Source organism: Pleurodeles waltl, chromosome 4_2, assembly GCF_031143425.1.
Source record: "Pleurodeles waltl isolate 20211129_DDA chromosome 4_2, aPleWal1.hap1.20221129, whole genome shotgun sequence".
Taxonomy (NCBI): domain Eukaryota; kingdom Metazoa; phylum Chordata; class Amphibia; order Caudata; family Salamandridae; genus Pleurodeles; species Pleurodeles waltl.
Genome location: NC_090443.1, coordinates 978,617,621 through 978,905,978, shown reverse-complemented (window position 1 = coordinate 978,905,978; position 288,358 = coordinate 978,617,621). Strand labels below are relative to the sequence as shown.

Genomic DNA, 288,358 nt, shown 5'->3' with positions numbered 1-288,358 from the left:
ATAAGCCAGTCTACACCGGTTCAGGGACCCCTTAGCCCCTGCTCTGGCGCGAAACTGGACAAAGGAAAGGGGAGTGACCACTCCCCTGACCTGCACCTCCCCTGGGAGGTGTCCAGAGCTCCTCCAGTGTGCTCCAGACCTCTGCCATCTTGGAAACAGAGGTGCTGCTGGCACACTGGACTGCTCTGAGTGGCCAGTGCCACCAGGTGACGTCAGAGACTCCTGCTGATAGGCTCCTTCAGGTGTTAGTAGCCTATCCTCTCTCCTAGGTAGCCAAACCCTCTTTTCTGGCTATTTAGGGTCTCTGTCTCTGGGGAAACTTTAGATAACGAATGCATGAGCTCAGCCGAGTTCCTCTGCATCTCCCTCTTCACCTTCTGATAAGGAATCGACCGCTGACCGCGCTGGAAGCCTGCAAACCTGCAACATAGTAGCAAAGACGACTACTGCAACTCTGTAACGCTGATCCTGCCGCCTTCTCGACTGTTTTCCTGCTTGTGCATGCTGTGGGGGTAGTCTGCCTCCTCTCTGCACCAGAAGCTCCGAAGAAATCTCCTGTGGGTCGACGGAATCTTCCCCCTGCAACCGCAGGCACCAAAAAGCTGCATTACCGGTCCCTTGGGTCTCCTCTCAGCACGACGAGCGAGGTCCCTCGAATCCAGCGACGCTGTCCAAGTGACCCCCACAGTCCAGTGACTCTTCAGCCCAAGTTTGGTGGAGGTAAGTCCTTGCCTCACCTCGCTGGGCTGCATTGCTGGGAACCGCGACTTTGCAGCTACTCCGGCCCCTGTGCACTTCCGGCGGAAATCCTTCGTGCACAGCCAAGCCTGGGTCCACGGCACTCTAACCTGCATTGCACGACTTTCTAAGTTGGTCTCCGGCGACGTGGGACTCCTTTGTGCAACTTCGGCGAGCACCGTTTCACGCATCCTCGCAGTGCCTGTTTCTGGCACTTCTCCGGGTGCTACCTGCTTCAGTGAGGGCTCTTTGTCTTGCTCGACGTCCCCTCTCTCTGCAGGTCCAATTTGCGACCTCCTGGGCCCCAGCAGCGTCCAAAAACGCCAAACGCACGATTTGCGTGTAGCAAGGCTTGTTGGCATCCTTCCGGCGGGAAAACACTTCTGCACGACTCTCCAAGGCGAGAGGGATCCGTCCACCAAAGGGGAAGTCTCTAGCCCTTTTCGTTCCTGCAGAAACCTCAGCTTCTTCTGTCCAGTCGAAGCTTCTTTGCACCCGCAGCTGGCATTTCCTGGGCATCTGCCCATCTCCGACTTGCTTGTGACTTTTGGACTTGGTCCCCTTGTTCCACAGGTACCCTAGATTGGAAATCCACAGTTGTTGCATTGCTGGTTTGTGTCTTTCCTGCATTATTCCTCTAACACGACTCTTTTGTCCTTAGGGGAACTTTGGTGCACTTTGCACTCACTTTTCAGGGTCTTGGGGAGGGTTATTTTTCTAACTCTCACTATTTTCTAATAGTCCCAGCGACCCTCTACAAGGTCACATAGGTTTGGGGTCCATTCGTGGTTCGCATTCCACTTTTGGAGTATATGGTTTGTGTTGCCCCTATCCCTATGTTTCCCCATTGCATCCTATTGTAACTATACATTGTTTGCACTGTTTTCTAAGACTATACTGCATATTTTTGCTATTGTGTATATATATCTTGTGTATATTTCCTATCCTCTCACTGAGGGTACACTCTAAGATACTTTGGCATATTGTCATAAAAATAAAGTACCTTTATTTTTAGTATAACTGTGTATTGTGTTTTCTTGTGATATTGTGCATATGACACTAAGTGGTACTGTAGTAGCTTCACACGTCTCCTAGTTCAGCCTAAGCTGCTCTGCTAAGCTACCATTATCTATCAGCCTAAGCTGCTAGACACCCTATACACTAATAAGGGATAACTGGGCCTGGTGCAAGGTGCAAGTACCCCTTGGTACTCACTACAAGCCAGTCCAGCCTCCTACATTGGTTGTGCAGCGGTGGGATAAGTGCTTTGAGACTACTTACCACTCTTGTCATTGTACTTTTCATAAGAGAAAAATATACAAAACAAGGTCAGTGTATATACACATAGCCAAAAAAGTTTTGCATTTCCTCTTTTCACTCTTTTCTAAGTGCTGAAAAGTACTTCTAAACTTTCAAAAAGTTCTTAAAAGTTTAAAAAGTTTTTTCTGTCTTTCCAAAAAGTTCTGAAAACTTTTTTCTCTTTGTCTATCACTCTAACTCTCTCTAAAAATGTCTGGCACAGGCCAAAAAGTTGAACTGTCCAAACTTGCATATGATCACCTTAGCTGGAAAGGAGCAAGGAGTCTCTGCATAGAGAGAGGTTTGAGTGTAGGGAAGAATCCTTCCTTAGAACTGTTAATTAATATGCTTAGAGTACAGGATAAGGCCATAAGTGCCCAATCTGTAGAAAAAGTAGCTAATGGTTCTCAATCTGATCCAGGGACTCCCCCAGGAAAAGGTTCAGGAAAGAAACTTCTCAGCCTGCCCATTACTAGACAGTCTAGCATAGTTGGTACAGAGGTTGAATCACATCATACTGATGATGTGCTCTCACATTATGCTGGTAGCCAAGCTGTTAGGGTGCCCCTTGTAAGGGACAGGTCTCCTTCTGTTCATTCCCATCATACCTCTGTATCTAGAAATGTCCCTCCCACCCACCCTGATGACAGATTGTTAGAAAGGGAGCTCAATAGATTGAGAGTGGAACAAACCAGACTGAAGCTCAAGAAGCAACAGCTGGATTTGGATAGACAGTCTTTAGAAATAGAGAGGGAAAGACAGAAAATGGGTTTAGATACCCATGGTGGCAGCAGCAGTATTCCCCATAGTCATCCTGCAAAAGAGCATGATTCCAGGAATCTGCACAAGATAGTTCCCCCTTATAAGGAGGGGGATGACATTAACAAGTGGTTTGCTGCACTTGAGAGGGCCTGTGCTGTACAGGATGTCCCTCAAAAGCAGTGGGCTGCTATCCTATGGCTATCATTCACTGGAAAAGGTAGGGATAGGCTCCTTACTGTAAAAGAAAATGATGCTAATAATTTCCAAGTTCTTAAGAATGCACTCCTGGATGGTTATGGCTTAACCACTGAACAGTACAGGATAAAGTTCAGAGATACCAAAAAGGAGTCTTCACAAGACTGGGTTGATTTCATTGACCAGGCAGTGAAGGCCTTGGAGGGGTGGTTACATGGCAGTAAAGTTACTGATTATGACAGCCTGTATAACTTGATCCTGAGAGAGCATATTCTTAATAATTGTGTGTCTGATTTGTTGCACCAGTACTTGGTGGACTCTGATCTGACCTCTCCCCAAGAATTGGGAAAGAAGGCAGACAAATGGGTCAGAACAAGAGTGAACAGAAAAGTTCATACAGGGGGTGACAAAGATGGCAACAAAAAGAAGGATGGTAAGTCTTCTGACAAGGGTGGGGACAAATCTAAAAATGAGTCTTCATCAGGCCCACAAAAACACTCTGGTGGGGGTGGTGGGCCCAAATCCTCCTTTAATCAGAACAAGGAAAAGAAACCATGGTGCTATTTATGTAAAATAAAAGGCCATTGGACAACAGATCCCAGTTGTCCAAAGAAAGGCACCACAGCTCCTACCACTACAACCCCTACTGCTACACCTAGTGTCCCTACTAATAGCAGTGGTGGTGGGAGCAAACCTACTAATAGCCAATCCAAGGGAGTAGCTGGGCTCACTTTTGGTAATTTAGTTGGGGTTGGTCTGATTAGGGAGACCACAGAGGCTACTTTAGTCTCTGAAGGGGCTATTGACTTAGCCACTTTGGTTGCTTGCCCCCATAACTTGGAGAAGTACAAGCAACTAACCCTAATTCATGGTGTTGAGGTCCAGGCCTACAGGGACACAGGTGCCAGTGTCACAATGGTGATTGAGAAACTGGTGCACCCTGAACAACACATACTTGGACACCAGTACCAAGTAACCGATGCTCACAACATAACACAAAGCCACCCCATGGCTGTTGTAAATCTCAACTGGGGGGGGGTATCTGGTCCAAAGAAAGTTGTGGTAGCTTCAGATTTACCTGTAGACTGTCTATTAGGGAACGATTTGGAGACATCAGCTTGGTCAGATGTGGAGTTGGAGGCCCATGCAGCAATGCTGGGCATCCCAGGGCATATTTTTGCTTTGACAAGGGCTCAGGCCAAAAAGCAAAAAGGACAGGGAAGCTTGGATCCTGGAACAATGGACCAAGTGCTCCCTAAAGCTAGGGCTAGTAGAAGCAAACCACTTCCTACTATCCCTCCCTCTACAGTGGATTCTACTTCTGAGGAAGAAGAATTCCCTCCCTGTGCAGAACCTACACCAGAGGAGCTGGAAGCAGACACTGCTGAGCTTTTGGGTGAAGGGGGGCCTGCCAGAGAGGAGCTGAGTGTGGCACAGCAAACCTGTCCCACATTAGAGGGTCTCAGACAGCAAGCTGTCAAACAGGCTAATGGGGATGTCAGTGACTCACACAGAGTTTACTGGGAGGACAACCTCTTGTACACTGAGCATAGGGATCCTAAACCTGGAGCTGCCAGGAGATTAGTGATTCCTCAGGAGTACAGAAAGTTCCTCCTAACACTGGCACATGACATTCCCTTAGCTGGGCACCTGGGTCAAATGAAAACTTGGGACAGATTGGTACCATTGTTTCATTGGCCTAGGATGTCTGAGGACACAAAAGAATTTTGTAAGTCCTGTGAAACCTGTCAAGCCAGTGGCAAGACAGGTGGCACTCCAAAGGCACCCCTTATCCCACTGCCTGTGGTTGGGGTTCCCTTTGAAAGGGTAGGGGTTGACATAGTTGGCCCCCTTGACCGTCCTACTGCTTCAGGCAATAGGTTTATCTTGGTGGTAGTGGACCATGCCACAAGATATCCTGAAGCTATTCCTTTAAGGACCACTACAGCTCCTGCAGTGGCAAAGGCCCTCCTGGGAATATTTTCCAGGGTGGGCTTCCCAAAGGAAGTAGTATCAGACAGAGGAAGCAATTTCATGTCTGCATACTTAAAGGCCATGTGGAAGGAGTGTGGTGTAACTTACAAGTTCACAACACCCTATCATCCACAAACAAATGGACTGGTGGAGAGATTTAATAAAACTCTCAAAGGCATGATTATGGGACTCCCTGAAAAACTCCGCAGGAGATGGGATATCCTTCTACCATGCCTCCTTTTTGCCTACAGGGAGGTACCCCAGAAAGGAGTGGGCTTCAGCCCCTTTGAACTTCTTTTTGGACACCCTGTTAGGGGTCCACTCACACTTGTAAAGGAGGGTTGGGAACAACCTTTAAAAGCTCCTAAGCAGGATATTGTGGATTATGTACTTGGCCTCAGATCAAGGATGGCTGAGTACATGAAAAAGGCCAGTAAAAACCTTCAGGCCAGCCAAGAGCTCCAGAAGCAATGGCATGATCAGAAGGCTGTTTTGGTTCAGTACCAACCAGGGCAGAAAGTGTGGGTCTTGGAGCCTGTGGCCCCAAGAGCACTCCAAGATAAATGGAGTGGACCCCACACAATTGTTGAGAAGAAGGGTGAAGTCACCTACTTAGTTGACTTAGGCACTGCCAGGAGTCCCCTTAGGGTGCTCCATGTCAACCGCCTGAAACCCTACTATGACAGGGCTGATCTCACCCTGCTCATGGCAACAGATGAGGGACAGGAAGAAGACAGTGATCCTCTACCTGATCTCTTCTCTTCCACAGAACAAGATGCTCTTGTGGAAGGTGTAGTTTTGGCTGATTGTCTTACTGCTGAGCAGAAAGATAATTGCATAAATCTCCTAGGACAATTTTCAGAACTCTTCTCCATTGTGCCAGGCACCACTTCTTGGTGTGAGCACACTATAGATACTGGAGACAGTTTACCTGTCAAAAGTAAGATCTATAGGCAGCCTGACCATGTCAGAGACTGCATAAAGCAAGAAGTTCAGAAGATGTTGGAACTAGGAGTGGTTGAGCACTCTGACAGTCCATGGGCTTCTCCTGTGGTACTGGTACCAAAACCCAATTCTAAAGATGGAAAGAAGGAAATGAGGTTTTGTGTCGACTATAGAGGTCTCAACTTGGTAACCAAAACTGATGCTCACCCTATACCCAGGGCAGATGAGCTCATAGATACACTGGCATCTGCCAAGTATCTAAGCACTTTTGATTTGACTGCAGGGTATTGGCAGATCAAATTGTCAGAAGATGCTAAATCTAAGACTGCATTTTCTACCATTGGAGGACATTACCAGTTTACTGTAATGCCTTTTGGGTTGAAAAATGCACCTGCCACTTTTCAGAGGTTGGTGAACACAGTCCTGCAAGGGCTGGAAGCTTTCAGTGCAGCATATTTGGATGATATAGCTGTATTTAGCTCCAGCTGGGATGATCACCTGGTCCACCTATGGAAAGTTTTGGAGGCCCTGCAAAAGGCAGGCCTCACTATCAAGGCTTCAAAGTGCCAGATAGGGCAGGGTAAGGTGGTTTATCTGGGACACCTTGTTGGTGGGGAACAGATTGCACCACTTCAGGGGAAAATCCAAACTATTATTGATTGGGTTCCCCCTACCACTCAGACTCAGGTGAGAGCCTTCCTAGGCCTCACTGGGTATTACAGGAGGTTCATTAAGAACTATGGCTCCATTGCAGCCCCTCTTAATGACCTCACATCCAAGAAAATGCCTAAAAAGGTATTATGGACAACAAACTGTCAAAAAGCTTTTGAGGAGCTGAAGCAGGCCATGTGCTCTGCACCTGTCCTGAAAAGCCCTTGTTACTCTAAAAAATTCTATGTCCAAACTGATGCATCTGAATTAGGAGTAGGGGCAGTCCTATCACAACTTAATTCTGAGGGCCAGGATCAACCTGTTGCTTTTATTAGTAGAAGGTTGACCCCTAGAGAAAAGCGTTGGTCTGCCATTGAGAGGGAGGCCTTTGCTGTGGTCTGGGCTCTGAAGAAGTTGAGGCCATACCTGTTTGGCACTCACTTCATTGTTCAGACAGACCACAAACCTCTACTTTGGCTAAAACAAATGAAAGGTGAAAATCCTAAATTGTTGAGGTGGTCCATATCCCTACAGGGAATGGACTATACAGTGGAACATAGACCTGGGAGTAGCCACTCCAATGCAGATGGACTCTCCAGATATTTCCACTTAGACAATGAAGACTCATCAGGTAATGGCTAGTCTTATTGTCCTTCGTTTGGGGGGGGGTTGTGTAGGAAAGTACCATCTTGCCTGGCATGTTACCCCCATCTTTCACTGTATATATGTTGTTTTAGTTGTATGTGTCACTGGGACCCTGGTAACCCAGGGCCCCAGTGCTCATAAGTGTGCCTGAAGGTGTTACCTGTGTAGTGACTAACTGTCTCACTGAGGCTCTGCTAATCAGAACCTCAGTGGTTATGCTCTCTCATTTCTTTCCAAATTGTCACTGACAGGCTAGTGACCATTTTTACCAATTTACATTGGCTTACTGGAACACCCTTATAATTCCCTAGTATATGGTACTGAGGTACCCAGGGTATTGGGGTTCCAGGAGATCCCTATGGGCTGCAGCATTTCTTTTGCCACCCATAGGGAGCTCTGACAAATCTTACACAGGCCTGCCACTGCAGCCTGAGTGAAATAACGTCCACGTTATTTCACAGCCATTTTTCACTGCACTTAAGTAACTTATAAGTCACCTATATGTCTAACCTTTACCTGGTAAAGGTTAGGTGCAAAGTTACTTAGTGTGAGGGCACCCTGGCACTAGCCAAGGTGCCCCCACATTGTTCAGAGCCAATTCACTGAACTTTGTGAGTGCGGGGACACCATTACACGCGTGCACTACATATAGGTCACTACCTATATGTGGCTTCACCATGGTGACTCCGAATATGGCCATGTAACATGTCTATGATCATGGAATTGCACCCTCTATGCCATCCTGGCATTGTTGGTACAATTCCATGATCCCAGTGGTCTGTAGCACAGACCCTAGTACTGCCAGACTGCCCTTCCTGGGGTTTCTCTGCAGCTGCTGCTGCTGCCAACCCCTCAGACAGGCAGCTGCCCTCCTGGGGTCCAGCCAGGCCTGGCCCAGGATGGCAGAACAAAGAACTTCCTCTGAGAGAGGGTGTGACACCCTCTCCCTTTGGAAAATGGTGTGAAGGCAGGGGAGGAGTAGCCTCCCCCAGCCTCTGGAAATGCTTTGTTGGGCACAGATGTGCCCAATTCTGCATAAGCCAGTCTACACCGGTTAAGGGACCCCTTAGCCCCTGCTCTGGCGCGAAACTGGACAAAGGAAAGGGGAGTGACCACTCCCCTGACCTGCACCTCCCCTGGGAGGTGTCCAGAGCTCCTCCAGTGTGCTCCAGACCTCTGCCATCTTGGAAACAGAGGTGCTGCTGGCACACTGGACTGCTCTGAGTGGCCAGTGCCACCAGGTGACGTCAGAGACTCCTGCTGATAGGCTCCTTCAGGTGTTAGTAGCCTATCCTCTCTCCTAGGTAGCCAAACCCTCTTTTCTGGCTATTTAGGGTCTCTGTCTCTGGGGAAACTTTAGATAACGAATGCATGAGCTCAGCCGAGTTCCTCTGCATCTCCCTCTTCACCTTCTGATAAGGAATCGACCGCTGACCGCGCTGGAAGCCTGCAAACCTGCAACATAGTAGCAAAGACGACTACTGCAACTCTGTAATGCTGATCCTGCCGCCTTCTCGACTGTTTTCCTGCTTGTGCATGCTGTGGGGGTAGTCTGCCTCCTCTCTGCACCAGAAGCTCCGAAGAAATCTCCCGTGGGTCGACGGAATCTTCCCCCTGCAACCGCAGGCACCAAAAAGCTGCATTACCGGTCCCTTGGGTCTCCTCTCAGCACGACGAGCGAGGTCCCTCGAATCCAGCGACGCTGTCCAAGTGACCCCCACAGTCCAGTGACTCTTCAGCCCAAGTTTGGTGGAGGTAAGTCCTTGCCTCACCTCGCTGGGCTGCATTGCTGGGAACCGCGACTTTGCAGCTACTCCGGCCCCTGTGCACTTCCGGCGGAAATCCTTCGTGCACAGCCAAGCCTGGGTCCACGGCACTCTAACCTGCATTGCACGACTTTCTAAGTTGGTCTCCGGCGACGTGGGACTCCTTTGTGCAACTTCGGCGAGCACCGTTTCACGCATCCTCGTAGTGCCTGTTTCTGGCACTTCTCCGGGTGCTACCTGCTTCAGTGAGGGCTCTTTGTCTTGCTCGACGTCCCCTCTCTCTGCAGGTCCAATTTGCGACCTCCTGGTCCCTCCTGGGCCCCAGCAGCGTCCAAAAACGCCAAACGCACGATTTGCGTGTAGCAAGGCTTGTTGGCGTCCTTCCGGCGGGAAAACACTTCTGCACGACTCTCCAAGGCGAGAGGGATCCGTCCACCAAAGGGGAAGTCTCTAGCCCTTTTCGTTCCTGCAGAAACCTCAGCTTCTTCTGTCCAGTCGAAGCTTCTTTGCACCCGCAGCTGGCATTTCCTGGGCATCTGCCCATCTCCGACTTGCTTGTGACTTTTGGACTTGGTCCCCTTGTTCCACAGGTACCCTAGATTGGAAATCCACAGTTGTTGCATTGCTGGTTTGTGTCTTTCCTGCATTATTCCTCTAACACGACTCTTTTGTCCTTAGGGGAACTTTGGTGCACTTTGCACTCACTTTTCAGGGTCTTGGGGAGGGTTATTTTTCTAACTCTCACTATTTTCTAATAGTCCCAGCGACCCTCTACAAGGTCACATAGGTTTGGGGTCCATTCGTGGTTCGCATTCCACTTTTGGAGTATATGGTTTGTGTTGCCCCTATCCCTATGTTTCCCCATTGCATCCTATTGTAACTATACATTGTTTGCACTGTTTTCTAAGACTATACTGCATATTTTTGCTATTGTGTATATATATCTTGTGTATATTTCCTATCCTCTCACTGAGGGTACACTCTAAGATACTTTGGCATATTGTCATAAAAATAAAGTACCTTTATTTTTAGTATAACTGTGTATTGTGTTTTCTTGTGATATTGTGCATATGACACTAAGTGGTACTGTAGTAGCTTCACACGTCTCCTAGTTCAGCCTAAGCTGCTCTGCTAAGCTACCATTATCTATCAGCCTAAGCTGCTAGACACCCTATACACTAATAAGGGATAACTGGGCCTGGTGCAAGGTGCAAGTACCCCTTGGTACTCACTACAAGCCAGTCCAGCCTCCTACACTCCAGAGTCTGACAAGAAAGGCTCATCGACAAAGAAACTGTCAACGACGGTGTCTACCATAACAATGACCACAATCACGTTGACGTTTACCACAGTGGTGTCTCCTATGATCGTCACGTCGTTCTCACTATCATCGACGATTATAACGGCTAGAATATATAAAAAATACACCATGGACGGCTATTCAGCCGATGACGACACACCCATCAACGAGGGAATCCTTGACGAGGATCATGCCAATGAAGAGCCAGTCGACGAGGTAACCGTCAACAATGATCCAGTCGACGAGAGATCTGTTGACGAGGGACCCGTCGACGAGGAACCCGTCGACGGCAGAACTGTTGACGATAGACACAACGGCGAAAGGCTCGTTGACGAGTAACCCGTCAACGACTAATTGATGACGACCACCACTGGAAGAATTCTTGCCATTGTCATTGATAACTGTGAAGAAAAAATCCTCTACAAGTTTGCCAATGCACACTTCCCCAAGTAAAGTATTACCATACCCTCCTCAACACCTCTTAGAGGACGGCGAGGATGTATATTCTGAGGATGAAGGAATGTTTGGGGTAGCCAACAGTCCCTCACAGCTGAACGTCAAATGTCAGGATCTAGATAATGATCACTACCAGGACAACTATTACTCTGCAAGAGACCTGTTGGATCCCTTGCATTCTGAATATGGTGATAGAGACACCTCCATATCTATGCCAAGGTCATTGGTAAAAAGGTTTTCAGAACATGTTGGATGACTACTATAAAAGGTTTCCACCCTCTGTGCCAGCAACACTGGTCCTGCAACTGTATGAGCTACAAACAGGACCGCGGACTCCTGTCCCTACCCATCCGGGCACACCACTCAGACCAGATATACACATGCCTTTCGAGCAACCACCTCAGGATGACCCTCAGACCACAGATGAGGAAGGAGAAATACCAGATGCCACACCTAGTGGATGGGACTCTCCTCCTGAGGATATAGGTGGGTTCCATAACCTAATGGATAGAGCAGCAAAATGCTTCAAGTTGCCCATCCTTTCTAGGGAGACAGATTGTTTCTTATACGACTTTAAAGAGCCATATAAAAAGTCTGTGAGAGCTATACCTATAGATTTTGTATGGCAAGAAGGACTGAAGGCGATGAAAAATCCAGCTACAATACCTTCTTAAATCCCACACTTGAAGAAGAAATATCAAGCCCCAGAAGACTCGCCAACTTGCTTAATAGGACAACTTAAGCCGGATCCCGTGGTCTCTCAGGCGGCACAAAACCGCTGAAAGAATCCTTCGGCATCAATATCCTCCCCGCCAGATAGAGAAGGACGCCATATGGATAAAATCAGTAAAAAAGTTTCCTCTGTTGTAGCAATAACAGTCAAAGCTGCAAATTTGTTAGCCATTCTAGGCAGATACAATAGACAAATGTGGTCAGATATATCCTCATACATTGACCACTTACCTGAGGATGCTAAACTGGAGACAAAGAATATTTTACAAGAAGGAGAACGGATCGCAGCCGAGATAATTGATTGTGCGGTTGATATCTCCCTGACGGAATTCAGGCAACTGACAGGGGCAGCAGTGCTGCGCAGGCAGGGTTGGCTGAAATCTACCTCTTTCAGACCAGAGGTACAGAGCAAGATACCTGATATGACATATGATGGGGAATGCCTCTTTGGCAAGCATGTAGATGAGGCTTTACAATCTATCAAGGCAGACACGGACACAGCCAGATCTCTGGGCACACTGCAGTACAAAAGACAGCACTTTCGAGGGGCTAGAGGCAGAGGTACTTATTCTTTTCGCTGCAGATACCAACCATACAGACAACAGTATCAAACTGCCCAAACAGGCTTTCGACAGCAGTACGGGCAACAGCAATACAGGTTACCACCAACAGCTTCCTACAGGCACCCCACAAGAGGAAGATCCTCAACCCGTGGCAGAGACACAGGCAGTAAATAATGACCTCACATTCATACTAGCTACCAACCCCACTTACGTATCAAAGGTTGGAGGCCGCATAAGTTACCACATCCTTCAGTGGTCAATGATAACATCGGACAAATGGGTACTAGATATAGTAGCCAAGGGGCATACTCTAGAATTCCTCCAGAAGCCTCCAAATACTCCCCCATCAGGACCAGCCTAAGACAGCTCCTTGTAGAGATATCCTCCATGATACACAAGGGAGCAATAGAGGTCGTCCCAGCTCTGCAGAGGGACCAGAGGTTTTACTCCTGCTTTTTTCTAGTGAAAAAAACGTTGGGGGATTGGCGTCCCATATTAGATCTGCAGGCCTTAAACAAGTTCATGAAAAAACAAACGTTTCGTATGGTAACACTTCAGGACATTCTACGCCTCTTAAACACAGGAGATCACATGACATCTCTAAACATCCGGGATGCGTATTTCCATATCCCAATACATCGAAATAATCAAACATTTCTCAGGTTCAAGGTAGCTGGTATGCATCTACAGTTTCATGTCCTACCATTTGGGCTAAAATCAGCCCCCAGAATTTTTACCAAGGTGCTGGCCCCAGTAGCAGCTCATCTACGACAACTAGAAATACAGATCTTTCAATATTTGGACGACTGGCTCCTAAAGGCATCCACAAGACATCAGGTGGTGCAACACACATCCACTTGCCTACGGTTGTTCAGAAGTCTGTGCTTTTACGTCAGCTATCAAAAATCACATTTCCATCCCACAAAGCGGCTGAATTTCCTAGGAGCACTTCTGGATACTACCCAAAGCACAGCATTTCCATCCCAAGAGCAACAGCAAAAAAAATTCAAAATGGCTCACAAGCTATCAGCAAGAACGTTTGTTTCAGTTCGAATCTACAGGTCATTAATGGGAATTATTGCTTCATGTAGTCTGCTGGTTCCAAATTGCCGACTGCATATGCGACCTCTGCAGGAGCAACTAGACATTCAGTGGCTCCAGGTGAATGGCTCCTTTGAGGATCAGATGCAGATCACATCAGGAATGAAAACTGCCATGTCTTGGAGGAAAAAAACTGTAAAATCTGTCCAAGGGCCTCTCATTTCTGAACAAGTTCCGAACTTCATAATAACAACAGATGTGTTGTTCGAATGTTGGGGCCTTCAGGATTTGTAAATAATTGGCAACTGGACGCAAAAGGACAAAAAGCTTCACATAAACCGACTGGAGCTGAAAGCAATCGATCTGGCACTAAAGACTTTCTTGCCAAAAATCCAGAACTCAACAGTCCTTATAAGAATGGACAGCACAAGTATGTTCTCCCTGAATAAGTAGGGAGGCACGAAATCGATAGGACTCTCACATCAAGCTCAGAGCATTTGGAAGTGGGTCATAGAGGATCAAATTTCTCTGAAAGCAGAACATGTGCCAGGACAGTCCAACCTCCTGGCAGACTCATTGAGCAGAACAATCATTCCGTATCACAAGTTCTCGACCAGCTTTTCCAAAAATGGGGAAAGCCGAATCTAGACCTTTTTGCCACAAACGAGGACAAGAAATGCCCATATTACGCAACCTGGCATCCCCAGAAATGATTGTGGGGAAATACTTTTTTGATGAGATGGACAGGAATCTATGCCTACGCTTTTCCCCCCGATTCTGCTGATTCCCAGGGTGATCAGCAAGATGAAAACAGAGGGATGCTGTCTCCTCCTCATGGCACCCAAATGGCCTAGACAGTTCTGGTTCATAGAACTCATTCTATACTCGGAACAAACACATGTTCAACTCAGACAGACATCAGCCCTGCTGACCATGAGCCAGGGCCAAGTCAGACATCCAAATCCTTCGTCTCTACACTTATTGGCCTGGCTCCTGAATTCAATGAGTTTTCCACCTTAACCATTCCACCAGAATGCAGAGAAATACTAGCAAAAGCCAGGTCCGAAACTACCAATAAGACTTATAAGCTTAAATGGAAGCGCTTCTGCTTGTGGTGTGTTACTGCGGGAATCCATCCTATGACGTCACCACCAGAGCAAATACTTCCTTATTTATTATATTTGGCAAAATCTGGATTCTCTCATTCTTCAATAAGAGTACATGTGGCGGCAATTTCAAGATTCCAGCGCTCTCAGTAGGGCCTCTAACTATGTTCTTCCAGGATTGTAAAACAATTCCTCAAGGGTCTTTTCAGGGCATTTCCTCCAGTACGTAAACCTCCACCTTTCGAACCGATTCACAGGTCGGAATTAAAATGTCTTACTTGGAAGACATCACTTTTACTAGCTCTCACATCAGCAAAAAGGGTGAGTGACATACAAGCCTTTACCATCAGGGATCCTTTTATTCAGTTCACTCCAAGTGGTGTTATACTTCAAACAAACCCTAGTATATACCAAAGGTACCATCAAATTTCCATCTGAATGAGCCGGTGATTTTAAGAACGTCTTTTCCAAATCCGCAAACAGCAGCGGAAAAAAGCTCTACATTTGCTAGATGTAAAGAGATGTCTAAAGTTTTATCTTCAAAGAACCCATCAAATACGAAAATCGGACCAACTATTTGTAGCATATGGAGATACAAGTAAAGGCTCTGCTGTATCTAAGCAGACCGTCGCTAGATGGATTGGACTGACTATACAATTTTGTCATACTCAGGCAGGAAAGCCTTTATGCAGTAAGATTAAAGCCCACTCTACCAGAGCAGTGGGCACATCCGCAACTCTGTTTGCTGGAGTACCCCTGCAGCATATTTGCTGGGCAGCAACATGGTCCAGTCAACATACATTTACGAAACACTACTTGTAGGAAAGTACCATCTTGCCTGGCATGTTACCCCCATTTTTCACTGTATATATGTTGTTTTAGTTGTATGTGTCACTGGGACCCTGGTAACCCAGGGCCCCAGTGCTCATAAGTGTGCCTGAATGTGTTACCTGTGTAGTGACTAACTGTCTCACTGAGGCTCTGCTAATCAGAACCTCAGTGGTTATGCTCTCTCATTTCTTTCCAAATTGTCACTAACAGGCTAGTGACCATTTTTACCAATTTACATTGGCTTACTGGAACACCCTTATAATTCCCTAGTATATGGTACTGAGGTACCCAGGGTATTGGGGTTCCAGGAGATCCCTATGGGCTGCAGCATTTCTTTTGCCACCCATAGGGAGCTCTGACAATTCTTACACAGGCCTGCCACTGCAGCCTGAGTGAAATAACGTCCACGTTATTTCACAGCCATTTTACACTGCACTTAAATAACTTATAAGTCACCTATATGTCTAACCTTTACCTGGTAAAGGTTAGGTGCAAAGTTACTTAGTGTGAGGGCACCCTGGCACTAGCCAAGGTGCCCCCACATTGTTCAGAGCCAATTCCCTGAACTTTGTGAGTGCGGGGACACCATTACACGCGTGCACTACATATAGGTCACTACCTATATGTAGCTTCACAATGGTAACTTCGAATATGGCCATGTAACATGTCTATGATCATGGAATTGCCCCCTCTATACCATCCTGGCATAGTTGGCACAATCCCATGATCCCAGTGGTCTGTAGCACAGACCCTGGTACTGCCAAACTGCCCTTCCTGGGGTTTCACTGCAGCTGCTGCTGCTGCCAACCCCTCAGACAGGCATCTGCCCTCCTGGGGTCCAGCCAGGCCTGGCCCAGGATGGCAGAACAAAGAACTTCCTCTGAGAGAGGGTGTTACACCCTCTCCCTTTGGAAAATGGTGTGAAGGCAGGGGAGGAGTAGCCTCCCCCAGCCTCTGGAAATGCTTTGTTGGGCACAGAGGTGCCCAATTCTGCATAAGCCAGTCTACACCGGTTCAGGGACCCCTTAGCCCCTGCTCTGGCGCGAAACTGGACAAAGGAAAGGGGAGTGACCACTCCCCTTACCTGCACCTCCCCTGGGAGGTGTCCAGAGCTCCTCCAGTGTGCTCCAGACCTCTGCCATCTTGGAAACAGAGGTGCTGCTGGCACACTGGACTGCTCTGAGTGGCCAGAGCCACCAGGTGACGTCAGAGACTCCTGCTGATAGGCTCCTTCAGGTGTTAGTAGCCTATCCTCTCTCCTAAGTAGCCAAACCCTCTTTTCTGGCTATTTAGGGTCTCTGTCTCTGGGGAAACTTTAGATAACGAATGCATGAGCTCAGCCGAGTTCCTCTGCATCTCCCTCTTCACCTTCTGATAAGGAATCGACCGCTGACCGCGCTGGAAGCCTGCAAACCTGCAACATAGTAGCAAAGACGACTACTGCAACTCTGTAACGCTGATCCTGCCGCCTTCTCGACTGTTTTCCTGCTTGTGCATGCTGTGGGGGTAGTCTGCCTCCTCTCTGCACCAGAAGCTCCGAAGAAATCTCCCGTGGGTCGACGGAATCTTCCCCCTGCAACCGCAGGCACCAAAAAGCTGCATTACCGGTCCCTTGGATCTCCTCTCAGCACGACGAGCGAGGTCCCTCGAATCCAGCGACACCGTCCAAGTGACCCCCACAGTCCAGTGACTCTTCAGCCCAATTTTGGTGGAGGTAAGTCCTTGCCTCACCTCGCTGGGCTGCATTGCTGGGAACCGCGACTTTGCAAGCTACTCCGGCCCCTGTGCACTTCCGGCGGAAATCCTTCGTGCACAGCCAAGCCTGGGTCCACGGCACTCTAACCTGCATTGCACGACTTTCTAAGTTGGTCTCCGGCGACGTGGGACTCCTTTGTGCAACTTCGGCGAGCACCGTTTCACGCATCCTCGTAGTGCCTGTTTCTGGCACTTCTCCGGGTGCTACCTGCTTCAGTGAGGGCTCTTTGTCTTGCTCGACGTCCCCTCTCTCCGCAGGTCCAATTTGCGACCTCCTGGTCCCTCCTGGGCCCCAGCAGCGTCCAAAAACGCCAAACGCACGATTTGCGTGTAGCAAGGCTTGTTGGCGTCCATCCGGCGGGAAAACACTTCTGCACGACTCTCCAAGGCGTGGGGGATCCATCCTCCAAAGGGGAAGTCTATAGCCCTTGTCGTTCCTGCAGTATTTACAGTTCTTCAGCCTAGTAAGAGCTTCTTTGCACCAACCGCTGGCATTTCTTGGGCATCTGCCCATCTCCGAGCTGCTTGTGACTTTTGGACTTGGTCCCCTTGTTCCACAGGTACCCTCAGTCAGGAATCCATCGTTGTTGCATTGCTGATTTGTGTTTTCCTTGCATTTTTCCTCTAACACGACTATTTTGTCCTTAGGGGAACTTTGGTGCACTTTGCACTCACTTTTCAGGGTCTTGGGGAGGGTTATTTTTCTAACTCTCACTATTTTCTAATAGTCCCAGCGACCCTCTACAAGGTCACATAGGTTTGGGGTCCATTCGTGGTTCACATTCCACTTTTGGAGTATATGGTTTGTGTTGCCCCTATCCCTATGTTTCCCCATTGCATCCTATTGTAACTATACATTGTTTGCACTGTTTTCTAAGACTATACTGCATATTTTTGCTATTGTGTATATATATCTTGTGTATATTTCCTATCCTCTCACTGAGGGTACACTCTAAGATACTTTGGCATATTGTCATAAAAATAAAGTACCTTTATTTTTAGTATAACTGTGTATTGTGTTTTCTTATGATATTGTGCATATGACACTAGGTGGTACTGTAGTAGCTTCACACGTCTCCTAGTTCAGCCTAAGCTGCTCTGCTAAGCTACCATTATCTATCAGCCTAAGCTGCTAGACACCCTATACACTAATAAGGGATAACTGGGCCTGGTGCAAGGTGCAAGTACCCCTTGGTACTCACTACAAGCCAGTCCAGCCTCCTACACTACTGCCTGGATGAGATGAACAGAACGATACAGCCGTCGGACAAGCAGTGCAAAGACATCTCTTCAGTTAAGGTGAACCTCTCTAGTTATCCCACCTTCCACTTGCTAGGTATGTTGTCAGTACTCGCCTTTTATTATTATTATTATTATTATTGTTATTCTTGTTATTATTATTATTATCAATGCATATATTGCTTTCAAATGTTAACTGAATGTAGCATCATGGCTTGTATTATTGTTATAATCAGTGATGTTACTGTAAAAATAAGCAAAATAACTGCTTGCTATTTTAATTCAAGCATGTCAGTGTATGAAAGATCCAATACTGGAGAAGAAAATTGGTTACTTACCTGTAACTATGCTTCTCCAGTATTTGTATCTTTCATAAAGTCACATGCGACCCATCCTCCTCCCTTTAGAGACTCCCCTCAAATATGAAACTATATACTTCACACTCAAAAATCTGAGGGAAACCGCCTCTGTTGGGAGAGTTTTAGAGGGTGCTGTCCCCTAGTTGGTTGAAGTTCAGGTTTAGTTTTTTTCTTTTAGGAAGAACATGGATAGCAGCACCTGTCCATGGCCATTGAGGCCTAGTGTTGTACACTTGCTGCTATGTATATTTAAAGTTACCGTGGGACTCCCACCTCGACGATGGGAATGATTCAAGCATGTGAATCTGTGAAAGATCCAATACTGGAGAACCATAGTTACAGGTAAGTAACCAATTTTCTTTTGTTCTAGTTGTTTTTTAGTCAATGGCTCAAGCAAGCTCAGTTGGGCTGAACCAGTGGTACACACATTGTGACCAGAATCCAATAACCTCCACCTAAAAGTGAATTGCCAATCAAAAGAGTTAAGAGTTACTGTGTGGCAGAGGGAAACTCAACTCTTAAGTCACCTTGGCACTTGGTTTACTGAGGCTCCCAGGCTTCAGTTGCAACAAGAGTTACTGGACACAGTCCTTGGAAACAGTAGTGACTCCTAATTAGCTCCAGTACTGCTGTGAGTTCTTAATGCTTGCGGTTCAGGAGACTCATGGTACTTTATATTTTTACCCAATGATTCTGACTTAGAAATGAATGGTCAAGGTCATGATTTTCCTTTGGTGGTGGCCAGCTCTGGCAACCCCTGGGAAGAACTTGTTTTTAGAGCCAGGGTACAGCCAAACATTCCAGCACAAGAGTTTTAGGAGGATGTGTTCATGAAAGGGAAGAAATACTGAAGTTTATCGTAGGATAAGGCAGACTTCCACAAAGTCCCAGGCTCGATTTAGTGGTCTTCTTCAGGTTACTCTCATGCCCACCACTGTGTCACAGGCTTAGGTGTCCGATCCTGGTAAATAGGGTGAGTTTCTAGAGGAGGTCGATGGCTAGTGCATCCTCAGCAGCATGTGAAGCTCATGGTGTCAGGTGTCATTGATGCTCTTATAATGCAGAACTTGGGAAAATGTTTTGGGTGTGGTGCAGATCATATAAGGTTACAGGGGCGGTATAGTTAGGAAATAGAATTATTTTTAAAACATAGAAATTCACTTTAAAACAAAAGTTACAGGAAGGTTATGGTTAGGCTCACATTTTAAACGTACAAAACCATAAAAATTCACCTGTTTTTAGAGTTATCTCAAGTAATTATAACTCATGCCCTAAGGTAACTATAACTCGTGCCCCCACAATTTAATAAATTCAGAGGGGCCAGTGGCCCCCTCGTGCCCCAGAGACCACCATCTCCCGAGGCATCCTTTTAAAAATATGCAAGGGGGCACCACCCCCCAGGGCAAAGTGTACAAAAAAGAAAGGGAGTCCGTTTAGGACCCCCACACGCTGGGGGCTACCAACCCCTGGGCTATGTTCTGTTGGAGGGATGCCACATGGCCCCCCTCATGGAGCGCCACGTGGCCCCCCTCATGGAGCCTGTGATAGCCCTGGGGACCACCACCCCGAGGGCCGGCTCCTGCTATGTCTCGGGGGTGCCCACCTGCAGGACATAGCTGTTTGCTGTGGTTTGGCTGCAGCACTGCAGCTAACCCACAGCAAACACTTTTGACAGCGGGCCTTTCAAGCAGGTCCCGCTGTCAAAATCCAAAGTTTCATCTCTATTTTTCTTCACAAATGCAGGCAACAGAGATGAAATGATTCAGCAAGCAGGGTGCTTGCTGAAGCATTGGCAATGCAACGGAAACCTTAAAGCTTACCTCACAGTGCCAGGTAGCCCATAAGGGCTTTTTATAAAAATAAAAAAAAAGATTTTAAAAAGTAGGGACCGCAGGGGAAGCCCGAGGGCTCCCTCGCAGTCCCACACAGCCCGTAAAGAGCGTTTTTTTAATTAAAAAATAAATAAAAATCAAAATATATTTAGGGACTGCGGGGGAGCCCTTCAGGCTTCCCCCACTGTGCCAGATAGCCCGTAAAGAGCTATTGATTATTATTTTTTTATTTAATTTTAGATAAATAATATGAAAGCCCATAAAGGGCTAGAAAAAAAAGATTAAAAAAAATAATAAACCCCCATAGCTCAGTGTGAAGGTCGCAGGCCCACCGACCTATGGTGGGTTCGTGTCCAGCTGGCCTCATTTCCATATATATATATATTTTTTTTAATTATTATTTATAAAAAAATGTTTTTTTTTAATTGGAGACAAGTAACTCATTCTAAGTATATCAGACACCAACCCCTTCACTGCCAGGCCTTTTCCCCCTCAGGTGCCAAGCCCTTTTTTTGGCTGTTTGGGGCAGTTCGCGCTTAGGCCCTCATAACTTTTTGTCCACATAAGCTACCCACACAAAATTTGCGTCCTTTTTTTCCAACATCCTAGGGATTCTAGAGGTACCCAGACTTTGTGGGTTCCCCTGGTGGAGACCAAGAAATTAGCCAAAATACAGCGGTTTTTTTTAAATTGGAAAAAAGGGCTGCAGAAGAAGGCTTGTGGTTTTTTCTTTGCATCAACAAAGGGTTTGCGGTGCTAAAATCACCAGCTTTCAGGAACAGCCAGACCTGAATCAGAAAACCCCATTTTGCAACACAATTTTACTGGGACATGCCCAATTTTTACCATTTTCTGTGCTTTTAGCATCTTTCCAGTTAGTGACAGAAATGAAACCATGCTGGATCCCAGAAAGCTAAACATTTCTGAAAAGTAGACAAAATTCTGAATTTAGCAAGGGGTAATTTGTGTAGATCCTACAAGAGTTTCCTACAGAAAATAACAGCTGAAATAAAAAATATTGAAATTGAGGTGAAAAAAACAGCCCTTTTTCTCCACGTTTTACTCTGTAACATTTTCCTGCGATGTCAGATTTTTTAAAGCAATATACCGTTACGTTCCATCTGCTGGACTCTTCCGGTTGCAGGGATATATAGGGCTTGTAGGTTCATCAAGAACCCTAGGTCCCCATAGACAATAAATGAGCTGCACCTTGCAGTGGGTTTTCATTCTATACCGGGTATACAGCAATTCATTTGCTGAAATATAAAGAGTGAAAAATAGGTATCAAGAAAACCTTTGTATTTCCAAAATGGACACAAGATAAGGTGTCGCACAGCAGTGGTAATTTGCACATCTCTGAATTCCGGGGTGCCCAAACTAGCATGTGAATTACAGGGTATTTCTCAAATAGGCTTATTTTTTACACATTGTCTTACATTTGGAAGGAAAAAATGTGGAGAAAGACAAGGGGCAATAACACTTGTTTTGCTATTCTGTGTTCCCCAAGTCTCCCGATAAAAATGGTACCTCACTTGCATGGGTAGGCCTAATGCTCGCGACAGGAAACGCTAACCCACAGCAAACACTTCAGGTTTTCACAGCGGGGCCTTTCAAGCAGGTCCCGCTGTCAAAATCCAAAGTTTCATCTCTATTTTTCTTCACAAATGCAGGCAACAGAGATGAAATGATTCAGCAAGCAGGGTGCTTGCTGAAGCATTGGCAATGCAACGGAAGCCTTAAAGCTTCCCTCGCAGTGCCAGGTAGCCCATAAGGGCTTTTTATAAAAATAAAAAAAGATTTTAAAAAGTAGGGACCGCAGGGGGAGCCCGAGGGCTCCCTCGCAGTCCCACACAGCCCGTAAAGAGCGTTTTTTTAATTTAAAAAAAATAATAATAAAAAAAAAAAAAAAAAGAATCAAAATATATTTAAGGACCGCGGGGGAGCCCTTCAGGCTTCCCCCACTGTGCCAGATAGCCAGTAAAGGGCTATTGATTATTATTTTTTTATTTAATTTTAGATAAATAATATGAAAGCCCATAAAGGGCTAGAAAAAAAAGATTTAAAAAAATAATAAACCCCCATAGCTCAGTGTGAAGGTCGCAGGCCCACTGACCTATGGGGGGTTTGTGTCCAGCTGGCCTCATTTCCATATATATATATATTTTTTAATTATTATTTATAAAAAATAAAAAATAAAAAATTGGAGACAAGTAACTCATTCTAAGTATATCAGACACCAACCCCTTCACTGCCAGGCCTTTTCCCCCTCAGGTGCCAAGCCCTTTTTTTGGCCGTTTGGAGCAGTTCGCGCTTAGGCCCTCATAACTTTTTGTCCACATAAGCTACCCACACGAAATTTGCGTCCTTTTTTTCCAACATCCTAGGGATTCTAGAGGTACCCAGACTTTGTGGGTTCCCCTGGTGGAGACCAAGAAATTAGCCAAAATACAGCGTTTTTTTTTTTTTTTTTTTAAATTGGAAAAAAGGGTTGCAGAAGAAGGCTTGTGGTTTTTTCTTTGCATCAACAAAGGGTTTGCGGTGCTAAAATCACCACCTTTCAGGAACAGCTAGACCTGAATCAGAAAACCCCATTTTGCAACACAATTTTACTGCGACATGCCCCATTTTTACCATTTTCTGTGCTTTTAGCATCTTTCCAGTTAGTGACAGAAATGAAACCATGCTGGATCCCAGAAAGCTAAACATTTCTGAAAAGTAGACAAAATTCTGAATTTAGCAAGGGGTAATTTGTGTAGATCCTACAAGAGTTTCCTACAGAAAATAACAGCTGAAATAAAAAATATTGAAATTGAGGTGAAAAAAACAGCCCTTTTTCTCCACGTTTTACTCTGTAACTTTTTCCTGCGATGTCAGATTTTTTAAAGCAATATACCGTTACGTTCCATCTGCTGGACTCTTCCGGTTGCAGGGATATATAGGGCTTGTAGGTTCATCAAGAACCCTAGGTCCCCATAGACAATAAATGAGCTGCACCTTGCAGTGGGTTTTCATTCTATACCGGGCATACAGCAATTAATTTGCTGAAATATAAAGAGTGAAAAATAGGTATCAAGAAAACCTTTGTATTTCCAAAATGGACACAAGATAAGGTGTCGCAAAGCAGTGGTAATTTGCACATCTCTGAATTCCGGGGTGCCCTTACTAGCATGTGAATTACAGGGTATTTCTCAAATAGGCTTATTTTTTACACATTGTCTTACATTTGGAAGGAAAAAATGTGGAGAAAGACAAGGGGCAATAACACTTGTTTTGCTATTCTGTGTTCCTCAAGTCTCCCCATAAAAATGGTACCTCACTTGCATGGGTAGGCCTAATGCTCGCGACAGGAAACGCAACATGGACTCATCACATTTTTACATTGAAATTTGACGTATTTTTTGCAAAGTCCCTAGCTGTAGATCTTGGCCTCCAGCACCTAGAGAAATCTACCAAACCTCTGCATTTGTGAAAACTAGACATCTAGGTTAATCCAGGATGGGGGTGACTTGTGGGGCTCTCACCAGGTTCTGTTACCCAGAATCCTTTGCAAACCTCAATATTTGGCCAAAAAAAAAAAACTTTTTCCTCACATTTTGGTGACAGAAAGTTCTGGAATCTGAGAGGAGCCACAAATTTCCTTCCACCCAGCGTTCCCCCAAGTCTCCCGATAACCACGGTACCTCACTTGTGTGGGTAGACCTAGCGCCCACGACTGGAAATGACCCAAAACACAACGTGGACACATCACATTTTCCCAAAGAAAACAGAGCTGTTTTTTTTTTAAGTGCCAAGCTGTGGTTTTTGGGCCTCTAGCTCCTAGGCACCTAGGGAAACCTACCAAACCTGTGCATTTTTTAAAACTAGACACCTAGGGGAATCCAGGTTGGGGTGACTTGTGGGGCTCTCACCAGGTTCTGTTACCCAGAATCCTTTGCAAACCTCAAAATCTGGCAGAAAAAACACTTTTTCCTGACATTTTGGTGACATGAAGTTCTGGAATCTGAAAGGAGCCACAAATTTCCTTCCACCTAACGTTCCCCCAAGTCTCCCGATAAAAATGGTACCTCACTTGTGTGGGTAGGCCTAATGCCCGCAAAAGGAAATGCCCCAAAACATGATCTGGACACATCAAAATAATCAAAAACAAAACTACCTGTTTTTGAATGGGGGGGTACGGGGGGGGGGGGCACCTGCATTTTTGGTCCTGGGCTCAGCAACCACACAGTGAAACCTACCAAAACCAGACATTTCTGAAACCAGACACCCAAGGGAGTCTAGGGAGGTGTGACTTGCGTGGATCCTCCAGTGTTTTCTTACCCAGAATCCTCAACATAGTTCAAATTTAGCTAAAAAATCAAATTTTCCCCACATTTCTGTGTAGGATCACCGCACCATGACAAATTTCCTACCACCCAACATTCCCCTCAGTCTCCTGCCTGGTAATAATGATACCTCACTTGTGTAGGTGGGCCAAGTGCCTGTGACAGGGAAGGGCCAAAAACATGTAGAAACTGAGGGGGAACCAAAGCCGGTCCAAAAGGGCAGTTGGAAAAAAAACATTTTTAGGCTGACAAGTGGGGCAGAATTTTTATTGGTATAGATGACACAATGCTGGGTGGTAGGAATTTTGAGGATTCCTGCAGATTCCGGAAGGTTCCATCACAAAAATGGGGGAAAATGTGTGATTTCCAGCAAAGTTGGAGGTTTGCAGGGCATTGTGGGTAAGAAAAGGGTGCGGTGTGCATGTGAAGCACACCACCCTGGACTCACCCAGATGTTTAGTTTTCAGATGTGTCTAGGTCTTGTGGATTTTTCTACATGGCAGCTTCCCAAAGTCCAAAAAGTGCAGCGATCACCATTCCAAGTGGGACGATTTTGAGAGTTAGCCAACCTCTCATGGCCCAAATGTAAAACCAAAACCCCAAATAATCAAAGTCTTCTTGCTTGCCGTGAGATAAGATGTTTTAGTGTGTGGGGGAGACCTGGAAGACTGTTACCCCTTCAGTTGGGGTGGGGTCATAACCAGGCCCATACTGGTTGGGAGCCACCACCCCACTATTTGTTTTTTTTTTTTAAATTTCCTGGCATCTAAGGGGGCAGATATGGCCAACAGTAATGTGCCCCCATGGGGAGAGACCCTTGCCCAAGGGGCTGACCCCTCCAAACAAAACACACCAATCCCTGGTGCCTAAGTGGTTTCTGCCCTCTCTCCCCCACCGGAGGCAGATCAGCCTAATAGAAATAGACCGAACTGCCCCCAAGGGGAGCAGAAATGGCCTAAAATAAATTTGACCCCAGGGGAGCGACCCTTGCCTAAGGGGTCGCTCCCCTTGCGTGAAATTGGCGCAAAAAAATATCCCTGGTACCTAGTGGTTTCTGCCCCCCTTGGGGGCAGATGGGCCTTATAAAAATAGGCTGATCTGCCCCCAAGGGACAGAAAAGGCCTAAAATAAATTTGCCCCCCAGGGGAACGACCCTTGCCTAAGGGGTCACACCCCATATATAAAAAAAATAAGGTAAACAAAAAAATATTTATATCCCTGGTGTCTAGGGGTTTCTGTTCCCACCCCCTCCCCCCCGGGGGCAGATCGGTCTAATTATAATAGGCCGATCTGCCCCCAGTGGGGGGCACAAAAGGCCTAAAAATATTTTGCCCTTCTCTGGAGCAGCTCCCCTCATTCAATAATATATATATATAAAACAAATCCCTGGTGTCTAGTGGTTTCTGCCCCCCTTGGGGGCAGATTGGCCTAATCAAAAATAGGATGATCTGCCCCCAAGGGGGGCAGAAATGGCCTAAAAGTAATTTTGCCCCCCAGGGAGCGACCTTTGCCCAAGGGGTCGCTCCCCACATGGAAAAAAAAAATAAACAAAAAAAATTATCCCTGGTGTCTATGGGGTTTCTGCCCCTTCCCCCGGGGGCACATCAGTCTAATTATATTAGGCCGATCTGCCCCAGAGGGGCCAGAAATGGCCTAAAAATAATTTGGCCCCCTGGGGAGCGGCCCTTGCCCAAGGGGTCGCTCCCCTCATGTCAATAACGGGAAAAAAAAAACTCCCTGGTGTCTAGTGGGCATTTCTGCTGGAAGCGATTCCCCTTCCATCCCTGAAGTGGGGGCGCCGAGGCAAGGCTCATGGGGGGAGCGCTAAGCCAGTCCCAGGACGTAACTGTTACGTCCTTGGCGCCTCAGCGCCGCAGCCAAGGATGAAACGGTTACGTCCTTGGCTGCGAAGGGGTTAAAAAAAAAACTCCCTCTCACTTACTTTCTCTCTTTCTTTCAATCAATTCTCCTACTTACACACACAGTCAGACACTTACGCACTCACTCACAGACCCACTCGCTCACTTAGTCACTCACAGACCCACACAGACCTTCAAACACTCTCACAGCCCCAGTCAGACCCTCATGCGCCCACTCTGTTACGCAATCACTCACACACCCACTCAGACGTCACACACCCACTGACACACCCACTGACACACCCACTGACACCCTGATGCACCCACTCACAAACCTGCGCACATACTGACGCACCCACTAATACACAGATGTATGCACTCTCACACCGAGACAGCCACTCTGACAGCCACTCTTACCCCCAGATACATCCTCTCACACCTATTTTCACACCCACAGAGGCCGTGGCTAACTTCTGCCCTGCATGTGAAAAGGGCTGTGCACAACATTGGGTTGGGTGGTTAGGGGGGTTTGCTGCAGGCACTGGCTGCAGGCTAGCCGTTTGCAGCAACCCTAGTGTGCACGGGAGAAGGCAGTGCACAGTGCAAGGTTGGGTGCTTATAGGGGGTTGGCCTCAGGGCCTGGACGGAGGTTGGATTAACGTATAGTAATTAAAGTCACTCTATGTTAAAAAAAAAAAAGAAATTCACTGAAAAAAACAAAGGTTACAGGGACGTTATAGTTTCTAAATACATTTTTGTTTAACCCCTTCGCTGCCAGGCCTTTTCCCCCTCCTGTGCCAGGCCTTTTTTTGCCTATTTGGGGCAGTTCGCGCTTAGGCCCTCATAACTTTTTCTCCACATAAGCTAACCAAGCCAAATTTGCGTCCTTTTTTTCCAACATCCTAGGGATTCTAGAGGTACCCAGACTTTGTGGGTTCCCTTGAAGGAGGCCAAGAAATTGGCCAAAATACAGTGAAAATTTCGTTTTTTAAAAAACAAAATGGAAAAAGTGGCTGCAAAAGAAGGCTTGTGGATTTCCCCCTGAAAATGGCATCAACAAAGGGTTTGTAGTGCTAAACTCAGCAGCTTCCTAGCTTTCAGGAACAGGCAGACTTGAATCAGAAAACCCAATTTTGCAACACAATTTTGGCATTTTACTGGGGCATACCCCATTTTTGAAATTTTTTGTGCTTTCAGCCTCCTTCCAGTCAGTGACAGGAATGGGCATGAAACCAATGCTGGATCCCAGAAACCTAACCATTTCTGAAAAGTAGACAAAATTCTGAATTCAGCAAGGGGTCATTTGTGTAGATCCTACAAGGGTTTCCTACAGAAAATAACAGCTGAAAAAGAAAAATATTGAAATTGAGATGAAAAAAACATCAATTTTTCTCTACGTTTTACTCTGTAACTTTTCCCTGCAATGTCAGATTATGGAAAGCAATATACTGTTACGTCTGGAGGACTCCTCTGGTTGCGGGGATATATAGGGCTTGTAGGTTCATCAAGAACCTGAGGAACCCAGAGCCAATAAATGAGCTGCACCCTGCAGTGCGTTTTCATTCTATACCGGGTATACAGCAATTCATTTGCTGAAATATAAAGAGTAAAAAATTGCTATCAAGAAAACCTTTGCATTTCCAAAAAGGGCACAAGATAAGGTGCTGAGGAGCAGTGGTTATTTGCACATCTCTGAATTCCGGGGTGACCATACAAGCATGTGAATTATAGGGAATTTCTCACATAGATGTCTTTTTTACACACTCTCCTATATTTGGAAGGAAAAAATTTAGAGAAAGACAAGGGGCAATAGCACTTGTTTTGCTAATCTATGTTCCCCCAAGTCTCCCGATAAAAATGATAACTCACTTGCGTGGGTAGGCCTAGCTCCGGCGACAGGAAACACCCCAAAGCGCAACGTGGACACATCCTAAATTTTGGAAAAAAACAGAGGTTTTTTTGCGAAGTGCCTACCTGTAGATTTTGGCCTCTAGCTCAGCCGGCACCTAGGGAAACCTACCAAACCTGTGCATTTCTGAAAACTAGAGACCTAGGGGAATCCAAGGAGGGGTGACTTGCGGGGATCAGACCAGGTTCTGTTACCCAGAATCCTTTGCAAACCTCAAAATTTGGCTAAAAAAACACGTTACTCACATTTTTGTGGCAGAAAGTTCTGGAATCTGAGAGGAGCTATAAATTTCCTTCCACCCAGCGTTCCCCCAAGTCTCCCGATAAAAATGATACCTCACTTGCGTGGGTAGGCCTAGCGCCGGCGACAGGAAACACCCCAAAGCGCAACGTGGACACATCCTAAATTTTGGAAAAAAACAGAGGTGTTTTTTGCGAAGTGCCTACCTGTAGATTTTGGCCTCTAGCTCAGCCGGCACCTAGGGAAACCTACCAAGCCTGTGCATTTCTGAAAACTAGAGACCTAGGGGAATCCAAGGAGGGGTGACTTGCGGGGCTCGGACCAGGTTCTGTTACCCAGAATCCTTTGCAAACCTCAAAATTTGGCTAAAAAAACACATGTTCCTCACATTTTTGTGGCAGAAAGTTCTGGAATCTGAGAGGAGCTACAAATTTCCTTCCACCCAGCGTTCCCCCAAGTATCCCGATAAAAATGATACCTCACTTGCGTGGGTAGGCCTAGCGCCGGCGACAGGAAACACCCCAAAGCGCAACGTGGACACATCCTAAATTTTGGAAAAAAACAGAGGTGTTTTTTGCGAAGTGCCTACCTGTAGATTTTGGCCTGTAGCTCAGCCGGCACCTAGGGAAACCTACCAAACCTGTGCATTTCTGAAAACTAGAGACCTAGGGGAATCCAAGGAGGGGTGACTTGCGGGGCTCGGACCAGGTTCTGTTACCCAGAATCCTTTGCAAACCTCAAAATTTGGCTAAAAAAACACATGTTCCTCACATTTCTGTGGCAGAAAGGTCTGGAATCTGAGAGGAGCTACAAATTTCCTTCCACCCAGCGTTCCCCCAAGTCTCCCGATAAAAATGATACCTCACTTGCGTGGGTAGGCCTAGCGCCGGCGACAGGAAACACCCCAAAGCGCAACGTGGACACATCCTAAATTTTGGAAAAAAACAGAGGTGTTTTTTGCAAAGTGCCTACCTGTAGATTTTGGCCTGTAGCTCAGCCGGCACCTAGGAAAACCTACCAAACCTGTGCATTTCTGAAAACTAGAGACCTAGGGGAATCCAAGGAGGGGTGACTTGCGGGGCTCGGACCAGGTTCTGTTACCCAGAATCCTTTCCAAACCTCAAAATTTGGCTAAAAAAACACATGTTCCTCACATTTCTGTGGCAGAAAGTTCTGGAATCTGAGAGGAGCTACAAATTTCCTTCCACCCAGCGTTCCCCCAAGTCTCCCGATAAAAATGATACCTCACTTGCGTGGGTAGGCCTAGCGCCGGCGACAGGAAACACCCCAAAGCGCAACGTGGACACATCCTACATTTTGGAAAAAAACAGAGGTGTTTTTTGCGAAGTGCCTGCCTGTAGATTTTGGCCTCTAGCTCAGCCGGCACCTAGGGAAACCTACCAAACCTGTGCATTTCTGAAAACTAGAGACCTAGGGGAATCCAAGGAGGGGTGACTTGCGGGGCTCGGACCAGGTTCTGTTACCCAGAATCCTTTGCAAACCTCAAAATTTGGCTAAAAAAACACATGTTCCTCACATTTTTGTGGCAGAAAGTTCTGGAATCTGAGAGGAGCTATAAATTTCCTTCCACCCAGCGTTCCCCCAAGTCTCCCGATAAAAATTATACCTCACTTGCGTGGGTAGACCTAGCGCCGGCGACAGGAAACACCCCAAAGCGCAACGTGGACACATCCTAAATTTGGGGAAAAAACGGAGGTGTTTTTTGCGAAGTGCCTACCTGTAGATTTTGGCCTCTAGCTCAGTCGGCACCTAGGGAAACCTACCAAACCTGTGCATTTCTGAAAACTAGAGACCTAGGGGAATCCAAGGAGGGGTGACTTGCGGGGCTCGGACCAGGTTCTGTTACCCAGAATCCTTTGCAAACCTCAAAATTTGGCTAAAAAAACACATGTCCCTCACATTTCGGTGGCAGAAAGTTCTGGAATCTGAGAGGAGCTACAAATTTCCTTCCACCCAGCGTTCCCCCAAGTCTCCCGATAAAAATGATACCTCACTTGCGTGGGTAGGCCTAGCGCCGGCGACAGGAAACACCCCAAAGCGCAACGTGGACACATCCTAAATTTTGGTAAAAAACAGAGGTGTTTTTTGCGAAGTGCCTACCTGTAGATTTTGGCCTCTAGCTCAGCCGGCACCTAGGGAAACCTACCAAACCTGTGCATTTCTGAAAACTAGAGACCTAGGGGAATCCAAGGAGGGGTGACTTGCGGGGCTCGGACCAGGTTCTGTTACCCAGAATCCTTTGCAAACCTCAAGATTTGGCTAGAAAAACACATGTTCCTCACATTTTTGTGGCAGAAAGTTCTGGAATCTGAGAGGAGCTACAAATTTCCTTCCACCCAGCGTTCCCCCAAGTCTCCCGATAAAAATGATACCTCACTTGCGTGGGTAGGCCTAGCGCCGGCGACAGGAAACACCCCAAAACGCAACGTGGACACATCCTAAATTTTGGAAAAAAACGGAGGTGTTTTTTGCGAAGTGCCTACCTGTAGATTTTGGCCTCTAGCTCAGCCGGCACCTAGGGAAACCTACCAAACCTGTGCATTTCTGAAAACTAGAGACCTAGAGGAATCCAAGGAGGGGTGACTTGCGGGGCTCGGACCAGGTTCTGTTACCCAGAATCCTTTGCAAACCTCAAAATTTGGCTAAAAAAGCACATATCCCTCACATTTCTGTGGCAGAAAGTTCTGGAATCTGAGAGGAGCTACAAATTTCCTTCCACCCAGCGTTCCCCCAAGTATCCCGATAAAAATGATACCTCACTTGCGTGGATAGGCCTAGCGCCGGCGACAGGAAACACCCCAAAGCGCAACGTGGACACATCCTAAATTTTGGAAAAAAACAGAGGTGTTTTTTGCAAAGTGCCTACCTGTAGATTTTGGCCTGTAGCTCAGCCGGCACCTAGGGAAACCTACCAAACCTGTGCATTTCTGAAAACTAGAGACCTAGGGGAATCCAAGGAGGGGTGACTTGCGGGACTCGGACCAGGTTCTGTTACCCAGAATCCTTTGCAAACCTCAAAATTTGGCTAAAAAAACACATGTTCCTCACATTTCTGTGGCAGAAAGTTCTGGAATCTGAGAGGAGCTACAAATTTCCTTCCACCCAGCGTTCCCCCAAGTCTCCCGATAAAAATGATACCTCACTTGCGTGGGTAGGCCTAGCGCCGGCGACAGGAAACACCCCAAAGCGCAACGTGGACACATCCTAAATTTTGGAAAAAAACAGAGGTGTTTTTTGCGAAGTGCCTACCTGTAGATTTTGGCCTGTAGCTCAGCCGGCACCTAGGGAAACCTACCAAACCTGTGCATTTCTGAAAACTAGAGACCTAGGGGAATCCAAGGAGGGGTGACTTGCGGGGCTCGGACCAGGTTCTGTTACCCAGAATCCTTTGCAAACCTCAAAATTTGGCTAAAAAAACACATGTTCCTCACATTTCTGTGGCAGAAAGTTCTGGAATCTGAGAGGAGCTACAAATTTCCTTCCACCCAGCGTTCCCCCAAGTCTCCCGATAAAAATGATACCTCACTTGCGTGGGTAGGCCTAGTGCCGGCGACAGGAAGCACCCCAAAGCGCAACGTGGACACATCCTAAATTTTGGAAAAAAACAGAGGTGTTTTTTGCGAAGTGCCTACCTGTAGATTTTGGCCTCTAGCTCAGCCGGCACCTAGGGAAACCTACCAAAGCTGTGCATTTCTGAAAACTAGAGACCTAGGGGAATCCAAGGAGGGGTGACTTGCGGGGCTCGGACCAGGTTCTGTTACCCAGAATCCTTTGCAAACCTCAAAATTTGGCTAAAAAAACACATGTTCCTCACATTTCTGTGGCAGAAAGTTCTGGAATCTGAGAGGAGCTACAAATTTCCTTCCACCCAGCGTTCCCCCAAGTCTCCCGATAAAAATGATACCTCACTTGCGTGGGTAGGCCTAGCGCCGGCGACAGGAAACACCCCAAAGCGCAACGTGGACACATCCTAAATTTTGGAAAAAAACAGAGGTGTTTTTTGCGAAGTGCCTACCTGTAGATTTTGGCCTGTAGCTCAGCCGGCACCAAGGGAAACCTACCAAACCTGTGCATTTCTGAAAACTAGAGACCTAGGGGAATCCAAGGAGGGGTGACTTGCGGGGCTCGGACCAGGTTCTGTTACCCAGAATCCTTTGCAAACCTCAAAATTTGGCTAAAAAAACACATGTTCCTCACATTTCTGTGGCAGAAAGTTCTGGAATCTGAGAGGAGCTACAAATTTCCTTCCACCCAGCGTTCCCCCAAGTCTCCCGATAAAAATGATACCTCACTTGCGTGGGTAGGCCTAGCGCCGGCGACAGGAAACACCCCAAAGCGCAACGTGGACACATCCTAAATTTTGGAAAAAAACAGAGGTGTTTTTTGCGAAGTGCCTACCTGTAGATTTTGGCCTCTAGCTCAGCCGGCACCTAGGGAAACCTACCAAACCTGTGCATTTCTGAAAACTAGAGTCCTAGGGGAATCCAAGGAGGGGTGACTTGCGGGGCTCGGACCAGGTTCTGTTACCCAGAATCCTTTGCAAACCTCAAAATTTGGCTAAAAAAACACATGTTCCTCACATTTTTGTGGCAGAAAGTTCTGGAATCTGAGAGGAGCTACAAATTTCCTTACACCCAGCGTTCCCCCAAGTCTCCCGATAAAAATGATACCTCACTTGCGTGGGTAGGCCTAGCGCCGGCGACAGGAAACACCCCAAAGCGCAACGTGGACACATCCTAAATTTTGGAAAAAAACGGAGGTGTTTTTTGCGAAGTGCCTACCTGTAGATTTTGGCCTGTAGCTCAGCCGGCACCTAGGGAAACCTACCAAACCTGTGCATTTCTGAAAACTAGAGACCTAGGGGAATCCAAGGAGGGGTGACTTGCGGGGCTCGGACCAGGTTCTGTTACCCAGAATCCTTTGCAAACCTCAAAATTTGGCTAAAAAAACACATGTTCCTCACATTTCTGTGGCAGAAAGTTCTGGAATCTGAGAGGAGCTACAAATTTCCTTCCACCCAGCGTTCCCCCAAGTCTCCCGATAAAAATGATACCTCACTTGCGTGGGTAGGCCTAGCGCCGGCGACAGGAAACACCCCAAAGCGCAACGTGGACACATCCTAAATTTTGGAAAAAAACAGAGGTGTTTTTTGCGAAGTGCCTACCTGTAGATTTTGGCCTGTAGCTCAGCCGGCACCTAGGGAAACCTACCAAACCTGTGCATTTCTGAAAACTAGAGACCTAGGGGAATCCAAGGAGGGGTGACTTGCGGGGCTCGGACCAGGTTCTGTTACCCAGAATCCTTTGCAAACCTCAAAATTTGGCTAAAAAAACACATGTTCCTCACATTTCTGTGGCAGAAAGTTCTGGAATGTGAGAGGAGCTACAAATTTCCTTCCACCCAGCGTTCCCCCAAGTCTCCCGATAAAAATGATACCTCACTTGCGAGGGTAGGCCTAGCGCCGGCGACAGGAAACACCCCAAAGCGCAACGTGGACACATCCTAAATTTTGGAAAAAAACAGAGGTGTTTTTTGCGAAGTGCCTACCTATAGATTTTGGCCTCTAGCTCAGCCGGCACCTAGGGAAACCTACCAAACCTGTGCATTTCTGAAAACTAGAGACCTAGGGGAATCCAAGGAGGGGTGACTTGCGGGGCTCGGACCAGTTTCTGTTACCCAGAATCCTTTGCAAACCTCAAAATTTGGCTAAAAAAACACATGTTCCTCACATTTCTGTGGCAGAAAGTTCTGGAATCTGATAGGAGCCACAAATTTCCTTCCACCCAGCGTTCCCCCAAGTCTCCCGATAAAAATTATACCTCACTTGTGTGGGTGGGCCAGGTGCCTGCAACAGAATAAGGCCCAAAACCTGAAGGGATAGAAGGGATAGCACAGCAAGTTTATAAGGGCATATTCTTTTATACATCTTTAGACGGACTCTGCTTTGGGGACCCACATAAGTGAGGTGTCATTTTACTTGGGAGACTGAGGGGAAAACTGGGGAGTAGGAATTTTGTGCTGGAGCGGTGATCCTACTAAGAAAAATCAGGAAAATATGCTTTTTTATGCAAATTTTGAGGTTTACAGAGGAGTCTGGGTAAGAAAATGTTGGGGGAGCCACATAAGCCACACCTCCCTAGACTCCTTGGGGTGCCTAGTTTTAAAAAGTTTCTGGGTTTTGTAGGTTTCCCTACACGACGGCCGCACCCAGGACCAAAAACATAGGTGGGCGCTCCCCCCCAAACACAGGTATTTTTGGAATATATCACTTTGATGTGTGCACATACGTCCGTGATGTGCCAAACACTAAAATTGTGAAAAGAAACACACTTAGGTTATGTGAAGAAGACCCCTCACCCACCAACCTAGTTGGTGGCATGCTTCATCATCGGGGTCCCACCCGAGGCACCTAGCGTGTCTCAAGTGTGCTGCAACGCCTGATTACAGCGGAGCAGGTTTTGTCATTTGTACCACACATACTGGTTGGATTTGGCACGAGGGTGAGTGATGGTTCAGTAGATCAAATTTTATTAACAAGAGATTTCACAAAAGTGAAATGCACTGGTAATAACTGAAAGGCCAAAAAACTGAACCAATGACTCACAGCTCGTGAGCTGTAAAGCCACGACAAGGCACCAACCGCTTTACAGTCCATTCACACACCTTTCATACATGACATGCACTAGACCATTCACGCCGCCAGCCACGGGCCCAGCACATTACAAGACTCGCATCCACAGACAGCGCCAGTCAAGGGCCCATCACTTTCATACGCCCACATGCCTGATACAGCAATCACACCAGCTGATGAGTGTGTGGACTGGCATTTGGCCGGCACTGCCAGCCAAGCGCCACCCCACCCACACCACCAGCCAAGCGCCACCCCACACACACCGCCAGCCCAGCGCCACCCCACACACACCGCCAGCCAAGCGCCACCCCACACACACCGCCAGCCAAGCGCCACCCCACCCACACCGCCAGCCAAGCGCCACCCCACCCACGCCGCCAGCCAAGCGCCACTCTACACATGCCATCCCCTTTTTTTTGTTTTTAAACAACAAAGAAACCACTAATCATAAATTAGTACAAAACTACAAACACAAAAGCTCTAACTGAATACATGACTAATGCCAACCGTGAAACCGAACATATAAAAATATAAAACACCAGTTTACGCTCACGGAATTTCCCAATAATTCTTCTGTGTGTGGTAGCTCCTGAAACAGCCACCCACACACAGCCCAGGCTTTGAAGGACAATCAGGGCAGTACATCCTAGTCTCCTTCCTGATACCTCTTCGAGCACAGACTCTACATCTCTTAGCAGGAAAGTTTTTTTTGGCCGTGGGAGGAATGTGCTCAGCAAAGTGACGATCTTTCAATCTAGCCACATCCTCCACCACTGCTTCTCTAGGAACTCTTGCCTGTTCCAGCACAACAAGGCTAGCTATGATAGACTCCTGAAATTTCACAAATGTCATCCTTGACTCTGGAGAACTATCCTTAAACACAACAAAAGCATTAGAAGTTGCCAAGTGGAACAAGTGAAGCGCTAATTTCTTATACCACACATAAGACTTACGAGCAGCAGTGTAAGGTTCTAACCTCTGATCTACTCTATCAACACCACCCATGTGCTTATTATAGTCTAAGATGCACACAGGTTTGCGCACTTCGGCAACCTGACCCCAAACAGCCACAGGTGAAGTACTCTCATCATGGATGGTGCTTAGCATGTATACATCCCTCTTGTCTACAAATTTCAGAGCTAGCAGCTCATCATTCCGCAAGGCACTGCACTGTCCCTTCTCAAGTTTTTTACAGACAAGCTCTTTTGGATAGCCTTTCCGATTAGAGCGGATTGTGCCACAAGCAACAGTGTCCACTCTGAACAACTCCTTGAACAACCGAACTCCAGTGTAGAAGTTATCTACATATAAATGGTGACCTTTGTTAAACAGTCGTCTACCAAGTTCCCACACAATTTTCTCACTAACTCCAAAAGTGGGAGGACAACCAGGGGGGTCAATATTGGAATCCCTACCAGTGTAGACCCGGAAATTATAAACATATCCTGTACTACTTTCTGACAGCATATACAATTTAATTCCATACCGTGCCCTCTTGCTAGGAATGTACTGCCTAAAAACCAAACGACCCTTGAACAGGACCAAAGACTCATCTACAGATATTTCTTTCCCTGGAACATAGATCTCTGAAAACCGATCTACCAAATGATCAAGGACAGGTCTAATCTTAAAAAGACGTTCAGAATCAGGATGATCTCGTGGCAAGGCTAAAGCATTATCTACAAAATGCAACATCCGAAGAAGAAGCTCATACCGGTTACGACTCATGATGGCAGGAAATATAGCAGTTGCCATCAAGGGACTAGTAGACCAATATGAAGACAGCGACGGCTTCCTTATCAGCCCCATCAAAAAAGTTAAACCCAAGAACTTTTTCAACTCTTCCAGATTTGTGGGAATCCACCGGCTAGCTCTAGAGTGTGGCCTAAGTCTGGCAGCGTTGTCCCTCAAAAACTGCTCTGCATACAAATTAGTCTGCTCAACAATCTCTTCCAAAAATATATCGTCCATAAACAACTCAAAAAAGTTGACGGGCAAAAAGTTTTCCGTATTAACTCGACACCCTGGAAAACCAGTAAACGCAGGCAACTGTGGCTGCTCCATGTTTGGTGCAACCCATGCGTCAGGTCTTCCAATGGGAAGCCTTTCAGCCGCTGGCTCCTGCACCATTGGCACATCACTGTCCTCCTCTAAAACAGGCCCTTCATCAGCACTGAGAGTGGCTTCATCATCAGATGATTCATCTCTGACAGAAAATTCACTTCCAGAATCCTGCACTTCCTCCTCTGCCTCAGATGCAGAGTCAGTCTCATATTCATGGTCAGAAGATGACTCAAAAAGCACACTAACAACCTGCTGAGCGGTCATCCTACGGCTGGCCATGATCCTTCCTACAAAAATTAACTGGACAAATACACCACCAACAACCAGCACTGTGTAAGATTAGTAACAAAGTATAGGTTTATCACTAAGAATTATAAACTCAAAAACTATACTGCTCACTTGCCTGAAAAAGCTTGACTCACCAGCAACTACTCTGCACAGCCACAGCAATCACCAACGATATCCCACTAAAAAGAGAAAAAAAAAAGCAAATTAGACATAAGACAACACAATAATCATTGTGCATAACTCTAAGGACAATTTCACACACAATCCTGCATTCAGTACACCACCTACAAACATGTCATTCATGCATTGCAACAATACTCACTTGGAGTAAATTTATTTACTTACCTAAAACATGCAACTACGCAAACCGCAGGACAACTACTGCCAAAACTGCAACAAGCCACAGCAAAGTCAGCAAAAGCTTTGAACTAGAACAAAAAGGAGAAAAACTGTTATTATCATAAAAGAAAATACTTTGCCAGTTGACCAACACTCCGCCACTAACCATTTTTTCATTTTCCCTTGTGTCTAGTCTTCTCTGCTTGGGGGAAGATGGGCCTTAAAAAAAAACAGGCCAATCTACCCCCAAGGGGAGGGGGCAGAAATCGCCCAGATTACATTGCACCCTTTGGGGGGGGCGACCCTTGACCAAGGGGCCACACCCCCACACAAAGCACACACACACACACATATAGTATCCCTGGTGCTATGGGGATTCTGCCCCCCTTGGGGACAGAAAGGCCTAAAAAATAGGCATATCTGCCCAAAAATACATGTGGGCCCCTGGGGGCGACCCTTGCCCAAGGGGCTGCCCCCCAACACAAAAAATAAAAACCAACAATAAAAACCCTGGTGTCTAGTGGCCCTCTGCCCCCCTTGGGGGCAGATCGGCGTAAAAATAGGGCCAATCTGCCCCCAAGGGGAGCAGAAACGACGATAAATACATTGCGCCCCCGGGGGGAGCGACCCTTGCCCAAGGGGCCACCCCCCAACACAAAGCACACATACAAACATATCTTTCTGGCGCTATTGGGATTCCGCCCCCCTTGGGGGCAGAAAGGCCTAAAAAAAATAGGCCTCTCTGCCCCCAAGGGGGGGCAGAACTGCCCAAAAATACATGTGGGCCCAAAAATACATGAGGGCCCCTGGGGGCGACCCTTGCCCAAGGGGCCGCCCCCCAACACAAAAAATAAAAATCAACAATAAAATCCCTGGTGTCTAGTGGCTTTCTGCCCCCCTTGGGGGTAGATCGGCCTAAAAGTAGGGCCAATCTGCCCCCAAGGGGGGCAGAAACGACAATAAATACATTGCGCCCCCGGGGGGAGCGACCCTTGCCCAAGGGGCCACCCCTCAACACAAAGCACACATACATACATACTATTTCTGGCGCTATTGGTATTCTGCCCCCCTTGGGGGCAGAAAGGCCTAAAAAAAATAGGCCTCTCTGCCCCCAAGGGGGGCAGAACTGCCCAAAAATACATGAGGGCCCCTGGGGGCGACCCTTGCCCAAGGGGCCGCCCCCCAACACAAAAAAATAAAAATCAACAATAAAATCCCTGGTGTCTAGTGGCTTTCTGCCCCCCTTGGGGGCAGATCGGCCTAAAAATAGGGCCAATCTGCCCCCAAGGGGGGCAGAAACGACAATAAATACATTGCGCCCCCGGGGGGAGCGACCCTTGCCCAAGGGGCCACCCCTCAACACAAAGCACACATACATACATACTATTTCTGGCGCTATTGGTATTCTGCCCCCTTGGGGGCAGAAAGGCCTAAAAAAAATAGGCCTCTCTGCCCCCAAGGGGGGCAGAACTGCCCAAAAATACATGAGGGCCCCTGGGGGCGACCCTTGCCCAAGGGGCCGCCCCCCAACACAAAAAAATAAAAATCAACAATAAAATCCCTGGTGTCTAGTGGCTTTCTGCCCCCCTTGGGGGCAGATCGGCCTAAAAATAGGGCCAATCTGCCCCCAGGGGGGGCAGAAACGACGTAAAATACATTTGCCCCCAAAGGGGAGCGACCCTTGCCCAAGGGGTCGCTCCCCTACACTAAGCACTCAACAGAGAAATCCCTGGTGTCTAGTGGGCATTCCTGCTGCCCGATCGCATCGCGATCGGGCAGCAGGAATGCTCAAAGAGACATCGAGGGAAAGGAAAACCCTTTCCTTTCCCTCGATGCCTCTCACAGAGCACCCCCACCCCGCACGAAGGTGAAATACTCACCTTCTCCCTTGACGCGCTGGAAGCAAATGGCTTCCAGCGCGTCTTTCCCCCTTTCCATGAAATCAGCGCGCGATCGCGCGCTGCCGTCATGGGGGGGGGGGGGTGGGGGGGGGCGTGAAAGGGGAAGGGATTCCCCTTTCAGCCCTGGCCTGGGGGTGTTGGGGGGCGGCCCTCGGGGGAAGCGCTAGCGCTTCCCCCGACTGCCAGTCCCAGGACGTAATGGTTACGTCCATGGCGCCACACGGGCGCTGCCATGGACGTAACCATTACGTCCCTGGCGGGAAAGGGGTTAAACCTTAGAAATTTACTGAAAGAAAACAAAGGTTACGTGGACGTTATAGTTAGTTTCTGAATTTACTCGTACAAAACTGTAGAAATTCAGCAGTTATAGTTACCTGAGCTAACTATAACTTGCGCTTCCGTAATGCACTGCTTATGACCTTAAAGATTACATCACTCATGACATGGTCAGTGACATCACTGATGACATCATCCAGTGAACCTAATTGGTTGTATTGAAGTGGGCTGGATTATTTTTGTGCAGGAAGGGAAACCTTCCTGCACAAAAACAATTCTTAGAAGTGTTTTGCAGCGCACGTGGAAAGAGGAATTAGCCAAGAGAAATAAAGACATTTCTCACTGTTACACCTCCTTCAGAGAGGCATAGCTTTTTGACAGATTCTCAGGTTTTCAAGTCTTTGTAAATCTGGGAATATGCCATATTCCATGGGTGGATGTGTGGGAACGCCCATGCTGTACCCATGCAATGCTTCACTGCTGCAAAATAAGGTAGCGCTTCTTTGTACTTTGTGTTTACTAAACCATGCAAAGTGCCTTTGTGTGACTTAGTAAATGGCAAAAAGGATTTTGCGTCCAGGCTGCACCATAAAACTGATGCAACCCTGATGGAAAACCATTGTAAATCTGTACATTCATTGTTTTTAGTAAATAACTATACATCAGTCCTAGACAGCACAACTTCCCTGGGAGGGTACTCTGGCGCAGTACACTGGTTATACCAACACATGGCAATCAAAGCCACAATGCACACCCCACAAAGCTTCCATTCCCTGACTATCTCCTATTGGTGCCTCGTGATATATAATAGAATACATCTTTTGCTCCTTGTTTTTTCTTTCTGTTTGATGGCAAAGTAAAGTCCTTAAGGGCCCCAAGGTCTAATGGGATTCCCTGGTAGGAATGTGGCGCAGAGGAACAGATTGATGCCACACTAGCCCCCTCCAGTGTTTGAAACATGGTAGGATATCCAGGATCATATTTATCATTTGGTGGCGCAGCAAGCCACCTAGATGAGCTGTGCTGTGTGACAGGGAAAGGGCAGGAATGCACCATATTTAACCTTCCTGCACAAAATTGATCCCCTAAGGCATTTGCAAAATGCAGCACACATAGTAATAGGAAGTAACAGTGTGAAATAAATATATTTCTCCTCATTACTCCTCACTTGGGGAGGCATAGAACTTTTGGCCATCCCCAGGTTTACAAGGTCTTGTAAATCTGGGACTGTGTCACAAACCATATGTGTTGCGTGGGAATACCCATGCAACACCTATGGAACACCTCCGTGTCAGAGTAATGCAACGCAGCGATTTGTAGTGCTTTACGTTACTCTGGGTTTATCAGGCCACTAAGGGCCACGCAAGGTGGCTTTTCATGGCTTGATAAATCGCACTTATGGATTCAGAGACCACAGCAGCACCATATACCTTATATGTGTTTACTGTGCACTATCTTAGCTTATAGCAAATTAATATTGAATAAAATAGATGAATAATTAGTGAACATTTAGCAGAAATGAATGAAAGAAAACAAATTAAAAATAACCCAATATGTTGGAAAATTAACCTACGTGTATTGTGCCGTTATGACAGAAGTATCCCAAAGCAAACCATTAGTTTTCTCTCTCACAGTCTGCACAGAGCTCTGGCTTTGCCTTCTCTGCAGTCCAAGGCCCATGAGATTGTTGTGTGGGGACTGCATAGGAAAGACACACTAGCTGATCTTCTGTGTCGAGATGACTATATATGGGGTTTGTGTAAAATGTATGGAAGGCTACTCTTTGCTTCCCTGGATGTTGTTGTGAGTTAGTTGTGGGAATTACTCATGTGTGAGAAACGTTCACGTGAAAACCAAAGTGCAACGGTGAGAAATACCCCTCTTATGAGCCTATACATAACAGTAATACACAAGGCTGGCGAAATGAACATGCACATACAAATGAGTAACTAATAAGCGAAAGTCAGATGAAAAAAAGCTAACAGTATGATGCGATAGTGGCAAAGAGTAAAGGATGGAGGCCATAGGTAGGTCAGGACCAATGTTCCCTGTAAGGTGCGCGCGCGCACCCCCCCTTCCCTCACCGCGCAGACCTGTTTGGCAAGCGCGCACATTTCTGCCTGCCACACGCGAGAGAGTGAAACCGTATGGCAGCGCTACATTTAAAAAACGAAACAGCGCAAAAACGCGGTCACTCTCTTCGCGGCAGATCAGGAAAACAAAACGGCAGTGCAGGACCCGAGGAGAAATCCCTGCACGAGGAGATCTCCAAATGAAAGCAGGTACGTGTAAACACATATGCCGTATTAGTTTGGATTTGAGAGATATTATGACAGATAAAGGGAAAACGTTAAAATATGACCAGAGGTTATGAAGTAAAACTGTACTCTATAAAGATGGTTGCATTAGCGTGTAGACTTACACAAGCAAGAAGTCATTTAGCACTAGATAAATAAAATTACATTTTTAGGTTTATTGAAATGTTGGCACTTGTGTTATGTATATGCCTTGCCAATGTTCTGGGATGGAATGTAGAATACAGAACATTCAAACTGTTGTTGTTCAAGTTAGGAGAGCAGTTGGCAGCTGGTGAGAGGCCAGTGGAGCTGCTCTGGGGACGCGCAGAATAAACTTACCTTACGGTCATCATTCTGGTGTGTTAGAATTTGTGCAAGGTACACACCACATTTTGGTGATGAGTGGACGACTCCCCAGCCTTGAATCCACGTTGTGAAAGTGACAATAATTTTCGTGGACGGTCGCTTTTGTTCACAAGCATGATTACTGATACGCCTTTCCGTGCGCCTAAATGAAGACAAAGGAGGATTCGGCAGTGTTGGACTATTAGAGAAGCCCTGCAAAGCGCTGCTGGTCTGGCTCCAAGCCGGTGACTTCAGCTGCTCCATGTTAATACAGCAATAGCTCACAGGGGAAAGGTGCACAAATGGAGGACACAGTGGATGCCCAGACATCCTGATGAAAGGCAGCTGCACCATGACCAGAGAAAGTGCATTGCGAGTACTGCCATTTACTCTGGGTCAAATATGCACTTTGCAGGTAGTTAGCTGAAGTGCTGAAATCACATTTTTGTAAATGAACTGCAAAGCATGGCCCTTTGTGAGGAGCCTGCTATAATCACACACAGGACCGGCTTTTGGCGGTGCGAGCGGTGCAACATCACCGGGACCTGACCTCTGGGGAGCACTGTGTTTAGCAAAAACTTCCAAAACTTGCGATTTAAAAGCACCTGCTGAAAATTTTCTTGTGTGTTTAGCCTTCAAGAAACAATTAAAATGTCAACATGCCTATTGTGATTAATGTTCTTGCTAGAGAGAGATGGGAGTTTTGTCTAGTGGCAGCTTTGACTCAACATAAAGTAGCATAGAGGGTTAATATGCCTGCTGCAAAAAACAGAACTATGGGGCATATTTGAAAAAATTGGTGCTGCACACAGTGCAGTGCCACTTTGCTTGCCCCCTTTAGCGCCCCCTCTAACGCCACCATGAGTGCGTCATATTCAAAATACGGCGCACCATGGCGGTAGTTAGTGGGCTAGTGTCAGGATTTTATATGCTAGTCCAGTGCTTTGCAGGATTAGGATAAAAAATGTTGACGCTAATCCTGCAAAGCACACGGAGGCCCATTGTAACCAATGGAAGCCTCCTTTTAATGCCTGATCTTGGTAGTTATGCGCTGCGCTCGCGTGAAGGGTCAATTTCTTGGCGCACGTATCCTTGCCTGCAGCGCACAGAGACCTTACACTGCCGCACACAGTGGAAAAAAATTTGAGGGAACATTGGTCAGGACCCCCTGATAGACGGACATACAGGTGAATAAACACCACCACTGTGGTACCTCCAGCACAGGCAGCTGCAGTGCAATCCCACACAGGGAGCATGGTTACAACACAGAAGCATCCAATGGGAACATTTATCTGACACATGGAAATAAAATATACATCTCAGGCAGCTGCACTGTAAACATTGACCAAAACTAGTGCCGGGCAACCAGTAACAAGGAAAGGTTGCCTCTTTCAGTACAGGAAGAAGACCTGCCTCAATAGCATCTGGCGCACGCGCACATACGTGTGCACTCACTCACTCATGCACGCGGTCCAGTACAACAAAGGCAGCAGCAAGGCAAGATTATCCAAGATCAAGTGCAGAAGAAGCACAAACATCAGAAATGTTCACACATGGAACAGGCACAGGTCAGGGAATGTGTGACTGCGTTAAGGCAAAAGGGATACAGGGAGAAACAAGGCCCAGGACATTGAACACGTCGCCATTTACCCAACGTTATTTGGAATGCGTTTAGCTGAGATGTTGGTGATGCCATGCCAGTGTTTGCTTACCTCTGCAGCTCTTGCAGAGTCCTGTCCCGGTGTGTAAATTGAGGAAGGGGGTTGATCATCATCATCAAAGTCGTCATATAGATATTGTATTGGTAGGTCCTTTTTGATGACAGTATTTTGCAATAAGGCACACGTGGCCATGATCTTGACAAGATTGAGTGTGTGTACGCTCTCACTCTTGCCCAGACAGCGGAATCTGCCATGCAGCAATCCGAATGTCGGTTCTATTTTTTTTATCAGTTTGCTTGTGAGCAATGTTGTAGCTACTCTGCCCAGGTGTCTGTGGGTTGCAGTAAGGTGTCATCAGCGATGGACAAATGGCATACACACTCACCTGGAATTGGAAGATTGTTTTTATTGTTCTGATCAAATTCACACCAAAATAGAATTATTATACAATGTCAATACATTCTTCATGCCTACTTACCTAGGAGCCATCTGTCTCCCAGCTTCCATTTTGTCAGCTATTCATACAGGGCCCGATTCACAAAGGTAAAGTTAGACCAAAAGACCAGCCACGGCCCGTCCTTTAGGGCGGAGGGACCACACCCCTTCCCCCCACCTTTTGCCTCTCATGAAGAGTGCCTGTCAGGCTGAGCAAAGGTCAGCCTGACAGACACTCTTCATGTTCAGCTCAGGCAGCCAGGAACAAGACATGCATGATTTGTGCAGACTCCTTGCTGCCTGAGCTGAACTTTGCTGGGCTGAAGAGTTCACAGCTCTTATGGGCGTGACCTCCTCGGCTCAACAAAGGTGCCTCGAGGCCCTCCCCCTCGGTGACGAGGGAAGCGTCACCCATTGACTCAGACCTGGGCGCTTCAGGTTTAAGCCATGAAGCGCCCAGGGCGAGTGTCAATCAGTGACACCTTGTCACAGAGTGGGGTGGGGTCAGAAGTCTCACTGACCCCATCCTACTCTGTGACGAAGTTGGAACTGCTGCCTTCCCTCATTGGCTGACCTAAGGTTAGCCAGTGAGGGAAGACAGCAGTTCCAACCCTCCTGTGACCTCCGAGCTGAAGGTAAGTGTGTGAGTGTGTGTGTGTGTGTGTGTGTTTGTGTGGTGCGTGTATGTTTGAATGTTGATGAGTGTTGTGAATGGATGTGCGTAAGTGTGCTTCCCGCCCGCCCCCTCCCTCCTAAAATTCCATCCGCCACTGCAAAAGACTAACTTTAGACCTGAAATCTAACTTTACACCTGAAGTCTAAGTTTGGACCAAAAGTCTAACTTAGACCAAAAGTCTAACTTTACTGCTTTTCGGTATTCACAAAGGTAAGTTACTACTAATAATTTTACTAGCAGTAACCACTACTAGTAAGTTTTGGTCTAAGTTAGACTTTAAGCCTAAACTTAGACTTCAGATGTAAAGTTACACTTAAGGTGTTAAGTTAGAGTTTTAGTCTAACTTTACCTTTTTGAATCAGGCCAACAGTGTGCAGTGGTGAAAGATTTGCTGCCTGGGGACCTTAGCTCAGTCATGAAGCATGTGGCATTGTACGCCACCTGTATATTCAGGGAAGCCTGGCTCATCCGGTGTTCCCTGAGGAAGGTAATAGGCAGGCATAAGTCTCCTGCAGACATCCAGTGACGTGTGGGAATTTCATAGAATTACAGCTTAGTAGCCTGCAACTCAGCATGGGTGCTTGAGAAGGTGATATTAATAAATCTGTCCTACCCTTGACAGGTCTTTCTGTGATTAGCCCCCTTCAATTGTTACTTTACAGTGGTAGCTTCCAGCAGCTAGGAGGTGTAGGTAACACAAAGCCTGTCTGGGTGTGAGGCTTGTTGGGAGAACATGCCTAGATCTAGCATAAACCTCCTCCTCAATTTGTTCAAACAGGGTCAGCCTCTGTTTGAAGATTATTTTCATTCTCCTCCTCTGCTGTGCTCCAACGATACACATCCTCCTCACTTAACATAGAGTACTGCCGTTGTAAAAGGGTTTGTGTTGCTTTTTGGGTCCTCTTTTATAATTTTCACCTGGTTGTCTCCCCATTCCACTTAACAGGACAATGCATGTGAAGTTTGCTGTTTTTTCAAATGTTCGCAACCTGTGACTGTTCAGTACATGGATTTTGCAAATTTGTAATCATAGTTTTGAAATCGCTATATACAGTCACATCTTAAAGCATCGTCAGTTATTCACAACCCTGTGCATTTTGCATACCATTGATTTTTGACCAACTGTACTTTGCAAATGGCTGATTTTGTGGTCTCAAACCAGTTTACCGACTCGCAAACGCTTTGTACATTGAGCCCTTCACATGCAATAGAATTACAATACTTACAAAAGAGATGTTATTAGCACCAACTGTCTTAAACATTTTCATTTAATCCACACATATCGGTAAAACAGCATTCCCAATTCTGTTGTTAGTTTGGAACAGTATAAGCGAACAAGGAACATATGAATAGTAAGATATACAGAATGGAGAAAGACTGATTAAATATAATTATATACCTAAAAATACCTTTTTATCCTTGCACTAGATGCAAGAATGAAGGTCATGACCTTGTTCATATGTCGAAAAGTGCAGGCACAAATACTGGATTGAAAAGTCGTCCAATCTGACCCCGTGACACTAATTCAGACTTCAAGAATGTGGTCAGAGGTTTGTAGCGGTGGAACCACTAACTATCATTGCGGTGTCATCCCAAGTAACAATTGATAGGGATTCAATTAATTCACTTTCTATGGCTTCTTAAAGTGTGTTTCTTCCTCTGCTAAGAGTAGATTAGCAAGGATGCTGTTGGCCCGGACGCAAGCTAAGAAAATAGGTCCTCTTCCAACTCTTGCCAGGGAGAAAGGGATAGCCATGATTGAGATGAAATGAGATGCACACAACCCTAGATCCCGGTGCAGCTGCATCTGCTCCACTGTTAATACCTACACCCTGGTGCCAACTTGACATAATTTTGAGGAAGTTATTTATCACAGACAAAGTTCATTATATGGTCTAATATGAAACGGTGCTTAATTTGAGCCGGTGATTTCCAGTGCTCGGCCATACTTTGTCAGCACAGCTCTTATGACAGCCTGCTTGCCTTGGGTAAGCACTCTTCTAAGAGGTGTCATTTTAAAACCTCTTCCTCATCATCTGAAGCTTCTCCTCCTCACTATAAATACTACAAGAGAGTGAACGTGGGTTGTTCCTTGGAGAGATGTATTGGGAAAATTGTGATTGAGACTATGCAATCTCTGAAGGACCGTCCTTCTTGGAAACAAGCTGCACAGGCCAGCTGTGAGGGTCAACAAATTTCAGTTTCCAAAGAGGTACTGGATCCCCTGCCTTCTGACCAAGAGGGTAATTACTTTGGGAAGGAACGTGTGCCTGAGATTTTTGACAGGGTCAAGATTACCATAGGTTCTCCTATTGAAGAATTACCAACCACTACTTCCAACCCCATCTGAAGGCACTATATCAGAGCTCCGCCCCTAGATCTTCCTATTCATGTCTTTGTCAAGGAAGTAATTCATAGAAAATGGAAAGATCCAGATAAAGTTTCCATTTCTGCATCGTATACTCAAACCTTACCCCCTTGATCAAATTAACAGAATTATGCCAGAGTATGTGTTTGTTGATTCACTGGTGGCAAGTCCAATTTAGGTGCTCTCGATGACTGAAGAAAGCATTCTACAAGATCAAACTCGTAAGAAAATAGACACTTCACTAACAAAAGCATATTCTGGATCCCATTTGGCCAGGCGGGCTGCCATTTATGCAGCTTACTGTTACCAATCTCTCATTACTGACTTTGAAGTCTTATCTAAGCAAATTCGGGAGATTCCGAATTGCTCCTCTCTAATGGAGGCTATAGAACTACAAATACAACTTGTTTCTGATATCCTTTGATTTAGTAAAGGCTTCTGCTCTGGCTGAGGGTATCATGGTGGCAGCTACGAAAAACTTGTTTCGAACAGAGCAATATATAGATACTGCTCAGAAATCCACAGCCTCAATATGCCCTTTGTAGGGGTGAAGCTCTTTGGATCAAGGTTGGAAGAAAAGCTCTGCAAGCTGTTAAAAGAGACAAACCATTCCTCCTCCTTCTTCCAAAAGGCCTCTACATCTGCTGAGTCATCTTATTGCAAGGAAGGTTTGGGTCAGCCATCTAGGAGAACTAGTCAACATCTTTCCTTTGTTTCCAGGAGACCCCGTGGAAAGAGTTTGTAAGTGACAGGGAGACTAGAAGAACAGGACCTCTTCACCACAAAAGACTCAACGATCCTAACTATCAGAGAAGTACCCTGCAGTGGCCAGATAATTTTCGGATTCTTCATCTCATGGAGGTTTCATAAACATCCACCTCAGATCCCCTGGTGAGGCAAATTGTATCAGAAGGATACCTGATAGATTTAATCTCTTCTTCTCCCTTCCCTGTGAAGCTGGCCATAAAGGCTGCTTTGGAGGCAGAGATTAAAAACCTATTATAGGGGAAAAGCTGTTGCTCCGGTTTCCGTGTTAGACTGCTAAAAGGATAATTCCTTTGATTTGGAACAGCGCGTACTTCATAACGGTGGATCTCATGGATGCTCATCTCCATATACCCATATGGAAAAGACATTGGAAGTTTTTGAGGTTCATGACTCAGAACAACCATTAACAGTTCTAGGTTCTTTCATCTGGGAAAGTCCACACCAAGGGTCTGCACCAAAATTCTGGCTCTCTGGCAGCCACTTTAGATCTACAGGGGTGAGATGTATTCCCCTTACTAGACAACTGGGTACTACAGACAGACACAGAGAAAGAGGCATTAGGGATAGGAATAAATAAAGGTATTCTAGGACATCCACAGATGTTTAACAAACTTCCAGAGGTGCAACCGACTCCCTCAACAAGACAGGATTTTAATCAGAGCTTTCTAGAATCAGCCTACATATGGTTTTCCTTCTGCAACAAAGAGCCTAAAAGTTAAGATACTGTTTGCAACATCTGCTGGCGCAGGAACAGGCGACAACTCACACTTTGCTATAGGTATAGGGGCACAGAGATACATCAACAGCTACAGTACAGCGAACCCTCTCTCTCTTAAGGGAGTTCCCCCTTCATTCTCCCTCCCTCTTGGTGATAATGGATGCCAGCAGGGAGGGTTGGAGTGCTGTCTGCTCATCCAGGGGAGCCTAGAGCTCATGGTCTGCTGTAGACCAACTTAAGTCATGGAATTGGAAAGAGCTTTCAGCCATTCACAAAGCTCTGCTACATTTACAAGACTCAGTATTAACCCCTCATGTTCTCATCAGAACAGACAATACTGGTGCCAAGGCCTACATAAACGGGCAGGGGGACATGAGGTCTGGCCCTCTCAACCACCTAGTTCAACGGATTGTGAATTTGGGCAGAGTTGCATCTTCTGTCTTTACGAGCCATTCGTATCAGGGGAACAGACAACTCTGCAGCAGATCAGCTCATACCAGTCTTCCACCCTCTCCATTCCTCTAGCCATCTCCTCAGGTATTCTCCCAGATTTGCCTTCAGTTCGGGGAACGTGTATTAGATCTAGTCGCTTCAAAAGGGACACTCAACTACCACGGTTCTTCTTGTGTTTCCCTGTGCCAGGAATGACAGGAGCAAACATCTATCCTGGCCCCCTCAACTATTCTATGCCTCATATTTCCCAGGTTTTTCTAAAAATTCAAACTGACGCTGCTGATGTTATTATAGTCCTTCTGTTTTGGTCACTCCGATCATGGTTTCCTCCTCTGAGATGAATGTCATAAACACCATTCTAGAGAATACCTCTCTGTCCTCTCACAGTTTGGAAGTTGAGAGGTTAAACCTTCAAAACTGTGGGATTCCAGAGCATATTTCCCTGGTGTTGCAGGGTTCTAGGTGACCTTCAACTCTTAAGGTAAATTCTAAGTACTGAGGGGTCTTTTAGAGGTGGTGTAAAGTTTCTCTTTCTCCACTTGGTGGCATCTCTTCTGTGCTTCAATTCTTATCTGATGGGTTTAATAAGGATCTAGCAGTCTCCAACTTAAGATCGCAATGGGCCTCTATCCACACTTTACTTGAGTGGAGGTTTCTGTAAAAATACTCTTTTGGTTCACAGACCGTTACAGTGTTTTTTCAATTGTAGGCCTGTTGGAAACCCCACTGTTCCTGTTTGAGATTTGCCTTAGTCCTAAGGGTACTACAGAATATCCCCTTTAAACCTTTGCACTCTGTGGATCTTAATTATGTTACTATGAGAGTTGCTTTTTCTCTGGTCATTACATCTGCCAGAAGAATTGATCAATTGGGAGCCGTGCTATATAATCCTCCTTTTCTTTCCATCTTCTTTTCATAGACAGCTGGAAAATATTCTCGTATCATTATTTTCCTCTCTTCCTTCTTTTCTTCTACTTCTTAAGAAGAGCTAAACTTTCACCTCTTCAATGTCAGACTGGCTATCACAATTTCCTTAGATTCAACTAAGTCCTTCAGGGAGGTTGAACATTGTCTACTGGCCTTTAGATTCTACCCAGGGATTGGATACTTCTTGGGTGGAATGTCAGGGTGTCCCCTTTTCACAGATATGTAGGGCAGCCACCTGGGACTCATCTATTATCTTTGTCAAACATTACTAAATAGAGAATGTTGAACAGAAGGGTCATTCCTTAGGTGAAGGAGTTTTGAGTGCTGTTGTTTTTTCACATTCTTAGATCTCTGTGAGCAATGATTAAAAGGTGTAGCATTGGTAAGTGTTTTATCTTCTGTTGTTTTCTAATTGAAGGCCTCTGGATTTTGGTATACTCAAAAGTAATGAATGGGGCGAGAACAGAGGGATGTAGAGATAATGCCTTGTTACTTACCGGTAATCTTCATTATCCCTAATACAGGGAGTCTGGGGTCTCGGGTGAGTTACAGTCATCACAGATGCCTTCAGTTTGGGTTTGCTGTTACTTGAAGTGACCTAGGTTAAGTAATCCTTATACAGCCAAGGGTAGGTGTCCCCTATCTTCCTGTTTCTTTCTCCTGTGAGGTGTGGGACCACCCTAAAAAAGTAATGACTTATAAGGACTCCGGGACTAAGGATAATCAAGCTTACCAGTAAGTAACCGGGCATTCCCTTGCATTAGAATTTCAGAAGACATAGCAGCAAATGTCATTTTAAGACAGTCTCATAATTTTGTGCATTTTGCAATTTTTTTAATAACAAAATTAAGATGTTTTGTACATGCCTAAGCACTACCTACCATTTAAAAATAAGACGCAAACAAGGGGTCTTTCCATGTTTATGGCATCCCCTACTCTGGGAATGTTGAACCAAAGTAAAGAAATACAGCAACTAGCACTGATCCAGGCACGTTTGAAGTAAACTATTGGTCAACTAAAAGGAAGAGGAAGCAGTAATGGCTTCCGGTATTGCGCAATGTCTCACTTCCTTTAACTTTTTCTTCTACAGTGCCAAAGTCTGCGAAGAGAAGCTGCGGTACGCAGCTTATAACTGCGTAGCCATCGATACTGATTTCGTGCCTGAGGAGGAGTGATCGAGCTGGACAACCATGGCGAAGAAACGGCGAATCACAGCAGAGCTGGGCCGGCCAATTGATTACCTAATGAAGAATTAAGTTGCACAAAGTTACGGGTCTAACCACTGTCACATAGAAGAGCGGAAAGCTGTCTGATTATATAATTTATTAAAATGGACCTAACCACGGTGATATTTCAGTGCTGTGTTTCCATGCCTGCACTCCAGGGACACATTTCTGTTCCTCTTATGAATATAGTATAACAAAGAATTGATTTGCTGCTGTTGCCGTTATCTATTGATGTTCTGAAATGGCGGCCGCTCACAGTCGGCTTCTCAGCACTGCTTTGGCTGCATGTCCTCCCTTCGAATAGGGATGTTGGCAGATTGTTGGGGACGGTTGTGTTTGTCCAAAGAAGCGTGTACTGCAAGAGAGCTGGAAGGAAAAGTACAAAAATCTGCCTTGCCATCCATGCCGTTGTGATTTGAATAAGAGGGAGGAGCGGTCAAGTAGATGAAAACCTGCAATGAATGCTTCCAAGGTGCAAGTGATACTTGTAAGCTGTAGAAATTTGTAAGAGGGCGGTAGTAGATCAGGTGGGAAAAAGGGCATCAGTGACTGCCAAAGAGTATAGATCCACAGGGTAGAATTATTTAATTTCAGTTTAGGAATTATTTATGTCCCATGGTTCATCGGCTGTGGTACTATGCACTTATTTGACAAACGCCTAGTCCTTGCCACTTCTGTAACCAATCCACCTCATTACAAGGCTGAACTCTAACCAATGAAATGGAGAAATAACCTCAAAGTCCCTAAGTAAGGTCACATGACCTTGGAAAAATAAATTGAATGTGGTGTGGAAAAAATGAAGAGAAGAATCCTACTTAGCACGCATCATCATTCTATTAATAATTATGTCCCGTATTGCCTTATCCTTTTCTATTGTGCTGGCTAAAGTGTTACTCAGTTCACCTAAGGACCTCACTGTGGGATTGCTACAAATACCAGTTGCAACCTTGACATTCCTCATGCACCGCCTCTACAGTGCGCCCCCTGTTGACAGAGCACAAGCTGTACAAAGCACCAGGGCTATATTACAGTAAGGAGCGCAGCAGGCCTTTGTGCCTGCTCCTTCCTCCCCCTTGGCACTATGGTATCAAAGGAGGGACCTCAGATGCTTGTGCAGTCACTTTTGTTATCCAGATCACACCAATTCAAATGTTGTGCTGTTGCAATCATGATGGGATCGCACTTCATTAGCTTGTGGGCATGGCCCCATGCAAGTGAGAAAAGCCCCTTCTCTGTGCCTGGGCCTTTTCACAAACACAAGCACACGGGCAAATCATCTGTCAGGGATCACACTAATTTGGAGCGGAATAGAGGTGGCTAACTGTCAGTGCACCTCTGAAGTGCTCTAGGGGGCACTCAGATAGCCAGCTTCAGGTAGGCGCCGTCTCTCTGACCCCATTTCCAAAGCAGCCCTGGTTTCCAACTGCACAGTGGAAGGCAGACTGGCAGCTTCAAACAGGTGGCCTGCTTTTCACTAATGTACTGTCCCCAGTTACTCTGGGAAATTATCTTGCCGGTAAGAATTTTAGAGCACGTTTACTATTATCTCAGGCATTGCGGTAAAGCAAGGGAACTTGCTGCGCTGTGTTATGTGGAATGGAGAGTGCAGAAGTGCTCCATATTTACAAAGCTATGGCGCTCTTCAGCTCTCTCCTTGCACTGATGCACTGTGTGATGGCTAGGGCCAATTCAAGCAGTCTTGCCCAAAAGCAATCATTAGATGCATGTTGCTATTTCTGTGTGTACTGCAAAGTGCTTCACACACGGAAAGAGGAAGTAACATACGGAAATAAAATATTTCCCCTCGTTACACTTCGGTTAGGTAAACACACCATTTTGGTGCAATCGCAGATTTATACGTCTTTGCAAATCAGGGTTTCGGTCAAAATACATGGGTAGATGCATGGGATCCCTCGCTCCAACCACCTAGCGCCAACCCAAGGCTAAGTAATTCAAGACAGCGCTTTGCACTATGGTGCATTACTTTGTATTTACTATACCACTCAAATCAATGCAAAATGGCTTAGTAAATGCCAAAAATGATTTTGCGTCTGGGCTGTGCCAGAAAAGTGATGTAACCTTGATGCAAAATCATGGTTAATCTGGGCCATCATCCAGCGCATTGTTGAAGTAGGCCTCCAGTGGGGAGGTGTCTTCAAAAGTCAGTCCGCAGTGGGGTAGGCTATTGGTGGAGTTATGAGCAAAAAAGATGCAAATAAGATGGAGTCGGTGTGGCACATTGTAGTGTCAGACTAGGATAAATATGGAGAACAAAATGGTCCATACTGAATGTACTGTCCGGAAACGCAGAGACCTGCTTTCAACTCCAACTAATGTAAGCATCACCTGATGCACCTACACCATGCAGAATGCTGGTCCAAGTAAATGACCATTATTATAGATTTAATTTAAATCCCTTTCTGTCAGTGACACAGGTGCCAACAGATGGTACATTCCGTACAGAATGCTGGACCATATTCCTACCTCCAAGGTAACTCCCTACACACAAGAAACACTTCTTTATGGGCGTTGATTACCTCAGCGACACTAATAAACTTTACTGTTCTTTATCATCCTGCGAAAATAATCAGTTGTAAACTTGAATACTGCTTTGGTAAGATTTTATCATGGGTTGGTTATTAGCATGTGCTCTATAAATGTTCTTGCCTGTGTAGAATGTAGCCTGGCATGTAATGTATTCACATAGATTGTTAACCTAACTCATTTAGGAGCTTATTTACAAGCCCCCTGTGCCGCCGATGCGCCACTTTTTCACCATAGAAAACTGACGGACCAATAGTGAACGGGGCTTGTTAATAAGCCCCGTAGGCCTCACATAAATATCCTCTTCTGTTCCACACTTGCAATGTTCCACCAGGGCCCGCCCTAACATTACCTTACTGGTAACGTCTTTCTACACTCATCAGTTATGGGCAAGCCACCATTTTTTCTCAAAATTTGCACACCATAGCATATGCACAAACAGACAACGAGTAGCAATATTGTACTTAGCACGATGTTTAAGCATGACCATGGTGCACAGAATGTATTTTATCACAGTTTGCACTGTAACCATGGTTTCACCACTCTATATGTGTGTATTCAATCGATTTATTATGTCGGTGACTAACTAGTTTTCTTATTATTATTTGCTTTTTTGTTCTCTTCTTGCCGTTTCTGTGTTCCAATGCTGATTATGCTGATTAATTTTGTATCATGTGTTTTAAGGTTTTTATAAAGATCATGCATATATTTATATGTTCATGTAGTTTGAAAGCTACCTTTGTTTCAGATTTAAAGCCTTGAGACGGCCACATGCCTGAGTGCCGCTCCAGGGGCGAAACACGTGTTGGCTGGCCCTTTTCCATTGCAACATAGTATCAATATCGATTTATGAAACACCTCCGAAATAAATCTCTGTCTTAAAGTAATGCTACACCTGCCTATATTTCAAGATTGAACATTAAGAGGTTAATTTCAAATACCCTACACATTAGTACAATGTCTATCCTATAACTTTCAGAATACAGTGGGAGACGTAATTGGGTAAGATAGGGACAGAGGAGGAAACTGGAGATTCAGAAGGGAGACCTGCCAGAAGTAGCAGGGAGAGTAATGGAGAGTAACAGGGAGAGATAAGTCAATGAAACTGGATTTGAGAAGGATATGGAGGAAACATTGAACTAAATGAAACATTTTGTACGCCTATAGGAAGATAGAGAAGGTCCAGAGGACCGGGCCTCACTAAACTTATTTGTTATGATCATTTGCCAGTATTCCTGGATGTTCAGGCAGGACCACCACATGTGTATCATGTCTCCTTGTCCTTCAGAGCTCCTCCATCACAGATCTGAGCTGCTACATATAGCTTTGACAACGTGCCGTGCCGGGTCAAGTACCAATGCGTTAATATTTTAAAAGCATTTTCCTTATTTTGGACACATGGATGATTTTACTGCTCTTGCCAATATTTTTACCCAGGTCTCTTCCCAGATCTTTGTGTATGATTGGTTTAGAGTTGACTATAAGAGGGCGGTTCCTCTTTTCTGTGTTTTATTGAGAAACAGGGTTTCCAGTGGAGTCATTTCTGCATTGGCCCTAGCTTGTGTCGTCTGTCTGTTTCTTGCCCAGTGTAATAATTGGGTGAGCCGAAATCCCTTGTGAGCCTGGAGATTAAATTGTTCTATCCAGGCTTTCCCTCTGCATTTAGATCTCCCAGACTCACTGGTTCCCCGCCATTCCAACGTTGGAATCCCAAATCCTGGGAGTTAAATCTGGGTTGAATGTTATTGATGCCATAGGGGACGCAGAGGTGGTTGTATTCTTTTTGTGTGTTAGGGAATCCCTATGTTCGATGGCATATGTTGCTGCAGATACACATGTTTGGCACAGTCCGCTGCCTGGTGTTGGGCTCGGAGTATTACAAGTTGTTTTTCTTCGAAGAAGTCTTTTTGGTCACGGGACCGAAGGACTCCTCCCTCTTTGGCTCCATTGCGCATGGGCGTCGACTCCATCTTAGATTGTTTTTTTCCGCTGTCGGGTTCGGACGTATTCCTTTTCGCTCCGTGTTTCGGTTCGGAAAGTTAGTCAGAATCTCGGAAGAAAGCGTCGGTATTGTTCCGTTCGGTATCGGGATAGTTAGGTACATCGACACCGATCATCGGAAGACTTTGGGGCAGTTTCGATCCCCCATCGGGGCCTGGTCGGCCCGACCGCGTGCGACATCGAAGCCGATGGAACGGACCCCGTTTCGTTTCTGCCCAAAATGTCACAGTAAGTATCCTTATACAGATCAGCACTTGGTCTGTAACTTGTGCTTGTCCCCCGAGCACAAGGAGGATACCTGTGAAGCCTGTCGAGCCTTCCGGTCCAGAAAAACACTCCGGGACCGAAGAGCCAGGCGTCACCAAATGGCGTCCACGTCGACAAAACAACGTTTCGACGACGAAGAGGAAACATTCTCGGTTCCGGAATCAGAATCCGGAGACTCCGACGTCGAACAACAGCAACAAACTGTGAGTAAGACGTCGAAAAGTAAATCCATCGACAAACCGAAAGCCCAGGGGACGCCACTGCCAACAGGCCATGGCTCGACCCATAAATCAGGCGACCCGTCGAAGGGGCCGAAAAAGGGCACGCCCATAGCGAAGACACCCGACTCCGGTCGAGGGACCGCCATGGAGCAACCTCGGAGCCGAGAAAGCGGCTCCGAGAGACAAAAACAAGATACCAGCACCGAAAAACATCGGCACCGAGAATCCATGCCGAAAGGAACAAAAATTCTGTCGGTGCCGAAACCGAAAAAAGATTCTCTCTCGGCGCCGAAAAATACCACACCTTCATCCTACTCAGAGGAACAAGGACTAAGTGGCCAAATGCACAAATTTGGACAAGAGCTCCAAAGTGTAGAATCGGACTACACACAAAAGAGACTGTGCATCCAGCAAGATACAGGGAAGATATCAACCCTTCCCCCAATCATGAGGAAAAGAAGGATCGGACTTCCAAAGGATGACACACAACCACAAGCCAAAGTGGTTAAAAAAGTCACGCCTCCGCCCTCTCCTCCACAGGCATCGCCGGCACAAACACCGCCACAAATGCACTCACCAGCGCAAACTACCATAAGTCATGACGATCAGGATCAAGACGCCTGGGACCTGTATGACACCCCAGTGCCGGACAATGATCCCGAGTCATACCCCACAAAGCCGTCACCGCCAGAGGACAGTACCTCATACTCGCAACTGGTGGCTAGGGCTGCAGACTTCCACAATGTCCAACTGCATTCCGATCCTATAGAGGATGATTTCTTATTTAACACCCTCTCGGCTACACATAGCCAATATCAATGTCTCCCAATGCTACCAGGGATGTTACGGCACGCGAAACAAATTTTTGAGGAGCCCGTAAAATCAAGAGCCATCACCCCAAGGGTGGATAAGAAATACAAACCACCACCCACAGACCCAGTGTTTATTACTTCGCAGTTACCACCCGACTCTGTGGTAGTAGGGGCAGCTCGCAAAAGAGCAAATTCACATACATCTGGCGACGCCCCACCTCCGGACAAAGAAAGCCGAAAATTTGACGCGGCAGGGAAAAGAGTGGCGTCACAGGCAGCCAACCAGTGGCGCATCGCAAATTCACAAGCGCTGCTGGCCAGATATGACCGCGCACACTGGGACGAGATGCAACTTCTCGTAGACCATCTTCCCCAGGAATACCAAAAAAGGGCGCAGCAAATAGTGGAAGAGGGACAAACGATCTCAAACAATCAAATCCGCTCTTCACTAGACGCAGCCGATACTGCAGCAAGAACAGTCAACACTGCTGTCACCATAAGGAGACACGCTTGGCTACGCACTTCAGGCTTCAAACCTGAAATCCAGCAGGCTGTCCTTAATATGCCCTTCAACGAGAAACAACTGTTTGGCTCGGAAGTGGATACAGCCATTGAAAAACTTAAAAAGGACACAGACACGGCCAAAGCCATGGGCGCACTCTACTCCCCGCAGAGCAGAGGCTCTTTCAGAAAAACTCCATTTAGAGGGGGGTTTCGTGGCCAACCCACAGACACCACCAGCCAACAATCAAGAACCACACCATATCAGGGTTCCTTCCAAAGGGGTGGTTTCAGGGGATATCGGGGGGGTCAATTCCCAAGGAGTAGGGGAAGATTCCAGACTCCAAAAACACCTCCACCTAAACAGTGACTTTCAAGTCACGCAACCCCTTCACTCAACACCAGTGGGGGGAAGACTAAGCCAATTCTACCAATCTTGGCAACAGATTACAACAGACAATTGGGTATTAGCAATAATCCAACATGGCTATTGCATAGAATTCCACAACTTCCCACCAAACATCCCCCCCAAAACACGCAAAATGTCACAACATCATTTAGAACTTTTAGGACTAGAAGTTCAAGCACTACTGCAAAAGGATGCAATAGAATTAGTACCAGTACAACAAAAAAACACAGGAGTTTACTCCCTGTACTTTCTAATCCCAAAAAGAGACGAAACATTGAGACCAATATTAGATCTCAGGACACTAAATACCTACATCATATCGGACCATTTTCACATGGTCACACTACAAGACATCATTCCACTGCTCAAACAGCAAGATTACATGACCACATTAGACCTAAAGGATGCGTACTTTCATATACCAATACACCCTTCTCACAGAAAGTACCTACGGTTCGTATTCAAAGGAATACATTACCAATTCAAGGTGTTGCCATTCGGAATAACAACTGCACCAAGAGTGTTCACAAAATGTCTAGCAGTAGTAGCAGCACACATCAGGAGACAACAGATACATGTGTTCCCTTACCTAGACGACTGGCTAATCAAAACCAACACAGTAAAAAAATGCGCAAACGACACCACCTTTGTCATACAAACCCTTCACAAACTGGGGTTTTCCATCAACTACACAAAATCACACCTAGAACCGTGTCAAACACAACAATATCTAGGAGCAACCATCAACACATCAAAAGGAATTGCCACTCCAAGTCCACAAAGAGTGCAGGCATTCCACAAGCTAATAAGTGCTATGTTTCCAAACCAAAAGATACAAGCAAAATTTGCGCTAAAACTTCTAGGCATGATGTCATCATGCATAGCCATTGTCCCAAACGCAAGACTACACATGCGACCCTTACAACAGTGTCTAGCATCACAATGGTCACAGGCACAGGGTCAACTTCAAAATCTGGTGTTGGTAGACCGCCAAACATACCTCTCGCTTCTATGGTGGAACAGCAAAAATTTAAACAAAGGGCGGACGTTTCAGGACCCAGTGCCTCAATACGTTATAACAACAGATGCTTCCATGACAGGGTGGGGAGCACACCTCAATCACCACAGCATTCAAGGACAATGGGATATACACGAAACAAAACTTCATATCAATTACCTAGAACTGTTGGCAGTATTTCTAGCGTTAAAAGCCTTCCAACCCATAATAACACACAAATACATTCTTGTCAAAACAGACAACATGACAACAATGTATTATCTAAACAAACAAGGAGGAACACACTCAACACAATTGTGCCTCCTAACACAAAAAATTTGGCAGTGGGCGATTCACAACAACATTCGCCTAATAGCACAATTTATTCCAGGAATACAAAACCAACTAGCAGACAACCTTTCGCGAGACCACCAACAAGTCCACGAATGGGAAATTCACCCCCAAGTTCTGAACAAGTACTTTCAAATTTGGGGAACACCCCAGATAGATTTGTTCGCAACAAGAGAAAACTCAAAATGCCAAAACTTCGCATCCAGGTACCCACACTGCGAATCACAAGGCAATGCTCTATGGATGAATTGGTCAGGGATATTTGCGTACGCTTTTCCCCCTCTCCCTCTCCTTCCATATCTAGTAAACAAGTTGAGTCAAAACCAACTCAAACTCATACTGATAGCACCCACATGGGCAAGACAACCTTGGTATACAACTCTACTAGACCTTTCACTAGTACCGCATGTCAAACTACCCAACAGGCCAGATCTGTTAACACAACACAAACAACAGATCAGACATCCAAACCCAGCATCATTGAATCTGGCAATTTGGCTCCTGAAATCCTAGAATTCGGACACTTGGACCTCACACAAGAATGCATGGAGGTCATAAAACAAGCTAGAAAACCTTCCACTAGACACTGCTATGCATCTAAGTGGAAAAGATTTGTTTACTACTGCCATGCCAATCAAATACAACCAGTACATGCCTCTACTAAAGACATAGTAGGATACTTACTACATTTGCAAAAAGCAAATCTCGCTTTTTCATCTATAAAAATACACCTCGCAGCTATATCTGCTTACCTACAAACTACTCATTCATCGTCTCTATTTAGAATACCAGTTATTAAAGCATTCATGGAAGGGCTAAAAAGAATTATACCACCAAGAACACCACCAGTTCCTTCATGGAACCTTAACATCGTCTTAACAAGACTCATGGGTCCCCCTTTCGAACCCATGCATTCCTGTGAAATGCAATATCTAACCTGGAAGGTCGCATTTCTCATTGCAATCACATCCCTCAGAAGAGTAAGTGAAATACAAGCATTTACCATACAAGAACCATTTATTCAAATACACAACAATAAAATAGTTCTAAGAACAAATCCAAAATTTCTGCCAAAAGTAATCTCACCATTCCATTTAAATCAAACGGTAGAATTGCCAGTGTTCTTCCCACAACCAAATTCTGTGGCTGAAAGGGCACTACATACATTAGACATCAAAAGAGCACTAATGTATTACATTGACAGAACAAAGCTAATCAGGAAAACAAAACAACTGTTCATAGCTTTTCAAAAACCACACATAGGAAATCCAATCTCTAAACAAGGCATTGCTAGATGGATAGTCAGATGCATTCAAACATGCTATCTTAAAGCCAAAAGAGAATTGCCTATTACACCAAAGGCACACTCAACCAGAAAGAAAGGTGCTACAATGGCCTTTCTAGGAAACATTCCTATGAGCGAAATATGTAAGGCTGCAACCTGGTCTACGCCTCATACGTTTACTAAACACTACTGTGTAGACGTACTAAATGCACAACAAGCTACAGTGGGCCAAGCTGTACTAAGAACATTATTCCAAACTACTTCAACTCCTACAGGCTAAACCACCGCTTTTAGGGGAGGTAACTGCTTTATAGTCTATGCCAAACATGTGTATCTGCAGCAACATATGCCATCGAACTGAAAATGTCACTTACCCAGTGTACATCTGTTCGTGGCATTAGTCGCTGCAGATTCACATGTACCCTCCCACCTCCCCGGGAAGCCTGTAGCCGTTTAGAAGTAGATCATGAACCTTAAACATCTGAACATTTGTAAATAATTATTAGAAACTCTTATCATACATACATATTCACTCCATTGCATGGGCACTATTTATACCAAACAACTCCATCCTCACCCTCTGCGGGGAAAACAATCTAAGATGGAGTCGACGCCCATGCGCAATGGAGCCAAAGAGGGAGGAGTCCTTCGGTCCTGTGACCAAAAAGACTTCTTCGAAGAAAAACAACTTGTAATACTCCGAGCCCAACACCAGGCAGCGGACTGTGCCAAACATGTGAATCTGCAGCGACTAATGCCACGAACAGATGTACACTGGGTAAGTGACATTTTCAATCCTAGGAGTATGTTGGTGGCATGAGACAGCCCAGGCTCATAAAGTCTGGATTACTGAGGCAACCATACCAAGTCTGACATTGGGATTTTGTGTAGAATTGCTCAACATGCACTCAAGAGTGATTTTTTGGGGAAGGGAGGTCGACTGGTAATACTGCCAGCCTTATGAGAGTCGCAGTCGAACCAGCTATAATGTAATTTACGACAACTGGATGCCCCACTCCTCCTTCCAGTGATTTTCTATATAGTGTAGGCGTGGGAACTCTAAATGAGTTTTCTTTCCATAGAAAGGACAAGAGTGTGTCCTGGATTTGAGTGGTAGAAGGACTAGGTTGGTGGACCAATAGAGCATGTTAAACATATAAAAAGTAGTTTTAATACTCACCACGCTGAGCTCTCCATTTCCCCTCATCTATAGAAGTCTTTGTTTAAAACACTGGAGGGATATTGTGAGCATGTGTGTATTTTTTTACCTTGTCAATCGCACCCCTAGGTATTGGATGGATCTTTTATTCCATTGGAAGCCAAACCTCTTAAGTTTCTATAGTGCACCTTCTTCCACAAAAACAACCCTCAGACGCATTTTCCTCTTTATAAGGGTGCTGGAGATTGCAGCACACATAGAAAGAGGGAAACATTAGGAGAAATAAAGATACTTCCCTTTGTTATGCCTCCCCCAGTGGTGTAACAAAGGCGCACGCAGCCGCCGTGGTGGAGGGGGGCCTCCGAGCTCCAGGGGGCCCACGCAGCATAACAACTGGTTTGAGCGAGTCTGGAGCCCCCACCCCCAAGTTCTTTGCAGGTAGGCCCCTTCCAGTTTTGTTACGCTGCTGGCTCGGAAGGTGTAGCATTTTGACGCATTCCTAGGTCTACTACTAACGGTAAATCTGGAAATGTGCCAAAATTCATAAGTCAAAGCATGGGAACACCCACACTCCACCTATAGAACACCTCCCTGGGGCAGAGTACTGTAAGGCAATGATTTGCGCTGCCGTGCGTTACTCCAGAGTTATCAAGCCACTCATGGCCACGCAGGGTGGCCTTGAGTGGCTTGATGAATCTGAGTTTAATGTCCTGTCATCCTTGCACCCCCTTGTGTGGCATAAATGTGACACAGCATTATGAGAAATATGCCCCTTCATTGTTTTGATTTGGTGTAAATCTGTTCAGTGCTTTTTGAAATATTACTGTTTGAAAATATGTTGGATGGGCATCAAATAATTAAAACTTGTAGATTCCTTGGTTGTTTAAATTTGCAAGATTGAAGCTTGTGAGTTCTGCCACTTATATTTGAAAATTAAAAGATTGATTGGCTTATTAATCACTTAAGTATATTTTTCTGATGAGAAATGTGAATTGGACAAAAGTAGTCAGTTTTCACCCATTAAAAAATCACAAAGGAGAAGGGGATGCATGATGGCTGGTCCTGTTTACCAGAAGGGGGAGAGATATGATCACTGGGGCATGGGGAAATTGGAACAAATAGATACAATGCACTTCACATTTCGTAAATTCAAAAATGTTATGAATTGACAAGCACGTGGCTGCCACTTGCTTTTAAGGACTGACACAATTTTACAGAATTTGCAAGTTTTATAATAGTAGCAAGTTTTCAGAAAATCACAAATACACACTAAAAAAAGGATAAAGTTATTGAAGCTGAGCACAGCTTGAGACGGGTACATGGTAGCTGAATGCACTAAAGAGAATAAAAACATAAAAAGAATAGTAATTCAGTGAAACACAGTTAAAGGTTAGCTATGACTCCACAAACAAACAACTAAAAAAAAACTGAAATTCACCAAATATGAAATGCTATGCACCACATAACTGATAGTGTTTTCAAACACCAGCATGTCAGTTTCTCAAAATGCACGGCTTTCTTTCAACTGTGCACTTTCCATTTTGGAGTGCACACACACAAAGAAAATCTTGTCCTTTTCTTTAAAAAAATTAAAAAAACGTAGGCCCATATTTACTAACGTGCTTGGCCGGGTTAAACCCCAGTGCAAAATGTTGTGTTGGGATTTACTTTCCAATGCTAATCGTGATTTGCGTTGGTAAGTTGCTTAAAGTAACACCAACAAGCACTAGTACTTGAAGAGTACCCACCTTTGCATTATGATGTAAGGGTGCGTGAGAACGAGAGACCAGGAGAGCATTATATTTGCAGACGTATGGCACTCTCCTCCCCTGTCCGCAGCACCGGCGCTGTAATGTGCTGCAGTGCCCCCACGCACACACCTTTCACCATAGTGCACGAAAGTCTGAGTGAGTCTGGCATAGATTTTGCACTAGAAGGATAGAACAAAATACTATGCGTGGACTAACTTTTATAACTTTAAAAGTGCAGTACACGTGCAAAGTCAGAAAACAAAGGAGGAATAAAAGCATTAATAATCCCTATCTATCTAAAACCATGTCTACTTTGTTTTAGAAAATAGGGTTTTGCATCAAAAACCTTGGTTGGTTGCATGGGAACGCCCATACACCACCAATGGAATGCCCCCTGGGGAATAAGTTTTGCAAAGCAGATAGAAAGGGATTTTGCGTCGATTTGCATCACTTTCGTGACTCAAACACAGCACAAAATCCAGTAAGTATACCCCTAAACGTCAACTTGTGATTTTTCTTCTATGACTGCATCACATAAACAGATAGAGGCAGATTCTGCCCCAACTGCTCCGCTTTTACAATCCCATGCCGGAGATGCTGGCCATGATGCGAAAGATTCCTACATTATGACAAGAATGTTCACCATTATGTCAGGCCCACAAATGTGTCACTGCTGCCCACGATAGCGGTAAGAACCCATACATCATGCTGGGTATCGACATTATTATTGCAAGGATAATTACAATTATGTGATAGATGGCCACAATCCGGCTAAGCAAGCTCACAATATAGCACGAGTAGCTGTCAGATGCCACAGTTTATGCAAGGATGCGTAGTATATGTCAAGATCTATCATTATTATACAAGTGCTAACATTATGTCAGAAAAGAGATAATTGTGCCAGAAATTAACCCCATATATTGGAAGGACCAGATACATTTGGTGCTCCCTGACACGGAATAGCTTTCAGGAACAGATAATGCCCCGGGTTTACAAAACAGGTCATGCACACTGCACTACTTTGTGTGAAAGAGGCCTGTGTTCCTAACTCCCTGAACTGGCGCACTCTAAGCTGTCCTGTGCTGATGCACACACACTTGCGCTATAGTGCATGGGTGTGTTTGTTATGTAAGGAGTAGCTTTTGTATTGGAACAGGGCATTTCCAGTACAAAAAATATCTTTTAGCATATTTCCTGCTTCGTGTGTGTGTACAATTTAGCACACAAGTAAAGTAGGAAAGGTGAGGAGAAAGTAAAATATTTCTCCAAGTTACATCTGCCTGGAGCAGACTTAAGATTTATAGATAGAGTCTAAGTATGTTTGAAGATAGGAATTTGCTTTACGGCCCATGGGTGGTTACATGGGAATGTCTATGTACCAACCGTGGAACCACCCCATTGAATAAGGTAACACAAAGCAGCACATATCACAACTTTGTGTTACTTTGCCAAACTATTGAACACAAATCCTTATTTGCTTTAAAAAGGCAAATCCCAGCATAACAGTGAGTTTGCGTTCCAAGTCCAGAGCGAAGCATTAGTAAATCTGGGACAGTCTTTCAAAAGGAACATAACCACACATACAGCACAAATACATAAACCCAACCCTCTACATACATATGCGCACAGAAACATTTAAATAGATAGATACACATCCTTACGTACACATACCACTCCCACCATCTAAAATGTAGACGGCCATTACTTATCACCTCCCTCAAGCCTGCTGTCTGTGGCTTCAGGTTTGGTAATGCAGGTGCTGCGAGCTATCGCTTTGTGTGTTTAGGTGTAAGCATGAAATCCTTCCATTAGTTCGACTGAAGGCCATTCGAATGATACAGTGAGGTGTAGCTCTGCCTTTTTCAATATGCCTATACCCCTACTTTCAGGGTACCGGCGAGCTGCACAATGGAGAATAAAAATAATCTACTTACCTGCAAAGTTGCAATGTAATGGTACCCCCATTGAGGTGGGTGTATTGTAGTTCCTCCCATTGTAGTTATGTGCAATGTAGCAACATACATCCTAATTTGGGCATACAGAAAATGTAAATAATTAAAATATGGGCAATATCTGTGACTCATGGCATGAGCAGTATTACACAACTGATTGAAGTTCATAAACTGTCTAAGAAACTGAAAATATGCAAATGTTACCAACAACTTTGACCGAGGCTACCCACCTGCTCTCTGGTAGCCTCGGTGAACTGAATGCACATCCGTGAAACATTAATACACTCCCATTGACCTCGGAAGCAGTGTGGATTAAGATGTCAAGCTGGCACGCCCGGTGTGTTTTTCTAAATAACTCCGAGCATCATTACGGAGCCGACCCATCTTAGTTCAGCTAGTTGCTGTAGTATTGCATGTGCTGATTGGAGACTGGTGCTTCTCCAGCCTCTCAGAAACAAGAAGAGCCAGTGCAACGTAAGTTTGGTAGTACCAGCACACATAGGACTTGTTTCATATATTTATTTGTTGCCGAACTCTCCTTGCATCCTTTGATCAACTCTCCTTGTCTTTTCTTTGTGTCTACTACTCAAGGGGGTTGGTAAAGTGAGACGGGGAGCAGAACGCAAGGAGATGAAATTTTCAATTGTTGGGGGACTTGCCCCACAGTCCTATACGCACCCCTATCGACGTCAGAGGCTGTCCAAAAGCCATGCTGCACAAGATCGGGATACTGGCGTGGCTAAGGCCATTGGCAAACTCAATAGGTCACAAAGGCGGAACCTATTGGCTTTGCCAATGCTTGTTTGCCTTTTCAGCCTGGATGTCTCGTTGATTAACAAACTTTCACAGATAAACTTCCAACTCCTGAGAGGGAGCAGGTCTTTGTGGCACAATAAATCAATTATTCCATGAAATGTAGTAATGTAAGCTTGCAATGCTTTTAGAACTTCAAGAAACGCTGCAGAAAACTCAGAACCTTAAGGTGGACGTGGGTTTGTGAGAAAGAAGGAACAATTACATACCTGTAATCCTAGTTCTCCATCATTGCTATTCTCTACAGACACATTAACAGTAGGCTCTGTCCACGCATGTGAAGATGTCTGGAAAATATATCACAATATATGTTTTGCTTTAAAAATGCATTAATGTTAATAAATCAGGCCAATGAAGTGCACGATTTCTCTTTGTTTTTGGCATATTAAACAATACAGCCAATAAACCAATTATGTCATGAAGTACATTATTACTGAAAAACACTTCAGTTTAAAGTTTTAAAAAAATGAAACTACAAAACTTAAGTAGACCTTCTATTGCAGGTTGTACAGAATGAAACACTGACACTACAACAGAGGTGTAGGGTGTGTCATCTGTTTCTTGGATTGTGTATGCAAATATTTTATAGAAGACATGCATCTGGAAAAGTGATGTTAAAGTGCTCGCTGCTAGCATCTGCTGTGACTTTGAATCGTAAAACATTAATACTGTAATGCATAGGAGCATATGTGCATGATACATATAGGATTTAGGTTTTCTCACTAACATGGCAGACTACGCCTTCTATCTTCCTGAAATTAGTAAAGGTAATACTTTTATGGTGGGTTATAGGAGCACCTGTTATTTGTGGAGTACTGCTATTGGCATCTGAAAACTATTCCATCCAAGATTTTCAAGCAGGCTTTTATAGAAGGTTTATCCACTATCGTGCAGTATGTCATCCTACATCATAAAACATAGGGGCATATTTTCAATCCCCTTGAGCCACACTAGCGTAATTTTTTTACGCTAATGTGGCGTTAAGGAGGCCATTTCCCAGTACCATATCTACAAAGTGGCACAATGCGTTCATTGCGCCTCTTTGTAACCCCTTGCGCCACGTTCATTATGTCTGTGCCAGTTATAATGTACGCAAGGGGGTCGTTCCCACGGACGGAGGCCAGTAAAAATGATGCAGTGAAATTTACAAGATTTCACTACGCCATTTTTAGTGTCATTTTTAACGCCTGCCCAAGGCAGGCATTAAAGTGACGCTGCCATTGTTTTCAATGGGCCTCCCTTGACTTTGCAGGATTACCACCATCATTTTTGGCACTAATCCTGCAAAGCGCCACAATAGCATCAACATTTTTGGCGCTATTGTCCTAACATGGACCCTAGTGCACCTTATTGTGAATACGCCGTACACATGGTGTTGTTAGGGGGCTGCAGGGCAACACAAGAAAACTGGCACATCAGGACTGATGTGCCATTTTCTTGTAAATATGCCCCTAAGGAAGCAAATAGAAATAAACATATATTGAGTCAAAAAGAGTGTTAGATAAACTGGGTTATTATCGTTTTTTGGAAGACCTTAAATTGTTAAGTATTTTCCATACAGATTCCTGGGAGCGTGAGTAGATTTGTTCAGGTAGCCATAGCTGCTCACTTTGGACCTGGGGAACCAGGCATGAGTTGGTCCTCCGCTCAGCATCCTATGATTCTAGGCAAATAACTTAGGGCCTGATTTAGATATTGACTGATGGGCTCCTCCCTCACCATGGTGACGGATATCCAGTCTGCAGAAATCTAAATCCCATAAGAAATATTGGAATTTAGCTTTAGGCGGCAAGATCTACTTCATGGTTGTGACCCATCCACCAATATCGAAATCAGGCCCTCAATATCCCTGTGCCAAGATGTGTATTGTAATCTGGTCTTCAAGTAAAGCAATCTAATGTCCTTGAGTCATGTATGGATGCGTTGTAGCCCCTCTGGCCATTATTGCTTTTTCTGACTGACATTACTAGTAGTTGATAAGAAACCAGGGGCTAAATGACCGAAAGTAAATTTGGGATGTACCATTATGAGCAGCGAAGGGTGGTCTGAAATAATATAGTACTACCTAAGGAAGTAGTAATTGTTTATCATATGAACTCCGATGCAATGTATTTCTTTTGACTGGAAACAGCAGCGTTTGTTGAAGTATGCAACGGAAAATACATAACACAGCAATAACCGATGATAAAAACAACATAACTTACAGACACAGCAACATATCAAAGCAATTCTGCAAGGCAACTGAACAGCAAAACAACAAAGCAAGCCAACAAAAGGCAATAAATTAACTTAGTAACAACAAAAACATAAGAGCATGTAGCATGAGATTAGAATTAGAAAACACTGCCAAACACTTAAGGCAAACAAAACCACAAAGCCATGCAATGACAATAAAGCAGATACAGCACAACTCCATAACACAAAATATATTACAACAAAAACAACACAAGACATTACAGAACAGCACTGATACACTGCAACACAAAGGAATACCACACCACACTAAGGGCCTGATTTAAGAAAAGTGGCGCTGCGCCCAGTACATCTAAATCAAACCAGACCAAAATGACAAAAATGCAATACACACAAGCAAAATTATGTTTTTTTACATTAAAAATAGACTTACTCCATAGGAAACAATGGATGCATTGCTTTTACACAAAGTACCTGCTTTGTGTAAAAAAGAAAGCCTCACATGAATGCGTGCGTCAGAAAAAATCAGCGATGCTTCGATTCCTTTCTCGCAAGTGGGGCTGGCTGTCATTTGTTCTCCGATCGGTTAGGCAATGTGTCGTTTTTCTCTCCCGCAGAAAAGTGACGTGTCGATTTTTCAGACGGGCAACCTCAGATCCCCGCAGGTTCACTATGATTTTGATACCCAGCGACAATGCATGCAAAATTCTGACGCACAGTGGTGAAGAGTCTCAGTGCGTGGGTGATGCGTTGATTTTGGCAGCTGCTAGCGGGTGTTGCAGCGATTTTTCAGCCACAAAGGAGGTGCTACATAGATTTTTCTCCCACACACCTCCTGTGGAGGGATCTCAGCCTTGGTTGCACCATCTTCTCCTTACAAAGGCCCAGGGACTGGATTGAGCACCACTTGGCAGGATATGAGTCTCAGCAAGAGAGTCCAGGTGCTGGCCGAGGAAGTCTTTGATGGCCCTGAAACTTCAAAACAGGGCAAGCTCAGTCCAAGCCCCTTAAGACACTTCACAAGTAGGAAAACACAGCATTGTCCAGTCTTTGTCCTCTCTCAGGCAGAAGCAGCAACTGCAGGCCAACCCAGCAAAGCACACTCACAGGGAAAGGGGCAGTACTCCTCCTCCAGCCCTTCATCTTGGCAGGGGTTCCTCTTGGTCCAGAAGTAATCTAAAAGTCTGGGATTTTGGGTCCATTACTTATACCCAGTTCTGCCTTTGAAGTAGGCAAACTTCAAAGGTAAGTCTCTGTTGTTGACAAGATCCTTCCTTGCCCAGGCCTGGCCCCAGACGCACATCAGGGGGGGTTGGAGACTGCATTGTGTGAGGACAGGCACAGCCCTTTCTGGTGTAAGTGTCAGCTCTTCCCACTCTTGCGCAGGAGACTCATCAGGATGTACAGGACACTCCTCAGATCCCTTTGTGTCACTGTCTAGAGGGAATTTACAAACAGCCCAATTGTCAGTCTGACCCATACATGGATTCCACAGGGAGGCACAGGCACAAAATGGTTAAGCAAGAAAATGCCCACTTTTTAAAAGTGGCATTTTCAAACTGACAATCTAGAAATCAACTTTACCAAAAGATGTATTTTTAAATTGTGAGTTCAGAGACACCAAACTCCATATCTCCATCTGCTCCCAATGGGAAACTGCACTTAAAATATATTTAAAGGCTGTACCCATGTTAACCTATGGGAGAGATAGGCCTTGCAATAGTGAAAAACGAATTTAGCAGTATTTCACTATCAGAACATGTACAACACCAGTACATGTCCTAGCTCTTAAATACACTGCACCCTGCCCATGGGGCTACCTAGGGCCTACCTTAGGGGTGACTTACATGAGGTAAGACGGAAGGTTTGGGCCTGGCAAGTGGGTACACTTGCCAGGTCGAATCGTCAGTGCAAAACTGCCCACACAGACACTGCAGTGGCAGGTCTGAGACATGTTTACAGGGCTACTTGTGAGTGGCACAATCAGTGCGGGAGGCCCAATAGTAGCATTTGATTTACAGGCCCTGGGCACCTCTAGTGCACTTTTACTAGGGATTTACTAGTAAATCAAATGTGCCAATCATGGATAAACCAATCCCAATCACCTGTACAGTGACGCACTGTGGTGAAGAATTTTGGTGCATGGGTGATGCGTTGATTTTGGCAGCTGCTAGCGGGTGTTGCGTCGATTTTTCAGCCACAAAGGAGGTGCTACGTAGATTTTTCTCCCACACAGCTCCTGTGGAGGGATCTCAGCCTTGGTTGCACCATCTTCTCCTTACAAAGGCCCAGGGACTGGATTGAGCACCACTTGGCAGGATATGAGTCTCAGCAAGAGTGTCCAGGTGCTGGCAAATGAAGCCTTTGATGGCCCTGAAACTTCAAAACAGGGCAAGCTCAGTCCAAGCCCCTTAAGACACTTCACAAGTAGGAAAAACAGCATTGTCCAGTCTTTGTCCTTTCTCAGACAGAAGCAGCAACTGCAGGCCAACCCAGCAAAGCACACTCACAGGCAAAGGGGCAGTACTCCTCCTCCAGCCCTTCATCTTGGCAGGGGTTCCTCTTGGTCTAGAAGTAATCTAAAAGTCTGGGATTTTGGGTCCATTACTTATACCCAGTTCTGCCTTTGAAGTAGGCAAACGTCAAAGGAAAGTCTCTGTTGTTGACAAGATCCTTCTTTGCCCAGGCCTGGCCCCAGACGCACACCCGGGGGGGTTGGAGACTGCATTGTGTGAGCACAGGCACAGCCCTTTCTGGTGTAAGTGTCAGCTCTTCCCACTGTGGCGCAGGAGACTCATCAGGATAAACATGACACTCCTCAGCTCCCTTTGTGTCACTGTCTAGAGGGAATTCACAAACATCCCAGTTGTCAGTCTGACCCATACATGGATTCCACAGGCAGGCACAGGCACAAAATGGTTAAGCAAGAAAATGCCCACTTTTTAAAAGTGGAATTTTCAAACTGACATTCTAAAAATCAACTTTACCAAAAGATGTATTTTTAAATTGTGAGTTCAGAGACACCAAACTCCAGATCTCCATTTACTCCCAATGGGAAACTGCACTTAAGATATTTAAAGGCTGTACCCATGTGTGGCAGGCGGAACGGTATAAAGACAACGGAGAGCGGTTATGGTGATAAAGTAAGTGATTTATTTATTAGGTTTTCCTTTTCTTGTTTTTCTGTTATAAAGTTACAGGGTTCTTAAGGTTTCAGGATGTCTTCTTCTAATCTTCTAATTAGGGTTTTGCTTCTTTCTTCTTTGTCTTTTAGGTCGGTGGCTCCTAGGTCTCCCGTATGGCTCCAGCGGATTTACCGGGAAAAGAAGGAGAACGCTAAAGTAAGTGGTGAATTACATCGGGGTTTGTGTTTTTACAAAAACAAGGGGAGGAGGAAAAAGGGAAGGGGTTGTGCTGGTAGCGTGGTGGGACACCGTATATAGTACGTCCTAAAGTGCACGTGATATGTGACCTCCTGTGCCCAGGTACGCCCTTTCCAATTGCCTTCCCCGGCCCCCCCTTTTAATTCTCCCCAGTTCCCTTCCCCAGTGCCTTTTTAAATTGTGTACTTTCTCTTGTGCCCCACAAGGTCCGTACCTTTGCAAGCCACGACCCTCCTGGGTCGTGGCTGGCTCCTGGGCGTTGTGCCTCTGGTGCTCCTCCCTCGACACTCTCCTTCTCCTCACACTCGTCTCCGGTCAGGGTCTCCTCTCCAACGATATGCTCCTCTGTACGGGTTGGTGTTCTCGGGGTTTCCCCGCTCGCTCCTCTCCTCTCCCCGTCTCCGCGTCCTGTCTCCTCTTTCAACTCCGCGGCCTGGAAGACCTGTGGTGTTTCCCCGGCAACCGGGAAACGCTGTCCTCGTTCTGAGAGCGTTCCCACGGAAACGTGGGAACGCGGAAGTGACGTGTCGGGAATACCCGACACGTCAGTGCCTGCCGCTGCCGAGGATGTGTTCGGGTCCACCTGATCACACACCCCATCCCAAGAGCGGTCCTGCTCGAGGACCGAAGAAGAGCAGGGAAAACGGGACAAATAATCCGCAGGCCCCTGTTGCGACCCAGGTATGTGGCGGACCTGGAAGGAAAAAGGCTGCAGTTCAAGGAACCATCGTAAAATCCTGGAGTTGGAATCCTTATGAGCGGCCAGCCAGGTAAGGGGAGCGTGATCAGTATACAGAATAAAAGGCCTGCCCAAAAGATAATATTGCAAGTTGTCCACTGCCCATTTAATGGCCAAACACTCCCTCTCGATGATGGGATAATGACATTCCCGGGGAAGAAGTTTCCTGCTGATAAACACTATAGGGTGATCCCTGCCGTCCCCGTCAGGTTGAGCCAGAACCGCCCCAAGCCCCACATTAGAGGCGTCTGTATACAGATGAAATGGTTTAGAGAAATCGGGACATTTCAATACAGGTTCCTCAGTAAGAGATGATTTTAATCTCTCAAAACTATTTTTTTGACAGTCTGTAAAGGGTCTCAACTTGTTAGGGTGGGATTTCGACAGGAGGTCTGTAAGAGGGGCCGCAATGGTGGAATACCCCGGTATGAACCTACGGTAGTAGCCCACTAAACCAAGGAAAGAACGCACATCTTTCTTTGTTTTAGGGGTAGGAGCTAGTTTTATGGCCTCCACCTTCGTGGTTTGTGGTTGTAGCGTACCATGGCTAATTTTGTATCCGAGATAAGATATGTCTGTTTTCCCTAATATGCATTTCTTGGGGTTGGCTGTTAACCCTGCCTCCGCCAGGGTATTAAATATTTGACGAAGGTGGTGAAGATGACCCCCCCATGTCTCACTAAAAATGACGACATCATCCAAGTAGGCTGCAGAGAATGTGTGAAAGGGTTTAGTAACCTATCCATTGGTCTCTGAAACGTAGCCGGGGCTCCATGAAGACCAAAGGGTAACACTGTAAAGTGATAGAGACCGGATTGTGTAGAGAAGGCTGTTTTTTCTTTGTCGTCTGGGGAAAGAGGAATCTGCCAATACCCCTTAGTGAGGTCCAATGTGGACATATATTTAGCTTTTCCTAGTTTCTCAAGGACATCGTCTACTCGGGGAATTGGATACGTGTCAAACATAGATATCGCATTAAGTTTACGGAAGTCAATACAAAATCTGACGGACCCGTCAGGCTTTGGAACCAGGACTACTGGAGAGCACCAGGGGCTATTAGAGGGCTCGATCACTCCCAAGGCTAACATTTTCTGTATCTCGTCTTCTATGATATGTTTCCTTGCCTCAGGAATACGATAGGGACGCAGTCTGACTGTTTGACCCGGGGTTGTTCGTATTTTATGACAGATTAGAGAGGTTCTTCCGGGCGTCTCTGCAAAGACATGTTGATACTGACTTAACAGGAAATACAACTGCTCTTTTTCCGGCCTTGTCAGAGAAGCATTGACAGAGGGCGTATTTGCATTATTTTGCTTGTCCTTGGGGAAGAACTCTATGTCTAATTCCTTACTGGGATATAAAAGCCGGCCCATCTCTACTGGGTTGTCTGGTTCATCTGCGACTTCCCATTTCTTTAAGAGATTCACATGATAAATTTGTTTTTTTTTAGGATTGACATTTAGTTCTATGAGATAAGTGACAGGGGAGATTGCTCTAATAACCCGATAGGGTCCCTGCCATCTCGCGAGAAGCTTTTGCTCAGACGTGGGACGCATTATTAAGACTTGGTCATCTGGGTGAAAGGTACGCAATTTACTTCCTTTGTCATAATAGTGTTTTTGTGTCTCTTGGGCCTGTTCCATATTTTTCCGTACATCTTCCCATAGTCCTTGTAAATGGGATTTCAAGTTTTGGACATATTCCAACAACGGCCTTCCTTCTTCCTCCCCTTCTTCCTCCCAGGTTTCTACAGCCATATCTAAAAGGGAACGGGGTTGCCGTCCGAACACTAGTTCGAATGGGCTATGGCCTGTTGAGGCCTGTTCATGGGTTCTAATAGCGTAAAGAACTAAGGGTAATTTTTTATCCCAATCTCTCCCAGAGTCCTCGACTACTTTCTTCAATAGTGTTTTGATGGTCCGATTGTAGCGCTCAACCAGTCCGTCCGTCTGGGGATGATAAACTGAGGTTTTTATTTGGGAAATTCCTAGTACCCTACATACCTGTTTCATGAGATTCGATATGAATGGGGTGCCTTGGTCAGTGAGTATTTCTCGGGGAAACCCTATTCGAGTGAATACGGTTATCATCGCCTGTGCTACTGTTTTTGTTGTCATACTTGCCAGTGGGAGGGCTTCGGGGTATCTGGTTGCATAGTCTACTATAACCAATATATAGGTATGGCCTTTAGAGGAGGGTAATAAAGGTCCAATTAAATCCATCCCCACCCTGCTAAATGGAATGTCAATGATGGGAAGTGGTAAGAGAGGTGCTTTCTTGGGCCTACCTGGTTCTGTAAGCTGACACCTGGGACATTGAGAGCAATATCTCCTAATGTGTGCAAAAACTCCTGGCCAATAGAACCGTCTGAGGAGATACTCCTCAGTTTTTTCTCTCCCAAAATGTCCCCCGCCTGGTTGGTTGTGTGCTAGGACAAGGACTTGGTTCCTATAGGATTCTGGGACTATTAATTGATGTTTGCGATCCCCTGCTCGGGTAGTGGTAACCCTATAGAGGAGGTTTCTTTTTACCAGGAAGTAGGGACCCACCTCATCAGTTTCTTCGGTTTTTGCGGTTCTCCAGGCCTGAGTGAGGGTAGGGTCTTCTCTCTGTTGTTGACGGAAGTTTAAGGGTGCTTCATGATTCTCAGCTATAAGTCTTAGGGGGTGCTCCTTCTCTTTTTGAGCCCGGAATTGTACCCTCTCATCCCATTTCTCTCGGCGAGAAAGTTTTCTGCGGATTAGAGGACATTCAATGGGACTTTCAGAAAAAGGAGCCTCAGCCCACCACTCCAGGTTCTCTCTTGGATTTTGGATATGATTTAAAAGTTGTTGGAAATGTATATAGTCGGTACCAACGATACATTCCTCAATGAGTTGGTCCATAACTCCCATAGGAAGGAAGTCCCTGTATTTACCCCACTCTAGTTCCACTACCATAACAGGGTATTGTTCCTTATCGCCGTGAATACAGCAGATATTGACCCATTGACTGGTTTCCCATTCTATAGGGCCTATTAAATCTTTGCGAATGACGGATTGGCTGCAACCCGAATCTATGAGAGCACATAGGGACCGTCCATTGACTTTTATGGTTTGTTTAAATTGAATGTCTCCCCCTCCTGTACATAGTACTCTACGTCGGGTTACTCCGATCTCCATAGGTTCTCCTCCTTCTACTTTCCTGGGGCACATACGAGCTATCTGACCCCACTCTCCGCAGTTAAAACATTGGGGTCCCTGTATGGGAGGACCTTCTCCGAGTTTCCAGGGAAACGGGTCTTCTAGAGGAAACCTCAGTGAGGGTTTGGGGGGTGGTATACCGGCTTTTATGTTAGGCCTGAGCTGTATACCTCTCACATCGGTGGTTCGATGGTATGCACAGGCTAAGTCAATGGCCATGTCTGTATCTACCTTTGGATGTTGTCTTATCCAATTTCTTGTAGGAGTAGGTAAAGAGTCCAAGTATTGCTCGAGGACAATTGTCTGTATGACCTCCTCCCGGCTATTTCCTATAGGTCCCAACCATTTCAGGGCTAAATCTTTCACACGGAAATAAAAGGTTCGGGGGTCCTCATTCTGTCCCCATTTTACTTTACGGAACTTTACTCTATAGTACTCGGTATCGTGTCCCACCCGTTCCAAAATACTATTCTTTATGTCTTTGTACGGTGTTTTTCCCCTGGGATTCGCTGCTTGGTACGCGGCTTGCAGGAGTCCTGTAAGTAACGGCGCAATGTATTGTCCCCATCTTCCTTCAGGCCATTGGGCGGAGGAAGCCACTCTTTCAAAGTTGGTAAAGAAAGAGTCCGGGTCTTCCCCCTCCTGATATTTTTGTAGCACCGAACTGGGAACATTAGGGTGGACTTTGCTGACGGCTATTGTCTCTGTTAATTTCTTCATCGCCGTTTCATGTACCAGTTGGTTGTTCGCTAGTATAGTGGCTTGACTTTTCAAGGCGGACTGTAAGGCCTCCCTGTCCTCTTTCGCCTCTCGCTGGTGAGCTTCCCATACCAACTGTAAGTGGCGCTGGCCTTCCGCCAGCTGTTTAATCATGTCCTCCAATGTGGGACTTTCGCTCATAGTCTATACCGTTCGGTAGCCTTAGGGCCCTTTTCGCCTGATCCCACTTCTGACACCACTGTGGCAGGCGGAATGGTATAAAGACAACGGAGAGCAGTTATGGAGATAAAGTAAGTGATTTATTTATTAGGTTTTCCTTTTCTTGTTTTTCTGTTATAAAGTTACAGGGTTCTTAAGGTTTCAGGATGTCTTCTTCTAATCTTCTAATTAGGGTTTTGCTTCTTTCTTCTTTGTCTTTTAGGTCGGTGGCTCCTAGGTCTCCTGTATGGCTCCAGCGGATTTACCGGGAAAAGAAGGAGAACGCTAAGGTAAGTGGTGAATTACATCGGAGTTTGTGTTTTTACAAAAACAAGTGGAAGAGGAAAAAGGGAAGGGGGTGCGCTGGTAGCGTGGTGGGACACCGTATATAGTACGTCCTAAAGTGCACGTGATATGTGACCTCCTGTGCCCAGGTACGCCCTTTCCAATTGCCTTCCCCGGCCCCCCCTTTTAATTCTCCCCAGTTCCCTTCCCCAGTGCCTTTTTAAATTGTGTACTTTCTCTTGTGCCCCACAAGGTCCGTACCTTTGCAAGCCACGACCCTCCTGGGTCGTGGCTGGCTCCTGGGCGTTGTGCCTCTGGTGCTCCTCCGTCGACACTCTCCTTCTCCTCACACTCGTATCCGGTCAGGGTCTCCTCTCCAACGATATGCTCCTCGGGTTGGTGTTCTCGGGTTTCCCCGCTCGCTCCTCTCCTCTCCCCGTCTCTGCGTCCTGTCTCCTCTTTCAACTCCGCGGCCTGGAAGACCTGTGGCGTTTCCCCGGCAACCGGGAAACGCTGTCCTCGTTCTGAGAGCGTTCCCACGGAAACGTGGGAACGCGGAAGTGACGTGTCGGGAATACCCGACACATCAGTGCCTGCCGCTGCCGAGGATGTGTTCGGGTCCACCCGATCACACCATGTTAACCTATGGGAGAGATAGGCCTTGCAATAGTGAAAAACTAATTTGGCAGTATTTCACTATCAGAACATGTACAACACCAGTACATGTCCTACCTCTTAAATACACTGCACCCTGCCCATGGGGCTACCTAGGGCCTACCTTAGGGGTGACTTACATGAGGTAAGATGGAAGGTTTGGGCCTGGCAAGTGGGTACACTTGCCAGGTCGAATCGTCAGTGCAAAACTGCCCACACAGACACTTTTTGTGGCAGGTCTGAGACATGTTTACAGGGCTACTTGTGAGTGGCACAATCAGTGCTGCAGGCCCAATAGTAGCATTTGATTTACAGGCCCTGGGCACCTCTAGTGCACTTTTACTAGTAAATCAAATGTACCAATCATGGATAAACCAATCCCAATCATCTGTACAATTTAAACAGAGAGCACTTGCACTTTAGCTCGTCAGCAGTGGTAAAGTGCTTAGAGTCCTAAAACTAGCAAAAACAGGTCAGAAAAAATAAGAGAAATTAGGCAAAAAGCTTGGGGACAACCCTGTAAAAAGGTCCAGGTCAAACACAGCCTGGAAGCAAACACGCTCCTTTCGGGGCTCACACGGACAACCTGAAGTCTGTTTGTGGCTGCTTCCAAGCCCTACTCAGGGTTCTGCAGAGTTATGTGGATGCTGTTCGAGGTGGCATCCCTGTTGGTGAGTCCTGCTTCTGTGAGTGTGTCCTGTGTCTGTGGGTGAGTCCTGTGTCTGAGTCCTGTGCCTGGCTCCAAGGTACTGGAGCTTTGAACCTGTTAAGAGCCAGCACTGGGAAGAAATAATTACAGTACACTTTCTAAAAGAGGAGAGGACTCTGTGACTGAGTGGATGTATAGTAATTTCCTAATAATCCACTAGAGAGGCATGCCAGGAAAGAAAAGTAGTTTATTCCTTAATGCAGGCTCTATCCAGAGCAGTATTTCTTTCCCCAGTAAAGTCTCCCCTCCAACTGTCCACCCAGCATTCCACAATATAGCCTTATAGCCCACCGTAGCAGGCTATACAGGCCATTAAAGGCTCACTCCAGCGTTAAAGGCCCGAGCTGAAGGCAAGGACCTTTAACAAGGGAGCAGGACTTTAACGCCGTTATATCTCAGCTACGGAGAGCTAGAAAGCTATTAGAACATTCTGCCACTAGAGTGCAAAATGTTCTAATAAATAAAACAAAGGCCTCACAGAGCTGAGGGGGCTCCATGAGGCCTTTGTTCACAGCAACAGTTGTGAATGACAACATTGGAATGTTGGAGCTCTGGGCTTCTACTGCCCTTTAGAAACCTGGAGCACTCCATTGTTTTCAATGGAACGCCAACATTCCAATGTTCTAATCATCCATAAACACCACTAGACCCCTCCTCACTTCACATTCCACTCAACAACTTCTACAGGATGCCTCAAGGAGGGAGGACATTTATCAGCCATCCTGTCTTTCCACACCTCTTACCAGCTCACGAAAAAGCCTCAAAGGATTCTGAGGATTTGTTTTTATTTTTATGACTGAGGATACACACTACAGTTTAGCTATATGAAAGCAGCCACAGGTCTGATTTGATCATCTGAGTGAAAGAATTCAAGGAAATGGGTGCCCGTCTAATCCTTCTACTGCCTCTAGAAACAGCACAGGTGGGTATTCACAGTCTAGATGTCTGCAGTAATATACATTGCTACTTTCATATAAAGCTGAGAAGTTACCACAACAGAGTTCTACATGGATGACAACCCCAGCCATGTAAAAAAAAAAAGAAAAAATACATCTAAGTCCTCTTATTCCCATTTGGTGGTGTTCAGCACCCTCAGGTGTCACTGTGTGCAGGGGCTGTGGAGATTTACATTTACGAGGGACAGCCAGAGCTTTGTCAGTAGCTTTCCAAAGACTACGAATTACACTGCTCTGTTAACCACTTCAAATCTCAGAGCAGTGTCTCCCATGGAATGGTGCTCCGTGCAGCAGTAAAATAGAGGGAAGAGGGCCTCCCCTGAATAGAATAATCTAGGGTTTACTGGGGCACCATCAAATGGCCAGTTCGATCATGAGGCTAAGGCTCATTAAGAAATATTTACCTGGTGCAGCAGTGCAGAGAGCAATAAACACAATGAAAATGTATGCCCAATTGATTCGGAAGAATATCATTTTTAAAGACATGGGAGTCATAACTCAGAGAGTCTGAAGATACACGGGTTAATAAGCATTTGCAATGCAATGGGTCTTTCGTTTCCTGGAGTTTAGCATTGGCAAAAGTGCAATTATCCATGTAACCAGCAAAAATGCAAATATCCATGTAACAGGGTCGACCTCATGCAAAAGCACTTGACTACTGCCCAGGGAGATCGCGCTGCTTACGAATTAAAAAGAAAAGGTAGTCCAGAAACCATACGGAAAGTATGGAGCCTCGTATGTGTTCAGTAGTTGGCCGGTGCGCTCGAGGCAGGCCTAACACAGCAAAAGGCATGAGGTATGCATGCCTTTCACTAATTAAATGAAGCGAATTTTAAAAGGCAAGCCCACGAACCAAACAAACTGATGGGCGTGCGGTGGGCGGGGTTAAAAACCCAGAGAGATTACACCAGGGACACAGCTCTTTGCACTCAACCCTAAAAAGCCACCCTTTGCTGCCTTACTCAATTGACCTGTTGGTCGATGTTTGTAAATCAAAGTGGCCACTTTGCACCGCGTGTCTCTAAACATGTCTTGAGCATGCGCTTGACAAATTAATGAATGTAAACACGTTATAGAAGCATTATTCGGGAAACCAAAAGGGTCAGGAATGAGTGACTGTCCAGAACTGTAATGTATAGTAGTTACCCTTGACAATGACTAGCGCTAGTAGCATAAACGTAAAGCCACAATCCTACCTGTCTTCTTTCTTGTTCCAGGGCCAGCACATTCCTTCTTTCCTTCGTGGGGCCCTAATTTTCCTGCCTATTACATGGCAGTGCACTCAAAAAACATGCGAGATCCGCTTTTAATCTATAAAAGCACATTCCAAATGCAGCGCTAACCTGCAGAAATAAAGACGCGTGCTTCTATCACAGTCTCACAGTTTACTTACCTGGCAGAAAATATCTTGACTCCTCCTCCCTGCCTGGAAACTCATGATCCCGTACAATGGTTCACGCCCACTCCCACACTGTGCATATCTTCCCCCAGCCATTCAAATGTATGAAGCTCCGTTAGCCCAGCCCTGGGCCATTAAAATAAGCACCCCAATAAATCCTCTATATCCCATTGCAACTTGGCACCCCACCACCCCCGCACTGCGATGCCACTGGTGTAACTTGTGCCCCCGGGAGGAAAAAGACCTCGCCCAGTCAGCCCATGCGTATCAGGCCACACTCAAAGTACACCCCCCTTCACCTCCAGAAAAAAAAGCACAGATGACCCACTTCATCACTGAGCAGCCAGTACCCATTAGTGTCCGCTGCTCTAGTTTCATCCCCTCTTTTTGCCTCTCCCCTCAGGGTGGCAGTGCAGTGCCCGTTACTGCCAGTCTCAGCTGCTTGCTGTGCTGGAACACTTCTGACTGCCATGTGTCAATACACACACCTGTGCACCATAGTGCAAGCGTGTTTGAGTTATTTCAAGCATGTGTACTGGAAGAGGAGCCTTCCAGCACTCAAACAGACCACTTTGTGTGTGTGCTGTACAGTGCAGCACACAGGCCAACTGTCAATAATGTGGAAAGTGTTCAATCGTGCTCTACAGTTATGGCTTTTTCGAGGAGGTAAACATTTTTGGAGGAAATCCCTGTCTACCAGAATTGGTTGACAGGGATTTCCTACAAAACCCATGGGTAATTTATTGGGAACGCCAATGTACCACAAATGGAACGCCCCCTTATTATACGGTAACACAAGGTAGCACATAGCACAACTTTGTGTTACTGTGGCCAGCTTTCCAAAGCAAATCCTGATTTGCGTTGGAAAGTAAAGACCAGCACAACATCTTGCCCCAGGTTTGGGTTACAAAAGTAACACAAACCTGTTGCAAAGAATTGATTTGTGCGTCTCTCTCATCCCGGATTCCTGATGCAACATAACAGAGTGCAGGAGTGGGGGGAGGGGGGGAGATCACCAGGAAGAGCCCCAGAGGTAGGAATGAATACAGTGAATCAGAAGACTGAAAAGCAGAGCACAAAGAGCCATATTTATACTTTTCGACGCACAACTGCGCCAACGCAGTTGTGCGTCAAAAACTTTTACGCCGGCTAACGCCATTCTGAAGCGCCATGCGGGCGCCGTATTTATTCAATGACGTTAGCCGGCGCAGCTGCCTGGTGTGCGTAAAAAAAAATGACTTACACCAGGCAGCGCCGGCATAGGGGAATATGGAGCTTGGGCGTCAAAAAATGGGGCAAGTCAGGCTGAGGCAAAATTTTCGCCTCAACCCGAATTGCGCCGCTTTTTATTGACTCCCAACCCCCATTGAAATGACTCCTGTCTTAGCAAAGACAGGAGTCATGCCCCCTTGCCCAATGGCCATGCCCAGGGGACTTATGTCCCCTGGGCATGGTCATTGGGCATAGTGGCATGTAGGGGGGCACAAATCAGGCCCCCCTATGCCACAAAAAAAAAAAAAAAAAATACCTACCTGAACTTACCTTAACTTCCCTGGGATGGGTCCCTCCATCCTTGGGCGTCCTCCTGGGGTGGGCAAGGGTGGCAGGGGGTGTCCCTGGGGGCATGGGAGGGCACCTCTGGGCTCCTTCCGAGCCCACAGGTCCCTTAACGCCTGCCCTGAGCAGGCGTTAAAAAAATGACGCAAACGCGGCTGGACGTCATTTTTTTTGACCCGCCCACTCCCGGGCGTCATTTTTGCCCGGGAGTATAAATACGACGCACATGCCTCGGAGTCATTTTTTAGTAGGGAACGCCTACCTTGCATATCATTAACGCAAGGAAGGTGTCCACGCTAAAAAATGACGCAAACTCCATGAACTTTGACGCTAGACGCGTCTAACGCCAGAGTATAAATATGGAGTTCGTTTTGCGTCGGATTTGCGTAAAAAAAAACAACGCAAATCCGGCGCAAACAGAGTATAAATATGGCCCAAAGTTTTAAGTGGAGTGTCTGATACTGCAAGAGCAACACAAACATAACATAACCAGCAGCAAACTGAAGACCCGCTCCAGACTAGACATGTGGAGTACAAAGCTATGAAACATGAACTGCTGTCAAGCTGCAAACAGCAATGTTTACAACTACTTATACTGACTCCGGTACTGTTGACCTGGAAATGTTCTGTAGAGAGTCTGATCTGGGGATCCATCTTGGTATGGGGTGCTATGAATCTTTTTCTTTGTGTTTCTCTTTCATTTCATCGAGGTGCACCAGTCCCAGAAGGCTATGAGTGGCCTCATAGATATGGGGGTAAGGCAAAGCAGCGCAAGTCGCTGTGTTGCCTTACTCTTTGCCAGGAAGGCATTCCATGGGCGTTGCGGTGGGTTTTCCCATGCAACAACCATTAAATTTTGACGCATCCTTAGATTTACAAGAGCCTATAAATGTGGGGATGCGCCAAAACGTTACACCTCCCCTGGGGAGGCGCAATGAGGAGAAATATCCTAATTTCTCCAAGTTTTTAACTCTTTCTATGTGTGCTGTGTGCTGCATTCTGCAGCACACATAGAAAGAGGAAACAGGCTCCTGGGATTGTTTTTTTGCGGGAAGATGCCCCTTCCTGCACAAAAACTAACCTTTGACAATGCAGACACCCTTGCACCATGGTGCAAGGGTGCCTGTGTTGGTACTAGGCAACCAGAACAGTGCCAGAGCAGTTGGAAGGAACAGGAATGTCCTGAATCAGATAAATATGGTGCATTCCTGCCTTTTACTTTTGACACAGGGCAGTGCAGCAAGATGACTTGCCGCCCTGCGCTAACATTTCATAAAGTAGTTTGTAAGAAACAGGTATGTGTATGGATCTACGCCCTTCCCTCATATTTCACGACCAATAAGGAAAGTGCTCTTCAGTTTTGCAGCATGCACTTCAAGTCGTTAAGAGCCAATGTTCTTTATTGATTGTAGAATTTGAATAATCCCTCATTTAACACTGGACATCTTAAGAAGTCTTGACATGTTTTTATTCCATTATGCCAACTTTGGCCTTGTCCTTCATAACTCAGACAGACATCAACAAATGCAACAGGCACAGGACACACTGCAGGTGATCCAGAGGATTTCTTTGTTATTGGCCTTTTATGTTTAATGCAATGTTGTTAGACCTGACAGCCTTAGGGTGGTCACCCCTAGCTTTTTGCCTGCCTCCCTCCACTTTTTAGATACTGTTTTTGCTGGTTTTAAGACTATGCACACTTTACCCTCTAACCAGTGCTAAAATGCATATGCTTTCTCCCTTTAAACATGGTAACATTGAAACATACCCAATGGGACTATTTAATGTATTTATAAGTCCCTAGTAGGGTGCACTGTATGTGCCCAGGGCCTGTAGATTAAATGCTACTAGTGAGCCTGCAGCACTGATTATGCCACCCACTTAAGAAGCCCCTTAACCTTGTCTCAGACCTGCCATTGCAAGGCCTGTGTGTGCAGTTTTACTGCCAATTTAAATTGGCATTTAAAAGTACTTGCCAAGTCTACCACTCCCCATTTTCTACAATACAACACCCCTAAGATATGCCCTAGGTAACCCATAGGGCAGGGTGCTGTGTAGGCAAAAGGCAGGACATGTACCTGTGTAGTTTACATGTCCTGGTAGTGTAAAACTCCTAAATTTGTTTTTACACTACTGTGAGGCCTGCTCCCTTCATAGGCTAACATTGGTACTGCCCTCATACATTGTTTGAGTGGTAGCTGCTGATCTGAAAGGAGTAGGTCATATTTAGTATGGCCAAAATGGTGATCCAACATCCTGCTGACGTGTGAAGTTGGATTTAATATTACTATTTTAGAAATGCCACTTTTAGAAAGTGATCTTTTCTCTGCACTTAAATCTTTCTGTGCCTTACAATCCACGTCTGTCTGGGGTTAGTTGACAGCTCCCTTGTGCATTCACTCAGACACACCCCAAACACAGGATACTCAGCCTCACTTGCATACATCTGCATTTTGAATGTGTCTTCCTGGACTGGGAGGGTGGAGGGCCTGCCACTTGAATGTCAAAGGACAGTAACCTTAGGGTCTGGATTCCCTAAGGATGTTGTGTCAGACAGGGGCACAAACTTAATTTCTGCGTACATGAAGTTCTTGTGGCATGAGTGTGGGGTGACCTACCGGTTTACCACCCCTTATCATCCTCAATCCAATGGGCTTGTTGAGAGATTCAACAAGATCCGGAAAGGCATGATCAGTGGCCTACCTGAGGCCATGAGGTGTAAGTGGGACGTCCTCTTGCCATGCCTGCTGTTTGCTTATAGAGAGGACTCTCTATACCAGCAGTGCTGGATGCATTAAATATACGTCCCACAAGTTCACCGAAGTGAGTCGGAAAGTTAGTATTCAAAAGGGACTGTATCTCCGCCGATGACCTTGCCACCTGAAGTGCGTAGGTCTCGCTAGCAGATGTAAGGGCCACATGCTTTTGAAACAATAAAGCTTTTAGCCGACTCAACTTGTCGAAATCAACCTTGGAAGTAGCAATATGAGGCCAGATGTCCGCTACCTCCCTAATTTGAGTGGGGGGAAACAACACATTCCCGCAGCACGTAACGGCCTTGTTGACAACGACGATGTAAACTATTCCGGCACGCATGCCACAGCAGCGTGCGCTGTTAAGAACAATGTAACTGCCGTTAGAAAGCATCTGGAAAGTGTTTTTAATAACCGGGACTGGAACTCCCTTCAGATAACAAGCTAAGTTAGCAATCGAAGCATTACACGCCCCGTGCAAGGACAGCTGTTTACAAACCATTGAATGGCTGACAGAAGCTTCGCATTCGCTGCCGCTAAGAAAAACCTCCTTCAAACCATTAACACATCTGTACTGAAAGGGAAGGTCCCACACCTCGTGTATGTAACTGTCTCCCAATAGTTCATATCTACCCACCGGAATATGCTTCAAACACAAAGTAAATTGCAAAGTAGAGATAGGCAAATTAATAACCCCATGGATCAACCATTCAGCTGACGGAATCTCAGCTACCGTGAAAGGCAGTTTCTCTAATTTTTCAATATTTAACATAACATATGTCGCTTCCTTTTTAGCCATCAGTTGTTGTTGACGAGTCAAATTAAAAGAGATAAAGATCTCCCTGGCACGAACGTGCTGCCATGGAACGCGACCCGCCTTCAATGTCTGAAGAGTCCAACCCAGCTGCATGATGGACCGCGTCTGACTCTGCCCATGATATAAAGAAGACATGTCCGATTTAATAATGTCAATAGCAGAGGACACAATGCTGTCAATCATGTAAACACGTTCAGAAAGGGTATGCATGCCATTATCAACAACAGACAAAGTCTGCATCAGATTTGCTTGATCAATCTGCCTCAACCGGGCTGCAGCCTCTTGTTGTGAAAGCTTCCAAATCTCATTATAAACCTCGTATAAGAACCTTTTCTTCCGTGGTACTCTGGGACCTGACAAAAAATCTTGTAAATCAGTATTATTAGACAGTAACATGAGATGTGACTTAACTGCATCCAGCGTGGAGGACTTCAACCATTGCTGACAAAGCTTCCCCACACTGTATGTAGTTATAATATCAGCATGTTCTGGTGAAACGTAACGAGGGTCTGCCCTACTAGTCCTAAACCCCCCTGAAGAGGTGACAAAACGTTGATGACACATATTAGTGTCTACAGGCCATAATAACCACCCGCCTGGATGTAACGATGAAGTGTTAAGTGTACCATTCTGGACCCAATGTGTAAAGTCACCGAACGTAGCATTCATATAGTGCTGCCAATTTTGTAATTTAGAAGGGACAGGTATACTAGGCAAAGTTAACTCCTTAATTGTCGCTAAGCCCAAACAGCTAGTCTGTTGTACTGTGTCATTGAGGAAAATCATCTGCACAGGGATAATACATGCTCTAAATAACGTGTCCCTGCCTCGCATTTGCCAATTTTTCGTACCCCAAACACTTTTCAAGTCAACAGTTTTCAACCAGTATTCATATCCTTCGACCGACAGTTTAGATACAAACAAATTAGAATACAGTAATTTAGTATCGGTCAATAACATTTGCTTATTAGAATACGGTGTAACTTTAAAATAGTAGGACCTAGCATTACGCGGATCATGCCCAGTAAAATATGCAAATTTGTCATAATACGTTTTTTAACTCCCTTGTGGAGGAGTCGAGCAATGTTCCCATTGCACATAATTAAACATGGACTTAGGGCTACTAGCTTTATGAATAAAGTGGTGTCCATAATAGTTGTAACAAAACATGTCACCATGATTATCTCTAAACTGGTAAGCATCTTCATCGTCATAGACAGTATAATATTGCAAATCCGTTAGCATAGAATCTACTGTCTTCACATCCCAATCATCAGAAACAATGCCAGGTATAACAATATCATTCATTGATAATTTGAGGACATACGGTATTTGAATCAATTCAGTGGGACCATATATATCAAACATTACTTTATCCCACACAATTCCATCCGGAACTGGTATAGCAGAAATGTTCACTGTGGACAAGTCTCTTCGAACCATATGAGACGATAAATGTGGTTTCAACTCAGTCTCCACGTGCTCAATGTCAGATCGATCAGGAAGAAAATGACCATGTATTATCAGAAAAAAAGTAACCACAAATCCCAACCATAATAATATAGTCATCACGGCCAAAAATAGCCAAAAATAGTTCCAAGGAAAAACAAAATATGTTCGTTTAAGCCATCCCAGCAGCCGTCGTGGACCGTGGACAGAAGACATCGAAGACGAGGAGCCGGACCCATCATTATCAGCGTCGTTGAAGCAGCCAGAAGCAGTTCTAGCAAAAGGTGCAACTCTGAACGAAGAAGCAGACAGAGGCTCCCGCCGTGGCACGCTATAAACCACATGTTCAGAAACATCAGTAGAACGTACAGCAATTTGATCACAAGATTCCATATTAATCGCCGTCGGTGGAACGATCGCAAGATCATCATCCACCCTCCCCAAGCTCGGAGAGGAAACAGTGTCGGTGAAAATCACCTGCAGCGGGACCTCATCCCCAGTAGTGAGAGGGATTCCGGAACTACTGGGTGTCCCCCTTGGTTTGCTGTGCAGAATCGGCCACATGTTGTAACTTGACATTATCAATGGAAACAAAGCGATTTCCTTTGGCCCCTTGCAGCGGCGGTAAAATCACAGTTCTCGTGCCGCTTACCCCTAACACAGGGACAGGTTCTCGATAAGAAGGACCAAATTCTTTTTTAACTGCGACCTTTTCACGCACCAGATCCCCAATCCTGGGTATCCAACCAGTAGGTGTTACTGGCTCATCCTTAATTCCTGAGGAGGCAGCATTGGCAGAAGAGTTATCTTCACGGAATTGTTGTAAATCCTGCAAAACAGTGACACGATCATTTATGTCAAAGGGCGTATCTGCCGCCTCCACACCAGGACCATCTAGATCAGGAACATACATTCGTGTTCCGAACAGGCACTCATATGAAGTACGACCCCCCAGTGACCTTCTAGGCAAGTTATTAAGTGCTCTCTGTACTCCATATAGGTGGGCTAGCCAACCACGACCCGTACCTATAACTCTGGCCGTTAAGGACTGCTTTAAATCACGATTTAAACGCTCCACGACAGAATTTCCCTCGGGATGAAATGGAGACGAGAATTGGAGTTGGACCCCCAACGAAGCCATGGTGTCCCTGAATGCCTTAGAGGCAAAAGCAGGGCCCTGGTCCGAATGAAAAGCCGCAACTGCAAATATATCGACAAAGATGCGCAAATCTTTAATAACAGTGCGAGCGTCAGCCGAGCGTTGTGGCCATACCCATACAAATCTGGAGCACGAATCTACAGCAACCAATATATATTTGTATGCACTATCTGGTGTCAGCGGACCACAATGATCCAAGTACACACACTGTAATGGTTTGTTTGAAATCAGAAGGGGCGTCTGCTGCGGGCGTCTAGCCGACGATGTCTTAATTTGTTGACAAATGTCACAACAAAGGACATACTGTTTCGTCTCCTTATAGAGACCAGGCCACCAGTAACGAGCCTGTAAAAGTGAAATTGTGGCAGCCACCCCAGCATGTGCAGAAGCCACCCCCTCATGTGCTGCAGAAATTAATCGAGGTCTCTCAATTTTATTGGGAATTTCACGTACACCAATGCCTGGAATTGTAACAGTAGCATTTAGCGCACCATTCAAGCAGTAACTATATTTTGAAGGAAATCCTTTAGGAAAGGGCGTGCCATCAGCAGTAGCTTGTATGGCAGCTGAAATTTCTGTGTCTGGTTTTGAACTCGAACGAGTCACTGCGGCCACAGTGGCGACAGCCACTGCCGACTTCGCGGCTTCATCAGCCAAAGTATTCCCAGCAACGTGTATTCCAATGCGCTGGTGTCCAAGTGTATGCACAACATGGACTTTAGGAAGCGTATCCTTCAGATCCGCAACCTTACCCCACAACATTTTATGCTTAATGGTGTTGCTTTTAGAATCTCTGAACCCATTCATCTTCCAATAGTGTAAATATTCGTTGAAAGACTGATCCATGACCGAGCGCCGGAAATCGACGCACAGGCGTCCCTGGGTGAATACTAAATGACGCATCGCCGTGTGTGGCCCAAGAAATCGACGCACACCCCTTTGTTTCCACGCATCTCCTCCTCTGCGGTTCTTTGCGGAGATTTTGCATGCAAACCAGGTACTTTGTGCTTGAAAGAAGCTTTCTTTGCTTTTAAAAGACTTAAGACACTCTCTATCACTTTACAGTGATACCTGAACATATACTTGCATTTTAATGGTTTTGACCTGCATCTTATCAGATAAATATTATATATGTTTCTAAACACTGTGTGGTGTATTTGTGTGGTGCTTTATTGTGTTAGTTTATGATTTATTGCACAAATACTTTACACATTGCCTTCTAAGTTAAGCATGACTGCTCAGTGCCAAGCTGCCAGTGGGTGGACGCAGGATAATTTGGATTGTGTGTGACTTACCCTGACTAGAGTGAGGGTCGTTTGCTTGGACAGGGGGTAACCTGACTGCCAACCAAAGACCCCATTTCTAACAGATGTTATTTGCTATCAAGGTATATTTCTTGCTTCTCAGAGGTTTTCTAGCGGTCCTGAGGCCACCTCATAGAGCTGTGAGGAAGAAATTTAGGGGGGGATTTATCAAAGGGTTGCCTTGATTTTGCGCCATGCAATGAGGCGCAAAAGCAGTGAAACACTTAAGTTTGATTTATCAAGCCACGCAAGGCCACCGCGGTGGCCCTGAGTGGCTTGATAAATCCAGAGTTACACAAGCAGGGCAAATGACTGCATTGTGTTAAGCTGTCCATGAGGCGTTCCATGGGTGATGCATCGGTGTTCCCATGCAACACCCATGGATTTTGATGCATTCCCAGATTTACTATAAATGGTAGACCTGGGAATGCGCCCAAACTGCTACGCCTCCGCAGGTTAGGTGTAACGAGGAGAAATATGTTTCTTTCTCCAAGATTTTTTCCTTTCTCTAGTTCTGCCGCATTCTGCAACACACATAGAAAGAGTAGGATACCTCCGGGGATTGTTTTTGTGCACCAAGGTGTCCTTGCTGCACAAAAAACAATCCTGCATGCAAAGAAGGCACCCTTGTACCATGGTGCAAGGGTGCCTGTGTTGGCGCCAGACTGCCTAAAGGGCACCAGCATAGGAGAAAGGACAGGAATGTGCTGTATTATGTTCAATACGGTGCATTCCTGCACTTCTCCTTCATGCAGTTGTAGCAAGCTGGCCTGCTGCGCTGCATGAAAGATACATAAATATGTCCCTGAAGCAGTGTTTAATTTGTAAATAAAAACATATTGGTGCGCAAAGCCCTCCTCTTAAACACTCGGCTGCTGCAATTCAATGTGCGAACACGGAATACTGTGGCAGCTTAATCATTAAACAAACTCGGGCCTCTTTAGTCCATTTGCAGCCACTCGCTGCCCCTTCAGCTCACTCTTGCAGCTTTCCATTGTGAAGCTTTTTTCATTTTTCTCTTCCCTTGTCTTTCCCATATGTGTCTTTTGCTCGCAGTAAATGCTTGAGGCAGAAAAATAAGTGCCGGCCCTCAAAAATAAGTCCTGGTGATACGCACAAATTAAGCACTGCCCTGAAGGGGGATGAAAATGATTCATTTATTCTGAGGCTTCTGCCACACACCCCGCCCTTTGTCCTGGTTAACATTTGAGTCAGCACTAGCAGGCCTGATGCAACACCTAAACCTACATTTACTAAAGCTTTACACAGACGGGACACAAAAACATAATTTAATTACTTTTTCTAAAGGCACACCTGTGCAGCACTACATTGTGCTGCGTTCAGGGGCGTAATGCAGGCCCCTGAGGTGCAGGTGCATCCTCAACCCATTTGGGGGCCCCAGTGAAACCAATAATAATGAATATCTGTGAATTGTGGGAGTCTCAGGGGCCCCCATCACATTCTGCATGGGGCCATATCATTTTGCATTACGCCACTGGCTGCGTCAGGCAAGTGCCCACACAACTTTAGGAAATGTCAGCCTTTGTTGTAAGAGTGTGTCCCACTGTACACCATGGTCCACAGCAAGCGCCATGGTAGCAGCAGGCAAGACAACATGGAAGTGTCCTCCCCTTATTTTAACATCCTTCTCACATGAGTTTGTAAGGGGCATGATGGTGGTCAAGGGTTGTAGCCCTATTTGAAAGGAACATCGACTAGTGGGCATTTTGTTGTGTACTAAATCCCACCTTCACAGAGGTAAAATTATCCATTCTGTCTATACCCTGGCCACTGGAATTATTTGATCCTGCGGCCATAGTGTTTTTCACATAATTCTGGATTAGCAGCACTTGCCACATACATAGGGGGTCATTCCAATATTGGCGGGCGGCGGGCGCCGCCCACCAAGCGGAAACTGCCAAATGGCCGCTCCGTGGTCAGAAGACCGCGGAGGCCATTCAGACTTTCCCGCTGGGCCAGCGGGCGCCCGCCAAGGGAGCGCCCGCTGGCCCAGCGGGAAAGGCCCTGCAACACAGAAGCCGGCTCCGAATGGAGCCGGCGGTGTTGCAGGGGTGCGACGGGTGCACCTGCACCCGTCGCGATTTTCACTGTCTGATATGCAGACAGTGAAAATCATGCTGGGGCCCTGTTAGGGGGCCCCTGCACTGCCTATGCCAGTGGCATGGGCAGTGCAGGGGCCCCCAGGGGCCCCACGACACCCGTTCCCGCCATCCTGTTCCTGGCGGTAAAAACCGCCAGGAACAGGCTGGCGGGAAGGGGGTCGGAATCTCCATGGCGGCGCTGCTTGCAGTGCCGCCATGGAGGTTCTGCCCAGCCAGGGGAAATCCGTCGGGAAACCGCCGGATCCCCTTTTCTGACTGCGGCTTTTCCGCCGTGGTCAGAATGGGCAGGAAAGCACCGCCAGCCTGTTGGCGGTGTTTACCGTCGGTCACGGCCCTGGCGGTTTTTACCGCCAGGGTCGGAATGACCCCCATAATCCACCATTTGCTGCGTAATTTGCAGATTTAAAAAACAATCCTATTTTTGATCCAAACAGAACAAAAGTTACAACAAAATTGTCTCTGTGTTTCCGCAGGGGAGCAGATGGTTGGTAAAGGTAACTGTTATGAATAAGATGCCGGGTCCACCACAGAGGTAAGTAATATTCACAAGTTTATTCCTCAACGCGACCTAGCGTCCAGCCACTCTGGAGAGGCAGCAGTAACTGTCTTCTCCAGAATGTTTAGCCACCTACATTCTTAAGAACACTAACAAGAATCAGAACATAACATATCCTCCTGTCTTCATATTGAGTAACACATAAGGAATGATAAATAATAAAAAAAACAAGAAGAGAAACAAAAACACATGTTGTACTTAAGCATACAGGTTACTAATAACATAGTTCTTCAAATAATTAATAAATGAACAGTAGAGCAACATTCTAGAACAAAAGTTATTTCACCACAAAGTCCTTCAAATAATTAGGACACTTATGCACCCTTATCGGTTGTTTACGAATGGTCGTCCCCACCTGCGGTGCACTTGCACCTTGTTTCGCACCCTCTTGAATTTCGCTTGCACCTTGTTTCTCACTTTCTTGAAATGCTCTTGCGCCTTGTAACACACCTTCTTGAACTGCACTTGCGCCTTGTACCTCAACCCGTCCATCCTCTTCACAGGTTATGTCTTCAGAAAAAACATTCTTCTTGCCCTCATTCCCCAAGAAAAAGGAGCTAGACTCCCTTGTCACCACTCAACATCTTGACTCCACCTGAGGCTACCCACTCTTGAAGCCAGGAGGGAATCAATTTCAAGCCTACTGATCACTCCCTCCTCACACGAAAAGGAGACTCTCCAATAACACTGTGAATTGTAGAACGATAGGCTCGTACCACATCAACCATCATTTTCCGGACACAACAATGATTAGCGAGAGCTAACTGCACTGTCCCCTTGATCAATCTAATGATTCTTTCAACAATACCATTACCCTGAGGGTAATACAGAGACTTTCTGGCATGACGCACACCACAATTCTTCAGAAACACACACATCTCCTTAGAAGTTAATTGAGTCCCATTGTCCGTGATCAAAACTAGTGGAATACCTTCTTCCATAAAAACGCCCTCCAAAACTTTTATGGTAGTGGTTGTGGTCACATCACGTACAAACCTAACCACTAACCATCTTGAATGCACATCCACCACCACCACTGCAAAACGCATCTTAAGGGGAAGTTCCAATAGTGGACTAATAAAATCTAAACAAATAGTGTGCCAGGGCTTCCCCGGATCTTCAATGTGTCCTTCCACCTTGCTCACACCAACCTTCAACCTCTTTTCACTCTCCTTGCACAGCCTACACTGTTCCACCCAACACCTAACCTGACCATCTAAGCCCGGCCACCAAAAAAACTCCTTCAACCTCCTGCTTGTCATCCCTTGACCCAAATGACCCTCATGAGCTAGGGAAAATAATGTAAACCTTAACCCAACTGGTGGAACAAAATGTTCTCCCCGCATCAATACACTGTCCCCACAACACAACAATTCTTCCAACACATCCAGAAATGGCTTTACTGACAGTGGAAGAGAACTCTTCCTTATAGTCCCTAAGGAAACTAGTTTTAAAACACACTTAAGACAATCATCTGCAGCCATCTCACGCTTCCATTCCTCCAGCGTAAATGTACCCAAACCCCACTCGACCACATCACAAATGGAGGTCACTGCATCATCCGTATCGCAACACTTTATCGATTGAGCATCAACTTTTTCCCAGTCAAGAGACAACCTGGACAGGCAACCAGCCTGAACGTTTTTCCAACCTTGGACATATTCAACACAATATAAGTACTCTTGTAATCTTGCAGAAAGTCTAGCCAACCTCGCTGACCCCTTCCCTGCACACCAGCAGACAGTATCCTTAACAATGGTTTGTGATCACTCCTCAAAGTAAACTAAAACCCCCACAAATACGTTCTGAAGTATTCTGTACTCCAGACAGCCGCCAAGGCCTCCCGTTCAATAACAGAATAGTTCAGTTCTGTCTGGGTCAAAGTTCGAGACGCAAATGCCACAGTTTTCTCTCGACTCCCATGCATTTGTGACAACACCGCTCCTAAACCAGTACCACTGGCATCTACAGTAAAGATAGAGCGCAAATTAATATCAAAAGCTGTTAGGATACCTGCTCCACAAATTTTGTCTTTGATCTTGTCGAAGCAAATCACCTGCTCACCGGCCCAACAAAACGTACTCCCTTTTCTCAACAATTTTCGTAGATCCTCAGTTTTACTTGCAAACTTATCCACAAACTTGGAGTAGTATTCCACAAAGGACCTAAACTGTTCCTTATCAGTTGGTGCTGGTGCCAACCTAATGGCCTCTAATAGACTTTTCTTTGGTTTGATACTCCCTTTAGAAATAGAGTATCCTAAGTAGTCAATTTACTCCACAAGAAAAGTGAATTTCTCTTTATTCAAACTCAAACCAGCTTCACCAATGATCTTGAGTACTTTCCTGAGTGTGATATTGTGCTCATCGACTGTTTCGCCCATCACAAGTATATCATCCTGGAAAAATAATACATCTTTAACATCTCCAAATAATTTGGCCATCATCGGTTGAAACACACTCGCAGTGGATGCCAGACCAAAAGGCATGCGAGTAAATTGAAATGTACCTTCTGGAGTGACAAACGGCGTAATGTGTTTGGATTCAGGATGAAGTCTAATCTGATGATAGGTTTTTTTCTAAATTAGATTTGAGAAATGCCTATCATTTTAGACTGAGGTCAACAACTCATTAATATTAGGGAAGGGGTAGGTATCCATCACTATATTGTGGTTCACAGACCTCAAGTCGACACACAACCTCACCTTCCCATCTGATTTCTGTGTAATGACAACCGGAGAAATCCACAGAGAAACCTCAGTAGGTTCAATAGCACCCTCAGCCAGCATGTTGCTTATCACTTTTTTTACTTCATCCCTCACCACAAATGGTATCTTGCAAACCTTGTGCTGGCTTGGGTGAGCATCATCCCTCAACATTATCTTATGAACATAACCTTTTAAGCATCCCAACTTTTTCTTAAAAACATCCCTGGTCCCCTCCAAAATGTCCTCCAACTGCATATTATCTACCAACAAAACTTGACTGGAGGCCCTGGGACTGATGACGATGTTGAGATCAAATTGATGCATCCATCCTAGGATGGGTGGGCCCTCAACTGCCACATAGATTTTCCCAAGAACTTTTATTTTTCCAAACTGAATTTCTTTCAACATATAACCAGGTAATTGAATTTCCACCCCTTGATACCCACCCTGGGGATATGTCTTTTGGTAACATTTCTCCTTCCGCCAATAACGTCTAAAAATGCTCTCAGGGATTATGGTGTACAATGAACCAGAGCCCACCATGAGATTTACCTGAACTTCCTCAATAGAGAAGAGAGCCGTAGCTCTAGAGCAACTGCGGTCACTCCCATTCACTCTCATGCTCACATCGTTCTCAACTGCTAGTATCCTGTCCTCACAGGCAGATTCACAACATTCCTCCACTATATTTATACTTGGTTTAGATTCTTTAACATTCCGGTTACTTTCCTTGCACACACGAGCATAACACCCCCTATGACCACACTTGCGACACTCCTTAGTGGCAGCAAAACATTTCTTGGAGTCCCCCAAGTGTAAAGTACTGCCACACCGAAAGCACTCCTTCCCCTTGCTTCTGGTATACCCCCCTCTCTTTGGTACGGTTCCGGTTTCCTGTTGAGATCCTGTAGAATCGATTGACAAAGTCATAACATCCCCTGTTTTCTCTTTTCTTTCTAATTCTTTTATACAGCGTCTTGATTCTTCCATCACTTTTGCTAGGTCAGTTGCTTCTTGCAACGTGGGATCCTTTGCCGCCCATAACCTCTCCTGAATGTTTTTATCGCGGCACTGAACAATGAGTTGATCCCGTATTAGTTCATCTGTCATGGTTCCAACTCTGCACTTGACCGATAACTCTCTCAACCTTGACACAAAATCATCAATAGATTCATGAAGATCTTGGGGTTGGGTATAAAATTTATACCTAGCCAGTACCAAATTAGTCTCCTTAGCAAACCTGTTCTCCAACCTTTTAATGGCTTCTTTAAAAACATCATCCATAGGCTGTCCATTGGGCCCCATGGAAGTGGGAAGGTATTTAAAAATTCTTTGCCCTTCACACCCCAAAGTACTTAGAAGAATTGCCTTTTTCCTTTGAGGCAAAAAACCTTGTCCATCCAACGCAACAATATAATTATCCAACATTTCTATCCAATCTTCCCAAGGAAGAGTTAGAGTACCTGGAAGTGGTAGGAGTAATGGTGGTGGGGAAATATTGGTCTGGGTAGCCATAATACCTGTGCACAGTAAAATAATAATAAAAAAAAATGCAATAGAGTACTAAACAATACAGTGCAACATTAGAATACAATACCCAATTAACTGGAGGTAGAATTGAAGAGACAGTATATTGTTTCTCCGAAACACTCCTCTCACTATGCCCTGTTTTCCAAGCCAATTCCTTTCCAGTACACAAAAGATGCCTGTTCCTCTCCACTAACTCGTGCCTCCGTGCTCCTGTGCAACACCGTGAGCCGACACAATGCTCTTTCTGTTAACTACAAGGGTGCCACCCCCAAAATCTGCTTCCTCCAATAGGAGCACTGGTATAACGTAAACCAGCTTGCTCCCCCGGAAGCACAGACGGAGTCCTTCCTCAATACAAGCGTGCGAAGGTCAGCATCAGAAAAAAAAAAAAAAACAGCCGGCTGCTCATCCACACTGAGAACCTCAACTAGACACGGAAGCACCCGTTAGTGCTGGATGAGCGCGGTCAGAGCAGGCCGTAAATCCCGAGGCGGTCCAGATACTCCTGCATGAGAGTGAGGAAGAAAACAGCTCTGTTCTCTGCCGTCCTGAAGAACTCAATGCACTGGAAGGTGCGATCGGGGACAGCACTAACCGGCAACGAAGAGCAGGGCTGACCTAGGTCACGTTACCACGTTCCTGACACTCGTTGCCAAAACTGTTATGAATAAGATGCCGGGTCCACCACAGAGGTAAGTAATATTCACAAGTTTATTCCTCAACGAGACCTAGCATCCAGCCACTCTGGAGAGGCAGCAGTAACTGTCTTCTCCAGAATGTTTAGCCGCCTACATTCTTAATAACACTAACAAGAATCAGAACATAACAGTTACCTTGTCAAACTAATTGCTGATTGCTTCATTCACTGGTTGAACAGGTACTAAAGAGGTGAACATTTGGCTCAGACAATCTTAATGTGTGCTAAAATTTCAAACTGGACAAATAATACTGCCACATGATGTGTTACATTATGGGGCATGATCTGCCTTTTCTTGTCACAAAATGTAGTCACCCCCTGCCGCATAATTTGTTCCTCCATTGATGAATAATTTCATCTGCCCTTTCTATACTTTACCTGCTACCTCAGGTAAGAGGGATATCAGCCAGACACAATTTGCTGCAGCGCTCCCCTTGCATGGGTACAATACGTAGATGACAAGCCGTACATGTCACCGTGGGTTCACCTGGTCATCTAAACCAGCCTGAAAAGGGGTTGTTTACCTTATCCCATATACCCTGCTGGAAGCCAGGATAGAGCATGCGTGATTAAGAGTCCACGTCCAGTCTTCTCCTCGCTTCCAGGTGGCCTAGTTAACTTACTGGGAGAGACACAGACGTCTAGACCGTGGAGGGACACATGAAAGCGGGGATATATGGCACCTAGTGCTGTCCCTTTTGAAGAGGTCTTACTGGCTTGCATGCCGGGGCCTCAGCAGAGCTGACCAGGACCAGAATGGCCTGCAGTGCTGCTCAGGTGCACCGCCTGAACATCGAAGGCTAAATGTCTTAGGCATAATATTGTCAGAGCAAAGACATCAGCAACCACAGTACTGTTTGCATTGACATTGTCAGGTAGGTATTAAGTATTAGGTAAGGGTTAGAGGAGGGCTAAGTTAGGGTTACACTCAAGGCCAGGATGAGGTTGGAAGCTATGTTTTAGTTCAGAGCAAGGATTATGTTCTGGCCTAGCGTTAGTCTTAGGGTAAGGATTAAGGTCAAGGCTAGGATGTGACTCAATGTTGGATTTAGGTTCAGAACTGAGGTTAGATTCAGGGTAGGTTTAGTTTAGGATCAGGGCTAGTCCTAGGATTATGGCTAGAGTTAGGGTTAGCACAAGGGTTTTGGTTTAGGATGAGGCAGGTCCTGGGATTATGGTTAAAATTAGTGCAAGGGTTTAGGTTTGGGTTTAGGGCTAGTCCTCAGGTTATGGTTAGAGTTAAGGTTAGCACATGGGGTTAGGTTTAGAGTTAAAGCTAGTCGTAGGATTATGGTTTAAAATAGGAGTAGTGCTAGGGTTAAGTTTGGGCTAAATTTACTCAGATTCTTTGAACATGCAGTGAATTTGACTATTGTATTATCTATATTTTTATGGTATGTATACACCAGATATAACTGTAGAGGATATTATTATAATACATATTGTTGTCACATATTTTCAACACAATATATCTGTTGCAAATTCTTTTGTACATACATCCACACCTGGTCTTAAATCAGGATGGGAGAGAACAGCCTTCTTGTTTGGGTGCGTAATATGTGAATGCATGAAGGGGTGTGTGCATGCGTATAAATGAGTGAATTAGAGAGGTGTTGCTGGGAATGTGGGCATAATGTTACCCACATCAGGCATATTTTGGGCTTTTAATGTAAAATTCTGGCTGTCCCAGGGATCCTGGGGGCCCATCCTTGGCATATTATCCCCATTCTTGATAACATTTATTTTAACAATAAAATATCCCAGCCTCTGCAAAACATAGACGTTCTTGACAAAACTGTGACTTGCCATTGCATCTCTAGGCACATGCTGAAACATTTCTGAGAACGCTAGACTTAGTTCTGGCTATCTTTGGCATAATTCGTGGTGAAAATGTCCTTGGTCTTTGATGATGCTGATGATGACAATAAATGGACATGAAATGCAGAATCTGCCCACGGGTAGCATTGGTACATGTGAGTGCCTGGTGAAAGTGACACAGCGATGTTTGGGGACCAGGCAAGTATGTGCATACAATTACAATCTGACATTTTTGGACAAAGATGCTGCTTTTTCGTGTACATTATGAGCTCCTCTTTGGGGTAAATTTGCTAATGTGTGCAAAATTACTAAATTGTATCTCATGATGAAATTTTGTGTTTTCAGAAACTGTCAAACTGATATTTCAGCCTTTGATTACAAATCTGAGATATATTTAAAAAATATACATTTCAGGAACAATTAATGCTGAGCTCATGAGGTTTATTGTTGATTTTGGTCCTGTGATTACTGAGGGTTCTTGCCACTATGGCTGTTATTGCGTTGCATATTCAGTAATATTTCATCATCTAAATTCATCAGTCCTTGAATGATCATCATATTGCTACTGTCTGAGGCCGGAGCATGTACGATCAGTGCAACTTCTCTGCCTTCTGTTTCCGTCATGTTTACATAATTTAACACTGCTGTTACTGTATGAGCCTGTGACTTGTGTTTATGAGACTTGTAGGACGTTTGATTTGCCCAGCCTGCCTCTTCCAGGTAAATTCTCTACTATAACATTTGATTGTGATTCCGCCTCAAGAGACAAGATGGAAAAATTAACCAAGGAAAGATATCAAGGCCTAGATTTACTATGATTTTGCGCCAGTCTTGGGTCACTTATGTGGCACAGAGGCAACACAAAATCATTTTTGGCATTTCCTAAGGCACACAAAGCCACTTTGCATGGCTTTATGTGATTTAGTCAATACAAAGTCATGAAATGCAACCCATAGTGCTGCCTTGCAATACTTTGAATTGGGTAGGCGCTACATGAGTGGAGCACGGGCGTTCCCTGTATCCACCCATGTATTCTGAAGCAAACCCATATTTACAAAGACTTGTAATCCTGGGTTTGCACCAAAATGTTGCAGCTAGCCAACAGAACACGCAACAACGAGAACCATCTTAATTTTAGCTTGTTACTTCCTCTTTCCCTCTGCGAAGCATTCTGCAACACACACAGAAAGAGAAATGTGCTAACTAGGATTTTTTTTAGGGTGGTGAGGTGCCCCTAACTGCACAAAGATAATCCCGCCATAACACAGGCCCACGCACCATGCTGAAAGAGTTCCAGCATTGGCGCTAGACAGCAATGAGTGCAACAGCGCACAGAGTGAGCCCAAGAGCGCCACATGTTTGTAAATTTGATGCATTTCTGCTGTCTCCCTTTGACGCAACACTACACTACCTAAACTAATAATAAATATGTCCCCAATACATTTTGAAAAAATGATGGGACCAGGAGACATTGTGTAAGTAGATTGTTTTTAAGTACTCTTCTCGATAGATATATTAGAGACAACAATACTTCTAGGTAAATTGTGCTGGAAAATCTACTAACTTGACAAAACGTTTTTTTTATGGGGGAGCATACTTTAACACCTGTTGGGGGTACAGCGTGCCTGGTATGCTTAAAAGTATTGCACCATTTGGTCCTGGTTTTCCAAACATTTTTGGTCTTAACCATTTGCACGAATGGTGAGGCAGGTATTTATGCCTCATACACTCTGAGGCATACTTATGACCCCTTGCGCTGTCAGAGTATCATTTTCTGAGACGCTCCAGTGATGTGGACTACAAAATATTATCTATAAGGTCATGCAAAGCCACTTTGCAAAGCTATGGAGTAGAGCAAGGCAGCACAAATCGTTGCATTGCCTTACTCTGTGCTTAGGAGGCATTCCATAGGCGTTGTGGTGGGTTTTCCCACGCAATACCCATGGATTCTGAACTTTTCCGATTAATAAAACCATGTAAACCTGGCGATGCACCAACACTGTACACCTCTTGAGGGGAGGTGTAACAAGGAGAAATATTTTTATTTCTCCTCATTTTTTCCTCTGTACTGCCCTCCTCCAAAGTGAATGTGCAGGAATGCGCCGTATTTATCCAGTACAGTGCATACCTATCCGTTTCCCCTGCGCTGGTGCTGTTTTGGCAGCCTAGCGCCAATGTAAGCACCCATGTCCCATGGTGTAAGGGTGCCTCTGTAGTCGTCAGGATTATGTTTGTGCAGGAAAGGACACCTTCCTTCCCCAAGAACAATCCTGGGAGGATTTTTCCTCATTCTATGAGTGTTGCAGAATGCAGCACACTAAGAAAGAGGAAAAATTGAGGCGAAATAAAGATATTTCTCCTTGTTGCGTTTCCCCTGGGGAGGCAATAAGGTTTTGGCACATCCTTTGGCTTACAAGCTCTTGTAAATCTGGGGATTGTGTGAACATCCATGGGTGTTGTGTGGTTACACCCACCACAATGCTCATGGAATGCCTCCCTTGCACAGAGTAAGGCAATGCAGTGATTTGCGCTGGCTTGCCTTACTCCATATCAGTGAGGCCATTCAAAGCCACACAAAGTGGATTTGCATGTTCTCATACATATGAGTTCAAGGTTTGAGCCAGCGTTGCATCACAAAAAGTGACGCAACAGCAGCACAAGTGGCTCCTATATATGCCCCTTAATAATTAATTGATTATTTATTGCAAAGTTTATCACAGGACATGTAATTAATTTGCTTGCTTTAATTATCTCAGGATACAAAAATATCAAAGTAATAAAATCGTAAAAATAAACTTAACGTGAATAAATCAATAGGTTGGCGGTAGGTTAAAAGAGTCTAAGGGAAAGGAAATACTATGGAAAAAGATAAAAGAAAAAGGGGAGCTCCTGGTTCCCTATCCCCTCGAACAAACACACACACACATAGACACACACACATTCTCTCTCTCTCTCTCTCTCTTTTTCTCTCTCTCAATAATAAAGGTACAAACCTGAAACTAATCACCAATGATTAATGAAAAAAAACACATGTGGAACCTCGTAAACCAAACCTAGGGGGCATGTTTGCTAAGATTTCATGCAGCACAGCAAGGGAAGTCTGGTGCTGCTTTGTGTAAATTGTAAAGAAGTGACCAGTGCCATATCTACTAAGATATGATGCTCTTCAGCCTTCTTCTGGCACTGGCACACTTGTGACTGCCTTGCGCCAATGCAGACACCCTTGCGCCATGGTGCAAAAGTTCCTGCAAAACAGGCAGGACTGTTTTTGTGCACAAAGGTGTACCTCTCTGCATAAGACACGGTTTTATTAGTCTAACAATGGGATTTGTTCCAGCCTACCTATAGCATTGGTAGTTTGTGATCGTAGACAACAGTTCACCAGGCCATGAAATAATGCAGACTACACAGTGGGGCAGATTTACAAGCCTCTAGCGCCTCCTTGCACCACATTAGCATCCTTTTTTTACACTAATGTGGCGTTAGGAAGGCATTTTTGCTGGTTTGGATTTACAAAGTTGCGCTGCGCAATGCATGCATTGCGCCACTTTGCACCCCCTTGCTCCACATTATGCCGGCACAAGGCATAATGTATGCAAGCGGGGCGTTCCAGCTTTAGGGGCCCACAAAAATGGCACTGTGAAATCTACAAGATTTCACAGTGCCATTTTTGGCGTCATTTTTAATGGCTGCTCAGAGCAGGCGTCAAAACGTTTGACGCTAGTTGAGCAAAGCGCCACAATAGCGTCAAATATTTTCACGATATTGGCCTAACGTGCACCATGGTGCGCCATATTATAAATAGGGTGAACCCATGATGTCAATAGGCGGAGTAGGAGCGACACATAAAAACTGGCGCATCACTTTCTTGTAAATCTGCCCCGGTGTTTGTTATCTGCCACCGTCAATATCTACTTAGATTTGTTTGATTATATGTACAACTGTACTGCTGTTATCTTGCAAAGCTCCAGGCAGAGAGTTCCTGATAACTGTTTCACAATCTCTGGATGCGTGAACTGTTTCAGGCACACCATGTCCACAGGCTGTCTGCACTCTTCATTTGAATAGCAGTTGTACGGGAGAGTCCGATAGCTGTTTTAAATAATGTCCCAAATTGACAAATTGAATCCTTCAGTAAGGAAATCTCTAAATTGTAAGATATGCATTTTAATACTTTTTCTACTGTGTCTATTAATAGTGTAAGGTGTCAGCCTCTGCAGACGAAGTTCCTTGCATGACATTTAATAGAAGGTTTGGTAGTGTAAGAAACAAAAGAGGGACTCAAATGAATGGCGCAACTGGTGAAAGACAGCTCGATCGGACCATTAATACAAGACAATGTCCAGGACCCACAATTTCTCTTGCTTTTAAGTCAGAGCAAGAAAAGTAAACATTCTTCGGCAAACAGTGTCTGACATTTTACTTTGTTTTTGACTCAACAGAAAATGTAAGACATTTTTATACTTTCTGTACTGTGATTAAACATAACATGTCAGCCTCTGCAGGAGCACTTTCATGTGTGCCATTTAGTAGAAGGTTTGTGCACGATAAGAGGCATATGTTTCTGCAGGGTTTTACAAAACTCTGGTTAGAAACGGTGCAGCACTGGGGCTGTGACAATATCCCACTGTGGAACTCAGAGCAGGGCCAGTGAAAGAAAAAAAGAGTTCTAGATAAACAACACATAAAGATGACAGCGTAAAAAAAGATACGAGAAGTTAGGCACTGCTCCTGGGGGGATACAAATGCCAACAAGGTGGGACTAAGAAAAAAGATTGACCAGTAGCGAAGAAGTCTTTTTGAAGGACAATCAAAATGAGGAATGTAAATGCATGGGAGATTCCTTTGCGCCATTTTTCTCAGCATTTTGTAACGCCTGCTAAGTGCAGGCATTAAAAAGAGGCTTCCATTGGTTACAGTGGGCCTCTTGGTGCTTTGCAGGATTAGCGTCCTCATTTTTTACCCTAATCCTGCAGAGCATCAGACTAGCGTAAATAAATATGACGCTAGTCCCCCTGACTACCACCATGGTGCTCTGTGTTTTAAATAAGGCGCACACATGGTGGCGTTAGGGGGGAGGTATGGGGAGCACGAAATGTGGCGCTGCCCTATATGCAGCGCCACTTTCCAGAAATCTGCCACTTTCCAGGAATCTGACCCTTAGTTCTTCCTCTGTGACATTTAGGAATGATTCCCAATTGGTGAATTTGACTGGTGTGGGGATACTAGTTACATTAATTTCCTTTATTTTTGCTAACCCTAGGCAGGATATTTGTTGAATTGTGTCATTTAAAAATACAATTTGAACAGGAATAAAGCATGCTCTAAACATAGCTTCTCTACCCTGAATTTGCCAATCTTGTGTTCCCCATACGCTTTTGTTATCTATAGTGCTCTTCCAGTTTTCATAATCTTCAACAGCAAGTTGGGAAACAAAGGAATCTGAATAGATTAATTTGGTGTCAGTTAGCAAAATTCTTCGCATTTTGGAAGGTGGTAATTTGAAATAATATGACTCTTCATTTGTAGTGTCATGCCCAGAAAAGTATGCAACTTTGTCTACATATGCTTTGTGGCTCCCTACAGGTTGAGTTGAACAGTGTTCCCACTGTGTGTAATTAAATACTGATCTATGTCTAGTTGCTCAGTGCAATAATGTCCCCAATGATTATAGCAGAACATTTCCCCATAATTTGCTATGTTCATGTATACATCACCACTTTCAAATACAGAGGAATCCAGCAGCTCAGCAAGCATAGAATTAACTGTTTGAACATCCCAGTCATCAGATACAACACCAGGTGTAATTACATCAGTCATTGACATTTTGAGGTTATATGGAATTTGGATAATCTCAGTAGTCACAAAACCAATCCATAACAGAAAGGCAAGCAATGTCCAAAATATCCACAGGTAATATCATAGATAAATCAAATAGTTATTTTTAAGCCATATATACATCTTACATGTCTTTAAAATAGTTTCAGTTGCAGATGTAGATTAAGTTGTAGAAAAGTCATCAAGGTCGATGAAATAACCAAAAGAAGTCTCTGATAACAGAGGAGCCGGTGCATTACTGGTGGATGGATCCACTTTGCTTGGAGGTTCATAGTAGACGGTGTTGACAGTATGTGTTACATTGGAGTAGAAGACAGCCACATCTTGGACAGTTTCTGTCAGTGAAGTGGTAACAGGAATCAGCAGCTCATTCTCCACCCTTACCATGCTCGAGGAGGCATTTGTAGCATCATTGTACATGCTGGTATATTCAGAAGTAGTGTTGTTTCTTCTTTGAAGAGGTATGTCCTGTTGGGTAGTGAGAGGGGACTGAGGACTAACTAATAGACCTCTGGGTCTACTGTACAGGATGGGCCACATGGTCCAATTTGATGTTGTCTATTGAGACAAATCTGTTTGCTTTGGAACCTGGCACCGGTGGTAGAATGACAGTTTTGGTGCCTTGTGTTCCCAGGACTGGAGCCAGTGCTCTGTAAGATGGGCCAAATTCCTTCTTCACTGCAATCTTCTCATGAACCAGAGGCCAGATGTATCAAGAATCCATTTTGCGATTCTCTAATAGCGATTTTTAAGAAATCGCTATTTCAGAGTCGCAAAATGGTATATATTATATTTGCAATTCGGTAATAGCGATCTCTTAAAAATCGCAAATGCTATTACCGAATTGCAAATTGCGATTCTGACCTCATTCGCACCTATGGGCCTGTAGGCCCATATTTGCAAATTTTTTGCATTTCCCAAATTGCGAATTCCTAACTGGAATTCGCATTTTGGGAAATGCAATCCCCAGGGTGCCGGGGGCCTAAGGCCCCCTCTGCTACACCAACAAAAATTATTTTAGGACATGTAAGGTGCACACATGCCAAAGGGGCAAGAGTGCGTTACATGTCAATTTTAAAAATGCATTTTGATACATTTTTAAAATTTCCACATGGTTACCACCAACTTGTAGTTGGTGGTAATTGCGATTCCTTAATGCCCAATTCGCATTAAGGAAAAGCTTGATACATGTGCCTAAGAAATTGCAAATAAGGATCCCTTATTTGTGATTTCTTATTTCGAGAATCGCAATTTGCGATTCTCTAAACGGACTTGCAATTTAAGGAATCGCTATTTTAGCGATTCTTTAAAATTGCATAGCCGAATGCCTTTCATACATAATGAAAGGCATTTTTGCATTCGCAAACGGCCATTCGCACCGTTTGCAAATGCGAAAACACTTGATACATCTGGCCCCAGATCGTCATTTTTTGGAATCCAGTCTGTAGAAGTTGTTGGAAAATCCCTCATTCCTAAGGTGGCAGCACTGGAAGATGAATTATCATCGCAAAATTGTTGAAGCTCCTATAAGACAGTGAGACGTTCATTTATGTCAAACGGTGTGTCTGCTGCTACCATAACAGGACCATCTAGATCTGGGACACACATAGGTATCCCAAAGAGGGCCTCGTAAGGAGTGCGTCCTTCCAAGGACCGTATTGGCAGATTATTTAGTGCTCTCTGGACCCCATATAGGTGATGATGCCAACTGTGGCCTGGACCTAATACTCTAGCTGTTAAGGACTGCTTTAGGTCACGATTCCTCCTCTCCACAACAGTATTTCCCTTGGGATGATATGGAGAAGAGTAATGGAGTTCAACACCCATCGTCTTCATGGTGTCCCGGAATGCCCTAGAGGCAAAAGCTGGACCCTGGTCCTAGTGGATTGCTTCAATCGCATATGTACCGATAAAGATCAGCAAGTCTTTTATAACAGTTCGAGCATCAGCCAGCCTCCGTGGCCATACCCACAGGAATCTAGAACAAGAATCTACAGCAACTAAGATGTATTTGTATGCACCATCAGGTTGTAAGGGACCAGAATAGTCTAAGTACACATGTTGTAGTGGCCTATTGGACACAAAGAGGGATGTCTGTGGTGGGCATTTGATGTTTAAGCCCTTTATTTGCAGGCAAATGTCACAGCAAAGGACACAGCAAAGGACATATTGGTTGGTCTGTTTATATAGACCTGGCCTCCAGAAACGTTTCTGTAAGAGTGATATTGTGGCCGCGACAACAGCATGAGCAGATGTGACACCCTCATGCACTGCTTTGAAGAGATCTAGGCCCATATTTATACTTTTTGACGCTAAACTGCGCTAACGCAGTTTAGCGTAAAAAAATGTAGCACCGTCTAACGCCATTCTGAAGCGCCATGCGGGCGTCGTATTTATGGAATGGCGTTAGCCGGCGCTAGCAGACCGGCGCTGCCTGGTGTGCGTGGAAAAAAACCACGTAGACCAGGCAGCGCCGGCGTAGGGGGAAAATGGCGTTAGGGCGTCTTAAAATGGGGCAAGTCAGGATGAGGCAAAAAAATCGCCTCAACCCGATTTGTGCCATTTTTTTCGACGCCCAGACGCCATTTAAATGACTCCTGTCTTAGTAAAGACAGGAGTCATGCCCCCTTGCCCAATGGCCATGCCCAGGGGACTTATGTCCCCTGGGCATGGTCATTGGGCATAGTGGCATGTAGGGGGGCACAAATAAGGCCCCCCTATGCCACCAAAAAAAATTAAAAATATAAAAAATTATACTTACCTGAATGTCCCTGGGGTGGGTCCCTCCATCCTTGGGTGTCCTCCTGGGGTGGGCAGGGGTGGCAGGGGGGGTCCCTGGGGGCAGGGGAGGGCACCTGTGGGCTCATTTTGAGCCCACAGGCCCCTTAACGCCTACCCTGACCCAGGCGTTAAATAGTGGCGCAAATGCAGGGTTTTTTGACCCGCCAACTCCCGGGCGTGATTTTTGCCCGGGAGTATAAATACGACGCATTTGCGTCGCCGTCATTTTTTTAGACGGGAACGCCTTCCTTGCATCTCATTAACGCAAGGAAGGCGTTCACACAAAAAAATGACGCTATTTGCCCATACTTTGGCGCTAGACGCGTCTAACGCCAAAGTATAAATATGGCGTTAGTTTTGCGCCGAATTTGCGTCGAAAAAAACGACGCTAATTCGGCGCAAACGGAGTATAAATACGGGCCCTAATTTCTGGTCTTGGTTGGGGATCACTCTGCCTCCAACCCCAGGAACTGTTTCAAAGGCAACATTCTGTGCACTGATATGATAGGAATATTTAGTAGGGTATGCTTTTGGTAGAGGCTTGCCCTCAGCCGAAGCTTTCACAGCAGCCTGAATTTTCATTATCCATCTTGTGTGAGACTGAGTCACTGCAGCAACAGAAGCTGTAGTTACTGCGGATTTGGCTACTTCACCAGCCATGGTGTTTCTAGTAACGTACTCCTACACGTTGATGGCCAAGTGTATGGACTACATTAGCCTCTGATAGCTTATCCTTAAGATCAGCCAAATTCCCCCACAGAGTTCTGTGTTTTAAGTTGTTACCCTTTGAGTCTCTGAACCTGTTTACCACCAATGATTAAGATAATCATTGTAGGACTGGACACAATAGTACAAATCACACACAATCAGTGTGAGCTGTTCTGGATCCGTATGTTCCAGTGCCAAGATTAGAGCTGAGCCAACTATGTTGTGCAGTCCCCCAGGGTCTGTGTGTAGGTATTTTGAGGTCGGATACATCATCCTTCATCACACCGCTCATCGCTGCGCAAGCGGTTGAGTATTGATGTTTTGTACCAACAGCAGGTTGTGATGACCATCAGGGTAAATGAATGTTTGGTATCTGTCAAATGGCAAGATGTTAAGAGGTGCGGGTGATCCTGTTCTTATTGGAGAAATTCTTGTGTCTGAAGTTTTTGGATCAAAGATGTAATCAACATCAGTGGCAGCCAGGGAGGTTGCCCACTGAATCCAAAGTGAATGTAATGCTTTAGCGTTGGGAATGCTTGCTTTAGTGACAGCCGCTAAGGCCGGCACCAGGGTAACAACAATAATGAGTTTCCCTTGGTCAAGTGGCCTCTCCTTGATGACAGCTATCTGGACAGCAATCAGAGTTTTTCTGTGGGTGCAAAACATTGTTCTGCATTGGAATATACAGTAAATGTGATTTAAATGCTATGGGCACCGTGTCACCCTCATTAAAGGTGACATAGGTGAACCCAGTGGCACCAGCAATTATTCTGATGACCAAATTTGTTTGTTGTCTCGTGTGTAAGTGTTTTGCTTCTAGCATGCCTTGCTGCAATCCTCTAAGAATGCACATGTGTTCAGCTATCCAGTGTCTGCTTCAGAAATCTAGATGAATTCAAATATAGAGTGGTTTGATGAGTTGTGCATAATCTGGAATGTAAGTTCTGCCAAAGAAACCAAGTAAAGACTGCAGTTTCTTGATAGTGTTGGTGGTTGAAGTTGAGCACATTTTTCTAAAAAGTGCAGGACCAGGCTCTTGCCTTCGCTTGATAGCTCGTACCCCAAGAACAATACACTGATAAAGGGTATCCTAGTTTTCTGAAAATTGAATTTATAGGCAGGGGCTGCAAATCCTAAAATGATCAGATCGACCCTGGCAAGATGAATGAGGTCATCATCTGTGAGACATCAACATAGGACAACGCCTAGGGATCAATATCAAGCAATATTGATGTTAACCGTGCAGAAATCAATCATGGGCTGTTCTTGTGGCCCTGGGGCAAACAGCAAAACCGTTTTTGTGAGTCAAGTGAGAATGCACTCAGATCCGACTTTCAAGCGCTAATTTTTGGCAGAAAAAAACATTGGAAATGTCCAAGGTTGTTTTGTATTTTTACACACTATGGCCCAGATTTAAGAGGATCTAGTATCTCCTTGTGCCACATTAGTGTAATTTTTTATGACGCTAATGTGGCCCAACAAAGCCAAATTCGCCGAACCTTATTTATAATGTAACCACTTGCGCCACATTATGCCTGAGCCAGGCATAATGTATGCAAGGAGGGGAATTCCCCTGTTATGGGGACCTAAAAATGGAGCTGTGGAATCTAAGAGATTCCACTGTGCCATTTTTAGAGACTATTTTTAATGCCTGCACAGAGCAGGTGTTAAAAGGGGGCATACCATTGTTTTCACTGGGCCCCTATGTACTCTGCAGGATTAGCGCCAACATTTTGGTGCTAATCCTGCACAGTACATAGGGACAAAAATGTTGATGCTATTGTCTCTACCCTACGCTGTGGTGCGCCGTATGTTAAATACGGCGTACACATGGTGGCGGTTGAGGGGTGCTAAGAGGCACAAGAAAAGCGGCTCTGCATTGGATGTAGTGCCACTTTTCTTAAATCCAGGCCTATGTTAATTCGTGCGGTGCTGTGTGCATCATGAATTGCATATCCGCATGTGTAATTGTTTAAGTGTCTATAATCTAACACTATTCTATATGAATGGTCTAGATTTACCACTGGGAATAACGGGTTATTCATTGTAAAGATACAGGGCTCTGTTACTCCCTTGTACTCGAGCTGAGTGACGATGTCTCTCACTGGAGCTTCAGCCTCGTGTTTAACCGGATATTAAGGCTGAGGCTGAGGTGTAAACCTGAGAGGTATTGTGTGGTAGGGGGAACCCTTAATCCACCCTATGTGGTAGTGTAGCATGGGTGCCTGTGCCAAAGCCCAGTCGACAGCGTAGGCTTCGTTTACCACTTCCAGGACAAGACATGAGAAAGAAGGTAAAATGGCATCTTTCCCACGTGGGACCTTATGGATGTGTTTGGATGGCCAGTCTCTCTCTGCCTATAGGATATCACAATGAAGTTCATCCCCAAAAATTACACTTATGGTGCGCTCTACATCTCCCTCAATTTGGATATTGAAATCATAAACCCTGTTGGGTGGGAGAATGTGCCCGTCCGCAGTATGGACTGCAAGAAAGTAATTAGTTGCTGTTGCATCCAGATATTTCAGACTCTGGCTGCATATCGTGGCTTCTGCCACGCTGTCCAGCAGGGTCACTGCCCAAGTTTTCTTCTTCAGCAATGTTCTCAAGTTTGCTGACATGTTTAATTGAAATTGCAGCCACCTTTGTCTTTTTGAATTGTGGCTTTTGTTGTGAGTATTTGTCTTCTTCCTTATCTGAAGATCGCTGCAAGGCTTTCTTCTGTTTCACGTAGTCAGGACGTTGCTCTGACTGGCCCACTCTCTCACTACGTTTATCCGGTGTGTCCTGACAGGAACCAGAGGGACGTGAATCAGTATATCTGTCAGGAACCTTTAAAGTTTCTCTATACTGAGATTATATCTCCTTTCGGAGGTCTCCAGATGCAGAGTCTGCTCTCTGACTTTGTCTGTCTTTATTTTGTTTTTGTTTATCCCAGCATTTTTTAGAAGCCTCTTGTGATTGTTTAGTACCTTCCTTAGGGTTGGTACTGAACTATCCCGTCCTATACTGGTATAGGTGTCAGAAATAATTTGAAGTAGTTGACGCTCCTGTTCCAGCTGTGGAATCTACCAGAGCCACTGGCGTATAGCCAACACTACCACTTCCCCTTTAATGTTACTTAGTATGCTTGAGGAAACTGTGTCAGAGTTACGCATAAGCTTCATTCCCAAATCCAGGGCTGGAGCAGCTTTGTACTCATTTTGAATTTGTTTTAAGACTTCCGGTAAATTGCCAAGTGTTGGGGAACCATGGGTGGTAGTGTAAATTGCAACAAAGACTGTACCCCATGTGGTGCAGTTGTCCACTGAGGAAACCATTCCGAATGGCAAGCACATTGTGAGAACTCTATGGTTATCTTGGACTCCAGTATGGGGAAACACTGCTTCCAGCTGGTTAGTTTTTTGTGCTATCCAGAACAGAATCTTCTCACATTCCATGGGTGCTTTGTTCATGATAAAATGTACTGTCTGTGGGGTAACCCCAGTAACGGCCAATTGTTGTCCAGCTGGTGCAGCTCGTGCTGGGGCGGTATTCAAGGTCTGCATAGCGAATTGTACTAATCGTCTGTAAAGTTGTACTCATTATAAAGTGTGCGTACGTTAGTTGTTTGCATAGCCTGTACACCATAATGTGGTGTGTATGTGGAAAATATGGGCCATGCTGGTCCATCATTACTTAAGGGACCTAATCTTGCCGGTTGTATTACATGTGGTAGGGTGCCATTGAACCAATTTTGAGGTTCTTGCTAGGAAAGCTGTTTCTCTAAGTACCAGTAAGCTTGGTACCGCTGCTGTACGTTCTCTATTTTATATGTGTGAAATGTATGTATTCTGTCATCTTTTTCAGGAAAGGTGACCAGGAATAGAATGTTTCTATGGGCCTTTAGATATTGTGTTAATGCATGTCTGAAATTTTCTGAAATGTCCATGGCGTAAGCCATGTTGAGTAATGAGAACAGAGAAGGAACACCAAATAGGGAGAAAGTAATTTTAAGAGCTCAAGCTTGAACAACCTACAGCCTAGTTAGGTACTCCCTATTCAGCTGAGGAGGATTACCCCTAAGACCACGGACCTCTCCATATAAGGGTACCTAGGGTAACTGCTGTGTGTGAGCCAGAGATAATGCTCAGGATATCCATAAATCAGTGCCAAAACACTATTGTTGGTGACACCATGTCGTAGTTGGACTCTCGATCCTAGGGGAGACGGCTAGTTTAGGGATGACAGCACTTTTGTTTGTAGGTGACTGAGTCACTCCTACAAGTCGCAACTGTTGGCCCAACCCTCCCGGCTCACAAACAGTACCTCACCAAAAACCTAAACAGTAAAAGATGATTTCTGGCAGCCTTACACATGGACTGTAGGTGCGACATCTCGTGGGAGATGTGGTGGAACAGAAGTTATTCATTTTTCATGGTAGCAACAAGTCTCAGTCCCACACAGGCAATGAAGGAGATGCTGGAAAGTTTTCAATCAGTTTATTGAAAAGACTGCAATCTATGGTAAAATGAATGAGCTGCAATAATTCACGAATTAACGAACAATAATAGAAGCCTAATTGTGAAGATGAGAGTTGTGAATACAAACCCCTACCATCTTACAATAAACATGAGATGTAAAATTCCTAGCAAAGAGAACCTAATCCCTAACCTAATGAGAGCTAGGTTTGATAAACCTAATCTGCCAGTGCCATGTCCATGAAAAGTGCCCCCCACCCCTTGTTACCTTGGAATGAGGTCTCTAGGTCAGACTTCGATGTGACACGAAGACTGAGTTCTGCAGCGAGGTGACATGCAGCACAGATGACATCTGAAAGGAATCCCTCTGATAACCTTGTCTGTGTGAGATATATTTATACAGATCATGTAGCATCCCTGACACAGTTATGTTCCCAAACAATTGATAAGAGGGCAGACTTGTGGCAGCAATTATGTAAACAATTCTCAACAAGAGTACATTATGTTCCTGTCACACGTAAGTGAGAAAGGGACATGATGTGAATAACTATGTACATCACTTGATTATGATGCTGATAGTCACTCCTTTAAAGAGTGGCACTAATAATGCAAATCAAAACATTTTTATAACTATAAACAATGGCAGCCATCTTAAACGCAATAATAAAATAAATGGGTTAAAACAGAGCAAGCAAAGTAGGTTAAAAATCACTAGGTGACTAGGGCACAGGCAGGCAAGCCAAAAGGCTAAGCTAACCTACTGAGACCCAATGAAACTAAATTGCATTCACCACAGGCCATGCAGCACACTTTATGGAAATCTACCCTACTCTCAGTTTAGTAGATTTTAGATCAGGGAAATGAATTGGGTTTGTGACAAAAAGTTGGGCAACAATTACTTTAAAAAATTTGGGGCATATTTATGGCCGCAGTTGTGTCACGCTTGCACCATGCAACTTGGTGCATGCGTGACACCACTCTTAAGGCAGATTTATGAAGCCACGCAAGACCACCTTAACATGCCCTTGTGTATCTTAATAAATCTGGAGTAAAGCAATGCAGCACAAATTGTTGCGTTGTATTACTCTGCCCTAGGAAGGCGTTGCATGGGTGTTCCCTTGCAACTTCCATGGATTTTGACACATTCCCAAATTTATCAGAAATTATAACCTGGGAATGCACCAAAATGCTGTGCCTTCTCAGGGGAGGCATAACAAGGAGAACTATTTTTATTTCTCCTTGTTATTTCCTCTTTCTATGTGTGCTGCATTCTGCTGCACACATAGATAGAGGACTATGCCTCAGGATATTGTTTTTGAGCAGGAAGGTGACACTTCCAGCAAAAAAACAATCCTGCATACAACACAGGCACCTTTGCACCATGGTGCAAGGGTGCCTGCGTTGGGGCTAGGCAGCCAAAAGGGTGCCAGCTCAGGGGAAAGGACAGGAATGCGCTGTATTGCCTTAAATACACCACATTCCTGCGCTTTCCATGTGATGCAGTGCAGCGTAGCAAGGTGATTTGCTGTACTGCACTGCACAGCGTGACTTGGCCATAGATATGACCGTTTGTTTTTACTTGTGTTAATTTTATGCTGTTTGCTCTGTGAATCTTGCTGGAGAGCTGGGAGTTCAGCTGTTGTTTTCGTGTTCTGTGATAGCTAAAGATAGGTGTGAATTTGATCGAAGCTGCTGTATGTAAAAGGCATTTTGGGAGAAAGCAGCAAGGGAGACGCTAGGCTTTAGCTACAAAGAACTGGTGTAGGGCAGCACCGCAAGGCATTTTGCTTGTTGGGGTTGCATTAGCATGGCGCAACAAGGAGAAATGCTTTCCTTTCCCCTCGTTTTTTGCTATTTCTATATGCTGAATTCTGCAGCACACATAAAAAGAGCAAATCGCCATTTAAGATTTTTTAGGGCAGTAAGGTGTTCCTTCCTGCACTAATACAATATCCCCCTCATTGTAGCCACCCTCGCACCATGACGTAAGGGTGGCTGCGTTGGCGCACAGCAACAAATTTAGCACCGGAGCAGGGCGAAACACAGGGGTGTGTCGTATGGTTGTTAATATTGTGAATCTCTGCATTTTGAAAATGATGGTGCATGGCGCTGCCAAATTTGACGCAGCCCACACACCATCATTTTCTTGTAAATCTGGCCCACAATCTGACTGCGGTCTGCATGTCACTAAGGTGCAGACTTAAATGAAGCAGTCATTTGTTTGTATTGCAAATAAAGCTTTTCCTATCACTCTAACATCACATACTGTTTTTTTTTATTGGCAGTTAAATGTTTGGTTTTATTGGTAAATAAATGCACCATGGATATATTAAGACCCATATTTACTAAACCCCTGTGTTGCTCTTGCAACACACAAGGCTGCGCAAGATAACACAAGGGCTTAGGTAAGATTTACTAAACTATGCAATGCCACTTTGCGTGGTTTAGTGAATTCAGGGTAATGCAAGATAGCGCAAATTGCTGCCTTGCAGTACTATTCATAAGACACTTATAATTAGCAAATTACAAGTCAAGACACCAGATGATAAAAGAAACATTAAGAGAGCATACACAAGCCATCCTAAGCCCTTTCAAACTTACCTGACCCACGACCATACAATCAACTTTTAGCATCACCTAGAGGCGCCACATAATGAAGCCAGGGAGGGCTGCTACCCACCGCCAGGCTGCCTCCGACAGGCAGCCTGGCGGTGGACGGCACCATTATCCGACTATGCTGCCCCTCGGATAATGATCCCGTGCCTCCACCTTTCCCTGGCGAGTTTCCCAGGGAAAGGTGTGGTGATCGCATTATCTTGCATTGCCTTGTGTATGTCTCTACTAGAGACATGGAATATTGTGACATCATTATCATGATGTCATGGTGTTCTATGTTCCTGGAAAGACGGTTGTTTTCTCTGTGCCCCTTCTGTAAGGAGACATGTTTTCCTCGGTTTCGTACATAAATAAATTAAGTAAATACCACTTGAAGTCTCATGTGTAGCTTACTTCAAAAGTCTGGCGGAAGGGGTGCACCGGGGCACCCCTGGAGGCCCCTGTACTGCCCATGCACATGGCATGGGCAGTGCAGGGGCCCCTGTGCAGTGCCCCATCGTGCAGCTGCACCCGCTGCACAGAGGCATTGATGGAGCTGCTGCCAATGTCCCAGCCCAGCAGAATGCCCATTATATGGCCGGCGTGGTTCCAGGGGGGCTGGCGGTCACTGAAAGACGGCCAGCCTGAACACGGCAGTGAAAACCGCCGTGTTCATAATGAGGGCCTCAGTCTTGACCCTAAGAACCACCCTAGGCAAATGTCTCCTGGCTTCTTGTTGTACAAGTAGAGGCACCAGCTCATAAGAGCCTTAATTGTAGCCAGAACAGATATTCAGAACAACGCTAAAGAGTCACCCTACAGATCACCAAGACACAGGACGTACACATTTGTGACTTATCGAAGAGAACGACGTTTCCACCTATGTTTCTGGGCTGACCTAGCCCTACCTCTACACAGCATGTTCACATGTTCTATTTCTGCCCCTCACGTTCACAACGGGGTCACCTCCTCTATTTCTGGGATGGCCTAGCCCTATCTCCACCCCTCAATCCCACCACCCCCTTTTAAGCATGACTCCCGCTCAATCCGCTCATTCCCACCATCCTCTAAAGCCCACAAAGGCTCTGAAAAAACAATGCTACAGGAGATCTGTTAGAAATCGGGTCTCTAGTTGCAGAGGTGTGCACCCTGTCCAAGTAGGGACCACAATCCTAGTCAGGGTATGTCAGTTACACTCCCTAAATTAACCTGTGCTCACCCCTGGTAGCTTGGGACACAGCAGACAGGCTTAGACTAAGAAGCTATGTGTAAAGTATTTGTGCAACACTTAATTACAGTAACACAGTGAAAGACACCACAAAAAGGCTCAACATTATTAGAAAAATAGGTAATACTTATCTGATTAAAACAAGACCAGAACAATAGAAATCCTATCAGTAGAATTTGAAATATTAATTTTTAAAGTTTAAAGGCCTCATTTACAACTAATTGGTGCATCGATCACGATGTACCAGTTTGCTTGCGCCACCTTGCACCCCCCTAACAACACCATGGTAGCACTTGGTAGCACTGTATTAACAATACAGTGCAAAATGGCACTCATTAGCACAACTGCATCAGAATTACAGCACTATGCTGGACTAGAGTCAAAAAAATTGACGCTGCTACAACAAAGCACAGGGCGGCCCAATGAAAACAGCCTAGTGTACTTTAACGCCTGCCCTGAGCAGGCGTTAAAAAAATTACACAAGATTGACACAGTGAAAGTTGTAGATTTCACTGTGCCATTCTTGCGGGCCTACTAGCGGGGGAACGCCTCCCTTGCATATATTATACCTGGCGCACATATAATGTGGCACAAGGGTTTACAAACTGGTGCAATGATCCCTTTGCGGCAGTTTGTAAATGCTGTGCTGTGTGGAGGACTGTTACCGCCACTGTAGCATGAAACAATTACGCTATGGCAGCGCAAATGGGCTTGTAAATCAGCCCATTAATGTGAAAACAGTGTTTAGAAGTCTATAGCGGTAAAAAGGTTACTTGAGGTCGTGAGCGACCAGTGCAAATCGAAAATCCAGGCAGACTGCAATGGAGAACCCACGCAGGGTCCGCTGAACATTACTTTAGTTGGAGCAATGTGTTGACGGCGAGGACACTGTGCATCAATATTTTTGCAGCACGTGGGGTGATGCAACACTTTTTGAAGTCTGTTGCTGCAGAACCCACTTCTGAGGCCAAGGACTGAAGGGAGGCACCTCAGGCAAGAGTAGAACTCACAGATGGCAGAGTCCAGCTGCAGTAGGACAGTTGTAAGCAGTCTTTGATGTCCCTGAGACTGCAGAAGAACCGGGGGCAAGCCAGCAAGCCCTTGGGATCTCTTGGGTTCAAGGATGTAGAGCGCAAGTCCAGTCGCTCTTACTGCAGGACAGAACCAGCAGGCCAGCACAGCAGAGCAAACAGCAAAGTGGCAGTCCTTCCTGGCAGCACAGCAGTCCTTCCTGGCAGAGTATGCTTGGTTCCAGCAGAGAACTGATTTGGTGGGGCTTGGGGTTCAGTGTTTATAATGTGGTGCCCTGGTTCTGGAAAGTGGAAGAAACTTCCAGGCATTCCTCTGAAGGCCACATGGTCCCTGTCCCTGTCCTGCCCTCCAAACACTTTACAGAGGGTTATGCAGCTCTTTGTGTGAGGAGAGGCACAGTCTTATTCAGGAGTAAGTGAGGCAGTGCTAAGCTCCGCACCCCATCAAGCCAATTAATGGCCCATCAGCCTGGTGATGGGCCATCAGGATGCAAATGTCACACCCAAGCTGCCTTTGTGTGTGACTGCCTAAAGGGAATGCACAAAGCCCACCTGTATCCTATCCCAGACGTGTATACAAAGGCACAGAATGGTTAAAACAAGAAAATGCCATCTTCCCAAACGTGGCATTTTCAGACTTGCAATTTAAAATCCGGTTCACCATAAGTTGTAATTTTTAATTGTGAACCTCTGTGAACTGAAACGCTTTGAATCACTGAGCCAAAAGAGCGCTTTACATCTGTGAATGGAAACACCATGAATTACATGTGGACAAAGCGCGTTACCTCTTGGAAGTAATAACTTCCTCCAAACTTGGATTCAGCAAGGCCTTACTGCTATGAGTACGACCTACTCGTTTTTGGATGCACCATGGAATTTGGTTAGACGATACTCTGCCATTCAGAAGCTCTGGACTTTTCCAGAGAAACCTCCAGGAGGTCTGGCTGCATCGAAATCTTCAAAATAGTGAGCAACGTGCTTGGGTGTGGCTGGGCTTTATAAGCCTGCCACACCCCAAGACGGCCGCTGCCTCTAAAAACATGGGAAATGTAGTCCCTTCATAGGATAGCACTAATAAGTGCATCTTGTCCACCAATGCCCCGAACCTGCAGTTACGTGAGCTTTACCACGGGGCAGACAACGCTGATGGGCATTTTTGGAACAATCGGGGATGACCAGTGGTGCTCATAAAGCACCGCAGAGTTGGGCAGTGGAATTTCGGACTACACCTGGACTGTGCCTGGCCTTATTCCTGACAATGAGGTGTCGTTCAGAACTACAAGTAGTCAACAGATATTAAGGGTGATATTCCAGCCAGGTATGAACTCCGCTTGATCGGAATGTACTAGGCAGGACATGGGTGGGAGGAGTCTTGTGGCCAATATCATACTGAGAATCTTATAGTCTAGATTAAGCATTGAAAGGGATTTATAAGCCCTGCAGTCAGTTACCAGATGCCCCCAGTTCCAATAATGGCACAACCAATCCCTCCCATGTAGGGCCAGCAGAATGTCCCCATCTCTTGCTGCCTTATAAAGGCTCACCAGCTTAGGAGCCAAGTCGTCCTCCTAGACTGCATGAAATTAAGCCAGTCAGCTCCAGGTTGTTTTGCTGTGTGCTAGTCCCTTTATTTCTCCCCATACTTCCTGTATGGTAATTCCAACCCCTCTCCCACACATCAGGGTTTCCGCCTTGTCTCTCGTGAGAATCATGAGGGGCAGCAGTGACAGGAATGCATGGACTGCTCCTGCATCATGATGGGCAGTGCTCTTGTAGAGCCTAGTGTAGTAACACATGCAATGACCGTTTATCGCTTCTGGTCTATAAAGTTGGTGGCCCTCTTCCATTTGCATTTTTACTATTATGGAGCTCCTCTTGGCTGGATTTGCTAGCCAGGCCAATAAGGACCCAGTTTTGTCCCGTTCCACAGCTTGCCTCTTGCATAGGCGGAATAGGTGGTGTAAAATGCCTTATCTCTCCATCTCCTGTGTAGTGCATCTCCCTCACTGGCCATGCGGTGTGTTTGCTGTAGCATTGTCACATGAATTCCTCTCCTGTTCAAGTATGAGAAGACTTTGTACTGCTATGAGAATCCCCTTTATGTTCCATGAAAGGAACCTATAATTCCTAGGTGTAGCCATTGTGTTGGTGTCCTCTTCTCCCGTCCGCCTCCCCCTCCACAACATCACCCTCCTCATTAACAGCAGCCCAGCATGCATTACTGTCTGCAGCCCAAGTGGCCTATGACCCCTATACCTCTTTGCAAACAAACCAACAACAGTCGTCCCAACTCCCACTCCACAGGACAAGCAGGCAAAATCCCCTTCATGCAAACTTTCAACCTTTTAACTATGCTTACAGGAACACTCACATGCAACACTCAAATAGGAATCAAAGCAACCTTACAACTCACACGAGGTTCCCTCACCCAGCTACTGATTCAAAATGTTTCCAAATGGCTTCCGGGGGCCCCCTCCTTTTTGTTTTGTAAGCAGGTGATCCCCATTCACATTGTCAGTGGTAGAGTATCTCAGTCAAATGATGCTGTCAGAGGTCCCCGGGGTCACCACCAGCATAGCAGTGTCCGAGTCTGGTGAGATGCTGGAATCGTGGTCAGACTCTGAATGCCCCGCTCTTCATTATCCAGCAGAGATAAAGGGCTCCGCTCTTTTGGGCGTTCCTGCTGGATCTCTTCTTTGGAGGGGTAGTCAGCATGTTTATAGAGGTCCTGCTTTGTGGTCTGGCTCAGCGCTAATTATTCCTGCGGGTACTCTGACTAGACCCAACTGGTTGGCTTAGGTCAATCCAATTCCAGATCTCGTCCAGGGACTGAAGGAGCTGTGTCCCTTCCGTTGTCACCACGCGAAGTCTGGATTGAAACATCATGGCAAAACGTATGCCCACTGCCTAAGTTTCACCTTCGCCTCCCGCAATGTGGACCTCTGCTTTTAAACTTCTCATGAAAAATCTGGGAAGAGACTGATCATGCTGGTTTTGATGGTAAGGTTGCCTTTCTTCCTCGCTTGGCTGAGTAGCCTCGCCAAAACCAAGAGCTCCTGGGGCGGAGGTCGCACCAGTACCCTGTGCAATCTGTCCAAAGTGAAGAACAGGGAGAGCTCATCACCTGCCACCTCCTCCTGGAGCCAGCGCTCCAAGTAGTCCACTATGTTTCTTCCCTCTGCATGATCTGGTAATCCACCTGTTCTTATATTATTGCTCCTCGATCTCTTTTCTGGACACAGACTTTCATTTCCATGTCGTGTAATCTGTCCATCACTTCAGCCAGTGCCGGTGATCCATCTTTTATGTCCTTCTCCATCACAGTTACACGTTCCACCAAGTGGTGATGCTCATCACACAGTATCATTTCACAAAGAAGGGCAATGGGAGGTGTAAAGACCAGCAGTGGTTACTTTCCATGAAATTGAATCACTTTGTATCACTGATCCCAGATCTGTAACAAACACAACTTAAGGTGAAGGGAGAAAGGAAAGAGAAGAAGGGAGAAAGAAGGGTGGGCTGGCTACAGGTCTACCATTGTTTCTCCCCTCTATGCGCTCCAGTAGTCCAGCTATTAAATTACTGCACCTCAATCTGTTTTCTGTGCTTTTCTCCTTCCTTTCCAGGACATGGACTTTCGTTTGCATGTAATCTGTCGGTCACTTCAGCCAGTGCCTGTGATATGTCTTTCACGTCATTCCTTCTCCGTCGCGGTTACTCGTTCTACCAGGTGCCGATGGTCATAACACAGTATCCCCATGTCTATCGCCAAAGAGTTGATTTTACTCTCCAGGACCTCCCGTGAGGCGGTGATAGCTTGGAGTATGTCTTTGAGTGTGGGATATCCAGAAGACTCTGCATGTGCTAGTCTATTGCCTTCATCCTGTAGGAATTCGGGGACCCCTCAGGTGGCTCCCTCTCACCCCCTGGTGTTTCCTGCGACCAATTTTCCCCATGTTCTTTGAGGCGGGGTGTACTTTCTCCAGTATGTATGAATCTGACTCTAGACCGTGATCATCCATATGAGCGGTATCGCAGATCCTCCCAGACTAGGGACAGGGAGAGAAAATCAGGTCTGGTATGGGCTTTCCTGGGACGACCCCTCTCCAAGACGATTGCTGAGCATCAGGGGCCTTTCAGGATATCAGATTTCACGAGTCCAGCAAGAGTCTGCAATTGCAGCAGTCCATCACCTAGGTAGGCCTACCTCAGCATGCTGTGCGGACTCCTCCCAGACCTCACTAGTGCAGCGCCTCTCTCATGGGATGGTGTCCATTGGGCACCTGGGTCATGTCAACCCTCAGGGGTATTGGTCCACCAACTCAAGTCCAATGCCTTTGCCTCACTTCACCGAGACTTCAGGATGTGCTCTGCTTGCGTTGCAGTGCATGCATTCCAAATAGCCCCTAAGGCCAAGCCATTGGTGGAGTACTCCAGCACCCCCAGACCTCCCACCAGGGCCAGCCAGGTGGGCAAGTATTCTGTGAGCACTAGTGCTGTAAGGTCCCTGATTATCCTTGTGTGACTTGGTGTTGTGCTCCAGGCGAATGTCACATTGACACCTTCATCAAAGTACAGCTGGGTCCAGACACCATCTCCTTGTGTTAGTATGCTGCCTCCCGGACTATGCCCCTTCACATTGCGACCACTCGCCGCACAGCCCCTCAGTGTGTTCTTGATCTCTATGCATGTGTGCACTTTCTCTGGGCCATTGCTGCTTTCTCGGCCACCAATCGCAGCCTAGCTATTTACTAGAGTGCACTAATGCGAGCAGCACAGTGGTGGGGGAGAGGCAGGCAGCTTCCCATAGGTCCACTCTCCGTAGGCATTGCTCAGGAACCCCGCCGGTCTCTGATGCAGGCAGGGTCCTGGGGACATATGCTGCAGTCAGCCATCACATGTGCTCGCTCTCTGTCAGGCTTTCTCCCGGTCACAGCCCCGAGCCCTGCTGGGGCCTCAAAGTGCCCTCTCTGGTCCTCACCGTCCACACGGTTTGCCTCCGCTTTTGCCACCAAGTAGCTCTGACAAGTGTCACTTCTTTGGCTGCTCTCCCTCCATCCGGTCAGCGTGAGTCCTAACAGTTGCAGTCCAGTGTCTCTTCACCGGCTCCCAGCCACCATTTTGAGGCTGACACGCGGCAACCTTTCAGCACTGTGTTTCCCCTGCAGCAGCTTCCAAAGGCAGTGCTTAGGTTTACTGCCGGTGCCAGGGGTATCGGTTGTTGTTACCCTGTGTTTTGGGGGCCTGGCTAGCCAGTTTCATCAGGCAGGATGGCTCTGGGTCGTGATCGCTGGCAGGAGCCCTGCACAAAGCTGCCTATTCCATTGGCGTCAGGCCACGCCCTCCATCCTGGAAGAAACCTGCAGCGTCTTCAAGGGATTCCAAAGTCCACATTCCAAAATACGTGTTGCTCAGTTTCCGTGTGGGGAATGAGATGGATAAGTGGTTGGCAGCCTCTGAAGTGGCTTTAGGAGTGAACATGGTCCCATAGGAGTTCTGGGTCTGTAATCTTTGGCAATATATGTCCCAATGGGGGTGCACCCTCCTTACCTTAGAGGTGGAAGACCAGATCAACTACCCTGCCTTGAAGGCAATCTTAGTCAAGAAGTCTGGTCTGACCTCTGAAAAGTACAGGCAGAAGTTCAGGGCCAGTCACAAACTCAACACACAAATGTGGGTAGATTTTCTAGATTATGCTGGTAAGGCACTGAAGGGCTTGGTGAGGGGGCAGGAATGTTAATGATTTTGATGGGGTGTACAACTTGTTTTTGAAGGAGCACATGCTTGATAGTTGTTTTACAGAGATGTGCCAACACCTGGTGGATAGAAAGTTGACTGATCCTAGGAAGCTTGCCGCAGAGGCTGATATCTGGGTCAGCACCAGAGTGTCCACAAAGGTATGTGGAAGGTGGACTCCCAAAAGTGTGGTCAGGATTCCCATCAGAAGATATCCCAGGATTACCTTGCTGAGTGAGGCCACATGCTCAGGTGTCCGCAGAAGGCAAGGGTGTGCCTGCAGATGCAGCAAACGCAGCAGACGTAGCCTGGGGACGGAGCAGCAGCCAGCAGGCAGGCAGCAGGAGGAGCGGCGGGCCGTGCACCAGGGCCTAGCCAGGAGATGTTTTCCACGATTTTTCAACTGCCGACCACAGCCCCCTGTACCATCATCAGCTAGCTCGGTGTAGTGCTGGGCTGGGCTGGGGTGGGGACCGAAAGACCAGGCAGGACGGAGCAGGGTTGGGGCAGTATGGCCCGGCATGAAGGCTACAACAGTGTGGGTAACAGCCACATCAGAGAGACATCCGAGGCCTGACTGGATGCGGTGAGTCCCCAGCGTGTACTTTTATATTTGCTTATTCCTGCGTCTTTCCTGCGCCTTCCGCCTCTGCCTGCTTGCCTGCCCTTCTGCTCAACAACTGGTCTGTCTACCTGCTTGTCTACCGGTTTTCTTCTTGTCAGTTCCTGTGGAAGACCCTTGGATAAAGACTCCAAAAGACCCCTAAAAGACTCCTAAAGTCTCTGAAAAGAATGAAAAGACTGAAAAGATTGAAAGACTGAGAGGCTGGGAGGCGGGGAGCCTGAAAAAGAGATTGAAAAAGAGATTGAACAATTGACAAGCTGGAGCCTGTCAGTCAGACTGACCCCAACAGACCCTACTAGCTCAGTGTAACTGACAAGAAGGGTCCCCATGTAGCCCCTTAGCCCCCCTTCCCAACAATAACAACAACGTAGAACACAGGCAAAGGCAGCAGTTATCAGCGACAGTAGAAAACCCAGACACTTAGAAATCCACGACTTTGGCCTATACAAGGGGTGAAGGGCATAAACTGGGGATAGTAGCAAGAAACTACAGGCTACAAGTGTGCTCGTGCTTCCCCCCCCCCCCTCTCCAGGGTGGGTGTGGCGGTGCTCAACCCATCCCAGCACACTGCCAGTACAGCTTGCAGTTTGCGTTGCTCGAACAAGTTGTAATCCCCCTTCAGTTCCTGGGCTCTACTAGGCGCACTGTGACCACGGCAGCACCAATAGGAATGAAGCAACACGAAGGTGGGGACAACGAACCAAGTTTTATGGCAGGCCAGTTGCTTGTAGACGAGAACAAAATTCTGATGGTCCACAGGACGGCCCTTAAGCGGGAAAGCTACTAGCTCAAAGAAAATCTACATCCATAACTACTTCACAAGAGTAAGAAGCGGGGCAGGAGACGGAGAGGAAGAGCGAGATGAACAAGTAGAACCCGCCACATCTATGGATGACCCGCTTCACAGGCATCAGTTATTCCTCTACTCCCGTCACCGGGGTTCATCCCAGTACCAAGGCCAACACGAACTCAGCACAAATGAGAACAAGGACTGGAGCAGGAGCAAGAGCAATAGCTGAACTCTAACAGGCGTGCAACAAGCTTTGGTATGGGCTCCTCGATAATTGGAGCGCTGGTCAAATTGGCAGATACTACCTTGGAAGAAAGCTGGGATAGCCTTAACGGGAAAATCAACAATAAAATTAATGACAAAAATACTATCCGCAGGGGAGCCAAAGGAAGTAATATGCTCCCGGTGAGCTTCAGGAATGAGTCTGAGACATTAGGACCAGCATCTACCGGGGGGGAGAGTCAATCCAGAATCGGGACAAAGGAAGATGGAACCCCCAAGTGAAAACAATTGGGTAATAGTGGTTGAGGTCCACCAGCACAACCAACCACAAATAGAGGCGGTACAGGCAAATGAACTCATAGACAATGGACAAGTGTGCTCTACCCCACTACACGTTTTTTTTTAAAAGTTTCACGGGAATGGCCAATAATAGTAGAGCAAGAAGAGCAAGATGACTATGCATTGCGAGAAACAAACATGGGAGCGCCATGTACTGGGAAAGGGACCAAGAGTCCCCAGGAGGGAAATTCACCCCACCCCCAAAATCCCCCCAACAAGGAAAGGGGAGAGGCGGCAAGATCAGATCACATCATAGAGACCATCAATGCCTCCCTTTTAGCTGCAGTCAAAGCCTTAACCTAGCAATCACACAAAATGGAGATCCATCTAGAATTAACCCACATGCTAGCCCAAAGCGTAATATCCTTAGACAGCAAATTGAACGTGCTTTGTTGGAAACTAGACAACTGGGATCATAGCTGGAGGAAGAACGAGGCAGCCGTGGGGTAGCAAAATGAAATATTAGACAAACTAGCGACCTTGCCAGATTTATTAACTAGTATCATTCAACACTGCAAAAATGCCGCCAGAAACTCTAATAAAACAACTGGCAATTGGGCAGAGGAAAACCAACAAGAGACTGGGCCTTTTGAGCTACTCTTCAAAGGCCCAATAGCACACACAGATGGGGAAGTCAGAAGCAGTGAGACGGAACCAAACAATACGCAACTAGAAATCCAGCCTTCTGTAGTCACCAATGTGCCTGTAAATAGCATAGAAGAGCAAGTCGTCGACGCAAAACACAAGTTACCGTGCGAGCATGACCTCAGGACCAAGCATCAACCACAATTAACAAGACAACAGAAAAAGAAGTTGAAAAAACACTTAAAGTCACAAAACAATAAAGAAACAATAGACAGAGCGGGACAGGGAACCATCAGCAGGTATCTGGGGACATTGAGACATATCTAATTTTTCTGCAGAGACCGCAATCAAATGTGATACATGAAACCTGGACCCAGAAACACACTAGCATGGCAACTAATCAGGCTATGGGAGGGAAGGAAAAGTCTCTCAAGGGCATAAACATGGAAGTCCACTCAAATATAGGGCCGAAAAAATACAAAGCGGTCCCTGACCAAACGCTCTCCAATGGCCAGAATTACGAAATAGTAAAGGTCAACTTAACTCCAATAGGAGAACAAGCCGCTCCACTGATCAGAGAGGCAGAGGCTGATATGGGTGAGGAAGGTGAGGTCCTCACAGAAGGGGACGTCAATAAGAAGCATCCCCCGACCCACCAGCTGGTTCCAGATGACAGGAGGAGCATCTCATGGATGAAGGTAGCAGAGACTCCATTACATGCAAATAAGGATGCTCCCAAATGGCACAAAATATATATTAGAAAGGTTATGACGAGTCCTGTAACTTGGCATCAATTCCAGGAAGTGCCAACCCAAGGATCCAGCAACCAAGCTAATGGAACCGAACAGGAAGGGAGACAAGAGGACCATCTCCGGGAACTTAGCCCAAGATAAAAAAAGAGTTGACTGTAAGTCCAACGAAGAAACCTTTGCACGCACGGAAGCTACGGAGTCTGCGCAGGAAGGTGTATGGAGCAGAGAGCACAGGCAGCAAACATCTGCACACACAAACCCAACCACAATTTTCCACTACACATAGGTTAGAGAAAGAGCGGGTGTACCAGGGGACCACTAATACAAACAGTATAAATAGGAAGGAAACTGGTGAACAGCCTACAATAATATTATCCTCCCAATATGCATCCCAGGGTCCCTGGGATATACTTAACAGATCACATATCTTGAGATTACTGCATCACATACCATCACTATTGACCCTCACATCAGGGGACCTGCTATCAGTAAATTTCAACAAATATCCATGGATTTGCCCAGGAGAGTCAACATTAACATCTTGGTCTAACCAGGGCATGGCTCATAAAATCTTTGAATTTGAGGGACTCCTGGAAGACTGAGGCATACAAATTAGCATAAAGAGAAAAGAGCGCTACCCGCAAGTGCTTACTAGGGAAACCCAAGCTACGTGCCCGTCCAAAAAAACATTCAGTGCTTTGAGGGGCACCCCAGTGGTAAAACCTCTGATAATAGACAAAAACAATTCCGTACAGTTAACAAAAAACGCTGGTATGCCACAACCGGTGAGCGCTAGTATGGCCCACAGCACTACGGGCAGGCCGACCTTAGACTGTCTCACCACAGCCTTGAACATCAAAAAGAATACGTATCTTTAATAACTTTGGATCCCCACGCACTAACTCAGAGAAAGTGATCAAGGTCATCTCTCATCACAAGCCCTAATATTGAGGATGTTTTTAAAAAGGCAGATATTCTGTGCTTCCAGGAAACCTGGATGAAAGAATCACAAACCATACCCGGTTTCGCAACTACGCATACTCCTGCAAAAAGAAAAATCTGTTCGGAAGGCATATGGGTGGTCTCGCAACATACGGCAAATTAGATTGAGCGATGAAATTAGTCCCTTGGGAGAAATCAACCAGCGATGTCCATGCAATAACCATATATGGTCTTACCCTGACCAAAAAAGGTACAACAATAGCGATTATAAATGTGTACATTAGTCCTAACCGAGAAACCAAACAGTTAAAATTTAAGTCAATCCTGTCCACACTAAAGGAATATGTATATGAGCACCCAGATCATTAACTTCTAATCGCAGGAGACTTCAACACCCGACATCTCGAACAGGATCCGAGTCTCCCCAGAGATCTCTTGAGATCTGCTCTAGAAACTTTCTTCATAGAACACCAACTGAGATCATCACAAGCAAAGACCACGAGGTCGGGCCCATCTATTCCAACTTTTAAAAATATTTCTACATTAGATTATATTTTTTTGAGCCCAGCCTTATGGCATAGATGCCTAACTTATGAGGTGACTTGAAGATCGGAGAGTGACCACAACCCTGTCATAATAGAAATAGCCCTTGAAGGCGCAAGACTGCCGTCCTATATGGCCAGTGGCCAGCAACTCAAAACTAATTTATGCCCACTGATAAAGAGAATCAGATGGAATGAGAAGGATAAGGTAAAATACGAGCTTTGGAAGCAGGACTGAGGTCCCCTAATCTCAGACGGAGAATCTAGTAATTGTGGCTTACATTGGGCACATATGATAAAGAACTTACATAGTTCATTAAGCTGCCAAGTGCAACAAGGGCCTAAAAAAACCAAAAGTCAAAAGACATGGCTGTCCACCGCAGCAAGGGAACATATACAGAGCAAACAAAAGTACAGGCAGCCAGAAAGAAGATATAGAAGGAACAAATCCCCAGCAGTAGAAACTCTCAGGAGACAGGCAAGGAAAGGTTTCAAGGGCAAGGCATGGAACTGAAGCAGAAGGAGACTGAAGAATGCTGGATCCATTTACAAGCTTTGTTATCCACGAACAAAAGTAGAGAGTTTTGGGACTACATTAACACATTAGAACATGGGTCAGTAAGTAAGGCTAACGCAATTTCTGCCAGCGTTTGGGAAACACACGTGGGCCGCCTTTATGTGGATTCGGGATGCACTGAAGCCCAGGGCACTATGGGCAGGCAATTCGATCTTGATGGCCTACAAAAAACCACATTAATGGTCACAGTCAAATCAACTAAAATGGTCCTTAGCAGCATCAGGCAAGGCGGAGCCCCCAGCCCAAATGGCCTTTCTGGGACATTTTTAAAGGCGACCAAGATTTCTGGGCTGCTTCCTTGACCACCCTTTTCAACAACTGCATTCGTCAATCATGCATCCCAGGAGCCTGGAACGGCTCAATATTGCATCCAATCTTTAACAAGGGAGACTCCACCCTAACGGGAAACTACAGGTTAATAGCTTTACTGGATGTGGATGGTAAGGCCTATGCAAGGGTCCTGCTTAGAGAACTGGAACACTGGATCACAGAAAATAATATTATTCCACTGTACCGAACAGAATTCAGGCCGTGCTCATCCACTCTAGGTAATGTGCTGGCTCTCCCATACTTGGGACAGAAAACTTGAAACCAGCTGCTCAACCTCTCTTTGTGTGTTTCATTGATTATAGCGCGGCCTCTGACGGTGTAGAACGCCTTATACTCTGGAGAAAGCTGGCTACCTGGGGGATACCAGGGAACCTATTAGCAGCTATAATGGCCCTTTTTTCTGACACAAGAGTGAGAGTCAAGATCTCACCCACATATGTGACCAAAAGAATATATACCAATAAAGGCCTAAAACAAGGATGTGTCATTGCTCCAACTCTCTTCAATCTGTATATGGCCGACCTTGGCAAAGTCCCATTTAGAGAAAACACATTTCCCCCGAAACCGGGAAAGACAGTGCTCCCCATAATCCAATATGCAGACAATATAGTCCTACTTGGCCAGACTCAATTAGGCTTGAAACGGAGCTTGGACATCCTGCACAATTACAATGAAAAAAATGCACTGAAGGTTAATGCAGCAAAAACCAGGGTTCTGGTTTTTGGACGTCAGATGCATAAATACCCAAGAGTGTGGAAGCTCAGCGCATTGCATATAGACACAAAAGAAAAGTATCAGTACCTGGGATTGTGGCTATCTAATGCTGGTAAAATCGTTCACCAGGTAACTGCACTGAGAATTAAGGCAGGTAGAACCACTTATGCTTTTGCTAAACTCCATCTTGGGCTTCAATCACCTACAACAGAACCAATAAGGAGAGTTATAAAAGCAAAGCTTTTACCCATGATTACCCATGGCCACTTAGCATATCCTGGTAGGATAAAGAAATTCCTGGAGAAATGCCAAATGAGAGCTTATAAAAGGATTTTTCAAGTCCCCAAATTCACCAGACATGCAGGGATCCACCTAGAATTTGACATAACAAGTATGGACAAAAATGGTAAAATGGACATAATCAAGTTATCTTATGACGTCTCTAGGGCCAATACCAACAGTCTGAGGAGCTTGCTGAAAGTAGTCTTTGAAGAAGCTTCTAGTAGCTGGGCCAACTACCTGAGGCAAGCTGTGGAATTTTTTGGCTTAGTCCCACGTATTCATCGGATCCCCGAATCTCGAAGGCCCACCTGAAAAAGATATTGAAAGAACATGGCACGAAAATCTCCAGAGAAAAGGACATAACCATAACAAGGGGAATTAGGGGGGCTGAGGGTTTAGAGGAGTCGCATAGCTCTGACAACCTCCAGCTGTATAGGAAAGCAGCCCTGGGAGCTTGAACATTCCAGGGCATTCTACACATGCAGCTTCTAACTCTACCTGCCTGGGAATTCAGATGTAGTTGGTAGTCAAAGTGGGGTCCCTCTCGGCAATGTATTCTTTGTAACTATCATATTGGATCTATTAGTCATTTAATATGCTGCTGCCTAGGATTGGCCTCAGAGAGACGTAAACTTTTAAAACCCCTTTTCTTGAAACAAGGCCTATGGTCATCTAAAGAAGCTGTTAAGTACATATTTACTGCTGAGACTCCCATGGAGCTGGCCGCCTCAGGAAATGTTTCACCATTATGAGGGAAAATCTACTGCTAGTACATGCCCACCGATGCTCAGAAACCAAAAAGGGGGTGGCAGTACCCAAAGCTACGTTACTAACAAAGTGGCTGATGCATTGTAATATGTAATTTCCTTTTGTACTTTATATTATGTTGTACGTTATCTTCCTGCATGTATTTCACTCACGCGCGTTGCTCCAATGGAACCTTTGTTTCATTGGTTGTTCTTCTGGGTTCTGGAGTGCGGGCGGCTCGGTTCTGAGTCGGCCGTTATTCCAGGACAGAGGACGGAGAGGCAGCTACGTGCGTGGGTCCCTTTTGGTCTGAATAAACTTACAGAGTCATCTTGAGACTCCGGTTCTTTGTTTATTTACAAGAGTCCTGCCACATGCATCCCCTGAAATGTTGACCCCAATTGACTTCAATGGAGGACAAATGCTCGCTGAACTAGCATTTACTTATGAGATTGGAAGTAGTGCCTGAACAGCTGGTCACTGCCATAAGGGGAGGCGCTGAGTGGAGAAGGTTACTGCATTGCAAGGCACTTGTATTCTAATTTGAAACTCTTGAAAAATTGTATATATCTTTTCATTTTAGACTTCTCTGTATATTTATCACACTTCTCTGTAGGCACAAGGTTCAGCATTTACGTAACAAACAATTTGCACCTATGCTCTGTAGGCACCCTACATTTCATACATATAGTAGCCTCTAGCCACACAATCCCTTTTAACAAGCATTTTGCAGTGAACCTATAATCTTAGTTGACTGACAGAATTTTAGGTAATGCGCTATACATGTACAGTAAGGAGTCTGCATTTTATAATTTTTACAGATAACCTTCATGCCACATAGCATTGTTGGACATGCACCATGCTCTGTGATTTAAACTGATTTTAGTTTAAGAGAGCATCATAGAATGGCGTGATGATAGATGTTGAGAAGGTTTTGATTTTTAATGATGTATTGTAATTTTAAGCTTTGTAGTAATCGTAATGATTCTTACGTATTGTGTTTTTGGAAAGGTATTAAATAATCATGCAAATAAAGATTCATTCACTCATTCATATTGGTTGGCAACATCCATCAGAAGATAGAGGGGGAAGAAGAATGAGTTCTCTAAAAGCCCCCAAAACACCTCACAGGGGAAAGGGTCTGGTTCTCATTCCCAAGCTGGCCACCAGAAACAAAACTACCCTGACAAACGTCAGCAGCCCAACATGCCCAAGTGCTATGAGTGCGGCGAGTATGGACAGGACAAGGCAGATGCCAAGTGTCCAAAAAGAACACACCCTCTCTCTGGCAGTACGAACCCAAGGGTGGCTAGCATAGTGCTGAGGGAGGAGTTTGTCCCAGTTAATGGGTTTCAGTTTAGTGGGATTATCCTAGTGTCCCAGGGTGACAGTGAGATGGCTCCTAAGATCCATGTGCCATCAAAAACTACCAAGTATACCAAGTATAGGCAATGTGTCACCAACAATAGGCAAGGTGTGGAGGCTCTGAGGGACATAGGTGCCAGTATAACTACGGTAAGGAAGTGATTCCCAATGCATTCCACCAATTTGTGGTGGCTGACAATGGGGAATGTCACTATCCAGTGGCCCTTGTTCCATTTGAGTGGGGGTCGGGGCTCAAGACTTCTGATGGTTGCTGTAAGCCCTGTCATCCCTATGGACTGTTTGTTAGGTAATGACCTATAGTCCTCTGCCCGTAAGGAGGTGGAACTCAAGGCTCATGTGGGGATGTTGGGGGTTACATGATTGGATCTGTGCAATGACAAGGCCCATGGCTGCCTGGTGGGGGAGTCAAAAAGGACTGAAGCCAGGAATAATGGCCCAGCAAGCTTCTAAAAAGGGGGAAGGCAGAGGGCGTGGTAAACCAGCCCCTGAGTGTACCCCTAGTGAGACGGATGGGGCACCTGTAGTTGCCAACCCGGAGTCCACTGAGAAGGGCACTGCTTTCCTTAGTGACCTCCCTACACCTGCTGACTGGTATGCATAAGGAGGACCCACCAATGAGAAGTTCTGTAGGGCACAGAGGGAGTGTCCAACCCTTGAGGCGACAGTCAAAGCCCAAGTAGTAGGTGATGTCTCTGGGAGCATTCACATGTACTGGGAGGACAACGTCCTTTACAGTGAGCCCAAGGCCCCTGTGCATAGGACAGCAAGGGCCTTGGTGCTCCCCCAATGCTACAAGGCCTTCCTACTGGAGCTACCTCATGAGACACCCCTGGTAGGACACTTTGGTCAAGACAAGACCTTTGCGAGGCTTGTCCCCCACTTTTATTGGCCTAAGATCAGGACTTCCTCAGGCACTTTCTGCAGGATCTGTGTGACCTGCAAGGGCAGTGAGAAAACAGCGCAAAAGCTGAAAGCTCCGCTGGGACCACTGCCCCTTGTTAGCACTCCCTTTGAGAGGGTGGTCATCAAAATTTTTTGGCCTATGGATCCCCCAACCACTTCTGGTCACTGGCCTGGTGGATCATGCCACACGGTACCCAGAGGCCATCCCTCTGAAGACCACTTCTGCACTTGTAGTGGCAAAGGCTCTAGTGGGATTTTAAACCCAGGTGGGGTTCCCTAAGAAAGTGGTGTCTGACAGTGGCACCAACTTCATGTCTGCATACATGCAGTCTATGTGGAAGATGTGTGGAGTGCCTTACAGTTTCTTCACCCCTTACCACCCTCAAACCAATGGGCTTCCCTGAAAGGCATTATCAGAAATCTGCCCGAGGACCTGAGGAAAAAGTGGGATATCCTCTTGCCCTGTTTGTTGTTTGCGTACTGGGATGTACTGCTGAAGGCAGTGGGTTTCAGCCCCTTTTCTATACAGGCACCCTGTCAGAGGACCTCTTGGCATGGTGAAGGAGGGTTGGGAGCAATCTCCCAAAAAGTCCACCAGGAAGTAGGAAGCTACATGGCTGGCCTTCTGAGGCCAAATGGCTCAGCTCTGGAAGGAAGCCTCTGACAACTTAAAAGCCAGCCTGGCTGTAATAAAGGTACAACCAAAATTCTACCTCTGTGGAATTCCAGCATGGGCATAAATTGTGGATGATGGAACATGTGGAACCTGGGGTCCTCCAAGATCGCTTGATGGGGCCCTATGAGGTGATTGAGAAGAAGGGTAAGGCCACTTATATGGTAGAACTCAAACCCCCCGCGCAAACCCACCGGATAATTCATATCAACCACCTCAAACCCCATTTTGAGAGGTTTGAGGTCACCATGTTGTTGGTGACTGATGGGGCTGATGAGAGTGAAGCGCTGCCTGGTCTCTTGGCTTCCAAGGAGAAGGATGGGTCTGTGGAAAGAGTGATCCTTTCCCCCACTCTGACTCATGAACAGCAGAGGGACTGTTGCCAAGAACAGAAACAGTTCTCCCCTCTCTTCTCCCCTACTCTTGGGATTACCCACCTGTGTACCCACGATGTGGACACAGGGGAAAACCTCCCTGTCACAAACAAATTGTATAGGTTGTCAGATAAGGGGAGGGCCAGCATTAAGAGCAAGGTCGCTAAGATGCTGGCGATGTGGGTGAGAGAACTTCTGGCCCAGTCCTGAGGTTCTGGTACCAAAAGCTGCCCCACTGAGCACCACACCTGATCTGAGGTTCTGTGTGGATTATAGAGGGCTAAATTCTGTATACAAAAGTGGTATACAATAAACCCAGGGCCTGTAATTTAAATGCTACTAGTAAGCCTTAAGCACTGGTTGGGCCACCCACTTATGTAGCCCTGTAAACATGTTTCAGGCCTGCCACTGCAGAGCCTGTGTGTAGAGCTTCATTGCTGTTTCAACATGGCATATAAAACCTCTTGTCAGGCCTTAAACTCTCCTTTTCTTGCATATACGTCACCCCTAAGGTAGGCCCTAGGTAGCCCATGGGGTAGGGTGCCATGTAAGTTAAAGGCATGTCATATACTGTTTAGCTTTACATGTCCTGGTAATGAAAAAATCCAAAGCCATTTTTCATTGCCATAAGGCCTGCTCCTTTCATAGGCCAGCATTGGGAATGCCTTAGCATACTTGTAAGCTGTAATTCACGATTAGAAAGGAGTAGCTGCATCATATATTTGTTATCATTGGAATGATAATGATAAATCCTCTTTATTGGTAAAGGTAGATTTACTATTACTATTTTAGAAATGCCACTTTTCGAAAAATGGAATTTCTCTGCTATCACTGTCCTGTGTGCCCTCAGCCTGTCTCCAATACAGGTTTGGCCAGGGCTGTGTGACAGCTACAATTGTGCTTTCCTTTCAGACACCCACAACACAGGGTACATGCATTTGCATTCATCTGCATACTGATGGGTGTTCCTGGGAAGGTGGTTGGGAAGCCCTCACACTTACACTTCAAGGGGTAGTGGCCTGAGTCCACACAAAAGGGCTGATTACCCCCCACTGATAGACTGGAGCTTGGGTTGGCATGAAAGGGGGACCTGTGCACTTCAGAGAAACCTTCTGAAGTCATCCCCCACATCAAAGGTACTTTTTGGTATAAGTACTGGGTCTCTGACCCCTTTAAAATCAGTTCACTACTGGACGTGAACGGATCCCTGCTGAAAAAAAGGCGGCTGTGCCAAAAGATTGCCACTTTGCTGTGCCTGACTGTTTTAAGGAACTGCTGCCTTGCTTTGCTGAGCAGCCCTGTTGCCTGCTGACCTCTGCCCTTCAAAAAGGAACAAAGAACTGGGCCTGGGCTCCAGAATGACTCAGAGGGCTTGCTGGCTTGCCCACGGTTACACCCGATATCTCAGGGACATCAAAGATCTCGAGATGTGCCTGACTGTCGCTCATCGCACCATCCTACCCGTCCCCAGCCCTTCACTTGGTGATAGCGCTTCGGATTCTCAGCTGGCGCTGCTGGAAAGTGAGTGCAGTGTGTATTCGTTGTGCAATTGCCCAGATTTGAAAGCCTACATTGGCTTGTTTCTGGAAGATGAAACAATCGGCACTCCAGACCTTTGTGGAGGTTGGAGTCTCCATCTTTGCCTTGCAAAGCAGCACCAAGGGGAATCCCTCTCCAGCGTGGCCCCTCCCACCTTTCGTCAATGAGCAGCTGTATCAGCCCAAACCCGCACCAAAGGAAATCTCCAGCGTGGCCCTGTTAGACTGATGCTGGTGCAGAGGCACATCGGTGGAGCCTGTACCACCTTCTCGCCTCAACCCAAGGGGTCTGGGGGCGATAACATGCTCGGAGGCCCATGAGTGATGCCGACATCCGGATTCAGCACAGTAGTACACTAGTGGCTTGCCCTGACCACGGCTGTGTGAGCCTGCCTTTGTGTAAACTTACCGGGATTAGGACTCGAGCAGTCCCTGCATTACCGTGCGGCACTCCTCGCCGTTGGGGAATGTACTTTCCTGATGCCTGCAGCAGTTCCGTACTGGTCACATCAGAAGTGTGCTGCTCGTAAACTCCCCTAGTAGGAGCCCTAATCACATTAAGAGAACTGCACCATCTTCTAGGGCTACAGAATTATCTATAGTTTGGAAAACACTGATATTATAAAGCACTGCTTTTGATTAAGTTAAAAAGTGAATATCTTGAGATCTACTGATTAGATTTTTCTCGTTTTGGCATTATTTTTACCAGATAAACATTGCCTACGTTTTCTAAAACCTGCGTGGAGTCTTTTTGTGGTGTTTTCATTGTGTTGTTGTGTGTGTGCACAAATACTTTACACATTGCCTCTTTAGTTTAGCCTGACTACTATGTGCCAAGCTACCTGAGGGTGAGCACAGGTACACTTTTAGTGTGTATCCTACTTACCCTGACTAGAGTGGAGGGTTCTACGTGGCTTAGGTGTATCCCCAGTCAACCAGCAACCCTATTTCTAACAGCGAGTATCCCAAGAAGATGGTGGAGGTGATAGAACATGTTTCGGGTCACAATGTTGAATTAAGTTGTGAATGACAAATCTATGTCTAAGCTCATTCCAAGACACACCTTTCATCACCAAGGGTAGTTAAAGCAATTCTCTGCCTCTCCCATTCTTCCCCTGCCCACTGACTCCAAAAATATCTCCAACACATCTTTGAACTAGAAAATGGAACCAGCCTTGGATACAAAGGGCCAGAATTAAGAAGCCCCTTGCATCATTTTATTTTTCTGACTCTAATGTGGCATTACCTTGCCAAAAACGCCACACCATATTTACAAAGTGGTGCAATGCACTCATTGGCCACTTTGTAAACCTTTGTGCCACATTATGCCTGCGCCAGGTATAATGTATGCAAGGGGGCGTTCTGGCTTTAGGAGGCCCAGAAAAATGGTGCAGTGGAATCTATGAGATTCCACTACGCCAGTGGTTCCCAAGCTGTGCGCCGCAGCTCCCTGGTGCGCTGTCAAAACTAGCCAGGGGCGCCGCACACAGTCTGGAAACCACTCGGAGGTGCTTTGAGTCAGTAGCTTTTCATCGTGGTATTGGAAACAAAACACCCTGCATTAATTATTGTGACCAGCTGAGGGCGCCAAAGTGCCATTAATAATATCCCTATGACAAAAAACAAAAATAGTTTCCAATAAATGGTTTTCAGCAACCTGAACGAGAGAATAAAGAAGACAAACTGTAAATACGTTCCCCCACCCGCCAAAAAAAAGTAACATAATGGGGAGCCGTGGCCAATACGGCCAATAGGTCAAAGGAGCCGGGGATCGAAAAAGTTTGGGAACCACTGCACTACGCCATGTTTAGTGTAATTTTTAATGCCTACCAAAGGCAGGCGTTTAAATGACGCTCTCATTGTTTGCCATCAACCTACTTTCACTTTATAGGATTAGTGTCAACATTTTTGGCGGTAATTCTGAAAAGCACCAAACTAGCGTCAAAAGTTTCGACGTTGGTTACCTAACGTGTGCCATGGTGCGCTGTATCATAAATAACGTGCACACAGGATGGCTTTAGGTGGGCGCAATGGGGCACAAGAAAAGTGGCACATCATGACACGATGCCCCACTTTTCATAAATTTGGCCCAATGTTTCTGACCCACCTGGGAGGCTGTTCAGCAAGACAGACCTAGACGGCTCCCCTGTCCAACATCACCCGACAAAGCAACCCTCAATCTCAAACACCAAATGTAAGGAAATGCCTCCTTGGCATGGTTGCCCCCTGACTTTTTGCCTTTGCTGATGCTATGTTTACAATTGAAAGTGTGCTGAGGCCTGCTAACCAGGCCCCAGCACCAGTGTTCTTTCCCTAACCTGTACTTTTGTATCCACAATTGGCAGACCCTGGCATCCAGATAAGTCCCTTGTAACTGGTACTTCTAGTACCCAGGGCCCTGATGCCAAGGAAGGTCTCTAAGGGCTGCAGCATGTCTTATGCCACCCTGGAGACCTCTCACTCAGCACAGACACACTGCTTGCCAGCTTGTGTGTGCTAGTGAGGACAAAACGAGTAAGTCGACATGGCACTCCCCTCAGGGTGCCATGCCAGCCTCTCACTGCCTATGCAGTATAGGTAAGACACCCCTCTAGCAGGCCTTACAGCCCTAAGGCAGGGTGCACTATACCATAGGTGAGGGTACCAGTGCATGAGCATGGTACCCCTACAGTGTCTAAACAAAACCTTAGACATTGTAAGTGCAGGGTAGCCATAAGAGTATATGGTCTGGGAGTCTGTCAAACACGAACTCCACAGCACCATAATGGCTACACTGAAAACTGGGAAGTTTGGTATCAAACTTCTCAGCACAATAAATGCACACTGATGCCAGTGTACATTTTATTGTAAAATACACCACAGAGGGCACCTTAGAGGTGCCCCCTGAAACTTAACCGACTGTCTGTGTAGGCTGACTAGTTCCAGCAGCCTGCCCACCAGAGACATGTTGCTGGCCCCATGGGGAGAGTGCCTTTGTCACTCTGAGGCCAGTAACAAAGCCTGCACTGGGTGGAGATGCTAACACCTCCCCCAGGCAGGAACTGTGACACCTGGCGGTGAGCCTCAAAGGCTCCCCCCTTTGTCACAGCCCAGCAGGGCACTCCAGCTTAGTGGAGTTGCCCGCCCCCTCCGGCCACGGCCCCCACTTTTGGCGGCAAGGCTGGAGGGAACAAAGAAAGCAACAAGGAGGAGTCACTGGCCAGTCAGGACAGCCCCTAAGGTGTCCTGAGCTGAGGTGACTCTGACTTTTAGAAATCCTCCATCTTGCAGATGGAGGATTCCCCCAATAGGGTTAGGATTGTGACCCCCTCCCCTTGGGAGGAGGCACAAAGAGGGTGTACCCACCCTCAGGGCTAGTAGCCATTGGCTACTAACCCCCCAGACCTAAACACGCCCTTAAATTTAGTATTTAAGGGCTACCCTGAACCCTAGAAAATTAGATTCCTGCAACTACAAGAAGAAGGACTGCCTAGCTGAAAACCCCTGCAGCGGAAGACCAGAAGACGACAACTGCCTTGGCTCCAGAAACTCACCGGCCTGTCTCCTGCCTTCCAAAGATCCTGCTCCAGCGACGCCTTCCAAAGGGACCAGCGACCTCGACATCCTCTGAGGACTGCCCCTGCTTCGAAAAGACAAGAAACTCCCGAGGACAGCGGACCTGCTCCAAGAAAGGCTGCAACTTTGTTTCCAGCAGCCTTGAAAGAACCCTGCAAGCTCCCCGCAAGAAGCGTGAGACTTGCAACACTGCACCCGGCGACCCCGACTCGGCTGGTGGCGATCCAACACCTCAGGAGGGACCCCAGGACTACTCTAAGACTGTGAGTACAAAAACCTGTCCCCCCTGAGCCCCCACAGCGCCGCCTGCAGAGGGAATCCCGAGGCTTCCCCTGACCGCGACTCTTTGAATCCTAAGTCCCGACACCTGGGAGAGACCCTGCACCCGCAGCCCCCAGGACCTGAAGGACCGGACTTTCACTGGAGGAGTGACCCCCAGGAGTCCCTCTCCCTTGATCAAGTGGAGGTTTCCCCGAGGAACCCCCCCCCTTGCCTGCCTGCAGCGCTGAAGAGATCCCTAGATCTCCCATTGACTTCCATTACAAACCCGACGCTTGTTTCTACACTGCACCCGGCCGCCCCCGCGCTGCTGAGGGTGAAATTTCTGTGTGGGCTTGTGTCCCCCCCGGTGCCCTACAAAACCCCCCTGGTCTGCCCTCCGAAGACGCGGGTACTTACCTGCAAGCAGACCGGAACCGGGGCACCCCCTTCTCTCCATTCTAGCCTATGTGTTTTGGGCACCACTTTGAACTCTGCACCTGACCGGCCCTGAGCTGCTGGTGTGGTGACTTTGGGGTTGCTCTGAACCCCCAACGGTGGGCTACCTTGGACCAAGAACTAAGCCCTGTAAGTGTCTTACTTACCTGGTTAACCTAACAAATACTTACCTCCCCTAGGAACTGTGAAAATTGCACTGTGTCCACTTTTAAAACAGCTATTTGTGAATAACTTGAAAAGTATACATGCAATTTTGATGATTTGAAGTTCCTAAAGTACTTACCTGCAATACCTTTCGAATGAGATATTACATGTAGAATTTGAACCTGTGGTTCTTAAAATAAACTAAGAAAAGATATTTTTCTATAACAAAACCTATTGGCTGGATTTGTCTCTGAGTGTGTGTACCTCATTTATTGTCTATGTGTATGTACAACAAATGCTTAACACTACTCCTTGGAGAAGCCTACTGCTCGACCACACTACCACAAAATAGAGCATTAGTATTATCTCTTTTTACCACTATTTTACCTCTAAGGGGAACCCTTGGACTCTGTGCATGCTATTCCTTACTTTGAAGTAGCACATACAGAGCCAACTTCCTACACCAAACTCACAGCGCTTCTTCTTGCATTTACACCTTGAACAAGAATGACTCCTTCCCACATTACCCAAAGAGCACACTACATCCCAGTTTTCTTCAATACTTCCATCTGAGCAAATACCCTTCGCCGACCCAATCTGCCTCCTTCCATCAACAGTAGAATTTGCAATATTCTAACCAAAAGCCCAATAACCCCATCCAAGATCACACCACACAAACCACAGTCCCTAACAACCGCAGACCGCAGCTTATTACAGAGAGCTCAGTCAGCAATTAACCATCAGACACAGGCCCAAATTTATTTTTTTTGCAATGCATTTGCATAATTGTTTCACGCAAAAGCGGCCCAAACTTACAAAATATAACTGTATTTTGTAAGTTTGCGCTGCTTTTGTGTCAAAGAATGACACAAATGCGGCGCAACAAAAGTATAAATATGGGCCACAATAACTTCAAAGTCTAACCCCGTGTGTGTGTTTAAAAAAAAGAAAATATTTTTAATAACAAAGCAATACTAAACACTCCAACTTAGGGCCTCATTTACGAGGAATTGGCGCAGCACAATTGGCAGAGCTTCGCTGCGTCACTTCAGAAATGCAGAAGTGTGCCATATTTACAAAAATAAGGCACACCCCTGTGTTTTCCCTAGGGCATGTGCTAAATTTAGCTGTGTAGCGCCAAAGTAGGCATCCTTGCACCATGGTGCAAGAGTGCCTTCGTTGCAGGGAATGATTGTTTATATGCAGGAGGGTGCCCCTTCCTGCACATGAACAATCCATAATGGTAATTTGCTAGTTCTGTGTGTGCTACATTCTGCAGCACACATAGAAGTAGCAAATCGTCATTATTTAACAATTGTTTATGTGCAGGAAGGAAACCTTCCCCCATATAAACAATCAGTCATGGCGTTTTGCTCTTTATATGGGGCATATTTACAAAGAACTGAAGCATCGGCTCCGATGCGCCAGTTTCCTTGTGTCGCCCTGCACTCCCCTAACAACACCATGGTAGCGCAGTATTTACAATACAGGCCACCATGGCGCACGTTAGCACAACAGCGTCAACATTGTTCATGCTATTGTGGTGTTTTGCTAGACTAGTGCCAAAAATGTTGACGCTAGTCCTGCAAATCTCAGGGAGGCCCTTAGAAATAGCCTAGCGTCACTTTATCACATACCCTGGGCACATGTTAAAAAATGATGCTAGAATGGCCAGTTAAATCTTGTAAATTTCACTGTGCCATTTTTTTGGGCCTACCTGCAGGGAAATGTCCACCTTGAATAGATTATACCTGGCGCAGGTTTAACGTGGCGCAAGAGTTTACAAAGTAGCACAATGCTAGCATTGTGCCACTTTGTAAAAATGGTGCAGGGTGATGGCCTGTTTAGCGTCGCTGTAGCATCAAACAAAATGACACTACGGCAGCGCTAAGGGGCACAAAGGGCTTGTAAATATAACCCTATGTGTGCTGCAGGATGCAGCACATAGAGAAAAAGCAAAAACGAGGAGAAATAGAAGTATTTCTCTTTTTTGGGCCATGCTAATGCCACCCCAGGGGTGGCGTTAGTTTTTGGAGCTGCCTCAGGTTTACGATTCCTCATAAATCTGGGGAAGCGTCAAAGTGCAATGGGTGTTGCATTGGAATGCTCACCGCAACACCCATTTTACGCCTCTTCCACGATAAGTGATGCGTGTGAAGGGGCCATATTTTGAATGCGACGTTGTCACTAAAAGTGGCTTACCGCTGCCTTGTAAATATGTAACAAAGCATTGCGCCACCTGAGCATCACTAAAAGTGACCTTAGTATTTAGGCAGTGACCCTGTGTATAACTCTTCTGCTATACCTGCTGAGTTCTGTTGCTAATCTTACCCAAGTGACCCCTTAATGACCAACTCCCCCCTCCCAGTAGTCAGTATGAATCAGGTTCGGATATAGTTTTAGGTTTTCCTACAAATGAAAGGAGTAATCATTTCCAATGGTGGCTCCTCCGCTAAGGGCTTGTGGGGAGAAGAAGAAGAAAATAACTTGATAAAAACAGAACTTTATTATCACTTTATTTTTACCTGGAGCCAGGTTGGGGGGGGAGCGCGGCTGGAGGAGGAGTGGTGAGGGCACCATAAGTGCGTATGACGGTTTGGCCGCCAGCCGTGATGGGCCGGCCAAACAGACATGCACACTAAGGCCCATATTTATACTTTTTTAGCACTGCATTTGCGTCATTTTTTTTACGCAAAAGAGGCGCAAACGTACAAAATGTAATTGTATTTTCTAAGTTTGCGGCGCTTTTGCATAAAAAAACAACGCAAATGCGGCACTAAAAAAGTATAAATACGGGCCTTAGCATTTCTCCACCCGGCTGTATTACACAACGAGGAGAAGAAAGTGCACAGGGTCCCACTCCCTGTTTCAGTGCCGAACAAGGCCGCTCACACCAATCACTATGCTGCTGTCATGCTGGAGACAACAGAGTTGTGATTGGCTGAGGGGAGTGTGGGAGCCCGTGTGCTTTTCAGAGGACAAGGCTGCTCGGGACAAGGACAAAGAAGGACAAGATGAAGCTGTCTCCTGATGGAGTAGGTAAGTATTTTTAATTTTTATTTTTTATTCCCCCCACCTGCCACCGCGTTCATTGGCAGCCACCACTGCTCAGTTCATGGTTTCTCTCAATTATTACACCCTGCTGCTGTAGCGGGTAGAGCATACTCTTCCCTCACTCCCTCAGAGCGGATCTGCAGCCTCATCGCACTCCTGTAGAAAAGGGCACAGTGAGCGAAGATAGTCCAAGGCTGCTGAGTGACCAGGCGTAGACCACATTTCTGTTAATGTGGCTCCCCATTGCTTAGTTCCATAATGCAGCAGCCCTTGAGCAAATAGAGGCCTGACTGCAGCAGCCTTCTCAGAACGCAGGAATCTTGTGAGCCTGCTCCGGCTGATGTAGGTAATTATAGTGCTGATCAGGCAGCTGCAGTACCCATGTGGACAGAGCTTTGACTGGGACAGTCAGAGATGCATCCCTGATTGGGATGAGCAATGATCACAGCAAATGCAGCCCTGAACAGGCCAGCGGCACATGCAGCCCCAATTGGGTTGTTGCAATAATAATAGCAGATGGAGCCCTTGCTGAACTTATGCCACTGCTGCTTGAAGTGGTTTGCCTCACAAATCAGTTGTCAGGGACCAGGAAGACCCTCTGCAGTGCAGGTGTTTCCTCACAAGTAGCCAGCTGTCTCTGGATGTCCCTTTGACATGCTGCCACTAGACAGTCTCTCCTCCTGCAGAGCAAGACACACTCCTTTCCTCCCTTAGCAGGCATTGAGGTCTAAGCAGACCCTCAGCTCCTCCCACAGAAACTGCAGACTTCAGGTGATGTCCCTTCACCTTTCGAGATTGGCTGTCAGGTAGCCAGCAGCCTTGTTACACAGCAATCCTTCAAGTATTTTGCAGAGTGTTGTCTTCCCTAGTCATAGTGGACTTGGATCTTGAACAAATTGGGGGTGATTTGGGTCACACTATTATACACATTGTCGAGGGTGTATCATACACATTTGCTAGGGTGTGGATACACTATCAGAAACAGCAGAACTGTATTGGGATGGTTCTTCTTTCAAGTGTCCTTCTCGGGCTGCTCTCTAGACACAGCATTGGGGTAGAATGATGCTTCTCACAGCAGATAGCACCAAGGCAGCTGTCACAAACTATAGTACCTACAAGCAGGCACAATGAGGTGGGAATATTTGCAAGTTACTGCCACCAGCCCGACTGAAGCTGTAATCAGAATTGGTGAAAGGGGCAGGCCTGGCCTAGAATCTTCCTCATCTTGAACAGAAACTGCAGTCCCACCAGTCACCCCAACATCAACCAAATGACATTTATCAGGTAGATCTGAGCAACAGCCCCTTGTTAACAAAAATCCTCATGGAATTTCTAATGGAAGTCCTGTCTCCATCCTGATTTCAGGGTATGTATATCCACCTTATAGCTACAGGAATGCAGGCGATACACTTTTACTGCATGGAGAGTGGTCTTAGCACTCCATATGGTTCTATTCCAATCCAGGAGTTTCGAAGATGGATATCACTGACCTCAGCACTTAGGCTCTCTGACACCTGTTGCCCTATCACTGTAAATGTTCTACACACACACCACACACACAAGCACTCCACATTCACACGGAATGCAACTGCAAGCGTGAAGTATTGTTCACAAGTGGCACAGGAACATGCTGAAATGACGAAAACCAGTAATGTTCTTTACTGAAAAAGAGAAACTCCAACGCAGCACAGCAGCACACAGCGTGCACAGCTACTGCCTTCACAGCTTCCCGATCTTCTCTCACATCCTAAGTACACTTCGCTCCATGACTACATAGCATTAGCACACACCTTCCCCTCACAAAATAAAATACAAATTATCTTCCCATAAAAAACAAGATAAATTCACGAAGATTTCAAAATAACTTCCCTGTTCAGGTTCCATATTCACCCATCATCCAGTTTCACAGCACTGCGAAACACTTTGTACTTTGTACACCTTGCTATATTTTGAACATTCAAGGTAATATAATTCTTAAATTATCTCTTATTTTGATCTCTACCTCCTGCACTGCTTTACATATGTCATATTTTATTTATCTCTTGTCTTGAAATATTATAACTGTTTCTCTTCCTTTATTCACGAACTCTTCCTGATAAAATTCATCATGCCCAAAGTCACTTATCCATGGTGGGTTTATCGTAGTGCATGGCTTGCATTTATTTGAACAGCTCAAAAGGACTTAGGGCCAGATGTATGAACAAAGGCCTGTGCGAATCGCAAATAGCAATTTTAATAAATCGCTATTTCTGAGTCGCAATATGCTATGTAACATATTTGCAATTCGGAATTAGCGATTTCTTAAAAATCGCTATTTGCGGTTTGTGAGGCCCAAATACCGAATCGCAAAGGTTTTGCGATTCGGTAATTCAAAATCACAAATTGGGAGAACGCACACCTGGCAGAGCCTGATGACATCACAAGCAGGAAGTGAGTCATCCCAGGCAGTTTGCAGGTGCCGCACCCAAAAGAGCAGTGAGAGAGACACAGCCCAGCCACAGGGAGCAAGTCTGTGAACAAGGCAGGACTGCACATCACCATGGACACCTCTGCACATGGAAAGGAGAAGGGAGAGAGGAAAAGAAAACTCAAGTTCAGTGAGCAGGAACTGGAGGTGCTCACTGAGAAGGTGGTGAGGAGCCATGACCGGCTGTTCAGGAAGAGCTCACTCCAGGACCCTGAGAGTGCGAAGCGCAAGCTCTGGGCAAACATACAAACAAAAATCTGCGATGTGGGGGCTGCGCAGCGCTCAGTGGAGGAGATCAAAAAGAGGTGGTACAACCTGCGTTCCCGGGCCAAGGAGAGGGTGGCAAGAAGACTACAGGAGGCGAACCATCCACCGAGACACCCTCCACCCCGATGGAAGACCTGGTTGAGTCTACACTCCTCCCAGAAGCTGTCAGTGGGGTCACTGATATAGACACATCCGGCACACCAAGCACCAGTAAAGGTAAGTGCAATATCAAAATGTAACCCCATATGTGTATGTACAAATGCCCCTTAGGAATTAGCAAGTAGTGCAAAGCATTGTGATAAGTAGTCCATTACACATTTTAGAAGCGGCACAACAATGCCTTATGGGAGTGGTAGTCCACAACGCAGAGCTGAAAGTAGCACATAGAATGTAATTAAGCAGAGCGACACCCAGAAGAACACAACACCCACTACATAGTGATATGATGTAACTGTACATTTATTACCATTGTGTAACCTTTGGTGATACATACATAAATGACATGCTGCACCTTGTTGTTGCAGATGGCACAGGCACAGCAGCATCAGCATGTGCCGTTGTGGGGGATGCTGAAACCCACCCTCCATCAGACTCCAACACCAGTGAGTCACTGAATATTGCGCCTATCAGATGCAGGGCAAGGGCTGTACTGCTCCCTGAATTGAGCCAGGACTCAGACGACATGCGGGATGACGGCCACACTCCTTCCCCAGACGGCAGATCTACTGTAATGCAGAAGTCCCAGCCCCAGCGTAACTCAACACGCCGCAGGAGGCCACAGTATGCAGGCACACAGCACATGGAAGCAGAAGAGGGCCCATCAGTCTTCGGTGGCCTGGAATCCGCTATGCTGAAACTGCAGCGCCTGCAAAACAGGAAGATAACAGCAATGCATAGGCACACAATGCCAACATGGGGGCGCTGCATCAGCAGTTGGAGTGCCTTCGTTCTAACATTTCTAAACTGCATGAGGGACAGATCATAGCTTCTGAGAACACCAGGGAGCTGACAATTGCAGTGAGGGAACTCTGCACAGAGCTAAGGCACGACAGAGTCAGCCACAGCAGGCAGGAGAGGCGATTTATGGGCATGTTTGGTGGATTCTGTCGATCGGTCAATCACCTAGCAACATCAACGGCCCTCATATCGCGGCATGCTGTGGCCGCACAGGTGGAGGCAGCGCACAGCAGTAGGGATGTTGCACAGGGACTGGTCCAGATAACTAATCTGCTGAATCTGCTGGATACTATGCTGGGTAACCGCTCTGCTACACCCAATGAACTTGGGCTAGGGGAGACTGAGGACTCATCTAGCCTCAGCAGCGCAGCCGTGCCCACCACTGATCCTAGGCGTCGCAGTGCAAGGCACAGCACTGCCACTGAGGCAGATAACAGAGGTGCCGGTAAGGCCACTGCGCACTCGAGTGGCTTGCGTGGCCGTAGAAAGTGACTGTAATGGCCACAGGGGACTGTCTGCTTCTTTTGTTATACAGTAAACTATGAAGAAATAGTGAGACACTGTTAACTGCTTATTTTATGACACATGTTTTTTTGTTTTTTGCTAGTGACACTTATGTTACCTGACGTTAAGGTAATAAAGGTTCTAACTACCAGTACACATGTCAGTGAAGTTGTGTTGTTATTACTTACATCTGAAATGGCTGTGCATGATGTCTGCACGCCTTTGCCCGCCCTCTGCTGCACTGGTCCTGTCTGCTGGGTGTAGGGGAGATATGGGATCATTATCCTCATCTGAGTCTGATTTAGATATTTCCACAGGTATGCCCCTGGTGGTAGCTATATTGTGCAGGATTGCTCATGTGGCCACTATTCTACAGGTCGTGTTCGGGCTGTACTGTAGTGCCCCTCCAATTTTGTGAATACACCGAAAGCGACTCTTCAGCAGCCCAAAGGTGCGCTGCACCACATTGCGGGTTGCCCTGTGTGCTGAATTGTATCTCCGTTCTGCTGGTGTTGTAGGATTGAGGTAGGGAGTCATCATGTAGGTGCGCACTGCGTAGGCACTGTCTCCTGGAAGGAACAGAGGGTCTAATGAGTAAGTGAGCCATCTGACATCACAACGCCATCAATGCACCAGTGTACAGAGGGACAATACCTAGTAGATATCCTTCATCAAACTCCCCAGCTAGCAGTCTTGTGTGAATGCCGCTGTGACGAAAGATGTATGAATCATGTGTGCTCACTGGGTACCTGGCCACAAGATCAGTTAGGATGTAGGAGGCATTGTATATCACCTGTATATTCATTGAATGTTGGTATTTACAGTTGCGGTACACATATTCTGTGGCCGATGGTGGACATATTGCAACATGTGTCCCATCTATGGCACCTAGGACGTGGGGGAACTGTGCTATCTGGTAGAAATCTATTTTTGTCTGCTGTATTTCCTGTGGGGTGTGGAGAATCTAGAGAGGGCACTCTGTGATACTCCTCCAGCTGCTGCTATGACCCCTTGATAACTCCCTGAGGCAAGTAGGTGGAGGGAGCATAATACCTGCACATGGGTGGGTATGCTATTAGTCCTATGTGTTGTGCTCTGCAGTATTCGTTGTAGCTCAGCTATCAGGTCAAGTATCATGGCTGAGTTCAACCTGTACTTCTCAAATATCTCCTCCTCAGTCTGGTCAAAAAGGGTTATGCGCACTCCGAAAATGCGCTCCTGTCTCCTACTCCCTCTCCTCAAACCTGCCAAGATCCTCATTCTCCTCGCCATGACGTAGAGTGCAGCCATTGTGGAAAAGAGTCAGAGGCATTCTGGGCCTCTTTATATAGGTTGCACCTGGTTACCACCTGGTTTCACTTAGTGGTAATTTGCATGTGCAAATGGCCATTCTGCGAAAATTCGCAATTTGCAAATTTTTGATGCATCGAATTGCAACATGGTTTTGCGTGTTGCATTATGTGTCTCGTAATTTGCGACATGAAATATAGCGATTCGGTATTTCATGTCGCAAATTGCGACACGCAAAATGCGACACGCAAAACCATGTTGCAAATTTTGCGATTCCTTATTTTTGGTCTGCGAATGTCTTTCAAGCATCGCAGAGCACGTTTTTGCATTCGCAAATGGCCACATTTTGCGATTCGCACCGTTTGCGAATGCAAAATGGTTTGATACATCTGGCCCTTATTCCTGTGGCTGAGTGGGTTGTGAATAAAAATGTTCTAGCTGTCGCGTCAAGAATTTTCAATTCTATTAAGGACACGGAGGTGAGGATTATGCTTCTCTTTCTATGCTTTATTAAACACAGCAGACAATCAAAAGAGAGGATAACAAAGTAAACATATCCCAACATTCAGTGTATTTCGTCATCACTATAGAGACTATAACCTATATATAAACAAGCGAGGATAAAGAACTTCGTCTTTCTTTGCGAATGCTGAACCAACAAAGTCAATAAGTAAAAGTCTATAAAGGAACGGATACAAACTGGTAATCTCCAAAAGTCCAAATGACTATACAAGTACAAAAATTCCAGAAGAAGAACATCCCAGAAATCCAGCGAATGCCAAGATCATCATTGTTTCTGGTCGAATCCTAAGAAAAAAGGAAACATAACCAGTCATAGACTACGGCAAGATCATAAAAACCAACATCATAGATAAACATAAGTAATGGGAGGGAAATGCAATAAAATACGACTATAAATATAAATAAATTGAGATACTCAACTCTTAAATTATAATTTATTCCTGTAGTCCTGGCGGGATAATCCTCGCCTCTGTGTCCTTAATAGAATTGAAAATTCCTGACGCGACAGCTAGAACATTTTTTATTCTATGTCAGGACCGGAGGCTCAGATTATGCTAGTTCAAAGCTGACTTACCACCACCGATGCTATATCCAATATGGGCTTGTAATAGAAAGCCTTGAATGTCGACTCTGAAGACCAGTCCGCTGCTCTCATAATATCTTCTAACCTAACTCCCAAATTGAAGGATTTCAAAGCCATAGCCCCACGAACAGAATGAGCCACGAAGGTGGAAACATCAATTCCTGCTTCAGCAAGAATCCATTTAATCCATCTTGCTAAAGTAGCGGACGACACTGGATTGAAAGGCTTCTGAAGAGCAATCAAAAGTTGACCCCAGGGTCTCTCCTGAACTCCTCTGTAGCTGCCTCATAAACTTTTAAGCACTGTACTACACATAGTTTAGGGTTATGTGGAAAGGCTGGATAGGAGACTGAAGAAGTACCGATCTTAGTGCATCTGAAAATAGAAAAGGAAACTCCGTTAGGAGAAAAAATCCTTCCCGCTAGATCCAGAGCCCTAACATCCGATACTCTTTTACAGGAGATAAGACACAAAAGCAAGGTAAGTTTGGCCGAAAGTTGTTTACGTGACAAAAATCTATTATCGGCCCACAAAGAAATAAACGAAAGAGCTATATTAACGTCCCAAAGAGACGAGTAATGAGGAAGAGGAGGTTTGGCAAGCCGAATACCTCTCATCAATCTGCAAACTACAAAGTGTTCACCAACCGGTTTACCTGAGACTGGAATGTAACCAGCCGAAAAAGAAGATTTATAATTATTTACAGATCTGTAAGCTAGGCCTGAAGCTGCTAGGGATGCTAGAAAATTAACTACGAGATTGACATCAGCACTAAAGGGATCTGAATCCCGTTCTGCACACCAATGAACCCATCGCTTCCAGGCGGAGGCATAACGTTTATGTGTGCTGGATGACCATGCCTAATGAATGAAGTTTGAAGCTTGTTCAGAAATGCCTGGCAGGAGCCATTGTCTCCGGAAATTTTCCAAGCATCCAACTGTAACTTGCTCGACACAATCAGAGGATGAGGATTCCCGAGAGGGTCCAGCAACATATTATATTGCAGCAGAATCAGAAGGGGAAAATTGCACAATAACTCCAGAAGTAGGGGAAACCAAGCCTGAGCTCTCCAAAGGGGAGTTACAAGGGTGATCCCTGATCTCTGGCGGCGAACCTGGGACAGAACTCGGGGGATCATGATGAACAGGGGAAAGGCATATCCTCGATAAAGGGACCAGTCCTGAAGAAAAGCATCTGTGGCCACTGCTTCCGGATCTGGTCTCCAACTGAAAAATAGGGGAAGTTGACCGTTCAGTCTCGAGGCGAACATGTCTATGGAAAACCGACCCCACAACTGGTTCAGGTACAGAAACACTTCTGGGAGGAGTCTCCAATCACTGCCATCCCGAAGGAATCTGGAGTTCCAGTCCGCCACTGTGTTGTTCACCCCTGGCAGATGTTCCGCAATTACTGAGATGCAGTGCTGAAGACAGAATTGCCAAAATTCTTTGGCAATCTGAGCAAGCGTCCGAGACCTCGTACCACCCAACTTGTTCACATACCTGACTGCAGATATGTTGTCCATTCTCAAAAGAATGCAACAATCCGACCTCAGGGACGATAAGCTTCGTATCGCAAAGGAACCCGGCAGCAGTTCCAGACAGTTGATATGGAGGTGAAGTTCCTCTTCCGACCATCGACCTCCCATGGTCAGAGACCCACAACGTGCTCCCCAGCCCCATCTGCTGGCATCCGGCGAGGAGACGAATATTGCCAGGCCATTCCAGGCTTCCATATATTCAAGCCACCAAATTATCTCCGATTGGGCCTCCGAAAAGAGAGGAACCTTGTTTGAAGAAGAGAGTCCTTTCTGCAGATGCAAGATCTTGAGACGCTGAAGAGCTCTGTAGTGAAAGGGACCCGGGAATATAGCCTGAATTGAGGAGGATAAAAGACCTACCATCCGGGCTAAGCTCCTCAAGGACACTCTGGCCCGTATTTATACTTTTTGACGCTAAACTGCGCTAACGCAGTTTAGCGTCAAAAAAATTAGCGCCGGCTAACGCCATTCTGAAGCGCCATGCGGGCGCCGTATTTATAGAATGGCGTTAGCCGGCGTTAGCCGACCGGCGCTGCCTGGTGTGCGTGAAAAAAAACCACGTACACCAGGCAGCGCCGGCGTAGGGGAAAATGGCGTATGGGCGTCTCAAAATGGGGCAAGTCAGGTTGAGTCAAAAAAATCACCTCAACCCGAATTGCGCCATTTTTTTACGACGCCCATCCCCCATTAACATGACTCCTGTCTTAGCAAAGACAGGAATCATGCCCCCTTGCCCAATGGCCATGCCCAGGGGACTTATGTCCCCTGGGCATGGTCATTGGGCATAGTGGCATGTAGGGGGGCACAATTCAGGCCCCCCTATGCCACAACATTTTTTTAATAAAAAATACTTACCCCAACTTACCTTTTCTTCCCTGGGATGGGTCCCTCCATCCTTGGGTGTCCTCCTGGGGTGGGCAAGGGTGGCAGGGGGTGTCCCTGGGGGCAGGGGAGGGCACCTCTGGGCTCATTCTGAGCTCACAGGTACCTTAACGCCTGCCCTGACCCAGGCGTTAAAAAGAGGCGCAAATGCGGGGTTTTTTGCCCCGCCCACTCCCGGGCGTCATTTTTGCCCGGGAGTATAAATACCACGCACATGCCTGGGAGTCATTTTTTAAGACGGGAACGCCTACCTTGCATCTCATTAACGCAAGGAAGGTGTTCACGCCAAAAAATGACGCTAACTCCATGAACTTTGGCGCTAGACGCGTCTAACGCCAAAGTATAAATATGGAGTTAGTTTTGTGTCGAATTTGTGTCGAAAAAAACGACGCAAATTCGGCGCAAACGGAGTATAAATATGCCCCTCTCTGTTTGGATACAAGAAGATGCAATTCTTTCTTTATGTTGCGAATCTTCTGGGGCAGAAAAATCAATAGGGTCTTCACAGAATCTATTTGGAATCCCAAGAATTCCATCTGTTGAGAGGGAAGGAGGTAAGATTTGGGTTGGTTGATCAAGAAACCCAGATTCTGAAGAAGACTGATTGTCCAAGTCAAGTGATCTTGAAGGACTAAGGGATCTTGAGCCATAATTATCAGATCGTCGAGGTAAACAATCAGGCGCACCCCGCGGGCGCATAGGGATTCCACTACCGGTCTCATCACCTTGGTAAAGCACCAAGGAGCGGAGGAAAGACCAAAGGGGAGAATCTGAAACTCAAAGCAATGGTTCATCCAAAAAAATTGAAGAAAACGCCGATGGGGGGAAATATAGTAATGCTCAGATATGCATCTTTTAAATCTAGGCGAACCATCCAATCCCCTTCTTGAAGTATGTCTCTTAAAGGATGAATTCCCTCCATTTTGAAATGCCTGTAGATTATCCAGGCATTGAATTCTTTGAGATTGAGGACTAGCCTTGAACCACCGCCTTTCTTGTCTACAAGGACGATGGGACTGATAAATCCTTTTGGATGGGGGGGGGGTCGAAAGGCAAATGGCTCCTTTTTGGAGGAGAGAATGAAACTCTGAACTTATCACCTCTTGGTCGAGACGGGAAAAATGGGGGGGTAGGGCGAAACCGTTGGACGGGAGATTGATAAAACTCCAACTTGAAACCTTGAATGGTCTCTAATACCCATGGGTCCCTGGTCAATTTTTTCCATTCTAAAAGACATGTCTGGACCCTGCCCCCAAGAATCACTTCTGAGAAAGGAATGAGTCTCACAGGAATGAGTCTCACCTGTATTGGAGGTATCTTGAGAGGAAACCTGTTGTCCCTTGTAGTAGTTCTTGCGGAAACAAGATCTCCCTCCGCGGTTTCGCGAGGGGTAGAAAGAGGAGTCTGCTTGCTGGTCTCTGTAGACGCGTCTGGGGCCTTGATAGTAGGAACGGCCTGACGAGCGACCCCGCATACGTCCGGCACTCCGAAAAAGGGTTTCTCTGAAAACCTTTTTTAGGGATAATTGTGCTTTGTCCATCGAATTGAAGGTAACTGCGAATTTCGATAAATCCTTAATAAAAGGTGCTCCGAAAAGGAGACCTTGAGCCACCTGACCTGCTTCAGAGGATGCGAGTTCATTTAGCTGGGGATCAATGCGCATCAGAATAGATCATCTTCTTTCTGTAGATATCACTATGTTAGCATTACCTAGGAGGCAAATAGCTCGCTGAGCCCAACCCACTAGGACATCTGGGTCAATGGTCGTGTTAGATTCTTTAGATAAATACGCCAATTCCAAAATTTTTGCGAGGGGACCAGAGAGATCAAGAAGCTTGTCTTGACATGATCTCCACGCTCGGTCCAGTCCCTTCTTGGGGTCCCTGGCCAACTTTTTCATAAAAGTAACCATCGTAGGGTCAATATCAGGTGTGTCAGTGACCTTACAATTCAGATCCAGTCTAGGGCATTCAGCTCAAAGCCTTGCTCTGACATCCTTGTCGAAGCTTGCCCTGATGTGTTCCTGCATATATAGAGCTGCTTCTGGGGGACGGGTCCAGTTGGAGGATCGAGGGTGGACAATATCCTCCGGATTAAAAGTAAGTACTCGGGGTGTTTTAGGAAAAGGGTTCTTAGCCTTGTCTGACCTCTTACGTTTGCTAGGGCCAGGATGCTCGCTCTGAACAGAATCAGATTCGGAGTCTGAAGAGACTTTAGGAAAAGATTGATCTGATGACTGGTCTGTCTCCTCAGCCTCCTGTAACTTGGAAGAGCTATAACCATGTTCTTTCTGGACGGAGGCAGTTAATTTTTCAAAAAGTTCTGAATGTGCCAATTTTTTGGACTTTGATTTGCCCTTGGAGGTAGATGATTGGCTCATTTTGGCATCTTCAGCAGGCGTAATGGGAGGAAGCCAGGAGGAAGACATCCCTTATGGCGAGCGAAGCTCTCAAAGTGTTGGGTAAGGGGTCCCAAGGCTTTTGCTAGAGCCTTATTCACTGATAGCTGAACGCTATTGTCCAGGGCACCCACCAGATTTTCTTCAAATGATGGGGCGTCTTCCCCAAAATATTCATCCTCCTCATATGCCAATGAATGAGCCATTATAACAGTACTCAGTCTGAGGAACTGAAATCTATGGTAGTCAAAGACTACAGTCAGGGGGAGTGCTAAAACCCCAGCAGACTAGAGGGCACCAAAATATATATATAGCGTGGAGAGAGCAGCCTGCAGCACTCTAGGCAGAGCCTATGATAATTTTCCAACCCTGGGCCAATCAGAAGGTCCCAGGGCGTAAGGGAGCTTAATATTTGGAATGCTGGAGTACTCAGCTCAGTTTGGTTCAAAAAATGACAGAATATAGGGGAGAAGTGGAAAAACCTCTAGCGTGCGATCGTTCTGCTGTCTAAAACCGACAAAACTTTTGAAATGGAAAGTAATGGGCGGTGACGAGCAGGAACGGTTGTGCGAGCGCGCGCGTGCAGGCAAAAGCCGGCACTCCAGGTCCTGAGGGACCAAAAAATAACTACGGCCAAGCCTCGTAGATTGCTCCCGCTCCCACTCCACTAGAATATGCCACAAATCAATATGCAGAGCGCACGCGATAATCAAACAAAGCGATGCGATATTTAATAAGAAGGAAATAAGCAGTTAGCTGGCTGCAGCAGCAGCAAAGAAAGAGGAAGTTCTTTTTCCTCGCTTGTTTATACATAGGTTATAGTCTCTATGGTGATGACGAAATACATTGAATGTTGGGATATGTTTACTTTGTTATCCTCTCTGTTGATTGGCTTCTTTGTTTAATAAAGAATAGAAAGAGAAGCATAATCTGAGCCTCCTGTCCTGACATAGAATCTGTACTTTTCTACTCTGTCTATAACGATTCACCAGATCTGCGCACGGGTGGTGCTCAGGTCGGAATGTAATTCTGAACGAATCTGAGTAGGCCTTCCAAATGGAGCACCAAATTCACGTATAGGTCTCTGAAGATCGCGGACTCACGCAGGAATCAGATACCTACTCAGAAGCTGCACAGTTTAAAGTTGCGTCCAACTTAGAAGCGGTGCTTGGCTTCTTGTTTTGTCTGAAGAACCCCCACACCAGTTCCTGGACGTTTCTAGATTCCAGTTGGTCCTGCTCCACAATCTTCTGCACTTACCTGCTCTAAAGAATCTTTCCTTACTTCCCTGCTGGCCCCGCTTCCCGCTCTCATTAACCCCTTACTTGCCTGATGATGTGGTATATCTATCTCCTTCCCTCTTTTTATCATGTCCCTGCTTCCTTGTGCTTTTTCTGCCTCACCCTACATACCTGTGCTCTGTGTAGCCCTTCTTTTGCTTGACTTTAGCAGGCACCAGTTCCTTGGGACGTCACTCACCTTCTTGGTAGGATCCATCCCCTTAGTTTAGTTACTCTTAGCAAAATAACATAGATTTCTACATATATATATATATATTTCTGGAATTCCTCTCCTTCAACCGTATTTGGCCGGATCCATTTCTTGGACTGTCTTTGGAAACTTCTTCTTGTCAGCACTCTTTTGAGGATATTGGGCAGCGTCTACAAACAAATGAAAACACAACAGTAACATCATCATTCAGGTCAGTGCTCTGAGCGTACGGCTCCAACAAACCTGTAGATAAAAAAGTGACTATTCAACCTATGTGAGACTATTGAAATGAACAAGTTGGTGATTATCTTCTATATTGATATGGATGGACATAGCAGGATTAGTTGGAATTCCTAACTGTAGGAGGCTGGCCTGGCTTGTAGTGGGTACCAGAGGTACTTACACCTTGTGCCAGGTCCAGTTATCCCTTATTAATGTAGAAGAGGTGTTTCTAGCAGCTTAGAGTGATAGAAGGTAGCTATGGCAAAGCAGCTTAGGCTGAACTAGGAGACATGTAAAGCTCCTACTATACCACTGGTGTCATATGCACAATATCATAAGAAAACACAATACACAGATATACTAAAAATAAAGGTACTTTATTTTTCTGACAACATGCCAAAAGTATCTCAGTGAGTACCCTCAGTATGAGGATGAGAAATATACACAAGATATATGTACACAAACCCAAATTATGCAGATAATAGCAAAAGGAAGTAATGCAAGCAATGTAAAGTTACAGTAGATTGCAATAGGAGCACATAGGTATAGATGCAACACAAACCATATACTCCAAAAGTGGAATGCGAACCACGAATGGACCCCAAACCTGTGTGAGCTTGTAGAGGGTCGCTGGGACTGTAAGAAAACAGTGAGGGTTAGAAAAAAAGCCCACCCCAAGACCCTGAAAGGTAGGTGTAAAGTGCACCTACTACCCCCCAGAGAGCACAGAAGTCGTGATAGGGGGATTCTGCAAGGAGAACACACTCCAGCAATGCAACAACAGTGGATTTCCGGACCTGAGTACCTGTAAGACAAGGGGACCAAGTCCAAGAGTCGCGACAGTGTCAAGAGTGGGCAGGAGCCCAGGAAATGCCAGCTGAGGGTGCAAGGAAGCTGCCACCGGTTGGAAGAAGCTTGGTGTTCTGCAAAAACGAAGAGGACTAGGAACTTCCCCTTTGGAGGATGGATGTCCCACGTCGTGAAGAAGCTTGCAGAGGTGTTCCCACGCAGAAAGACCACAAACAAGCCTTGCTAGCTGCAAGGGTCGCAGTTAGGGTTTTTGGATGCTGCTGTGGCCCAGGAGGGACCAGGATGTTGCCACTTGGATGAGGAGACAGAGGGGGCCCCAGCAACATAGGGAGCCCTCACAGAAGCAGGCAGCACCCACAGAAGTACCTGAACAGGCACTTAGAAGAAAAGTGAACCGGAGTCCACCAGAAGTCACAAAAGGGAGTCCCACGACGCCGGAGGACAACTCAGAAGGTTGTGCACTGCAGGTTAGAGTGTCAGGGACCCAGGCTTGGCTGTGCACGAAGGAAATCCTGGAAGAGTGCACAGGAGCCGGAGCAGCTGCAAATCACACGGTACCCAGCAATGCAGTCTAGCGTGGGGAGGCAAGGACTTACCTCCACCAAACTTGGACTGAAGAGTCACTGGACTGTGGGAGTCACTTGGACAGAGTTGCTGAGTTCCAGGGACCACGCTCATTGTGCTGAGAGGGGACCCAGAGGACCGGTGATGCTATCTTTTGTTGCCTGCGGTTGCAGGGGGAAGATTCCGTCGACCCACTGGAGATTTCTTCAGAGCTCCTGGTGCAGAAAGGAGGCAGGCTACCCCCAGAGCATGCACCACCTGGAAATAGTCGAGAAAGCCGGCAGGATGAAGCGATACACGGTTGCTAGTAGTCGTCTTGCTACTTTATTGCGGTTTTGCAGGTGTCCTGAGCAGTCAGTAGTCGATCCTTTGGCAGAAGGTGAAGAGTGTCAGAGTCACCAGATCCTCGGGGTCTGCGAACGTTCCCAACACGTCCACCACTGAACAGCTCCAAGACTCTGATAAATAAATCACAGAGGCTAAGAGAGTTCAAGAGGGGAAGAGGGGATTAGGAAGGGAACAGCTGGGAAGGAGACCTGTAGTAAGAAAAAGGTTAAAACACACAATATGAAAATTACATCTCATGAAATCAATACTAGACTATGACTCTAAGCCTAGTCATTCTGAAAACATGAACAACCTAAGAATTAGGCTTAAAATGACTAAGTTTCAAGATGGCCGGATACCTGTAAGGGAATCAAGATGGATTAAATGAAACTTTCAAATTCAAGTACTTTCCTTTACATGAGAATCAGGAAAACATTCTAAATAAGTTCTAAACCAGTCATATGAATCATTTTTTGAGAATGCATACTAGGACCATGCAATATTGCATCTAGAAACTCTGGTCTTCTGTGTTCTCTTGAAATGTTTCAACACGAATTGCACACATTGCAGATTTTCGTATATATATAGTAAACACCATAAAAGGATTGTGCACCATGAATAACACAATATGGATTCAGGAAACAAATCACATAACTTGTCTACTTGAATATTACCTAATAAATGTCTTAGAATAAATGGCATACAATGAACAACATGAATTAAGCTCGAAGAGAGAATCGTGCATCTTGCCGATTTGAGTGCCACCATGTAAAATGTCAAGAAAGGGTAGCACGCAATGAATATCAAGGTTAAATCACCATTAAACGAATCGCGCGTCTTGCTGATTCGTAAGCCACGATGTAAATGCCCAAAAATAACAGCGCGCAGCGAATAACAAGATTAAAGCACCATGAAACGAATTGCGCGTCTTTTGATGATTCTTAAGCCACCATGTAAATGTCAAGAAATGGTAGCGCGCAATGACTAACAAAGTCAAATCATCATGAAACAAATTGCGCGTCTTGCCAATTCGCAAGCCACCATACAAATGTCAAGAAATGGTAGCGCGCAATGAATAACAAGATCAAATCAGCATGAAACGAATCGCGCGTCTTGCCGATTCGTAAGCCACCATATAAATGTCAAGAAATGGTAGCGCACAATGTAATCTGTTAATCATTAAAGAATTAGGCCAAGAATATAAAAGTTCTCGATAACGGCGTCGGGAGGTCAGCCCAACCACCGTCTTACCGCCCAGAACAAGGATCACCAATGAAGAATGAAGGGCAGAGGCCTGGAAGATCAAATAGGCCACCGGGACAGGAGCTCAGGAAGTAGCTGCTGCTCTGCACCGGGACCTCTGAATAGTGAGCACTTGGAGCTGGGCTGGCTCCCTTTTATAGAGTCTTGGCCCAGCCCACAACCACATCCAGGCATGCTGCAGGGAAAGTCTCTGGAAGGCCCTGGAAAGGGACCACACCCTAACACACTCTGAAAGCCTGCAGAAGTACATTGCAAATGAACAGTATTTGTAAACACATTCAAAATAAGTCTTCAGGATTAAACTCTGCAATGCAAAAGGTTAAACAACAACATATCAGCACAATGCATAAATGACGTTGTTTTGAGAGTGCTGGGTTTTTGCATTCTAGTCGCCAATACAGCGCGCACTGCCCTGGTGTTGACAGTACTCCCCTCTCCCAGACGCGCTCTAGGGCCTGGTATGCCTGGATTAAGATGATGAAAGCGTCTCACAAGTACTGGAGCATGAACATCAGATGCGGAAACCCGTGAGTCACTTTCAGGACCATAACCTTTCCATGAGATAAAATACCATAGATTACGCCCTCTCAGTTTAGAATCCAACACTTTCTTAATTTCGTATTCTTCTTCCTCTTGTACTAGAACAGGAGCTGGATGAAGGTGGACCTTTTTGACTGCCTTCTTCAAGAGGGAAGTGTGGAACACTGGATGAATCCGTAAGGATCTGGGCAATTGTAGTTTATAGGTCACCGGATTGATTTGCTGGAGGACAGTGTAAGGACCTATGAATTTGGGGTTAAACATGTGCTTCTTCTTGAAATTTATATGTTTTGTGGAAAGCCACACATTGTCACCTGGTTGATATTGTGGTCCCTCATAATGTTTCTTGTCATAATGCCTTTTGTATTTTTGTTTGACTTTTTCTAAATGCTGTTGATTCAGTTTCTGGGTTTGATGCAAATGCTGAATGGTTTCTGACACAGCTGGAGTAAGAGAACTTTCTTGAGGAATTGTGATGGGCAAGGTGTCAGGATGATAGCCAAATAAACCAAAAAAGGGTGTAACGCCAATAGAAGTGTGGAATGAGTTATTGTAGGCTAACTCAGCTAACCAGAGCATAGATGTCTAAGAATGAAGTGCCTTTTCAGCGTAGGCACGTAGGTATTGTTTCAAAGTCTGATTTAGTCTCTCCGTTGGACCATCTATTTGAGGATGGTGACTAGTAGATAGTGTAGATGTCACTTGGACTGTTTTACGCCATGTCTTCCAGAATTTGGAGGCAAATTGCGACCCCTGATCGGAGAGGATAACGTTTGGCAGTCCATGATAACGAACCACTCTGTTCAGTAAAATAGTTGCCAATTCACTAGAAGTGGGCAATTTTTTACAGGCAATGAAATGTCCATATTTCGTGAGACTATCTACTACCACCAGAATTACTGAATGCTGTTGAACCACTGGCAGACCAGTAATAAAGTCTAAAGAAATGTGTTCCCATGGACGACTTGGGGTTGGAAGTGGATGTAGCATCCCTTTTGGTTTTGAATGACTTGTTTCAGTGCGAGCACAGACTTCGCAGTTGTTTACCATTGCTTTGACATCTTTTGTTAGGGTAGGCCACCAAAAATAGCGTTGGATCATTTCAAGAGTTTTAGGAGTACCTGGGTGACCTGCCGTAGGTATAACATGCAACCAATGAAACACTATCATGCGAAGTTTGGTAGTGGGTACAAACAAACGAGCGCCGTAAAAAGGTAGTCCTTGCTTGATTGACCTTTTGGGGTCTGCTTGGGCCCATGTTTGCCATTTCTCAACAGTGAAAGAGTTGCGAATTTCTTCAAAGAAATCTTCAGTTTTTATGATACATAGAACCTTGTCAGGAGCAATGATAGCTCTGGAGGCTTGAAATGCAGGCAATGTGGTAGACTCTTGGCGGGACAAGGAGTCAGCTTTGCGATTATCTTTACCAGGCCGGAAGGTTACTACAAAATCAAATTTGGCAAAAAACAGTGTTGGACTTTTTGCCTTACGCAGGGCCATCCCCAGTCTTTTTGCCTCCTTCCTCCTGGTTTTTCTGACCTCTCGCTGTTGGCTCTAGGACTCTGAGCACTTTATCACTGCTGACCAGTGCTAAGGTGCAGGTGCTCTCCCATCTAAAGTTGGTATGATTGGCTTATACCTAATTGTCATATTTAATTTACCTATAAGTCCCTTGTACAGTGGTATCTCTATACCCAGGGCCTGTAAATTAAATACTGCTAGTGGGCCTGCAGTGCTGCTTGCGCCACCCACTGAAGTAGACTTTCAAACCTGTCTCAGGCACTCCATTTCTAACAAACAGCATCCAGCGTAATTGCTGAGGAGTCAAAAGTCTGGCGGAACTCATGAATTGAAGATTACGATGATCAGTATACTGTATACTGTGACAGTGTATTTGGCACCCAACAAAATATGTCTCCATTCTTTAAAGGTGTCACGAATCGCCAGAAGCTCTTTTTCAGCAATGACATAGTTCTGTTTGGCTTCGTTCAACTTCCGAGACATATAAGCTACAGGATGGAGTTGACCAGTGTCTTTATTTTGTTGCGATAAGACGGCTCCTATTGCTACATCTGAAGCATCAGCTTCCACTATGAAAGGTTGATTCGCATCAGGATGAGTCAAGACTGGGGCAGTGGAGAAAGCTTCCTTCAAAGTAGAGAAGGCTTGATCAGCTTCTGGGGACCATACAAACTTTTCTTTCTTTCTTAATAGCTTAGTGATTGGAGCCACTGTCTGGGAGAAATGATTTATGAACCTCCGGTAAAAATTTGCAAACCCCAGGAAATATTGTACATCACGAACAGTCTTTGGGGTCGGCCAATCAGATACGGCTTTTACTTTCTTTTCTGCCATCACCATACCTTGAGGGGTAAGAGTAACCCCTAAAAACTCAACTGTGGTAACATGAAACTGACACTTGGTTAGTTTGCAATATAAATAGTGTTTTCGAAGGGCTGCAAGAATTTTCTGGACATGTTGGACATGTTTGTTTTCATTGTCTGAGTAGATCAAAATGTCATTGATGTATACTATGGCAAATATGTTGAGGTGCTCTCTAAGAACATCATTCAAGAAAAATTGAAATGCTGCTGGAGCATTACACAGACCAAAAGGCATGACGGTGTATTAAAAAAGGCCATATCTTTCCATTCGTCACCCTCTCTCATTCTGACCAAATGATAAGCACCTCGAAGGTCAAGCTTCGTGTAGATTTTTGCTCTCTTTACTTGTTCCAATAAGACCGGAATTAGAGGTAAAAGATATTTATTCTTGATGGTGACTTTGTTCAATCCCCTATAGTCTATACAAGCTCGAAGTTGTCCATTAGCTTTTGGAACAAAACACAAAGGCAAAGCTGCAGGAGACTTAGAGGGGCGAATGAAACCATTCTCCAAAAATTGATCTAGGTATTTTCGTAAATGTTGATTTTCATGTTCTGACAGGGCATACACAGGACAGTTGGGAAGTATCGCACCTGGGGCTAGATCAATTTGACAGTCATAAGATCTATGAGGAGGTAGGGTCTCTGCATCTTTCTCATCAAATACATCTTTGTAAGATGAATACTGTTTGGGCAGCTGAATTTCTTTCTCCACAGCAGTAGCTATGTACGAGTTGCAGACTTTTGGTACTTGAATCTTTTGGAGACATTGTTCTTTACATAGCACAGATGAGAACATGATTTTTCGTTCCGCCCAATTGATCTCTGGATTTTGATGAGTTAACCATGGCAAGCCAAGGATAATCCCATATTGGGGAGCATGGTTCACGTCAAGGATGATTTTCTCTTTATGTTTCTTTCTTTGATTCTTATCTTCACAAATCATCGATAAGGGAATAGTCTGAAGAGTTACTGGACCTCCAGTCAAGAGTTTTCCATCGACTGCCTGGATGATTTCTGGGGCCTTCTTTTCAATACATGGGATCCCCCATACACAAACCAATTGAGCGTCAACAAAGTTCCCAGTAGCCCCAGAATGGACTAGAGCTTTTTTGAAATAGATCTTTTTCTTCACTTGAACTCTTATTTCCAGTTTAAGATGTCTAGATTGTGAAGGGTCCACGGTGACACCCAAGAGCAAGCCTCCTCTGCATCTCTGGTGTTTTAGTTTTCCAACTCGACTGGTACATTGGCTACGACCTTCTGAACTGGACCTTGCTTGCTCTTTGGTTTGATTGGGCAATCTTTGGCAAAATGACCCTTCCGCCCACAATAAAGACATTGTCCATTTTTTCTGCGTAGGTCCTTTTCATCTTTGGTCAAAGGTCTTCTGATGGTTCCAATTTCCATCGGTTCCGGCGTTCTTTCTTTCGGAGTTCTTGAGTCTCTGTTATCATGAACACGCCATGAATATTTTTCAGTCTTTTTGCGCATTCCTTTACGTTCTGATAAACCATGATCAAGCCTCAAGACAAGGTTTAATAATTCTTGACAGTCTGTAGGTTGTGGGTCGATTTGCGCTAAGATATCTTTTAGCTCCTCTTTGAGTCCCTTGTAAAACAAGATCGCTTGTTTTTCTTCAGGCCAGGATGTCTCGGCAACCAGCCGGTTAAAGTTGGCTAGATACGACACTAGGTCCTGATTCCCTTGGCGTAAATCTAATAATTCACGATCTGCTAACTGTGTTACAGTTCTACAATCAAAAACTCTCTCAAACTCACAAACAACATTTCTCCAGTTGTACAACAAGGGACTATCTTTACGCACAAGAGGAATTGCCCAGGTAGCTGCATCCTCAGACAGATATGATAACAAGAAAGCTACTTTGGACTGCGCATCTGGGAAAGTATGTGGTCTACATGTGAAGTGTAGTTCCACTGGAACCAGGAAAGATTGCGCTTTCAAAGGGTCACCTGAAAAACATTCTGTGGGAGCTAAAGGAATTGCGGAAGGGACATTGAGGGAAATGCTTGTCGGATTATTTCCAGAAGTCTGAGAAGAAGTACCTGGCCAAGATACACCTGTGGGACTTTGTTCCTTCTTCTCTACCTTATCTTGTAACTGACTCACTCTCTCAGCTAGGCTAGTTGTCAATTCTTTGGATGATACCACCTCTTCCTGAAGCCGGGTGATAGCCTTGACTAACTCGTCCAGCGTGGCCATGCTGAGAACAACCACAAACCAGGAGGATAATAATTTGTGGGCTCACTATTCTGTCAGAGTCACCAGATCCTCGGGGTCTGAGCACGTTCCCAACACGTCCACCACTGAACAGCTCCAAGACTCTGATAGATAAATCACAGAGGCTAAGAGAGTTCAAGAGGGGAAGAGGGGATTAGGAAGGGAACAGCTGGGAAGGAGACCTGTAGTAAGAAAAAGGTTAAAACACAAAATATGAAAATTACATCTCATGAAATCTATACTAGACTATGACTCTAAGCCTAGTCATTCTGAAAACATGAACAACCTAAGAATTAGGCTTCAAATGACTAAGTTTCAAGATGGCCGGATACCTGTAAGGGACTCAAGATGGATTAAATGAAACTTTCAAATTCAAGTACTTTACATCAGAATCAGGAAAACATTCTAAATAAGTTCTAAACCAGTCCTATGAATCCTTTTTTGAGAATGCATACTAGGACCATGCAACATTGCATCTAGAAACTCTGGTCTTCTGTGTTCTCTTGAAATGTTTCAACACGAATTGCACACATTGCAGATTTTCAAAATTTATAGTAAACACCATAAAAGGATTGTGCACCATGAATAACACCATATGGATTCAGGAAACAAATCACACAACTTGTCAACTCGAATATTGCCTAATAAATGTCTTAGAATAAATGGCATACAATGAACAACATGAATTAAGCTTGAAGAGAGAATCGTGCGTCTTGCCGTTTGAGTGCCACCATGTAAAATGTCAAGAAATGGTAACACGCAATGAATATCAAGGTTAAATCACCATTAAACGAATCACGCGTCTTGCCGATTCGTAAGCCACGATGTAAATGCCCAAAAATAACAGCACGCAATGAATAACAAGATTAAAGCACCATGAAACAAATCGCGCGTCTTTTGACGATTCTTAAGCCACCATGTAAATGTCAAGAAATTGTAGCGCGCAATGACTAACAAAGTCAAATCATCATGAAACGAATCACGCGTCTTGCCGATTCGCAAGCCACCATACAAATGTCAAGAAATGGTAGAGCGCAATGAATAACAAGATCAAATCAGCATGAAACGAATCGCGCGTCTAGCCGATTCGCAAGCCACCATGCAAACGTCAAGAAATGGTAGCGCGCAATGAATAACAAAGTCAAATCATCATGAAACGAATAGCGCGTCTTGCCGATTCGTAAGCCACCATATAAATGTCAAGAAATGGTAGCGCGCAATGTAATCTGTTAATCATTTAAGAATTAGGCCAAGAATATGAAAGCTCTCGATAACAGCGTCGGGAGGTCAGCCCAACCACCGTCTTACCGCCCAGAACAAGGATCACCAATGAAGAATGAAGGGCAGAGGCCTGGAAGATCAAATAGGCCACCGGGACAGGAGCTCAGGAAGTAGCTGCTGCTCTGCACTGGGACCTCTGAATAGTGAGCACTTGGAGCTGGGCTGGCTCCCTTTTATAAAGTCTTGGCCCAGCCCACAACCACACCCAGACATGCTGCAGGGAAAGTCTCTGGAAGGCCCTGGAAAGGGACCACACCCTAACACACTCTGAAAGCCTGCAGCAATACATTGCAAAAGAATAGTATTTGTAAACACATTAAAAATAAGTCTTCAGGATTAAACTCTGCAATGCAAAAGGTTAAACAACAACATATCAGCACAATGCATAAATTAAGTTGTTTTGAGAGTGCTGGGTTTTTGCATTCTAGTCGCCAATATAGCGCGCACTGCCCTGGTGTTGACAAAGAGGGAGATGCAGAGGAACTCTGGTGAGCTCTTGCATTCATTATCTGGTGAGATGCCCAAAGCAGAGACCCTAAATAGCCAGAAAAGTAGGTTTGGCTACCTAGGAAGGAGGATTGGCTACCAAGAGAGGTAAGAGCCTATCAGAAGGAGCCTCTGACGTCACCTGCTGTCACTGGCCACTCAGAGCAGTCCAGTGTGCCACAAACACCTCTGTTTCCAAGATGGCAGAGGTCTGGGACACACTGGAGGAGCTCTGGGCACCTCCCCTGGGAGGTGCAGGTCAGGGGAGTGGTCACTCCCATTTCCTTTGTCCAGTTTCGCACCAGAGCAGGGCTGGGGGATCCCTGAACCGGTGTAGACTGGCTTGTGCAGAGATGGGCACCATCTGTGCCCATCAAAGCATTTCCAGAGGCTGGGGGAGGCTACTCCTCCGCAGCCTTCACACCTATTTCCAAAGGGAGAGGGTGTTTCACCCTCTCTCAGAGGAAGTCCTTTGATCTGCCTTCCTGGGCCAGGGCTGCCTGGACCCCAGGAGAGCAGAAACCTGTCTGAGGGGTTGGCAGCAGCTGCAGTGGAGACCCCGGAAAGGCAGTTTGGCAGTACCCGGGTTCTGTGCTAGAAACCCGGGGGATCATGGAATTGTCCCCCCAATGCCAGAATGGCATTGGGGTGACAATTCCATGATCTTAGACATGTCACATGGCCATGTTCAGAGTTACCATTGTGACGTTGTACATAGGTAGTGACCTTTGTACAGTGCACGCGTGTAATGGTGTCCCTGCACTCACAAAGTCTGGGGAATTTGCCCTGAACGATGTGGGGGCACCTTGGCTAGTGCCAGGGTGCCCACACACTAAGAAACTTTGCACCCAACCTTCACCAGGTGAAGGTTAGACATATAGGTGACTTATAAGTTACTTAAGTGCAATGGTAAATGGCTGTGAAATAACGTGGACGTTATTTCACTCATGCTGCACTGGCAGGCCTGTGTAAGAATTGTCAGAGCTCCCTATGGGTGGCAAAAGAAATGCTGCAGCCCATAGGGATCTCCTGGAACCCCAATACCCTGGGTACCTCAGTACCATATACTAGGGGATTATATGGGTGTACCAGTATGCCAATGTGAATTGGTGAAATTGGTCACTAGCCTGTTAGTGACAAATTTGGAAAGCAGAGAGAGCATAACCACTGAGGTTCTGGTTAGCAGAGCCTCAGTTAGACAGTTAGGCATCACACAGGGAACACATACAGGGCACATACTTATGAGCACTGGGGCCCTGCCTGGCAGGGTCCCAGTGACACATAGACTAAAACAACATATATACAGTGAAATATGGGGGTAACATGCCAGGCAAGATGGTACTTTCCTACACAACCCCCCCCAAACGAAGGACAATAAGACTAGCCATGACCTGATGAGTCTTCATTGTCTAAGTGGAAATATCTGGAGAGTCCATCTGCATTGGACTAGGTCTATGTTCCACTGTATAGTCCATTGACTGTAGAGATATGGACCTCCTCAACAATATCAGATTTTCACCTTTCATTTGTTTTAGCCAAAGTAGAGGTTTGTGGTCTGTCTGAACAATGAAGTTAGTGCCAAACAGGTATGGCCTCAACTTCTTCAGTGCCCAGACCACAGCAAAGGCCTCCCTCTCTATGGCAGACCAACGCTTTTCTCTAGGGGTCAATCGTCTGCTGATAAAAGCTGCTGGTTGATACTGGCCCTCAGAATTCAGTTGTGATAAGACTGCCCCTACAATTCAGATGCATCAGCTTGAACAATGAATTTCTTGGAGTAACATGTGCTTTTTAGGACAGGTGCAGTGCACATGGCCTGTTTGATCTCCTCAAAAGCTTTCTGACAGCTAGCTGTCCACAATACCTTTTTAGGCATCTTTTTACTGGTGAGATCATTAAGTGGGGCTGCTATGGAGCCATAGGGGGTTATTCCAACTTTGGAGGAGGTGGTAATCCGTCCCAAATGTGACGGATTTACAACCAGCCGTATTACGAGTTCCATAGGATATAATGGACTCGTAATACGGCTGGTGGTATATCCGTCACTTTACCGTCACTTTTGGGACGGATTACCACTTCCTCCAAAGTTGGAATAAACCCCATAGTTTTTAATGAATCTGTAATACCCAGTGAGGCCTAGGAAGGCTCTCACCTGGGTCTGTGTTGTAGGGGGAACCCAATCCATGATTGTCTGGATGTTCCACTGAAGTGGTGCAATCTGTTCTCCACCTACCAGGTGTCCCAGATAAACCACCTTTCCCTGCCCTATCTGGCACTTTGAGACCATGATAGTGAGGCCTGCTTTTTGCAGGGCCTCCAAAACTTTTCAAAGGTGGACCAGGTGCTCATCCCAGGTGGAGCTAAAGACAGCTATATCATTTAGATATGCTGCACTAAAAGCCTCCAACCCTTGCAGGACTGTGTTCACCAACCTCTGAAAAGTGGCAGGTGCATTTTTCAAACCAAAGGGCATCACTGTAAATTGGTAGTGCCCTCCTATAGTTGAAAATGCAGTTTTAGGTTTAGCATCCTCAGCCAATTTGATCTGCCAATACCCTGCAGTCAAATCAAAGGTGCTTAGATACTTGGCAGATGCCAGTGTATCTATGAGCTCATCTGCCCTGGGTATAGGGTGAGCATCAGTTTTTGTTACCTGGTTGAGACCTCTGTAATCAACACACAACCTCATCTCCCTTTTTCCATCTTTTGAGTGAGGCTTTGGTACAAGCACCACAGGACTCGCCCATGGGCTTTCAGAAGGTTCAACCACTCCTAGATCAAGCATTTTCTGAACCTCTTGTTTTATGCAGTCCCTGACATGGTCAGGCTACCTATAGATTTTACTTTTGACAGGCATGCTGTCTCCAGTATCAATTGTGCGTTCACATCAAGATGTGGTGCCTGGAGCCACAGAGACTGGGAAACTGGGTTGTCAGACTAGATACGAGTCCACTGAGGTGCTGCCCTGAAGCCTTTTGTCTTTTCTTCCTCCCTCCCTACTCCTTTCTCTACCCCCTGTTACCCTGGGGTATAATCCTCAGACACCTGATTATTTGGGGGTGGCCTGGGGTTATTCCTAGCAGGTACTGGGAAAACTATCTTTGCTCCTGCAGATTAAAGATCCAAAGTAATTGGAGTCTTGACATTATCTATCCAACTCACTCCTTTGTATTTTGCCAGTTTTATTGTTTCCGTGAGCACTCTATTGAACCTTTCCACCATTCCCTTTGATTCTGGGTGATATAAGGCACTCCTTGTTTTATGTCCAATGCCCCTTTCCTTTAAAAATCTATCCATGTCTTTAGAATTCAGCTGAACTCCATTGTCAGTAAGCATGAGTAAGGGAGACCCTTCCCTCCCAAAAATCTCAGATAGGAATTTTACAACTCTGGAAGTGGTGACATCATTCACAACTTTCACCTCTGGCCATCCGGACAAGTACATCATTTCCAACAAATATTTTAAAGAAATACGACTATTCAAGGATCCAACAATGCAACAATGCAACCTCTTCTCATATCATGATACACCGAGGGTGGGGTTCTCAACTTCTGAGTTTTGCCACTCACTTTGTGTTGGACTTTTGCTTATGCAGGGTCATCCCCAGTCTTTTTTCGCCTCCTGCCTCCTATTTTTTTCTGACATGTTGCTGTTGGCTTTTCAACTCTGAGCACTTTACCACTGCTAACCAGTGCTAAAGTGCATATGCTCTCCTGTTTAAATTGTATGTAAGGGGTATCCATGATTGGCATATTTGATTTACTAGTAAGTCCCTAGTAAGGTGCACTAGAGGTGCCAGGGCCTGTAAATCAAATGCTACTAGTGGGCCTGCAGCACTGGTTGTGCCACCCACATAAGTAGCTCTGTAATCATGTCTCAGACCTGCCACTGCAGTGTCTGTATGTGTATTCTTACACTGTAAATTCGACTTGGCAAGTGTACCCACTTGCCAGGCCTAAACCTTCCCTTCTCTTACATGTAAGGCACCCCTAAGGTAGGCCCTAGGTAGCCCCAAGGGCAGGGTGCAGTGTATGGATAAGGTAGGACATATAGTAATGTGGTTTATATGTCCTGACAGTGAAATACTGCCAATTTCGTTTTCACTGTTGCAAGGTCTGTCTCTCTCTCATAGAATAATATGGGGGCTACCTTTAAATATGATTAAAGTGTAGATTCCCCTAGAGAGTAGATGGACATGTGGAGTTTGGGATCCCTGAACTCACAATTTAAAAATACATCTTTTAGTAAAGTTGATTTTAAGATTGTGAGTTTGGAAATGCCACTTTTAGAAAGTGAGCATTTTCTTGCTTAAACCATTCTGTGACTCTGCCTTGTTTGTGGATTCCCTGTCTGGGTCGGTTTGACAGTTGGGTTGTTTTTCACCTCACACCAGACAGTGACACAAAGGGAGCTGGGGTGTGATCTGCATTTCCTGATTAGCCATCTCTGCTAGGAGGGAGGGGTGGAGTGGTCACTCTCATCTGAAAGGACTGTGCCGGCCTCTGACAATGCTGTCTCCAACCCCCTGGTGTGTGTCTGAGGCCTTGCCTGGGCAAGGCAGGATTTCACAAGAAGGTGTGAGTCCCCTTTGAAGAAAGGTGACTTCAAAGACTAAAATGGGTATAAGAAGGGCACCCAAACTTACAAACTTTAGAAACACTTCTGGAATCAAGGGGAACCTCTGCCTGGAGAAGAGCTGATCGCTGAGGAACAAGTGCTGCCCTGCCTGTGACTGTGCTTTGTGGAGCTTTCCTGCAGTGCTGCTTCTGCCAGAGTAAGAGGGCAAAGACTGGACTTTGTGTGCCTTCCATCTTGAAGAAGAAATCTCCAAGGGCTTGATGTAGAGCTTGCCTCCTGTTATTGAAGTCTCAGGGATAGCAAAGACTTCTTCCTGCCAGCACCTGGAGTCTCTGGAGAGACCCCTACTCTGCTCTGTGGTGCCCTTCCAGTTCCTGGGACCCTGAAAGGAGAGGCTGGCAGCCTAAGGACAAAAATACACGCACCGAGGGCCGTGCGGAGAAAAGATCGACGCGAATCCGATCGCGGCTGAGAAAACGACGCGACACCGGCTCCGCAGCTGAGAAACGACGCCGCAGGAAACGCGACCGGAGAATCGACGCCCGGAGCAGGAGAAACGACGCGCAGCATCGCTGACGAAGGCTGAGAGATCGCAACCAGCGCCGCGGGACTTTCGGACCGTCGCGTGGCTGGCTTTTTCGACGCGCCTCGCCGTGCCGAGCTGTTTTCGACGCATATACCCGTGCAGGGTTATTTTCGACGCACACCGCCCGTGCGGGGTTATTTTTGCCGCAAACCAGGTACATTTACACGCTAGCAGCGCTAGTGTGTTGTTACAACTACCTAAAGACTCTTTTTATTTTAAACCTTTAAAAAATCATAACTTGACTTGTGTATGTTGGATTTTTGTCGTTTTGGTCTTGTTTTGTCTAGATAAATATTTCCTATTTTTCTAAACTGGTGTTGTGTCATTTTGTAGTGTTTTCATTAAGTTACTGTGTGTGTTGGTACAAATACTTTACACCCAGCACTCTGAGGTTAAGCCTACTGCTCTGCCAAGCTACCAAGGGGGTAAGCAGGGGTTAGCTGAGGGTGATTCTCTTTTATCCTAACTAGAGTGAGGGTCCTTGCTTGAACAGGGGGTAACCTGACTGTCAACCAAAGACCCCATTTCTAACATTGGTGACCAGCGGTCGGGATTTGGACTTGTATTTGTACTTGACATACAGTGATTGAGTGTACACTACTGTTTTGATCTCAGACCACTACGTGACCACATACTACTTGTCTTGTGATTCTGCTTTTTGTTCTCTGATGTCCTCCTGGAAGTATTGATAATATTTTTGGACTTTGGTTTTTGGTTGTGAAGCCTTTGCAGAATGGAAGTCAATTTCTGGCACCTATTTATGTATAAAAAGTGGCAGCTTAAAGCATTTTGCATGGAAAGGGGACTGGCTGTGAACAAGAAATCCAGAAGGGAGGATCTTGAGTCAGCCCTGTTTCAGTATGAATTGAAACGTTGTCAGGCAACACCACCAAATGAGTCTGAGGAGGATGACTACTCCGAAGAGGAGGAAACAGAAAGAGATGAGTGGCTCCTAGCTCGAATCCGGAGTCTGGAAGAGCTAGATGCAGAGCTTGAGAGGGCTGAGGAGGAGAGAGCCTTAGTCCTAGAAAAAGAAAGGATTGCAGCTCAAGAGCTGAGCTGTGAAGAGCTGAAGCTGGAGGCCATGAGGGCTGAGTCCAGTTCAGATGGTGGCAGCAAAAATCTTGTATCCAGTACTGCTGAAGAAGTGCACATGCCCAGGGAGGTGGTGCCCTACTTGAAGGAGGGAGTTAACACACGCCAGGAGGTTCAGGGGTATGAGGTAGCTCCAGTGATGCACAGGGTCCCTGAGGTGGATTGGGGAACTGGCATGGGGAGTCATATTCCTACTGGTGGGAGGGACACTCTACTGACTCTAGTTGAGAGTGACAGGGAGAGGGGTTCCCCCCAGGTAGAAGTCCTGGTTATGGAGTGTGAAGACATCCCAGAAGAGTGTGGGTTGAGTGTCAGGGACAGTCAGGTACTGTCTCACCAGTCTCAGAAGGGTGATGTGGGGTGCTTTTCTAAAGCAGAGTCACTGGATGGTTGGGTGAAGGGTACTTTGGTTAATTCATGTGAGGGGCTGAGTGATGTAATTGCTGGAGAGCATATGTCTAGTCCTTATTTTCCAGAGCTATGCCAACACCAGGTGGAGTGTGAGTTCTCTGACCCCAGGGAGCTTACAATGGAGGCAGACTTCTGGGTGAGTACCAGAGAGTCTGAAGAGGCATTTGGGGGTGCTCCTGAGAGGAGTGGTCTAGGTAGTTCCCAACCAGGTGAGGTAGGGAAGGATTGTAGTGTCCCAGGTAGGTCCCAGTGTAGTGGGATGGGTGAGGGACCCCATGTCCAGTCTCAGAGGAGAGGGAATGGGGATGGGTTGAGGCCCAAGGTGCCCGAGATCCGGTCCCAGGTCCTGGAGGGTTCCCTGCGGGAACCCCAGGAGGGGAGCCTAGCCTGTACCATAGGGCCATCTGTTGAGGGAGACCCCACAGTGTCAGGAGAACTTGGGGGGGCGGCTGTAGCCAGCGTCCCACCAGTTCTGGTGTCTGGCAGTACCACTCCTAGTGAGGGGTTGCAGAAGTCCAGACAGAGGGTTGAGAGGGGGTTGCGGACCCCAGTGGAGAACCTGGAGGGTCAGGGGTCAGCTCTGAGTGCAGAGCCCCCCAGGAATGACCTTGGTGAGACCATTTCTGGGCTGGGGGGAATCCAGACTCTGTCAGATGGGCAGAGGTCAGGAGACCTGCGCCAGCCAGACTCTTGTATGGCCCTTGGGGAAAGTGTTTCCCTTGTGGGGGGTAGGTGTGCCCCCCAGGAAGTCCTGGTGCGCCAGGCAGTGGTTCAACCGCACGGTAGTGACTCTGGGTTGGATTGCCAGATTCAGGGGGTAAGCTCTGATCTGGTAGGGGGTAGGTGTGCTCCCCTGGAAGTCCTGGTGTGCCAGGCAATGGTTCAACCGCAGGGTGGTGACTCTGGGTTGAATGATCAGGTTCAGGGGGTAAACTCTGACCTGATGGGGGGTAAGTGTGCTCCCAAGGAAGTCCTGGTGTGCCAGGCAGTGGTTCAACCGCAGGGTGGTGACCCTGGGTTGGATGACCAGGTTCAGAGGGTAAACTCTGACCTGGTAGGGGGTAGGTATGCCCCCCAAGAAGTCCTGGTTTGCCAGGCAGTGATCCAGTCTGTGGGTACTGGCCCTGGATTGGGAGGCCAGGTTAAGGGTGTCCCCCCTGACCTGGAGGAAGGGGCTACTGCTAACAGTGCCCCTACCATGTTGTCTTCTGGGGGGGCCGCTCCTAGTTGGGTGGTTCAGGACCCCAGAAGAGAGGGCAGGGGGAGGGAAGCCTCACCCCTGGCCCCGGTCCAACCTGAAGGTACAGACCCCAGGTTGGAGGATCAGTTGCAGGTTAACATCCCTGCACTGATGGAAGAATTGTGCAGGACTGCTTCTACAAGCACCCTGACAGGTTTGGACTCTGGGGGTGCCGCTTCTGCAGGGAGGGTACAGAGCCCCCGAGGGGAGGACCAGAGTCAGGTTGTCATCCCTGACCTGGTGGAAGAGAGAGTGGTCAAAGGGTGCCAGGCACCTGGGGCTACCACCCCCCACTCTCCACAGTCACAGTGGTTAGAGAGGCCTGAGGTCGGGCTCTCATCCCTGACAGTTGTCTGGGGCCACTGTGGCTTACTGTCCTGGTGGACAGAGTTGCCCCTGGGGGGGGGAGGACGAGAGTCACACCCCGGGGGTGGAGTGGGCAACACCACTGTGTTGGCCCTGGTGGTACTATCTGCCCATTGCAATACATCTGTGGGCAAAGTAAAGTTAGGTGTTGCACAGATGGTGTCTGTAGATGTGGAGAAGGGTTCCCCATGGGTTAGCTTAGTGGGCCCTGAGAGTATGGACAGAGGGATCCAACTGGAGTCAGGAAGGCGTAGAACTGGAACATGCCCCTGCTGTTGTGGGCCTGGGTCCCTGTTCTATCGCCCCAATCAGGGAAGTACATCAAGGTATTGATTGTTCTCCCCTGGCTTTAGGCTGGTAGGGGGTCGTGTTGGACTTTTGCTTATGCAGGGTCATCCCCAGTCTTTTTTCGCCTCCTGCCTCCTATTTTTTTCTGACATGTTGCTGTTGGCTTTTCAACTCTGAGCACTTTACCACTGCTAACCAGTGCTAAAGTGCATATGCTCTCCTGTTTAAATTGTATGTAAGGGGTATCCATGATTGGCATATTTGATTTACTAGTAAGTCCCTAGTAAGGTGCACTAGAGGTGCCAGGGCCTGTAAATCAAATGCTACTAGTGGGCCTGCAGCACTGGTTGTGCCACCCACATAAGTAGCTCTGTAATCATGTCTCAGACCTGCCACTGCAGTGTCTGTATGTGTATTCTTACACTGTAAATTCGACTTGGCAAGTGTACCCACTTGCCAGGCCTAAACCTTCCCTTCTCTTACATGTAAGGCACCCCTAAGGTAGGCCCTAGGTAGCCCCAAGGGCAGGGTGCAGTGTATGGATAAGGTAGGACATATAGTAATGTGGTTTATATGTCCTGACAGTGAAATACTGCCAATTTCGTTTTCACTGTTGCAAGGTCTGTCTCTCTCTCATAGAATAATATGGGGGCTACCTTTAAATATGATTAAAGTGTAGATTCCCCTAGAGAGTAGATGGACATGTGGAGTTTGGGATCCCTGAACTCACAATTTAAAAATACATCTTTTAGTAAAGTTGATTTTAAGATTGTGAGTTTGGAAATGCCACTTTTAGAAAGTGAGCATTTTCTTGCTTAAACCATTCTGTGACTCTGCCTTGTTTGTGGATTCCCTGTCTGGGTCGGTTTGACAGTTGGGTTGTTTTTCACCTCACACCAGACAGTGACACAAAGGGAGCTGGGGTGTGATCTGCATTTCCTGATTAGCCATCTCTGCTAGGAGGGAGGGGTGGAGTGGTCACTCTCATCTGAAAGGACTGTGCCTGCCTCTGACAATGCTGTCTCCAACCCCCTGGTGTGTGTCTGAGGCCTTGCCTGGGCAAGGCAGGATTTCACAAGAAGGTGTGAGTCCCCTTTGAAGAAAGGTGACTTCAAAGACTAAAATGGGTATAAGAAGGGCACCCAAACTTACAAACTTTAGAAACACTTCTGGAATCAAGGGGAACCTCTGCCTGGAGAAGAGCTGATCGCTGAGGAACAAGTGCTGCCCTGCCTGTGACTGTGCTTTGTGGAGCTTTCCTGCAGTGCTGCTTCTGCCAGAGTAAGAGGGCAAAGACTGGACTTTGTGTGCCTTCCATCTTGAAGAAGAAATCTCCAAGGGCTTGATGTAGAGCTTGCCTCCTGTTATTGAAGTCTCAGGGATAGCAAAGACTTCTTCCTGCCAGCACCTGGAGTCTCTGGAGAGACCCCTACTCTGCTCTGTGGTGCCCTTCCAGTTCCTGGGACCCTGAAAGGAGAGGCTGGCAGCCTAAGGACAAAAATACACGCACCGAGGGCCGTGCGGAGAAAAGATCGACGCGAATCCGATCGCGGCTGAGAAAACGACGCGACACCGGCTCCGCAGCTGAGAAACGACGCCGCAGGAAACGCGACCGGAGAATTGACGCCCGGAGCAGGAGAAACGACGCGCAGCATCGCTGACGAAGGCTGAGAGATCGCAACCAGCGCCGCGGGACTTTCGGACCGTCGCGTGGCTGGCTTTTTCGACGCGCCTCGCCGTTCCGAGCTGTTTTCGACGCATATACCCGTGCAGGGTTATTTTCGACGCACACCGCCCGTGCGGGGTTATTTTTGCCGCAAACCAGGTACATTTACACGCTAGCAGCGCTAGTGTGTTGTTACAACTACCTAAAGACTCTTTTTATTTTAAACCTTTAAAAAATCATAACTTGACTTGTGTATGTTGGATTTTTGTCGTTTTGGTCTTGTTTTGTCTAGATAAATATTTCCTATTTTTCTAAACTGGTGTTGTGTCATTTTGTAGTGTTTTCATTAAGTTACTGTGTGTGTTGGTACAAATACTTTACACCCAGCACTCTGAGGTTAAGCCTACTGCTCTGCCAAGCTACCAAGGGGGTAAGCAGGGGTTAGCTGAGGGTGATTCTCTTTTATCCTAACTAGAGTGAGGGTCCTTGCTTGAACAGGGGGTAACCTGACTGTCAACCAAAGACCCCATTTCTAACACTTTGCAATTACAGCACTCTCTGATCATTCTTTCAATCTGAATGTCCATTGCTGGCCACCAATAAGTTGTCCTTACTCTCTCCTTACTCTCTCTTTCATTTTATTGACCTCTTGGTGTCTTTCATGAGCAAGGCGTACCAGATGATTTCTTACTCCCTGAGATGGAATTAACCTGCTTTCCCTCAACAACAAATTTTTGACTACAGACAGTTCATCTATGACTTTCTTATATCCTGAGTTGCATGCATCACTGACAACACGGTTTCTGCCAGACATGACCAAATCACACACCCTTAACTGTTCATTATCTTTATCACTCTCCTCCAACCACTCCTACGTCATTACAGGACCATCATTGATGACGCAATGCAAATTCCTCAGTTTGTACCTCTGCGCATTCTCTTGTTAATTTAGATACACAACCCCCCATCTTATTCTCAACTCCTGAGTTTGTTACTGAAAAGTGAAAATTTTGCAAAGCAAGCAACCTTGCGCCACATTATATCTGCGTCAGGCATAATGTATGCAAGGCGTTAGAAGGATGGCAAAAATGGGGCAGTGAAATCTACATGATTTTACTGTGCTATTTTGGTGTCATTTTTAACAGCTGCTCAGGGCAGGCGTTAAAATAATGCATCCATTGAAATCAATGGGCCTCCTTGGACTTTGCTACACTAGCGTCAACATTTTTGACGCTGGTGTAGGAAAACACCACAATCGCTTCAAAAAGTTTGACGCTAGTGTTCTAACAACTGCCATGGTGTGCTGTTTTATAAATATGGCGCACACATGGTGTTGTTAGCTGGGGCAAGGACAATGCAAGAAAAGTGGTGCTTGAGTTCTGTTGCGCCACTTTTTTGTAAATTTGGCCCATATGGTCTCCCTAAAGATCAGTACATCGTCCTGAAAGAAATTAACAGAAGTTATTCCACCAAGTAAGTTAGTCATAATCCTTTTGAAAGACAGATGCCACCGAACATAAACCAAATGGCATCCTATTGAATCTAAAAACCTCAAAAGGTGAGATGAAGTATATGAGGTTTTATGATCCTTCACACAATCTAACCTGGTGGTCAACTAAGGTTAAGTCCAGTTTAGTGAAGTACTATGTGTTCTACCGCAATGTGATCATTTCCATTATATTGGGTAATGGAAATCTATCCACAGTGACTTCTTTATTTTGATGCCTTATATCTACACACAATGTAATATCACCAGAGGGTTTGGTAGTCACTACCATTGGGCCTACATGTTCAATAATGCCCTGTGTTCCCAATCTACACAATTCTGCCTTCACTGCTTCATGTAAACATAAAGGAATATTCCATAATTTGCATGCAATGGGCTTAGCTCCATCTTTCTTTCTGAACAATGCTTTGTGCATACCCTTCAACACATCAAATAGTGTCCAGAAATACTTTTGGGAATTCGTGTCTTAGCATATCCGGTAATATATTCACTTCTCTCACTTGAACTTGTGGAACAGAATTAGGATCTAAATAAATACCCAATATTTTCTGGTGGGGTGAGCTCAGAACAGTGTCTACCTTGACAGGTCCATACACTTTACCTGTTTTCACAAGCCCTCGAAATTAAATCATTGCTTGGAAATACCCAATTTATTCTGTTGGCTTTCCACTGTAACTGTACGGAGGGACACCATGTTCACACGATTTTACTTTCCCTTGAAATAGATTCTCATAGTATTTGTTGGACACTAAAGTCAATCTTGCTCCTGAATCCATTATATGATTAATCACGTTTAAGCTCTGACATACAATTCAAATCATTGATAATTTATACAATTAAATCATTTTCTTCTATATTTACCTCTTGTACCTTTTGTTTATACCCAACAGACTTGCATAATTTTGTGAAATGTCCTTTCTTTCCACAAAGTTAGTATAGTACTTTAGTTGCCGGGCAATCCCTAGAATTTGCCATGTGATTGGGGTTGCCACATCGAAAGCAAACCATCTTGTGTTTCATCAAGGAAAGATTTTGTTTTCTGTGTGCATTAGATGCCATTTGTACAGAAGACAGTGTGTCCTTATTTTTTTGTAATTCGTAACACACAACATAGAATGCTCAATTTGTGTGGCTATACAAATCACTTCACCAAGGTAAGGGTCACCTTACATCCATAGTTCTTCTTTTATTTTGTCTGAATTACATTCTAACATAAATTGGTCCTTAATCCTGTCTTCTTCATTGCCCCAAACTTACAAGAAGCCACTAATTTTTGTAATGCTGTTACATATTCTTGTACAGATTCCTCTAGCCTTTGTTTTCTTTTGCCAAAGTAATTTATTTGTAGTATTATTGAGACCTTTAGGTAAATAATGATCATCACATTCTTTTAAGTTCAAATTCATTAGGATCTGCATCTCCTTCACCATCTCCAGCTGTGTCTGGAAGGTTCTCAAGAACTTCTTGGCCTTCTGCCCGAAGCTAATATGTTAATAAAGATGTTTCCTTTTCAGGAGAGAAATTGGGACCTGCAGTTTTTAAATAATTAACAAACACTGTTTTTCCATTCTTTCCAGGGCATAATAAATACTCCTGGTTAACGTAAGAAAAATGGAGGTGGTGTTATATTTTGCATGTTGCTTAGAATGAACCCAAATAACTTATATCTGAAATATCAGTAGCATAAGTGAGTAAGACAAGTAAAACCAGTAAGAAAATGCAATACCCTGCGGTACTCAACCTAGTACCTGATTCCTCCTGTAGAAATAAAGTGGGTTGACTGAAGCAAATTTATATTATTTATAACCAAATTATTATAAATAGCTTAGTGATATGACAGAGCTTAAGGTTTTTTGTGGAGATTCGTTGTGGAGTAGCCACCTGAAAATGAGTATGCATTCTGAAGTCATTCACCTGCGATGCAGATCTGTGCCTAGAAATGCTAAAGCAGAAGTGCTTGAAAACATGGTGCACATACTACCTGGATGGTAACTAGTTGACGGGCAGATTTGTTTCCCAATAAGTACGCCTCAAAGGTCTTCGGTGAGGACGTTCTGATGTGAAGGCTCACAGAGAGCGTGTTGACGTGAAGCCTGGCTGGAATGATGAAGAAAGCTCTGGATCAGTCAATCAATCAGGTGTTATTTGTATAGTGTGGCTTCTCACACGAGTGAGTAAGCAGGTGCTTGCTGCAGGTGTTTATTCAAAAAGCTAGGTTTTCAGTCCCTTTCTGAAGCGGGTCAGTGAGGGTGCGGAGGGGGAAGGCGTTCCAGGCTTTGGGGGCGAGGTGGGGGAGGGAGCATCCTTCGGCATGGCAGCGGCGTATGCATGGTATCTTTGTGAGGGCGAAGTGTGCTGAGCGGAGGATTCCGGTCCGTTGGTGGATGCAAAAGGTGTTGTTCAGGTAGGCAGGTTCTTGGGTATGGAGGGCTTTGTCATCATGGGTAAGGAGCTTGAAGTGGCCTCTTTTCTGGATCGTGAGCCTATGGAGGTCCTTCAGGTGGTGGGTGATGTGGGTTCTCTTGGGCATGTTGAGAATCAGTCTGGCAGCTGTGTTCTGGATCATCTGGAGTCTTTGCATAACTTTGGTGATGGTGCCTGCATAGATGCGTTGCCATAGTCCAGTTGGCTGGTGATGAGGGCCTGCATCACTGTCTTCATTGTGCTGATGGGGAGCCACTCAAAGATCCTGCAGAGCATGTGGAAGCAGGCTGAGGATCAGCGTTGATCAGGGGTTTGATGGAGAGTTCGCTGTTGAGATTGATGCTGAGGTGTGACTTTTGGTGTGGGGGTGAGCCCATGCTCTGCCGGCCACCAGAAGTCGTTCCAGAGGGTTGAGCGTCTGCCAAAGATCAGAACCTCCGTTTTGTCCGTGCTGACCTTTAGGCAGTTGTCGTTCATCCAATAAGAGACGTTCTTCATGTAGAAGTTGTTATTTGTCTTGGTGGGGTTTGTTGAGAGAGAGAGAACGAGTTGCATGTCAGTGTAGGGGATGATGGTGATGTTATGTGATCTCACTATGTCAGTGAATGGTGTCATGTAGACATTGAAGAGTGTTGGGCTTAGGGAGGAGCCTTGGGGGACGTTGCAGATAGTGTGCTTGACCTTTGAGCTGAAGAGGGGGAGGCAGACTCTCTGGGTGCATCCTGTGAGCAAGGATGCCATCCATCTGAGCCCATCATCTGTGATCCCAATCTGGCGCAGTCGGTTGATCAGTGTATGGTAGGAGACAATATCGAAGGTGGCAAAGAGGTCGAACAGGAGCAGGAGCAGGGTGGCTGCTTCTCCTCTGTTGAGCAGGCAGTGGATATTGTCTGTTTCGACAATCAGAGCTGTCTCTGTGTTCTCATTGACCCTGAAGCCTGATTGGGAGGGGTCTAGCAGGTTTTTTCTCTCCATGTGTTCAGTGAGTTGGAGGTTGATGTCTTTCTCCAGGACTTTGGTGGGGAATAGCAGCGGAGAGATCAGGTGGTAATTCTGGAGCACACTGGGATCTGCAGAGGGCTTCTTGAGGAGGGGTCTGATCGCTGTGTGTTTTGAGGCTACTGGAAAAGTGGACATAGTTAACGAGGCGTTGAGAATGGTGGTGAGCTGGCGGCTGATCTAGTTTCTTCTGAAGTTGAAGATCCTGTGAGGGCAGGGATCAGTGGGTGCTCCCGAGTGGATGTAGCTCTTGAGTGTGACTGTGTTCAGTGTGCTGAGCTGTCTCCCTGCGGTAAGTGGGTAGGCGGCAGTGTAGTTACTGTAGATGGTTTCTATCTTATTGTGGAAGTGGTTGGTGAGGGCATTGCAGAGTTCTTGTGAGGTGTGGATGGAGTTTTCGATGACTGTTGGGTAGGCAAACTCTCTGACGATGGAGAAGAGTTCCTTGCTTTGGTTGGCGCTGTTCTCAATCCGGTGGGTCAGGGCCTCTTTTTTGGTGGCTTTGATACGGTAGTCGTTGAGGGCCGTTTTGGAGGTGGCCCATTCGGCATGGTTCTTGCTGGTGTGCCATCTTCTCTCCAGTTGTTTGCACCTGTGTTTTGATTTGGTGAATCCTGGTGTGTTCCAGCTTGCTTTTTGGGTGGTTCTGTGGGTCTTGGCTGGTTTGGATGGGGCAACCAGGTCTGCGGTGCTAATGATCCAGCTGTTAAAGTTCTGTACTGCCTGATCCAGGTTGGTGGTTATGCTTAGCTGGGAGGTGCTGGGGGTCTCAGTCCATTGCTGCTGGGTGTCCTTGGTCCAGCTGCAGGAGGGGACGCTGTGGCTGATGGGGGCGGTGCTGGGGGATCCGGCAAGGGTGAAGTTTACAATGTAGTGGTCCGGCCAGGTACGTCCTGTGGTGTGGCAGTAGCTGATTCTGTTGCTGGACGTGAAGATGGGGTCCAGCATGTGTCCTGCTTTGTGCGTGGGGCTCGTGATCAGCTGCCTGAGGCCAATGTTAACCAGTCTTTCCATTAGTTTGGTGGACTTGGTGTCAGTGGGGTTTTCCAGGTGGTAGTCGAGGTCTCTCAGGAAGACGTAGTGTTCGAATTCAATGGTGAGCCAGGTGAAGAATTCAGTGATGGCGTCGCTGAGGCTGGTTCTTGGTCCTGGTGGTCTATATGCGATTGTGCTGTTTATGATGTTAGTGTTGTCGGCGTGGAGCTGGAAGTTAATGTGTTCCATGATGGGTGTGGTTTCGTCCTTAGTGAAGCTGCAGGTGACTAATTCCTTGTGTATGATGGCAATGGCGTCTCTGTGCCTATTGGATGGCTCAGGATGGCACAATAGAATGCCAAATGAGTCTGTTTTCAAAATCGGCCATGCATAAGCGTTAGTTGATTACTCTGACAACATTGCCAGATTGTATTCCACAAAAAGATTTGTCCTTCGGAAACACTGAGGGGCATATTTATGAGCCCCTAGCGCCACTGGAGCGTCACTTTTTGTGACGCTCCAGTGGCGCTATGCCCTGCGCTGTATTTACAAGGTGGCGTTAAGCCACTTTTTGTGGCTTAACGCCACCTTGTAAATACGACCCCTTCACACGCAGCCCTTTGCGTGGAAGGGGCATGCAATGGGTGTTGCTGTGGGGGTGCCACAGCTACACCCATTGCATTTTGACGCTGCCTCAGATTTACGAGTTTTCGTAAACCTGAGGCAGTGCCAAAATTTAATACCACCCTAGGGGTGGCATTAGCAAGGCGCAGTGAGGAGGAATACTTTTATTCCTCCTCGATTTTTGCTTTTTCTATGTGTGCTGCATTCTGCAGCACGCATATAAATAGCAAAATGCCAGAAATGATTGTTTATGTGCTTCTGTGTGTGCTGCATTGTGCAGCACACACAGAAGCGCCAAATCGCCATTAGGGATTGTTTATGTGCTGGAAGGGACACCTTCCCGCACGTAAACAATTACATCACTCAACGCAGACATCCTTGCACGATGGTGCAAGGATGCCTGCGTTGGTGCTGGCAGCTAAATGTCGCACCAGCGCAGGGTAAAACACAGGGGTGCGCCAAATTCAATTAAATATGGCATATCCCTGCAATTTGAAAATGACTGAGCACAGCTGCGATCGAGGGCCAGGAAACACCACTAGACACCAGGGATTTCACTTGGGGGGGTCGGCCCCCTCGGAAAACGGGCCGCCCCCACGCCGGGGGATATTTAAAAAAATATAAAAGGTAGGTGTCCCCTGGGGGGGGGGGCGATCGCTCGCGAATGCGCCCCCCCTCACCCCCGGGGCTAAATATATATATATTTTTTTTAAATACAAAGAAATGGACAGGGGGTCGCCCGTGGGCAGGGCGACCCCCTGTCGGGCAATATTTTTGTTAGTTGTTGTAGGGTTTCCCTGGGGGCCATTTTGGCCCCCAAGAAAACCATACAACTACTAAAAAAAATATAGATCTATATATATATATATATATATATAAATCACTTTTGTCAATACATGTGTGGTTTCTCTGGGGGCTGCGATCGGCCCCCAGGAAAACCAGACCCACATATAAAAGTGATCTATATATATATATATATATATATATATATTTATATATTTGCCACCAGTTGTCTTGCAGTTGCAGCTTGCGTCTTCAAAGCAATGCACATACTTCAACTGACGCATTTCAACTGTAACTTTTAGGCAGCAATAAAAAAGTCAAGTAAGTATTGTGATTATGTTTCTGCTACAAAAGGATCAGACTTTTGTCTAGTGGCAGTTTTAGTGCCATAAAGAAGAGCAGAAGGTTTATATGCCTACTGCAAAGAGCAAATCTGTATTTTATGTAAATAGCTGAGTACATTAGTAAAGTCAGGCATTACCTGCGCTATAATACAAATGAAATGTATGTGCAGGGTGGAGGGCGGCTATAGAGAGATGAAGGGCACTTTTGCTGGGTGGTAATGAGGGAATCGGAGGAGGAGGGAGTGGGAGCACCAATAATGATTGTTGGACTGGGTGCAGGAGGTGCTAAAGACTGTGACGAATGGTATGTGACAAGGTGTTTTTTGAGTGTCTTGAAAGAACGTGCTGATTGAGGGAAGAAGCCTCTACTGTTGCACGTATCTCACACACACCATCGATTTTGTGACTGTCTATGTAGGCTAGTGTTTTAGAGCAACAGTTTAGCCAATAGCAGAGATGGCATCTTGATGGATGACTGCTGCCGTCAATCGGGTTATAGAGGACAGATCTGACATACGATCAGAGACTGAGACATCAGATACTGAGACAGCATCTGAGGGATAGGACAATGGTGCAGACTCTGTGAGTGATTTTTCAGTCAGAGGAGTCCCATTCGATAACTCCTCTTCCAGTAAATTATGAGGGAGGTGATGAGGACAGTCCTGCTGTCCCTTCGCAAGCACAGTCTGTGCAACGGGGTAATAGTGGGTTAGCCCAACCCAGAGAGCAGGTGAATGCGGCGGCAAGCAGAGAGAGAGAGTGCTCTCTTGGGAGCTCCCCAATTTAGTTCAGCTGCAAATTCCACAGCCCAAATCGTATTGTGGAGACATCAAAATTATCTATCATAAAACAAACTGGTTTTGTAAGGCAGGCACCTGTGTTTTTGGTCCTGGGTTCGGCGGCCATATAGAGAAACATACTAAACCCATACATTTCTGGAAACTAGACATTCGGGGGAGTCCACAGAGGTGTGACTTGTGTGGATTCCCCAAAGTTTTCTTACCCAGAATACCCTGCAAAGGTGAAATGTTGAATAAAAGCTCTATTTTTCTCGCATTTCTGTCACACAAACTACAGGAATTTGCTGGGATCCACAAAATTCCTACCACTAAGTGATTCCTCACCTGTCCTGATAAAAACACTGCCCCACTTAAGTACCTACACCTAGTGCCTGAGTCAGGAATGGATGACCCCAGGGTCAACAGCTTCCTCATGTAAGGACCAAGACTGACCGTTGTGTGATCTATTCCTGTCGCGGGCACCAGGACTACCCACACAAGTGAGGTACCATTTTTATCAGGAGACTTGGGGGAACGCTGGATAGAAGGACATTTGCGGCTCCTCTCAGATTCCAGAACTTTCTGTCACCAAAATGTGAGGAAAAGTGTTTTTTTAGCCACATTTTGAGGTTTGCAAAGGATTCTGGGTAACAGAACCTGGTGAGAGCCCAACAAGTCACCCCATCTTGGATTCCCCTAGGTCTCTGGATTTAAAAAATGCACAGATTTGGTAGGTTTCCCTAGGTGCCGGCTGAGCTAGAGGCCAAATCTACAGCTAGGCACTTTGCAAAAAACACCTCTGTTTTCTGTCAAAAAATGGGATGTGTCCATGTTGTGTTTCTGTGGCATTTCCTGTCGCGGGCGCTAGGCCTACCCACACAAGTGAGGTATCAATTTTATCGGGAGACTTGGGGGAACGCTGGGTGGATGGAAGATTGTGGCTCCACTCAGATTCCAGACCTTTCTGTCACCGAAATGTGAGGGAAATGTGTTTTTTTAGCCAAATTTTGAGGTTTGCAAAGGATTCTGGGTAACAGAACCTGGTCAGAGCCCCACAAGTCACCCAATCTTAGATTCCCCTAGGTCTCTAGTTTTCAAAAATGCACAGGTTTGGTAGGTTTCCCTAGGTGCCGGCTGAGCTAGAGGCCAAAATCTACAGCTAGGCACTTTGCAAAAAACACGTCAGATTTCAATGTAAAAATGTGATGTGTCCATGTTACGTTTCCTGTCGCGAGCATTAGGTCTACCCACGCAATTGAGGTACCATTTTTATCGGGAGCCTTGGGGGAACACAGAATAGCAAAACAAGTGTTTTTGCCCCTTGTCTTTCTCTACATTTTTTCCTTCCAAATGTAAGACAGTGTGTAAAAAAGACTTCTATTTGAGAAATGGCCTGTAATTCACATGCTAGTATGGGCACCCCGGAATTCAGAGATGTGCAAATAACCACTGCTTCTTAACACCTTATCTTATGCCCATTTTGGAAATACAAAGGTTTTCTTGATACCTATTTTTCACTCTTTATATTTCAGCAAATTAATTGCTGTATACCCGGTATAGAATGAAAACCCATTGCAAGGTGCACCTCATTTATTGGCTCTGGGTACCTAGGGATCTTGATGAACCTACAAGCCCTATATATCCTCGGAACCGGAAGAGTCCAGCACACGTAATGGTATATAGCTTTAAAAAATCTAACATTGCAGGAAAAAGTTACAGAGTAAAACGTGAAGAAAAATGGCTGTTTTTTTTAGCTCACTTTCAATATTTATTTTATTTCAGCTGTTATTTTCTGTAGGAAAACCTTGTAGGATCTACACAAATGACCCCTTGCTGAATTCAGAATTTTGTCTACTTTCAGAAATGTTTAGCTCCAGCATTGGTTTCACACCCATTCCTGTCACTAACTGGAAGGAGGCTGAAAGCACCAAAAATAGTAAAAATGGGGTATGTTCCAGTAAAATGCCAAAATTGTGTGGAAAAATGTGTTTTTCTGATTCAAGTCTGCCCGTTCCTGAAAGGTGGGAAGATGGTGATTTTAGCACCAGAAACCCTTTGTTGATGCCATTTTCATGGAAAAAACCACAAGCCTTCTTCGGCAGCCCTTTTTTTCCCATTTTTTGAAAAAAACGAAATTTTCACTGTATTTTGGCTAATTTCTTGGTCTCCTCCAGGGGAAACCACAAACCCTGGGTACCATTAGAATCCCTAGGATGTTGGAAATAAAGGACGCAAATTTGGCGTGGATAAAAAGTTATGAAGGCCTAAGCCTGAACTTCCCCAAATAGCCAAAAAAGGGCTTAGCACGGGGGGAGGGAGGCCCAGCAGCTAAGAGGTTAAACAGATTTCACATAGAGTACTCCACTGTCACACTTCCCAAAGCCCCTTTTAATGACAAGCACAAAATTGAAAGCACCGAGCAGAGCGTTTTACTGATAAAATACTGAGGGCCATATTTATACTTTTTGACGCAAAACTGCGCTAACGCAGTTTAGCGTCAAAAAATTTAGCGCCGTCTAACGCCATTCTGAAGCGCCATGCGGGAGCCGTATTTATTGAATGGCGTTAGCCGGCGCTACCAGACCGGCGCTGCCTGGTGTGCGTGGAAAAAAACCACGTACACCAGACAGCGCCGGCGTAGGGGGAAAATGGCGTATGGGCGTCTTAAAATGGGGCAAGTCAGGTTGCGTCGAAAAAATCGTCTTAACCCGACTTGCGCCATTTTTTAACGACGCCCATCCCCCATCAACATGACTCCTATCATTGTAAAGATAGGAGTCATGCCCCCTTGCCCAATGGCCATGCCCAGGGGACTTCTGTCCCCTGGGCATGGTCATTGGGCATAGTGGCATGTAGGGGGGCACAAATCAGGCCCCCCTATGCCACCAAAAAAAAAAAAAAATACTTACCTGAACTTACCTTAATGTCCATGGGATGGGTCCCTCCGTCCTTGGGTGTCCTCCTGGGGTGGGCAAGGGTGGCAGGGGGGGTCCCTGGGGGCAGGGGAGGGCACTCTGGGCTCATTTTGAGCCCACTTGTCCCTTAACGCCATGCCTGACCCAGGCGTTAAAAAGCGGCGCAAATGCGCCGTTTTTGGCCACGCCCACTCCCGGGCGTCATTTTTGCCCTGGAGTATAAATACCACGTAAAGGCCTGGGAGTCATTTTTTAAGACGGGAACGCCTCCCTTGCATATCATTAACGCAAGGAAGGGGTTCACGCTAAAAAATGACGCACACTCCGGGCACTTTGGCGCCCGAAGCGTCTAACGCCATAGTATAAATATGGCGTTAGTTGGCGTTAGTTTAGCGTCGAATTTGCGTCGAAAAAAACGACGCAAATTCGGCGCAACCAGAGTATAAATACGGCCCTGAATCTCCCATACTTCAAAGTATGGATAAGTGTAGAGCAATTTATAAACAAAGTAATTAATTATTTCAAGGCTCCACCTGTACAGTAGGTATTGAAGCTGCACTGATTCCTCAAAATACAGACATAGACAGATAAATGCGGAGCTGCTTTACACGCTGTTTTCTCACTTGCATCAAGGCAGCAGCAAATTCTTATGTTCTTTTTTAAAGGCTTTCTCAGGGTCCCTACTAAGGGGCAGATTTATGAAAAGCGGCACTGCACCAAGTACAGCAGCACTTTCCCTGCTCCCCTTAGCACCCCTGTACTGCCATGTGTGTGTCGTACTTAAAATACAGCGCACCATGGCTCAGGGTAGGGGGCAATAGTGTTATTTCTCATGATGCTATTGATGTACTCTAAAGGAGTAGCACCAAAATGTTGGCGCTACTCCTGCAGAGGACATACGGCCCCATTCTGCGAAAGCAGAGGGAGAGGACCATAAGTCAACCTCTCAAACATCCCAAAAGGCAACACCAGGCCAGACTGACACCATGGGGAATGGGCCACAACACTACCCGGAACCAAAATGCCCAGGGCATGGGAGGCAGAAAAAAAAATCACAGACCAATCAAATGAAACAAAGCAGAGGGAGATTGGGTCTCGGATAGGACTAAAGCCTCCTGAGGTCAAACAGGGAGAAAAAACTCCTGCCCACGGAGAAAGAAGAAGACACTTCCAGGAGGAACCAAGAAAAGGACAACCTGGTCACCAAATAAACGGAGGGAAGGAGGACGACAAACCAGACCATCAAACTGTCCCCAACTCCTGGCAGTGGAGATGGTCACCAAAAAAAAACACACCAAGGCCAGTAATCTAAGGGACACCGACGCCATGGGCACATACAGAAGGCAGAACCCTCAAACAACTGAGTGGCCAGAGATCCAGCAGAGGAGAAATCATCCCAGGGAGCCCAAAAAAAGTCCCAACAGAGAACCACGGAAGCTCCAGAATGGAAAGGCCTGTAGCGGAAGCCTCCGGGAGAAAACTAAAAACAGCAAGCAAGGGAAGAACCAGGAGACAAAGACCTCACCCGGCACCAAGCAGCAAGGGAACGGCAAAGTCGCGCTTATGTCTTGTCAGTGGAGACCCGTCTAGAAGACAGGAGGGACAGGACACCCGTAGAGAAAGAATTGAAAGACAAGACCTATTCTCACAGCCACGAAAGCGAGAGACGCAACTGGGCTAGAGACTGCAGAGGAAGCATAGGGACGGGCAGAGAGGAGGGTTGCAGAGGAAGAAACCACTCCAGCCTCACAGCCAGGAGACAGAAGAGGGAACACAAGGCCTCTGAGGCCAGAAAGGAAGGACCACCACTGCCCCCACCTCCACCAACACCTGCAGCAAATGAGTCAGAAACCGCTTGATCAGAAATGCGGAAGAAGACCCGGAGGTCAAGAACTGGACAGGGCATCAAAGCCCAGAGTGCCCAGTGTGAGGAACCAGGTGAAGAACAGGCAACCAGGGGAGTAGGGACAGATCCACCATCGGAAGTCCCCAGAGATGTCAAAGCCATGTGAACACCGAAGGAGTCAGAATAAACTCCAGGGAGGAGGGAAACACTTGACTCATAATAACCGTCAGAATACCGAGCAGCCCCCAAAGTGAACAGCCTAAAACCTGAAGAGAACGGACCCCCCCTCCCAAGACACAAAAGGCAGATAAGGAGGTCAAGGGAAGACATCAAGCACACCTTCACAGAGACCTGGAGGAGAAAGTGTCCCCCAAGAGCACCCCCCAACACAGGCAGCTGGCATCAGCAAGGAGGACCAGAAGAAACAGGGATTGAAGAGGGAAGCTATGGTCCAGGGAAGGCGGATGCAACACCAGCAGAGAGTCTAGGCCAAAGAAAGCAGAACATGAACAAAGGCTGCGCAGTAGCCAGACACAAGGGTCCAGTGAAGCAGTTCATGATGCCCAATCTGACCCAGGGAAGGCGTGCCCAAGGCATGATGTCCAAGGCCGCTGCCTGAAAGAAAAACAAATAGTTGACAAAGTAGCACCATAGAAACCAACAACAGACACTAGCAACAAACAGGTAAGGAGAAAAAGAGGGTTGACCCACACAAAAAATCCCACCTTACCAGTAGATCCTGAAGTGGGAGCCACACCCTCGCGGAGGCCTCATGGACCATCAGTAGATGTCGAAGAGACAGAAGCAGCCGGGAACACCCGGAGGCAGGATGGGACACTGCCCCCAGAGCTGTATCGAAGAAGGCACCAACATACTTCAGATGCAGAGAAGGAGCCATTTGAGACTCGGAGGGAGGATGCAGGAACTGAAGGCCTGCAACAGAGACACCGTGGAGGTAATGTCCCCCAGAAAATGCACCAGAGAGGGACATGGAGCACACTAACAAAGAGAAACGGATTGACCAAGATACCCCAGGAAAGAGTCACAATCGCCGGGGCCAGAACTTCGGTGAAAAGCCTGGGAGAGGATGGCAGGTCAAAGAAAGGACCCAGAACTGCCAAAGCAGGGAACCCACGGTAAAGCACAGAAACTCCCAGGAAGCAAGAGTCACCGGTTCGTGGAGACAAGCATACTAGAGAGCCAAGGAGAGCAGGAATCTCCCGGAGAGATCAGCAAAGGCACCAAAAGCAAAGAGAACATCTGGTGAGGGGCCAGGACATACCAGGACAGGAATTGCAGGTCGATGACCAAACGAAAATCCCTGTGGATGAGCCTGACCTAGAAGACACTGGAATAGGAACCACAACCCTGCACCAGAGGAGGAACAGGGAAAAGGGCCTGTTGCAGGACAAGGGAGGCGACACCATCCACCAGCATCAGCCTCCATACAGGAACTCCAGGACAGGCAGGCCGAAGGAAAGGAGGATACGGAACCCCAGAGAAGACCAGAAAGAAACACTTGGGACACCACCAGAAGAACCCATAGACAAAACCTCCCAAACAATAAAAAAGAGCCCCAAGTGCCCATCTACCGGACAAAGGGCGTGAGGGTAGACAAGGTAGGAAGGAAGGCAAGGACTCCCAGAACACCAGATCGAAGGGGCTGACTGAACTCCAGTATGTGGAAACCTGAGCGAGAGGCCAGGGAACCAGGCTGACATGCCCAAAACAGTACCAAAAGCCACCTACTGTCAACCTAGGACTAAGGCCTCAGAAAGAAGCCACGAACATGATACAGACATGTGAATAAACACCAGAGAATCACCCCCAGTGCATCCCTAAGCATCCAGAACCCCCAAAGGGTAAGCGAGAGGAAAAACTACCAATCCCAAAGGCGAAGATGACACTGTGGCAAAACAGAACCCGCAGCAGCAAGAGCCAAAGCCCAAAGTGGAGACTGAGGCCAGCGTGAGAGAAAGTTAGAGCAGCCTCTACCTCCCAACGGGAGGAACAGAGATTCTCACAAGAGCCCGTGACATCCAAGTCCACCTAAGAATACACTACCCCACAGACCAAGGCAGAAGCAGGGAACCCCCTTCATTTTTATTATGTTTGTAACTCTCCAAATGTTTAACATAAACAGGAGACTGCAAGGAACGAACCACTGTCAAGGAACAGAACCTCGGGACACTCACCAAAAACAGGGAGCACAATGTCAAGCCCCACCAACACACTCACCTGATAGGGCATGTCAGGGAAAGATGGCGACCATACAAAGAGTCAGTCTCCAGGAGGCAAAGCAACAGAGGAAGACAACGACAGGAGGAAGGGAACGTTCAGAGGATGGGAAGAGCTATATGCTCCTTGTCCTTCTTCCCTTTCATTGAAAGGGAAGAAGTAGCTTTTTAAAGGTGACGTAATGAGTGAATGTGCACATCCACTCCATAACGTTAGGAATGGGACGAGGAAGGATGATGAGGAGGTCATTCAGATTTTCCCAGCTTTAGTGAAGGAAAGTCTAGATTTTATTAAAGACACAGAGGCGAGTATTATGCTTTCCTTTCTTGCTTTAATCGAATAGCAGCCAAGATAACATATTACAAAAACTACATATCCCATGAAACATGGAGAAAAAAGTCATTGATGATGTCACAAACAAACAACCAATAATGAACGCCCAATCCTAATAACTATCTTAACTACGAGCAACAAGTCCTCTTTTCTTGCAGGAGCAGGTCAAAGCGGACGGAATAAAGGAATTATAACCAAAATAATGGAAAAGGCCATTAATAAAGTGAAAAAGTCTTTGGCAAAGTCCAGAGAAGAAAGAGGAGACGGTTCCTTGGGAATATCACAACATCCAGATAACGGTAAGTGGTGAACATGGGAAATGCCAGAAGAAAGATGACTCCGAAGAAGGGCCTTACATCCGGAATCAACCTCTTCAGGATGAGACGAGTGGTTCAGGAGGAGCTGGCACTGAAAAAGAAAGGGTGGGTTAATAAAGCGGTGGGATAATACTCGCCTCCGTGTCTTTAATAAAATCTAGACTTTCCTTCACTAAAGCTGGGAAAATCTGAATTTGATTACAAGAACGGAGGCTCCTATTATGCTTGTTTAAAGCATATTAACAACTGAATCAGCCATAGAAGAAATAGGTTTGCAATAAAAGGTCCTAAAGGTAGTAACATTATACCAATCCGCTGATCTAAGAATGTCCTCCAAGCGAGCTCCAGCCCAAAAAGCTTTAGAAGCCATAGCACCTCTAGTGGAATGCGCTCCAAAAGAGGAAGTGTCGATACCCGCAAGGGTCATAACCCATTTAACCCAACGAGCCAGAGTAGGGGAAGAAACGGGTTTATGAGGTTTAGAAAAAGAAATCAGTAACTGGTGAGAGGAGGACGTTCTTAAATCTGCAGTTCTGGCAATATAAACTTTTAAACATTTACCAACACATAGTTTAGGATGCAAAGGAAAATACGGATAATGAATTATAGAAACGTTAGTTTTAGTTCTCCTATGAACTCTAAAAGATACATCAGAAGGAGAAAATTGAACGGAAGATATATCCAAAGCTCTTACATCAGAAACACGCTTCAATGAAACTAAGCATAGCAACATAGTTAACTTCGCAGAAAGACACTTTAAAGAAAGTACATCATTATCGAACCAAGAATTGAACAAATTTAAAACCAAATTCACATCCCATAAATGCGTGTATCTAGGTGTAGGGGGATTAGAAAATCTTACTCCCTTCAAAAGACGACACACCAGAGGATGTTCCCCAACCGGTTTACCATCGATACGAACATGTTCAGCAGAAAAGGCGGATCTGTAAGTATTCACCGTTCTATATGCCCTTCCTTGGGAGGCAAGAGATGCTAAAAAATTAACAATTAGAGTCACATCGGCTGAAAAGGGATCTGAATTCCTGTCCAAACACCAGCCACTCCAGACCAGCCAGGCAGACTTGTAGGCCTTGGATGTTCCTGGGGCCCAAGAGTGGCGGATATATTGAGCAGCTTCTTCCGAAATTCCTGGGGTTCTCCAGGCTGACCCGAAATCTTCCATGCTACGAGAGTTAAGGAATGGTCGAGAACCATGTCGTGGGGACGACCTTCTGGATCGAGCAGGAGCTCCGGGAAGGAAGGAATCAGGACAGGAAAGTCTATTGATAATTCTAGAACCGAGGGGAACCAAGGCTGGGTTTGCCAAAAGGGTGTCACCAACACCAGGGAGGCTCGTTGACGACGAACCTGAGCCATGACTCTGGCAATCATCATAAAGGGAGGAAAAGCGTAATTGAAATGGGGAGACCAGTCTTGGAGAAAAGCGTCTGTATCGAGAGCCTGGGGATCCGGTCTCCAGCTGTAAAACCTTGGGAGGTGAGAATTCAGCCGAGAAGCAAACAAGTCTATCGACATGAGGCCGAATTTCAAAGAAAGTTTGTTGAATACTAAAGGATGAAGACGCCAATCGCTGGAGTCTTTTAGGTAGCGTGAGCACCAATCTGCTATGGTATTCATTTTCCCTGGAAGATATTGTGCCGTGACCGACAATTTTCGGAGAAGGCAAAACTCCCAAAAGCTTTTGGCTAGATCGGCAAGGGATTTGGATTTTGTTCCCCCTAGATGATTGATATATTTTACGGCGGAAATGTTGTCCATTTTTAGGAGAATCGAACAGCTTACCTTGTCCTTTGCGAAGGTCTTCAGAGCAAAGGAGCCTGCAAGCATCTCTAAACAATTGATGTGCAAGGCAGACTCCTTCTCTGACCATACGCCCCCAGTCGAGACGTTGCCACACCTTGCGCCCCAACCTGTCCGACTTGCATCGGATTCTAATACTAGATCTGGGGCCGAGGAGAAAATAGCTCTTCCGTTCCAGGCTTCTAAATGATCGAGCCACCATTGTATCTCCGCGCGAGAATCCTGATCTAACCGAACGACGTCCGAGTACTGAAGGCCCTTGCGGAGATGACGAATCTTTAGTCTTTGAAGAGCTCTGTAATGTAATGGCCCTGGGAATATGGCCTGAATGGATGAAGCCAATAGGCCCACAATTCTTGCCAAGGAACGCAGAGATAGATGAGAGAGACTGAGGACCTGCCGTAATTCGTGTTTTATACGACATACCTTCTGATGGGGAAGGGACAGAGATGTGGTTTTGGAATCTATGAGAAAACCTAGAAACTCCACTTGAGTAGAGGGAACCAGAGAAGATTTTTCCATGTTCACTAGAAAGCCCAGGGACTGTAGTAGATGAAGGGAAATGTGCATGTGTTGCAACAGGGTATCCTTGTTCTGAGCCATTATGAGAAAATCGTCCAGATAGACGATCAATCTTATTCCCTGAGCTCTTAAAGAAGCTACCACTGGTTTCATCACTTTTGTGAAGCACCAAGGAGCCGAAGCTAGACCGAAAGGGAGGGCTTTGAACTGAAAAATCGAATCTTCCCATTGAAACTGAAGGAACTTTCTGTAAAAAGGATGGCTGGGAATCGCAAAATAAGCGTCCTGAAGATCCAGACGAACAAACCAATCGCCCTCCAACAGAATGTCCCTGAGATGCAGGATCGTTTCCATTTTGAAATGATTGTAAACAACGTAGTTGTTGAATAGTTTTAAGTTTATCACTGGACGAAATTTCTTGTTTTTCTTTTGTACCAAAAATATGGTGCTGAGAAAACCCGAGGGATGGAAGCAAGTCTCTTCTATTACATTTTTTGAGATTAAGGATAAAATCTCTAGATTCATCAAACGCGATTGTTCTTGAGAGAACTTTAGAGGAAGAGGTGGAGAAATTTGGCTGGGAACTTGATAGAGATCTATGCAATACCCCTGAATGGTTTGAAGAACCCAAGGGTCTGCGGTAATTCGGCACCAGTTCGAAAGAAAATGGGCTAATCGACCACCTACAGGAAGAGGGCCAAAACATAAATTTCTTACCTGAGACCTGTCCTCCCCTTTGACGGAAGCTTCTGCTCCTGAAACCTATTCCTCTTTGGGGGTAGAACTGAGGTCTGAAGTCCGTGGAGTAGCTGGAAGAGCCTCGGAAACTGCCACCGCGGGTGGCGAAACAGCCGGTAAAGCGGCTCCTTCCTTTACCGGCCCTGGCAAAAACTCTGGAGTTGAAAATCTTCTTCATTGAAAATTGAGCCTTATCCAATGTTGCAAAGGTAGAAACATATCTACCGAGCTCTTTAATAAATGAATCTCCAAAAAGAAGGCCGTCCGCCTGCTGTCCTTCCTCCCTGGCTGCGAAACTGCCCAATTTAGGCTCTATCTTGAGTAAAAGACTCTTACGTCTCTCTTGAGAAATTGCGGTGTTTGCATTTCCCAGCAAACAAATTGCCCGCTGGGCCCAATTAGACAGAGCTTCAGGGTCAATCTGTGAGCCTTCCAACCTGGCATCCTCAGCTAAATCAAGAATCCTAGTTAAAGGACCAACCAAATCCAATAATCGGTCCTGGCAAACGGACCACGCACGGTCGACCCCTTTCTTAGGATCCTTACCAAACTTGGAGAAAAATAACACCATGTTAGGATCAATTACCGGTGTCGAAGTAATTTTACAAGGAAGGGAGGAACGAGGACATTCAGATCGTAGTTTATTTCTCGTGGCTTTATCTAACGCGTGTCTTAAATGACACGAAACATATTCCGCCACGTGATCAGACGGGAACCATTCCGTAGAATTTGGGTGGTGTATTAACGTCGGATCAAACATTGGTTCCCCCAAAGCATCCAGTACTGTGAAATCATTAACCTGTGAAGGATTTGTATCAGAAAGAGAAAATGTTAGCCTCTTCTCTAAAGGCCCTTTCCAGAGGTCGTCAGGACCCTGTAAATCATCATCGTCCCCATCATCATAATCAATGTCATCATCAGTATCCCTCAACTGAACAATATTCAAAGGAGAGGGATCCTTTTCCACCGTTTTGGGTTCCTTACGGGGGGAAGGACCAGCCATCTGGGGAGATTCATCAGCACTCGAATGTACTTGAACTTTGGAAAATATGCGCTTTTTACCTTTACCCGGTTCCGCAATATTGGAACCCTGAGAGGACATTTTCTTAAAAGACAACTCTAGCTTTTTTGACATTTGAAGCATAGACGAAGATACAGCCTGTTGTACAATGTCCTGAATAAAAGAATTCAGATCAGCACGTAAATTATCCATATCTATGTCATTGGAGTGATCAGCTACTTGTTTTGACATAGTAAAGTAAATAACAATATGAAAAGATAATAATAACAATAGTAATAAAAATAATAAGAACAAGGATGCCAGGCAGAAAAAACCCCAAATTGGAAGGAAAACTGTTTAAAAGTTAAACAGTAAATTAAGGGTTAAAATGTTGTGTGGGCGTGAACAAGAGATTGACACCCAAAGTCCCAGAAATAAACGAGAGATACTGAAGAGGGGCGTGTCGCGCCTCCCGCGATATAGCCAAGCCTCTCAGTAAACAGCTGAGATCGAAAAACGGAGCCTCTCGAACCAGGGAGAGGTTACCGTAGCGACGCGTCAGTGCTGGCCGAGCTCTACTGAGGAAACGCGTTGAAGCGAGACGCGCTCCTCAGGAGAGAGCGGCGGGAGAGCCGAACGTTCGAAAAGAACGCTCGGCTCTGCCTGTGAAGCACGAGGCAAGCGCTTTTGAAGAAAAAACGGCCGAACGACGGAAATAAAGAAATAAATTAGTAAAATGTTACACATTAAAGTTAACCTATTCTCAGGACATTATCAAAAGAAAAAGTAGATGTAATACACACAACAATACACAAAGATAAGAAAACGAAATGAGGAAAGAACTTATCTTGACTGCGAGCAGCAAGAAAAGAGGACTTGTTGCTCGTAGTTAAGATAGTTATTAGGATTGGGCGTTCATTATTGGTTGTTTGTTTGTGACATCATCAATGACTTTTTTCCCCATGTTTCATGGGATATGTAGTTTTTGTAATATGTTATCTTGGCTGCTATTCGATTAAAGCAAGAAAGGAAAGCATAATAGGAGCCTCCGTTCTTGTAATAAAATCACCTGTCCGTAGATGCACAGAAAATGGGGATTCTTCGATACGGGACAAACAAGTCAATTCAAATGTATAGTCTCTTGTTAGTGGGCCATATTCACTTGTCCGTAGTTGCCCAGAAAACAGAGATTCAGTACAGGCAGCTTATAACATCGGTGATGTGTCGAACCTCTTATGAAGCCTGTGCTTTCTATACCTTTAAACAGATCTTCATCAGGACTGGGTATGGAATTGCCTGTATATTTAAACTATATACTGTCAGAGTTCGTGTATCTAAATTTACTTGGCAGTCATACGTTGCCTTCATTGGGAGGATAGGAATCACCTGGGGTAGAAGAAAGACTTGCCTCCTTCCTCTTAGATCTTCTCACACTTAATGGGAGGCTGTTTGTGCCACAGGTCAGCAAAGGACGGTAGATAAACAGAAGCTGCCGACGCTGCATGACGCCTAGTGCGTGCTCCAGATAATGCCCTACTTCTAAGATGGCTCCTCTATGGCGAGCACTCCATGCTTTTTTAGAGGCACCGTGAACGCACTTATTACATCGATATAGTGATTCAATCCAATAATTATTTTGTACAGTTACATTTTTTAATAGAACGACAAGGAAATGTATCTGTCAAATCACCAAAGATTAATTAAAAAATGACTGTAAGGTGATCACATATATGTTGTCATACCCTGAAGAAAGCAGTGAATCTAACATGGGGCCTCATAGTGACACTACTTGCATGAAATTATAGGGAGCCGATGCACACAATGCACAGCACCATTTATGTGGATGCATAATTGTTGCATTTGACAAGTCAACGTGTATAGTTAAGGACTGAGCTGTTTGGTCACTCAAGACTGGACACATACCCCTAATCAAACTGAACACAGCAGTTGCATATCATAAATACATAGTAATGAACATATTTATTTGCAAACCATCCTAAAACACATGGAAATGGGGCCACTATGGAAACCACTATTACATTATGACATCTGTTGTGAATTGTTGTGGATACAGTGTCGTAATTTATGCATCAAAACGAACAAGAAAGCATAAAAAATGTTGTGAGATTCCAAACCACAAGTCACATGTAGAATGGTCCTAGAGGCATAATTACAAACAGTTCCAGCCACTATTGCACAAGTCCACCTGTTTAGTAATTTCCTCAAGTTCATTGAGACCCATGTTGACAGTGTCCAACAAATGCATCTACTTACATTCTCTTAAGATCAGGTTACTATTTAGATTCCCCACATCTGGGATTACTGGTGACTTTCTCAAAGACAGACCACTTCAGACTGGCACCCGAATGTCTAAACCTGGTGAAGTATCTACTAAAGGAGCCCCTTTGGGTTTCACAACATATTCTGCTACATTGTTGCAAAATCCTGACCTTTACTTTCTGTTGGGTTTGACCAGCATGTGCACGATTGCAGAGGCATTTGACTACATAGATACATTAGTACTATTGCAATTGGTCTGAAAAGAGACATACGATCTGTGCATGCTTCGCTGGCCTGGCCCTACTACTGGCCAAGAGAAACCGTGCAATGCAATGGAGGGCCCCATCTGTACCACCTTTGGCGGCTTGGCAGGGCGCAGTACGTAAATGGGGTACTGCTGAAGGAACAGCCCTCCGGTATGAAGAAGCACGCCATATTCGCAAGTGCCCCAACTCCAAAGAGTCGGACACACTATTAACACAATTCCTCAGCCTCATGCCTCAGGACAGTTCCTCTCAGTGATCATCCCATCCCGACACTCCATCCTTCAGAACTTACCTTGACTGACCCTTTTATATCCTAAAATTACTCAAGCCTGCCCCCCGGTACACTATCGCTCAGGCCCCTTTTAGTACCGTAAAAATACCATAGCTATGCAACAAGCTCAGTCTCCCACCCCCGGAAATTCTTCTACTACGTTTGCATCGCTTTTACCCTTGCCTGTTTTATGCTGCTACACTATAGATTAAGAGGCATATTTTCAACAAATTGGCGAAGGGCAGTGCCACAAGTATTCTTGCTGTGCTGTCGTACGCCAATTCGAAAGGACAGAACTGCATCGTATTTTCAAGATACAGTGCATTTCTGTCCATTGCTCTTGCGCCGGTGCACAAATTTCTGCATAGCGCCAAGGCAGGAAGCCTTACACCTTTGTGCAATGGTGTCTGCATTGTCAGCAGGATTGTTTTTCTGCAGGAAGGGAAGATATTTCTCCTTGTTGCGCATGCCCTGGGGAGGAATACAGGTTTGATACATTCCCAGATTTACAGATTATTGTAAATCTGGGAATCTGTCAACACCCACTGCAACCCTATGGTACTCCTCCCTAGTGCAGTGTAAGGCAACACACGACTTGCACTGCGTTGCTTACACCATATCCACAAGGCCATGAAAAGCCACACAAAGTCGCTTTTGTGGCCTTGAAGATATGGGTCAGCACACTGCGCCGCTGAAGGGTCAGAAAAAGTGACGCACCGGCAGCGCACAGGGCTTGAAAATATGCCCCTACGTCTGCCTCCATATCTAACCCTCTTTCATCAATTTATGGTATTCAGGTTGCATACTGCAGTTTCCATCTTTCCTTTTACTTTATGTTTCATCACTGTTTGCAATATGCTATGTAAACACAATGTTTCGGTGTTTTGTATCTATGCATATCTTTGTACTACTCAAATATTGTGATTTTTGCTACATCAGTTTGTTCATGTACCTTGTAAAACTCTAATAAATTACAACTCTAATAAAAACATTTAAAATACATCAGTACTATTGTAATTGGTCTGGTTTCTCAGGGTGTATTTCCTTTCATTATGTAAGAATTTCTTTGCCTCTACAGTCAAGTTGCACCCCTTGGATTTGCCACTTCTTAAATGTCCCAATAAAGGAGGCAAATTCCATTGAGGCAACAGATCAGGTGGATCTGGTGTTTTCAATGCGGCACTCACAGTATGGTGCCTGGTGCTTTCACCTTTCTTGAAGCAAACAAAGTTTTGTCACTCATATCGAGTTCATCTGACTGTAAATCCCAATGTTTATTGATGCTGCTCTAAATTTCATTACTTCTAGTCCAGAAAGTTGCATGTCATTCTTTCATTGGTTTTTGTCATTCTATTTTTGGGCTGTAACAGAGTTTCATAAGGACAGTACCAAGGCCTCTTTCTGGAACGCTTTAATAGTCCTCTGGGGTAACCTCTCTCATGTAGTCTTTTGATAAAAACATCAGACTCACTAAATCTATCCTACAAGATCAACTCCTTCTGATCCTTATGGATTGTCTTTAGGGAAGGTTACCCCGCAAATTCCTTTGATGATGGCTAGTATAGTTCAATAAGGTGTTAGGCTCTGTGTGTTTCTGAAACAATGTGGTATAAAGTTTCTCATCTTTTTTAATGGTAATGTCAAAAATCAATTTCTTTCTGCTCTGAGATAGGGAGAATAGTATGTCAGTGGAGATGTTGTTCATCCATTCAAAGAATAGAGCAAGTTTCTTGTATTTACTTGTCCAAATCATCAAAATGTCATAAATAAACATTTTTCATAAGGTAATATTCTCTAAATTACTGTCTGCACACATAGGTGTACGCTCATGTTTGTCCATGAAAAGATTTTCCAGGTCTGCAGCGAAGCCTGCTCCCATTGCTACTCCCCTTGTTTGATAATTGTTGGGACCTTGAAATACAGTTTTTTTGGCATAACTATCATTAATAGTTCCACTATATATTCTGTAGGAACTTGCATAGGCTGATCGCTACGGTCAGGTACTTCTCTACTTATTTCTAATGCAGCCTCCGGTGGGCTATTTGTATGCAACCATTTAATATCCATGGTGATGAGAAGTTGTTTTGATGGCACAAATGTGTGGTTTTCTACTGGATTGATCACATCCATCATACCTCTAACATTGGCTCTGGTGGTACTAGTCCTTGGTTTAAAAAATAGATCAATATATTTACAAAGGGGCTCCATAATGGTTCTCCAGTCTCTTGTGAATTTTGGGGAGGGTACAAAGGGTGGGCACATGTGGTTGTTATTTGTTGAGGAAGTCAAACTCAGGTTCACTCAGGCAACCTTCTGTAAGTCCTTTGTTAGTCAATTACTTTATCATGTTGGTCACTTCACCCATGGGAATCTGCCCTCGGCTTAATGTAATGGTTTTTAGACCCTAGTTGTGACAATATTCCCACCTTGTTGTTTTCTACATTCCGTATCACAATTGTTAATATTTTCTTCCTTACAATTGTTGTGCATCACATACTCATTTTTAGAAACAGCTGCAGAACAACCTGCTCAAAGGCCAACACTTTGTGGGGAAAAAATGTGCTTGGGTGTAAATGTGGAGGGTGCCCTGTGTCTTCTTTCCTACTTTGACTGGTGCTTATATTAAAATAATACCTTACCTTAACCTTTCTGAAAAATTGATGCAGTTCGATCTTGATACTGAGGGGCATATTTATACTCTGTTTGTGCTGGATTTGCGTCATTTTTTTTTTTAACGCAAATCCGGCGCAAACTTAACTACATATTTATATTTTGATGCTAGACCCTTCTAGCGTCAAAATATTGGAGTTAACATCATTTTTTTACCGTGAAAACCTACCTTGCGTCAATGAGATGCAAGGTAGGCATTCCTGGGCAAAAAATTACTCTAAGGCCTTAGCGCCTTATTTATCCTCCCATGAAAAAATCACGCACAGGAGGAGGAGGGCCTTAAATAATGGTGCTAAGCTTGCTTAGCACCGTTATTTAATGCCTGGGTCAGGGCAGGCATTAGGGGACCTGTGGGCTCATTTCCATGGTCAGAGACCATGGAAGCAGCACACAGGTGCCCTTCCCTGGCCCCACGGATACCCGCACCCACCCCTACCCACACCTGGAGAACACCTAAGGATGGGGGGACCCATCCCAGGTAAGTTTTTTTTTTTTTTTAAGTGCCATAGGGGGACCTACCCCAGGGAAATTAAGGTAAGTCCAGGTAAGTATTTTTTTATATTTTTTTTTGTGGCATAGGGGGGCCTGATTTGTGCCCCCCTACATGCCACTATGCCCAATGACCATGCCCAGGGGACACAAGTCCCCTGGGCTTGGCCATTGGGCAGGGGGGCATGACTCCTGTCTTTACTAAGACACGAGTCATGCCATTGGGGTTGTGCATCAAAAAATGATGCTAGTCAGGTTAGAGTCATTTTTCTGACTCTAACCTGACTAGCGCCATTCTTCAACTCACAACCTCGTGTTTCCTCTACGCCTCCCCCACCCGGTTGGCGTTGCAGGTTTGCGTCAAAAAGTATAAATCAGGGCCTGAATGAGATAGGAATTGTGGTAGGGACAAGAAAGGGCCTTTATAATATCCTGGTAACTTTTCGAAAGTCTGAGTTGGAAAGATTAATGACAGAATTGTCACTCTTGGCTTGCACCCAATGGCTACCATTTGTAATGCTGTAATTTTGTCCATATTAATTAATAGTAATATAATTTTAATAATAATAATAATTTATCATTATAAATTTAATTACATATTAATATGTAATTTGGTCATGGCTCTCCTGTGGGCAGAATCACACTGCTCTCTCTGCTGTTCCAGCCCTAGTCACACCCCCTCTCTCTGTTCCAACTCTGGTCTTGCCCTCCCTCCCTGTCTCCTAAAAAAGTACCCGGCTGTGGGTCTTGGTAGTCCTAAATCTGGCCCTGTATTCTTGAGCTTGGCCCTGGTTCATCACTCTTACTGACTGTAGAAGGCTGGCCTGGTTTGTAGTGGGTACCAAAGGTACTTACCAGGTCCAGCTATCCCTCATTAGTGAAATGCAGTCAGTGTCTAGAATCTAGGCTCTCCAGGGGTAGTGTGGGCGAGGAACCAAGGCCTAACTATGAATCATGCAATACCACTGTAGTCACATAGTAGTCACACACATGAAAGAAAATACTCAGGGCCATATTTATACTTTTCGACGCACAACTGCGGCAACGCAGTTGTGCGTCACAAAATTTAACGCCGGCTAACGCCATTCTGAAGCGCCATGCGGGCTCCGTATTTATTCAATGACGTTAGCCGGCGTTAGCCGGCGGAGCTGCCTGGTGTGCGTAAAAAATAAATTACTTACACCAGGCAGCGCCGGCGTAGGGGAATATGGAGCTTGGGCGTCAAAAAATGGGGCAAGTCAGGCTGAGGCAAATTTTTCGCCTCAACCCGAATTGCGCCGTTTTTTTTAACTCCCAACCCCCATTGAAATGACTCCTGTCTTAGCAAAGACAGGAGTCATGCACCCTTGCCCAATGGCCATGCCCAGGGGACTTATGTCCCCTGGGCATGGTCATTGGGCATAGTGGCATGTAGGGGGGCACAAATCAGGCCCCCCTATGCCACAAAAAATAATAAAAAAAAATACTTACCTGAACTTACCTTAACTTCCCTGGGATGGGTCCCTCCATCCTTGGGCGTCCTGCTGGGGTGGGCAAGGGTGGCAGGGGGTGTCCCTGGGGGCATGGGAGGGCACCTCTGGGCTCCTTCCGAGCCCACAGGTCCCTTAACGCCTGCCCTGAGCAGGCGTTAAAAAATTACGCAAACGCGGCTGGATGTAATTTTTTTTGACCCGCCCACTCCTGGGCGTCATTTTTGCCCGGGAGTATAAATATGGCACACATGCCTCGGAGTCATTTTTTAGTAGGGAACGCCTACCTTGCATATCATTAATGCAAGGAAGGGGTCCACGCTAAAAAATGACGCAAACTCCATGAACTTAGGCGCTAGACGCGTCTAACGCCAGAGTATAAATATGGAGTTCGTTTTGCGTCGGATTTGCGTAAAAAAAAACGACGCAAATCCGGCACAAACAGAGTATAAATATGGCCCTCAGTGTTACAAAAATAAAGGTACTTTATTTTGGTGACACAAATGCCAAAAATATCTTAGAGACTATACTCCCTTAGAAGGTAAGTAATATACACAGTATATACACTAGAATGCAGTAATAGCTGTAAAAACAGTTAGAGAACAGTGCAAATAGTGAAAATCACAATAGTTAGAAATGGGCCGTGGGGAACACAAACCATATGCTAAAATAGTGGAATGCAAAAGTAGGTTTCCCACCTAGGCAAGTGTAGTGTGTAGAGAGGTGCTGGGAGTGTAAGAAAACACCAAAGGTAAGTAATAGAACCCACCCCAGAGCCCAGGAAAGCAGGAGTAAATCACAGTAGGCTTCCTAGAACACACAAGAACACCTGAGAGACTGCAAGACACCATTGATGGATTCCTGGACCTGAAGACCTGTGGAAGAAGGGGACCAAGTCAAAGAAGCACTGAAGAGTCCAGGGAGAACAGGAGCCCCTGCTAACCCTGATGAAGGTGCAAAAGAAGAACCACTGGTGAAGTAGAACAGTCAGTACTGCAGCCAAGAAGATGGATGCGGGTTCCTGGTTGGTGCAGATGATGTCCCACGCCGGATGGATGATTGCAGTCTGGTTTGCGTTGATGGATTCCGCCAACAAGCCTTTTGCATACGCAAAGCTTGGGGTAGCGGAAAATGGCACTGCCTGGGGCCAGGAGGGATCTGGTGGCCTCTACAGAGGAGGGGAAGACCAAGGGGGCTCTGAGCAACTCAGAGAGCCCTCAGAAGACCATGCAGCGCGCACAGGAGTCCGACAGCACAGGTACAAAGAAGGTGCAAAAGGAGGCCCATGCAGCACTACACAAAGGGATCCCATGCCGCCGTAGCACCACTCAGGAAGTTGTGCGTCACAGGATAGAGTGCTGGGGGCCGGAGCTGCATGGTGCACGAAGAACTTTGTGGAAGGATGCCAACAAGCCTTGGCAACTGCAAAATATGTGGTGCACGTGGGTACTGTCTTGCGTGGGAGGCAAGCTCTTACCTCCACCAAAGTTGGACAGAGAGACTTCAGGACCTTCTGGACCACTTCAGTCCACCACCCATGTTGCTGGATCCACGCACTTCTTCAGGAGAGGGGACCCAAGCCACTGGTCGTAACTGCAGAGGGGTGCCTGCTCAATCTATCAATCAATCAAACAATTTATAAAGCACGCTACTCACCCGTTAGGGTCTCATGGCGCTTGGGGGGGGGGAGCTAATGGTCGAAAAGCCATGTCTTGAGGCGTTTTCTGAAGGCCAGGAGGTCTTGGGTCTGGTGCAGTTGGAGCGATAGGGAGTTCCAGATCTTTGCGGCGAGGTAGGAGAAGGATCGTCCTCCGGTGGTGGAGCGGTGAATGCGGGGGACGGAGGTGAGGGCGAGGCTGGCAGAGCGGAGCTGGCGGGCAGGGTTGTGGAAAGTGAGTCTGTCGTTGAGATAGGCCGGGCCTGTGTTGTGGAGGGCTTTGTGTGCGTGGGTGAGTAGTTTGAAGGTGATCCTCTTCGATATGGGTAGCCAGTGTAGTTCTCTGAGATGGGCTGAGATGTGGTTGCGGCGTGGGACATCAAGGATAAGTCGGGCGGAGGCGTTTTGGATGCGTTGCAATTTCTTTTGTAGTTTGGGTGTGGAAACCTGCATAGAGCGCGTTTCCAAAGTCCAGTCCGCTGCTGACTAGGGCATGAGTGACTGTTTTTCTGGTTTCAACAGGAATCCACTTGAAAATCTTGTGGAGTATGCGGAGGGTGTTGTAGCAGGAAGAGGAGACTGCGTTGACCTGTTGAGTCATGCTGAGTGCTGAGTCAAGGATGATGCCCAGGTTCCGTACTTGGGTGGTGGGGGTGGGGGAGGCCCCTGCTGATGCAGGGAAGTGACTCCTTCACTTCAAGGGAGATTTCTTTGTTCTTCTGGTGCAGGCTGAAGACAGGCAGTCCTCGGAGGATGCACGACCTGGAAACAGTTGCAGTTGCTGGCAGGAGCTGAAGATACAATGTTGCAGAAATCGTCTTTGCTTCTTTGTTGCAGTTTGTAGAGTTCCTGGAGGGTCCAGATGCAGTTTTGTTGGTGGAAGGTGAAGTAATTGATGCGGACGACTTGTGCTGGATTCTTCTAATCCGAATCTGAGGAAACACCCAGAGGAGAGACCCTAAATAGCTCTGAAAGGGTGATTGGTCAGCTACACAGATAAGCACCCATCAGTGGAGGGCTCTGACGTCACCTGCTGGCACTGGCCACTCAGATGCTCCCAGAGTGCCCCACCACCTTGGAATCCAAGATGGCAAAACCCAGGGACACTGTGGAGGAGCTTTTGGCACCACCCCTGGGGTGGTGATAAACAGGGGAGGGGTCACTCCCCTTTCCTTTGTCCAGTTTCACGCCAGAGCAGGGACTCCGGGTCAATGAACCGTTGTAGACTGGATTATGCAAGAAGGACACCATCTGTGCCCTTCAAATCATTTCCAGAGGCTCTGGGAGGCTATTCCTCACATGCCTGTAACACCTATTTTCAAAGGGAGAGGGTGTAACACACCTCTCCCAAGGGAAGTGCTTTGTTCTGTCTTCCTGGGCTCACGCTGCTTGAGCAACAGGAGGGCAGAAACCTGTCTGTGAGGTAGCAGCAGCTGGGGCTGGTATGGCGGTACTGGGGAACCACTGTGGAGCCCCCATAGTGCGTGGAATTATACAACCAATGCTAGAATCAGTATTGGGGTATAATTCCAAGATATTAGACACCTTACATGGCCATATTTGGAGTTACTATTGTGCAGCTGGATATAGGTATTTATCTATGTCCAGTGCACGCGTAAAATGGTGTCCCCGCACTCATGAAGTCTGGGAAAATGTTTCAGGACGATGTGGGGGCACCTCTGCTAGTGCAGGGGTACCCTTAAACACAGGTGCTTTGCACCCAGCCTTCAGGGTTGGAAGGCCTGGTGCAGTGTAATTGGCTGTGAGATGGTGCATGCACCATTTCACACAGGTTGCAATGGCAGTCCTGTAGAAACCTTTGCATGGGCTGCCTATGGGTGACAAAAGTAATGCTGCAGCCCATAGGGATCCCCTGGAACACCAATGCCCTGGGTACCTAGGTACCATATACTAGGGGCCTATAAGGGGGCACCAGTATGCCAATTATGAGTGGAATACTGTGTTAACAGTATCCCACAACCAAATTTAAAGGGGAGAGAGCATACCGACTGGGATCCTGGTTAGCAGGATTCCAGTGACACAGTCAAACACACTGACAAACATGCCAAAAATGGTGGTAACCATGCTAGAAAGAGGCTACTTTCTTACAGTGGCCCACTAGTTCTGGATAAGTCACAGAAAGTTGTGTATTTCCTCTGAAATGGTCTACCTCTGTTAGCATACCTCCCTAGATTATCTTGTTTGTAGTAAACGTCTTGTAGGTAAGAGAATGTCACTTCTTATCATAAGATTTAGGGGCAGATTTAAGGAAAGTGGTGCTGCACCCACTGCAGCGCCCCTTTCCTTGCGCCCCTTAATGCTACAGTGTGTGGGCTGTATTTCAAATATGGCACACAGTGGCGCAGGGTAGGGGGCAATAGCGTAATTCTTTATACACTATTGCTGTACTCTGCAGGAGTAGCACCAATATTTTGCAGAGTACATAGAGGCCTCTTATAAATAATGGTATGCCCCCTTTTAACGCCTGCTCTGAGCCCCCCTTGCATACATTATGCCTGGCAAAGGCATAATGTGGAGCAAGGGTTTATAAAGTGGTGCAATGCATGCATTGCACCACTTTGTAAATATGGCACGGGAATATGGCACTTTAGCGCTGCCTTAGCATAAAAACAAATGACAATATGGCAGCGCTAAGAAGGTGCCAGAGGCTCCTAAATATGCCCCTTAATGTCTTTGGCTAATGTGTCCAGTTTCTTTGGCTGTGTAAGGGTATTAAAGTCTTGTATGGTTTTCTCAAGTCTCTCCAGTACCTCTTTAGCATTTGTTAATGTCTTATCATCCAGTATTTCTTTTTTAAAGTCATCTATCACTTTTATCAATTTGTGAGCGTATTCTAAGGCTGCATCCACTCTAAGCACCACCAACAGTTGATTGCCACAAAGCTGTAATTCTCTTTGAATGTGGTGTCTTCAACGAATATTGCAGGCTCATCTTTTACTTGCAGGCCTATCTATGTAATGTTTGATTGGTGAAATTTCGTCAACAAATGTCTATGTAACCTAGGTCTTACTTAGCTTCTTTTCTAGTTTTTCTAACTTGATCAACTTATCATGTAGGGCATCATTTATGGGGCCCTTGTGCCACCGCAGTGTCACTTTTAGCAACGGTCCAGTGACGCTGTGCCCTTCTCCCTATTTACAAGGCAGCGTTAAGCCACTTTTTATGGCTTAATGCCGGCTTGTAAATATGGGCTGCTCCACGCAGTTTTCTTTGGCGAAGGGGCGTGCAATGGGTGTTGCTATTGGTGTACCCACACAACAACCATTGCTTTATGACGCTGCCCCAGATTTACGTGAAACTGTAAAGCTGAGACAGCGCCAAAAACGAATGCCTCCCCACGGGTGGTGTTAGAGTGGTGCAACAAGGAGAAATATTTTTATGTCTCCTCGTTTTTTGCTCACTGTATGTGTGCTGCATTTTGCAGCACACATATAAGGAGCAAATCGCATTACTGATTGCTTATGTGCAGGAAGGTGTGCCTTCCTGCACATAAACAATCACCCCCTGTAAGAGGCTGGCCTGGCTTGTAGTGGGTACCAAGGGGTACTTACACTCTGTACCAGGTCCAGTTATCCCTTATTAGTGTAGAAGAGGTGTTTCTAGCAGCTTAGGTTGATAGAAGGTAGCTATAGCAGAGCAGCTTAGGCTGAACTAGGAGACATGCAAAGCTCCTACTATACCACTGGTGTCATATGCACAATATCATAAGAAAACACAATACACAGATATTCTAAAAATAAGGGTACTTTATTTTTATGACAATATGCCAAAAGTATCTCAGTGAGTACCCTCAGTATGAGGATGCCAAATATACACAAGATATATGTACACAATACCAAAAATATGCAGTAATAGCAAAAGGAAGTAATGCAAGCAGTGTAAAGTTACAGTAGATTGCAATAGGAGCACATAGGTATAGGGGCAACACAAACCATATACTCCAAAAGTGGAATGCGAATCACGAATGGACCCCAAACCTATGTGAGCTTGTAGAGGGTCGCTGGGACTGTAAGAAAACAGTGAGGGTTAGAAAAATAGCCCACCCCAAGACCCTGAAAAGTAGGTGTAAAGTGCACCTATATTCCCCAGAGAGCACAGAAGTCGTGATAGAGGAATTCCAACACCAGCAAAGCAACCAAAGTGGATTTCCGAACGAGAGTACCTGTGGAACAAGGGGACCAATTCCAAGAGTTGCGACAAAGTTGAGAGTGGGCAGATGCCCAGGAAATGCCAGCTGAGGGTGTAAATGAGCTGCCACCGGATGGTAGAAGCTGTGGATTCTGCAAGAACGAAGAGGGTTAGAAACTTCCCCTTTGGAGGATGGATGTCTCACGTCGTGTAGAAGCTTGCAGAGGTGTTCTCACGCAGAAAGACCGCAAACAAGCCTTGCTAGGTGCAAGGGTCGTGGTTAGGGTTTTTGGGTGCTGCTGTGGGCCAGGAGGGACCAGGATGTCACCACTTGGAGGAGGAGACAGAGAGGGCGGCCAGCAAGTCAGGGAGCCCTCACAGAAGCAGGTAGCACCCGCAGAAGTACCGGAACAGACACTTTGAAGAGGAGTGAACCGGAGCTCACCCGAAGACACAAAAGGGAGTCCCACGATGCCGGAGGACAACTCAGGAGGTTGTGCGCTGCAGGTTAGAGTGTTGGGGACCCAGGCTTGGCTGTGCACGAAGGAAATCCTGGAAGAGTGCACAGGAGCCGGAGCAGCTGCAAATCACGCGGTACCAAGCAATGCAGTCTAGCGTGGGGAGGCAAGGACTTACCTCCACCAAACTTGGACTGAAGAGTCACTGGACTGTGGGAGTCACTTGGACAGAGTTGCTGAGTTCCAGGGACCACACTCGTCGTGCTGAGAGGGGACCCAGAGGACCGGTGATGCAGTCTTTTGTTGCCTGCGGTTGCATGGGGGAAGATTCCGTCGACCCACAGGAGATTTCTTCAGAGCTCCTGGTGCAGAGAGGAGGCAGGCTACCCGCAGAGCATGCACCACCAGGAAACAGTCGAGAAGGCGGCAGGATCAGCGATACAAGGTTACAGTAGTCGTCTTTGCTACTTTGTTGCGGTTTTGCAGGCGCCCTGAGCAGTCAGCGGTCGATCCTTTGGCAGAAGGTGAAGAGAGAGATGCAGAGGAACTCTGATGAGCACTTGCATTCGTTATCTAAAGAATTCCCCAAAGCAGAGACTCTAAATAGCCAGGAAAGGAGGTTAGGCTACCTAGGAAGGAGGATAGGCTAGCAACACAGGTAAGAGCCAATCAGGAGGAGTCTCTGACGTCACCTGCTTGCACTGGCCACTCAGAGCAGTCCAGTGTGCCAGCAGCACCTCTGTTTCCAAGATGGCAGAGGTCTGGAGCACACTGGAGGAGCTCTGGGCACCTCCCCTGGGAGGTGCAGGTCAGGGGAGTGGTCACTCCCCTTTCCTTTGTCCAGTTTCGCGCCAGAGCAGGGCTGGGGGATCCCTGAACCGGTGTAGACTGGCTTATGCAGAGATGGGCACCATCTGTGCCCATCAAAGCATTTCCAGAGGCTGGGGGAGGCTACTCCTCCCCAGCCCTGACACCTTTTTCCAAAGGGAGAGGGTGTAACACCCTCTCTCTGAGGAAGTCCTTTGTTCTGCCTTCCTGGGCCAGGCCTGGCTGGAACCCAGGAGGGCAGAAACCTGTCTGAGGGGTTGGCAGCAGCAGCAGCTGCAGTGAAAGGTTGTTTGGCAGTACCCGGGTCTGTGCTAGAGACTCGGGGGATCATGGAATTGTCACCCCAATGCCATTTTTGGGGTGACAATTCCATGATCTTAGACATGTTACATGGCCATGTTCGGAGTTACCATTGTGACGCTATACATAGGTAGTGACCTATGTATAGTGCACGCGTGAAATGGTGTCCCCGCACTCACAAAGTCCGGGGAATTTGCCCTGAACGAGGTGGGGGCACCTTGGCTAATGCCAGGGTGCCCACATACTAAGTAACTTAGCACCCAACCTTCACCAGGGGAAGGTTAGACATATAGGTGACTTATAAGTTACTTAAGTGCAGTGGTAAATGGCTGTGAAATAACATGGACGTTATTTCACTCAGCAGGCCTGTGTAAGAATTGTCAGAGCTCCCTATGGGTGGCAAAAGAAATGCTGCAGCCCATAGGGATCTCCTGGAACCCCAATACCCTGGGTAACTCAGTACCATATACTAGGGAATTATAAGGGTGTTCCGGTATGCCAATGTGAATTGGTGAAATTGGTTACTAGCCTGTTAGTGACAATTTGTAAAGAGAGAGCATAACCACTGAGGTTCTGGTTAGCAGATCCTCAGTGAGACAGTTAGGCATCACACAGGGAACACATACATATAGGCCACAAACGTATGAGCACTGGGGTCCTGGCTAGCAGGGTCCCAGTGACACATAACAAACATACTGAAAACATAGGGTTTTCACTATGAGCACTGGGCCCTGGCTAGCAGGAACCCAGTGAGACAGTGAAAACACCCTGACATATATTCACAAACAGGCTAAAAGTGGGGGTAACAAGGCTAGAAAGAGGCTACTTTCTCACACCCCGCAACGCAGCCATCCTTGTACCATGGTGCAAGGGTGGCTGCGTTGGCGCTAGGCAGCTGATTTAGCGCTGACGCAGGGGAAAACACAGGCATGTGCGGTATTCTTGAAAATACGGTGCATCCCTGTGTTTTGGAAATGACAGAGGTCGGCGCAGCAAAATGGCTTGCTGCAACACTCTGCGTCATTTCCTACTAAATGAGGCCCTTAATGTGTCACTGTAAGACCTGTTATCCTTAGGATGGTCTTTGCCCAAACGTTTTGCCTGCTTACCTCCTGTTTTTGCCGTATCTTTTTATGTTGGCCTTAGGACTCTGAGCGCTTTACCACTGCTGACCAGTGCTATAGTGCACGTGCTTCTCCCCTAAAACATAGTATTATTGGTGTTGGTGTATACACAATTGGCATGCTTAGTTTGCTTGTAAGTCCCTTGTAGAATGGTATACCATATACCCAGAGTCTGTAACCTAAATGCTACTAGTGGGCCTGCAGCACTGATTGTGCCACCCATACAAGTAGCCTTTCAAACCTGTCTCAGGCCTGTCATTACAAGGTCTACGTGTGCAGTTTACTGCCACTTCGATTTCACATTTAAAATTACTTGCCAAGTCTAAAACTCCCCTTTTATTACACATATGTCACCCCTAAGGTAGGCCCTGGTCAGTCTATATGGCACAGTGTAAGTAAAAACATATGTCACCCCTAAGGTAGTCCTTAGTCAGCCAATAGAGCACAGTACAGTGTAAGTAAAAGGTGGGACATGTATTTTTAAGTTCTGCATATCCTGGTGGTGAAAAACTACATATGCGGCCTACTCCTCTCATATGTTAACCTTGGGATTTCCTTATTACACTTTCAAGCTATAATTCCTCATTAGAAAGGAGTAGCTACTTTATGGTTCATATCTTTGGAATGGTAATGATAAATCCTCTTTACTTGTAAAGACAAATTTACCCTTATTATTTTAGAAATGCCACTTTTAGAAAGTGGACATTCCTATGCTCTTACAGCTCTTTGGGCCTTATTTATACTTTTTGGTGCAAAACTGCACTAAGGCAGTTTTGCCCCAAAAAGTTTTGCACCGGCTTGCACCATTTGTTAGCACCAGCTGGGCACCATATTTATGGAATGGTGCAAGCCGGTGCAAAGGGTAGGCTAGCTTAAAACAAAATGACGTTAGGCAGTTTTGAGTCAAAATAAATGATTCTGACCAGATTAACATCATTTTTTGACGCTAAGGGGCATATTTATACTCTGTTTGCACTGAATTAGCGTCATTTTTGTTTTACTCTAATTCAGTGCAAAACTAACTCCATATTTATACTTTGGTACTAGACCCGTCTAGCACCAAATTTATGGAGTTAAAGTCATTTTTTGGAAGTGGAAACCTACCTTGCCTTAATGAGATGCAAGGTAGGCGTTCCCGTGCAAAAAAATGACTCTATGGCCTTAACACCATATTTATACTCCCATGTAAAAATGGTGCAAGGGAGGAAAGAGGGGTCAAAAAATGGGGCAAAGCTTGCTTTGCCCCATTTTTTAAGACCTGGGTCAGGGCAGGTGTTAGGGGACCTGTGGCCCTATTTCCATGGTGGAACACCATGGAATAAGCCCAGAGGTGCCCTCCCTAGGCCCTAGGGGCACCCCCACCCACACTAGAGGGACTGCGAGGATGGGGGACCCCATCCCAGGTAAGTACAGGTAAGTGTATTTTATTTTTGAAAGTGCCATAGGGGGCCCTGAAATGGGCCCCCATACATGGCACCGGGTGCAATGGCCATGCCCAGGGGAACCCTGTCCTCTGTGCTGGCCACTGGGGTGGTGGGCATGACTCCTGCCTTTTCTAATACAGGAGTCATGTGGCATGGTAGATTTAGCACCATAAAATGACGCTAATCTGGTTAGAGTGATTTTTTTTAACTCTAACCTGCCTAAAGCCATTGTTTGGTGCTAAACCCTCTTCTTCCATGCTGCCAGCCCCACCCGACTAAAGTCATTTTTTTAAACTCTAGCCTACCCTTTGCACCGGCTTGCACCATTCCATAAATATGGTGCCCGGCTGGTGCACAGAAATGGTGCAAGCCGGTGCTAAACTTTTTGGTGCAAAACTGAGTTAGTGCAGTTTTGCAGCAAAAAGTATAAATAAGGGCCAATATTTTGTAAGTTTGCGCCACTTTTGTGTCATAAAATGACGTTAATGCGGTGCAAAAAAAGTTTAAATCAGGGCCTTGGTGCTAGATGGGTCTAGCACCAAAGTATAAATATGGAGTTAGTTTTGCACCGAATTAGAGTAAAAAAAAATGACACTAATTCGGTGCAAACAGAGTATAAATATGCCGCAGAGTATAAATATGCCCCTAAATATGGCGTTAAGGCCATAGAGTCATTTTTTGCACGGGAACGCCTACCATGCATCTCATTAAGGCAAAGTAGGTCTCCACTTTCAAAAAATGACTTTAACTCCATAAATTTGGTGCTAGAGGGGTCTAGCACCAAAGTATAAATATGGAGTTAGTTTTGCACCGAATTAGAGTAAAAAAAAATGACACTAATTCGGTGCAAACAGAGTATAAATATGCCCCTTTGTGTCTGTAGCCCGTCTCCAATACTTGTCTGGGGTGAGTGACAGCCGTACTTTGTGCATTCCCTCTAAAGGCGACAGAGGAAGGTTAGGTGTGTCTGAGTACTCATCTGCATTCGTGTACATTCTGATGACTCTTCCTCAGCAGGAAGGGCGGCGCTAACACTCATATCTGAATAGGTAGTGGGCTAACCCCACACAAAGGGCTTATTACCCCCTACTGATAGTCTGGAGCCAGGGCTGAGGAAGGAAGGATGCTAGTTGTAAGGAAATGCCTCCTTGGCATGGTTACCCCCTAACATTTTGCCTTTGCTGATGCTAAGTTATGATTTGAAAGTGTGCTGGGACCCTGCTAACCAGGCCCCAGCACCAGTGTTCTTTCCCTAAACTGTGCTTTTGCCTCCACAATTGGCACAACCCTGGCACTCAGATAAGTCCCTTGTAACTGGTACCCCTGGTATCAAGGGTCCTGATGCAGCATGTCTTATGCCACCCTAGGGACCCCTCACTCAGCACATGCACACTGCCTCACAGCTTGTGTGTGCTGGTGGGGAGAAAATGACTAAGTCGACATGGCACTCCCCTCAGAGTGCCATGCCAACCTCACACTGCTTGTGGCATAGGTAAGTTACCCATCTAGCAGGACTTACAGCCCTAAGGCAGGGTGCACTATACCACTGGTGAGGGCATATGTGCATGAGCACTATGCCCCTACAGTGTCTAAGCAAAACCTTAGATATTGTAAGTGCAGGGTAGCCATAAGAGTATATGGTCTGGGAGTTTGTCAAACATGAACTCCACAGTTCCATAATGGCTACACTGAAAACTGGGAAGTTTGTAATCAAACTTCTCAGCACAATAAATGCACACCGATGCCAGTGTGCAATTTATTGTACAATACACCCAGAGGGCATCTTAGAGATGCCCCCTGAAAACATACCCAACCTCTAGTGTAGGCTGACCAGTTCCTGCCAGCCTGCAACACACCAGGCATGTTGCTGGCCACATGGGGAGAGTGCCTTTGTCACTCTGTGGCCAGGAACAAAGCCTGTACTGGGTGGAGGTGCTTCTCACCTCCCCCTGCAGGACCTGTAACACCTGGCGGTGAGCCTCAAAGGCTCACCCCTTTTGTTACAGCGCCCCAGGACATCCCAGCTAGTGGAGATGCCCGCCCCTCCGGCCACTGCCCCCACTTTTGGCGGCAAGGCTGGAGGAGATAATGAGAAAAACAAGGAGGAGTCACCCACCAGTCAGGACAGCCCCTAAGGTGTCTTGAGCTGAGGTGACCCCTGCCTTGAGAAATCCTCCATCTTGAGTTTGGAGGATTCCCACAATAGGATTAGGGATGTGCCCCCTTCCCCACAGGGAGGAGGCACAAAGAGGGTGTAGCCACCCTCAATGACAGTAGCCATTGGCTACTGCCCTCCCAGACCTAAACACACCCCTAATTCAGTATTTAGGGGCTCCCCAGATCCCAGGAAATCAGATTCCTGCAACCTGAAGAAAGAAGAAGGACTGCTGACGTACAAGCCTGCAGAGAAGGGGGAAGACGACAACTGATTTGGCACCAGCCTTACCGGCCTGTCTCTAACTTCGAAAACCTGCGTTGGCGCAGTTGTGCGTCAAAAAGTATAAATATGGGCCTGGATTGCTATTGACAAGCTGTGTGTGTAGAGGAGGGAACATCAGGGTACACATCTTACTATTCCAGGGTCCTCTTCAGACAGGTGGGTTGTGACCAGGTGCATGGGTGTGTCAGAGTTAGGAAATGGGCTGACATGTACATGGAATGTCATGTGTGCAATGCTGCTCATATGTGTGGCACTTGTGCTGTCTATGTACTGCTTCCATGGAATTCTGGTCACAGATAGTCCTTGCAAATATTGGATGCAGTTAAACTTACTGCTGTCAAGGGTCTGGTCAGACATTCCTGTTACTGATGCAAAAGCACATCCACTGCCTCATGTATGAGGCTTGTTTTCCCCTTATTGAGTGATGGTGTCTTAGTTGTGAGCCATATGCTGCGATGAACCATGATTTCAACATGTATGTGTGAAATATGTGTGGTCCTCTGCTATTGCCCTTCAAAGGTGAAATGTACAGGATGTATGTCATTTACAGTGTGTGTATGTGACCATTGTATGATACGCATCACATTTGCTCTGGGATTTTCAGTGTCCTAATCGGTATATCAGTAAAGCTCCATGAGGCAACACTCTTATTCTGATAGAGATGAAGGTGTGCAAAAATGAATAGCCAAACAATGATATGGTGATTATTATAGGTGTTTATTTAAATTAGTTCATAAAGTGGTGATGGTGATTATATTTAAAAGAAATTGTTCACGATATGTTGCCGCCTGCGTAAACCAGCGGCCGTGTTCTGTTGTTCCCCCTCATGTTGCAGGCCACCATCCTCCTCTTCAGGCATGTGTGGCTCGGGTTCCAGGAGGGGAATGTTCCTTTTTATGCAAATGTTGTGCAGAATAGCACATGTTAGGATGATCTTACAGACCATCTCCGGGGAATATAGGAGGCTACCACCAGTGATGTCGAGGCACCGGAACCTTGAGGATGCCGAAGGTCCTCTCGACTATGGTGCGTGTCCTCCTATGTGCAGCATTTTAGGCACACTCTGCTGCAGTACTCGGGTTGCCAATAGGTGTCATTATCCATGGCTGGATGCCATACCCCTGATCAGCTGCGAGTGAAAATGAATGGGATCATGTTGATGTAGCTAGCCCTATTGAAATCACCTTTCATGGCAGTAGTTGTCTTGTGTTGTCTGTGACTCTTTTGTGTTATTGTGTTCCTTCCTAGGCTTGTAGGATGTACCATCTGCATTGTGTTGTTTCCTTGGCCTAACCGGTTGTCAGCAGTATGTTTTGGGATTTGCAGTACAGTGTGCCCTCCCTAGCATTGTGACTTGTGATACAGGTGTCCCTGTGTCTTCACTGGGGGTGAGATGATAGTTCCATACACAGATTCATTTTGACAGTGTGGTTAACACGTTCATATCAATGTACCCTGGACATCCCATACCTTTAGACTTATGCAATGGATTAATGTAAACGTCATTGAGACACTTACAAATTGCAAGGTGACATTTAGGCAACCCACTCCAAACGTTGTGATCTTTGACGTCTTAACATTAGACTGTACACTAATTTCAGATGTGTGACAGGTTCAATGGTGACCTAAGAAACATGGCTTGCGGTGTCACAACCTCAGTGTGTTCCTGCCGACATGTTGCTGTTGTGGTGTATGTGTTATTTGTCCTAGAGGGTTACTGTGCAGTGTGTATATAAGTAGGTTTCTGTACTTACCCACAAGTAGTCCATTGCCATACCGTCCATCCTGGAAGTGTTGATTGATGGTGCTGTGACGGAAAATGAATGAGTCATGGACACTCCCAGGATATTTAGCCACGATGTTGGTGATCAATCCTTGGTGATTGACAATGGCCTGCACATTGATGGAATGTGTGTGCTTCCTGTTGCAGTCGAGGTGTTCAGTTGCAGCAGGTGGCACAAGGCGTACGTGTGCAGTCAATGGCACCAAGGACGTGTGGGAAGCCACTAATGAGGTAGAACCCCTGTCTTGTTTCCTGCTGCTTCTGCAGTGTGTTAGGGAAGCAGATGTGGTGGGGTGTAAGTCCAATGATGGTATCCAGTACTTTGGGCAAAAAGGTAGAGAGTGATGGCTGTGATATTCCGGCAACCAGGGCACCAGTTGTTTGAAAAGAGCCACTTTCCAGCATGTGAAGTACGGCAAGCAGCTTGGTTTAAGTTGGGATGGTGCGGGGTGTCAGCAAAGTGGGTGCCAACTGCGGCTCAATGTTGCGCAGCAGCTGCTGTACCTCTGGATGAAGTTGTGTTCCCTGAGGAATTGAAGGGTTGTTCTGGGGCGGAATATCCTCTCCTGCCTTCTGCGCTGCCTTTGGGGTCCCTTCTGGTGTTGTGGTAGCTGCTGTTGTAGCTGCTGGGCTCTGCGTCTACGTGCACGCTGGATAAGAATCACCTCCATGTCTCCCTTTTGCTGCTCTGCTGCTCTGCTGTTGCTTCTGTGTGTTCTGATTAAATACAGGTGAGTTTGCCCCATTTTAACACCTGCCCTGACCCAGGCGTTAAATTTTGACGCAAATCGGGCTGTGCGTCATTTTCCAGCTCCTCCTCCCGGCCGTGCGTCATTTTTTCCCAAAAGCATAAATTAGATGCACGGTCGTTTAAGTCATTTTTTGGACGGGAACGCCTACCTTGCATATCATTAACGCAAGGCGGGTTGCCGCATCCAAAAAATGACGCACATGGCGGAATTTTGTCATCCGCGGGCTCGGGCATCAAAGTTTAAATGCAGGGCAAGGTTTGCGCTGAATGTGCGTCAAAATTTTTGACGCACATTCGGCGCAGACGGAGTATAAATATGCCCCATGGTGCTAAGGCCATAGAGTAATTTTTTGCACGGGAACGCCTACTTTGCATCTCATTGACGCAAAGTAGGTTTCCATGTCCAAAAAATGGTTTTAACTCCATAAATTTGGCGCTAGATGGGTCTAGCGCCAAAGTATAAATATGGAGTTAGTTTTGCACCGAATTTGCGTTAAAAAAATTACGCAAATTCGACGCAAAACAAGTATAAATATGCCCCCTTGTCTCTTCTCCTTCCTTGGTCTCAGTTGCTGGCATAAGTTGCAGGTCCCTTTGGGTTTCCGGTGGCACTGCGTCCTGTGGCGCTCGTTCCTCGGATGTTCCCTTGGGGCCACTCCCACCCCCCTGGTATCTAGTGGGTGGATCCCTGCTTGGGAATTGCCCTCCTGTGGCAAGCCCCAAGCAGTTCCACTTGGGAGGGGTACCATTGGAAAGGTGAGATTTTCCCCTTTCCAAGGATAACTCTCCCACTTGCGCTGGTGGTCAAGGGGTTGAGGTAGCTCCCTGAGCACCTAGGCAGAGACAGTGAAAAGAGCCATCAGCTCATTTCACTTTCATTTCCACTGAAATGACATCAATACTGATCACCATTTGAGCGAAAACATAAAACAGCCTCAATAACTGGGTAAATTATTCGCATAAAATTCTTCTCCTGCCAGCATACATGACAATTTTTCCTCTCTGATCATACATCCAGAGAAACAAAAGAGAAGTTTAAATGAATGGTATATAATCAGTAGAAGCTTGTACCATATAATCCCACAATCTTTCTTAAACTTGCATATAGGTTTTCTGTAGAAACAGACAACCCTCCAAAAAATGTGCGTAAAACAAGTATAAATATGCCCCCTGGTCTCTTCTCCTTCTTTGGTCTCAGTTGCTGGTCCCTTTGGGTTTCTGGTGGCACTGTGTCCTGTGGCGCTCCTTCCTCGGTTGTTCCCTTGGGGCCACTCCCACCCCCTGGTATCTAGTGGGTAGATCCCTGCTTGGGAATTGCCCTCCTGTGGCAAGCCCCAAGCAGTTCCACTTAAGAGAGGTACCATTGGAAAGGTGAGATTTTCCCCTTTTCAAGGATACCTCTCCCACTTGCGCTGGTGGTCAAGAGGTTGAGATAGCTCCCTGAGCACCAAGACAGGAACAGTGAAAAGAGCCATCAGCTCATTTCACTTTCATTTCTACTGAAATGACATCAACATTGATGACCATTAGAACGAAAACATAAAACAGCCTCAATAAGTGGGTAAATTGTTGGCAAAAAATTATTCTCCTGCTAGCATGCGTGAAATTTCCCCCTCTTTGGTCATACATTCAGATAAATATAAAAAAACTGTTCAAATAAATGTTACGGTGAAAATTTTAATGAACGAAATCACCATATCATTCCAAAACTTTTATTACACTTGCAAATGGGTCTTCTGTAGAAACAGACAACCCTCCAGAAAATGTGCGTAATTACTACCCCTATCACTACCACACACAGTGCAGTGACTCAGGATAATAACACCATAGGAATCAATATTGTGTAATTGAAGAATATATCTTGGAGTAGAATCAATATCCTTTCACTGTTAGGGGGAAGAAAATACATCCTTATTTGAAAATGGTAGTCTTTGACTTTGCAATCGTAAAGAAGGTATTTTTTGTCTTCAAGGAAATCCAAGTGTTTAACATTTCGCTGTGAATTCTTGCTATGTAGATTTTGAAGAGGGAATTGTGGGTGTGAATGTTTTTGCAGCGCGGGAGCTCCGGAGAAGGCTGGGCCCAGCTGCTTTCTTTGATTGGTTTGTTCATTGTAGAGTCAACAAAGACCCGTGTCTGCTCTGGAATTGCGGTCCGTTTTCTACTTCACTTCTCATCTTCTTGAAAAATATGTATTTTTTGTGTGAAAAGTCTAGGATTTTTTATGACTCGATACAATTAAAATCGACATTGATTTTGAAAAGGAAACACTAGCCTCTCCTTCATCTGCTCCTTTTACTTAGAGCATGACCCCGCAGAGCGGCTGGATGTTCTCCTGTTAAGAGTGCGAGCGTGCAGTACTGCGGGGGATCCCTAGATGTCCCTGTGGAGCATGGTACTCAAAACTATTTTCCAAGGGGCCACAAAGTGTGGTCTGTGGTTCTCCGTAAAGTCGCATTCTTGCCGGCATAGCTGCCAAGTTTCCCATTGCTCAGGTGTGACATTTCTATGTTTTCAGTGCACTTATGAGTGACATTAAACAGTCAATATCTAACACTTGGGGTCCATTTATAAGCCCTTTCCGATATTGCTGTGTGAATTTATTTTGACGCAGCGGTGCCCCTCGCAGTGCTCCTTATTTGCAAACTGACACATTGGGTCCAATGCGTCAGTTTGTAAAGTTGTGGGTCACATTATACCTGCGCTAGGGATAATGTATGCAGGGTAGGTGTTCCCATGGGAAAAGCCATACGGAACTGATGCAGTGAAATTTACAACATTTCACTGCGTCATTCTGCAACTTCACTATGTCACAATTTTAACGCCTGCTCAGAACAGTGCTTTTTCCTATGGAAGACTCCTCACATTACTGGAGTTGCTTCAGCTTAACAATGGTACTCCAGCAATGTGGGAGTTTAGCGGCAAGAGATGCTTCCGAATTTCAGACGCATCTGTGAAAACAAGCGCCGTGGAGCTTTATATTTTAATTACAGCGCATCCTTGGTATCGTTAGGGGATGTGCGGGAAGCACAAGAAATCTGACACATCGATGCTGATGCATCAGATTCTTCTTATGGAGGCCCTTAGAGTGACATTTTCTCATAAGTAAAACCAAGTAATGAAGTGCACCAAAACAGAAAATATCAGAAATTGTACCCTTTTGAGGAATGAGAAGCTCCATAGATCATGAAACCACTGCAAAACCTCAAAAATAGAGGGGCATATTTATACTCCATCTGCGCCGATTGTGCGTCAAAAATTTTGACGCTCAATCAGCGCAAACGTTGCCCCGTATTTAAACTTTGACATCCGAGCCCGCGGATGACAAAATTCCGCCGTGTGCGTCATTTTATGGATGCGGCAACCCACCTTGCATTAATCATATGCAAGGTAGGCGTTCCCGTCCAAAAAATGGCTTAAACGGCCGTGCGTCGTATTTATGCTTTCGGGCAAAAATGACGTATCCTCTCCTTATGCCAAGCATGCACAATTTGTGCAACACATATATATAGGCCACACTTATGACCATCTATTGCGTCAGCCAACCGTATAAATACTGTGAAGGGAGTAGTGGATCATGTTCCGCTGCAGTATGATGTCACACATGTGAACATACACCATCAACACCATACTGTCTTCAATCAGCCTATCTCTCATGTGTCCCAAATGTAACATAACCAAAAAACAAGTAAAAATGCCTAAAACCAGTCAATGCACTGTAATTTTGATGTCCCTAGCGTTATGCGTAATTTTTTGACTACCAAAACTGTATTTGCGTAATTTTTTTGGACGCACAGGAGTGAAATGTAGCCCACATCCAGATATTTGTACAGTCCATGTACTATTATGTAGATGCGGGTTAATTTTCACTTCTGTGCGTAAAAAAAATTACGCAAATACAGTTTTGGTAAACAAAAAATGACGCATAACGCGAAAAAGGCGGGACTTTTCCTACAGGAAGTGATGTAATAGGATATCCTGTTTACAGATCATGTACAGTGGTTGTACTTTCACTTTGCAGTCTATGATCCTTCTAGACTGTGGGGCTGTGTGGAGAGTGTTGTCCTGAGATTTTGTGCTGTTTTTGTCCTGTGTGCTATCTGTATTGTCAATTTGTGAAATAAATATTGTTGGTGTATACTGTACTACTGTGTTTTGTCTACATTTGTCAATTTATCTTGTGTTTTTGTTGTTTGTGGGAGTTTGTTGTGGGTAGTGTTAGGCCCATATTTATACTCCGTTTGCGCCGAATTTGCGTCGTTTTTTTCGACGCAAATTAGACGCAAAACTAACTCCATATTTATACTTTGGCGTTAGACGTGTCTAGCGGCAAAGTTCATGGAGTTAGCGTCATTTTTTGGCGTGAACACCTTCCTTGCGTTAATGAGATACAAGGTAGGCGTTCCCGTCTTAAAAAATGACTCCCAGGCATGTGCGTGGTATTTATACTCCCGGGCAAAAATGACGCCCGGGAGTGGGCGGGGTAAAAAACCCCGCATTTGCGCCTCTTTTTAACGCCTGGGTCAGGGCAGGCGTTAAGGGACCTGTGGGCTCAGAATTAGCCCAGAGGTGCCCTCCCCTGCCCCCAGGGGCACCCCCTGCCACCCTTGCCCACCCCAGAAGGACACCCAAGCATGGAGGGACCCATCCCAGGGAAGAAAAGGTAAGTTGTGGTAAGTATTTTTTAAAAAAAAATTTGTGGCATAGGGGGGCCTGATTTGTGCCCCCCTACATGCCACTATGCCCAATGACCATGCCCAGGGGACGTAAGTCCCCTGGGCATGGCCATTGGGCAAGGGGGCATGACTCCTGTCTTTGCTAAGACAGGAGTCATGTTAATGGCGTCTGGGCGCCAAACAAAAATGGCGCAAATCGGGTTAAGGCGATTTTTTTGCCTCAGCCTGACGCCCCATTTTTGGATGCCCAAACGCCATTTTTCCCTACGCCGGCGCTGCCTGGTGTACGTCGTTTTTTTTCACGCACACCAGGCAGCGCCGGTCGGCTAACGCCATTCAATAAATACGGCGCCCGCATGGCGCTTCAGAATGGCGTTGGACGGCGCTAAATCTTTTGACGCAAAACTGCGTTAGCGCAGTTTTGCGTCGAAAAGTATAAATATCGCCCTTAGTTTGGGGATAGTTGGGCTCTTTTAGGCCCGTATTTATACTTTTTTTGCGCCGCATTTGCGTCGTTTTTTGACGCAAAAACGGCGCAAACTTGCAAAATACCATTGTATTTTGTAGGTTTGCGCCGTTTTGCATCAAAAAGTGGCGCAAATGCGGCACTAAAAAAAGTATAAATACGGGCCTTAGACCAACATTTATACTTTTTTAGCGTCGCATTTGCGTCATTTTTTGACGCAAAAACAGCGTAAACTGACAAAATACAATTGTATTTTGTCAGTTTGCGCCACTTTTGTGTCAAAAACGACGCAAATGCGGCGCTAAAAAAAAGTATAAATATGGGTCTTAGTGTTTAGGTTTACTTTTTTTCTGTCTTTGTACCCCTACTTTCCCCCTTTTCCCCTTTCTATTTCTTTTACCCCTATTCCATTTCACTTCCAAGTATGTCTGGTAGGCCACGTCTTGGCAGGATGGGGGAAGAGGAGTTGGGGGGGTTCATCTGGCTTGTGACGCATTTCTTGCCGCTCATGATCCAGGCAGGGGGCAGGGTGATACAGGGGTATCCGACAGAGGCGCGCAGAATCCGGTGGGGAAAGGTGATGTATCACCTGCAGCGTGTGTATACCAGCCAGAGGAGTGACCACCAGCTGAAGCACCGGTGGGCTGACCTCATCACCAGGGAGCAGGATCTCTTGGACCACCTGGGAATCATGATTGGTGGCACTGTTGGTGAGTATGAATCATGTTAATGTGCACGATTAAATGCTCTGTAGTGACATAAGGGGATTAGTACAATGTCTGCCAGCTAACTTGCTGACTGTGTGTAATGCTGGGGAAATATAAAGGGATCATTGATGCACTATGTCAAGGATCACAATTGCTAGCTGTCAGGTAGCACATGCTCAGCAAACTTACAGGTTACTTTTCCATGAAGGAAATTGGTGCAGCCTTTTTGTCAGAAAAACTAACAAAATAGGAGCCAATAATGTCTATATAGGGTACTATTGACAGAGAAGTACAGATGTACCAACATTTAGGCCAACTTTGTTGACGCAATTGCTAGACTGACTTTAGATTCACTACATGATGCAGAAAATGAGTGCTGCCTTCACGTCAATTGATAATAGCAAAGTGGCTCAGACATATGTCTCATGTGAGTCTGGTGAGTGTGGAAGGAAAGCGTACACGGAAGTACTATGAATGTGTGGGATTATGGTGTTCCTTGATCTTTTTTTGATACATGTCAGTTCTGGATTTGAAAACATCGTGAAAAGGTGTAAGGTGCCCTCAGCTAACATCTTAAAATGTTTGTTGGAGTTAGTTGTGCCACAATCCAAATATGGATGGCAGTCCAAGTGTATGCACATGGCCTCACATCTCCATGGTTGGTGCAAATCACCATAGCTGGGCCACATCAATTGAATAAACTGTAACAACAGGATGGCTTACAAATGTCCCTGCCCCTCCCTCTGTACATTGGACCTATGTGCAATAAATGTGTCACGGCCACAAGGCATGTTTGACTGGTAAAGCAGTCCTCAAGTTACCAGGCTTTGGATGTCTCTCTTGGATGCACATGATGAGACGATTACACTCCATATTTTGTTCTGGTCACTAATTATGGGGCATATTTGCAACCACATGATAGTTAGGTCCAATGTATGTGTGCAGATATGTGTGTAACTGTCACTGGAGACCCATGCCTTGTACAAGTTGGCCGTGATATATCAGATGCAGTACCATCATGTCTGAATGGCTGCCATTTCCTTATTCAGCCTACACATTTTATATGTTTATGAAATTGTTGCGTTGTGCACAGATTTTGAGCACATTTCTTCCTTCCATACCTTACAGGTGGACCGGCACCCTACACTGTGGGAGAGGTGGCGATATTTGAGGACCCCGACCACTCCAGTAAGTATTGATATGTCTGTTATGTGTTGTGTTTGCTGGTTATGGACTCGTGTGAGTTGGACGCATAACAAGGTGTGATGCGTTGGGCAAGCTTTTCTCTTGTTCCATGAGTGGGAATACAGTTCTCACATGTTTTGAGTTGGCCAATGCGTATCCAATTGTATCATGTAGGGATTGTAGGACATTCTTGTAGGCCCCACTGTGAGTACAGGGGTTAGTCATGTGTATGACACTTGTATCACCAAGAGTCACACTGGAAGTCAGCCCCAAATTAGTCAGCCTGTCAGACCCACATTCTCTAAGATTGGTACAGCAAATAGCTTTCCAATTGACATCTGCTTCCCTATTTACCTACGTTAATTTGAAACAGTAGGTAGAACCTCCTAGCAGCATGTACTTCCACATGTAGTGCTACAAGTATGTGGAGCTTGAGTGCAATGGCCTAGGTGTGCATGCAATTCATGATCATGGGTGTGCTAGCAACTCTGGGCCATATTTATATCCCTCACGTGCCTGGCTAACAAGGCAACATCACTAATGTCATACTGCTCAGACAACAACATTGAGGAGGGGACACATGCAACTGGTCACTGAAACACACCTGCACTGTCTGAGGACCAAATAGGACATTGATACGATGAACAGGGCAATCCAATTAAACACACATTACCCAACATCAGCTGGAAACATCAACAATGTCTACATCCATATCACATCGTAACATTGTCATGCATAGGATATGCCACATAACAATTACAATTAAGTCAATGTGAACAAACAGATTTTGGGGCAGGTCCTGAGAGGCAAGTGTGCTGGCAGGGCAATCACAACACCCACAGCCAGTGAAAGGTCTCACCAGAAGAATAGATATACACGGAGGGTCGAGTAGGACAAAAAGATGGCTATTCCCTAATTGGTACAAAGCAACACCTAGAGGCGATTAGGCAGACAAGTCTGATAACTCTACATCATACATGTGACACACAGGTGGGCCATAGGCCTATAACAATGCCCATATGAAGGACAGCAGATACCAATACCAAACAAGATCACAAAGTAAAGTCATCAAAAGGCTTGCATGTTACGTCAAAATTGTCACAACACAGACACACTAATTGTACCCTGTTTCATTGCAGAGGAACATGGATCTCCTGCCGATATGCCTGTCCCTGATTTCCCTGATGACATGGATGACGAGCCCATAAACATTCCCCAGGAGACCATCCAAAAGGTCCTTGAAACCCTCCAGACCCCACCTTCAGTCACAAAGAGGAGCACAGAACAAGCAGCCATCACAGAAGAACCATCCACCACCCCAATTGTAAGACCTGCCAGCTCCAATACAGCTGAGGACTCTGACGACACTGGCACCAGCTTTGAAAGAACTGTAGTTGGTGTACAGCGGGAGCTGGCCAAGGAGGTGCGGGTGGGGATGCAAAATATGGCAGCCAGCCTTGAGGGGGTGCGTTCGTGCATGACACTAACTAAGCTAACAACCTACACTAACCTAACACTAATCCCCAAAACCCAACTATCAGTACAAAAAGGAAAGAGGAGAGAGGGGAGGGGTAAATGTAAAAAATGCAATAAAGTCCTAGAGGTTGGCCCTCCGTAGGGTCCGCCTGATGGACCGAACCCTTTTCTTAATATATGCCACATCCTGGCTTAGCTTGTCCACCTTTGAAATAAATTTGTCCATTTTCCGGTTTAATGCCAGGAATGCCGATGGGTCAATAAGAGGGGCTGCTGCAGTCTGTGTGCTGGCCGAGGTGCACGGTGTGGCAGTAGTTGTTTGCCCAATGGACTGTCCTGCAGCTTGGAAATTGATGGGTCCAGGTCGTGCTGACGAGGCAGGGTCAACTGTCCCCGCCGTTGCTGGGGCCACTTGGGGAGACCTGGTGGATGTGGTGGCGGTGGCTGTTGTGGGCAATGTAGGGCCACCCTGTGGTGAGGCCCACCATGCCCCGGAGGCCCGATCGGCTTGGTATTTTCGGACCATCCTCCTGAACCCCGACTGCACCTGCAGGATGTGCCGGTATCTCATTGCACGCCTTTTGAACTGATGACTCTGTGCGGCACTCATGTTTGCAGCTGTGAAGAGATATGGCAACTATTTACCATAGGAAATGCATTGGGTGGAATAGCACAATGGGTCAATTGCACATTACTTGTACTGTATTTGTTACAGCGATTTTCACAACATTGAAAGTCTCAGAGGAAGTACATGTGAAGCCTGCATACAAAAGGGCATCTCACACCTAGCATATCCATGTCTCAACATGATGGGTGACATCAGCCTAAACTTCTCATCCAAATAATGGGTAATGCAGCTGACATTATGGCTGAACCTCTTCCGCATACTGACTTCACTACATATGTCACTCTATGTGATAACTATCACAACCCTCAATCAATGCCATTTGTAAATGTTTTTTGCAAATATTGAACTCATGTGCCATAACTGAATGTGTACACTAGGTTCTAAACAAAGTTGCAAAAGGTCACAAGTATGTGTAACATACTGGTTGCTACAGTCCTAGGTACCCTATTCCCAATCACATGGCAGTCTTTGAGGGTGGGGTGGGAAGACCAACCAACAAGCCCAGATTCAATGCACACCCAGGAGTGTATAGAAAGCTCAACAAGTATTTGCCTCCACACACAACACCAATGAAGGGCTAGCAACAAATTGGAGTCAGCCAAACCTTGTCCTATCCAAGGTCCACACATGTCAAACTGCACTGACTTAGGCCAACATCACATACTACCAGTGAGGCATATTTTAACACACACACAGAGGAGCAAGAACACCCATGATCATGAGTAGAATGAACACCTAGGCCATTGCACTCTAGTCCCACACACTTCTAGTTCAAGTTGTGGAAGTACATGCCCCCGGAAGATCCAACCTACAGTGTACTCAGTCCATCCTCAACTAGGGAAGCTGCATATTTAAGACAAGCCTTTTGCAGAAGCTATCTGGGAGAATGTCAGTCTGAAATACAGACTCAGTCCAAGCCAAGGCAACACTACATTACATACAGCTACAGGCATCCGGTATGTATAGAAAACATGAGCTATCTGATTGCTAGCATTTGTCTTCCTACATATTGTGCAACAATTACCCAGTAGGTTTCCCTAGCATTACACACAGTCAGCTACTTATCTAGCAGATTGGGTAACAATCATCACATGTCCCCACACAGCTTTCAATTATTCACATGTAATTGATTTGTACTCACCAACATGGTCACCAATCCTGATTCCCAGGTGGTCCAGCAGATCCTGCTCCCTGGATATCAGATCAGCCCAGCGGTGCTTGAGTTGATGGTCATTCCTCAGGCTACCGTAGACACGGACCAAGTGATGGCGCACCTTCCCCCACCGGACTTTACGTGCCTCCGTGTGATACCCCTGTATCACACGGCCCCCAGCCTCCAGCATGAGTGGGAGGAAATGGCAAACAAGCCATATAAATCCCCCCAATTCCTCCTCACCCATCCTGGCAAGCCGTGGCCTACCTGACATCTCTGCACTTACAAAGGTGAAAAAGTTGGACAAAAAGGAAAAGGGGGAAATGGGGAAAGGTAGAGTAGTGAAAAAAAAAAGAAAACTTAAGAATAAGAGCCCAACTAACCCCAAATTTACAATTCCCAGAACAGACTCCCACAGACAATAAAAGAAACACTGGACTTGACAAAAGTATACAAAAAAGACTCAGACAGTATTCAACAACAAGACAATAATCACAAAAGCACAATAGAGAAGGTACACTGGACACAAAAGCACTAAAACACAGGACAACACTTTCCACACAGTCACACAGTCTAGAATAATCTGAGACTGCAAAGTGAAAGTGAAAGTACACCCACAGTACAGAATCTGTAAACAGGATATCCTATTACATCACATCCTGCATAAAATGGCCGCCGTTTTTATTTTTCCGTTATGCGTCATATTTTCACACATACAGATTGTGCGTCATATTTTTTGACGCATAACAGTGCACATAATGCAGAGTCAATTTTTTTTTCGACATTGTTCCCTTATATTTGTGTGAGGCTTATTTTACAGTTCTAGAGCTGAAATTTAAGCCGCTGGCAAATATGATGACCAGATATAAAAATTAATTTTGACTCTGCATTATGTGCACTCCTGTACGTCAAAAAATTATGACGCCCAAGCTGTATGCGTGGAAATATGACGCATCATAGAAAATATGGTGGCCATGTAATGCTGGTTATTAATATATTAATTTTAAAATGATATTTTTTGACTCTGCATTATGTGCACTCCTGTACGTCCAAAAATTATGACGCCTAAGCTGTATGCGTGGAAATATGACGTTTTATAGAAAATATGGTGGCCATGTAATGCTGGTTATTAATATATTAATTTTAAAAATATATTTTTTGACTCTGCATTGTGTGCACTCCTGTGCGTCAAAATTTATGACGCCCAAGCTGTATGCGTGGAAATATGACGCATTTTGACAAATACGTCTTTATTTTGTCCAATTGTGAAAGGAATTTTGTCATGACCAAACGGTGCTAAGTGATACACATTTGGGGTTAGCTATGACACATGTCCCTTATAGGATGTATAGAAGGCATTCACAGTGTAATAGTAATGATTGCTCAAAATGGTTATTACCCATAATTGTACAGATAATTTGGGTAATTGCTGATGGCTAATTTCAAATGATGAATGGGATACCAGGATGTATTCCTTAGCAACAATGTGTCCACATTTATCACGGTAATCCAATTATCTATAGTCCAAACAGGTAGTGCAATTGTCACTTACACTTTTTATGGGGGTAACCATGTCCTAATTATGAATTTGTGTATCTTATATGTGTTTTACTTTTGACATGTAGGCCACACATGCGCCTTATGCATGTGTGTACTTCACATGTGCATATTTCATGTATATTTGGGGGGCGGTAGAGGTTGATTTAGGCCCCCAGCACCCTAGGGTTAGCCCTTCCAGATTTGATAATTTATCCAAGGATTTCATTTATTCAGTAATGCTAAACCTGCAGCAGCAGGCTCATGGAAGGCCATAGGGTATGATTCACTGTTTGCCATTCAATAATCCCATTTGCCCATTTGACGTTTGCCCTATTTATTATTTGGAGCAATCTGACATACCATTTTGCATTGAAATTTTTTGCTAAATCTCGGCGTTCCTCATGTGCTGATGACAAATAGGTTGTTGATGTATGTGGCCCTTTATGCATTACCTGGTTTTGTGGCATGTTTCATTCTTCCTGCTAGGTTCCAACTGGGACACTACTGTGATCGGCTGCTTGCAAATATTTGGTTGATTGGATGGCACATGTTTATATGTGTGGTCCAATGTAGATCCACTATCAACTGTCTGGGTGTATGTTGTCACTGTAACTTCCAGGTCTCCTCATGAGTTAGTAGCAGCTAATCCTGTTCCAATTGGGCATTGTTTGTAGCAAAAATGGAGAGAAGCCATTGAGGACATGGTCACCTACACATGGATGGTCGCACCCTCTCACTGAACACGTGTAATGAGACTTTCAAATGAGCTACATTTTTGTGCTGAGTTAGAGAATGTCTCAGGTGTCTGGATCAGGCATGTGTCATTGCCACATTTGTACTCCTGTTGGCCTCTGTGGATGGTAATGTATCATGAAACATCATAGCCTCTGTCCAGACGTAAATGGCTGGTATTCAACACACAACTCATCTTTAGCATTTGAAAAAAATGGTAACTCAGCGTTTTGAACAGTCAGGGTCCTTATATGTGTTGACTTTTCATGGACATTATCTGAGGTTGCTGGCTTTGATGGAGGCTATTTACACCATCATACACTATGGTCCTGGTCCACTGTCACACTTTTAAGTTTAGGCAATAATGAAGGTCAGACAACGGAAGGGCCAAGATTTGCCTATTCATGGGTACTGTCACAAATCTGATGCAAATGACAGTCAGATGATGCACTACTATGTATTTGAGTATACATTGATGAGGCTAATGACAAATTATTGTCTGAGGTACAAAAGGTATTGGACAGCATGTGTGGTCCATAGGTGGACCCCAGGTATCTGTAGAGTGACCCACGGACAGGTGCCAGTCAGGCTGACAGGATGCTGGGTCAATCAGGTGCACGCTCTTTCAGTAATTACATGATCACGTGTTCTGACTAGGACTGGTCAGAGGGAGCATTAGACAGTTTAGATGTCACACTGTGTATGTCCTGTGTTGCTTTGAAGGTGACACATGAACCCTGATAAAGTGTTACACAGCAACATTAGTGTCAAAGCTTCATGATGTAATGGCTCACATTCAAACATGTATGCAGTAGGAGGCATCTGCAGGGACAGGGCATGTACATTTGGGTGGTGTGCATGGAGCGGATCACAGGTGTGGCCTCCATCTGTGTCTCACTAGTCCTGTCAGATGGGATTAGCTGATAAATAGCCTACAGTACCTTTCACAGAAGAATCAATCTACAGGTGATACCAGGCCTTATAAACTCCAAGGCAGTGTATTATATGAGCTGGGTTCCATGCAGTGAGATGTTAGTATGACAATGGTCGGCATAGTAAAGGGTGTGGCACACTGGATGACTCTTGTGAGTGTGTGTGTGTTGATGAGGGAATCTGAGTGTACACAAATCGGCATTCCAGGGACCTCTTCGGACAGGTGGGGTGTGAGCAGCTGCAAGTGTGTGTATTGTTTTTAGAAAAGGGCTGACATGTAGATGGGATGTGATGTGCTGGATGCTTGTCATAGGTGTAGCACTTGTGCTGTGTATGTTCTGCTTATGTGACAGATAGTCATTGCAATGATAGTAAGTAGTTGGAATTACTGTTGGCAAGAATCTGGTAATACATTCCTGTTCCTGAAGCATTAGCATGTGAACTGGCTGATGTATGAGGCCTGTTTTCCCCTAGTTGAGTGATGGTGTTTTAGTTATGTGCCATCTGCTGCAATGATCCATGTTTCCTACATGTATGTGAGTCATATGTGTGGTCCTCAGCTATTGCCCTTCAAAGGTGAACTGTACAGGATGTCTGTCATTTACATGGTGTGTGTATTTGACCATTGTATGGTGGCCATTACATTTGTGGTGTATATTTTTTGTGTGATGAGTGTTATGTCATTATTGCTCAATGAGACGACAATCTTCTTCAGCAATTTCAAACTAAAGGTGGGCAGAAATGAATAGGCCAAACCATGATGTGGTGTTTGTTATCTGTGTTTATTTACAATTGTGCATTAAGTGGTGATAGAAAAAATTATGAAAATAAATTATTTACAATGTGTTGGCGCCTATGCACTCCAGCAGCCGTGTTTGGTTGTTCCCCCTCCTGTTGCAGGCCAGCATCCTCCTCTTCATCGTCTTCAGGCATGTATGGGTCTGGTTCCAGGAGGGGAATGTTCCTTTTTACACAAATGTTGTGCAATATGGCACAAGTGAGTATGATCCTACAGACCATCTCTGGGGAATATAGTAGGCTACCGCCAGTGATGTCAAGGCAGCGGAACCTTGACTTTAGGATCCCAAAGGTCCGCTCGACAATGCTGCGTGTCCTCTTATGGGCGTCATTGTATGCCCGCTCTGCAGCAGTAGTCGGGTTCCCAAATGGTGTCATTAGCCATGGCTGGATGCCATACCCCTGATCATCTGAAAGAAAAACACAGAATGGGATCATGTAGATGTAGCAGGCACTCTTGTAAAGACCTTTAATGGCAGTAGTTGTCCTGTGTTGTCTGTGACTCTTTTGTGTACTAATGTGACAACCTATTCTTGTAGGCTATAACTTTTGCATTGTGTTTTTTCCTTGGCTGAGCAAGTGTTTGTCAGCTAACCATTTGTCAGCAGTATGTTTTGGGAATTGCAATAGAGTGTGTCCTCCCTAGCATTGTGACTTGTGATACAGGTGTCCGTGTGTCTTCACTTGGGGTGACATGATAGTTCCATCGAGAGTTAAAATTGAAAGTGTTGTTAACACGTTCATATGAAAGTACCCTGGACATCCCATACCTTTAGACTTATGCAATGTATTAATGTACAGGTTATTGTGACACTTACAATTTGCAAGGTGACATTTAGGCAACCACACTCATTAATGTCTTCACATTAAGCTGTACAGTAAATTCCAATGTGTGACAGGTTCAATGGTGAGTTAAGAAACATGGCTAGTGATGTGAGGACCTCAGTGTGTTCCTGTCTAGATGTTGCTGTTGAGGTGTATGTGTTGTGTGTCCTAGAGGGTTGCTGTGCAGTGTGTATATAAGTAGGTTTCTGTACTTACCAACAAGTAGTCCATTGCCATACCGTCCATCCTGGAAGTGTTGGTTGATGGTGCTGTGACAGAAGATGAAGGAGTCATGGACACTCCCAGGATATTTAGCCACGATGTTGGTGATCAATCCCTGGTGATCGACTATGGCCTGCACGTTGATGGAATGTGTGTGCTTCCTGTTGCGGTAGAGGTGTTCTGTTGCAGCAGGTGGCACAAGGCGTACGTGTGTGCAGTCGATTGCACCAAGGACATGTGGGAAGCCACTGATGGCGTAGAACCCCTGTTTAGTTTCCTGCTGCTTCTGCAGTGTGTTAGGGAAGCAGATGTGGAGGGGTGTCAGGCGAATGATGGCATCCAGTACTTTTGGCAGAAATGCGGAGAATGATGGTTGTGATATTCCGCCAACCAGGGCACCAGTTGTTTGAAACAAGCCACTTGCCAGCAGGTGAAGTACGGCAAGCAGCTTTGTTTCTGTTGGGATGGTGCGGGTGTCACTAAAGTGGGGGCCAACTGCTGTTCAATGTTTCTCAGCAGCTGCTGAATGGCCTTCCAGTTCAACCGGTACCTCTGTATGATGTCGTGTTCCCTGAGGCCATGCAGGGTTGTTCTTGGGCGGAATATCCTCTCCTGCCTTCTGCGCTGCCTTTGGGGTCCTTGCTGTTGTTTTTGTAGCTGCTGTTATTGCTGCAGGGCTCTGCGTCTACGTGCAAGCTGGATAAAAATCACCTCCATGTCTCCCTGTTGCTGCTCTGCTGCTCTGTTGTTTGTTCTGTGTGTTCTGATTAAATACAGGTGTGTTTGCCCCATTTTAACGCCTGCCCTGACCCAGGCGTTAAATTTTGACGCACATCGGGCTTTGCGTCAGTTTTTTTGCTCCGCCTCCCGGCCGAGAGTCATTTTTGCCCGGAAGCATAAATACGATGCGTCGTTTTTTGGACAGGAACGCCTACCCTGCATATCATTAACGCAGGGCGGGTTGCCGCATCCAGAAAATGACACACACTGCGGATTTTTATCGTCCACGGGCTCGGGCGTCACAGTTTATATATGGGGCAACATTTGCGCTGATTGTGCGTCAAATTGTTTGACGCACATTCGGGGCAAACGGAGTATAAATATGCCCCTCTGTGTCTGATGTAAGTCAGGCCTCACTGAAAGTATATGTTGTGTACCAAGTTCTGCATTTCCTGACATGTCTGACCCTATGAGTGCTCTAGGGTTTGCTGACTCCTAATTGTAGATAGACCTTACCTGTGGTGTGTCTGTAGAGACAAACATGTGTGGAGTTTCCTATACACTCCTCAGTGTACATGTTGTTGGCAATTTATAGTTGTGTATCCACGCCCCCCTCAAACACGGGCATGGGTTTGTGAATGGGGTACCTAGTACTGATGCTACCAGTATGTTACACATACATGTGAATAAGTGACGGTTTGGTTGCAAACTAGTATACACACTTAGGTTTGGCACTTGGTACTATACTGGCAAGTCCAGTTACAACTTGCAGACCATGTGGCTTTAGTTTTGCTTTCCGTACACCGACATTTGTAGCCCAGGTCTTGGCGGAGAATATGCAGCATAATTCTTAGCTGATAACTGGCAGAACTCAGATTGCAAGTCAAAGCCAGTTGTTACCCATCTTGTGGGTTATGGATGTGTGATGTGACATTTGTAGTCTGGCCTGCCATGTACTTCCTCAGGGACATTCAATGATCTGTATTGTGATATGAGCTGTTACAAGTACAGTAGATGTAATGTCTGATAAACTTGCTGTGCCATTTCACACAACGCAGTTACTAATGTAGAATATCTGCATTTGTCTTCACAGCTGCTAACATGACTCCAGACCAGGTCCATGAATTTCAGCGCCGGGCCATGCGCTATCAGCACATCCTCTGGTGGAGTCGGGGTTCCGGAGGATGGCCCGGCGATATCGCCACGAACGGGCCTCCGGGGCATGGAGAGCCTTCCCACAGGGTGGGCCTACTTTGCCCACCACAGCCACCACCAGCACAACCACCAATCAGAGCCAGGTGGCCCCACCCACAGCTGCCACTGTTGGTCCGACATCTGCTGGACTTCCAGGCCCCAGCATTGCCACTGGTGCAGGACAGCCCACTAGGCCTGGCACCACACCCACACAGACCTCCTCCACCGGTACCCAGACTGCCACTGCTCCATCTGTTGACCCTGCAGCCTTCAACCAAATGGAACGAAAGATGGACAAAGTGCTGTGCAAGTTGAGCCACCTGAGCCGGGATGTGCCGCACATTAACCGGCGGGTTAAGTCCATTAAGAGGACCCTCCGGAGGGCCAGCCTCTAGACTTTTTGCTATGGGCATGATTCCCTCCCATCCCTCCTCTTTCCTTGTTCTTATAGTTAGTGGGCTTAGGGGGCTTAGGGGCATATTTATACTCCGTTTGCGCCGAAATTGCGTCGTTTTTTTTGACGCAATTTCGACGCAAAACTAACGCCAACTAACGCCATATTTATACTATGGCGTTAGAGGCGAATAGCGCCAAAGTTCCCGGAATGTGCGTCATTTTTTAGCGTGAACCCCTTCCTTGCGTTAATGATATGCAAGGGAGGCGTTCCCGTCTAAAAAATGACTCCCAGGCCTTTACGTGGTATTTATACTCCCGGGCAAAAGAGACGCCCGGGAGTTGGCGTGGCTAAAAACGGCGCATTTGCGCCACTTTTTAACGCCTGCTCAGGGCAGGCGTTAAGGGGCCTGTGGGCTCAAAATGAGCCCACAGGTGCCCTCCCATGCCCCCAGGGACCCCCCCTGCCACCCTTGCCCACCCCAGGAGGACCCCCAAGGATGGAGGGACCCACCCCAGGGACATTCAGGTAAGTTCAGGTAAGTATAATTTTTTATTTTTTTATATTTTGTTTTGGTGGCATAGGGGGGCCTTATTTGTGCCCCCCTACATGCCACTATGCCCAATGACCATGCCCAGGGGACATAAGTCCCCTGGGCATGGCCATTGGGCAAGGGGGCATGACTCCTATCTTTACAATGATAGGAGTCATGTTGATGGGGGATGGGCGTCGTTAAAAAATGGCGCAAGTCGGGTTAAGACGATTTTTTCGACGTAACCTGACTTGCCCCATTTTAAGACGCCCATGCGCCATTTTCCCCCTACGCCGGCGCTGTCTGGTCTACGTGGTTTCTTCCCACGCAAACCAGGCAGCGCCGGTCTGATTGCGCCGTCTAACGCCATTCCATAAATACGGCGCCCGCATGGCGCTTCAGAATGGCGTTAGACGGCGCAAAACTTTTTGACGCTAAACTGCGTTAGCGCAGTTTAGCGTCAAAAAGTATAAATATGGGCCTTAGTGTTAGGTTAGTATAGGCTGTTTGTTTAGTTAGTGTTAGTGGGTGGGGGGCCCTGCTTGTTTCTATTTTTACTTATTACATGTGTGGGTGGGTGGGTGGGTGGGGGGCTATGTTGGGGTTCTTGTGTGTTTAAAAAATAAAAAATAAAAATCCCAAAAAACAAAAAAATATCTCCCAAAAAATACAAAAAAATATATATTTGTATAGGATAGTATAGTATGTGTTTAGGTTAGTATGTGTTTTCCTCCATGTGTCCCATCTCATAAGGGGGGGTGGGAGGTAGATGTTTAGAACGTTTTGTTACATGTGATAAGTAAGTGTAGCTTAGGTTAGTTAGGGACAGTTGTGGGTAACGAGTAGTCAGGGTAGATTAGGGTAGGTAAGATTTTTCCCTCAGTTTCCTCATCTGTGATTAGCATTTAATAAATATTTGGCTAACCCTTAATAGTATGTGTTGAATGGTACTTGATCGTGGGTTTGGATTCAGTGTACATCAATTTTGTACTATAACATCTGTGTCCTATGCTACAAACAAATCCCAACTGAGCTGTACGTTTGGCAGCTAGCCCAGAGCTACCTTGCAAAGTGTCTACCCTTCGTTGCAACCACCAATCACAGTTAATATGGCTCCCAATGTGTTTCTGTTGATAAGTGTATTTTGAAAGTCACAAACAGTGCTTCCAGACTTGATATTGGGGAAACAGTTTTAGGTCTGACTGCAGTGTGATGATCATGCACACCCTTATAAGATGAGTTCTCATTGGCAATCTTGTATTCTTGTCTTCATGACCCCCATTTGTGACACAGGTCGACATAATTACCTACTTGTATGTTAACTCAGACACCTTCATTTATGCAGTTTTTTTTTGTGTTTACTTAGATTAGTGTGGCATGTTATTTGTGTTATTTTTGCATGTTGACAACATTTTGCGGCCACTATTTGATGACTTCGTTATCCCCAGAGGAAGCATTCTTCTGTCCAACACAGCATGGTGGTGTATGGTTTCTCACTTCATCCGATTTGTCCCTCAGGATGGGCAGAGTATGATGCAATCATGGGCACTGTGCAGAATTCTCTGACTACATATTATCAGGACGATTGTATTGACAAGCTACGTAATTTGACAGTAGGCCCATTTCAGTTATCTACTTCACAGTTGATATGTCACATTACCCAGAGACAGATTTGTTGTGTAAGTGCTATTTATTGAAACGTGCTATAGTGCTATCTGTACATTGTCCATGATTGTGAGTCCATTATAGTGACATCTTACATTATGATCCAACACAAGGGGTTACGGAAATGCTTTTGACATGCTGGGGTTGTTTCAGACAGTGCAGAGGGACAGGATTTGGCAATGGGTAGGAGAGAGACAATCACTGGGCTGGGTGACAAGATATACAGTGGTTTGCAGAACAGTGCTTGAGTAAAGTTGTTGCAAGACTAGCAAGTTACAAAGCGCAGGACCTTGGTAAATGTGGGCCATGTGGCAGGGACTAGTGCTCATTTTCCTTGTGAATGTGATCTGTTCCATGTCTTCTTCTTCTGATGTGTGTGTTGCCTGCTCGGTCCTTGTTGTTGGTTTGGAAGGGCAACACACACCTCAGTGTTAGAAGACGTGGAGTCAGACATCCTGGTCGCTCCTCCCTGTGAAGGTCTTATGGGCAGTACTGCAGCAAGGAGGGTCTGCTGGTTCTTGAGATTAGCAGCCACATCACGATGGTAGGCAGCCAGGTTGGCCCTGAGGGAGTCATGATTGCATTCGTGCATGCAGTGGAAGGTTTGGGGTGCGAGGTGTTGTGGCAACTCCCTTACTGCAGTGGTGAATTCCTTGACAGTTTCTTGTAGTCCTTGCAGTATGGATGTTAGGGCTTGCATAGCTGCTGCCTGATCTGCAGATGACATCATGCACGAACGCATCCACTCAAGGCTGGCTGCCATAGTTTGCATCCCCACCCGCAACTCCTTGGCCAGCTCCCGCTGTACTCCAACTACAGTTCTTTCAAAGCTGGTGCCAGTGTTGTCTGAGTCCTCAGCTGTTTTGGAGCTGGAAGGTCTTACAATTGGGGTGGTGGGTGGATTCTCTGCGATGGCTGCTTGTTCTGTGCTCCTCCTTGTGACTGAAGGTGGGGTCTGGAGGGTTTCAAGCACCTTTTGGATAGTCTCCTGGGGAATCTTTATCGGCTCGTCATCCATGTCATCAGGGAAATCTGGGACAGGCATATCGGCAGGAGATCCATCTTCCTCTGCAATGAAACAGGGTACAATTAGTGTGTCTGTGTTGTGGCAATTATGATGTCACGTGCCTGCCTTTTGATGAATTCACTTTGTGATCTTGTTTTGTGTTAATTTCTCCAGTCCTTCAGATAGGCATTCTTCCAGGCTTATGGCCCACCTGTGTGTCACATGTATGTTATTGAGTTATCAGACTTGTCAGCCTCATCGCCTCTAGGTGTTGGTTTATGCCAAATAGAGAATTGCCACCTTCTTTTCCTACTCAAGCCTCCGTGTACATCCATTCTCATGGTGAGACCTTTCACTGGCTGTGGGTGTACTGATGGCCCTGGCAGCACACTCAACAATCTGGACCTGTCCCAATCTCTGATCTTTCACATCCACTTAAATGTAATTGACATGTGGCATATCCTATGCACAGCAATGTTATTATCCGATATGGATGTTGACATTGGTAATGTGTCCTGCTGATGTTGGGGAATGTGTTTTACATTGGATTGCCCTGATAATCGTATCAGTGTCCTATTTCCTCCTCTGACTGAGCAGGTGTATTTCAGTGACCAGTTACATGTGTCCCCCCCTCAATGCTGTTGTCTGAGCAGTATGACATTTGGGATGTTGCATTGTTACCCAGGCACAGGATGGACCCTGACATATGCAGCATGGGTGTGTCCTTAGTGCTGTGTAGCTCCTATTGTTGTTTACATTGGCTGATGTTTGCGACAACTATGGGCATTGACATTTGAGAGTACTGGGGCCTTTGTCTTGTTTCTGGGGATTGTTGTAGTTGTCATCCTCACCCCCTAATTTAGGTGTGTATGATCCATGGGGAGGTTACTGCCATTGGCTACTTGAGCTGCACACAGAGCAGAGGTGGTAGTGGCAACTGTTGTCGCAGTTACATTCCACTTGTCAGTATGGCTAGAGGTTGTTAATAGGGCCCTAGTGAGTGTAGGCGGTATGGTGGCTGACGTGTGCAGGGATGTCAGTTTGACATTGTGCCCTTCCCTCCTGGCGTGGCTTTCCCTTTGCTCCATCGTTGGCATGACAGCATGCCCCCATGGGACTGTTGTTAGTGTTGTGTAATGGTGTGCCCCAGGTCTTCTCAGAACGGGCCATGCCCCCATGCCGTGCCCCTTTACCCATGCCACTCCATGTATTAGATGACTTCCACGCATTTAGTGGTCGGTATCCCCCCCTGCTCACAGTTGACATTAGTGCATTTTAATTCCCCATGCGACTTACCCTGCCTGTGCGTTGTCTTCTGGTAGTCTGCGCTGTCCTGTCCTTGAATCCCTGTGACGATCTCCTCAGGGATAACAGCTGCGACCATCTCCTCCATATGGTCCAGGGCCTCCTGGTGTGCTGGACTCCCCCCTCCAGTCTGCAGTGCTGCCTTCCTGTTCCTGGCCATCTTTTCCTTGGTCCTGCGCTTGCAGTCATGCCAGCATTTCTTGCACTCGAGACAGTTCGTCGTACTTCAGCCACACTGTTAATCTTGTCGACAATTTGTTGCCATATAGCCTCTCTCCTACTGATTGGCAACTTTGCGGTGACAAACAGTTGGTGCTGGTGTTCCATCACCTCTTTAACCAGAATTTCCTGTTCCTCTGCACTGAAGCAACACTTTCTTTTCTTCTTAAAAGTGTCATGGTTCTTGTGTGGGTCATCCTGGATGGTTCCTGGTCTGCTGTCATCTTCCTGGGGTTTGTAGTGGGATCTGGGATCCATTTTGGCTCTCCTCTGGTGAAATGGCAGTGTTCGCTGTTTTTTTTACGCTATTGCGTCCAAAAAAACGGCGCATATCCGGTTTGCGGTGTCATAAATCGACCCACAGTCATTTCCGCCACATTAACGTCGTTTTGCTTTACAACTTGACGCTGCGGTGTGCGTAAAAAATAATGACTCCCACCTGTGGTTTGCGCCGCCGTGCGTCAAAGTATAAATATGACGCCCGCACGGCGCACCAAAATGGCGTTAGCCGGCGGTAATATTTTGGACGCAAAACTGCGCCGGCGCAGTTTTGCGTCAAAAAGTATAACTATGGGCCAGAAGGTTTCCGCTTGCTTTACAGCACTAATTGAAAACTTTGTGGCAGTCCATCCTCTACTGTGTGTAATACAAATTTAAAACAATGTGCATATTAACTGTGCGTTGAGTCGCAGACTGCGACCTTGTAACACTATAATACAGAAGTGACTATTTCCCTCGGCGCCAACCAGGACTCAATTCTGTTTCTCTCTAGCTATGCACAACAGGGCAGATATATGGTAAGTGGCGCTGCACCATGTGCAGAACCACGTTCCCAGCGCACCTTAGTGTCCCCTACCGCCACCATGTGTGCACTGTATTTATAATACGCCGCACAATGGCGCAGGGTAGGGACAATAGCGTCATTTTTCATGACGTTATTGATGTACTCTGTAGGAGTAGCGCCAAAATGTTGGCTCTACTCATGCAGAGTACATAGGAGCCCATTCTAAATAATGGAAGCCCCCTTTAAATGCCTGCTCTGAGCAGGCGATAAAAATGGTGCAAATAATGGTGCAAGGAAATCTCAGAGATTTCCTTGCCCCAACTTTTGCGGGCCCCACACTTGGTGGAACACCCCCTTTGCATACATTATGCCCGGCGCAGGCATAATGTAGTGCAAAAGGTTACAGAGTGGCACAATGTATGGTTTGCGCCACTTTGTAAATACGGTGTGGGGTTTTGGACTCATTGGGCCACATTAACGTAAAAAAAAATGACACTAATGTGGCGGAAGTGTGGCACTAGAGGATTATAAATATGCCCCAACATCTGTGCAGTGATTGCGTTAACCAATTGACATTTCATAAACATAACAAGAAAGAATTAATTTTCCCCCAATTTCTTTTAACTTGTATGATTTATTATCTTTCATTTAAGTGTGTGCTTCTTTCCTTGTAGTCATCTAAAGGTGGTAGACCAGCACAATAGTTCTAGAAGAGTTTTCCTTATTTCGAGTTTTATTCTGAGACCTAGGCTGCATTGGTTGCTCAAACAGTCAGACCTAAAGCCCATTTATGCCTTAAAAGCACTGCACTTTCAAATGTCACCAGTTAGTTTAGACTGGCTTTAGTGCAGAGCATCTGAGCACATAGGGGGGTATTTATAATGCCCTAGCGCCAACTTGCGCCACATTAACGTCAGTATGTTTTACGTGAATGTGGCCCAACGAGGCCAAAATCCCTGCGCCATATTTACAGAGTAGTGCAATGCATGTATTGCGCCACTCTGTAATCCTTTGCGCTGCATTATGCTTGCGCCAGACATAAAGGGCCATATTTATACTTTGCGACGCACAACTGCGCCAACGCAGTTGTGCGTCAAAAAATTTAACGCCGGCTAATGCCATGCGGGTGCCGTATTTATTCAATGACGTTAGCCGGCGTTAGCCGGCGGAGCTGCCTGGTGTGCGTAAAAAAAATGACTTACACCAGGCAGCGCCGGCGTAGGGGAATATGGAGCTTGGGCGTCAAAAAATGGGGCAAGTTAGGCTGAGGCAAAATTTTAGCCTCAACCCGATTTGCGCCGTTTTTTTTTTTACTCCCAACCCCCATTGAAATGACTCCTGTCTTAGCAAAGACAGGAGTCATGCCCCCTTGCCCAATGGCCATGCCCAGGGGACCTATGTCCCCTGGGCATGGTCATTGGGCATAGTGGCATGTAGGGGGGCACAAATCAGGCCCCCCTATGCCACAAAAAAAAAAAAAAAAAATTACTTACCTGAACTTACCTTAAGTTCCCTGGGATGGGTCCCTCCATCCTTGGGCGTCCTCCTGGGGTGGGCAAGGGTGGCAGGGGGTGTCCCTGGGGGCATGGGAGGGCACCTCTGGGCTCCTTCCGAGCCCACAGGTCCCTTAATGCCTGCCCTGACCAGGCGTTAAAAAATGACGCAAACGCAGCTGGACGTCATTTTTTTGGACCCGCCCACTCCCGGGCGTCATTTTTGCCCGGGAGTATAAATATGGCACACATGCCTCGAAGTCATTTTTTAGTAGGGAACGCCTACCTTGCATATCATTAACGCAAGGAAGGTGTCCACGCTAAAAAATGATGCAAACTCCAAGATCTTTGGCGCTCGACGCGTCTAACGCCAAAGTATAAATATGGGGTGAGTTTTGCGTCGGATTTGCGTTAAAAAAAACGACGCAAATCCGGCGCAATCAGTGTATAAATATGCCACAAAGTATGCAAAGGAGGCGTTCCCCTGTTAAGGAGTGGGAGAAATGGCATAAGAAAATCTATGGGATATCCTTGCAACATTTTTTACGGCACTTTTAATGCCTGCTGAAGAGCAGGCGTTAAAAGGGGGCTTCCATTCTTTAGAATGGGGCCCCTATGTACTCTGCAGGTGTAGCCTCAATATTTTAGCACTACTCCTGCAGAGTACATCAATATCATCATTAGAAATTATGCTATATTCTCCTACCCTGCGCTATGGTGCGCCATATTTTAAATCCGGCTCACACATGGTGGCAGTAGAGGGGTGCAAAGGGGCACAGGGAATGTGTTGCTGCACTCAGCGCAGCGCCACTTTCCATAAATCTGCCGCCAAGGATTTTCAGGAAATCCTGCTTGGTGGACAATGGCAGTGGGTCTTGGGTGGGGGTCCAGTGGCCGAGGAGTAGGGTTTCTGACTTGGTGCTGTTGATCTTTGCTTCTATCACCTTTCCAAACTCGATACAGGTCTTCTCCAGTTCTTTTATGGAGCACACGCCCACACAGAATACTGAGATGTCGTCCAGGTAGAGGGAGCAATTCACTTCTCCCTTCCCTTTGCTTTCCGGCGCTGTCACTCCTCTGATGTCCCTGTTCTGCCTGATGCGTGCGGCGAGGAGCTCTATAACACAAATGAACAGAAGAGGTGAGAGTGGACAGCCCTGCCTAACACCTGACAGGGAAGGGGTCGGTGTTCCATCCGTTAACCAACTCTGTGCTAGATATCTCCATACATTGTGGTTACAATGTCGCAAAAGAAGTTGTCCAGTCCATATGCTCTGAGTGGCCAGTCCATGAACTTATGGGAGACGTGATTGAATGCCTTTTCCTGGTCGAAACTGACCAAGGCTGTCTGAACCTTTCGGCTGTTGATGTACTCGATTGTGTCCCTAACCAGGACCAGACTGTCTGTGATCTACCAACCTGGGATCCCACATGGCTCGTTAGGATGAACTATCTCTGTTATTACTTTCTTTAGGTAGTTGGCCATTGTCTTCACAAGGATTTTGTAGTCCACATTGAGGAGCGAGATGGGCCTCCAGTTCTTGTGGTCCTCCTTCTCTCCCTTCTGTTTGTACAAAAGCGTTGTCATGCCTTAATGTAGGGATTGCAGCATACTGCCCTTGCCCACCATTTCCTCGTGGAGGTCTAGCAAGTCTGGCCCGATCAGGTCCCACAGTTCAAAATAACGTTCTACTTGGAGACCATCATTTCTAGGCGTCTTGCCTCTCTTGAGGGTCATAGCATCCAAGTGCAGCTCTTCCAGAGTGAGGGTGCATTCAGCACCTCTCTCTCTTCCGGACCCAGTGCTTGGAGATGCCCTCTAGGAAAGTGTCCGCTTGGGATTTCTCTGACGACTTCGGTGAGTAAAGCTCACCATAAAAGTCGGTCATGACTCTCATGACGTGCTCTTTCCCACTCTGGAAGTTTCCCTGTGAGTCCTCAAGCTGCACCAACAGGGTGTGGGTCGAGTGTAGTTTATTGAAGATGAACGAGTTGCATTTCTCGCCCTTCTTCAGGTTCTCGGTTCTGGTTCGGAAGATGATTTTCCTAGATTCCTCCCGGAAGTGCCGTGTTAGCCCTTTTTGGGTTTCCTCCATTTCGTCATCAATGTCCCATCCCCTGTGCTCAAGTTCATATAGTCGCTGCAGTTTGCTTTCCAGCCACCTGAACCTACTCTTCTTTTTCTGTGCAGCAGCTCTGCTTGCATCCTGGAAGAAGCTCTGGAACCTGTCCTTCACCCATTCACACCACTCGCTGGTGGAGTGAAAGAGGTCCCTCATGTCCCTCTAAATACGTGACTCTGAGGTTCACCACTGACTCCTTGTTTTTCAGCAACAAACAGTTCAGTTTCAACAATCCGGGGCCAGCGGGGAACTTCCTTGTAGGTTCCCCCTCGAAACTGACAGCTCTGTGGTCCGAGAAGTGGATGGCGACCAGGGAGCTCCGTCCAGGCTTTACCGTTGAAGAGGTGAAGAGGAAGTCGATCAGTGAACGCACAGATCCATCCGGCATACTCCAAGAGAAGTTCCTGGTATTCTCTGCATGCTCCCAATGACATTCCGCAGGGACGCCTCACCTATCATCTCCACCAACAGCCTGGACGTCACATCCATCCCTGCAGAGTCTGACCCTGTGCGTCCATCCACCTCTACTGTGCAGTTGATATCGCCACCCATCAGGATGGTCCTGGCGGTCACGGGATGCATAGACATTGAGGAGCTTAACAGGATCACTGGATCGCAAGCCGTCCAAGACCAGCACTCTGCCATTGACCTGCTTGGTAACCCTGTAGGTAGTGAAATGCCTCCCGTTGATCAGAATAGCGACTCCAGATGATTTACAGTGGTTTCCTCTGGACCAAAAAGATGACCCGTGTGTCCACTTCTGTTCAAGTTGGCTGTACGACTAGGTGTACGGGATCCTGCATTCCTGTAGAAAGCAGATATCTCGTTTCTGGGCTGCCAGGAAGTTCAATGTGCCAACATGCCTAACCTGATCCTTCATGCTCCTGACGTATAGGGTGAACAATGATATAGCCATTGTGTCAGAGCTAACTGTCAGTGTCTGGGTAAAAAAAACACTGCTGGGTTTGGGGGACCTGAGCTGCTCTAGTGAGGGTGCTGAGCTGCCTGTGGGTCCTCTTTTTTCCAATCCTTGTTCTCCTCAGCCTCCATGATGAGCACTTCGGCTATCGCCTCTGGGACTCCCGTCCACTGGATCTCTCCTCCTGTGGTTCTGGTGGCATCTATCATTGCTAGCTGTTGGTGCAGCTCCTGGAATACTGATTGGATTGCCAGGTTCTGTTCCCCAACGGTGTCCCCGTGCCTTCTATGTCATCCCTGTCAGAGTTGATGGTGATGCATTCTCCATTCTGTTGCTCGGCTTGGGGAGTGAGGAGTTTGGTCTTGGGGGTGTAGAAGTCCTCTTTCCTATGCCTTTGTCTTTTCCTGCCCGGTCGTGAGAGGTTTTGGTCCGTCCTTCATCCTCCTCCATTACCTCTCCCTGCTGGGGTTCGGGCAGTTGTGCTTCCTTCTGAGGTGCCTGTTGTCCCTTGGTTGTGGCACCCTGCCTTTCCTCCTTCTCCTCTTTCTCCTTCCTATACTTGTCTCGCAGCCTCTGGGACGTCACTTGACTCCACGCCCCCTCTATCTCTTGCTTGTCCTCTCTGCTGTCCTCCTTCTCCTTGGGCTGTTTCCCCTTTCTCTTCCCTTGACTGGAGCCTTGGGCCCTTATTTATACTTTTTGGTGCAATACTGCACTAACGCAGTTTTGCACCAAAAACTTTAGCACCGGTTTGCACCATTTCTGTGCACCAGCCGGCCACCATATTTATGGAATGGTGCAAGTCGGTGGAAAGGGTAGCCTAGCGTAAAAAAAAAAATTGTTAGTCGGGTGGGGCTGGCGGTATGAAAGAAGGGGGTTGTGCACCAAATAATGACGTTAGGCAGGTTAGAGTACACAAAAATTACTCTAACCTGCCTAGAGTCATTTTCTGACGCAAAACCATCCATACTGCATGACTCCTGTCTTAGAATAGACAGGAGTCATGCCCACCACCCCAATGGCCAGCACAGGGGACCAGGGTCCCCTGGGCATTGCCATTGCACCCAGTGCCATTTAGGGGGGTCCATTTCAGGGCCCCCAATGGCACTTTAAGAAAAAGAAAAAAATACGTACCTGTACTTCCCTATACTTACTTGGGATGGGTCCCCCATCCGCCACTGTCCCTCTGGTGTGGGTGAGGGAGTCCCTGGGGCCTAGGGAGGACACTTGTGGGCTTATTCCATGGTGTTCCTGCATGGAAATAGGCCCACAGGCCCACTAAAGCCTGCCCTGACCCGGGCGTTAAAAAATAGTTTAAGAAAGCTTGCTTTGCACCATTTTTTGACCACTCCTCCCTCCCATGCGTGATTTTAGCAAAGGGGGAAAAATATGGCGCTAAGGCCATAGAGTAATTTTTTGCACGGTAACACCTACTCTGCATCTCTTTGACGCAAAGTAGGTTTCCATGTCAAAAAAATGGTTTTAACTCCATAAATTTGGCACTAGATGGGTCTAGCGCCAAAGTATAAATATGGAGTTAGTTTTGTACCGAATTTGCGGTAAAACAAATTACGCAAATTTGACGCAAAACAAGTATAAATATGCCCCCTGGTCTCTTCTCCTTCTTTGGTCTCAGTTGCTGGTCCCTTTGGGTTTCTGGTGGCACTGTGTCCTGTGGCGCTCCTTCCTCGGTTGTTCCCTTGGGGCCACTCCCACCCCCTGGTATCTAGTGGGTAGATCCCTGCTTGGGAATTGCCCTCCTGTGGCAAGCCCCAAGCAGTTCCACTTAAGAGAGGTACCATTGGAAAGGTGAGATTTTCCCCTTTTCAAGGATACCTCTCCCACTTGCGCTGGTGGTCAAGAGGTTGAGATAGCTCCCTGAGCACCAAGGCAGGAACAGTGAAAAGAGCCATCAGCTCATTTCACTTTCATTTCTACTGAAATGACATCAACATTGATGACCATTAGAACGAAAACATAAAACAGCCTCAATAAGTGGGTAAATTGTTGGCAAAAAATTATTCTCCTGCTAGCATGCGTGAAATTTCCCCCTCTTTGGTCATACATTCAGATAAATATAAAAAAAACTGTTCAAATAAATGTTACGGTGAAAATTTTAATGAACGAAATCACCATATCATTCCAAAACTTTTATTAAACTTGCAAATGGGTCTTCTGTAGAAACAGACAACCCTCCAAAAAATGTGCGTAATTACTACCCCTATCACTACCACACACAGTGCAGTGACTCAGGATAATAACACCATAGGAATCAATATTGTGTAATTGAAGAATATATCTTGGAGTAGAATCAATATCCTTTCACTGTTAGGGGGAAGAAAATACATCCTTATTTGAAAATGGTAGTCTTTGACTTTGCAATCGTAAAGAAGGTATTTTTTGTCTTCAAGGAAATCCAAGTGTTTAACATTTCGCTGTGAATTCTTGCTATGTAGATTTTGAAGAGGGAATTGTGGGTGTGAATGTTTTTGCAGCGCGGGAGCTCCGGAGAAGGCTGGGCCCAGCTGCTTTCTTTGATTGGTTTGTTCATTGTAGAGTCAACAAAGACCCGTGTCTGCTCTGGAATTGCGGTCCGTTTTCTACTTCACTTCTCATCTTCTTGAAAAATATGTATTTTTTGTGTGAAAAGTCTAGGATTTTTTATGACTCGATACAATTAAAATCGACATTGATTTTGAAAAGGAAACACTAGCCTCTCCTTCATCTGCTCCTTTTACTTAGAGCATGACCCCGCAGAGCGGCTGGATGTTCTCCTGTTAAGAGTGCGAGCGTGCAGTACTGCGGGGGATCCCTAGATGTCCCTGTGGAGCATGGTACTCAAAACTATTTTCCAAGGGGCCACAAAGTGTGGTCTGTGGTTCTCCGTAAAGTCGCATTCTTGCCGGCATAGCTGCCAAGTTTCCCATTGCTCAGGTGTGACATTTCTATGTTTTCAGTGCACTTATGAGTGACATTAAACAGTCAATATCTAACACTTGGGGTCCATTTATAAGCCCTTTCCGATATTGCTGTGTGAATTTATTTTGACGCAGCGGTGCCCCTCGCAGTGCTCCTTATTTGCAAACTGACACATTGGGTCCAATGCGTCAGTTTGTAAAGTTGTGGGTCACATTATACCTGCGCTAGGGATAATGTATGCAGGGTAGGTGTTCCCATGGGAAAAGCCATACGGAACTGATGCAGTGAAATTTACAACATTTCACTGCGTCATTCTGCAACTTCACTATGTCACAATTTTAACGCCTGCTCAGAACAGTGCTTTTTCCTATGGAAGACTCCTCACATTACTGGAGTTGCTTCAGCTTAACAATGGTACTCCAGCAATGTGGGAGTTTAGCGGCAAGAGATGCTTCCGAATTTCAGACGCATCTGTGAAAACAAGCGCCGTGGAGCTTTATATTTTAATTACAGCGCATCCTTGGTATCGTTAGGGGATGTGCGGGAAGCACAAGAAATCTGACACATCGATGCTGATGCATCAGATTCTTCTTATGGAGGCCCTTAGAGTGACATTTTCTCATAAGTAAAACCAAGTAATGAAGTGCACCAAAACAGAAAATATCAGAAATTGTACCCTTTTGAGGAATGAGAAGCTCCATAGATCATGAAACCACTGCAAAACCTCAAAAATAGAGGGGCATATTTATACTCCATCTGCGCCGATTGTGCGTCAAAAATTTTGACGCTCAATCAGCGCAAACGTTGCCCCGTATTTAAACTTTGACATCCGAGCCCGCGGATGACAAAATTCCGCCGTGTGCGTCATTTTATGGATGCGGCAACCCACCTTGCATTAATCATATGCAAGGTAGGCGTTCCCGTCCAAAAAATGGCTTAAACGGCCGTGCGTCGTATTTATGCTTTCGGGCAAAAATGACGTATCCTCTCCTTATGCCAAGCATGCACAATTTGTGCAACACATATATATAGGCCACACTTATGACCATCTATTGCGTCAGCCAACCGTATAAATACTGTGAAGGGAGTAGTGGATCATGTTCCGCTGCAGTATGATGTCACACATGTGAACATACACCATCAACACCATACTGTCTTCAATCAGCCTATCTCTCATGTGTCCCAAATGTAACATAACCAAAAAACAAGTAAAAATGCCTAAAACCAGTCAATGCACTGTAATTTTGATGTCCCTAGCGTTATGCGTAATTTTTTGACTACCAAAACTGTATTTGCGTAATTTTTTTGGACGCACAGGAGTGAAATGTAGCCCACATCCAGATATTTGTACAGTCCATGTACTATTATGTAGATGCGGGTTAATTTTCACTTCTGTGCGTAAAAAAAATTACGCAAATACAGTTTTGGTAAACAAAAAATGACGCATAACGCGAAAAAGGCGGGACTTTTCCTACAGGAAGTGATGTAATAGGATATCCTGTTTACAGATCATGTACAGTGGTTGTACTTTCACTTTGCAGTCTATGATCCTTCTAGACTGTGGGGCTGTGTGGAGAGTGTTGTCCTGAGATTTTGTGCTGTTTTTGTCCTGTGTGCTATCTGTATTGTCAATTTGTGAAATAAATATTGTTGGTGTATACTGTACTACTGTGTTTTGTCTACATTTGTCAATTTATCTTGTGTTTTTGTTGTTTGTGGGAGTTTGTTGTGGGTAGTGTTAGGCCCATATTTATACTCCGTTTGCGCCGAATTTGCGTCGTTTTTTTCGACGCAAATTAGACGCAAAACTAACTCCATATTTATACTTTGGCGTTAGACGTGTCTAGCGGCAAAGTTCATGGAGTTAGCGTCATTTTTTGGCGTGAACACCTTCCTTGCGTTAATGAGATACAAGGTAGGCGTTCCCGTCTTAAAAAATGACTCCCAGGCATGTGCGTGGTATTTATACTCCCGGGCAAAAATGACGCCCGGGAGTGGGCGGGGTAAAAAACCCCGCATTTGCGCCTCTTTTTAACGCCTGGGTCAGGGCAGGCGTTAAGGGACCTGTGGGCTCAGAATGAGCCCAGAGGTGCCCTCCCCTGCCCCCAGGGGCACCCCCTGCCACCCTTGCCCACCCCAGAAGGACACCCAAGCATGGAGGGACCCATCCCAGGGAAGAAAAGGTAAGTTGTGGTAAGTATTTTTTAAAAAAAAATTTGTGGCATAGGGGGGCCTGATTTGTGCCCCCCTACATGCCACTATGCCCAATGACCATGCCCAGGGGACGTAAGTCCCCTGGGCATGGCCATTGGGCAAGGGGGCATGACTCCTGTCTTTGCTAAGACAGGAGTCATGTTAATGGCGTCTGGGCGCCAAACAAAAATGGCGCAAATCGGGTTAAGGCGATTTTTTTGCCTCAGCCTGACGCCCCATTTTTGGATGCCCAAACGCCATTTTTCCCTACGCCGGCGCTGCCTGGTGTACGTCGTTTTTTTTCACGCACACCAGGCAGCGCCGGTCGGCTAACGCCATTCAATAAATACGGCGCCCGCATGGCGCTTCAGAATGGCGTTGGACGGCGCTAAATCTTTTGACGCAAAACTGCGTTAGCGCAGTTTTGCGTCGAAAAGTATAAATATCGCCCTTAGTTTGGGGATAGTTGGGCTCTTTTAGGCCCGTATTTATACTTTTTTTGCGCCGCATTTGCGTCGTTTTTTGACGCAAAAACGGCGCAAACTTGCAAAATACCATTGTATTTTGTAGGTTTGCGCCGTTTTGCGTCAAAAAGTGGCGCAAATGCGGCACTAAAAAAAGTATAAATACGGGCCTTAGACCAACATTTATACTTTTTTAGCGTCGCATTTGCGTCATTTTTTGACGCAAAAACAGCGTAAACTGACAAAATACAATTGTATTTTGTCAGTTTGCGCCACTTTTGTGTCAAAAACGACGCAAATGCGGCGCTAAAAAAAAGTATAAATATGGGTCTTAGTGTTTAGGTTTACTTTTTTTCTGTCTTTGTACCCCTACTTTCCCCCTTTTCCCCTTTCTATTTCTTTTACCCCTATTCCATTTCACTTCCAAGTATGTCTGGTAGGCCACGTCTTGGCAGGATGGGGGAAGAGGAGTTGGGGGGGTTCATCTGGCTTGTGACGCATTTCTTGCCGCTCATGATCCAGGCAGGGGGCAGGGTGATACAGGGGTATCCGACAGAGGCGCGCAGAATCCGGTGGGGAAAGGTGATGTATCACCTGCAGCGTGTGTATACCAGCCAGAGGAGTGACCACCAGCTGAAGCACCGGTGGGCTGACCTCATCACCAGGGAGCAGGATCTCTTGGACCACCTGGGAATCATGATTGGTGGCACTGTTGGTGAGTATGAATCATGTTAATGTGCACGATTAAATGCTCTGTAGTGACATAAGGGGATTAGTACAATGTCTGCCAGCTAACTTGCTGACTGTGTGTAATGCTGGGGAAATATAAAGGGATCATTGATGCACTATGTCAAGGATCACAATTGCTAGCTGTCAGGTAGCACATGCTCAGCAAACTTACAGGTTACTTTTCCATGAAGGAAATTGGTGCAGCCTTTTTGTCAGAAAAACTAACAAAATAGGAGCCAATAATGTCTATATAGGGTACTATTGACAGAGAAGTACAGATGTACCAACATTTAGGCCAACTTTGTTGACGCAATTGCTAGACTGACTTTAGATTCACTACATGATGCAGAAAATGAGTGCTGCCTTCACGTCAATTGATAATAGCAAAGTGGCTCAGACATATGTCTCATGTGAGTCTGGTGAGTGTGGAAGGAAAGCGTACACGGAAGTACTATGAATGTGTGGGATTATGGTGTTCCTTGATCTTTTTTTGATACATGTCAGTTCTGGATTTGAAAACATCGTGAAAAGGTGTAAGGTGCCCTCAGCTAACATCTTAAAATGTTTGTTGGAGTTAGTTGTGCCACAATCCAAATATGGATGGCAGTCCAAGTGTATGCACATGGCCTCACATCTCCATGGTTGGTGCAAATCACCATAGCTGGGCCACATCAATTGAATAAACTGTAACAACAGGATGGCTTACAAATGTCCCTGCCCCTCCCTCTGTACATTGGACCTATGTGCAATAAATGTGTCACGGCCACAAGGCATGTTTGACTGGTAAAGCAGTCCTCAAGTTACCAGGCTTTGGATGTCTCTCTTGGATGCACATGATGAGACGATTACACTCCATATTTTGTTCTGGTCACTAATTATGGGGCATATTTGCAACCACATGATAGTTAGGTCCAATGTATGTGTGCAGATATGTGTGTAACTGTCACTGGAGACCCATGCCTTGTACAAGTTGGCCGTGATATATCAGATGCAGTACCATCATGTCTGAATGGCTGCCATTTCCTTATTCAGCCTACACATTTTATATGTTTATGAAATTGTTGCGTTGTGCACAGATTTTGAGCACATTTCTTCCTTCCATACCTTACAGGTGGACCGGCACCCTACACTGTGGGAGAGGTGGCGATATTTGAGGACCCCGACCACTCCAGTAAGTATTGATATGTCTGTTATGTGTTGTGTTTGCTGGTTATGGACTCGTGTGAGTTGGACGCATAACAAGGTGTGATGCGTTGGGCAAGCTTTTCTCTTGTTCCATGAGTGGGAATACAGTTCTCACATGTTTTGAGTTGGCCAATGCGTATCCAATTGTATCATGTAGGGATTGTAGGACATTCTTGTAGGCCCCACTGTGAGTACAGGGGTTAGTCATGTGTATGACACTTGTATCACCAAGAGTCACACTGGAAGTCAGCCCCAAATTAGTCAGCCTGTCAGACCCACATTCTCTAAGATTGGTACAGCAAATAGCTTTCCAATTGACATCTGCTTCCCTATTTACCTACGTTAATTTGAAACAGTAGGTAGAACCTCCTAGCAGCATGTACTTCCACATGTAGTGCTACAAGTATGTGGAGCTTGAGTGCAATGGCCTAGGTGTGCATGCAATTCATGATCATGGGTGTGCTAGCAACTCTGGGCCATATTTATATCCCTCACGTGCCTGGCTAACAAGGCAACATCACTAATGTCATACTGCTCAGACAACAACATTGAGGAGGGGACACATGCAACTGGTCACTGAAACACACCTGCACTGTCTGAGGACCAAATAGGACATTGATACGATGAACAGGGCAATCCAATTAAACACACATTACCCAACATCAGCTGGAAACATCAACAATGTCTACATCCATATCACATCGTAACATTGTCATGCATAGGATATGCCACATAACAATTACAATTAAGTCAATGTGAACAAACAGATTTTGGGGCAGGTCCTGAGAGGCAAGTGTGCTGGCAGGGCAATCACAACACCCACAGCCAGTGAAAGGTCTCACCAGAAGAATAGATATACACGGAGGGTCGAGTAGGACAAAAAGATGGCTATTCCCTAATTGGTACAAAGCAACACCTAGAGGCGATTAGGCAGACAAGTCTGATAACTCTACATCATACATGTGACACACAGGTGGGCCATAGGCCTATAACAATGCCCATATGAAGGACAGCAGATACCAATACCAAACAAGATCACAAAGTAAAGTCATCAAAAGGCTTGCATGTTACGTCAAAATTGTCACAACACAGACACACTAATTGTACCCTGTTTCATTGCAGAGGAACATGGATCTCCTGCCGATATGCCTGTCCCTGATTTCCCTGATGACATGGATGACGAGCCCATAAACATTCCCCAGGAGACCATCCAAAAGGTCCTTGAAACCCTCCAGACCCCACCTTCAGTCACAAAGAGGAGCACAGAACAAGCAGCCATCACAGAAGAACCATCCACCACCCCAATTGTAAGACCTGCCAGCTCCAATACAGCTGAGGACTCTGACGACACTGGCACCAGCTTTGAAAGAACTGTAGTTGGTGTACAGCGGGAGCTGGCCAAGGAGGTGCGGGTGGGGATGCAAAATATGGCAGCCAGCCTTGAGGGGGTGCGTTCGTGCATGACACTAACTAAGCTAACAACCTACACTAACCTAACACTAATCCCCAAAACCCAACTATCAGTACAAAAAGGAAAGAGGAGAGAGGGGAGGGGTAAATGTAAAAAATGCAATAAAGTCCTAGAGGTTGGCCCTCCGTAGGGTCCGCCTGATGGACCGAACCCTTTTCTTAATATATGCCACATCCTGGCTGTAACACTATAATACAGAAGTGACTATTTCCCACTGCCCCAAACAGGACTCAATTTTGTTTCTCTCTGGCTATGCACAACGGGGCAGATTTATAGAAAGTGGCGCTGCACCAAGTGCAGCACCAGTTTCCCAGCGCCCCTTAGTGCCCCCCTACCGCCACCATGTGTGCACTGTATTTATAATACGGCGCACAATGGCGTGACGTTATTGATGTACTCTGCAGGAGTAGCACCAAAATGTTGGCTCTACTCATGCAGAGTACATAGGAGCCCATTCTAAATAATGGAAGCCCCCTTTAAACGCCTGCTTTGAGCAGGCGATAAAAATGCCGTAAAAAATGGTGCAAGGAAATCTCATAGATTTCCTTGCCCTGTCTTTTGCGGGCCCCCCACTTGGTGGAACACCCCTTTTGCATAAGACCAGCACAATAGTTCTAGAAGAGTTTTCCTTATTTCGAGTTTTATTCTGAGACCTAGGCTGCATTGGTTGCTCAAGCAGTCAGACCTAAAGCCCATTTATGCCTTAAAAGCACTGCAGATTCAAATGTCACCAGTTAGTTTAGACTGGCTTTAGTGCAGAGCATCTGAGCACATAGGGGGATATTTATAATGCCCTAGCGCCACCTTGCGCCACATTAACGTCAGTACGTTTTACGCTAATGTGGCCCAACGAGGCCGAAATCCCTGAGCCATGTTTACTGAGTAGTGCAATGCATCCATTGCGCCACTCTGTAATCCTCTGCGCTACATTATGCTTGCGCCAGACATAAAGTATGCAAAGGAGGCATTCCCCTGTTAGGGGAGCGGGAGAAATGGCATAAGAAAATCTATGAGATATCCTTGCGCGATTGTTTATGGCACTTTTAACGCCTGCTGGAGAGCAGGCGTTAAAAGGGGGCTTCCATTCTTTAGAATGGTTCCCTATGTACTCCGCAGGTGTAGCGTCAATATTTTAGCACTATTCCTGCAGAGTACATCAATACAATAATTAGAAATGACGCTATTTTCCCCTACCATGCGCTATGGTGCACCATATTTTAAATACGGCTCAGACATGGTGGCAGTAGGGGGGTGCAAAGGGGTGCAGGGAATGTGGCGCTGCACTCAGCGCAGCGCTTGTAGGAAAGTACCATCTTGCCTGGCATGTTACCCCCATTTTTCACTGTATATATGTTGTTTTAGTTGTATGTGTCACTGGGACCCTGGTAACCCAGGGCCCCAGTGCTCATAAGTGTGCCTGAATGTGTTACCTGTGTAGTGACTAACTGTCTCACTGAGGCTCTGCTAATCAGAACCTCAGTGGTTATGCCCTCTCATTGCTTTCCAAATTGTCACTAACAGGCTAGTGACCATTTTTACCAATTTGCATTGGCTTACTGGAACACCCTTATAATTCCCTAGTATATGGTACTGAGGTACCCAGGGTATTGGGGTTCCAGGAGATCCCTATGGGCTGCAGCATTTCTTTTGCCACCCATAGGGAGCTCTGACAATTCTTACACAGGCCTGCCACTGCAGCCTGAGTGAAATAACGTCCACGTTATTTCACAGCCATTTTACACTGCACTTAAGTAACTTATAAGTCACCTATATGTCTAACCTTTACCTGGTAAAGGTTAGGTGCAAGGTTACTTAGTGTGAGGCCACCCTGGTACTAGCCAAGGTGCTCCCACATTGTTCAGAGCCAATTCCCTGAACTTTGTGAGTGCGGGGACACCATTACACGCGTGCACTACATATAGGTCACTACCTATATGTAGCTTCACAATGGTAACTCCGAATATGGCCATGTAACATGTCTAGGATCATGGAATTCCCCCCTCTATGCCATCCTGGCATAGTTGGCACAATCCCATGATCCCAGTGGTCTGTAGCACAGACCCTGGTACTGCCAAACTGCCCTTCCTGGGGTTTCACTGCAGCTGCTGCTGCTGCCAACCCCTCAGACAGGCATCTGCCCTCCTGGGGTCCAGCCAGGCCTGGCCCAGGATGGCAGAACAAAGAACTTCCTCTGAGAGAGGGTGTGACACCCTCTCCCTTTGGAAAATGGTGTGAAGGCAGGGGAGGAGTAGCCTCCCCCAGCCTCTGGAAATGCTTTCTTGGGCACAGATGTGCCCAATTCTGCATAAGCCAGTCTACACCGGTTCAGGGACCCCTTAGCCCCTGCTCTGGCGCGAAACTGGACAAAGGAAAGGGGAGTGACCACTCCCCTGACCTGCACCTCCCCTGGGAGGTGTCCAGAGCTCCTCCAGTGTGCTCCAGACCTCTGCCATCTTGGAAACAGAGGTGCTGCTGGCACACTGGACTGCTCTGAGTGGCCAGTGCCACCAGTTGACGTCAGAGACTCCTGCTGATAGGCTCCTTCAGGTGTTAGTAGCCTATCCTCTCTCCTAGGTAGCCAAACCCTCTTTTCTGGCTATTTAGGGTCTCTGTCTCTGGGGAAACTTTAGATAACGAATGCAAGAGCTCATCCGAGTTCCTCTGCATCTCTCTCTTCACCTTCTGATAAGGAATCGACTGCTGACCGCGCTGGAAGCCTGCAAACCTGCAACATAGTAGCAAAGACGACTACTGCAACTCTGTAACGCTGATCCTGCCGCCTTCTCGACTGTTTTCCTGCTTGTGCATGCTGTGGGGGTAGCCTGCCTCCTCTCTGCACCAGAAGCTCCGAAGAAATCTCCCGTGGGTCGACGGAATCTTCCCCCTGCAACCGCAGGCACCAAAAAGCTGCATTACCGGTCCCTTGGGTCTCCTCTCAGCACGACGAGCGAGGTCCCTCGAATCCAGCGACTCTGTCCAAGTGACCCCCACAGTCCAGTGACTCTTCAGCCCAAGTTTGGTGGAGGTAAGTCCTTGCCTCACCTCGCTGGGCTGCATTGCTGGGAACCGCGACTTTGCAGCTACTCCGGCCCCTGTGCACTTCCGGCGGAAATCCTTTGTGCACAGCCAAGCCTGGGTCCACGGCACTCTAACCTGCATTGCACGACTTTCTAAGTTGGTCTCCGGCGACGTGGGACTCCTTTGTGCAACTTCGGCGAGCACCGTTTCACGCATCCTCATAGTGACTGTTTCTGGCACTTCTCCGGGTGCTACCTGCTTTAGTGAGGGCTCTTTGTCTTGCTCGACGTCCCCTCTCTCTTCAGGTCCAATTTGCGACCTCCTGGTCCCTCCTGAGCCCCGGCAGCGTCCAAAAACGCCAAACGCACGATTTGCAACTAGCAAGGCTTGTTGGCGTCTTTTCAGCGGGAAAACACTTCTGCACGACTCTCCAAGGCGAGAGGGATCCGTCCACCAAAGGGGAAGTCTCTAGCCCTTTTCGGTCCTGCAGAAACCTCAGCTTCTTCTGTCCAGTCGAAGCTTCTTTGCACCCGCAGCTGGCATTTCCTGGGCATCTGCCCATCTCCGACTTTCTTGTGACTTTTGGACTTGGTCCCCTTGTTCCACAGGTACCCTAGATTGGAAATCCACAGTTGTTGCATTGCTGGTTTGTGTCTTTCCTGCATTATTCCTCTAACACGACTACTTTGTCCTTAGGGGAACTTTAGTGCACTTTGCACTCACTTTTCAGGGTCTTGGGGAGGGTTATTTTTCTAACTCTCACTATTTTCTAATAGTCCCAGCGACCCTCTACAAGGTCACATAGGTTTGGGGTCCATTCGTGGTTCGCATTCCACTTTTGGAGTATATGGTTTGTGTTGCCCCTATCCCTATGTTTCCCCATTGCATCCTATTGTAACTATACATTGTTTGCACTGTTTTCTAAGACTATACTGCATATTTTTGCTATTGTGTATATATATCTTGTGTATATTTCCTATCCTCTCACTGAGGGTACACTCTAAGATACTTTGGCATATTGTCATAAAAATAAAGTACCTTTATTTTTAGTATAACTGTGTATTGTGTTTTCTTATGATATTGTGCATATGACACTAAGGCCCATATTTATACTTTTTGACGCTAAACTGCGCTAACGCAGTTTAGCGTCAAAAAGTTTTGCGCCGGCTAACGCCATTCTGAAGCGCCATGCGGGCGCCGTATTTATTGAATGGCGTTAGCCGGCGCAAGCAGACCGGCGCTGCCTGGTGTGCGCGAGAAAAACCACGTACACCAGGCAGCGCCGGCGTAGGGGGAAAATGGCGCATGGGCGTCTTAAAATGGGGCAAGTCAGGTTACGTCGAAAAAATCATCGTAACCCGACTTGCGCCATTTATTTTCGACGCCCATCCCCCATCAACATGACTCCTATCATTGTAAAGATAGGAGTCATGCCCCCTTGCCCAATGGCCATGCCCAGGGGACTTCTGTCCCCTGGGCATGGTCATTGGGCATTGTGGCATGTAGGGGGGCACAAATCAGGCCCCCCTATGCCAAAAAAAATTATAAAAAAAAAAAAAAAAATACTTACCTGAATGTCCCTGGGGTGGGTCCCTCCAGCCTTGGGTGTCCTCCTGGGGTGTCCAAGGGTGGCAGGGGGGGTCCCTGGGAGCAGGGGAGGGCACTGTGGGCTCATTTTGAGCCCACTTGTCCCTTAACGCCATGCCTGACCCAGGCGTTAAAAAGCGGCGCAAATGCGCCGTTTTTAGCCACGCCCACTCCCGGGCGTCTCTTTTGCCCGGGAGTATAAATACCACGTAAAGGCCTGGGAGTCATTTTTTAGACGGGAACGCCTCCCTTGCATATCATTAACGCAAGGAAGGGGTTCACGCTAAAAAATGACGCACATTCCGGGAACTTTGGCGCTATTCGCCTCTAACGCCATAGTATAAATATGGCGTTAGTTGGCGTTAGTTTAGCGTCGAATTTGCGTCGAAAAAAACGACGCAAATTCGGCGCAAACGGAGTATAAATACGGCCCTAAGTGGTACTGTAGTAGCTTCACACGTCTCCTAGTTCAGCCTAAGCTGCTCTGCTAAGCTACCATTATCTATCAGCCTAAGCTGCTAGACACCCTATACACTAATCAGGGATAACTGGGCCTGGTGCAAGGTGCAAGTACCCCTTGGTACTCACTACAAGCCAGTCCAGCCTCCTACATTGGTTGTGCAGTGGTGGGATAAGTGCTTGAGACTACTTACCACTCTTGTCATTGTACTTTTCATAAGAGAAAAATATACAAAACAAGGTCAGTGTATATACACATAGCCAAAAAGTTTTGCATTTCCTCTTTTCACTCTTTTCTAAGTGCTGAAAAGTACTTCTAAACTTTCAAAAAGTTCTTAAAAGTTTAAAAAGTTTTTTTCTGTCTTTCCAAAAAGTTCTGAAAACTTTTTTCTCTTTTTTTTTCTATCACTTTAACTCTCTCTAAAAAATGTCTGGCACAGGCCAAAGTGTTGATCTGTCCAAACTTGCATATGACAACCTTAGCTGGAAAAGAGCAAGGAGTCTCTGTATAGAGAGAGGTTTGAGTGTAGGGAAGAATCCTTCCTTGGAACTGTTACTTAACATGCTTAGAGAACAGGATAAGGCCATAGGTGCCTCATCTGTTGAAAAAGTACCTAATAGTTCTCAATCTGATTCAGGGACTCCCCCAGGAAAAGATTCAGGAAAGAAACTTCCTAGCCTGCCCATTACTAGACAATCTAGCATAGATGGTAATGATGATGAGCCACACCATATAAATAGTGTTGTCTCACATCATAGCAAAAGCATTTATTCTCACCATACTGGTAGTAATGTTTCTGTAAACCAAGCTGTTAGGGTGGCTTCTGTAAGGGACAGGTCTCCTTCTGTTCATTCCCATCATAGCTCTGTTTCTAGAAATGTCCCTCCCACCAACCCTGATGACAAAATGTTAGAGAGGGAACTCAATAAGTTGAGGGTGGAACAAACCAGACTGAAGCTTAAAAAGCAACAGCTGGATTTGGATAGACAGTCTTTTGAATTAGAGAAGGAAAGACAGAAGTTGGGTTTAGATACCCATGGTGGCAGCAGCAGTATTCCCCATAGTCATCCTGCAAAAGAGCATGATTCCAGGAATCTGCACAAGATAGTTCCCCCTTATAAGGAGGGGGATGACATTAACAAGTGGTTTGCTGCACTTGAGAGGGCATGTGTTGTACAGGATGTCCCTCAAAGGCAGTGGGCTGCTATCCTATGGCTATCATTTAGTGGAAAAGGTAGGGATAGGCTCCTTACTGTGAAAGAAAATGATGCTAATAATTTCCAAGTTCTTAAGAATGCACTCCTGGATGGTTATGGCTTAACCACTGAACAGTACAGGATAAAGTTCAGAGAGACCAAAAAGGAGTCTTCACAAGACTGGGTTGATTTCATTGACCAGGCAGTGAAGGCCTTGGAGGGGTGGTTACATGGCAGTAAAGTTACTGATTATGACAGCCTGTATAACTTAATCCTGAGAGAGTATATTCTTAATAATTGTGTGTCTGATTTGTTGCACCAGTACTTGGTGGACTCTGATCTGACCTCTCCCCAAGAATTGGGAAAGAAGGCAGACAAATGGGTCAGAACAAGAGTGAACAGAAAAGTTCATACAGGGGTGACAAAGATGGCAACAAAAAGAAGGATGGTAAGTCTTCTGACAAGGGTGGGGACAAATCTAAAAATGAGTCTTCATCAGGCCCACAAAAACACTCTGGTGGGGGTGGTGGGTCCAAATCCTCCTTTAATCAGAACAAGGAAAAGAAACCATGGTGCTATTTATGTAAAATAAAAGGCCATTGGACAACAGATCCCAGTTGTCCAAAGAAAGGCACCACTGCTCCTACCACTACAACCCCTACTGCTGCACCTAGTGTCCCTACTAATAGCAGTGGTGGTGGGAGCAAACCTACTAATAGCCAATCCAAGGGAGTAGCTGGGCTCACTTTTGGTAATTTAGTTGGGGTTGGTCTGATTAGGGAGACCACAGAGGCTACTTTAGTCTCTGAAGGGGCTATTGATTTAGCCACTTTGGTTGCTTGCCCCCATAACTTGGAGAAGTACAAGAAACTAACCCTAATAAATGGTGTTGAGGTCCAGGCCTACAGGGACACAGGTGCCAGTGTCACAATGGTGATTGAGAAACTGGTGCACCCTGAACAACACATACTTGGACACCAGTACCAAGTAACCGATGCTCACAACATAACACAAAGCCACCCCATGGCTGTTGTAAATCTCAACTGGGGGGGGGGTAACTGGTCCAAAGAAAGTTGTGGTAGCTTCAGATTTACCTGTAGACTGTCTATTAGGGAATGATTTGGAGACATCAGCTTGGTCAGATGTGGAGTTGGAGGCCCATGCAGCAATGCTGGGCATCCCAGGGCATATTTTTGCTTTGACAAGGGCTCAGGCCAAAAAGCAAAAAGGACAGGGAAGCTTGGATCCTGGAACAATGGACCAAGTGCTCCCTAAAGCTAGGGCTAGTAGAAGCAAACCATTTCCTACTATCCCTCCCTCTACAGTGGATTCTAATTCTGAGGAAGAAGAATTCCCTCCCTGTGCAGAACCTACACCAGAGGAGCTGGAAGCAGACACTGCTGAGCTTTTGGGTGAAGGGGGGCCTGCCAGAGAGGAGCTGAGTGTGGCACAGCAAACCTGTCCCACATTAGAGGGTCTCAGACAGCAAGCTGTCAAACAGGCTAATGGGGATGTCAGTGACTCTCACAGAGTTTACTGGGAGGACAACCTCTTGTACACTGAGCATAGGGATCCTAAACCTGGAGCTGCCAGGAGATTAGTGATTCCTCAGGAGTACAGAAAGTTCCTCCTAACACTGGCACATGACATTCCCTTAGCTGGGCATCTAGGACAAATGAAAACTTGGGACAGACTTGTTCCCCTGTTTCATTGGCCTAGAATGTCTGAGGACACAAAGGAATTTTGTAAGTCCTGTGAAACCTGTCAAGCCAGTGGCAAGACAGGTGGCACCCCAAAGGCACCCCTTATCCCACTGCCTGTGGTTGGGGTTCCCTTTGAAATGGTAGGGGTTGACATAATTGCCCCCCTTGACCCTCCTACTGCTTCAGGCAATAGGTTTATCTTAGTGGTAGTGGACCATGCCACAAGATATCCTGAAGCTATTCCTTTAAGGACCACTACAGCACCTGCAGTGGCAAAGGCCCTCCTGGGAATATTTTCCAGGGTGGGCTTCCCAAAGGAAGTAGTATCAGACAGAGGAAGCAATTTCATGTCTGCATACTTAAAGGCCATGTGGAAGGAGTGTGGTGTAACGTACAAGTTCACAACACCCTATCATCCACAAACAAATGGACTGGTGGAGAGATTTAATAAAACTCTCAAAGGCATGATTATGGGTCTCCCTGAAAAACTCCGCAGGAGATGGGATATCCTTCTACCATGCCTCCTTTTTGCCTACAGGGAGGTACCCCAGAAAGGAGTGGGCTTCAGCCCCTTTGAACTTCTTTTTGGACACCCTGTTAGGGGTCCACTCACACTTGTAAAGGAGGGTTGGGAACAACCTTTAAAAGCTCCTAAGCAGGATATTGTGGATTATGTACTTGGCCTCAGATCAAGGATGGCTGAGTACATGAAAAAGGCCAGTAAAAACCTTCAGGCCAGCCAAGAGCTCCAGAAGCAATGGCATGATCAGAAGGCTGTTTTGGTTCAGTACCAACCAGGGCAGAAAGTGTGGGTCTTGGAGCCTGTGGCCCCAAGAGCACTCCAAGATAAATGGAGTGGTCCCCACACAATTGTTGAAAAGAAGGGAGAAGTCACCTATTTAGTTGACTTAGGCACTGCCAGGAGTCCCCTTAGGGTGCTCCATGTCAACCGCTTGAAACCCTACTATGACAGGGCTGATCTCACCCTGCTCATGGCAACTGATGAGGGACAGGAAGAAGACAGTGATCCTCTACCTGATCTCTTCTCTTCCACAGAACAAGATGCTCTTGTGGAAGGTGTAGTTTTGGCAGATTGTCTTACTGCTGAGCAGAAAGACCATTGCATAAATCTCCTAGGACAATTTTCAGAACTCTTCTCTACTGTGCCAGGCACCACTTCTTGGTGTGAGCACACTATAGATACTGGAGACAGTTTACCTGTCAAAAGTAAGATCTATAGGCAGCCTGACCATGTCAGGGACTGCATAAAGCATGAAGTTCAGAAAATGTTGGAACTAGGAGTGGTTGAGCACTCTGACAGTCCATGGGCTTCTCCTGTGGTACTGGTACCAAAACCCAATTCTAAAGATGGAAAGAAAGAAATGCGGTTTTGTGTAGACTATAGAGGTCTCAACTTGGTAACCAAAACTGATGCTCACCCTATACCCAGGGCAGATGAGCTTATAGATACACTGGCATCTGCCAAGTATCTAAGCACTTTTGATTTGACTGCAGGGTATTGGCAGATCAAATTATCAGAAGATGCTAAACCTAAGACTGCATTTTCTACCATTGGAGGACATTACCAGTTTACTGTAATGCCTTTTGGTTTGAAAAATGCACCTGCCACTTTTCAGAGGTTGGTGAACACAGTCCTGCGAGGGCTGGAAGCTTTCAGTGCAGCATATTTGGACGATATAGCTGTCTTTAGCTCTAGCTGGGATGATCACCTGGTCCACCTATGGAAAGTTTTGGAGGCCCTGCAAAAGGCAGGCCTCACTATCAAGGCTTCAAAGTGCCAGATAGGGCAGGGTAAGGTGGTTTATCTGGGACACCTTGTTGGTGGGGAACAGATTGCACCACTTCAGGGGAAAATCCAAACTATTATTGATTGGGTTCCCCCTACCACTCAGACTCAGGTGAGAGCCTTCCTAGGCCTCACTGGGTATTACAGGAGGTTCATTAAGAACTATGGCTCCATTGCAGCCCCTCTTAATGACCTCACATCCAAGAAAGTGCCTAAAAAGGTATTATGGACAGCAAACTGTCAGAAAGCTTTTGAGGAGCTGAAGCAGGCCATGTGCTCTGCACCTGTCCTGAAAAGCCCTTGTTACTCTAAAAAATTCTATGTCCAAACTGATGCATTTGAATTTGGAGTAGGGGCAGTCCTATCACAACTTAATTCTGAGGGCCAGGATCAACCTGTTGCTTTTATTAGTAGAAGGTTGACCCCTAGAGAAAAGCGTTGGTCTGCCATTGAGAGGGAGGCCTTTGCTGTGGTCTGGGCTCTGAAGAGGTTGAGGCCATACCTGTTTGGCACTCACTTCATTGTTCAGACAGACCACAAACCTCTACTTTGGCTAAAACAAATGAAAGGTGAAAATCCTAAATTGTTGAGGTGGTCCATATCCCTACAGGGAATGGACTATACAGTGGAACATAGACCTGGGAGTAGCCACTCCAATGCAGATGGACTCTCCAGATATTTCCACTTAGACAATGAAGACTCATCAGGTCATGGCTAGTCTTATTGTCCTTCGTTTGGGGGGGGGTTGTGTAGGAAAGTACCATCTTGCCTGGCATGTTACCCCCATTTTTCACTGTATATATGTTGTTTTAGTTGTATGTGTCATTGGGACCCTGGTAACCCAGGGCCCCAGTGCTCATAAGTGTGCCTGAATGTGTTACCTGTGTAGTGACTAACTGTCTCACTGAGGCTCTGCTAATCAGAACCTCAGTGGTTATGCTCTCTCATTGCTTTCCAAATTGTCACTAACAGGCTAGTGACCATTTTTACCAATTTACATTGGCTTACTGGAACACCCTTATAATTCCCTAGTATATGGTACTGAGGTACCCAGGGTATTGGGGTTCCAGGAGATCCCTATGGGCTGCAGCATTTCTTTTGCCACCCATAGGGAGCTCTGACAATTCTTACACAGGCCTGCCACTGCAGCCTGAGTGAAATAACGTCCACGTTATTTCACAGCCATTTTACACTGCACTTAAGTAACTTATAAGTCACCTATATGTCTAACCTTTACCTGGTAAAGGTTAGGTGCAAGGTTACTTAGTGTGAGGGCACTCTGGCACTAGCCAAGGTGCCCCCACATTGTTCAGAGCCAATTCCCTGAACTTTGTGAGTGCGGGGACACCATTACACGCGTGCACTACATATAGGTCACTACCTATATGTAGCTTCACAATGGTAACTCCGAATATGGCCATGTAACATGTCTATGATCATGGAATTCCCCCCTCTATGCCATCCTGGCATAGTTGGCACAATCCCATGATCCCAGTGGTCTGTAGCACAGACCCTGGTACTGCCAAACTGCCCTTCCTGGGGTTTCACTGCAGCTGCTGCTGCTGCCAACCCCTCAGACAGGCATCTGCCCTCCTGGGGTCCAGCCAGGCCTGGCCCAGGATGGCAGAACAAAGAACTTCCTCTGAGAGAGGGTGTGACACCCTCTCCCTTTGGAAAATGGTGTGAAGGCAGGGGAGGAGTAGCCTCCCCCAGCCTCTGGAAATGCTTTCTTGGGCACAGATGTGCCCAATTCTGCATAAGCCAGTCTACACCGGTTCAGGGACCCCTTAGCCCCTGCTCTGGCGCGAAACTGGACAAAGGAAAGGGGAGTGACCACTCCCCTGACCTGCACCTCCCCTGGGAGGTGTCCAGAGCTCCTCCAGTGTGCTCCAGACCTCTGCCATCTTGGAAACAGAGGTGCTGCTGGCACACTGGACTGCTCTGAGTGGCCAGTGCCACCAGGTGACGTCAGAGACTCCTGCTGATAGGCTCCTTCAGGTGTTAGTAGCCTATCCTCTCTCCTAGGTAGCCAAACCCTCTTTTCTGGCTATTTAGGGTCTCTGTCTCTGGGGAAACTTTAGATAACGAATGCAAGAGCTCATCCGAGTTCCTCTGCATCTCTCTCTTCACCTTCTGATAAGGAATCGACTGCTGACCGCGCTGGAAGCCTGCAAACCTGCAACATAGTAGCAAAGACGACTACTGCAACTCTGTAACGCTGATCCTGCCGCCTTCTCGACTGTTTTCCTGCTTGTGCATGCTGTGGGGGTAGCCTGCCTCCTCTCTGCACCAGAAGCTCCGAAGAAATCTCCCGTGGGTCGACGGAATCTTCCCCCTGCAACCGCAGGCACCAAAAAGCTGCATTACCGGTCCCTTGGGTCTCCTCTCAGCACGACGAGCGAGGTCCCTCGAATCCAGCGACTCTGTCCAAGTGACCCCCACAGTCCAGTGACTCTTCAGCCCAAGTTTGGTGGAGGTAAGTCCTTGCCTCACCTCGCTGGGCTGCATTGCTGGGAACCGCGACTTTGCAGCTACTTCGGCCCCTGTGCACTTCCGGCGGAAATCCTTTGTGCACAGCCAAGCCTGGGTCCACGGCACTCTAACCTGCATTGCACGACTTTCTAAGTTGGTCTCCGGCGACGTGGGACTCCTTTGTGCAACTTCAGCGAGCACCGTTTCACGCATCCTTGTAGTGCCTGTTTCTGGCACTTCTCCGGGTGCTACCTGCTTTAGTGAGGGCTCTTTGTCTTGCTCGACGTCCCCTCTCTCTTCAGGTTCAATTTGCGACCTCCTGGTCCCTCCTGGGCCCCGGCAGTGTCCAAAAACGCCAAACACACGATTTGCGACTAGCAAGGCTTGTTGGTGTCTTTTCAGCGGGAAAACACTTTTGCACAACTCTCCAAGGCGAGAGGGATCCGTCCACCAAAGGGGAAGTCTCTAGCCCTTTTTGGTCCTGCAGAAACCTCAGCTTCTTCTGTCCAGTCGAAGCTTCTTTGCACCCGCAGCTGGCATTTCCTGGGCATCTGCCCATCTCCGACTTTCTTGTGACTTTTGGACTTGGTCCCCTTGTTCCACAGGTACCCTAGATTGGAAATCCACAGTTGTTGCATTGCTGGTTTGTGTCTTTCCTGCATTATTCCTCTAACATGACTACTTTGTCCTTAGGGGAACTTTAGTGCACTTTGCACTCACTTTTCAGGGTCTTGGGGAGGGTTATTTTTCTAACTCTCACTATTTTCAAATAGTCCCAGCGACCCTCTACAAGGTCACATAGGTTTGGGGTCCATTCGTGGTTCGCATTCCACTTTTGGAGTATATGGTTTGTGTTGCCCCTATCCCTATGTTTCCCCATTGCATCCTATTGTAACTATACATTGTTTGCACTGTTTTCTAAGACTATACTGCATATTTTTGCTATTGTGTATATATATCTTGTGTATATTTCCTATCCTCTCACTGAGGGTACACTCTAAGATACTTTGGCATATTGTCATAAAAATAAAGTACCTTTATTTTTAGTATAACTGTGTATTGTGTTTTCTTATGATATTGTGCATATGACACTAAGTGGTACTGTAGTAGCTTCACACGTCTCCTAGTTCAGCCTAAGCTGCTCTGCTAAGCTACCATTATCTATCAGCCTAAGCTGCTAGACACCCTATACACTAATCAGGGATAACTGGGCCTGGTGCAAGGTGCAAGTACCCCTTGGTACTCACTACAAGCCAGTCCAGCCTCCTACAGCGCTACTTTCCATAAATCTGCCACCAAGGATTTTCAGGAAATCCTGCTTGGTGGACAATGGCAGTGGGTCTTGGGTGGGTGTCCAGTGGCCGAGGAGTAGGGTTTCTGACTTGGTGCTGTTGATCTTTGCTCCTATCACCTTTCCAAACTCGATACAGGTCTTCTCCAATTCTTTTATGGAGAAAACATCCGCACAGAATACTGAGATGTCGTCCAGGTAGAGGGAGCAATTCACTTCGCCCTTCCCTTTGCTTTCTGGCGCTGTCACTCCTCTGATGTCCCTGTTCTACCTGATGCGTGCGGCGAGGAGCTCTATAACACAAATGAACAGAAGAGGCGAGAGTGGACAGCCCTGACTAACACCTGACAGGGAAGGGGTCGGTGTTCCATCCGTTAACCAACTCTCTGCTAGAGATTTCTCTATACATTGTGGTTACCATGTCGCAAAAGAAGTTGTCCAGTCCCAGTGCTCTGAGTGGCCGGTCTATGAACTTTTGGGAGATGTGGTTGAACGCCTTTTCCTGGTCTAGACTGACCAAGGCTGTCTGAGCCTTTTGGCTCTTGACGTACTCTATTGTGTCCCTAACCAGGGCCAGACTGTCCGTGATCTACCAACCTGGGATCCCACATGGCTGGTCAGGATGAACTATCTCTGTTATTACTTTCTTTATGGTTATTACTTTCTTTATGATTGGCCATTGTCTTCACAAGGATTTTGTAGTCCACATTGAGGAGCGAGGTGGGCCTTCAGTTCTTGTGGTCCTCCCTCTCTCCCTTCTGTTTGTACAAAAGCTTTATCATGCCTTAATGTAGGGATGGCAGCATACTGCCCTTGCCCACCATTTCCTCGTGGAGGTCCAGCAAGTCTGGCCCGATCAGGTCCCACAGTTCAATATAACATTCTACTGGGAGACCATAATTTCTAGGTGTCTTGCCTCTCTTGAGGGTCATAGCAGCCAAGTGCAGCTCTTCCAGGGTGAAGGGTGCATTCAGGCCCTCTCTCTCTTCCGGACCCAGTGTCTTGGAGATGCCCTCTCGGAAAGTGTCCGCTTGGGATTTCTCTGACGACTTCAGGGAGTAAAGCTCACTATAAAAGTCGGTCATAACTCTCATGACGTGCTCTTTCCCACTCTGGAAGTTTCCCTGTGAGTCCTCAAGCTGAATGTAGGAAGTTAGCTCTGTATGTACTATTTCAAAGTAAGAAATAGTGTGCACAGAGTGCAAGGGTTCCCCTTAGAGGTAAGATATTGGCAAAAGAGATCATTCTAATGCTCTATTTTGTGGTAATGTGGTTGAGCAGTAGGCTTATCAGAGGGCAGTGCTAAGCATTTGTTGTACACACAGGCAATAAATGAGGAACACACACTCAAAGGCTTACTCCAGGCCAATAGGTTTTTATATTGAAAAATATATTTTCTTAGTTTATTTTAAGAACCACAGGTTAAAGATTTACAAGTAATACTTCAAATGAAAGGTATTTCACTTAGATACTCTAGGAACTTTGATTAATCACAATAGCATGTACGTCTTCGGGGGGCAGACCAGGGGGGTTTTGTTGGGCACCGGGGGGGACACAAGCAGGCACAGAAAGTACACCCTCAGCGGCACAGGGGCGGCCGGGTGCAGTGTGCAAACAGGCGTCGGGTTTTAGATAGTAAGTAATGGAGGGACCCGGGGTCACTTCAACGATGCAGGCAGGCACAGGGGAGGCTCCTCGGGGTAGCCACCACCTGGGCTAGGCAGAGGGTCACCTGGGGGTCGCGCCTGCACTGGAGTTTGGTTCCTTCAGGTCCTGGGGGCTGCGGGTGCAGTGTTGGTTCCAGGCGTCGGGTCCCTTGTTACAGGCAGTTGCGGTCAGAGGGAGCCTCTGGATTTCCTCTGCAGGCGTCGCTGTGGGGGCTCAGGGGTGTCGTCTCTGGCTACTCAAGGGCTCACAGTCGCCGGCGAGTCCTCCCTGAGGTGTTGGTTTTCCGCAGGTCGAGCCGGGGGCGTCGGGTGCAGAGTGGAAAGTCTTACGCTTCCGGCGGGAAACGTGAAGTCTTTAAAGTTGTTTCTTTGTTGCAAGAAAGTTGCAGGTTGTTGAACAGGGCTGCTGTTTACTGTAATTTCTTGGTCCTTGGGTGCAGGGCAGTCCTCTGAGGCTTCAGATGTCGCTGGTCCCTGTTGGATGCGTCGCTGTTGCAGTTTTCTTCGAAGTTGGGAGACAGGGCAGTAGGGCTGGGGCCAAAGCAGTTGTCGTCTCCGTCTTCACTGCAGGGCTTCAGGTCAGCAGTCCTTCTTCTTGTTAAGGTTGCAGGAATCTAGTTTCCTAGGTTCTGGAGAGCCCCTAAATACTCAATTTAGGGGTGTGTTTAGGTCTGGGAGGGCAGTAGACAATGGCTACTGTCCTGGAGGGTGGCTACACCCTCTTTGTGCCTCCTCCCTGTGGGGAGGGGGGCACATCCCTAATTCTATTGGGGGAATCCTCCACTCACAAGATGGAGGATTTCTAAAAGTAAGGGTCACCTCAGCTCAGGACACCTTAGGGGCTGTCCTGAGTGGTGGGTGACTCCTCCTTGTTTTTCTAATTATCTCCTCCAGCCTTTCCACCAAAAGTGGGAGTAGTGGCCAGAGGCGCGGGCATATCCACTAGCTGGGATGCCATGTGGTGCTGTAATAAAAGGGGTGAGCCTTTGAGGCTCACCGCCAGGTGTTACAGTTCCTGCAGGGGGATGTGAGAAGCACCTCCACCCAGTACAGGCTTTGTTCCTGGCCACAGAGTGACAAAGGCACTCTCCCCATGTGGCCAGCAACATGTCTGGTGTGCGGCACGCTGGCAGAAACTAGTCAGCCTACACTGGAAGTCGGGTATGTTTTCAGGGGGCATCTCTAAGATGTCCTCTGGGGGTATTTTACAATAAATTGCACACTGGCATCAGTGTGCATTTATTGTGCTGAGAAGTTTGATACCAAACTTCCCAGTTTTCAGCATAGCCATTATGGAACGGTAGAGTTCATGTTTGACAGACTCCCAGACCACATACTCTTATGGCTACCCTGCACTTACAATGTCTAAGGTTTTGCTTAGACACTGTAGGGGCATAGTGCTCGTGCACATATGCCCTCACCTGTGGTATAGTGCACCCTGCCTTAGGGCTGTAAGGCCTGCTAGAGGGGTGACTTACCTATGCCGCAGGCAGTGTGAGGTTGGCAGGGCACTCTGAGGGGAGTGCTATCTTGACTTGGTCATTTTCTCCCCATCAGCACACACAAGCTGTGAGGCAGTGTGCATGTGCTGAGTGAGGGGTCCCCAGGGTGGCATAAGACATGCTGCAGCCCTTAGGGACCTTCCCTGGCATCAGGGCCCTTGGTACCAGGGGTATCAGTTACAAGGGACTTACCTGAGTGCCAGGGTTGTGCCAATTGTGGAGACAAAGGTACAGTTTAGGGAAAGAACACTGGTACTAGGCCCTGGTTAGCAGGGTCCCAGCACACTTTCAAGTCATAACTTAGCATCAACAAAGGCAAAAAGTCAGGGGTTAACAATGCCAAGGAGGCATTTCCTTACACTGCACCAACAGGGTGTGGGCCAGTGTAGTTTCTTGAAGACAAACGAGTTGCATTTATCGCCCTTCTTCAGGTTCTCGGTTCTGGTTCGGAAGATGATTTTCCTAGATTCCTCCCGGAAGTGCCCTGTGAGCCCTTTTTGGGTTTCCTCCATTTCTTCATCAATGTCCCATCCCCTGTGCTCAAGTTCATACAGTCGCTGCAGTTTGCTTTCCTGCCACCTGAACCTACTCTTCTTTTCCTGTGCAGCAGCTCAGCATCCTGGAAGAAGCTCCGGAACCTTGCCTTCACCCATTCACACCACTTGCTGGCGGAGTGAAGAGGTCCCTCATGTCCCTCTACATACGCGACTCTGAGGTTCACCACTGACTCCTTGTTTTCCAGCTACAAACAGTTCAGTTTCAAAAACCCGGGGCCAGCAGGGAACTTCCCTGTAAGTTCCCCCTCAAAACTGACTGCTCTGTGGTCTGAGAAGTGGACCAGGGAGCTCTGTCCAGGCTTTACTTTTGAAGAGGTGAAGAGGATGTCGATTAGTGAACGCACAGATCCATCCGGCCTACTCCAAGAGAAGTTCCTGGTATTTGCTGCATGCTCCCAATGACATTCCGCAGGGACGCCTCACCTATCATCTCCACCAACAGCCTGGACATCACATCCATCCCTACAGATTCTGACCCAGTGCGTCCATCCACCTCTACTGTGCAGTTGAAATCACTACCCATCAGGATGGTCCTGGCAGTCACAAGCTGCATCCTGAGCATGCCTAACATCTCAAGCCGTTCACTCTTCTCCGGGGTGGCATAGACATTGATGAGCTTAACAGGATCACTGGACCGCAAGCCGTCCAAGACCAGCACTCTGCCATTGACCTGCTTGGTAACCCTGTTGGTAGTGAAATGCCTCCCCATGATCAGAATGGCGACTCCAGATGATTTACAGTAGTTTCTTCTGGACCAAAAAGATGACCCGTGTGTCCACTTCTGTTCAAGTTGGCTGTACGACTAGGTGTACGGGATCCTGCATTCCTGTAGAAAGCAGATATCTTGTTTCTGGGCGGCCAGGAAGTTCAATGTGCCAACATGCCTAACCTGATCCTTCATGCTCCTGACGTATAGGGTGAACAATGATATAGCCATTGTCTCAGAGCTAACTGTCAGTGTCTGGGTAAAAAAACACTGCTGGGTTTGGGGGACCTGTGCTGCTCTAGTGAGGGTGCTGAGCTGCCTGTGGGTTCTCTTTTTTTCCAATCCTTGTTCTCCTCAGCCTCCACGGTGAGCACTTCGGCTATCGTCTCTGGGACTCCCGTCCACTGGGTCTCTCCTCCTGGGGTTGTGGTGGCATCTATCATTGCTAGCTGTTGGTGCAGCTCCTGGAATACTGATTGGATTGCTAGGTTCTGTTCCCCCACGGTGTCCTCGTGTCTTCTATGTCATCCCCGTAAGAGTCGATGGTGATGCATTCTCCATTCTGTTGCTCGGCTTGGGGAGTGAGGAGTTTGTTCTTGGGGGTGTAGAAGTCCTCTTTCCTATGCCATTGCCTTTTCCGGCCCGGTCGAGAGAGAGGTTTTGGTCCGTCCTTCATCCTCCTCCATTACCTCTCCCTGCTGGGGTTCGGGCAGTTGTGCTTCCTTCTGAGGTGCCTGTTGTCCCTTGGTTGTGGCACCCTGCCTTTCCTCCTTCTCCTCTTTCTCCTTCCTATACTTGTCTCGCAGCCTCTGGGACGTCACTTGACTCCACGCCCCTCTATCTCTTCCTTGTCCTCTCTGCTGTCCTCCTTCTCCTTGGGCTGTTTCCCCTTTCTCTTCCCTTTCGCCTTGACTGGAGCCTTGGGCCCTGATTAATACGTTTTGGTGCAATACTGCACTAACGCAGTTTTGCACCAAAAACTTTAGCACTGGCTTGCACCATTTCTGTGCACTAGCCGGCTACCATATTTATGGAATGGTGCAAGCCGGTGGAAAGGGTAGCCTAGCGTAAAAAAAAATGATGTTAGTCGGTGGGGCTGGCGGTATGAAAGAAGGGGGTTGTGCACCAAATAATGACATTAGGCAAGTTAGAGTAAACAAAAATGACTCTAACCTGCCTAGAGTCATTTTCTGACGCAAAACCATCCATACCACATGACTCCTGTCTTAGAATAGACAGGATGCATGCCCACCACCCCAATGGCCAGCACAGGGGACCAGGGTCCCCTGGGCATTGCCATTGCACCCAGTGCCATGTAGGGGGGTCCATTTCAGGGCCCCCAATGGCACTTTAAGTAAAAGAAAAAAATACGTACCTGTACTTACCTATGCTTACTTGGGATGGGTCCCCCATCCGCCACTATCCCTCTGGTGTGGGTGGGGGAGTCCCTGGGGCCCAGGGAGGACACGTGTGGGCTTATTCCATGGTGTTCCGGCATGGAAATAGGCCCACAGGCCCGCTAAAGCCTGCCCTGACCCGGGCATTAAAAAATAGTTTTAAAAAGCTTGCTTTGCACCATTTTTTGACCACTCCTCCCTCCCATGCGTGATTTTAGCACAGGGGGATAAATATGGTGCTAAGGCCATAGAGTAATTTTTTGCACGGGAACACCTACTTTGCATCTCTTTGACGCAAAGTAGGTTTCCACGTCAAAAAATGGTTTTAAGGGGCATATTTATCCTCCGTTTGCGCCGATTGTGCGTCAAAAAATTTGACGCACAATCAGCGCAAACGTTGCCCCATATTTAAACCCTGACGCCGAGCCCGCGGACGACAAAAATCCGCAGTGTGCGTCATTTTCTGGATGCGGCAACCCGCCCTGCGTTAATGATATGCAGGGTAGGCGTTCCCGTCCAAAAAACGACGCACACGGCCGTGCGTCGTATTTATGCCTCCGGGCAAAAATGACTCTCGGCTGGGAGGCGGAGCAAAAAAATGACGCAAAGCCCGATGTGCGTCAAAATTTAGCGCCTGGGTCAGGGCAGGCGTTAAAATGGGGCAAACACACCTGTATTTAATCAGAACACACAGAACGAACAACAGAGCAGCAGAGCAGCAGAGCAGCAACAGGGAGACATGGAGGTGATTTTTATCCAGCGTGCACGTAGACGCAGAGCCCTGCAGCAACAACAGCAGCTACAACAACAACAGCTGGGACCCCAAAGGCAGCGCAGAAGGCAGGAGAGGATATTCCGCCCAAGAACAACCCTGCATGGCCTCAGGGAACACGACATCATACAGAGGTACCGGTTGAACTGGCAGGCCATTCAGCAGCTGCTGCGAAACATTGAACAGCAGTTGGCCCCCACTTTGGTGACACCCCGCACTATCCCAACAGAAACAAAGCTGCTTGCCGTACTTCACCTGCTGGCAAGTGGCTCATTTCAAACAACTGGTGCCCTGGTTGGCGGAATATCACAACCATCATTCTCTGCATTTTTGCCAAAAGTACTGGATGCCATCATTCGCCTGACACCCCTCCACATCTGCTTCCCTAACACACTGCAGAAGCAGCAGGAAACAAAACAGGGGTTCTACGCCATCAGTGGCTTCCCACACGTCCTTGGTGCAATCCACTGCACACACGTACGCCTTGTGCCACCTGCTGCAACAGAACACCTCTACCGCAACAGGAAGCACACACATTCCATCAACGTGCAGGCCATAGTCGATCACCAGGGATTGATCAGCAACATCGTGGCTAAATATCCTGGGAGTGTACATGACTCATTCATCTTCCGTCACAGCACCATCAACCAACACTTTCAGGATGGACGGTATGGCAATGGACTACTTGTTGGTAAGTACAGAAACCTACTTATATACACACTGCACAGCAACCCTCTAGGACACACAACACATACACCACAACAGCAACACCTAGCCAGGAACACACTGAGGTCCTCACATCAATCGCCATGTTTCTTAACTCACCATTGAACCTGTCACACATTGGAATTTACTGTACAGCTTAATGTGAATACATTAATGAGTGTGGTTGCCTAAATGTCACCTTGCAAATTGTAAGTGTCACAATGACCTTTACATTAATACATTGCATAAGTTTCAAGGGATGGGATGTCCAGGGTACTTTGATATGAACGTGTTAACAACACTTTCAATTTTAACTCTACATGGAACTATCATCCCACCCCCAGTGAAGACACACGGACACCTGTATCACAATTCACAATGCTAGGGAGGACACACTCTATTGCAATTCCCAAAACATACTGCTGACAAACGGTTAGCTGACAAACACTTGCTCAGCCAAGGAAAAAACACAATGCAGAAGGTATAGCCTACAAGTATAGGTTGTCACATTAGTACACAAAAGAGTCACAGACAACACAAGACAACTACTGCCATTAAAGGTCTTTACAATAGTGCCAGCTACATCTACATGATCCCATTCTGTGTTTTTCTTTCAGCTGATCAGGGGTATGGCATCCAGCCGTGGCTAATGACACCATTTGGGAACCCGACTACTGCTGCAGAGCGGGCATACAATGACGCCCATAAGAGGACACGCAGCATTGTCGAGCGGACCTTTGGGATCCTAAAGTCAAGGTTCCGCTGCCTTGACATCACTGGGGGTAGCCTACTATATTCCCCAGAGATGGTCTGTAGGATCATACTCACTTGTGCCATATTGCACAACATTTGTGTAAAAAGGAACATTCCCCTCCTGGAACCAGACCCATACATGCCTGAAGACGACAAAGAGGAGGATGCTGGCCTGCAACAGGAGGGGGAACAACCAAACACAGCTGCTGGAGTGCGTAGGCGCCAACAGATTGTAAATAATTTATTTTCATAATTTTTACTATCACCACTTAATGCACAATTTTAAATAAACACAGATAACAAACACCACATCATGGTTTGGCCTATTCATTTCTGCCCACCTTTAGTTTGAAATAGCTGAAGAAGAATGTCGTCTCATTGAGCAATAATGACATAACAATCATCACACAAAAAATATACACCACAAATGTAATGGCCACCATACAATGGTCAAATACACACACCATGGAAATGACAGACATCCTGTACAGTTCACCTTTGAAGGGCAATAGCTGAGGACCACACATATGACTCACATACATGTAGGAAACATGGATCATCGCAGTAGATGGCACACAACTAAAACACCATCACTCAACTAGGGGAAAACAGGCCTCATACATCAGCCAGTTCACATGCTAATGCTTCAGGAACAGGAATGTAGTACTAGACTCTTGGCAACAGTAATTCCAACTACTTACTATCATTGCAATGACTATCTGTCACTAGAGTTACACATAAGCAGAACATACACAGCACAAGTGCTACACCTATGACAAGCATGCAACACATCACATCCCATCTACATGTCAGCCCTTTTCTAAAAACAATACACACACTTGCAGCTGCTCACACCCCACCTGTCTGAAGAGGTCCCTGGAATGCCGATTTGTGTACACTCAGATTCCCTCATCAACACACACAATCTCACAAGAGTCATCCAGTGTGCCACACCCTTTACTATGCCGACCATTGTCATACTACCATCTCACTGCATGGAACACAGCTCATATAATACACTGCCTTGGAGTTTATAAGGTCTGGTAGCACCTGTAGATTGATTCTTCTGTGAAAGGTACTGTAGGCTATTTATCAGCTAATCCCATCTGACAGGACTAGTGAGACACAGATGGAGGCCACACCTGTGATCCCCTCCATGCACACCACCCAAATGTACATGCCCTGTCCCTGCAGATGCCTCCTACTGCATACATGTTTGAATGTGACCCATTACATCATTAAGCTTTGACACTAATGTTGCCGTGTAACACTTTATCAGGGTTCATGTGTCACCTTCAAAGCAACACAGGACATACACAGTGTGACATCTCAACTGTCTAATGCTCCCTCTGACCAGTCCTAGTCAGAACACGTGATCATGTGATTACTGAAAGAGCTTGCACCTGATTGACCCAGCATCCTGTCAGCCTGACTGGCACCTGTCCGTGGGTCACTCTACAGATACCTGGGGTCCACCTATGGACCACACATGCTGTCCAATACCTTTTGTACCTCAGACAATAATTTGTCATTAGCCTCATCAATGTATACTCAAATACATAGTAGTGCATCATCTGACTGTCATTTGCATCCGATTTGTGACAGTGCCCATGAATAGGCAAATCTTGGCCCTTCCGTTGTCTGACCTTCATTAATGCCTAAACTTAAAAGTGTGACAGTGGACCAGGACCATAGTGTATGATGGTGTAAATGGCCTCCATCAAAACCAGCAACCTCAGATAATGTCCATGAAAAGTCAACACATATGAGGACCCTGACTGTTCAAAACGCTGAGTAACACTTTTTCAAATGCTAAAGATGAGTTGTGTGTTGAATACCAGCCATTTACGTCTGCACAGAGGCTATGATGTTTCATGATACATCACCATCCACAGAGGCCAACTGGAGTACAAATGTGGCAATGACACATGCCAGATCCAGACACCTGAGACATTCTCTCACTCAGCACAAAAAGGTAGCCCATTTGAAAGTCTCATTACACGTGTTCAGTGACAGGGTGGGACCATCCATGTGTAGGTGACCATGTCCTCAATGGCTTCTCTCCATTTTTGCTACAAACAATGCCCAATTGGAGCAAGATTAGCTGCCACTAACTCATGAGGAGACCTGGAAGTTACAGTGACAACATACACTCAGACAGTTGATAGTGGATCTACATTGGACCACACATATAAACATGTGCCATCCAATCAACAAAATATTTGCAAGCAGCCGATCACAGTAGTGTCCCAGTTGGAACCTAGCAGGAAGAATGAAACATGCCACAAAACCAGGTAATGCATAAAGGGCCACACACATCAACAACCTATTTGTCATCAGCACATGAGGAACGCCGAGATTTAGCAAAAAATATCAATGCAAAATGGTATGTCAGATTGCTCCAAAGAATCAATAGGGCAAACGTCAAATGGGCAAATGGGATTATTGAATGGCAAACAGTGAATCATACCCTATGGGCTTCCATGAGCCTGCTGCTGCAGGTTTAGCATTACTGAATAAATGAAACCCTTGGATAAATTAGCAAATCTGGAAGGGCAAACCCTAGGGTGCTGGGGGCCTAAGTCCACCTCTACCGCCCCCCAAATATACATGAAATATGCACATGTGAAGTACACACATGCATAAGGCGCATGTGTGGCCTACATGTCAAAAGTAAAACACATATAAGATACACAAATTCATAATTAGGACATGGTTACCCCCATAAAAAGTGTAAGTGACAATTGCACTACCTATTTGGCCTATAGATAATTTGGATTACCGTGATAAATGTGGACACATTGTTGCTAAGGAATACATCCTGGTATCCCATTCATCATTTGAAATTAGCCATCAGCAATTACCCAAAGTATGTGTACAATTATGGGTAATAACCATTTGGAGCAATCATTACTATTACACTGCGAATGCCTTCTATACATCCTATAAGGGACATGTGCCATAGCTAACCCCAAATGTGTATCACTTAGCACAGTTTGGTCATGGCAAAATTCTTTTCACAATTTGACAAAATAAAGACGTATTTGTCAAAATGCGTCATATTTCCACGCATACAGCTTGTGCGTCATAAATTTTGACGCATAGGAGTGCACATAATGCTGAGTCAAAGAATATCATTTTAAAATTAATATATTAACAACCAGCATTACATGGCCACCATATTTTCTATAATGCGTCATATTTCCACGCATACAGCTTGGACGTCATAAATTTTTGACGTACAGGAGTGCACATAAAGCTGAGTCAAAAAATATAATTTTAAAATTAATATATTAATAACCAGCATTACATGGCCACCATATTTTCTATAATGCGTCATATTTCCACGCATACAGCTTGGGCGTCATAAATGTTTGACGTACAGGAGTGCACATAATGCTGAGTCAAAAAATATCATTTGAAAATAAATACATTGACGCACAGGAGTGCATATAATGCAGAGTCAAAATTAATTTTCATATCTAGTCATCATATTTGCCAGCGGCTTAAATTTCAACTCTAGAACTGTAAAATAAGCCTCACACAAATATAGGGGAACAATGACGAAAACATTTTTGACTCTGCATTATGTGCACTCTTATGCGTCAACAAATATGACGCACAATCTGTAAGCGTGAAAAAATGACGCATAACGGAAAAATAAAAACGGCGGCCATTTTATGCAGGATGTGATGTAATAGGATATCCTGTTTACAGATTCTGTACTGTGGGTGTACTTTCACTTTCACTTTGCTGTCTCAGATTATTCTAGACTGTGTGGCTGTGTGGAAAGTGTTGTCCTGTGTTTTAGTGCTTTTGTGTCCAGTGTACCTTCTCTATTGTGATTTTGTCATCATTGTCTTGTTGTTGAATACTGTCTGAGTCTGTATTGTATACTTTTGTCAAGTCCAGTGTTTCTTTTATTGTCTGTGGGAGTCTGTTCTGGGTAGTGTAAGTTTGGGGTTAGTTGGGTTCTTATTCTTAAGTTTTCTTTTTTTTTCACTACTCTACCTTTCCCAATTTCCCCCTTTTCCTTTTTGTCCAACTTTTTCACCTTTGTAAGTGCAGAGATGTCAGGTAGGCCAGGGCTTGCCAGGATGGGTGAGGAGGAATTGGGGGGATTTATATGGCTTGTTTGCCATTTCCTCCCACTCATGCTGGAGTCTGGGGGCCGTGTGATACAGGGGTATCACACGGAGGCACGTAAAGTCCGGTGGGGAAAGGTGCGCCATCACTTGGTCCGTGTCTATGGTAGCCTGAGGAATGACCATCAACTCAAGCACCGCTGGGCTGATCTGATATCCAGGGAGCAGGATCTGCTCGACCACCTGGGAATCAGGATTGGTGGCCATGTTGGTGAGTACAAATCAATTACATGTGAACAATTGAAAGCTGTGTGGGGACATGTGATGATTGTTACCCAATCTGCTAGATAAGTAGCTGACTGTGTGTAATGCTAGGGAAACCTACTGGGTAATTGTTGCACAATGTGTAGGAAGACAAATGCTAGCAGTCAGGTAGCTCATGTTTTCTACACATACCTTTGTGTCAGACAAGCGACACATTAATGCCTCTATTTGAACTCTACAGGTCACAATAGCCAGTGAAAAATGGATGTTGAAAAATCATACCTACATATGTAGACGCCATAGCTAGACAGAAATATGTAAACCCAATATGATACTATAAATGAGTGGTGCCTTCACGTCAATTGAAGTTAGCTATGTTGTCCACACATATGTCACATGTGTGTCTGGTTGGTGTGTGTTTAAAATGACCACATAGGCTGTTTGAGTTTGAGGGGTCATGCAGTCCTCAAGTAACCAGCTTTTGGATGTCTCTCTGGGATGCACATGATGAGATGAATGCACCCCGATATTGTTGGGGCATACTAATGGAGGTGCATCTTTGACACCACATGACTGTCCTGGCCACTGCATGTGTGTAGTAGGGTGTGTAACTGTAGCAGGAGACTCATCCAATGTAAATGTTGATTAAGAATTCTTCCATGCAGTATGAGCATGTGTCAAAGTGTGTCATTACGCATGTCATATTCTCACATTGTCTTTGTAACTGCAATTGTTTGTCAGTGCACAGAGTCTGAGTATATTCTTCCTTCCATGCTTTACAGGTGGACCTGCACCGCACACCGTGGGAGAGGTGGCTCATTTTGAGGACCCCGACACCTACAGTGAGTGTGGCATGAGTGCTATTTTTATTGTTTGCTAGTGATGCATGATGGATTACTGTGTGTTCAACAGAATTCAAGGTTTGATGCGCTGCCCATTCATTAGTATTGTTGCATTAGTGGGATTTCAAATATCAATTCAGTTTCAGTAGACCTATGCTTATCCATCTCTCATATTTAGGGTCTGTAGGTCATTCCAGTCGGGCCCGCTATGGGGAATGGGATGAGCCATGTGGAATACACTGGTTAATGTAAGAGTTGCTCTGGGACTTGGCTTGGACTGAGTCTGCATTTCAGACTGACATTCTCCCAGATAGCTTCTGCAAAAGGCTTGTCTTAAATATGCAGCTTCCCTAGTTGAGGATGGACTGAGTACACTGTAGGTTGGATCTTCCGGGGGCATGTACTACCACAAGTTGAACTAGAAGTGTGTGGGACTAGAGTGCAATGGCCTAGGTGTTCATTCTACTCATGATCATGGGTGTTCTTGCTCCTCTGTGTGTGTGGTAAAATATGCCTCACTGGTAGTATGTGATGTTGGCCTAAGTCAGTAAATTTTGACATGTGTGGACCTTGGATAGGAAAAGGTTTGGCTGACTCCAATTTGTTGCTAGCCCTTCATTGGTGTTGTGTGTGGAGGCAAATACTTGTTGAGCTTTCTATACACTCCTGGGTGTGCATTGAATATGGGATTGTTGGTTGGTCTTCCCACCCCACCCTCAAAGACTGCCATGTGATTGGGAATAGGGTACCTAGGACTGTAGCATCCAGTATGTTACACATACTTGTGACCTTTTGCAACTTTGTTTTGAACCTAGTGTATACATTCGGTTATGGCACATGAGTTCTATATTAGCAAAAAACATTTACAAATGGCATTGATTGAGGGTTGTGATTGTTATCACATAGAGTGACATATGTAGTGAAGTCAGTAGGCGGAAGAGGTTCAGCCATAATGTCAGCTGCATTACCCATTATTTGGATGAGAAGTTTAGGCTGATGTCACCCATCATGTAGAGACATGGATATGCTAGCTGTGAGATGCCCTTTTGTATGCAGGCTTCTCATGTACTTCCTCTGAGACTTTCAATGATCTATGTTGTGAAAATTCGCTGTTACAAATACAGTACAAGTAATGTGCAATTGACCCATTGTGCTATTCCACCCAATGCATTTCCTATGGTAAATAGTTGCCCTTTCTCTTCACAGCTGCAAACATGAGTGCCGCACAGAGACATCAGTTTGAAAGGCGTGCAATGAGATACCAGCATATCCTGCAGGTGCAGTCGGGGTTCAGAAGGATGGCCCGAAAATACCAAGCGGATCGGGCCTCCGGAGCATGGTGGGCCTCACCACAGGGTGGCCCTACATTGCCCACAACAGCCACCACCACCACATCCACCAGTTCTCCCCAAGTGGCCCCAGCAACGGCGGTGACAGTTGACCCTGCCTCTGCAGCACGACCTGGAGCCAGCAATTTCCGAGCTGCAGGACAGTCCAGTGGGCAAACAACAACTCCCACACCGTGCACCTCTGCCAGCACACAGACTGCAGCAGCCCCTCCTATTGACCCTGCGGCATTCCTGGCATTAAACCGGAAAATGGACAAGTTTATCACCAAGGTGGACAAGCTAAGCCAGGATGTGGCCTACATTAACAAAAGGGTTCGGTCCATCAGGCGGACCCTACGGAGGGCCAACCTCTAGGACTTTATTGCTTGTTTTAAATTTATCCCTCCCCTCTCTCCTCTTTCCTTTTTGTAATGATAGTTGGGTTTTGGGGATTAGTGTTAGGTTAGTGTAGGTTGTTAGCTTAGTTAGTGTTAGGGAGGAGGGTGGGGGGTCCTTATTCTTTCTATTTTTCATTTTTGTGTGGGTGGGTGGGGGTCAATGTTGGGATTCCTGTTTGTTTATAAAAAAATAAAAAATATATATATATATATAAAATAATAATAATAATTTTACAAAAAAATATATGATTGTTTAGGATAGTATAGTATGTGTGTAGGTTAGTATGTGTTGTCCTGCATGTGTCCTGTCTCATAATGGTGGGTGGGGGTTTGATGTTTATATCGATTTGTTATATGTGTAGAGTAAGTTTAGCTTAGGTTAGTTAGGGACAGTTGTGGGTTAGTAGTAGTCAGGTTAGATTAGTGTAGGTATGACTTTTCCCTTAGTTGCCTCTGGTGTGAATACATAGGAATAAACATATAGTTAACCCTTTTCATTATGCTTTAACTGCTACTTGATCATGGGCTTTACATCAGTGTAGGTGAATGTTTTTCTATGACATTTGTGTCCTATGCTACACATCACAGAACATGGAGGTTTAACATGGCAGCTACCCGTGTGCTAACTTGGTAAGTATCCACCATTTGGTAGACCCACCATTAGTAGTTTACATCGATCACCAAGGATTTGTGTTGATGAGTAGGTATTCTACATCACAAAGTGTGCTTCCAGACTTGGTATTGTGGTAAATTTATTAGGTCGGACTGCAGTGTGATTTTCCGGGACATCTTTGTAGATGAGGTGTTGTTAACACTCTTGTCTTGTTGTCTTCATTGCTGACATAGATCATGTGTGTAAAAATTCAGCATGACTTCCCTTCATGGAAGTATACTCAGAAAGGGTGATTGATGCAGTGTTTAGTTGTGTTTGCTTAGATTATGCTGCATAAATTCATTTTTTAGTATTGCATGGTGTCTACATTTATCAGCCACCATTAGTTGACTTGGATTGCTATAGATGGAGCATTATTCTGTCCAACACAGCATGATTGTGTGTGGTTTGTCCCTTCATCAGTTATTCTCCTCAGGATGGTCAGGCTATGATGCAATCTTGGCCACTGCACAGATGTATCAGACTACATGATGTCAGGACAGTTGTATTGACAAGCTACATGGTTCTCACACAGGCACTTTAGAGTTATCTACTGCACAGTTGATGTGTCAAATTACACAGAGACATATTAGGTGTGCAAGTGCTATTTATTGATAGGTGCTGTAGTGCAAAATGTACATTGTCCATGTTTGCTGAGTCCGTTCTGGTGCATTCTTACATGGTGATCCTACAGAAGGGGTGTGGATGATGCTCCTGACATGCTGGGGTGATGTAACAGACAGTGCAGAGGGACAGGATTTGCCGAATAGTAGGAGAGAGACATTCACTGGCAATGCTGACAAGTCATACAGTGGTTAGCAGAACAGTCATTGAGTATAGTTGTAGTGAGACTGGCATTTGACAAAACGTAGGACCTTGGTCAAAGTAGGCCATGGTGCAGGGACTAGTGCTTCCGGGTACTCTTCCGTGAGAATGTGATCTGTTCCATGTCTTCTTCTTCTGATGTGTGTGTTGCCTGGTTTGTCCTTGTTGTTGTTGGTTGTGAAGGGGCAACACACACCTCACTGTTAGACGATGTGGAGTCAGACATCCCGGGGGCTGCTCCCTGTGAAGTTCTTAAGGGCAGTACTGCTGCAAGAGGGGCCTGCTGGTTTTTGAGAATAGCAGCCACATCACGATGGTAGGCAGCCAGGTCGGCCCTGAGGGGTTCAATGTTGCATTCGTGCACGCGTTGACAGGATTGCTGTTGTAGGTGTTGGGTCAACTGTATTACAGCTGTGCTGATTTCCTTCTGGATTTTCTGCAGTTCCTGCAAGATAGATGTTAGGGCTTGCATAGCTGCTGCCTGATCTCCAAATGACGTCATGCACGAACGCACCCCCTCAAGGCTGGCTGCCATAGTTTGCATCCCCACCCGCACCTCCTTGGCCAGCTCCCGCTGTACACCAACTACAGTACTTTCAAAGCTGGTGCCAGTGTCGTCAGAGTCCTCCGCTGTATTGGAGCTGGCAGGTCTTACAATTGGGGTGGTGGGTGGTTCTTCTGTGATGGCTGCTTGTTCTGTGCTCCTCCTTGTGACTGAAGGTGGGGTCTGGAGGGTTTCAAGGACCTTTTGGATGGTCTCCTGGGGAATGTTTGTGGGCTCGTCATCCATGTCATCAGGGAAATCAGGGACAGGCATATCGGCAGGAGATCCATGTTCCTCTGCAATGAAACAGGGTACAATTAGTGTGTCTGCGTTGTGACAATTTTGCCGTAACATGCAAGCCTTTTGATGACTTTACTTTGTGATCTTGTTTGGTATTGGTATCTGCTGTCCTTCATATGGGCATTGTTATAGGCCTATGGCCCACCTGTGTGTCACATGTATGATATAGAGTTCTCAGACTTGTCTGCCTAATCGCCTCTAGGTGTTGCTTTGTACCAATTAGGGAATTGCCATCTTTTTGTCCTACTTGACCCTCCGTGTATATCTATTCTTATGGTGAGACCTTTCACTGGCTGTGGGTGTTGTGATTGCCCTGCCAGCACACTTGCCTCTCAGGACCTGCCCCAAAATCTATTTGTTCACATTGACCTAATTGTAATTGTTATGTGGCATATCCTATGCATGGCAATGTTACGATGTGATATGGATGTAGACATTGTTGATGTTTCCAGCTGATGTTGGGTAATGTGGGGCATATTTATACTCCGTTTGCGCCAGAATTGCATAGTTTTTTTTTACGCAATTCCGACGCAAAACTAACTCCATATTTATACTTTGGCGTAAGACGTGTCTAGCGCCAAAGTCCATGGAGTTTGCGTCATTTTTTAGCGTGGACACCTACTTTGCGTTAATGATATGCAAGGTAGGCGTTCACGTCTAAAAAAGTGACTCCGAGGCATGTGCGCCGTATTTACACTCCCGGGCAAAAATCATGCCCGGGAGTGGGCGGGTCAAAAAAAATGACGTACGGCTGCTTTTGCGCCGTTTTTTAGCGCCTGCAAAAGGCAGGCGTTAAGGGACCTGTGGGCTCTGAAGGAGCCCAGAGGTGCCCTCCCATGCCCCCAGGGACACCCCCTGTCACCCTTGCCCACCCCAGGAGGACACCCAAGGCTGGAGGGACCCATCCCAGGGACATTAAGGTAAGTTCAGGTAAGTCTTTTTTTTTTTTTTTTTTGTGGCATAGGGGGGCCTGATTTGTGCCCCCCTACATGCCACTATGCCCAATGACCATGCCCAGGGGACAGAAGTCCCCTGGGCATGGCCATTGGGCAAGGGGGCATGACTCCT

General features: G+C 46.2%; 1 protein-coding gene and 1 long non-coding RNA gene across 4 annotated transcripts in view; both read left to right on the top strand.

Annotated features, from left to right (window-relative positions):
* The window catches only part of LOC138293556 (E3 ubiquitin-protein ligase HECTD3-like), a 393,674-nt gene extending 338,509 nt beyond the window's left edge, over positions 1-55,165 (top strand). For all 3 annotated transcript variants that reach the window (XM_069232817.1, XM_069232818.1, XM_069232819.1), the window contains exon 21: positions 51,778-55,165. In XM_069232817.1, the coding sequence (XP_069088918.1) occupies positions 51,778-51,862 (85 nt within the window). In that variant the 3' untranslated portion in view covers positions 51,863-55,165. The remainder of the gene's footprint in view (positions 1-51,777) is intronic.
* Positions 55,166-77,612: 22,447 nt separating this feature from the next.
* Positions 77,613-237,519, top strand: LOC138294241 (uncharacterized). The gene is made up of 3 exons (XR_011203295.1): positions 77,613-77,681; positions 93,030-93,088; positions 236,958-237,519. It is a non-coding gene; the product is annotated as an uncharacterized lncRNA (long non-coding RNA).
* Positions 237,520-288,358: the final 50,839 nt, after the last annotated feature.